Source organism: Macrosteles quadrilineatus, unplaced genomic scaffold, assembly GCF_028750875.1.
Source record: "Macrosteles quadrilineatus isolate MER2022 unplaced genomic scaffold, UCM_ALF_1.0 Scaffold_3__2_contigs__length_128488019, whole genome shotgun sequence".
NCBI lineage: Eukaryota > Metazoa > Arthropoda > Insecta > Hemiptera > Cicadellidae > Macrosteles > Macrosteles quadrilineatus.
In genome coordinates, this window is record NW_026542596.1 from 100,859,340 (window position 1) to 101,147,697 (window position 288,358).

General features: G+C 35.2%; 13 protein-coding genes across 25 annotated transcripts in view; 4 read left to right on the top strand and 9 right to left on the bottom strand.

The window, feature by feature from the left end:
• The first annotated feature begins 6,872 nt into the window (after window positions 1-6,872).
• On the top strand, window positions 6,873-9,080 carry LOC128990845 (uncharacterized). The gene is made up of 2 exons (XM_054413459.1): window positions 6,873-6,957; window positions 7,668-9,080. The coding sequence occupies exon 2, from the start codon at window positions 7,927-7,929 to the stop codon at window positions 8,923-8,925; it is 999 nt and encodes a 332-aa protein (XP_054269434.1). The 5' UTR covers window positions 6,873-6,957; window positions 7,668-7,926; the 3' UTR covers window positions 8,926-9,080.
• Window positions 9,081-9,647: 567 nt separating this feature from the next.
• LOC128988874 (phosphatidate phosphatase LPIN3) lies at window positions 9,648-50,181 on the bottom strand. Of its 5 annotated transcripts, XR_008490439.1 has the most exons (20): window positions 35,570-35,748; window positions 28,875-29,065; window positions 28,034-28,254; window positions 26,882-27,338; window positions 26,347-26,486; window positions 24,606-24,677; window positions 21,460-21,626; window positions 20,655-20,825; window positions 19,791-19,920; window positions 18,983-19,211; window positions 18,563-18,686; window positions 18,318-18,381; window positions 18,081-18,149; window positions 16,737-17,045; window positions 16,216-16,343; window positions 15,146-15,257; window positions 13,769-13,883; window positions 13,256-13,359; window positions 12,780-12,922; window positions 9,879-10,018 (listed from the first exon to the last, which is right to left on the bottom strand). XR_008490439.1 is itself a non-coding variant. In XM_054410606.1 (19 exons), exons 2-19 carry the CDS (start codon window positions 29,061-29,063, stop codon window positions 9,880-9,882), a joined length of 2,940 nt encoding a protein of 979 aa, XP_054266581.1. In that variant the 5' UTR covers window positions 29,064-29,065; window positions 50,126-50,181; the 3' UTR covers window positions 9,648-9,879. The 5 variants fall into 5 exon arrangements, 4 of the variants coding, with proteins under 4 accessions (XP_054266581.1, XP_054266579.1, XP_054266580.1 ...); XM_054410606.1 differs by lacking the exons at window positions 12,780-12,922; window positions 35,570-35,748 and adding an exon at window positions 50,126-50,181 and having other exon boundaries at window positions 9,648-10,018; XM_054410604.1 differs by lacking the exon at window positions 12,780-12,922 and having other exon boundaries at window positions 9,648-10,018.
• Window positions 50,182-56,257: 6,076 nt separating this feature from the next.
• On the bottom strand, window positions 56,258-66,806 carry LOC128989762 (ras-related GTP-binding protein C). The gene is made up of 8 exons (XM_054411798.1): window positions 66,589-66,806; window positions 65,509-65,669; window positions 64,878-65,106; window positions 62,575-62,752; window positions 61,943-62,079; window positions 59,699-59,841; window positions 58,611-58,759; window positions 56,258-56,945 (listed from the first exon to the last, which is right to left on the bottom strand). Exons 1-8 carry the CDS (start codon window positions 66,589-66,591, stop codon window positions 56,824-56,826), a joined length of 1,122 nt encoding a protein of 373 aa, XP_054267773.1. The 5' UTR covers window positions 66,592-66,806; the 3' UTR covers window positions 56,258-56,823.
• Window positions 66,807-73,086: 6,280 nt separating this feature from the next.
• On the bottom strand, window positions 73,087-84,559 carry LOC128988907 (kynurenine 3-monooxygenase). Its single transcript, XM_054410675.1, has 11 exons — window positions 84,451-84,559; window positions 83,957-84,026; window positions 82,416-82,606; window positions 81,894-81,942; window positions 80,394-80,481; window positions 79,375-79,546; window positions 78,573-78,824; window positions 78,138-78,227; window positions 77,436-77,576; window positions 75,882-76,043; window positions 73,087-73,821 (listed from the first exon to the last, which is right to left on the bottom strand). Exons 1-11 carry the CDS (start codon window positions 84,496-84,498, stop codon window positions 73,696-73,698), a joined length of 1,389 nt encoding a protein of 462 aa, XP_054266650.1. The 5' UTR covers window positions 84,499-84,559; the 3' UTR covers window positions 73,087-73,695.
• A 945-nt stretch (window positions 84,560-85,504) lies between these two features.
• On the bottom strand, window positions 85,505-108,085 carry LOC128988604 (zinc finger protein sdz-12-like). 5 transcript variants are annotated; one of them, XM_054410029.1, is made up of 7 exons: window positions 107,957-108,085; window positions 105,333-105,525; window positions 101,163-101,351; window positions 94,001-94,254; window positions 93,236-93,449; window positions 90,700-91,310; window positions 85,505-88,932 (listed from the first exon to the last, which is right to left on the bottom strand). In XM_054410029.1, exons 2-7 carry the CDS (start codon window positions 105,495-105,497, stop codon window positions 88,815-88,817), a joined length of 1,551 nt encoding a protein of 516 aa, XP_054266004.1. In that variant the 5' UTR covers window positions 105,498-105,525; window positions 107,957-108,085; the 3' UTR covers window positions 85,505-88,814. The 5 variants fall into 5 exon arrangements, with proteins under 5 accessions (XP_054266004.1, XP_054266002.1, XP_054266003.1 ...); XM_054410027.1 differs by having other exon boundaries at window positions 85,505-88,935; XM_054410028.1 differs by having other exon boundaries at window positions 85,505-88,935; window positions 107,869-108,085.
• Window positions 108,086-109,721: 1,636 nt separating this feature from the next.
• Window positions 109,722-124,125, top strand: LOC128990798 (zinc finger protein 227-like). Of its 3 annotated transcripts, none has more exons than XM_054413378.1 (4): window positions 109,722-109,964; window positions 118,750-118,969; window positions 120,174-121,424; window positions 122,523-124,125. In XM_054413378.1, exons 2-4 carry the CDS (start codon window positions 118,775-118,777, stop codon window positions 123,990-123,992), a joined length of 2,916 nt encoding a protein of 971 aa, XP_054269353.1. In that variant the 5' UTR covers window positions 109,722-109,964; window positions 118,750-118,774; the 3' UTR covers window positions 123,993-124,125. The 3 variants fall into 3 exon arrangements, with proteins under 3 accessions (XP_054269353.1, XP_054269352.1, XP_054269354.1); XM_054413377.1 differs by having other exon boundaries at window positions 109,722-109,950; XM_054413379.1 differs by having other exon boundaries at window positions 109,722-109,950; window positions 118,753-118,969.
• Window positions 124,126-137,955: 13,830 nt separating this feature from the next.
• On the bottom strand, window positions 137,956-157,184 carry LOC128988954 (T-complex protein 1 subunit alpha). Its single transcript, XM_054410747.1, has 13 exons — window positions 156,909-157,184; window positions 154,001-154,086; window positions 150,381-150,509; window positions 149,950-150,047; window positions 149,101-149,211; window positions 147,683-147,947; window positions 147,005-147,145; window positions 146,542-146,653; window positions 144,761-144,851; window positions 143,640-143,779; window positions 142,074-142,126; window positions 140,459-140,622; window positions 137,956-138,345 (listed from the first exon to the last, which is right to left on the bottom strand). Exons 1-13 carry the CDS (start codon window positions 156,979-156,981, stop codon window positions 138,138-138,140), a joined length of 1,671 nt encoding a protein of 556 aa, XP_054266722.1. The 5' UTR covers window positions 156,982-157,184; the 3' UTR covers window positions 137,956-138,137.
• A 3,506-nt stretch (window positions 157,185-160,690) lies between these two features.
• LOC128989772 (exportin-5) lies at window positions 160,691-189,761 on the top strand. Its single transcript, XM_054411813.1, has 21 exons — window positions 160,691-160,845; window positions 161,774-162,046; window positions 165,268-165,489; window positions 166,586-166,753; window positions 167,110-167,253; window positions 167,733-167,885; window positions 168,366-168,614; window positions 168,926-169,063; window positions 169,257-169,397; window positions 173,674-173,859; window positions 174,250-174,495; window positions 174,839-175,048; window positions 176,378-176,459; window positions 177,972-178,120; window positions 178,784-179,035; window positions 180,852-180,975; window positions 181,207-181,292; window positions 181,965-182,191; window positions 184,021-184,258; window positions 185,776-185,907; window positions 186,463-189,761. The coding sequence occupies exons 2-21, from the start codon at window positions 161,774-161,776 to the stop codon at window positions 186,622-186,624; spliced, it is 3,582 nt and encodes a 1,193-aa protein (XP_054267788.1). The 5' UTR covers window positions 160,691-160,845; the 3' UTR covers window positions 186,625-189,761.
• Window positions 189,762-192,689: 2,928 nt separating this feature from the next.
• On the bottom strand, window positions 192,690-225,465 carry LOC128989583 (uncharacterized). Of its 3 annotated transcripts, none has more exons than XM_054411496.1 (11): window positions 225,225-225,464; window positions 218,327-218,542; window positions 210,823-210,978; window positions 209,553-209,786; window positions 207,734-207,872; window positions 205,981-206,121; window positions 204,281-204,456; window positions 200,956-202,870; window positions 199,949-200,077; window positions 198,544-198,690; window positions 192,690-194,171 (listed from the first exon to the last, which is right to left on the bottom strand). In XM_054411496.1, exons 2-11 carry the CDS (start codon window positions 218,531-218,533, stop codon window positions 193,840-193,842), a joined length of 3,576 nt encoding a protein of 1,191 aa, XP_054267471.1. In that variant the 5' UTR covers window positions 218,534-218,542; window positions 225,225-225,464; the 3' UTR covers window positions 192,690-193,839. The 3 variants fall into 3 exon arrangements, with proteins under 3 accessions (XP_054267471.1, XP_054267472.1, XP_054267473.1); XM_054411498.1 differs by having other exon boundaries at window positions 194,045-194,171; window positions 198,593-198,690; window positions 225,225-225,465; XM_054411497.1 differs by lacking the exon at window positions 198,544-198,690 and having other exon boundaries at window positions 225,225-225,465.
• A 360-nt stretch (window positions 225,466-225,825) lies between these two features.
• On the top strand, window positions 225,826-237,021 carry LOC128990501 (ubiquinol-cytochrome-c reductase complex assembly factor 1). Its single transcript, XM_054412874.1, has 6 exons — window positions 225,826-226,028; window positions 231,293-231,508; window positions 232,361-232,433; window positions 234,195-234,361; window positions 235,621-235,815; window positions 236,839-237,021. Exons 1-6 carry the CDS (start codon window positions 225,996-225,998, stop codon window positions 236,914-236,916), a joined length of 762 nt encoding a protein of 253 aa, XP_054268849.1. The 5' UTR covers window positions 225,826-225,995; the 3' UTR covers window positions 236,917-237,021.
• Window positions 237,022-240,075: 3,054 nt separating this feature from the next.
• Window positions 240,076-245,549, bottom strand: LOC128991094 (sphingomyelin phosphodiesterase-like). The gene is made up of 6 exons (XM_054413821.1): window positions 245,381-245,549; window positions 244,988-245,182; window positions 244,450-244,620; window positions 243,933-244,113; window positions 242,073-242,263; window positions 240,076-240,248 (listed from the first exon to the last, which is right to left on the bottom strand). The coding sequence occupies exons 1-6, from the start codon at window positions 245,533-245,535 to the stop codon at window positions 240,119-240,121; spliced, it is 1,023 nt and encodes a 340-aa protein (XP_054269796.1). The 5' UTR covers window positions 245,536-245,549; the 3' UTR covers window positions 240,076-240,118.
• Window positions 245,550-250,486: 4,937 nt separating this feature from the next.
• Window positions 250,487-276,528, bottom strand: LOC128989411 (sphingomyelin phosphodiesterase 1-like). Its single transcript, XM_054411302.1, has 6 exons — window positions 276,490-276,528; window positions 272,669-272,835; window positions 270,979-271,229; window positions 264,850-265,005; window positions 251,172-251,429; window positions 250,487-250,600 (listed from the first exon to the last, which is right to left on the bottom strand). The coding sequence occupies exons 2-6, from the start codon at window positions 272,748-272,750 to the stop codon at window positions 250,487-250,489; spliced, it is 861 nt and encodes a 286-aa protein (XP_054267277.1). The 5' UTR covers window positions 272,751-272,835; window positions 276,490-276,528.
• A 7,208-nt stretch (window positions 276,529-283,736) lies between these two features.
• LOC128989412 (sphingomyelin phosphodiesterase-like) overlaps window positions 283,737-288,358 on the bottom strand; it is an 11,032-nt gene continuing 6,410 nt past the window's right edge. Inside the window, exons 7-9 of the mRNA XM_054411303.1 lie at window positions 286,206-286,386; window positions 285,316-285,506; window positions 283,737-283,863 (exon numbers count right to left, since the gene is read on the bottom strand). Of these exons, the coding sequence (XP_054267278.1) occupies window positions 283,737-283,863; window positions 285,316-285,506; window positions 286,206-286,386 (499 nt within the window). The remainder of the gene's footprint in view (window positions 283,864-285,315; window positions 285,507-286,205; window positions 286,387-288,358) is intronic.

Consider the following 288,358-nt stretch of genomic DNA (forward strand, 5'->3'; position numbering starts at 1 on the left):
ATTGAAGGCATTCAAATATCCGCCGTCGTATACAATAATAATATTAATACAATTTTTGCTTTAAACATGTTGACTTTCTATGTTTTTAACTTTAAATACGCCATGTTTTGTTGTATTCAAACCACTAAAGCGTACATAAACAAACTTAAAGCTCAATAGTGTATCATACGGTTGGAAATCTTATAAATTAACAGTTTTTATCACATTTGGTGACCTTCTAATATACTGAGTGTTCAGTGGACCAACGTGTTTTAAATGTTTTTCATACACCTTAATTTGTATTGTTGTACCGGTACCTATTTATAATGGAGTGTTTACTATTGATCATGGTTGTCTATAATTCTTAATCAAAAGGTTAAAATAGAACATGAAAATTACATTAAATTAGCCTACTCATATTTTCTGGACGTCCACAATTTCCTGGTAAAAATTTTGTCTTACAGAATTATATATAAGGATCTTATTTTCTTATTTTAAAATTGATGTTATTCTGTATAATATGTCATGTTTAGCAATATAACGTTCCATTACGAACAGTTATATAATCTTAATATTACAGTAACTCTTTCAATCATTTCTTATTGCATTATGTTATATCTATTGTACTGGTTGGTGTCTGCCTTTTTGACTACTTTTGCCGATATTTTGTCTTATTATTCAAGACTGACAGATCATCACGAGATTATTGTTATACATGTGTATTTAATCATTGGACAATTTCCCATTATGTAGGCCTAATACGATACAGAATAATAAAAGTGCAGAAGGCTTTTACAGTCTATGAAAATGAATGTTAAATAGGCTACTTTTATTTATCATAGACAGGTACAACAATTACAAACTCTTTTCTTTTCAATAATTTATTCACGGTTCTCATGGGGAGTAAACATAATATTTTGGGAAGTTTTACAAATAGGATATATCTTCGATGAGAAATTAACTTGATATTTTTGTATTATTAACTACATAATTGTTACAAATACCATGACAAACACACAACAAACACAGATTGAATTTTAATATATAGATAAATTAAATAAACCATCTGTTTGACATTAAAAGCAAACTCAAAGCAAAGTCAATGTTTATCCACAAATCTAGGGAATTAAAACGCGTTGTTTTAAGATTGACTGGGGATAAAAAGTAAACATTACACAAACACATTATATATAAATAAATATATGTATATGTACGTGTATAAAAATGCAAACATATAAATTATTTAGAAACGTAACACAAAACAACAAATAGGCCTCGGAAGGCAGGCGGTTGGGTTGACGACGTGACGGCGATTATTTGAACGCCTTCTATGTGAGGGACGCAATAGTTCATACTTTTGGACCAAACGAACTCGTATTAGAATTTTGGATAAAACGACCCGATCGAATGGTCCACAGTGAAACGTACAGTCTATTTCATAAGTTTACTCCACAATGCACAATTGTAATTCTGGTTTTGCCTGTACTTTTGGACCAAACGATTTTGGACCAAACGAACTGTTTTACAACTGTTGGACCAAACGATTTTGGACCAAACGAACTGTTTTACAACTTGTGGACCAAACGATTTTGGACCAAACGAACTGTTTTACAACTTGTGGACCAAACGATTTTGGACCAAATGAAATACTCCCTTTACAATATCGTATCCTATCCTAATACGAGCTATGTCTGTTTGTCTGTCTGTATGTATGTTTGTCCGTATGTATGTAATATATCCCTCGAAATCCAGAGGAAGGATTTGAATACATTTTGGAATCAGGGACTTATAGCCCTGAAAAATTAATTGGCGATAGCCACTACCCCAGGATAATGTATATTTCACAACACAACTCGTTTTAAAATGAAAAATGTATTGGCCTTATGGGTTGCCAAGTGACTGTGTTGATTGAACAAAATAACAACGTAAAATGAGACAAAAGACTTGTCACGTGTTTTTAAATAAGACATTCACAGTATAATAGTGTGGTGATATATTGGAATCAGCTGATAATTTGGTTTTATGTTTATTTTGTTATGTAAACAAACAATGTTATGTTTTGTTCTGTGATTAGATGAGTTTTTGATTCATGTTTAACTTTATGTAGCTGATGGATAGAGCTAAGCGGGAAATGAATATTTTAGAAGAAGCTATACCTATAATGAACAAGGTACATAACTATGATAAGAAAATAGATCTTTGGCAAAAGAAACGTACAGCCATTACACAGAAAATTGTAATCAGTTAGGACTAGTACTACAGTGAAGAATTTTGTCCGCTCAAAATTCTAAGTGTTTTTCATGTGGGAAAAGTGTAATATATTGGAATCAGCTGATAATTTGGAAAGAACAACAAAACCCAACTCAAAAGAATTCAGTGAAGGGGAAGAAGTATGGGTGAAAAGGAGGAAGAAGTATGGGTGAAAAGGAGATTAACAGATTAACTTGGATAGCAGGAACAATAGTCAAACGCAATGGCTTATACTATGAAGTCATGTGTGGTGGAGTGATAAAAAGAAAACATTCTGATCAACTGCGAAGAAGAGAAGGATAGACGGTAGACGATGGGGAGGGAAAGTGTAATATATTGGAATCAGCTGATATGGTTTTATGTTTATTTTGTTATGTAAACAAATTTTTGTTCTGTGATTAAATGAGTTTAAGTATGTTAGTTTTTTATTTGATTTATAATAGCATTGGCTATTGGATACAGTACAAAGAGGAAAACATCAGTTGTAATTAATTGTTGAGCAAAGATTACACTGAAGGTTAGTCGATATAGGGGAAAATAGTTCAGATAAAAAACGGATTATTTTACTTATCCAAATTTCCAAAAAATTCTGATTTATGTATCTCAATTACAGTTGTGTAGCTGCACACAACACAATTCTCAGGGAAATTTAATTATTTGTCCTGAAGCTGAATTTATGTTTCAGTGAATGTGTGATATTTACGGGGTTTCAATAACTACTATTGTCAACATCATTCTTAGTAATTCTTCTAGATTTTCTGTCATTTTAACACGATTACTACGCTGTTTTGAAGAGGTTAAAATATCTTTATTGCATTTGCTAAGCCAGCCCTGATTAAAATCACTATGAAAACCATAAACCTAATACATCTGAAAAGAGTATTCTGAACGCTTTACTTAGATAATAGAAGTTTATCTTTCAATTATCATCCTATTTTAAAATCTTAAGCCAGTGTTGATCCGTGTTTATTTCTAATCGCACTATGGTGCACAGACGCCCGTAGAATATGGTAATGCCGCATAATAACGTAATCAGGGGGTCTCAATCCCGGGCCTTCAATCCAATCCCGGGATTTCGGGACTCGCCTCAGCCGATCCCGGGATCCAAAAATTTGGCTAAATAAAACCATAGATAAAACATACTCCCTTATAAAACGTATTCCAAATTCAACCAAAAGATGAGATGTATACTAGCAACATCCAAAGTCAATGGTTTAATCTATGATACTTACTGGACCAATGTGGCGTCGCAAACGTCGCTGCCGCTAGGATCGCTAGCGTCGCCAGCAGCTGCATCCTGGAGCATGTAATGGGTTGAGGACGACCGCGACGCACTATATACACTGCGACATGTTACATTGCTACACTGCTACATTGCTATTGCTACATCATGTGCGTCATGACATCTTGATCTTGATATTGACATTATACCTTAGCAATGCGAGGACAATATTGCCCGAAATGACGACCATCTGACAAACTGTCTCAGCTTCTCAAGATTGCATAAGCCACATTCTAGAAACAGTCTTACATTATACATTTTAACATTAATTTATTGCTTGCACATGATATATCATATATGAGGCTGTTGTAGTAGATCTAGACAGTAATAAATTCAGTAATTCAGTGTTGGTGGCTGCAAGTGATGGTCGCAGTTCGCAGTCAAATTGGCACCAGACAGATTGGCACCATTGGTGTTTTAGCACCCGGCGTCGATATCATAGATAGATCAAAGGGATCAAACATAGGCCTACTCATTGTGATAGACCGCTGACTGATAGTGACCAGTTGTTGATTTCCGAATCCTCGAATTTTTCAGCACAAAAATGCAGGATTTGTTGTAAATATTGCTTAACTCATAATATGAAAAAAAAATGTTATCGGACCTTTTGAGTGAGACAGAAGAATGCTCAGCCATGGTTCTTTTTGTTTAAACTGTGATCTAAATATAATTTCACACATTATATTCAAAGTGACCAAAATAAAATTGGTTTCTGTCTTTTTAGAATCATATGGTTGAAATTCCTTATGTGTTTTTTTTTTCAAAACTATGTTTACAACATCAAACTTGAAATTATTAGTTTGTAAACATAATTTTTGACACAAATACACAACATGCAGTCTAAAATATTAGGGGTTCAACTTAGGTTGTGATATTAGGTACCAAGAAAACGGCCAAAAACAATAAAAAAAAACATGTCTTCAATTAAAAATTACATTTATTTCTCACAACAATAATAGTGATCATGTATAATTCTAAAGCAGAAAAGAAAACATCTCTTCAGACGAAGGTTAGAAACAGTCTAATTGAAAAAGAGCTGAAAGCAATATCAAAGGCAGTGGAGTCGGATGCAAGATATCAACAGTTCAAAGAGTCACAGTTTCGCACCAAATATGAAAAATATTTGACTACTGGGAATTTCGAAGTAGGTGCCTAGCATACTGATTATAATCCAGTGGTGGCAGCTTATTTCAAGCCAAATTTCTAGAATTAGCCAGAAGATGAATAGTTTTATTAATGTGACCATCTTCCAAAATCATGGTGTGTAATCATGTCGTGACCATCAACACCATGTATCATGATCATCTCTTGCGATCACGACATTGTGAATTTTTTATGTAACAAATTTTGCAGATGCATTCTATGATCCATCTTTAGAGCAAGATTAAAGCTTGGCTTATCTTGATTTTCTAACTGGTCCTCACCCTCACCTCAATCAATTTCGCTTATATAAATTTGAGGCTGAGCTAAAAGAAGAGCTGCTCATAGATCTCTAACTATGTAGAGTAAATATGATCTTAACATAGCACAAGCACAGTAGAAATGAGAATATCATTTATTAATTGTACTATACAGTACAGTTTACATTGCTACCGTACTTAAGTCTTGATATTTCTTTTAATCCAATTTTGTCACATTTCAAGTTATTTTTTTTATAAATTCTATTTATGTATTGGTATTTCATGACAATTATTTTGTTACAATTAATAGTTTCCCAAGGATGGAATTGAAAGTTGTTATTAAAGAGCAGCCTAAATTATAAAAATGTGACCTAATACTTTGTTATTGATCACACTGCAGATAGTAAGTAAAATATACCTACTGGCTTACTATTTATTCTGCAGTTAGACTAAAAACTTCATAACAGCAACTGGTTCTAGATTTATAATCATATTTAATTAAGTTAGTTGTGTGCATTCCTTGACTTAAAAGATTAGTTTGAATTACCTGCACTACCAACAGAGTGATCCTTGGTACAATGTAATTTTTAACTTAAGCCTATATTTGTCAATAATAACAATCAATTCTTCATGACATCGTGTTTCAAATTAATAATGTAGTTGATTTGGTTTCAGACTTCACTAAAAAAACTCGATTCATTCAAAATAGCTTCAACTCCATACATCAGCGAGGTATGCTTAGTTGAGTGTAGAGAATACATTTTGTGTATTTTAAAAGTAAATTGTTACTTTGGTGCTCTTAGGTCAGTATATGCTTTATTTTGTAACCCTGAAAAGGATTCACTTGATTAACTAGTGCTTATTTATACACCTACTTACCTAATTTATTGTGTTTGCATGTGTAACGCTATTGGCCTGAGATATAATTGCACCTCTCCCCCTTCCTTGCAGGAGGATTTTCTCCTTCCTTACGCCACGCCCCCCAACAAACCTAAAACCTCTCGCGCCCCTGGATCCCATACTAAAGCCACCCTGTTGCAGCTTTAGGTCTAGTAACTAGTCAGAGCACAGGAATTTGTTGCCATGGAGCTCAGGGTTTAAGTCCAGCAAATCACCAATTGCTTGTACCTGTGATAATGCAGAGCCTATGGTGGTTTGAAAGTTACTTTAAACTGAAGATAAATATTACATCTAAAAATATTACACAATGTAGCTTCTAGCCTTTAGTCCAAGTTATCTCTGTCAACATTCCTGGCAGAAAGCGTTTTAGCTTTAGAGTGCATAGGCCAGTAAATTAAATATCACACAGTAACTTATAGTCTTCTCCATGAGTTGTACCTTCTTGTTTAACCTTATGCTTAAAAAATCTAATCAAAAATGTTAACACATCACACATCTATTCCTTAGTTCACCATAAATAGCTTTATTGTTTGAACTCAAAACTGTGGTAGTGCCTTTTCAAATATTATATTTTGGAATCCACCAAAATATAACCTGATTGTAAATTGATGTGAAATGTAAATTGACTGTAAAAAAATTTTAAATTTAAAATTTCCATATTATTCTTATGGAGAACATTGTAAAATGTTGTAGTTTGCTTGTTTATGGATATATTTTGATCCAACTTGGGAAATTTATTTAATTATACTAAGCTATTATTATTTTACTAAAAACACACTTTAAGTTTCCCTGTATCAGCAAACATAGGTCGTTAAATAGATTTCAGTGAAAATCAATTCAGACAAATGGAACTTCGCTTAGTTGGCAGGTTTGCTCCGGCGGGGGTATTTTTCTTTTACCAGAGGGCTCTTTCCCATTTAGGTAGGTTTGCTACTAAAAATTTCCTTCAAACTTAGACACTTGTGTCTATGTTACATTCGTAATTTCACAAAACAGTTTTATCTTAACCCCATGTATTTTCCCCCAGCAAGTACCTCTTCACAAGTTGCTCTATACACATGGTGAGGTGGATGTTGACAAAGTGGTATGTCTCCACCTGCTGTCCGTACAACACTACAAGACACTGTCTTGTGCTCAGGAGAAGAAGTGGGTATTGTAAAGTCTACAATATTACAGATATTTTGCCATTTTGGTAACCTTAATTAGATAGGAATCTTCAGAAAAGCAGTTGAAGTCTTTAAGCTGCACGTTTTTGTAGAAATTTGTTCTTTAGAGATCAGGATGTTACCCTCCTCAGGGTCAAGAGGTTGTAGATGTAACCAAGGGATGAAACGGGTAATGATAAGACGATCCATCATGTACCTGTAGCTAAATTGTGCAGTGCCAGTAGCAGACTAGGAGCCATTTCAATGATTACCCTTTCATGCCTCTTCTTAGAGGATTGCCCAAGTAAAAGGACTTCAAAAATTACATGCCAGAGGTTTCTTTATAAACGAACATGGAATTCAATTGCACCTTTGAATACGCTTTGTAAAAGGAATACCTTTTTTATTTTGAATTTTATTTTAAAGTAATTTAATGCAAGTATATTCATTGTACAGGGTGTAGAAGTTTCACAACTGCAGTGTTATTTAGTGGCTGGTGGTAGAATCCGTAAGATATGTATATCTTAAGAATTACAGGTATAGGATTGCAGAGCCACTAGGATTAGTTTGATATAATTCAGGAGATTTCTGGTTTTTCAATTATATTTGTATGTACCAGTTGAATATTTTAGAGTTTAATCTGACACATTGTCAGAAGTGGGATGTTTGTAAAATGAATAGATATGCTGTGATAACCCCTTTTTTTTGCAGTCTAAGAATCTTTCCTAAACGATCCAAGCCGAATGTTTTGGAAACATCTTCTTTGCCATTCTACATATTAGAAATCGATCACAAAATTTACTTGGAATCGCGAACCTTTTTCCCACAAGGCCAAGAGGTAGTAATTATCGTTAACAGCAGTTTAGAAAAATTGGTCACATCAATCACTGAAGTTCTAGAAATAGTGAGTCCCCAAAAGCTGAAGAAAATCAAAGAAGTGTTATCAAGTAAAAAATCTATTCAGGAAGTGATGATCAAAATGAAGATTTTGAACTTTTTAGCACAACTGAAAGATAATCCGGTTTTACTGAATGTGGATGGTTATAGGATAGAAATAGCTAATTACACAGAAGAACCTGGCTTAGCAACCAACGTATTGACAGTAAGCCATATCATGGTAAAGGATAAGTCTAGGAAAATTGAGCAAATTCAAAGAGAAATCAGAACAAAAATTAACACCTTTACGGAGAAGAACGTGGAAGTGGAGGAGTCATGGGAAATGCTTCATAGGAAGTATTGCAACTGTGGGAAAAGTGGTTCGTTACCCTCACTGGCTCATGGTAGAACAATATCATTACTGAATGACGAGGGTACAGAGTTTGCTAGAGTCACTGAGTCCGGATGTCGGCTGCCTAAAGGCTCTTCTGTTTTGACCAACTCTCTAACAGCAATCATCAAATCTTCTCCCAGGGAAAGGAGAACAAGTATACCAGACCAAGGCAGTATGGTTCCTCTCAATTCTTTGTCTTCAGCAATAAAAAACCAAGAGGGGCGACTAATTCGTTCAATGTTGTACAAAGTTAAAAATTCACACAGAATTCTTATAGGAAAAAAAGCCGCTGAGTTGAAGTTGCAACATTCAAACTGTGATAAGAAGGGGAAGCAAAAACTACCAATTAACAAAATAATAGAGGGTGTCTTCTCAAGGGATTCCTTGTTGTCTTTTGCGTCTACTGCAGAAAACGAAGAGCTAAAGATAATGTTCCAGCCCTGCTGCAAAGGGGGGTTAGGCATGGGGTCGTACTTGTTAAATACTAAAACATCCAATACGGAGAAAAATAGATATCAGAGACAATCAGCGGTCTGCTCACTCATCGACGATGAAGTGATTCCACAAATGATCAAGCGAGAACAGAGTGTTATGAAGATTGCTCAAATAAAACAAGAAATATTTATGTCTGAGACAAGAAACAAAATGAAAAAGTTTCTTCAAACTGATAATCCAGGAGAAGTTACTTCAATATCGTAGCTATGAATATTAACATTCAATCCCTGGGATCAACTAAAAATATTGAATGTAAATAAAACTATTAAACTAATGCGGAATTTTAAAATGATCCAACCAACTTTTGATAATCATATTCATTATAGCTGTGGACCTATAAGCTGTAGAGGTTAGTGTAGATTACAAACACTATTAGCGTTATTTATCAAATTAATTTAACTAATTGGTCAGTCATAATTTTTATTACAACTCCAAAACTACAAGATGTAAAGGGAAATTTAATGACAAAGTTGTTTTTCTAATAAATTTGACAATCTTTAATTTTGTCAAAAAAATTATTGTTTCAAACATATTAATTGTTGACTTTTACTCCTTCCTCATCCAACTCCAGATGTCTTTCAAACAAATCTGAGGGTTGGTGGTACTATTCTAAGGGAGATCTTTATTGGGCCTAAATGCAATGTGTCATTGGGCAATCAATTAACGATGCTGTCTAACAAAAGGTCGACGTTAGATAACAAGACCAGAGTTTGGACAAGATACTTTACAAATTCCAATGGTGTAAAAACATAAAAAATGAAACAGATTGATAAGTAAAAGGAAATTGTTTTCCACCAAAATTGCTAAGGAGAGACCACATTCTTTACCAAAGTATGAGGTCTCATTCTAACCTATGAACTGATTATTTATCTGACAACTCTGACCTGAACTAATCACGATTTCATCACAGGGTAAGCATCAGTCCGTTCTATAAGTAATGATTTAATTGCATTACATACAACACAGCAACAACACAAAGATAATATAAAAAATAAATGTACAAAACTGAACAGTCTTCACAATAGGTTTAGTACAGTGCACTGTGAATAAACATAGAAATGCACTAGTATCATTAGCACCACATATAATTAATTCGAGTCACTGGTAACAAATACGGCAATCTACACCAAGCGAAATCAAAAGGCGGGACTTGAGATTCTAGACGAGGCTTGTGGAGAGCTCCACATCTGGAATGGGTTCTCTCCAGTAGTTGAACTGGGAGAAGTCTTCTAGTAGTGCACCACCTCCGTGCTTGGCCGGGAACATTTGGTCCACAATGTACGTCATGTTAGAGTACCTGCAAACAACAAACATTATAACCTCAAAATTAAGTGTACTAACCCCTGTCTTCAACTTTATGCCCCTCAAACCCTATTTTCACAGGTAAGCTAGATTATAATATAGTTAGATTATAAAAGGCATAGATCAAAAACGTCTGTTTTGCTGCAGTATGATAAAGAACGTTTTAAATGGTTAAATATTTTAAGTTTTTTCACTGCCTATGATTTTTAACAATGTTCTTTTTGACGTTTTTAATACATATTTTTTATTTAAAAATCAATTTATTTAAAGTTCATACTGACAGAAAATTGTTATCATTGAATGTCATCAAGAATTATTTCCAAAATTTAAGCCACAAGGAAGGGGTAGCAACTAGCTTACCTATAAAAATCACAATACTGGTCTAGAGCCTTTCCGTAAACAAAACTTCGTAATAAAAGCAAGTATATTTATTGTTGTACATTGGGCATATTAATTTATTTGCTATCACTAGATATATTTCATTGATGTCAAGTAAATATTTTAACAAAACCCAAATTAGTCCTCAAATGATGTAACACACTATCTATTCAAGGTGTGTTTGAATACTTAGAACTGATTCCACATTTTATGTAATTTTACAGGGTGCAACAAAAAACAGTTTTTTGCAGCACACTGTTCAGTGACAGGTCGTCTGAGATTGGTGGGGTTAAGCTCGTTGAAAAGCCTACAAGATGTCATTATCTGTGGTCATAGAACAGTGATGAACTGAGCAACGTGCGTTTGCTATAAAGCCGAATTAAAAAAGTAATGATTCAGTCATTGCAGCTCAGCAGCAGTTCCGTGCATTCTTTTAATTAGGGCAACGTGGATTCAGTCAAGTAGTACAATCATATGGTAGGTTACCAACTTTAGAACAATGGCTTCTACGTTCAAAAAGAAGCTGACAAGCCGTCCAAAGCAGATCGGACGCCAGACAACTAACATTTGATAGAGTTTGTGCTGCTGTGGAAAACAGTCCTCTTAGGCCCGCGCAAAAACAATCATCTGTTTTGAACATGACTGACCACTCGGTTAACTAATTTTGAGGTTCGACCTTAATTTAATCCCTACGGATTAATTTGTATTTATCTATTTAATTTGGTTGATTATCCATACGGAACATAATCGCGACGAAACCTCTCCATGTCGAACTAATTTAAAGAGTGCACGAACTGCCACTGAGTTGCAATGACTGAATCAACTTTTTTAAACGATAACAAATGCGGGTTGCTCAGGTGACCACTGCTCTATGACTAAAGATAATGGCATCGTGTAGACTTTCCAACGAACCTAACCCCACCACTATCAGACGACTTGTCGCTGAACAGTGTGCTACAGAAAATAGATCGGTTTTTTTGGCCGCACCTTGTATTTATTTACCAAAATGTTTAAAGTTTAAGGCGAAACATTTGGATACATTTAAAATAGGTTTCATACAAAAAGACCACAAAACAATAACAATAACACTTGTTACAACTATAAATTACTTCCAAAGTATTGAAAATCCCAGAACACAACAGCAAACAAATGAAAAAATGAAACCAAGGATGGAACTTCAACAAAACTGATAAAAACAGACTTTTAGAATATATATTCATCTTAAGTCAGAAATAGAAGATAAAAAACGAGGAATTCGCTATACAATAGCAAACATTAACATTTGTCTGATCCTTTACAAAATGGCCCCATTGATTGACCTTGGCACAAACTACCCAAAACAAAATACAAATTACACAAATATAGTTGAACTTATTTTTATTGATGAATTAGTATAAACAACATTTTTCTATTATAGGGTTTTGCGAGAAATTATTGAAGAGCTCTTGAGAACATATTAAATTCAGTTGATTGAAGAGAAAAAGTCTCAAAAAAAGGAAAAACTTCTATGGTTTTTTAACTAGGATACACTAACAGTATAGAAAAGCTTTATCATGTTTTAATTTAGTATTTTTTTAAGCCCTATGCTTAATTAAATTTGAGTAGGATGAATTAAGTTGACAAGGCAATACATTAACTAGTGTTATAAGCAAGCAATATGTTAACTGCACAAAAGCATGGTGCAATTTAATCAATTATTTCAATTACTACTATATAAAATTGTTTTAATAAACCAATATCTGTACAAACTAAAATCCCAGGAAATTGAATTTCACATTTTAATTCTGTTTATGTTATTGCTAAATTATATTAGACTAAAACCTACAACCAATGTCAACCAAATTAGTAGTAAAAGAGGAGTTACTGTACCTTACGGAATGTAAAAGTTAAATTTCTCTTTTCAACCCCGCTACATATGTCCTTATTAAATCTGTACTTATAAACAATAAACATGTCATTTTATATTTTAGTCCTATTTAACTGGTTTGATAAATATTTATATAAGTAAGTACAACGCGTTATTGGTCGGTATTGATACTCAGATAAACAACCCAAAAGTTAAGACAATTCAAAAACATCAATGAGCTCACTAAATGTAAGAATTTTTCAGAACTTTATATAGCCTACAATGAAAGGGAAATCACTGTCAATGATCATATAAAAACAACTCAAGAGATGAGTCAAAATCATCTGTAAGCAATACACAAGTAGACAATGTTGTTAACCACAAAACACTTTAACACGACACTGTGTACAGAGGAGAGGCGAATGGTATATTAAGAATAAGTTAGGAAGGGAAGCAGCGTACACTGTTAAGTCGGGAAGACTAAAAGCTTCATGCTGAAAGGTGTTTGGAGCCCCACAACTCCATGGCTTACCCAGTTAGAGAGCCAAAATAAACAAAACAAGAAGACCAATAATACTGGTTCACAGCCATCAACTTAAACATCGGACTTTACAAGGTTAGCCGGCAATCAGCGGCGGGAACAAATCGTTCACAATACAACTCTGGCCTGAGTAACTGAAAACACAAAACAGAAAATAATTCTTTTGGAACCAAAAACAAAAAGCAGAATACCAATGAAAATGCACCCGTAAATGTTGGACTTACAAACTGGCACCACCTTAGAAGCAGATAAAAAATTAAATGAACAGACTGCAAAAATGATAGAATAGTCTGACAACTATGAGAGTAGGCCTTACCACCAAAAGACAGGTGGTAGAAATTAGTGTTCAAATGAAAAATGATGTGCCAACTATGTCCTTGCCCAGAGTTTCGTAAAACCCTAACCCAATTTGATTATTTGAAAGAACTTGTGTTACAAAACTGTACAAGATTGCAAATTATACTTACGAGGATTGGAACGTTTGGGTCAGCTCATGCTTCAATTCACCTCGTTGGTTGATTGTAAAAATCCTGACTATTGGAATTCCTACAGCTTGGTAAGCCCAAACATCCTGGAATTAAAAAAGTGTATTACAATCCGACAACCTTAACACTGCCTATCACTATGGCGAGGCCCACCACAAGTTGATAAGTTGTTTTGAAGTCACGTGCAAACTGAGTCTGGTGTGAAAATCTGTATAGTGTATAGTTTAAAAGCTAATGACCAATGTATGAATGAGAGTTGTATATTTTTATAGTTAAGATTTGTTTTGACTTACAACTCAACTTAAATTACATAAGTAACACCAGAGTTGACCTAAGGAAAAGAATCCCAACACTTAGTCAAATACTTGTTCAATTTTAGAATTTTAGTTCAATAGGTAAGTCTGGAAGATCACCATAAAAAATCATTGTAAAAATGTAAGAGCAAAAATATAAATATTTCTAACGTTGAGTATCTGTCATAATTTGTATACTTACATTTATCCTATTGCCATAACCAGCGTAAAATGGCTGGCAATTTTGAGGGAATAGAGCCTGAACGTCTCGTAGGCAGGAGATTTTAAACTCCTCAGGTTTCTTTTCAATGACTTCCCTGAAAAAAATAAAAAATATTTTAAAGCAAATTCATAGAATGTATATTTTTTTAACGGTTACACCGATCATAGATGTTAAGAAGACCAAGCCAAATTCCTTTACAAAAATAGTTTACACTTACACCAATATAAAATATGAATATATGTTTTCAGCCTCAAGGTATAGATTAGTTTGAAAATCTAATCCATTATTCATTTTGCAAACAACATAATAGTTGAATGAAAGATTATTCATACTTAATATGCTCCTCACAACAGAAACGCAAATAATTACTCAAATATAAAATTTAAATGGGTGTGAAGTGATTAGTGAAGTATGTTATTTTTTTGTGCTGCAAACTGCCTGGAACTCTTGAATTAGTAGGACTAGTGCATATGTTCCTTCTTCAGTAAGTACTGAAATAGCTTGGAAAAAATATTTGACGTCCCGTGGCAATGGGTAAGATAAGCACACTGTGCTGGCATACAGGACGATCATATGGTTTTACCGAACTGAGACTGTGTGAGCTTTGCAGAGGAAAATTAAAGAGTGAATCCGTCAGAAATCATTGAAATCTATTAAGGAGTATCTAAATTACCTTATATCTGATATAATTTCCTTCATGCAATAACCATTATATTACAAGAGGATTTTCAACACCACCCAGATATGGAAACTGGTTATCTGGTTAATGATAAAACAGCTGAGTGGTTAGTGTTGATTCGATAATCAGAAAAATCTACAGGTCAATTCGATCCTGGGAAAAGTCAGCAGCTTCAGTTGAAATTCTAAATCCATTGTACAAATTGAAAGATCCAGCTGACCTTGATTGGACAATTATTGTCCAAGCTTAGGAAACACTTGATGTTATTGAGGGACACAACTCTCCATTCCACTCTCACTTTACAATTAAATATTAAAATACACACACAAAACGCATCGCTAAGTAAAAAAAGTGGTTATACAATTTTGTAAATTACAAGGCAAAAATGTGGTTCGGATTCCACTATAAAGTGTTACAGTAGGTATAAATATAAAGCTATAAACAGGAACTTACAGTAGATCCCTTAGTTTCCATTGGCTGTATGGAGTATTAATTAACAGCCGTGTCTAAGGAACATGTTGGCCTTAGTCACTAACAAGACTACAAGATCGCGCCACTCATCCTACCCTCATCTCCATTTCATGGCTTAAAATACTTTCATTTTTATGGTCGCCATTTCAGAATAAAGTATTCAAGTATTAATTAAAGGACATGCAGAAGTGACGTTGATAACTTACGTGTGGAAAGCACTGATAAGGCTGGTGGGATTGAGCAACATTGGTCCCTCAGGCAAGGACAAATCTTCCTGCTTGATAGACTTGAGATACTCCCTAGTCAGCCTAGACTGGCCTGTAACCATACCAGTACACAGCTGTAGTACAAATTACAACAAGAACATTTGACTAATAAGTATATACTAGTGGTCGTCCTGTGGTCGAAACTCGACCAAAAATAATTAATGTACAGACTACTATATTTTCTCCCCACACTGTAAATAAAACATGTGATTGGGATTTCCTCCAATTGTTTTGATTTTCTGTTTACATTTTGTTGTTATTTCGTCACCATCATGGCAACCCAGTTGGTCCATGTTAATTTTTTGAAGTTTTCAAATTCGTTTTTTGTGCTTATTTTTTAGCCTATTTTAATTTATAAAGGGATTCTGCACATCTACAGGCAAATATCTTTCTAACAGTATGCGTAGATTTTCCCTGCGATGCACATGAGCTGAGAAAAAAGGTTTTAAAGAAACATGCTTGCCTATTAATATATAGATAGATAACCATAAGTCATAAACAACATGAGTCAGCTTGTGGTGACGAATTGAGAGTTATGAAATGCTATTTGTTACAATGTTTGTTTGCCAATTCTTGTCTATTCTTTAATGTTGAAAATTTAGAGTTCCCATGAAAATGCAATATGAAAGTTTTCACTAATCAGTGTAGTGAAGTAATAAAAATGGTACCTATAAGAAAAAATATCTTTTCAAAATCATCTGAGTTATTGGTTACTTGATTTGACATACATTAAATACCAGTTTATATAATTCACTTTCCACTGTCCTAGGTAAATGGAGCGCAAGTGGATGAAAGTAGACAAAGAGAAAGATCTTAAGGTAGATACATAAGGTTAAGAAGAACATGTGGTAGACTAAGAAGTAGATTGTAGGTTGTGGGGGAAGAGAAACTGTAGAGAAATAGCAGGGATGTTACACAAGAATACATTGTATAATATTGTTGCTGGGGCTTTTGTAAATGTATTGCATAACTTTTATTCATGAAGCACACAATGATTAAATGGTACATACCAATGGCTCTGGAGGACAGGTAGAGCAGCTTGTAGCCATTGTCCTTGATCTTGGTGAACAGTTTAGCCACTCCACTCTGGGCCCAGTCCTTGCCTACGATGGGCAATATGTGACCGAGCACATCTGACCTACAACACACCAAGCCTACTGATGAATCTACAACCAGACTATTGCAAAAAGATAAAATATACAAATCACCAATACATCCAACAATAGTAGACCACATGAAAATGCTCTTAAAAGATCCAATACAATGTTAAAAACTTTTTTAAATTCAATATATGTATGAAACAGACGTGTTACAATTGCTATCTGACCATTTTTGTGCAACCTACCCTAGTGATATTTTAAAAACTACTCTGTATTATATTTTTAGTAAAAGTTAGAAAAAGTCCAAAACCAGCATTGTTTAAGTGTAATGTAAATATTAGTGTAACTCATAGCTTGTAGTTAATGAGATTTTTTGACAGGATTAATTAGTTTTCTAACTTAAGGTATTACAATAATCAAAACAGGCTTACTTAGTGATAGTGCCGTCAATGTCAGATACGACAATTTTATCATCGTAACGCCACTTGAAGAGGAAGCACTTGCATCTGGTTGTGCCCTGGTACGCGGTGGTCACGCTGAACTCTATCTCGTTGGCTCCGTCACGCAGGTTCAAGCTGGCAATCTGCTCCGACGTCAGCCTCAGAGTCTTCCGATACTTGTCCGAGCTGAGGCTTTTCCTCGACAGAGATATCTTCAACTGTGACTTGGCTGTTTTGGGATCAACGTCTGAATCGGAGTCCGAGGAATTAGATCCTTGGTATTGTTCTTCACCTGGGATACTGAAAAAAGTAAATGAATGGGTTGTAGTACCTAGTTGAAATAACAAAATCAGAGAAACTCTTTGCATAAAAAACAAAAACACAAAGTAAAATATGACAACATACAAAAAAAACTGTGAAAATATTAGGTTAAGTAGGTACCCTACTACAAATTAAAAATACAGAACACAGAAGAAAACACAAACAAAACAAAATAAACACTGGATATTTCGAGGCCACTGGCCCCTTTCTCAACATGGAGAGTCACATTAGATATTAAGAGTCTTTCACTGGTAAGGAAGCAGTGTTGCCAACACACTATGAATTTACAAATGAATATTTACAGGTTATGAGTCATTGATTTTATTTACACTTAGTCTAAGCCTGCTTTTTAGGTGTGGAATGGGAAAGGAAAATGTTAGGCCTATCTGAGATTGAGGTTTGGGGGCTCCCTGGATTTTAAGAACCATTGATAAGAGAGTTCCCATCTCCTTAGTTGTGATGGGTTACAGGTGGGAGGGAAAGATCTTATTATTTTTGGATAGAAATTTGTGTATAGAAACAAAATTTTACTAGTACATTTTTACTAAATTTTATCTAACGACGGAATCTTATCAAACAGGTTTTATAATGACTACGCGTAGTATAAAAAAAATTAATGAATTCTCAAGTCAAATCATTGTGAACTACATTTTGATATAGTATAAAGTAAACATGAAGTGTTTATTTTTTTATGTAGCCTCTTTGCTACTTGGTTAGTTGGCTAATATGGGGCTAATTACATGTTAAAGTCAGGAAAAGATAAAATAAAAGCTTGTAGCCTGTACGCTAATGTAAAGTCGCAATACTGTAGTATATTAGGGCAGTGGATAGGATTCGTACCATAATGCTTTTCAATATGGATGGTTTGATTTTACTTTCAAATTAATCTTGAACATTCTTCATTTTTCACAGCTGAAAACTCTTAGGTTGTGTTTGCTTTACAGAAATTCAGCAATAGGCTAACAGATAAAACTTCAACCGATATTAACTGAAAGAAGTACAAAAGGTACTCACCCTTTCTCTTGCACTTCGGTCTGTGGCTTGACTTCCACATCAGTTTCCTTCTGATCTTTGTCTGACTCTCTGAAAAAAGAAGAACAATTATTAACAGTTCAAGTAATATCTTTAAATTTATGGTTTAGTTATCTTGTGAATTATTTTTAAAAAGAGAAAAGTTTGCAGTTATTTCTAATCTTAAATAAATTGTTGTAATATTTATTTTTATATGCAAAATTACAAACACAAACTTACTTGGCTTCTACAGTTGTTCCATCAGTGACGGAGATGTTCTGCTCATTGGGAGGCAGAGTGGGGTCTGAAACAAACACAAGTACATATTTCATTAGTTGTGGGATTTACAAATCTTAAAAGGTTTTATTGTGGTTGATCTTCACACTATAGGCCTATCTTACAAATAATTTTCGAAGTTCACAGATACTGAAAAACATAAACTTATAAACGAGAGAGAATTACCCTACTAATAGCAATGTTCTTACCATTCTGCTGAGGGTTCTGTGCGCGGACACCCCATGTGAACCATGAGCTGTAACTGCGTCGGCCACGCCTCTGGTCTGTTACTCCACGCGGCGTCAACTCTGTATACAGGCTCGACACCACCTCCTGGACAACAAAAATATGACATGTACTATAAGTGGTAGTAACATGCTTAGAGATGCTTGGCTAACCCAATGATACTTCCACTCTTAAAATTATATTTAGTGTTTCCAAATACTTAGACGTGAAATTAGCATAACTGTTACAATAGCAGTACAATTTATAATGAGCCCAATGTAAGGAATCTTGTTCACTCATTTGTTACAAGGTTACTCAAGACCATTATAGAGTGTGATGTCTGCCAGGGAGCGTATTAAAGTAGAATCGATAACAAATTCCACAGGATAAACTTGTATAAATACCTGAGGTAGAGGTTTCTGGAAGGCAGCCACAGACATGAGGATGGGCCCTGCGACGTGCCAGTTGTACATTTTGCCGTCCACTCGGATCACGAGGTTAGGGTTGTTCACGAGGGTCGGGTTGGCGACAAACTCATCGTAAGTCACAATGTGATGAAGGAATGCCTCTTCTGAAGGAGTTGACGTGGTTGTTAGCCCTCCACACAGCGACATGTCGACCTCGCCAACCATCCTGCAAGTGTATTCAATGTTGAAGTCAATTTAAAATCTCGAAATGCAGCAAATCTTTGTCATTGAAAGGGAATATACAGTGAGCCAATAGAGTGTAGGCATATCATTGTCTAAAACTACAAATACTCTAATTTTCTTAAAATATTATAATTCATGTGGTACAAAAGAAGTTTTAGTTTACAATCAATTGCCTTTTTAATTGGATATGATTAACAATTTGGTTAGAAGACAGTATTTTGACAGCAACACACTTGTCAGTAGCTAACAAACTATAAACAGGTTTCTAGTTTATTTACATTTTAAAATTCGAGACTAATTCCAAAATGTCCTGTTTTTTTACTACTAGAAACCCTGTATAAAAAATAGAAAATACAACAATACTACCCAAATATACCCAGGCGTGGTGGTTTTTGTTCCTGGGGTACTAAGAAAATATAAGAAGGATGATGTCTCCATCACGTGTACCTATACATAGCTAAAGGTCCAACAGAACAAATCACAAGACCAAAAAAACCGTTACCTTACGCTTATTATCTTAAATATGTATAGTTTAATCTCAGCTGTTTGTTTACAAACTTACTTTTTGGGCTCCTCAAAATCGCTATCGAGAGACTTGGGTCCCCCGATGGCCCCCTCCACACTGTGGGGAGAGTGGGGGAGAGAAGGGCCATTGCCACTCTCAGCATCCTCGTCCATCACTGGCTTGGAATCTGCAACATTTACATCCATGTAATAATTTTGATGATTCTGACAATTGTATTAAAATTTTGTAGAAACTTTGAATACAGCAAGTAAACTTCTCATCGCACTGTAAAGTCTGAAGCTTGTTTAGGGCTTTTTTTCTGTTTGGTAACACTTGAAAGTGTCGATGTAAAAGAGTTGCTTCTTTTTATTTTATTTAAATAAATTCCAGTGGACACTTTACCATTTTGCCATAGTATCAGCTTTGAGTAGTAATAGAACTAGATGTTCCATCCCTATGTTAAAGTTGTCACAAGTTTTTAAATCAAAATAGACGTAGGCCGAGTAGAAGTGAGCCACCGACAGACTGTGCTGATTTAATCTAAATTACTAATTACTGTCGAATATGCGGACTGTTTCACCATGATAGGATGATTTATTACTAGCTATAGCATTTTTTGCATCACGTCAAATAATCTCAGTGCCAAAAAATAATGTATAAAATAGTAGTTGACAGATAGATCATGAAGATTTTAGAGCTACCAAAGTAACAGCTTGTGTGAATTAGTATGATTTGTTTCACAAAAAGTTCAGTTCTAAAAATTGGTTTAACAATTGTTTTACCGATGATAATCTTTTATGGCTGATTTCTAGTCCAATCTTTTTGCGTCAATGATGACAGAATAGAAACAGTCTACTGGATAAATAAATGTTTCCGGTCCTCAGAAAACAATGAATTTTACTCTTGATGTTAGGTACTCACCTTGTGTGTTGTGAGTCTGCTTGTAGTTGGTAGGGAAGTACAGGGCAGCCATCTCTGGTTCCAACTCCTCTACATTGAGATCGGACAAGTAGACTCCTTCCTGTGAGTTGTGGCGGATGTGCTTTGTCTTCTTCATGAAGCCTAGCATGTTATGCAGCATGGAGCGCTGGGCTACAAACAAAATACATCGGTCTATAAGTATTTAGCTTTTCACAACCTATTCTTAGGTTGAACAGATTTAAAGTAGTTAAAAATTAAAATGTTCTTCACAATAGATCAATAATTGGGGTGTTTGGTGATCTAAATTTGTGAAGTAAGTCACATAAGCAAGCCCGTGGCTGTGGTGCCTGCAGTGAAAAATAGTGCACACGGCTGTCTTAAAATCAGCACCGTCTCGCCGATTTAACCCAAGATACTACCACTAAGCAACCGCAAACAGTAAAATGAGTTAGAAAATTTAAGAAAAAAGAACCAACAGGTGAAATACCAAAAGCAGAGTAAAATCACTCCACAAATTACTCTAAAACCAAGATTAATCGTCAACATTTAAGGTACCTATTGGTACCTATTGGCGTACCTATTGGTACGCATTATCCAGGGCATTATCTCTATACGTTACTTATGAGAATAAACTATTAAATAAATAAAAAACAAATATAATAAAGAAAGGAATTCACATTTTATTGTATTAGATCCCACACAAAAACATTAACACAACAAAATATTTAAAGTATCTAAAATATGATCTTGATACGATGTACATTTAAATGGTTCAGAGTCAAAATTTTCAATGTTCCAATTTTACCTTCCTCCTTGTTCTCGTCCAGGGTGGATGTAGGCAGTTCGCCCCATCTCCAGGACTGTTGGTGTGTAGTGTCACCCACAGTACATTCGTCCCCCTCAGATATTCCCCGCTTGGTCTCAAACTCTGTGTCACTCTGTACAGGTGTGAACTGTCGATTGTCGTGCGGACTGTGGGACAGAACAACTGTTAAAATTTGCCAACAATAACTACAGTACTGGTATCTTTGTTTGAGGTTGTCGTTGATGTTATTTTGTTAGTTAATGTTATTAGAAAGTCCAACGGGAAAGTGCCATGAAAACAGTACTAAAACTTGTTTTGTAGGGTCTCTACTTCACTAATCTTGTTTTTTTGTTTTTTTAGATACTTTCTCAGTCGAGAGCAGGATTTTAAATCCACATACAAGCGTTGTGAAAACTTGTCATATTTACTAATTGTAATGGAAAACGTTTACAAAAATCCCTCAAATAAAATACTGTTAAATAACCCCTACAATCCAAAGTGTTGCCAAATAACTAATTCTTTAGTACACTTGTGAAGAAATTACATTTTGTATATACTCAGCGAACTTGTAGTACAAAAATCGTATTTAAGACTGTCAAACTCAAATACTTTATTATTGACTGATTTTTTACTTTCTCCCTCTATACATAGTTATATGGAGAAAGTAATGTTTTGGTAAACATTTTTGAGTTTGGAGTGGATATATCCGTTTTGGGTTCCCCTGAGCCCAAAAAAGAAGTGATGTCTGTGTGTGGATGTGTACAGAACTACAGGCTACACCTGTAGTCCGATTTTCATGAAATTTGGTATGTACAGTAGATATTAATCCATGGTATCTCCAGGCGTTTTTTTTTTCATTTTAGCGAATTTCCCATATAGGGAATAAGCTATTACCGTAGTACTCATGGTAAGACCTGGACCCGGGACCGATTTTTTTTTTCGTTTTGAGGTCCCTAGAGGCCAAAAATAGCATCCGTTCAAATTCATATATATATATATATATATATATATATATATATATATATATATATATATATTTATATATATTTATATATATATATATATGTGTCCGTTAGCGCGATAACTCGAGCAAAAATGATCCGATTTTGATGAAATTTGGTACAAACGTGTAAACCTACGTTTATTCGAACGAGTTCGCGAACCAGCATGATCGGACCATGGGAACGGGGGTTTATGGGGGCTCTTATGGGGTAAAAATGGGTTTTTCCCATTTTTGGCCCAAAAAACTTAAATTTTTGCAATTTCTTTCCAAACTATTTTGTAAAGCTTAAAAAAACAAATAATTTAGTATATTGAAGCGTTATAATGCGCCTAATGGTTACGGAGAAAATTCAAAAAAATTGTAAATTTAAAATTTCCATGTTATTCTTATGGAGGATAAGTAAACTGTTGTAGTTTGCTTATTTATTAACATATTTTGCCCAAATTTGGAAAATGTTTTTATTTCTTACTAACTATTAACATTTTACATAAAAAAACACTTTAACCCTCCCTGTTGCAGCAAACCTAAGTATGTGTTAAACTGATTTGATTTAAATAGGGAATAAATGTGATATTTTTAAGGAGACATTTTAGTGTAAATCCAATCAGGCAAATGGAAATTCGCTTAGTCTGCAGGTTTGCTGCGGCGGGGGTATTTTGACATTTAGATTTTTAGAAATTTTGTCATAAAAACCTATACATAAAAATAACATAAATCGTATTTTCTCAAAAATGGGCATAACAATTTTGATAAAATTTTATTATGTGACATCCTTTGAATTCTGAACAAAATGGTACAAATTCCATTTCCATAAAAATAACAGTTCAAAGTTATTGTATGTTATTTTCCCATAAAAACCCCATCAAAATAACAAATAATCGGATTTTAGGAAAAAAAGACGGTTTTGATTACAATAAATATATTGTCAATAATATAATTCTAAACAAAATAGTGCAACCTCCCATGGCTGTAACAATTAAGGTTCTAAAGTTATTGCAACTTTTGTGATTTTCCCTGTAAAATATCATAGTTAGTCCCAGCGCTTACCCATGTTAAAGGTCGTTGACAAGCTAATGGGAGATAGGATGTGTCAGATTGCTGATACAGTTTATTTTTTTAATTTGCTTATCAGTGTATAGAACAAAAAGTTGTTTAACCGAAGACTGTGTTGATTTTGACTATCACTGACAAAAAGAAAATGAACAAGATAGTTAGGGTCAGTTGTTGATACAAAGTTACAACATGGTTTGAAACTGTATTTTCATCTGTATTTTATTTTAGTCTGAAAAGTAATGGCTAAATGTTATAAAAATATAATTGATCTACTTAGGTACATCCAATGGGATTTAGTTGGGTTTAATCCACCATAATTACGTAAAAATAACACTAATTGGCTAGGCCTTAACTGTTTTTTTTACAAATATCGTGCACTGTACAAGTTTTGGCAAACCACCATAAACATTTGGCCGAATTTTCACATGCTATGAACATGCATGTTATCAACATTACTTGTTACGTTCACAAAAACAAAATATTGGGGTAAATTTTTAGAAAAAATCAAATAAAAATCAGTTTGAGTTAACAAACTTCATGCAATAAAATAATATTGAAGATGTCATCAAATACATCAACAGACACTGAGTAGGCCAATGGAAGGAAACAACATACAAACTTGCTTATTTGGTATGTTTGAAATAAATGATATTGTACGGTATACAACTTTGTTTATGAAATGTAACAGTTATTGCCATATCACTGATATCAGTTAAAAGTCATATCTTTTTTTTACTGATCACCAGAAACCCTGATTTAGCTAATTCCAAAAACCATTATTCTTTTTACCATTTTTTTTTTCTTTTTTTAAGAAACATCACAGAGAGCATGTTTTATTAGTATACATAATCTGTACCACACCGACTAAGTTACAAAACTTGTAAGTCTTATTTCCAACAATGAGATGGTTTGGATATGTAATTTTTAATAAATAAAATATTTTATTAATCTTTCAATGACTATTCAAAATTAATATGCACACAAAAGTTAGATCTGTTCAACCACACCAACTCTCTCATGCTATCAAGTAGGTTAGTGCAGGCAGAAGGGCTAGCTAACGAGACACGACAGGTTAGGTTAGGTTAGTTACAAAACAGTGATGATACTGGACGCAGTGATCACATGAAACGAGCCATCACTCGCTGTTGTGTCCCGTACAGCCCTGTCAGTTACATATTATGTAAAATATTCAGCAAAATACTAAGTCAAAACCATATTTTTCAACATGATATAATGGGATTTGAAAAACCTTTGGATATCCGGTTCCTGACTTATTTTACATAATTACTTAATTTTACAATCCTTTTAAGTTGAGACTACAGCTTTAGTTTATAAAATTCTGCTTCAGTACATGTTATAACCAAACAGATTAATCTACGGTCTTAAATTCACGAGAATATTACTATGTCACAATAGGATTTTGTCATGGTATGTCTAATAACGTTTTAAAATATATTCTTTGATTTGCATTTCTCTAGCTTATTATTAGAACTGACTCTGCACGCCATGCATTAATATATACCAAAGACAATTTGGACCTGAATTTAATGTAATTTTTAAACACAACAATAAGTTTAAAGGAAAACGTATCATAAAAAACCTCGAGATAGACCTTAAAATCAAGATAAAAGACCATAGAATCTCTTTAATTAATCGCTGTGTTCATACCCATGAAATGATTTTCAAGATTTTGCTTTTGATATTCTTAACTTTCTCTGTAGGCCTACAGTTTTCAGACTAATAATTGGATAAAATGTATTAATTTACTGCCTTCATCTACATTAAGAGTGGATAATTGTTTGTAGTCATTGGTGAAACCATTTATACAAGTTATCTGAGAGCTTTGTACTCTTAACTAATTGGGGTAGTTTTGGAACAAATACATTTATATGTTAAAAATTACAACCTTTAATAACCGAGAAAAACAATATCTCTGTACTTAGACAATTAACATATTGGCAAGCCCTCTAACTGTGATCATTACAATAGACTAATCAGCAATTAATAGATTTTTAACAGTTTTGTGAATTAAGCAACTTGAATTTTCAAGTGAAACATGACTTGGACTTTGAAGCCAAATGAATTTCACCTATAAAGCACTTAACAGTACACAATCAGATATTTTTTCAGACAACATTACACAACCGAAGCCTTGGATGCAAGTAATGTTTGTCTTGGTTGTTTACTCGTCGTTGCTTCTAGTTTGCCAAGTCATCTTCGAGAGTTATTGTCTTTACTTTGCCAATTCTGTTGCCAAGTTCAATTTTGGGTTCAACACAAAACTCAAAAATATTCCATCTTGTACTAAACCAAACTGGTAAAAATTTTCCACAGATTTAGTGCATTGTGACTGATTTAGAACTGATATAAGGCACTTGATAAAATTTTAACAATTGGATATTATCTCTATTGTACTTCTAACAAGTAAACTTTGAAAAACGGAGATTTTTTTTCAAAGCAGTTTTTTTCTTTTTTTTCATATTATTTTAAGGCAGTACCGCATATTAATGCAAAAGATTTCACTATATCAAGGTGACCTTAGTTCACTAACATGCAACCTTTTGCCCTCAGATTGAAAAGTTCACAAGTGCTGCAAATGTCCGACTTTATTGTATCTAATACATTACAGAGTATTTGATGAAGCTTTATTATTTAAATAACTTCTCTAATTTGTTATAAAACTTAGAAAAAAAAACGACTAAACAAAGAATTAATATGAATAACCAAAAGTAGTTTTGATGGTACTTAACTTTATAAAATGTTAGTCGGATTTGGGAATACTTAAATCGATTGTGTAATTGTTCTTAAAAAATAAATATTATATAGCCAACCTGCAGCCTGGGGTGATTTCTGTGTCGCTAAAGAAGTGAATATCAGTTTTCAAATGTTCTTCAACTCGTGCCAACTCCTCAATGTTGTTGTCTTCTACATCTACGCTGATGATGGATTGACTGTTAGGAGTCGACGTTTTCTGTTAATCAAAATATCACCATAGTGTATTACTGTTTATGAACCTTCAATATTTAACACGAACAAATTATGCCAGTTTTTAAAATAGCTCGCTATCTATATTATGTATACATGTATATATGTATTTTTAAGTTACAGTATCTTGAGATTTTTAGATTTAAGTTCCATGACAATGTATAAACATTAAACATTAAAGCCAACGAAAACGAAATAGGTTATAAAAAAAAATTTTACCATTTTTTTTTTTTAGCATGGATAAAAAAAGCGATGAAAGTTGTATATTAATTTCACATTATCTGGCAATGAAACTGTTTGGTTCAAAGTTCTTCATTTGCCTACAGCCTAATTTTCAATATTTTAACAAATTGTATATCAATTAAAACAAGTTAGACATACCAGATCGACATCTTCCATTTGGAATATCTCACAATCTTCTTTCTTCTCAGCTTCAATCTGCTCCACATTGTTCTTCCTCTGGTGACCATTATTATTGTTATTGTTCTTCTTCTTCAATATCGACCTCTTCCTACGCTTGCGTTTGCTGCCGGGCAGAGACGAAGATATCCGCTCCGTCAGTACTGTTTCTTCTTCCTTCACCTCGATAACTGCACCTTTGTTCGGCACAGACTCGGTTGAAGCCTCTGAAGAACTGTCTTTGTCATGGACAATGGGTTTAAACTCCGCACTGGCTGCACTAAGTTTACGCGTAGACACAGATTCTAACTCTACAGTTTCTGCCTTGAATGTTTTCACCACACTTCCGCCACCGGCCACAACTATCTTTGGTGTCCCAACAATCTCGATACCTCCTTCCTTTCTCAACAGTTCCTCTGCTTCATTCAATTCATCGCTTCTGAAATGAAAAAATATTAAATTTGAAAAAGTCTTCTTAATCTAGGATTTGAAATGTGATAAAGGAAAATTTTGAACATAATTATGGCATTTTACTAGACTACAGTTGTCTATAATTGGTATCATAGTAGGAATAATAGTTCCATACTCATACCATTATCGTTATAATCATCAGATCATTTTTATTTTAAGGATGATTGATAGCACTGTCCCATATTACCCTTTTATCAAATTGGTTGTTAAAGTTTTAGATCAGATTCTACTACAGTACAATCTCGTTAAGTCGGACCAGCTAAGACAGTGGCCGATCCAACGAAAAGAAAATCCGTGTTAGCAGAAGAAAGCTCTGAAAACAATAAGAAATGAAAATATACTTACTATAGTTTACTTTACTATGGAGAAAAAACCCCTTATATCTTTAATCTTTATACATCACAAATCAAATAAAAACAATGAATCACCAAACAGACAAAAAATCCATCATTCAGGCATCAAACGTGCAGTAACCGCAAATTAAATTGATTGCGCAAAAAACAATTACTGATCGATCATACCCTCATTCAAATCTTTAGCACTGCCGAAGTCCAGCATATATTTTATATGAATTAAACTTTTTGTTATTGGAATCTCAAGTAAGATAGCTTAGTTATTTCGCTAATAAAAAAAAACTGTATTTTCTACACTTTTTACACTCACATTTGCCGGTCCCAAAGGTTGTCCACGAGTAGTGGGCTGTCTTTGAGCATGTACCGCTCATGAAAACTGCCCTCTCGTGGAATGGGCGAACAAGCCAAATGTGGCGGAATAGAGTCATCTCCCAACTCATCAGCTGAAACTTCTTCAACAAAGAAAGCCTCACCAGACTCTCCAAGTTTCATATGAATATCAACTGGTTCTCCATTAATTTCTATATCAACCTGTAAAGAAAACCATAATAGTCAATGGTAAATTGCTGCACATATAAAATATAACAGTTATGAATATGTATGAAATGGATTATGTTTGAAAAGTGGTTGATAATTGTTATAATAAATATTGGATTGTCACTAATTATTAGCACAAACTTTTCTGAAGATCTTGTCAAATAATCTTATCTTTGAAATTCAAATAGTTTATTGTCATTCCTCCAACCATTCCTGTCATTCTGTCGAACAACTTAAAAGGAATACAATTTTCAAAGTTTTGTCACAGCTTGGGAGAAGTTACAATGACTACTTCACAGTGATCAGAAAGAAGGAGAGAATGAGCAAGCATTTTCTAGGAAATTTAAATTAAGATACTCGAATCAACAACATGTGAAGAACTCTATCTTTAACCAAAACACTTTAACTGAATGATGGTTAAGTTTCGGCTGATTATTAATTTTGTAAACTACAAAACAAATATGTACATAATAATACATTTTCATTTTTATTTATCAATTTTATTTAAATAAATTAGGTCTACTCATAATCACAATTAATCTTGTCCCTCAGATTAATCCAGGACCGCAAAATATTTAAAAGCTTCAAATTTTCTTCAATTGAAAACAGCTTACCACTTTTTCCCTGCTCCTCAACACCCCAATCTTTCCGAACCGGACGTGGAAGGGGGAGCAGGTGAAGGTTCCGTCCGGTTGTTCGACAACGACTACATCAATAGCTCCAGTCAGAGTTGCTCCATTTATCTCATTGTACACATATCGGAAGTTGCTGATAAACTTACCCAGGTAGTTCATTCTGTGCATAACTGCAGAAAAAAGATAACCAAATTAACATTGAGAAAATTTTTGAAAAGAGCACTGATAACTTATATTTTATTAACTGAGAACAGATGAATATTTTGAAATTGACACTAATATTTGAAACAGCTGGTTATACTAAAATTGGAGAAAGATTGATGTATCACCGTTTTAAACCAGGTTTTATTTGCACAAAATCAAAACATAACCAAAAAAACTTTTGACATAGGTAATGGAGACTATAAGACGTCGACCAGGACGGCCAATAGGAGGAGGCCGACAAACTTTTAACTGGTAAAAGATTAGGATTTTGTTTTTAATTATAAGCCTACCTACTTAAATGTCCTCATTTGTCTGTCCTAAGTGGTACAGTATTATGTTTGTTTCTAAAGATTCTTTATTGCAATTTGCTAAGAGTTTACTGACAAACCCCAGGGGAAGAGCTGAAAAAGGGGGGGGAGAATTTTGGTCACCCAGTGTAAAAATAACACACAATAGTATACTAGGGTGGTCTGCCGTTACACTTTAGGCGCATAAATGAGCGAAGCATTATTTAAAGATTGTCAATGGCTAAAGCAGCTAACAACCTACAATATGTTCCCTATCAACAGATTCACCGTTTCTTTGCACGATATTATTTAAGTTCTAAAGAATGACAAATTTATCTGATAGTATGTGAACAAAATCATTGACTGGTAGTTGGTGTAGCGCTTCATCACTAATGGTTATGTCAAAATAGAATGGGTTATTTGCCTTCAGCCAAATAAGTGCTTGCTGTAGTTTTTCACTTCGAACTTTGAAATCAATATGGCCAAAGACGCCTTGACGTTGAACAATGATTACTTTTAAGTTTTCGGGCAGTGTAGGTAAGACAGATGCTATTTCATTAATATCTTGCTCAACATTAATGATGTTACCTTTGTAGTGAAACTGGCCATCCTGACCATTGCTTGTACTTTGTAAATGCGCATAGCGGGATGTACTCGTGCAATCAAAATTTGTTCTACAATCGTCAGGTCAGTTAATTCTTTTGGGACACTTGACACATCCATATTATTTAACGCCGTGAATTTAGTTGCATTTGAACGACAACGAGAACAAATCGGTGATTGGTTTGAAGCTGTTAGTTGTTGGCGATGACAGTTAGTGCAAGTTTAAAATTTTAGTGCATCCAATTTATGTTGGAATTGATTAGCTAACTGCCTATCATTATTAGCTTCTTCCGCCACTGCTTCATCTGGTTCTACTTGTTCACGACGCCACTCTCTTACAATATTTGCATTATTGGTGCGACGACCAATATTAAGACGTGGCCCTTGAGGCATGTTCAAAACAAATATAGCAAAACGGTTACTTCCATTGATAAACTGTTACTTTCCAACTTTAACCTAGGATGAAAGTAAACATTTAAATGTAAACAAAACAGTTACAAACAATTAACATATGTTTATCTTATTCAAATGAAACAAAATAAACCCATATGTCATAAACCCAATATAATTTTTCTTCCAACTTACATTAAAATAACAAGCGAAATTGTGTGACCCGTAAAATAAAATCCAGAAGGAAATTTGCAAATATTTTTTACCAAAACATTGTGCTCAGTATTCTTTAGCTGTTGGCCAAATTTCATATCAATTGGTCAAGCCATTACATTCTGATGCTCTAACAAAGAAGTTACAAAGTGAGGGAAAGTGAGCTTCGCTCAATAAAGCCAAAAGTACCGATGAACTTTTGAGAAAACTACAAGTCACATATACCATATACTTGAAATGTTCGTCATGACGAGAAACCTTGCGCAAAACTATCCATTATGTCATAAATTGCACGGTTGTAATTCCTTTCTAAAGGTAACTTTTCATATACCTAATGTTAAAAATACCTCAGCTGTACTTATTTGTTTTTCTTTCAATTTATTAAGTTTACCTTATTAAAATCAGGTGTGATTATTTGTTTTTTTTACTGTATTTTGTTTATTTCAGGTCAACTTAACCAATCAATAGTTTTATTAATAGGCTACTTATGATGTCAAACGGGGTGAAGCCCGTGGGTAACAGCTAGTTATAATAAATGTACAATGAAATCATTTTATTACATTCTTTGTAAATTACAGTTCAGTTAACATTACGTTTTAGTAAGAAACTTCTCACTTCGCTCAAGGTAACATAGCCTACCGGATAAAATCAACCTTTTCTGTATGAGTGGTGAATATTTCAAAAAGAATTTTGGACTGGAATACGCTAAATTGATTTTTTGTTGTTTCCAAGCTACCAGTTAAATCTTTCTATTTTAGTTATTATTACTATTGTTATTCATTATTATTGTTATTTATTGCTATTGTTATTTATTGCTATTGCTATTTACTGAAATTAATTAACTAAGACAGTCCCATTGCATGTTTGGCTTGACCTTTAGTATAGGCCTAGTCATCTTGAAAATGAATTGTTTGATAAGAAAAATGTAAATTGGTTCGTTTGAACCGTTAGTAGCAAAAAAAATAAATATATAATTAATAACACTAGGTCTTGTGTTCAAATTTTTTCAGGGAAACCTGGGTCTACAATGTAGGAGATAATGACTTCTACAGCAGAACGTCTTCTAACGTAGGCTACTTTCATGTTCCATTCACAATGAAAATATAAATGTAGGATACGTATGCTAAGCTAGGATCAAGAAGCATTTTAATAGAAATAAACTTAGGGTAAGTACAAAAAAACCATCGTAGGCTTAGGAAACATTTTAGTTAATGCAGGGTCTTTAGTCATTCTTAGCACGAAGACCTGGCTCTGGTCCAACAGAATCTTCCAGATATATCTGGCTCTAGGCCAGTAGGACAACACTTTCTTTGGATTTCACCAGCCTCAGGCCGAATAGGCCTATATAGCTTATTATGATCTGACAATATACTTAGGCCTATTAGCCTAAATATTAACTTAGGCCTTATATTCAGTTGATGACAAAATCATTTAGTAGCCTAGGAAATCACTACTGTAATTCAATAACTACATAACCGGCTAACTTATAATATGTAAATTTGCTCCAACAAGATTACTTTTATCTCATTGAGTTCGGTAGGCCTAATTAGGGCTAATTAGGCATACCCGTTGCATGTTTGTGTATCTAATTGTAAAGGACTGGTATGGACACTCCGGGTAAGGACCGTAGTAATAAATTAAATTTAAACAAAGAATAGGTCATTAAGCTTCATCAGTTTTTATTTTCAGTGGTTATTTTCATAGGCTAAGCTTAACTTAGGCCTAATTTAAGTTTTCGGGAAGGTTACAAATTACAACAGTAGAACCACTCTGGCAAAACTTTGATACTTCCCACTCAGATAGGCCTACTTCACTTTGTATTATCGTGATAATCGATCTTTAGGCAGTACAACCGCGCCTTTTGAATTGAAGCCTATTTTTAAAATACCGTAACGAGTCTGTGATTTAATGTTACAACTTAACTCAGCGGTTATTTCAAAATCATTCAACGTTTGTCGTCATGGTGCGGTTCTCTCTAGGAACACTATCAATAATAGGTGAGTGTTTAATTTGAGAACTAAGGGACCTGTTCTCAAGAATAAAAGTCCGGGGAGGTAAAAGTCTGTAAAGTAAAGTACAGATGAGAACATCGCAAGTGTTCAGGAGTCCGCTCGCCGAAGTCCAAAAAGATTAACAAGAAAACATTCTGTTGCTTCAGGGGTTTCTAAGTTAGGACCAGTTTAAATTGTATCTTACATGACGATTTGAATTTACATCCCTACAAACTGGTTGTTGTACAGAACCCCAATCAAGGTGGTCCTACATTACGTCTTACGTTTTATCAACTCTCGTTGTTGCTTTTGATTCTTTCAGCTCATTGAAGGCGAAAACCTTCTAGGGCGCCTTATAATTAAAATGGGCTTCAATGCAAAAGGCACGGCTGTTGTACTGTCCAACAATCCATGATTACTTAAACGGCATGACATTTACCGTTGTTTAATACCAACAAAGAAAATTCTACAAGTAACAACCAGCTGATTGACATTTATATACAACCAATCCGTTATTTATGGTCGAGCCTTTAGTTTAAGTTAGGTGTAAGTTACCATTAATTTAATAGGCCTTAGAGGAGTTAGGCTAACAGCATACAGTTTAAGTTTCTCTAGGTTACACTTTATTTTATGTCCTACATTATTTACCCACATGCTGCAGTTTGGTTAAGGTTAGGTTTAGTTTAGAACAGTTTCATTTTATAATCAGCTGGTAGTTAATGTATAATGTATAATAACTTAGCAGGCCTAACTTAAATGTAGGACGTAAGCTTAAGTGCAACCTTTCTCTGCTTAATCCCACTTAACTAGGCTAACTTAACTTAATTTGATAATCCACATAAACCCCTGTGGCCTACTTACAATGGACATCGAAAGTGAAACTATTCCTAACTTCTGCTAGATAAGTAAAGTACAGTAATAATGTTTAAGGCACTAGCTTCAGTATGTCTCGTCCTGAACAAAGTCCTTTGTTTTCTTCTGATATGACAGACGCGCACTTTTCCACAGATAAGCCGACAAAGACTTTCTGAACATAGTAAACTACATGTCACTGAGAAATTTTAGTGATTCAGCAGCCAAGGACTTAGTAAACACTGCCAACACTGGTTAATTTGATGAAAGAAAGGAACAAATAATTATAAAACAAACAAAAATTTGACACTTGCACTTGCACTTGTACCTACTCTAGCATCCACTCCACTTTCCTCAATATTCTTGTTCCTTTCCTTCTTCGTCCCCTCTCTCCCCGTTTCCTTGTAACTTGTATTGTAACATTACTGTCACTCCCCCACCTCTCAGCTAACTAAAACTAACAGCTGTTACGATCGGCAAAACAAAGGGGCAACACTGCTAACACAGCCTTGCCTGCCAGATACGTCACATAATATCAGCTGATTGCCACACAGCGGAGGGGGGTGTCAGGCGAGAGGGAACAGCCAATGAGCGCAAAGGATGCCGGTTACGAAAGTGGCGCGATGTTTGATGTTTGTATACTCCATGTACACATCATCGCGCGAGTTCAACGCACTTAGGCATTAACTACTTAAGCTCTGGATGAATAAATATTTGTGTTTTATTCTCTATCCAGAATAAAATTGATTCTATAAACTGCAAACCCTAAAAGAAACAATATTAGGTCAAACCAAAGTACGATTTATCTGTAAAATCTGCGTAGAAATCTAAATTTTCTTATTTATTATTTTTTTTATTTTCACTAAATTATGTGCTAAAGTAGTTAAGTTGTCACATGGAAATCATGTATTCCACCCGAATGGTGAAACCGTCAATAGGCTGTAGGCTACGTATTGCTTCGTTTTTGGACTGAGTGAATTGCGTTTGGATCGAAAGGGAAAGTTCAAAGGGGATAGTTCAAATTACACAAATTGTTATAAATTATTTAATTATAAAATTAAATTTATATTATGCACAACCCAGTAATCATTGTACTGTATTTAAACTATTTGTTTTGTAATATTTAAGTTTATACAGTAGTTTTATAGTTATTAGGTCTATAAGAGATAATTTAATGTTTAGATTTAAAATGTTTCACCAAGATTTCAGTTAGTTTCTGTTAATTGCTTAGACCAAAGGCATCTCGTGCAACTCTTTCAAGGCAATGTGGTGTTCAAACCTATTAAATATTTTCGGGTATATTGGGAACCGAGCCCGTCCATGTCACAAATTAATGTCTAAATTAATCAATTAAACATTCAAATTCATTTAAAATTCATTCATATCCACATATTGTACACATGTCGAATTTTGGGTTTTCACATCTCAGTAGTTTTAATTATTTTATACTTTAATTTCCTACTCTTACTAATGTTGTATCTACTTTGTATTATTTTTTAACTGTCCAGGCTCTCCGTTACTCATCTAAAATGACGCAAACAACGAAAAAATCCCCTAAAATGGAATAAATAATATAATTGAATTGCGCAGCACGACACGAATTATCCAAATTAGCCTTGCTACGTGTGGTACATAAATACAAATTTTGATTTACTAGCCAAGAGGAAAGCGAAATGAACAATTCGATTGGAAGCGGTCCAAGGATGTAAATATAATTGAGCGACTAATTAAAGTGTGGATGCACTCTCCACACTTGACAATGTTTTATTTATGGTTGCATCTATCCATGTCAAGTCCTTGAGTCCTTCATGGAAAACAAGGGAAGACAATCTACTATATCTCTTAACTGTCTTTTAGGAGGATTTCTAAATTGAAATGTTTATGCCTATGGAAGGACAAAAATATTGTACTTTTAAGGTAAAAACAGGGTAATTTATATCATAGTAATTTAATAAATTTACGATGGTACTGATGGCAGTGTAAATTACTAAATAGTTGGTTATTTTTCTCAGTTTGTACAAAAATAACAACACACACAGTGATACTTAGAGGTATGATGAGTGATCATAAAATGATAGGGATCATAGATATGGTAGAGGTTAATTGTATAGTATCAAATCAAATAATCACTTACACCAACATGAAGTCTTTTAACAAATTCACTGAACACTGCACCTCCACCTATCCAACGGTGATTTGTAGCAGTCGGTTCCCGGTTTAAAAATAACTAAACAGTAAAAGTGACTTAGCACTCTGCGCTGACGAACTGCACAGTCGTCCCACAGCGCGGTAACTTCACTCAACTAACTTCTCCTCTACACTGAACACTGAACTGAACTGTTGTTGAACTTGAAGTTCTAAATATCAACTTCCAACATGTGACGACACCGCTGCTCGGCCTCCAACCGCAGCCAATCAGAGCGCGTTATTCTCACACACCTCCTGAACCGGCCAATCAGAGACTAGCTGCGTATATATGACGACGTAGCGAATGTTGTTGTTGTTTTGGTTGTTTACTGTTTGTTCCCGGCCTACTACGCCACAGGGAATGCGAAAACATATCAATTACGAGTCGCGCCACCGCCAACTCCCCCGTGTCCTGTGAATGGACAAGACTGGTGCGTAGTTTGCTGGAGACGAGCCTCCAAACTGGAAATCACATGCGTGTTTACATGTCAAACCGGAATTGAAGAAGGTGCATTGCTACCTTCATGTTGGCTCAATGCCAACGTATTCGAATTCTTTCGTATATCTCCTTATGTACTAAAAAAACGTTTGCAAGACCATTTTACTGGACCAAATTACACGTTGGTACCAAATGAAAGATGTTTTCCTGTAGATGTGCAGAATCCGTTTATAAATTAAAATAGGTTCAAAAATAAGCACGAAAAATGACATGATGGAATGGCCTCTAGATCGTATGAATTAACTATAAAGTGGATTAAATTACCTTGTTACTGTCAAAACGATCCTTTGTAGTCTGTTACAGCTGTTTCATGCTTCGAATGGAGCACATCATCAGGTGAGATCATTGAACTTCTGACCTGATGATGTGCTTCATCACAGCCACTGTATTAGAGGTGGCTGTGGCTTCATTCGAAGCATGAAACAGCTGTAGTCTTACAAACTAACTACAAAGGATCGTTTTGACAGTGACAAGGTAATTAAACCACTATATACGAAAAATGAAATTTAACCAAATTAACATGGGCCTTATGGGTTACCATGTTGGTGACGAAATAACAACAAAATACTAACAATCAAAACAAATGGCAGAAATTCCAATCCCAGGTTTTTTTTCACGGCGTGGGGTGAAAACAGAGAAGCTTGCACAATACATACTTTTGGTCGAGTTTTCGACCACGGGGTGAACTCTTTTGATTCTATTCTTATTTGATACCATGCCTATCTGTGTATAGGATCCTTGGAAGTATACAATAGCAAACCAGCTGAGTTTTTGAGGACTCGCCTTTTTTGCGCCAGCACACGAAAAGTCGCCCGTGGTGTAACACATTTGATTGTGATTATGATCCATACCGGGCCTGTTCAATTATTCGTGTCAAACATAGCATTTCACACATTTCTACGCCTTCTTTCACTCATTTTGGCTAAAATGTACTATAGTATTAGCCAATTCGGAATGCCGATTTTGCATCTCTATCGCCTACATCTGAATTGGAACACATAATAGACTAATAGTTTTGGAAAACGAAAACACAAACTTATGGAAAATGTGTAATTATAATTACTACTTGCTATGCCCGTGCTTCGCTACGGGGTGACTGGGGTGAGAATATAGAAAAGAATAATTCTGTTTTACTTTGAGATACTATAATATACTATAAGAAACTGTTACAACACACTTACCAGGAAACATATAGGCAAAGGCTCAATCGTGCTTATTGATTATTCAAATGAAGATCTCTCAATGTATTACAATACTATCATTTTATATAGTGTATGGCATTTAAAAAATATATGCTAAAGTATAATTCATTGACCACATGGCACCAAGAAACAATTCTCATTGTAAACAAATTAAATTAAATAGCAGAACAGCATTTCTGACAACAGCTGGAGTTTCATAACAATGTTTGTTTCCCATGTTAATCTTATGGAGAAATATGAAACTTTAAAGGGCCCCAGGGCCTTATTCTTTAATTATTTAGCTAAAAAGAAAGTTTCCTGCACAACTTCACGTTACGCTCTTTCCAATGACACCAAAAACATGTCAATCGGTTCAGTAGTTTCGGAGGAGTAATTGTCACAAAAAACTTGCTTGCGTATTAAATAAGTAAAGATAACCTCCATGATAAGGGCTACTTCAGCTTGAATTGCCAAACAAGTTCAATATAAACTCTGTAGATAAAGGAAATAAATGACAGTTTCAACAAACATGCTGTTCTGAGTCAATTGAATCGAAACCTATATATCCAAATGTGGACGAAAATTGTATGCCTAATTACCAATAGACTATTTACATTTTACTTTTTGAATGAAAATTCATTTCGGACATGACAACCATATTATAATCAGTATCTAGGTCATTAGAAACATAATCTCACTATTTCCATTCTACGTCTATTTGAATATTTTTCATTCAGATTTTTCTCGTAACAAAATCCTTACCACTGCCTTTTTCATATATAACAGAATCCAGGACTATTCTAATATATTCGTTCGTCATAATGATGAGAGCCCGCATCATTTTACTCATGGTGTACTTATTTGGTTACGGTACGCCAAAGCCAAATACAATTTAAAATTTAATTTAAACTTGCAAAATTGACGATTTTATTACTATGGCTACTGGCAGTGAGGCATCAAACACAGTTTCTACCCTGTAGTTCTACCAGTGCAAGTATTGTAAAACACTGGTACAGCCGCCAGCGGCCTATGATAAGGTTGTTATTTAATCGTCCTTGACCTTGGACGCCTCTTATCATCATCACACTATCTGATAACAGCGATGACGATGGCGTAAAAAACACCTCAGCCCTTTGTTGTGAAAATCTGTTGAAGCAAACTAAATGAATACCCATTATTCAACCAAAAGCATTCTTAACAATGATTGTTAGGACCTAACAACTACTCCCACACTGGAAGAGTACAAACAGTTTTTCCTCTCTACTATTCTTCGACTAAGTTTGAATGTAGTCTTGTAGTTTGTAGTCCGTTCAAAATATACAAACTTACATCAAGTAAGTCAAAATTGAGAGAGAGAAAAAACATTGAGATATCATTTTAGTTTGACCTTGAAACAACATTTGATCAATTAGGTTGCCGGAAATTGTTAGCGATTAACAAATAGAAATTGCGTTTAATCAGGAAAACTAATCATGGTAATTGTTAATTTTAAGAAACTAGCAAGTTATGCTAAAAATAAAGAAAATAATTATCCCCATAGCAAACTGCAAAGTCGTGTAATGTTATTAGCTCTTAACAGCTGAGTTGCCGACTGTAAAGTTCCTTATCGTAAACATTGAAGGTCGTATTCATTGTTTTTATCAGCATTTCTACTTGTATGAATTTTTTGTCTTTCTTTTTCAACAAAGAAAATGCCTGAATTAAGTTGTGGTAACAACTTGATAGAACTCAAATTTGTAAGCAATTATACAAGAAGTCAAATTTTACTTTGTTTTTAGGGGTTACATTTTACTACTTTCAGTCTAACATAAGAGATATTGTGATTTTCTGTTGATGTTGTTATTTGGTCACCCAAGTTAGGTCGAAACAATAAGGCCGATGTTATTTTTTTTAATCCATTTTTGTGCTTATTTTGAACCTATTTTAATGAATGGATTCTGCACATCTACAGGAAAATATGTATGATATGAAAATATTATGGCCCTTCCTAGTTATAGGGCTAAAATATGGTGTTTTTTTTTTGTGCAAACTAAAGTAGGTATTTCGTTGAGAAAAAACGCCATAATTTAGCGCCCTATAACTCGGTAACCATTAAGAATAAAATAAAAGTGTAAATATAATTTTGTTGAAAATTTAATGATCTTTCATTTGGGTCTAGTTGTAGCTTTGATGCTAACTAAGATCAGCTGTTATTAAGCCTAGAAACATTCATTAAAATAAAAATTATCAAGGACACGTAGTAAACCAAAGAGCTACAGTACTTACTTTTATCAAGCTCGAACTAGCAATCTCATTGTAAATAAAGACAACACAGAAATTGTGTAATACAATCGGATTCTAACTCTATAGCTCAATGCACTTTTGCAAACCAATGAATTGCTATTATTAGTGCGATAACGTTACAAGCAAAGCGTGCAATACTTTAGAATTTTCACACGATCAAATCAATTTGCAACGGCAAGCAAATGTTGCCAACTTCCACAGCGAGACATCGGTCCTAGGGCAAGATGAAAGTATTGGCAACAATAGGAATAAGATAAATGGGCAGCAAGTGGACACGGACCGGGCTAATGTGTCTGGCAGTGCCATAGTGGTACGTATGGCACAATACCAGCATGGCACAGTGCCAGGCTCGAGGACCGCGTGGGCTTCCTTGCTCCTCACCTCGTAGACAAGGACAGAATATGTCCTTCGCTCTCTCTTCTTACATCGTAAACATTTTAAATGTTAATGTTTGCTGAGGAATACTCTGGTGTGAACGAGATGTTTGTAAAACTTAATTGATCGGGAAAATCAGACATGAAATGGATTTTCTCATACTTTACCTGAGTCCAGTTCAGGGTAAACAGATGATGACAAATTACTTGAGGGAGTCTCCAATTGCGAGAAATTTGTACTTTAATAGCTGGTAGGGAGAAGGTTCTGAACCATCATCCACATGGTAAATTGATGATTGGCGGTAAGTTATCTTTAAACACAAACAACCCTATCTTGTCTGCGATAGCAACGCCTTGTCCTTCGTTTGACCTTCAGGAGCATGGTTAAGGACTGAGGAAGGACGAATGTCTAATAAATTCTCCACAACAGACGGTAAACGGTTGCAGCTGCTCGGCAAACCTGTTTGAAATAACGTAAAAGTAGGTCACCATTACTCTCGCAGTCTTAACATCGCGATCTTACTTATTGCATTCTGCTAAAACACAATTTACACAATACAGTAAAAAGTAAATTTACTTTATTCTGTTGAAATCCATTTGAATTCAGATATACCGGGGAATATTCCTACTGTGGTTTTCTGTCTGCTGCGTGGAAGAATAAAATTGATGGATTCAATACAATTTAAAACAGCAGACCTATTTGTTTTGTGATAGTGTTTTAACCATTCGGTTTTCTTGGACAAAATCATCGAAATTCTTAAACACCTATCATAGTAACTTTAAAATCTCAAGGGTGCTAGGCCAAACCTGAAACGAGAATAAGACCATAGAGATGAAGTAATTCAATACAGACAGAACAGTTCTCGATCGTTACTCCAGAGTGTTACAGCGATCAGTGGCTTATTTGGTAATACGTAAAGAACAACATACTGATAACATACATTTTAGATAAAAGTATGATAAAGTTGCTCAGTACACTGAACTCCATTGCATAACATTGCAGCTATAAGCTGTTTAGTTACATCATTCGGGTTGGGTTAATCTCCTCCCTCACTCCCACACGACCTTCTAGTAGAGTTCTAGTTGTAGATCATTGAACCATTGAACGCTTGCGATTGTCAATTTCCGCATTTTAAACGTTAGAAATAGTTCAAAACTGTAGTATAGTATAGCACAATATAGTCAATTCTAGTTTCAATTGTTATTCACAATTTCGTCACCTTGCGTAATGTCAGTTCAACATTATTGTTTGGCTGCTGTACTTTAAAGAGTAAGGTAAATTGTACTCATATTAAAGTTAATAATTTGGTAGCATACACTTTAAATTATTTCATGTAATATTTCATGTTAATATATCATGGTTAGTTAATAGTCTGTTATCCTATGACGCAAAAGCCACTTGACAAAACGAGCTGAAATCGTAAACGTAGATAATTTACGTATCAAGCAATGATTACCATTGTGAATTTCAGTTCGTTATTTTTCTAGTAGACTATTCTGTACCTGGGCATTCAGCTTTTGTGATTAACATTTTTTTGTGGGGGGGTGGAGTATTTCCTCAAAAAATACCGGAATAATCGGATCTGAAAAATTGAATTTTCACACGAAACACACGAACTATTTTATTGACATTTAGTGTGTTGTGAGCCTAATAATTCTAAAGAAAACTGCACATCCCCCAATGCTGTAACAAAAATTACAGTTCAAAAGTGTTTGCAACTGTTGTGATGTTCCACATCATAATTGTCATATCATTGACATAGTCACTGGTCATAACTACTCCCCCCTTCCCCCACCCCTTGCCCATGATGAGGGTTGTTGGCAGGCTAATGGGATAAAGTGTGTGTCAGATTGCTGATACCGTTTATTATTATGGATATGAAATCACTGTAATTAAGAACCGTTCTTTCTTGGTAGTCCTTGCCATTGCTGTATAGGAGTTCTGAGAAGATTATTTTGACCATCATTTATTAAAGCAATTATATAACAATTCTAGCATAGTATCAACTACAGCTTGGGGGTAAAAATGTTCAATCTTCTGCCATATAAACTCAAAGAAATAAACGAAATCAAACCAGTAACAGCTCAAACAATATCTGATCAAACGACCTTAATATATAGTACTATAAACTAAGTGAGTTTACTGATAAACATAAATATAGCCTAAACATTAAGTAATTAAGCAATGCTCTACTCTACACTCCCACACATACTCATACAAACATAGACGGTAACCCTGTCTACGAGGATGGTTAGACCACAGACAATATAATACTGTAATAACGGTTAATAATGTTTTACGTCTGTGGTTAGACGATTACACGTCTACGAAGACGGTGGAGAAGACACCGATGGTAAATGGTACAGTATCTTTTACTTTATTCTTTATTCGTCATTTAATTTCCCACAGTCTTGTACTATTATCATAGATTAAAAGAAGTAGCCTATTATATCCTGTGAAGATTCCAACATTCCAGGCCAGTTTGTAAATTAGTGACTTACTTGCATAAACCTATCACCATCCATCTTAAACAATTAAATCTATTGTGAATGGTGTGTTCATTAACATAATGAATGAGGAGAGCCCTCTTTTCTGTTTTCATGATTCGAAGAAATCTCTTCGTAGTTGTTTTGTCTAATTTGCAACACGTGATTGACGAAGAAGAGCCTATTAGCTGAAAGTCAGCTGTCACCACTAAGCTATCACGTGCTCAACCATCTGAGTGACACAGCTGATAACAGTAATGCCAGATTGATCAGCTGTTACAACTAGCTGATGACTCACAGCACACTGAGGTGCGATCTTGGCCATGCCATGTGTGGTATGCCCGTTTTGGCGCGTGTAGAACCCTCCAGAACTAGGCGTTTGTTTGTTTGGTACGCCCCCGACAGTTTCTCTCCTTGTTTATACACACACCAACACTATACTTGGAACTGCTGGAACCTATAGTTCATCTATAGGTGTGGTGTACTTAAAACTATAGTCAATCGTAAAAAGACTGTTTTAATTCGTACACAAACAATAAAAATTCTGTGTTTTCACTAAACGTGTGAAAATACCAATTGGAGAATTTATAAGAAGCTTCAAAATGATGATACTATTTAAATCAGATAATTTTTTAGCAGTCTACTATGGTACATTGGTACAAAGCTAAACTTGTCACATTAAGTGTAATGACACCCATTACAACCTGTTGATCAATTAATTATAATATGACAGTTCTTACAGCTCCAAATTTGTTCTATTCTTAAAAATCAATTGGTGTCTAAAATATTATTCAAAAGGATCTTGGTGATTGCAAATATAATACATTCATCCATAAGACGTAATCAAGAAAATAATAGAGAATGATAAATGATAAGGCAGGGTGTCACCTTATAATGCGGTAAGATTTGAACATGAGACACTTAAGGGGGTTGTGTTGGTCGTGTGTAACCATAGACAAATAGGATAAATATAGAATGTCAAAGGAAGGTTCCGGCGCCCAGCGCTAGGAGTGCCGTGCAGTTACGGTGCATACCGCTACAGCGTCTGTTGGTAGCATACTGTAAGCAACGTTACTAAACAGCACTCCTAGCGGTGGACGCCGGAACCTTCCTTTGACAGTCTATATTAATTCTTTTTGTCTGGTGTAACAAACACGTTTGCAACACATAAAAATGATTTATTGCACGATATTCAGACAAGGAATCAATAGTGAATCCTGGCGTTTATTTCGTCAGTACTCAAAACAGTATGAAATACAGGGCGCATGCACATGTTCTTTGGTTAAACAATTGGGACCAATGCACAAATAAATAAATGGGTTCCCTCATTTTGGGCACAATTTAACTCTAAAAAAGTAAATTAAATATTAGTTTCCAAGTAACGTAGTCTTGCGCAATCGGGCGGATCATATTGACAAAGGTCGGTGAGGTTGTTTCAAAAATAGCTTGCGATAACAACAATGATTAGTCTTATCACGTATGCAATACTTGCGCAATCCACTTTTAGCAACAAGAGCGATTTAATCCAATGGAATAGTAATTATCAAGTGTATTGCACTTACCACGCATAATTTAAAATATATGTGCAAGTAGGCGCTTTGAATGCCTTTAAATGCAATAAAATCTCATAAGATTTTAATAAACACCGTTCTTTTTACAAAGCTATAATTCAAGGTTGTGTAGTCGAGAATCCTGGAAATGCTTCTAAGACAATCGTTCACTGGTTCACTATATGAATCTTCGTCTCAGTTTTGATCTTTAGTCTCATGGCTGATACGAGATCTATCTCAAGGTTTACGTAGGTGAGAAATAATTACGGTATAGTTAGCCTATCCATTCAAGCGAAACTTTATGTGAATTTTCCTATTTCAACAGCAAAACTAAATACTGTATATCCAGTTGAAAGTATACACCTTAGGATTCAAATAGCAGTGTTTCATTAGATTCTATACTGCACATTTGATCAAACACGAAATATTGCGATGTTAAAGAACTCTGCTAGCTGATCCACCAATTTGGTCAGAATTGTTATTTGTGGAACTTGAGTATGGTTTTGAACTCGCTGACAGGAATTTTTACTGTTCTGGTTTATCGTATTGACGTATTAGCTAATTTACACAGTAGATCGGTTCAGGATATTCGGTGTTTTATTATCAAGGTTGAGTGGGCTTGGAAGGTCAAACGAAGGAGATTTAAATATCCAGTTACGGATTATTAACTGCTTCTGGTCAAATATTAAACAACAACAAACTATAATTGCTATTAATGACCATATAGGCACAAAGTAACTTCGGTACTGTAATCATACAATATGTACTGTAAAACATATCTAAACTTTCTCTCGCCATTATAGTCAATGTGATGTTTTTATAGAGATTATATAGAGAATTCAATCTAGATTAAATTATTGTCCTGGTGGATCAGATGAAGACAGTTTTGAGAAAGACTTCTGTGCGGTTGAGGTAGAGTTGCAAATCTACGTTACAATAGTAATTTTTTTTTAACTTTATTTTATTTTACAAACTGTTCAGTACAACTGTGAACAATTAGTAAAAGACATAATAAGCAAGTGACTTGACCAAGAATCTTCCCAGTGAAAGATCTTGGGAAAATACAATAGTAAATTAAAACTATTTTCTTCATAAACAATTTTCCGGTAATATAACTAAAGAGTATAAAATTGACTCTAAAATAAAGGAAACGCATAGTCAAAACATGAAACACGATTAACAGGATTCAGATTTCACAATAGGATAAGAATCTTCTTGTCAATGACAGAAATTCGTCACAGAATTACGTAGCTATCAGTTTAGTGTTTTGTTGACTATCACCCACTCACTATCGTAAACATGTTTTGATGTTGGGAACAAAGAACACCAGACATAAATATTGTTGACAACAATGACTTAGCAGAGTGATGAGAATACTCGTCTCTAACAAACAACTTGACACGACTAAAACAATCAAGATTTACTCAGCTAAAGAAATGGTATTGTACTTGTAACTAACTTTCTTCTTTATATTATCACAGAAAACATACTACTAGTATGTTTTCTGTGATAGTGTGATATTATGCCCGAAGTTTGTAAAATAAGTTACCGTTTGACTTAACCACAAAGATGAGGACCTGCCTTGTTAAAACAACCCTTAAAACAATGGCTGTCATCCACCTACAAGACTCTTTAGGGTTTAAAAAAGACTCGAGCCTCATATTCTTTCTGTGAACATGTTTTTGCACTTGTTTCTCTATACGTAGTTTGAAAATCGGATTATAAAGGTCCTATACAACAGGACACGCTGATGGTGGCTACACCACAGAGAAGTAATATAAATATTTATATTACTTCTCTGTGGCTACACTAAACTAGAAACAAATAGGATCTGTTTTTTAAATACAAAACTGGCTGCAAATTTACCATAAGAATTTTGTTTCTTATAAACGGTGGTAGAATGTAAACGAAATTGAACTATACAGAAAAGGGTGTCAATAAAACTGTATGTACACAAATTGAACTACAAACCTTTGCAATTCGGAACAAAATGGAATCCCGTGTGCTTTAATAACAACAACAAAAATATTGTAGCAGCGAAAATCTGTGAATAATCATGCGATTTTACAACAATTTACAGATTCAACTATTTTGCTTCAGTTAGCGATTGTTGATGTTGCTTTTCGTTCCTTTATTTTCAAGTATTCACGTTGCGTGGTAGGCTATATCTATACAAACTGTGCGATGCAACTAACAAATTAGCTAATGCTAATAGCCATTGCTATGTAATTATTATTGTAACTGTTACAAATTGTAACAGTTCCTATATAGTTATTTGTTGACACGGCGAGTGGCAATGTCGCGCTGACCGCTGACGTACATGATGTTCTTTGACTGCCGACTTGACAGATATGTTCGGCCATTGACGCATACGGTGATATTTTGCTTCCGATTTCAAAATATATTGTGCCATATGATAAATAACATACGGCACAATATGTTTTTCCAAAAGCTTTTTCCAAATTGTTAATTTTATTTGTTTTGTGTGACATGAATTGCATACTATGTGTGGTGTTTCCAAGGACGAATCTGTTATATTTTTAAAGTGATTCAGTCAAATTTGTGGTGATCGTTTAAAGACATTAGTCAAATAAAAAGTACTACTGGTTATTGTTGTATGTTTTGTTAAGGTCGATATTCACGCCGTAGCTTATGCTATTGAATAACACACGCTATGGTATGAATATCGACCTGAACAAAACATATAATACTACACGCTACGGTGTGAATATCGACCTGAACAAAACATACAATACCACACGCTACGGTGTGAATATCGACCTTAACAAAACCCAAAACATACAATAACGTTTTGTTAAGGTCGATATTCATACCGTAGCGTGTGGTATTGTATGTTTTGTTCAGGTCGATATTCACACCGTAGCGTGTGGTATTGTAGATATTCACACCGTAGCATGTGGTATTGTTATTGTATGTTTTGTTTAGGTCGATATTCACACCGTAGCGTGTGGTATTGTAGATATTCACACCGTAGCGTGTGGTATTGTATGTTTTGTTCAGGTCGATATTCACACCGTAGCGTGTGGTATTGTAGATATTCACACCGTAGCATGTGGTATTGTTATTGTATGTTTTGTTTAGGTCGATATTCACACCGTAGCGTGTGGTATTGTAGATATTCACACCGTAGCGTGTGGTATTGTATGTTTTGTTCAGGTCGATATTCACACCGTAGCGTGTGGTATTGTAGATATTCACACCGTAGCATGTGGTATTGTTATTGTATGTTTTGTTTAGGTCGATATTCACACCGTAGCGTGTGGTATTGTAGATATTCACACCGTAGCGTGTGGTATTGTATGTTTTGTTCAGGTCGATATTCACACCGTAGCGTGTGGTATTGTAGATATTCACACCGTAGCATGTGGTATTGTTATTGTATGTTTTGTTTAGGTCGATATTCACACCGTAGCGTGTGGTATTGTAGATATTCACACCGTAGCATGTGGTATTGTTATTGTATGTTTTGTTCAGGTCGATATTCACACCGTAGCGTGTGGTATTGTAGATATTCACACCGTAGCATGTGGTATTGTTATTGTATGTTTTGTTTAGGTCGATATTCATACCGTAGCGTGTGGTATTGTAGATATTCACACCGTAGCATGTGGTATTGTTATTGTATGTTTTGTTTAGGTCGATATTCATACCGTAGCGTGTGGTATTGTATGTTATGCGGCGTCGAGACGCCAAATCGATGCCTTGGTGCCGACGACGACGCGACGCGACGTCTAAAAATACTCAGTACACAACACTTGTTTGTTAGACTATGTCTTAGTCACGATTATAATTTCGTTGGTCACATTTTGTTGTTGTTGTTAATTACCTTAATACCTTGTAAAGGCACCTATACATCCCGGAACGGGAATGTCTGATTATGTAGTACATACTCCTTTTGGGTCAACTGAATAGCTAAAATACTATTTTCATATATGTTTATGATGTTTGACTGGGATTATCTTATCCTTACTCAATTAATTATAGGTATTTTATTCCACTAATTTGAAACTAATAACAGCCAAATAGAACATTAGTTTATCTCGCCCGGTATTTTCCGTTATTTTTTAGTTTTGCATACTATAGTCAAAGACAATATAATACTGACGAGAGTCTGCAGTTTGCGGCAGCCAATCACAAGACAATAGTGCGACGTTGACATATCGCCCGTTGACGACACTAATTAAAATACTAAACAATATTTTCAAATCAGCTGGTATTATAAGATTTGGCAACACCACACTGTCCTCATTGGCTCCTTCGAAGTCACGTGGTAAATAGGCTCCTCCCTCAACTGCAGACTCTCTTGGTCCCGACTGTAGTAATGGGGTCAAAGGTACTTTCGTATTATACCGACCACACCGATAAAGCGATTTTCAAATAAGAGTTTAATTAGTTAAATAACTAAATCTTCCTAACCTAAGGGTTTTACTTTACAAATTTAGGTGTAGTCGGTATAATACGAAAGTACTGGGTCAAATTATTCCGAGCAAAGCTCTACTATAATCAAATTTGAGTAACCGCTCCAGATAGGAAGGTGCGGAGGTTAGGTAAGCGCATCGAATGTTAAATCGCCAAACCTCACTTTCAGGATTGTGCAACCGTGAACGAGGCTGCAGGCTGCATAACCTCACTGGATTAGCTCCGTTGAAGAAGAAGAAAGAAGTGCATGATGCATTCACCATGCAGCTGCTACGTCAAACTGGGAGTTCCATCCAGTCATCCAGTTGAACAACTAACAACTTCTTGTAACGTAATTGCAATGAGACGCGTAACTTTCCACAGTTCGACGTCCGCCCTAGAAACCGAGTCAGGTAAAGAGGTCCTGAATTGTTTTTAACCTGTTGGATTTTCCCCAATTTTGTTTAGGTTATATGAATTAAAAACGAAGAATTGTTTTTTTGTTTACTCTCGTCGGGTTAGTGTCAAGGTAAAACGGAAAAGGGGAATAATTGTGGGGAATGTCAAAGTAGGTGGATGGATTAGTCACAAAGCGTACGGGTTTCCTTCTAGAGTTTTTTTGTTTGTTTTTCCAATAAGTATAGATTGTGGATTAGTGTTTGTATGTGCTTCAGTTCAACACCATCCGCCGTTGTACCTTATAAACTGAGAAAGGTAATAGTGGGAGTTTACGTTATGAGTATCGAGTATGTGACTTTAACCCAAACATGTGGGATTGCATAAAGTTATATTTTGTTATATTCAGATTGTGATTCAGGGACGGTTTGTCGACATCGTTTTATTTTGGTTCGACGCACCCTGTTGCATTGTATACCTACAGAGAAGGAGAAAGGTAATTTTAAACAATCACAGACTCGATAAGTTGTCCCATTTGTGAGATTTTATCCCTAATGTGGATATTTTGTTGCGTGGGTGTGGAATATTTTGTTCGACGTTCGCCAGGTCAACGCCCTTGCAACCGTGCTCTACAAAGATGTTGTTCATCCAAAATATAATCTACCAAGCTGACATTAGAATAGGGTTCTAATTTGTAGACGGTAGACATTGAGGTATTCATTAATAAATTGGTTTAAACACGTGTAGAAAATGAACACGAGAATTTAACAACCAGATGCACCGACTATGTTTTAAAAGGGAGTTCACACAAAATTGGCTTTAAAATCACCAATAATAACCAACAATAGCAATATTTATTTATCACAGGATAATAAAGAGACACTAACTCAATCTGCGATCAAATATGCGTTGCTCTTCTTAGGTAAACTGCATGGGCAGAGTATTATTTTATTTTCCGACACTCATAGGAGATAATTTACTGGTACATATGAAGTTAGACAAAAAACATTCACGTTTTTTCTGACGATTTTATCAATGATAATATTGATTGTATTGTTACTCTGATCGGAGATTTAAACAATCGTGAATTTTAGAAATAAAAATGCATTCCTCACTGCTACACAACTTTGAGGGTGTAAAAATTTAAATTGATTCTTTCTACCTGCAAAATCTTCATCGCCTCACAATATCAACAACAACGGGTTCACAATAAAACATTCGACGAACATGTACTCGCCTTCGAGTAGTGTTGAACTAGTAAATTTGTTATTCTATCATTGAAAATACAATTTTAACAAAACAAAAGTTGCCTACCTAAGCCTGTGTCGACCGCGATGGTGAAGTGGTGAAGAACGTAGTGTAGGTAAGGGAGGTCTACCCAACACCCTCTACACCGGCTGTATCGATTGGGGTAGTTCACCAACGTCACCACTCACTACCTACCCCAACCCAACCAAACCCAACCACCCCATGGGCTGCGAGTGCGGTAGAATGACATTTGAAAATATTTTAGTTAAATTTGTTAGTTGACTTTGAACGATGATCTATGTTCAAATTGTGCATTTTAGGGTTCAAAACGTAACTCGCAGGTAAAAATAATGCAATTGAACTTTTCAAAGATTTCGGAAGTTAACTTTAGAAATAATTTAAAAGCAAGGGGTTCGAAGACTAAACTGTTGTATTTTAGCTATGAACATATTTTGATCAACTTTGGAAAACTGATTTACTTCATACTAAATTATTATCATTTTAAACAAAAACACTTCATTACCTTCCCTGTAGAAGCAAACCTAAGTACTCGTTAAACTAATGATTTAGCAAAGCTATTTTTATTGGGAATATTACGGATCATATTTTTAAGGAGATAATAAAAACTCTTTGCATTGGTTTGGACCAATATAGGTTGTTTATTTGTATAGTTTATGCTAAGTTAATTTAATTTACTTCATTCAATTTCAATTACATTATTATTTTTAAAAAAACTAGGGGACCATAGTTGTGTATCAAATTTAAAAGAAATGCACATTTTTTTTACAAATTTAGTCGCGGTCTTCCCCCAACACGATACATTTCAACACTGCATTACCATTCTAACCTAAAAACAATACACTAAAATCAATAAACATACAAATACGCAATGTTTACATCAGCTGGTATGTTCAGCTCAGCTTATTATAGAAACACTGTGCTAGTACTTCCATTAGAAAATGACCGGATTTTGGACGGCCTGTGGGGCAGAGCAGGGGTGGTTTTTGACCCTTCTGATATTTTTCCCACCGTCCTTGGACCTTAAGCTTTAAAATTAATCCTCAACAGCCATGCTACCTTTTAAATAGCCCGAGATATTTCGTGGGGACCGATTCGATTACGGAATAAAATATAGAGGTCGTTCAGTGGTCGAAAACACGACCATAAATATGTAATGTACAGACTTCTCTATTTTCACACTACGCTGTAAATAAAATATGGGATTGGACATTCTTCCATTTGTTTTGATTTTCTGTTTATATTGCGTTGTTATTTCGTCACCAGCATGGGAACCCAAGTTATTTTTTGAATTTAAATTAATTTGTTGTGCTTATTTTGCGCCTATTTTAATTTATCAAGGGATTCAGCACATCTGCATGAAAATATCTTTCCAACAGTATTCATAGATTTCTCTGCGATGCACTCGAGCTGAGAAAAAAGATTTAAGAAACATGCTTCTTGCTTGCCTATTAATACAGTAGATAGATTATAATAAACGACAATGAAAGTGGAATAAGGAATACGATTTGAGTGACACCTAGCGGTGATTTGGTGAACTGTTGTGAACCTGGATGCTAGCTAGCGACTTACAGTATAGTGGTTGAGCAAACTATTTTCATTGACTTTATATCTCTACACTCTACACTCTTATATCTCTGTGTAGAGATATAAAGTCAATGCTATTATCAGTGAACTGATCATTTATTCGAACGAGTTCGCTAACCAGCATGAACAGACTGGGGGTTTATGGGGGGGGGGGGGTTTATAGGGTAAAATGGGGTTTCCCATTTTTTACCCAAAATACAAAAGATTTTGCATTTTTTCTTAACCATTTTGTGGTGAACTATATTTTTCGTCATATTGCATCATTAATTAATTAACAAATAAAGCTAGAAAACAAAATGTTTGATTGACTTAGCTTGTTTTCAATTCTGCTAATACAAATATGCAGCTGTTTAGTAAGTGATTCAATCATTTCGATTACAGTACTGTATTACGATTGTGTTACAGTACCTACATTATACCATCGATATGTTGAGCCATCGACAACAATATGCTAAAACCTTACCTAATAAATCAATCGATCCGATTGCCATAATCGAAATTTACAACAGCTGATTTTTACTCCCTAGAGACTAATAATGAAAAAATGCTACTTTAGAGCCTCAACGCATGCATTTATAACGGCTGTTTTTGCTGCAGTATGGCGAAAATAAATCTTGAGCGAATCGAAAAATTAACCATATGTCTTTTCTGTTCCCTATTTGAATTTTGAAGTTACTCAAAAATAAAATTAATTAATGATTTTTGCGCACAATATTTAGAGGAATTAAAACTGTTGTTTTATGGTGAGAATTGATGTGATTCTTAAATTTTAGTCAATCAGTTAATTAATTACGGTCAATCAGTCCCAGACCAGTATTTACTGTACCACTGACAACTCAGCCAATCGATCGACACCCGTTGCAAGAGCGAGATCGAACCTCTAATCATGAAGATCATGAGGTGGTACGGTCATCATGTATCAGTGGTAAGTTCATACCGTACTGATTGACAAACTACTAGTGGAGTTTTGGGGTAGTCGTGTTTTAGAGATTCGAATATTACTGCGAGTGCCTAGCGAAAACAATGGTATCTTTACAATCTTTCGTGGTTCCAAACCATATAAGTTTGGGTTATTTTTAATTTAGAGTGTATTTTTTACCATACAGTTAACTTATGGTTCGTTAAAGTTCATAATATTTAAATAATAAATAAATATATTAATTAACGCCAATATTCGCAAGATTTTTGCCTCCGACGGCACCTAGCGGCGATTGCGGGAACTATTAGCTCTTCCTGCACTTTGCAGTATCGTCTTGCAACTAACTTTACCGACTTTACCTCCAAACTAACTGGTGGGATATTAGGATGGACGTTTGGAAAAGCGATACCGGTAAGCTAGTTATGATTTCTGGTGTGTTACTTGATCTGGTTATTCTGGTTGACATTTATTTAACTAGAAGTGCGTTTTCTGCGCGTAACGGGATGAGTGAACCCAGAATAGGTGAAGCCCCCTTACCGCAAGCAACAATGGGTGGGTTGAAACCATAGTAAAAAAGAATTAAATATAGACAGTCAGCCGTGCTGCGGTTACCATGGTTGCCATAGGTGCGTTAGCTACATGGCACTCCCAGCTGTGTGCGCCAGAACCTATAGTATATGCAGCATGCAGCACAGCTGACGGTCTATATTTAGTAATTTTTATCTATGGTTTAAACTCACCAAACAAAAATGCAATCATAGTAACAATTTTTTTTACCAGTATTGTTGTGTAAAATCATTTGAAGAAGTTTCATATGATTTTACATAAAATGAAGTTTCTGTTTCATTTTATGTAAAAACATAAAATGAAACTTCCTGCTAAGGCTGAGTGACCACCAAAATAATAACTCTTTAATATTTAATATAAGGAACAAAAAGAGGGGAGAGAAAATGACTTTTTTACCCAAAGAAATGTAATGTATAGGGTCATCTAACTTTTGACAGGCTACCATTTTAGATACCGTAGAGATGAGATAGCCAATTATAGTTTTCACCATTCTTTACATTTTTGTAAACACTTCAAAATGAGGTGTCACTTGAAGGGGGTTTACATTAAAAAATGTTGAGTTGCCCCCAAAATCCCTCATTTTTCCGGGACACTCAAAATTTTCAAATTCATAAAATGAAACTTCTTTTGGTAAGATTGCACAACCACACAAAGAATATATCTGTATATTTACTTAGAAAAATATTAGATGGGGGGGGTCTTTACTTTTTATTCACCCTGTACAATCAAAATCAAAGTACGGTAAGCTGTTTGATTAACTTATCAGAGAAAATTCCTATTTTCCTAGTAGCTGAAACCAGAGAACCTATCAACTTACCTGTAGAGACTACTATGGTTACGTTTTAAAAACAGCGTGTGGTATTACAGATTAAATAGGTGGTAGCATAGTATTTTTGTTAATACGACTCGTTAAATTTTCTCATGAATTTAACCACGCGGTATAGGCCTAATATAATTTAATTGGTTTTTGTTCGAGTACACACAGCAAATTAATGTTAAATCTTTTGTTATTTTATGGCCTTTGTAATTCAACTTTTAAAACTTACATACAAACCAAAGCCCGGGGGCCTATGTTGGTGTGGGGCCTGGGGCGGTCCGCTCCCCCAGTCGGTACGCCACTGGTTTAGGGGCAGTGGTAGAACATTATGGCTATGGTAGATTTGCTATACTATAGCATACGGTAAATTAAAAGAAGCAAATTTTCTTCAACCGTGTCCTCTCCCATAGCAAACGCAAAACACGAGTATAACTGCAATAAGCATTTTATACTTAAATACACCATGGGATGGGAACTCTGCTATATAATATACATATGCAAATACAATAAACAAACGGTATTTATTGCATTAAAATTAACAGTGTAAACCAGTTAAAGAAAGCTACAATGAAAGGGACCGGCAATAAGCATTTTATACTTAAATACACCATAGGATGAGAACTCTGCTATATAATATTCATATCCAAATACAATAAACAAACGGTATTTATTGCATTAAAATTAACAGTGTAAACCAGTTAAAGAAAGCTACAATGAAAGGGACTGGCAATAAGCATTTTATACTAAATACATACCATAGGATGGGAACTCTGCTATATAATATACATATGCAAATACAATAAACAAACGGTATTTATTTAATTAAAGTTAACAGTGTACTAGTTAAAGAAAGCTACAATGAAAGGGACTGACAATGAAATGTGGGCCTACAGTAAAGTGGAAAGATTAATTTTAAAATTTAGGCCTTTTAAATTTAGATTTCTAAAAGTATAATTTGACAAGGGCTCTATCTCAGGGTAGGGTGTCATGCTGGCTTGAAAGCAATGATTAAATGAATAGAATAATGCCCAAATAAAAGGTGTAACTTACAATATTCCAACAATGAAATCAAACTTTTATGTTGTCCAAAATGTCCCCTGAATTTAATAATAAGTTTACTAAAGTTTTGAAGACCAAGTTGAAATTATGTCCTCTTGAGGTGTAAATTAATTCAATTTTCTTGAAGATATTTACAGTACTAGGTAAAATCTGGGTTTTTCTTAAAAATGTAGTTAGCCTAATAGCCTCCTCATCTTTTAGAAGTCACTCTGAGAATGTTTGCAGACGTCTCTTCTATTGTTGAACACATGGTATGGTAATACTGTGCACTGAATTTAGATTCCTTAAGAACTAATTTTGAATTATATTATATGAAATGTTGATATATTGCAATTATTAACAAGTTATGTATGTAATGAATATGCAAGTTGTGGGCTTCGTTAAAAAAAGGCTATGGATATTATTCATTATTAATTACTGAACTTAAGAGTGCTACTTTAAAAATAGTAATTAAATGTTAATCCTTCACAGTACCTAAATCAATATAACCCAGTTTGTAGAAATCTACCATCATTTTATTTATTTATTCCCCACCTTCATATCCTAGGACACTAGGTTCTAGCCCAGAACTAATATACTGGTGATTTTCAAAGCCGTAAAATGTCTATAAAACGTGCCGTTGCATTTATATTTTGAAATGCATGTTTAAATTAAAAGGATCCAAGTGGGGGTTAGCCCCCCCTTGGAACCGCCACTGCACTTAGACAGAGTACATTGATTGATTGGTGATTGATGAGATTTGAACCTGGGAACTCGGGCTTCGAAGCCTCAAGCTCTTTGAGTAATGTACTATTGATGAACTATTTAAGTTCATCCATAAAAGGCAGCAATTCAAATGTACATAATTTGATACCAAACCCCATAATATCTGGGTGTAAATACACGTCAGTAAAAAAAGGTGGATCAGATATACAACACAGAAAACAGCTCTGAAATTGAATGCAGCACCTTACGTTTTACTTAAATTTTGTGGGAGATTTCAGGGACTTTACCAAGCAACTTCATGTGTTAAATGTAGCCTAAGTAAAATATGATATGGCGGCAAATCTGTTGATGTTAACATGTGTCACAGTAACATAAAATGAAAATTGTACATGTAGACTCGCTGATTCCATGTTTTTGGGGTAAATCCTGGACCCAACTGAAATATTTAAGTTGTTTCTTATATTACGATTAATATTCATACTCAATGTCCATTTCAGTAATCAGGAAAAAAGATAGTATAACTCAATGCTGATGAAGATAATTTATTTATAGTTTAGTACATTTTTATTATATTACCATATTTCATAAATTTCACCATATTGTAATTAATTTAAAACGACTGCCAATAAGAAGTTAACAAAATGTATTAAAATGAGTAACAATAATAATAAACAAACAGATAAATAAAGATACAATCAAACATGAATTGTTAACCTACATAAAAAGGCACGAAAGCACAACACAATAATTTATATAAATCTTTTAACTTTGTACATGCATTAATAAAATATTTACTAAAAAAATATATACGTGAATTACTATGCATGGTTTAGTCAAGAATCTACATAATGTCTTTCTATACATATTTCTCATCTGATTTCTCTTATCTACACAATAATGTCAAGTGATATACACCGTTTCCCCACATCGGTTAAAATTATCAGTACTATTTGAGACTGATCCTCCTATACAATATGTAAATATATACAAAACGTTTTATACAAAAATAATTGTCGTACAAAATTACAGATTACTTTACACTCTCTATAGCCCTGATTATCAATATCCATTACTCTGTAGCATCCCAGTCTACTATGTCGCTATAGCCTCCGAGTGGTTGTTTAGCATATGGTTGTTGGTCGCTGATTTGCTTCGCAGTTCAAACACTTGCTGTATAGCCTCCCGGAAACACAGGAAGTTGTAGTCAATGACACCTGTACAGAAAATAGTTTGTGTTACAAAATCCATCATATGTTTCTTAGACAGAGAACGCTCACCAGGTATAATGATTGACTATACACAGATGACTACAGTCAATGGTACAATGTACTGTGATATTGGCAGTCACCAATGTAGGCATATAGCTATAAGACATTTCAGTCCAATAGTTACTCATCACAAAAATATGGAATGTACGGGAAAGTGAATGGAACAGAACACAGTCAAGAGAAATTTTTATTTCCAAGGCTATTTAAGATTAAAGAAAGGTGCAACTGCCAGGAGTTTTCAGATAAGAAGAGGGGCTGATGAAGAAACGGGAAATAGGGAAAGAAGAACAAAGGTCATGTTGGTTTTAATATGTGGGGAGAATGCAAGAAGAGAGAACTATTGGGAAAAGGGAGTTGATAGTGATAGAGGGAAAGAGCCCGAGAGGAAGACTTAGAAGAAGTAGGATAAAAGAAGTGAAAAGGGATGTGAAGAAGAAAGTAGTGAGTTGGCAGATGGTGGATGAACATTAGGGGAATATAGAGGACTAGCCAACACCCAGACAAGGGTATGATAGATAGTGTATGTAAGGAAAAATGGCTAGACAACAATTCTTCATTAAAATAGTGAAACCAATTTTTGTTGGATAAGGAAGGTACTGTGGGGCTGAGCAAAAATACGAAATTGTAATCCTATAGGAACAAATTAGAATAGCTAGTCTTATGGCGTATAACCAAGAGGTCTATCTTCAAACTCCTTTGTAAGTTTTGTAATAATTTTAACACCCAGAAGTTTGGAGACTGCCATTAGTTTTGAGTTTACCTATACATATAAGCTTTAATGGCTTATAACCAAAATTTCTATGTTAAAATTCCTTTGTAAATTTTATAATAATTGTAATGTAACAACCAGAAGTTTGGAGGGTACCTTTAGTCGTGAGTTTACCTAAAATAATATAACTACATTTAAGCCATAAAGCTTTGAGATTTTGGTCAAAACCCACTCATGGGCAACATCATTCACTTAAACATTCCGTTTGAAAAAAAAAACACTATAAATGTATCAAAGTTTTTTAAACAATGTCCTAAAAAAATTTATTAATGGTTTCCTAGTCAAAAGGAACATTGAAAATACATTTCCAATCATAAGAATCAATTGGGACAGTACCTCATTACGATAACAAAAATTCAGATAATTGAATTTTTACTGAAGTTTGGGGAATTCTATAGAAAATAGGCCGAGCTTTAACTATCACGATCAAAGAAGAATACTGATAAAAATTAACTAACCAGACTACTAAGCGCCATTCAAAAATGGCTGATATTGTGAGAATAGCATAAAATAGAGAACCAAAAAGGGTTAAAAGGTTATCATCCTATTGACCAACCATCAACCATTGTTGAGTATAAATAACCTCGACCAATTGCTTGAGAACTTTACCAAACAACAAAGAGTCTGTTTGGGGAGCGAGCTGGTCTAGTGGTAGAGTCTAGTTGAAATCTTCCAAACTACCATGCCGATGGATTTTATCCATGTCATAATGCCGCAAACCTCTAGGACTAGCCTGAACTAATGTGTGAACAGTTCCGGGCTAGAACTAGCATCCTAGGATGTGAAGGTGAGACATAAAAAAGTGTGATTAAATGTGCTGTATGACCTAAGTTACAGTTTACCTTGTTTGTCAAAGTTGTCCTCTCTCAAGATGCACACCAATGCCAAGAAGCGATTCACCTCTCTGAGGTACAAGATTGTGCCGTTGTTCAGCTTTATCAGACTAGAACTTTGGCCGTCAAACGCTGGCGATTCTGGGTCTTCTTGGAGTCTGCAAATAATTTTTTAATTAGTTTTTGATGTAATAAACTGTGCCACTACACTAGGTTATTTTTATGCTTCACTCGCAAGCTGTGGATCAAAACAGTGGTGTAATTGTATACTTTACAGTGTAGGACCATTAACTGTGAACTTACTAACATGAAGTGTGATGTTGGACCAGAATTCTCCCCTCTCACTCACTAAACAAGTTTTTTAAGGATGCCATTCAAACAGTTGATTGGAATGCCGTAGCAAAGACAAGGGACCTTGGAGCAGTGGTATTTATACAACCACTTTCCTCACAAAAGTCTCATATATATCAGTGACACAGCTACTGATTGATATTATTATAGCCTACATCCTTTAATTCTTCAGTTTGGTTGAAACTAAAGAAGTAAGCATAACCTTTAAAATTTGCTTTCTTCTTTGCCTTAACCCTTTCGATGCTAGAGTTATTTTTTGTAATTTTCCTAAAAATGCTAGTTATTTACCTACTTATTTTGTCCGAAAAGTGCTAGGTTTGCCTCGGGGGCAAAGTCTAGAGTACGAGAAAAAAAATCGGTACGAAAAATGTTTCACCTCAAAAGTGCTAAGTAAAGATTTATCAAGCCCCGATCCTATGAGGAATCAAAAGACACCATCACTGTTTCCAAAAAACAACTGAGTCAACCGATATGCCCAATTAAACTTACCTGGTCGAAAGTCGCGCCAGCACGATATATCGTCGCTTAGCACTATTCGCATCAAACGCGAACAACAATACATCGTTCCATAGCTCTTTTTGGGAAAAAGACGCACAACAATATATTGTCGCATAGCACTGAAAGGATTTAACAAAGGTTTCAAAAAACCGAAATATTGAAAATCACAACTTAAAAAAAACTTATAACCAATTAAAATTACATAGAAATAATAAACAATTTAAAGAATTAGCCCAAATAATACTTACCCATAAATTCCAGAAACGTCAATAACAACATCAATCATATCACAACACAGTTCATAGCTTTGCATATCCACTGGGGAGGAATCAGTCGCAATATATATCTTGGAGACAACATCAAATAAGAAAGCTTTTTCAATGGCAGAATTCTAGAAAAAAATTCAGGTAAATAAGTCAAAACTATCAGCAAAATTTACATCGCAATTTAAGAGGGGGGGGAGGGAATAGAAAAAAACTAAATCCAAGAGAACAAAACTTAGTTTATCATTTGTTGGGTTTTGTGTCTTAGTCAGTAATGGAATACCAGATGACTTCCACCAAATTTAAATAATAGTTCATGCAAATGACCAAGAAGTTTACGTTAGAAATGTGTAAAATCAAACATTTTGTGCTTGAATTTTATATCTCTGGACCCCAAAACTGGGAGTTATTCTGTAGGCTACTCCCTAAAACCTCTGGCCATTTTATGGAAAAGTTAGCCCATGACAGTAGACACTCTTTGTTTATGTATTTCAGTTGAATATAAACACAGGGTGAGATTGTGATTAAACTGCAGCTGGATGATGCATGTAGCTTTGTTACTGACTAAGACCAGCCGCTTCTTTATAAACACAACAATAAATTTGGTTGTTATAAGCACAACAACAAAAAATAGCTAGGTCCAGTTCAGTACCATTTAAAAGCTAAACAGCTACGTTTTGGTATTAGTTCAATTTAATGTAAAGAACTTCATTTTCTTTATTCACCTTAAGGGATGTCCGAAAAAGAATGCCAAGATTTTGAACTGTGGTTGCTTGGGGACTGAGATAACTAAAACGATTTAAACGTCAAAAATTGGAGTTGAAATGGGTTTAGTTTTCCGTGTAGCAAGGGGGGAAACGTTAACCTTGGCGAGCACTAAACAGATGTGCGGTGGCAGGCAGCTGATGTGACTGACACGCCTGACGCCAGTACTTCGACGTTAACAGACAGAAAGCACAGTGTGATCTATGGTCCGCAGGGTGTAAATCAATTGTTTAATTAAAGGAAGTTTGAATTTAACCGATGATAAAGCAATTTGTCGCTGGTATCACTTTCATAACAGGGAGTGTTTTGAAAGGACATTCACCTGGCCGGCCAAAAACAAGTGATTTCAAAGTTGAAGAAATCTGACAATCCGGCTTCAGAAGCCCAACTAAGTCTTCAGTTAAACATATCTAATGTGTCTACAATGTTATTCTTAAAAGATTCATGCCTGTACAATTCAATTAATACATCTGATTAAACTTACTGATCGCTCTTAAGCGTACAGACTTTGCCAGTTTTATGCTATTATGAGGATAAGATTGAGGACAATCTGCATTTAATATATTTTTTTATTTTATTTTATTAAAATATGAAAAAAAACTTTTTTATTTTTCTTTCAACTTGACGTCTAAGTCATTTCATTATCTTTAATCGTAGACCCAATTAAGGGCTGTTCCTGACATTCTTTTTTGGACACCCGGGTTTTAAAATAAATCTTATATAATAAAAAAACTTATTTTTTCTTTTCCGGGTTCGTTTGGCTCTTATACCCAACCAATTTTCATGATTGAGGTATCAAATTGAAGGTTTGCACGCACAGATTTGCCATCAAGCATTGGTATATAATTATCTATAGTCTCACTCGTAAACAAAATTTGCTCTGCATGTATTTCTTATGGGAGTTAAATTTTGTTTCTCTTTGCCAAGTTTGTTTAGGTCTTCTACTCGAAGGCACAGATTTGCCATCAAGTATCGGCAAATATTTACCTACTGTATTACCGGTACTCGTCAAAAAACATAATTTGATTTATTTTCGAATTCTCACTTCAATTTAAGATGTATTTCACAAGTTATAACTATATAATCCTATATATTTTAGTCTAAGAACCTCCAGTGAAATACCGCCTTTCATTTAAGCTATTAGTTATTCAAATCAGACGAGTTTCAAACAAATGCAAGGTGAACCAACAAAAAATTATTTTTCATAAGGGTTTTCTATGATTAAAAATCAGTAGCTACAGTATTGTTAATGTTTTTCTACATGTCTAGACTCAAAATAATCAGTAAATTATAGGCTTTAATTTGAGCTATTGATCGTTTGAATCAGTTAAGCTCAAGATACTGTATTACTCAATAAAAAATCATAAATTTGATTATATCTTGGATATTATATCTATTTTAACGCTGCGGAGCAGCATGGGTCCTCTAGTACCTACTAAAATAAAAGAACTGACAGATACTTACAGATATTAGGATGTTCAGTAAATTTTCAAGTGTAGGTAACTGAGGGATTAACTTTTGCACTACTTTACTAAAAGCTTCAAATATACTATGGTCGTAAATTGACGTTAGGTAGAAACTAAGTAGAATCTGGTCATACCCTAGAAAAAGGAAATAAATTAGACAAACTCCCAAATTGAAAGATATTAAAAAATTAATACATTTTTAGCTTATAAAAATTATGCCTTTGAAGTTTTAATCAGTTACTTCTTGATGGTCAACAAGCATATAATACTAGAGTTTCAATATAATTTTATTACAAGCTATCAAAAGAAACACTCAGTTTTATTATTATTTTTTTACTTCAACTTCCTAATACCATAGACCCACAAATGTAGTCTAAGTGGTTAAGTAAGACAAGTGTTATGAGATAAGTCACATAGGCAAACCAGTAGTGACCAAACGGTGATAAGATAAAGCAAGCAATGGGCTTATCTGTCCCAAGATGCCAAACACGAGGTACCATGCTTGGTTTAGTGTTATTAGAATTTCAATAGCCAACTAACCCTACATTGAGTCTCAAAAAAGGTTTAGCAGCTTAAATAACAAAAGCTGATTTAAATTATTTGAGACCAGAGCACAAAATATCTATCTACCAGAATCTGACAGATCATCGTTTGCTCTCTGGTGGATGTCTCTTTGAGTTTCCATTTTGTTGTCTTCAGTCAACCCGTCAACTTTGTGAATAAACACTTCAAACTTTATCGCCGGATTGACTTTGAACGCTTTTGTGACTGTAAGGTGTAGTTTGTTCAAAGCATCCATATAATCATCCTGTGGACAAAAAAGAGCATTTACTCATTAGCTTTAACCTTGGAGCAGTGTAAAAATGGAATAAAAACTTGAACCGACTCCCAAATATACTTGAATATACTTCGTGATACCAAATTTTCCCATTCAACCAACTATACTTAGAATATAATTACACTATTGTAGGTCAACTTATCTATTTCTTTCTTTTAGGTTGTATATATGTTACGCTCAAACTCCAAATTCGGACAATGTCAGAAATTCTTACCCACTTTGCAATGTGGACGGTGTGAAATACACCCACGTCGAGGAGTGAGCATTTTATTCGGACATTGGCCGAAGCGAAATGCCCAGATTGCGTTGTGGGTAAACTGATTTACTCAAATGCCAAAGTCAAAACGTATTTCAGCAAATGAGCAAAACCAAAATACCCACAACGCGATGTGAGCAAAATTGTTTAATTGTTTATTTGTTTCAAGTACGAGTATAAAATAACATAAAAAAATTCAGGTGCAGTAAACAGCAAATTACCGAATATAAAAAGCTATAAAAAAGCCCATGGCAAATACACAGACATTGAAATGTTTATAGCGGAACTATTTTGTATGCCATAAGAGCAACTTTAAAACGGCGACTATTACACAGTTCTTGTTTGATTTGTATTTTACTAGTTGGCTCAGGCTGTTCTGCCTTGGTATATAAAATTCAATTTTTGTATAACTTAATACATTTTCACGATTTACCTAAACCTTCTTGCAACCACATCTGAACAAACCTTGCTTGGATCCAGATGACATCATTGTTTCTTTGCGAACGTTTATCAGGTACATCCTTGGTGCATATAAATTTACTTGGTGCCACTTGGAAATGGTTTCTTGAGAACTATTTGTCCAAAACTCCTTTTTTTGTAACAAGAATGTAGTAGTCATTGTTATTATTTACAACTGCTATTACAGGTCTAGGAGCTAGTTGTCACCGGTCAACATCAAGAATACTGACCATCACGATGTCTTTGACTGAAACTGGGGTTAATTTTCTTTCCATGTTCATTAACAGTTTGTCTGCCTGGGTTTTTAAGTAAGTAACACAGTTTTCCCGTGTTGTATCGAAATCAATAGCAGATTTTCTTGAGAAAGAAGTGCTCGAAGGTAGGTTTAACTGCTATCTATTTAGGTCTTCATTATGGATGCCGTGTGAGAACGAGAATTCGGCGTTTGCACAAACTAAAAATACCCACAACTCCACGTGGGCAATCACATTTGCTCAATCCCGTTGTGAGTATTTAGGATTTGCTCAATTGACTTTGGCATTTGAGTAAATCAGTTTACCCACAACGCGGTGGTTTACCATTTCGCTTCGGCCAGTGTCCGAACAAAATGCTCACTCCGCGACGTGAGTATTACACGCTGTCCACATCGCGAAGTGGGTAACAATTTCGGACATTGTCCAATTTCGGAGTTTGAGTGTAACATATACACAGGCCTGTGTTAGGATATTAATACAGTTTTTAAGCTTTAGGTGCCTATGCTTTTTTAATTAGTAAAATTCGACAACGAGAAATTCAACCAGTTGAATTGACAATATTTTATGAAAGGTTCAACAGCTAAGAAGAATATGATATATAGGGTTCATTGAAGGGAGTTATCTAATAAGTAGAAAGCTTTCCTCGCTTAGGAGAACTAATAATTTTTTTATAAGCTGAAGGCCAACTTGATTGGCGGGTTTTTGGACACAGTCCTTCAAGATACAAGTCTCACGCTCTAACCACTAGAACAGCGGCCACTACCACTGTATAATTAAATACAATTACAGAGGCGAAGACCAACTGTTTGTAAGTTATTTCATGCAATGCACACAATTTAATCAGCAGCAGAAAAACAATATCATAAACAGATTGTCAAAAATAACATTGTAGCCGCTAAGGATATGGCCTAGTTACTTTTGAAAACTCACTCCACTTCTGGCTCAGTTTAACTTTGATAGGAACCAAAATAATTACGACAAAAATTGTCTGCATGTGGTAAGTTGAACAAAATCACGTTCTACAACAATAGTTCTACTTAGTAATGTTAAGTAGTTAAGTTAGTAAAATTGTAGTACTACTGTTAAACAATATTTATTTTTACTCAAGGATACAATCTTAATTTACCTGTGCGTCAATAACAAAGACTAGAGCTCCACACCCTCCAAAGATCATATCAGAGTCAAAACTCGGGTCAAAAAAGTCTATTTGACCAGGAAAGTCCCAAATTTGAAACTGTACAAAAGATGAATTCGATATATCTTCTTTCACTATTTTATTTGTACTTTCTAAAAATAATGTTTCATTGGGCGACATCTTTTGGAACACCACTTTCTGAATCGAAGACTTTCCACTTCTGCAATAGAACATTAATGAGACAAATTGTAATTTCAACTAAAAACAATAAAATAACATAGGGCCTACAGTATCCTCAGTATTTTACCGAGTAAACTTGATATTAAAATGCAATGGTTTAGGCCAGTAAAGAGATACCTCGTTCTGAAAGTCCAGCTTAGCACGAAAACAGCAATGTTCTGCAACTGAAATCAGCCGTGGTAATTTTTTTATATTTTACACCAATACCAAAAGCCTAAATAAGGTAGGTAGGCCTACATCAAATAAATTTTAATCTTCAAATTATATTCATTTGTAAGAGTAAGAATCAATGCTGAGCTACAAAAAATGTTTCAACTATTTTTTTAGGTTGATTTTTAAAGGTTTTTTTGAGAGGTGAAAGAATCAGTAAGCAATTACTGACCTTCGTAAACCCATGAGCAGAATTCTCGGCTTTTGTTCCCCAGCTAAAGGTCCTCCAGGGCCGTCTCCATCTTGCTCGAATGCTCCATAACCAAAATCTTTAGGAAATGAGCCAACACCAAACCCCTGGCTATACTGATCGTCTTCATCTTGATCAAATGACTAAAAGAAGCAAAATATTTTAATTAATTTGTATGCTTTAAAAAAAATCATAAGTAGGCCTAACTAAGTATCGCTAAAAAGTTGCTTTTGGTATACTGCAACCAAAACAGCTCTTATCATGTCAATAGCTATTTGCTATGGTCAAGGTTTACCTGATATATTAACTTATCCGATTAAATATTAAGATTAACTTATAAATTGGTTCGATTTTAATATTGCATCAGATTTAATATTACCACATGACATAAGTTACGGGTAAATAAAAATAAAATAAAAGTTTAGGCCTAACTAAATTCAATGTTTGCATTGGGGAAAAACTGTAGAATCGATAAGTTAGACCTCTATCGAACAAAATTATTATCACTAGGTAGGGCCTAGGCCTAGGTAGATAATAAAGGGATAGGCCTAGCACTAACTTAATTACCTATTGCAGATTTTCTGCGAAACTCTACCCCACTCTTATTCTGGGAATGCTTAAGTAAATAGGGCGTTTGTAAAGCAGCAGTGGCTGCAGTGCACAGAGAATCCAAACAGTAGGCCTACTGTACAGTCTTATGTATGTACTTAGGTAGGCCCTACATAAGAGCTAACTGGGTCAAGGCTCTAACCTTTAAACTAAGGGAGTGACTCTAGAGCTTGATGATAGGCCTAAGGCCCTTAGAATTATAAGTTATAAATGCATCAAGGTACAAACATAATTTGTGTGCAGATTAATTCACGACCTTACTTCAACACTACCTCCTGAGAACAACATATAACCTTAACATCTAGGCTTGAGGTGCACAGGCAAGCCTACTTGATAATAATAAGGTTACAATTCCTTCTGTAAAATAATGTAAGTGGAGCAGATCTTTCAAATATAAATGCAAATATTTAATACGTCCCCAAAACTGTTTTATAGATTTTGTTTATGACTCACCATAGCTTTAATCGTGCAAGGCCTGATAAAAAACACGAGAACAACAGAAAATTAGACAAAAATAAAGCAGTTCATCTTTGTATTAGGTGCACTCATTTACACTATATATCTCTCAAAAGAACCCACTGGTAATAATAATTTGCGAATTCAACTCTTTTCTTTTAATGGTCAACATAACCATAACCACAACCAACACATTACCACTTTGTGAAATAATTTTAAGTATGTCGTCCAGTGTTTCCATACGCAAGAAAAAAATATCCCTGGGCCAACGTCAAAAAATCCCTAGTTATCCCTAGTCCGTGTTCTAATAATCCCTCCAATTATCCCTCTTCATCAAATCTAGATAACTTATTATTTTTGCAGCAATACCAATGGATATCATGTATAGCCACCTAAAATATGGTAACTGGTGGTATTATTCTTCAATATGGAGTCAATATTTTCATAGCCCATTAGTAACCAAGCTTTCATATTTATTATAAAAAAATACATAAATATCATTAGCTTAGCGTTCTCCAAACAAACACCTTTTACAACACTATACTTGCAACGTTGCCACTTCGAAGGCCGCGGCCTCCGGCCTGGAATTAAAGGTAGCCGTGATTAAAAACTGCCTATGTGGTACAAAACAAGATAAATTAAATAAAAAAATGACACAGATAGTTATATTAAAAATTTTATAAACTAATAATTTTCATTTATAAGTAATTACAATTGTTTCAAAAATGTTACTCCAGTGTCAAAATTTCAAACTTATAGTCTTTTTCAAACATGGCCACCATGCCTTGGTGAAAAGGTTACACAAAGTTACTTTAACCAAAAAACATCATAGAATTCACCGGAAAACAAAATCAAAACGAAAACAAACATTCGACATTTTTGACACAGGGCACAGGGCTACTATAGTTCGGCCGCTTAGAAAGCGACCTCCTCCAGCATTGTTTTAGCATTAGCGCGCAGGTCGTTTTCTAAGCGGCCGAACTATAAGAAACAAATACAGTAATCTAGATCCGCCATTACATTCCACCGACCGACTTGTCTTTCGCTTGTTTCGTGCAGGGTTGGCTGTTACTCTTCCCCTTGTCTGTTCCGACTTTGAAACACTACGTCACTACCACTACCTACAACCATAGATAAAACATACTCCTTGAGGAGTATCTTCTACAATCGATTTGTTACCAAAATCTGGGGGAAAAGTAGTATAATCAATGCGTTACGGTGTCAATGCCTTGCAAAATTAGCCAAAATAGGTCCTTGACGTTGTTGAAATACAGCCAAAATGTATCATTTTATCAATATTTCAATTTTATAAAGTCAAAGGCCTGAAATCCCTAGAAAATCTAAAAAATCCTTCAATTTCGCTGATTATCCCTAGTTATCCCTCAATCCCTTTTCAATCCCTCGAAGGCCCTAAATATCCCTAGAAAGGGATTTTTATCCCTCAAATGGAAACACTGATGTCGTCGTATGTCACTCCGATTCCGACTCCACTCACTCGTCACTCCACTCCTCCATCCACTGCTTTTGGACTAGATTAAGTCGAAGTAAAATGAAAAACAAAAAGAAACTGAATGCCCCTTTAGGGCTAGGGCCGTCGTAGAACTAAACAAACGGAACAATTATTATAGGTATTTTTACAGTTGGTGGCCCTTTGTAGTAAACAGTTTAACTGTGCCACTTTTTTTGCCAATCAGAAACGGTTATATGTATTTATATAATCATAAATTTTATGATCATCATGTCCTTTATTTCTTTTGAAAATAATACAGTAGTTTGAACCCTTAATTTTTTCATGATGAAAGTAGTAGGCCTAAATGGTGTTGACATGGGGAAAATCGTAGTTAAGCAAGTTTTTATTTGCAAACAAATATAATTTTTAATTTTACAAAAGTATAATAGCCTACTTGTAAAACACTATTACGTATTATGCTTGTAAAAACTGCATTAGATGGAAAAACTAAATATTTTTCATAAATTAATACATTTCCCGGTTTGTAGAAAATACTGAACAAAAAATTTAAAACTCTTTGGTAATGTGTGTTTTTCTTTAAACATTCTTGTCCAGTGGTTGTTTTAGAAGTCATTTTGAACACACTTCACAAATATTTTACATTTTGTCTTTGTCCCTGGCACATTAGTTTTATAAAAGATTTTACACTTAAATTTGGTCTTGCTGGCGTCTTTTTACCAAGGCAGACGGCGCACCACACCTACTGGGAGGTTAGATCAGTGGACTCTATGGTTGGACATTTCCATCCAATTGGTTTACAGATACTATAAGTTTTTGACAAACTTTCAATACACTCAAAATGATAAATAATAAAATTATTAATAGGTATTCTAATCATGATAATAAAACTGAGACACTACTGCGCATACAGGGGTACACTACCCCAATGAACACAGTACTGATAACACAAGCATGTGCTGGGGTATGCCAGACCCAGGGTGGTGATATAGATCGATGACTCGGTCAAGACTAACCCTGTGGCCAGATGATAGCATATGCTATTTTAGGCAGCTACTGTTATGCTCACCAGGGTTGCCACCAGCATACTTATAAAAATACAAAATTACCATACGTGGGGGTACGTCATACCCCCAGGCGCACGTTTAAGGGTTAAAAACGTGATTATGCTTCTCACTTTTCCTCTAAATCTATCTACTCGATTAGAAGCTACAGCCATAGACTAACCAAAAAGGGATGTTTTATCTATCATTATAAGTCAGTTGATGTGGTTATGGAATTGTCGGATTAGGAATTAACGTGAACAATTTTAACATCTGAAACTGTTGTGAAGTTACAGCCAGTGAAAAATGGTGCTCATGATGTTATATCTTTTTTCCCATAGCTAGAAATGATGACGCTTCTTTCTATCTATATTGCGTTGAATGGAGCCCGAAACCACCAAAAATTATTATTGAAATTGGACATCGTATTGTAAGAAACTTGTGTAACCTTCACAAACGAAACAATTTTCCTGAAGTACGTGGTAACCATAAAAGTACTTATTTACTTACTGCCGTGGCTCTTGGTACCAAATGAGGTACTTTACCTCGCCAACACACTGCCTCCAGACTGTAGATCCACTGCTTCATCCTCCCTTCTTCCCATTCTTCTCAGGTCTCTTCTCACTTGATCTCTCCACCTCAACTTGGGTCTTCCAGGAGGTCTTCTACCCTCGGGCTTAGGATGTTTCTCACTAAGGAGCCCTCTTCCTTTCTTAACACATGGCCTGCCCATCTCAATCTCCGACTTCTCACCTCAGCCACAATATCCGGGTTCATGTACAACTCTCAAATCCCTGTTGTGCTTAACTCTCCATTCTCCATTTTCAAAGGTTGGTCCAACGATTTTCCTTAGAATCTTGTTTTCGAACACTATAAGTCGTTTCTCGGTTTTCTTGCTTATCACCCAATTCTCTGAGCCGTATAGTAATACTGGTCTTATTATAGTTTTGTAAATTAATACGGATTTTAGTTTTCTCTGAAAGTAGGGGAGAACTCAACAATTTTTGGCATGCCGATAAACTTTTATTTGCTGCATTTAATCTTCGCTGAATTTCAGAGTCTTCTTCATTATTATTCGTCAGCATTACTCCTAGGTAAGAGAAATTGTTTACTTTATAAAATTTGTGTCCTTCTATTTCTACATGATTTTTATTATTTAATTGGGTAGCTCTTCCACATTCCATTATCTTGGTTTTGTCTTCATTGATATTTAAGCCTACTTTTTTTGCGTCGTTTATGAGTTTTGAGACCATAACTTTTAGTTCTTCTTAGTTTTTTTGGCAAGTGCCACATAATCTGCAAATGCCAGGATATTTATGTTGGTTCCCATAGTAATTACAGCTTCTAGCTTTTGTAATTCTTGTAGAGAGTCTTCCAGAGCTAGTTTGAATAGCAATGGGGACAAACCATCTCCTTGTCTCACTCCAGTATTTATATCAAAATCCTCTGAGACTTCTCCATTGACTTTAACCTTGCATTTAGATCCTGATACAGTTGACTTTGATAGATTTATTAACTTTTTAGGTATTCCATACTTTTCCATTACTTTCCAGATTTAAAGTAAACAAAAAATTAACCCTGTAATCCTAAAAGTAAGGATGCAAAAATTAATTTTTTTATTATAAAAAAAATATTGAATTAAATAGTATTAGTATGCGTATGAGCAAAATCTGAATCGGAATGTGAAACCAGAATGAAGAATTCATCCCGGTAAGCAGGTGCCTGCGCGCGGGCTTGGAAACCGACAGCCACTTCCATTTTTGAATGCAAGACGTGCCATTCCTTGCCGCCGAAAATCTGAATCTGAATCGGCGTGCACTCTGGACATTATTATGGTGATTCTAGATTTGATGGAAGTCTCACATTATGAATTATTTTCTAAAGTTTTTTCTCCTATGTTATAGAGCGGACGGGGTGGGGGGGGAGTTGGTAAAATACAATTCATCTAGGATTGTGCAATATAAAATGGCATTTAAGATTTTCTTTGAGCAGTTTCACTAAATTGTATATTTTGTTTTTAGAAGGCAAAGGAGCCATATCCACAGGTGGCACATAAGCTGAGTTTGAGTTTCAATATTTATTTATTATTTATTTATTTATTATCATCACATTACATCAATGATTGACAGGTGATTTGTCATCAAACTAAAATCTATTGTAACAAAACAACAATCATAATATTAAAAACAATTATACATTTGTTAGGAAACAGTGGCGGCTCTAGGACCTTGTCTAGGGGGGGGCTCCGGGGGGTTTGGGGGGTGTGGAGCACCCCCCAACAGAAGAGGGGGGTCCGGGGGTCCTCCCCCGGGAAAAATTTTAAATTTTTAAAGCCGTTTGGTGACTTTCTGAAGCAATTTTAACGCCTAAAACTGTGTCCAATAATAGTCCAAAAACTCCCATTTCACCTGTTGTTTGTCATGCATGAGAATAGACATAAGTAGAGTAAAGTAAAGTATATTTTTTTTATAGTTTTTACCAATTTATTTAATAGATCAGATTTATTATCCTAATAGAACTAGGCCTATATTAAATATGAATAGATAATGCATTCATTGATAATCAGGCTAACTTCGTTAGTGACGTTAGCCGTCGACGACAACGAAATGCCGCCGTCCATTATTATTTAGATTTAGGCCTTCAACCCACGGCAAATTTACCCGTAATAACTTATTAAGACTAATAATATGTAACTATAACTAAAATTGTCCGAGTCACTTTACCTATGGTTAGTTTACTTAGTTATCGGGTTGATTAGGTTAGCCTATACTAAAACTACAGACGTAACTTATTGACTCAAAGATACCAACTAACTAACTCAATCAATTAAGTATAACTATTCATAATTTCTACTTAGCTCTTTCAATCTTCAACAAACTACCGCTGCCTTCCTTACGCCTCCATCACTATCACTAAACCACTATTGATCACAAAACAACAGGTCGTTTGGCACTAAACTATAACTGAACTGTCACTGTGGTCATGGACATGGAAAGAAGTGAGGTTAGTTTATGTTTATGGTAGTGACAGTGTGGATGATGGCTCCAGCGCTGCCAACATGGTTCTTCCTATCCTAATCGTGTGTGATGCAGAATTATCCAGTTTAGGGTGGCTGCCCTGATTTATGGATGCGCGCGCAGCTTTGGACTCTGCCCCAGAGTCCCTATTGTAAAGCATTGGAATGACGTCACGGCACCCTCAGCGCTGTTAGGTGTTTCTACCATAAGACTACATGCATTGAGTTTGGGACGGAGGTTGCCGCCGTCCGCAATCCACATTATGAAAGCGACTATCGCAAAACAGTCATTACTGGATTCAAAATGTAAAACTATTTCATTTCATATTATTATCATATTGATTAAGTAGTCGTAAGTAATTGTAATTTAATTTTAATTACGACATATTATTTTTTTATTACATAAATAAAAAAAATATTGATTTTTGTATTGTTGGGAGGGCGGCGTCCGAGAGTCCTTATGGGCTAGCCGCTACTGTTAGGAAATCTTCCAGTGAAAAAAATGCCTTCTCCAGAAGCCATATCTTAAGTGTTTTTTTAAATTTCAATATGCAATCAATTTCTTTTATTGTTGAAGGCAGCTTATTATAAATTTTGGGTCCCATATATTGTGGGGATAAATGAAATAATTTTAGTCTATGTTGCATTGGCTTTATTATTTTTTTGTATCTTGTATCATGTCTGTGAGAGGGCTGACTCTCCATAAGTGTATCCAAGTTACTCTTGACCATCAAAGAAATATAATAAATATAAGAGCTGTATAAAGTGAGAATTTTGAATCGACTGAAATATTCTTGGCAATGTGTATCTGGAGGAACCTTGGCTATATGTCTAATCGCCCTTTTTTGAAGAATAAACACTTTTTTGCTTTCACTATACGATCCCCATAAAATCGGATAGTAAAAAAAGAACACCAAGTTATTAAAAAATGTGCTTTTATTTATTACGATTCACGATATAAAAATATTGAATATAAAATTAACAAAAGAAATAAAAAATCAGGTTTATAAAACCTTAAACATAACCCAAAACATATATCATCACTGTCTGAAGGTGTGTCTTTTAGGCTCTAGCACCCCAATCATTAACCAGCTAAGCTAATCGTCTGCCAGGTTGTCTCTTGTAGTCGCTACTCAAACTAGCAGATCATTAGAACTTTGTGATGTTTTACGCACATTACTGGGCGTGGTCACGGGTGGCGCACATCGACCAGTGGTTATATCAAGATAATGACAGGTTGACGAGCACCACTGGTTTTATTAGCTTAATCTTATTTTGTTACGTTTAAACTGTATACAATAGATTATTTTTTATTTATAGCCTATTCAGTTATTCTTATAAATAAAAAGACTTGTTTTGTTTTTGAGGTCTGAGGTATTTATTAAAGATATTTACTTTTGACAGAAATTCAATTCACGTTCTGTTAATGGATTTATTAGATTGGTCATTATTTCTTTACAAAAATACTTATATAAAATAGTTGACATCTCAAAGTAGGCTACATAATTCCACAAAACGGTGTTGACAATACAATTTTGACAATTTTACAAAAGATATATCACGCATTGACAAATCATTCAGAGTAAAATTAGTGATTTTAAGAAGTAAAAATCTGTGGGAAGAATACGCTGCCAGTAAAGTCTGCAGCCAATGAGTGCGGCGAAGACAAACAATCCAAAGAACTTGACTCCTCTACCCACAATCTGCAAAATGAAATCATTTTTGAAGTTTGTAAATTAAAACATGGTAGAAAGTACAACTTGTTCATAGATGATACTAAACCAGTAACATGAGACTTTTAATTCCTGGGTCATGCACATACACTGATATAATATTTGAGTAGTTAACAGTTAAGTTAAGTTCATTTTAAAATACCCATGATTATTAAAAAATACCCCCGCCGCAGCAAACCTGCAGACTAAGCGAATTTCCATTTGCCTGATTGGATTTACACTAAAATGTCTCCTTAAAAATATCACATTTATCCCTATTTAAATAGAATCAGTTTAACACATACTTAGGCTTGCTGCAACAGGGAGGGTAAAAGTGTTTTTTTATGTAAAATGTTAATTGTTAGTAAGAAATAAAAACATGTTCCAAATTTGGGCAAAATATGTTAATAAACAAGTAAACTACAACAGTTTACTTATTCTCCATAAGAATAACATGGGAATTTTAAATTTGCAATTTTTTTGAATTTTCTCCGTAACCATTAGGCGCATTATAACGCTTCAATATACTAAATTATTTGTTTTTTTAAGCTCTACAAAATGGTTTGGAAAGAAATTGCAAAATTTGATGTTTTTTGGGTCAAAAATGGGAAAACCCATTTTTACCCCATAAAACCCCCCATAAACCCCCGTTCCCATGGTCCGATCATATTGGTTCGCGAACTCGTTTGAATAAACGTAGGTTTACACGTTTGTACCAAATTTAATCAAAATCGGATCATTTTTGCTCGAGTTATCGCGCTAACGGACACATATATATAAATATTCAAATATATATATATGAATTTGAACGGATGGTGTTTTTGGCCTTTAGGGACCTCAAAACGAAAAAAAAATCGGTCCCGGGTCCAGGTCTTACCATGAGTACTACGGTAATAGCTTATTCCCTATATGGGCTTATTAGCTTATTAAGATATATTTTGTTCTGACGATTATTTACATTGGATATCCTGTTAATTCCAATTAACAGTAACACACGGTCTCTGAGACGCAAAGTTCAGTCGTAGTTAACCGCAGTTCCCCAAAAAATTGGGTTTTTAGTTTTTCATTACACTCACACTCTCTTCAGTGTGCCTTCAGCGGCTGGGGTGGAATTTTGAGGTTAAGTGGTAGTGGGCAGCAGCATAGACTAAGGAGAATAACAATTTTATTCTCCTTAGTCTATGGCAGCAGCTTTCAACGGTCTCATGCACTAACGTCACCGAAAGTGTGAGCGGTCTACACCGACAACACTATAGGTGTTTTGAATATTGTTATTGACGTCTCCATATGCGTTCTGCCAAATATTTTCCCCTTATATATAGGCTAAAATAGCTGAATTCTTCTCTGTGTTAGAGAAAATATTTACAATATTAATGGTGGTTAACATATTTACAATGGTTTATAATTTTCTGTGTTATTTGGCCTTTCGGCAATTGATCTTCCTGGGGAATGGTTAATGTAAAATTGTTGGGACTCTAATGCATAACGATCCCACAGATTTTTATGGCTGTTATGATGCTAAACATTTTGTGACAAAAATGAATCTACTAGCAATTTAAAAGCATCTCTACATTTAATTCAATTACACTTTTTGACAGCAACACTCATATAGGTGCGCATTTTAAGCTAAATATTGATATTGATGAAGGGTGAGCTAGGATGGAGTGATCTGTATCATTGATTGTTGTTAATTTCATATATTGTATTATACCAACCATTGACCAGCAATGCTGAAGTACACTCCCCATCTATTAGGACCATCTGGTGCCAATTTTTAATAAGAAAAACATAGTTCTGTGAGCCAGTCATAGATTGCACTGGTGTCTAAAATTCTATTTTTTCTTTATTCTTTTTTTGCATCCACACATTCGTCAGAAATCGGTGATTTACATCAGCGCAATCTGTTGGTGGCTCATGTCAACTACATCCATTTTGATTTAGAAACCGGTGACAACTTTTAACATGGGAATAGAATGTCTAGTTCTATGAACACTGAACAGTCTAATATTATATACTATATACTATTCTACAAAGTAACAGAATATTCCTACCTTGTCCTGCCATTGTTTGTTTTTTGCACACTTGCTGTAACTCATCTCGGAGAAAGTGACAGAATTGTAGAGAGGCACCCACGTTGAGGGGAATAGCCAATAGAGAACATTGTCCAGCCTCTTTCGCCACAAGAAACTATTTCTGTTCACTAGGTCTCTCATCTGTAATCAAAGAGTTGCACATTTGTAAAGTACATCCATACAAGTTCGATACACAATTTGTATATTGAGGCAGGCGAGTGAACGATGAAGTGTTGAGTGGATAAGATTTAATTAAATCTAAGGCTTACCTTACGATCCAATTTATTATATAGTGGAGACCTAGGTTTCTACGTCAAAACGTTATCGTCAGTCATTTGTCTCATAGGTTAGCTAAACTTCTTGTTTGCCATCTCTTGCTTGAGATAAACTTACTTGAGGCAAATGAGAAGTTTAGCTAACCTATGAGACAAAGGACTGACGATAACGTTTCGACGTAGAAACCTAGGTCTCCACTATATAATAAATTGGACCATAAGGTAAGCCTTAGATTTAATTATGTTCAATAGCGATCCAGAGGCTATATCTCCAAATGGATAAGATTATACATACGTTCCTGACTAAGGCCTTTGGTACAATATGAGCAGTGAGTTATAGGCGGCGAGCGGTGCCACTCTGACATCAGGTCTAGTTTAGTTGCGTGTAAATTTATTGAGGGTAGCCACTATACGTTAGAGCGGTGAGCGGCAGTAGGTAGCGCCGCCAAGCACCACTCATGATATAAGTCTGTTTTTTTTTGTAATGCTGCTAGACACTCAAATGAATCGACCCTTCAGTTCTGTTGTAAATCGTGAAGTGTAGTTGTAAAACTGTCCTTCTTAACGCAGTCTTCCAACTCAATCTGCTCAAAACATCCAAAGTAGGGTTGGACATCCTCGTGTATTCGAAGGACCTATCACCATCTTCCCTTAGCAGCAGACTTAGATGGTGGCATTCCCTAAACACTCTTTTCCTCTCGTTAGTAACCCCCAGTGTCTCCTATACCTCTTTTTTTATTAAAAAACCTAAGTTTATCTTTAACAATCAACTGTCAGATTATAAAAATAGATACATCCTGAGAGCCTACAGTTGGCCATCTTTAATTATACTGACACCTACAACGGAGAGAACTTGATGAGCGTTAAGAAAATTACTGGTCGTATCGTAGCCACCACTGCCAGAGTGCCACTTAAATGTCCCGCAGGTTGCCACTAGTTCTTTGTCAAAACTAGGGACTAGAGAGTTACCCAAATCGAGGAAAAGCAAGTTAGCAAGTAGTTTCTTACACTCTGTTAGACTACTTGTACTCAAATAGAAAATAAAACTTTCATTTACTCAAAGTTATTTAAACAAACCAAACCCATAAAATACATTGAGTAGATTTAATAAAAAATGTGACTAGCAATATTGTGCCACAATACATACAACGAACATTTCCCAAACGTTAGCAGTTAAAATTAACTTTACCAAGCTGGGTTAGTTAAAAAAAAACATCATTCTTAATCACACTCTAGCATGGTGACAAGATATCATCACCTCTATGTAGTTGTACATAGCCAAGTCACAGATTGCTTGAGCGTCTTTGCTACGAAGTGAGGAGAACTGAGGCAGAGCGGAGGTCAAGTCCCAACCACAGTCACTCAAAACTTTGTCTAGCAGTTTGCAGTCCTCGAAACCCTGCGGAAAATAAACCAAATGATTCTTTCTAGGTAAATATATAACAATTACTCTAAAAATTCCATATTTCAACAGAAAGCCAAGTGGCAGATAAGGATGTTTTGAGTTCTGCTAGCTAATCTGATAACACGAGTATCTATTATCTCCTGAAATCAAATTTAGTCAGACAGGTTAGCTGAGCTCTACACCTTACCAAAACTGTTTCTGGCAAAAAAGGATGCCGCGACCACATAAACTATTTGAATAGGCTTGAAACAAATGTACATCTTACAATTTACATAACATTCAGAATCATTTGAAAATTTAGTAGCCCGAGTAAGTACAGTATATTCAACATCCGTGTTTGTTTCCATGAAATAGGCAACATTATTATTTGCAAATACAGTACTGTTATATGTGCGTTTTGAGCTGTTAACACTTAAGAAACCTCCTGGGAGGACTGAAAAATCAAATTGAAAATACAATTTTTCTTCGTTAATGTAATCAGGTACCGGTAACGTGAAAAATTTGCTAAGTATGAAGGTTGGATGCAAGTAAGTAGTGTGTATTCTATTCACTTACACAATTCATGCCCTGGCCGTAGAAAGGAACCATAGCATGGGCAGCATCTCCGATTAATACTGCACTACTGCCAAGGTTGTAGGGCTCACACTGTTAACAAAACATTTATTTCATACACAGTCACTGCTGACACAACATTTGCTACAAATGTATTCCTTTCGAGTGTATGCAAATAAATTACTTACAAATTGGCAAATAAGTACCCTACTAGAGATTCTGCATTGGTACACAAAAATCCAACAATTTTTAATGTGCTAGAATGTGTTAATTAATTGCATGAATCTAATTCGGTAATGTGTGACAATCAGGAATCCAATTATTCTAAATAGTTTGATCATGATTAAAATTTAGTCACTTATTATAATGCATCATCATAATAAGATTACAAATTTAAACTTTTAATCTGTAAGTTATGGTGTGGTTAAAAAATCTTACCTTAACAGATACAAGATGGGAAGCAGTGGCAGCGAAGAAGTCCTTGACTAGTTTATCTTTCCCGATGAGTGGAATGGAGTCAGGGAAATGTTTTTGGAAGAAGTTGAGTAGCCTAGCGGGAGTGTCAAGCGCAGCAAACTGCGGGAATGGCATGAACAGAGTGACAGTCCATGAGTGGTCTTGATTGGGCAGAGCAATCATCATGAAGGAGCCTCGAGGCCATATGTGTAGGTAGTTGGGCTTCATGGCAAACTGTACACAAGGAAAACATTAATGAAAATCTGTGTGATGGATCTTAATTATAACTTACTCTCATGGCCATGGCTCATGGCTCTTATTTGTGACTTATGACCAGCTTCCTGTCTCTTCGTTCTATAATACTTTGTATCTCCTTTAGGGGCTTTCTACCCCTTCTTTGAGCGTCCAGGGAGTCTTCTCTAACTGAGGTTTCCTTCCATATTTTTGTCCTAGCTTCATCCACTCTCCTTATATGCCCAGCCAATCTTGAAAGGTTTGCGTTTTGCTTCATCCACAACACCAAGTGAATGACACAAATCCCTTGGTACACTCATGTTAGATAATATGAACCTTTGTAGCACACTCTATGAGTTAACTTGTTAAATTCCAACCATTTTCTAATTGAATGACATATTTCCTACAGCTGGTCCATATCTACTTTCCATATTCAGCTGGTAGTTGAATATCTACTTCAGTATCCAAAATTCAATGGTTAAACTCAAAGGAAAAAAAAACAAAAAAAAGGAAAAAAAGGATTAAAAGTTGTCTGATATTTGTTGCCTACCTGTCCGTCTTGTGTAGGAGGTATGCACAGTTCCAGGTAGCCATGTGGTATGTAGGTCTGGGAGTAGTTGAACATCGGCCGCCGCATATACACAGCCCTCACAGCCGAGTAGGCCCCATCAGCCCCCACCACCAGGTCTGCGTGTTCCGTCACCTCATCACCCTCTGTCTGTCTAACATGGCAAGGGGATAGAACTATAGACATACCATTCCTGTAGCCAGTTTTATATTTAAAAATTAAGGTAGTTGAATTGAGAATGAAGATGACATCGTCAACTACCAATTTCTATTGAATATGCCAACTTTTAACCAAACCAAACAGGAATGACATCTTATTGTACCGAAAAGTATCTTTTATCCAACCATAAATTAAGGAACAAAATAGAATACTGACAGTAGCTCACTCTATGAGGTAACTTGTTAAATTCCAACTACAATAGACTCCCTCTTATCTGGACTCCTCGGAACCGAGGCCAATCCGGTTAAACCAATACCCCCAAAAACTTGTTAAAACAGACTGTTTAATACTATATACATATACATACTATAACATACATATTTGACTTAAATTTAGGAGAGCATAGTATTTAAACACGTGATCACTGGTCTCAAATCTTTACCACGAGAACAGTGGTTTCAGTACCGACCACTTCCTGCCGATCTAGTCCGGTTAAACCGATGTGCTGATAAAAATTGTCCGGTTAAAGAAATGTCATTTCCGCCGAGTGTAGTACAGTTAAACCGATGTCCGGTTACAAGGTGTCCGGATAAGAGAGAGTCTACTATGTTTTATTTGAATGACATATTTCCTACAGCTGGTCCATATAGATTGAATTATCTACTTCCGTATCCCAAAGTCAATGGTTAAACTCAAAGGAAGCAATCACATGAATAGTTTTGTGCTCATGATCACCCTTTGAGTGAAGTATCAGCAAACAGACAACATCCACCTTTATTTTATAATATAAATTAGAACAAAATGTTAACAAGATTATAGTTCCTTAGTAGAATGACAAGTACCTTTTAAAAGTGACCAACCCTGCCTCCAAACGTGTGTGAACCAACTTGTGCTCAAAATGTATCTTTACATTTGAGAACTTCTCTGCCGCTGGAACAGTAATGTAGACATCAAAACTGTACAATATTTACAAGGTATATCTACATATCACATTTTTATTATAACACTTTAATATATTTCCTCACTAGCTGTACCCGCGGGCTTTGCCCCGTTTAACTTCATGAGTATTCGCATGGCTCATTCACGTCCTGGTTGAAGTTCGTTCACTACGCTCACTCACCTTTAGGTTGGAGCTCGTTCGCTGCGCTCACTTGCCTTTGGGTTAGCTCGTTCGCTACACTAACTCGCCTCCAGGTTGAAGTTCGTTCGCTACGCTCACTCACCTTTTGGTTGGAAATTAGCTGTTGTCATAAATTAAAAAAAAATAATAGTGCTGCACCCTGTTGTTAATTCTTGTAACTTTGATGCTATTGAACATCATAGAACAGAACCAACTTGTTTAATTGAAACAGCTGTTAAGATTCATTAATTCCTTTTAAATATGAAAAATCATAAGGTTAACATGGGGAACTACAGAGCCACTGGGGCGGAGCCCGAAAGGATTTTTGAGATAAGAATATGCTTTAATGTTAATCGGGAATGTGAGCTATCATCATGCCAAATTTCAGCCCAATCCGTCCAGTAGTTTATGCGTGATTGAGCAACAAACACACACACAAACTCGCAAACTTTCAGATTTATAATATTAGTAAGATGCTGTCTTTACATTTACTAATATTAAGTAAAACTAGTGCACCTGTTGCTCGAATTTGAGCAATTGAAAAGTATTACATGCGTTATTTCAAAACGAATAACAGTCATAATTTGCGATGACTTAAAAGAGTCAACTCGTAATCAATCACTCCACTCCAGTTATCAAAACTGAAAACGAACTCACTCTGAAAACGAACGTTCTTGTGTTTTTGTTTACTATGAACAGCTGTAATTCTTACAAATTATTCGTCTGTTTAAGTAAACAAAATATTTTCTTCACAAGAAATACATTGGGATTTTGATGGCCTGTGGGGCAAAGCCCGAGGACTTTTACAACAGGAATTGGTGAAAGGGGGCGTCTACAAAAAAAACAAACTTAATTTTGAGTATTTTGACACATCGTTTGTAAAAATCTGTCCATTATTATCGGAGGAGTAGTGATTCGTAGAAAACGCCTTCACGTATTATATATATAGATATCATTACCATAAGTAAAAGCGGATTCAGGGTTTGTTTAAAAAACAATGATCTGTTTATAGTAAGATATAGTTTGAAATTAATCGAATGATTGAATCTTGGCCAAGTAAAGAATCAGAGAGGCTAAATTAAGCAATAAACAACACACTTGATTATTTGTGGTCAAATATTTATGAAAACACTATTATATAACAGACAATGAAAAATTGTTCACATAAGGAACATGAGTTATTGTACATTGAGCTTTTCAATTAACTATCAATTATCATTACCTGTTAGAAGAACTTCATTGAGATACTTGCGACTAACGGAATAGATGCACTGAAATGAGGAGTAAGAATTAGCAATTAAAATTCTTTAAAAGTAGTTTTATTGATTCTAACTGTGTATCCATCCGCCTAAAATAATTTAACAATTCCAAATACAAAAAAAATTTAGTTCTTACACTAAAACATATGGTTTCAAATTCTTTCTTTGAAACAGTAAATTTAAAATCGCAGTGCGATACCAAATCCAAAATCTAAAACCTTGCTTTCCCTTCAGTTCTGATGGTTTTATTTTTTCTTAAACATATAAATTAATACAAATTTATTTACAGTGGATTGATATGTGCAGTAAATAACTTAAGTAATAATATATAATGGGCTTGTTTAAGTTACACAACCAGTATAAGGACTCAAGTTATGCACAGGCAGAAACCCTTGGGATAATTTTTCATTCGCACATTTTAATGCTTAGAATTAACAAATTATTTTATTAAATTCTTCAACCAAATTTCTGGATAATATACAAACCTCCTTTCCCCGTGCATCGTAAGGTATCTCACGTAACGAGCCGTCCAACCCGTGTATCATACGAGCCCTCATAGGTATACCGTGATCCAGCATGACGTTCTCTAGTCCAACCTGGCGTAGCGCTGCCCTGGCGCGCGCCGACATAGCCAGGTTGATGGAGCGGCCTTTGACGAGCTCCGTACTGCGTATGTCTGAAAGACAACTTTATTGTAGAAATAAAAACTTTAGTTCAACTCAGAATTCTTACAGTGCTCCCTCTCAAACTTCAGATGCTTCTTACCTACATAAAAATTACGCACATGAATAAATGCGCTGCCATATCGATGGCCAAGTGAAGAAACAAGTTGCAACCTTCATGTCTTGCTCTGTTCAGTATAGTACTGTCAGTTTAGTACAGTACTCAATATTTTGGCTCGTATAAAGTATGTTTTTTAAATTTAAATGCTTATTTTAGTTTTAAAAATGTTCCCTGAAAGGTAGGGAGTTTACTGTGGATAGCCTAAATAAGGATATGAACTAGGTTTTATTATGTTATTAACGCCGATGGCATAACGTTCCCAAAGAAAACTGTTTAAACCCTGGTCTTGTTACTGTCTAATGTCAAACTATTTGTTAGGAAGCATAATTAAGTCATAGCCCAATAACAAAGAGCATGTGGGTCTGGAAATGATCTAGCTTTGGAATCTAACCAGCGACCTTCAGGTTTGAAGGTGAGCACTATAACCACTCGGTTAGCCAGATAGTGATTACACAAGACATAGGCTACCTATTGGACATACTTATTATAATTAAGTATATAAAGTGTTTACTTATCTACTTCTTTTTTTCTTCTTTCTATTTGATCAAAAAATGATTTGTTTTAACCGCAAATTCAATTGACGCACAGGCTCACTGCCTATGTCAGATTATTCAACTATATGTACAATTTTTGTTAAATTTAGATTTTAAGTAAAAGGTTAATTAAATGTATTACAAATTTCACGTTTATGCTTTTTTCGTTGAATAGTTTTGTACATTTTTGTTAATTATTTTGCTGGAAAAAACATATATTTCATTCATACATATTTGCAAAGTTGGATGAAAAACATGGCTAGCTCTCATAAATACTGAAAAATAATCATTAAAACTCACAACCAACCACACAATCAAAAGAAAAACTCCAGTGGAAATCCCAATCACAGGTATTCAGTTTTATAAACATTTCTTGAATTTAGTAATGGTATATTTTAATTTATGGAATACCAGTATTAAAATTGTCAGACAATGGACGTAAAATCCTGTTTATGCTTGTTCAATATTTTGGTCACTGCTTGACTAAGACAAGTATTACTCATTTAAAACATATTTATATTTAGCTGAATAATATACAAAATACATATTGTTGTATCTTTGTGTTTTTTCATAGTTTTTCAAGGTGTTAAGTTCTGAGATACGGTATATATTTCAAATTTTATTTTGTAGTGCTGTACTGCTGTACGCTCCAAAAATAGGTACCGTATACTAAAAGTTGTATAATAGAAGTAAATCTTTCACACCCTTACCTTGTCTGTATTCATATAGATGGACTTCATGGCCTCTTTGTCCAAAATAACATGCACTTAATGATCCAACCTACAAAGAATAATAAATTAAATTATTAAAGCTGCTATACATTAAAACCAAGTGGTATAAATGGCATATACACACAAATCTGGAATAAGTATTTATTTATTTCAACGGTTTCTCCATTAATACAATTTTGTCTAAAATTAGATTTACAAGATGGCATGGTATTGAACGTGTTCTTAATAAGGGGTATAAGACAATGTTCAAACAAAAGAGTATATTTTTTAAAGAGGAGAACCTTGTACAGTATGTGATAAAACTAAATTGTGTTTAGTTTGCTATAGAGGTTATAGTAGTTGGTACGGTATTTAGTTTAGTAGTAAATAAACTAATAAAATAATTTTGCCACCTATAACATAGGATGCATTGGTGCAATAATTATTACTTTCAACAAATTCAATGTTATGTATAATCAATTAATTTTACTTACCAATCCTCCTCCAACAATGATAACCTTGAGTTGTTTGCCTTGCTCCATGTTAAAGGCAGCACAGTCTCAATCCTAATATCCTACCACCTCAGAACAACAGCTGTCTCTGTCAGTTTAAGTTGAGGTTATGTAACCCAGGGCTTTGGCTTCCATATCCATTGTGATATCTGATAGTGAAGCCCAGTGGGGCAGTGGAAAGTGAGTATCTTTTTTGGTATCAAATGATAACAGGTATTATTTTTACTGTGTGGCTTATTGTTTTTATTATTATTTGTAAATCACCATGTACTTAGCAAATTAGGTTAGAATGTAATTGGAGATGTTTTAACTCATTGGGCTGAATTCTGAATAACTGTTCCATAGAGTAAGATACAATTTTAAAGATACTGAATTATGGTGTATTCAGTTTCCAACATTATATAGCACTTAGCTTGTATTTACTCTTTTCGAAATAACTGTAAAATTGTATTCTTAGCAAAAAAGTGACACTAAAATAAGTAGTTTAAAAAAATTTATTAAATAACTTTTGGTTAAAATTTAACATTTCCCACCCTGCTTACCACAGACGTTAGTCAAGAGATGGAAAGAAAATAATACACCCAGTCCAACTCACCTTATCTTAACTCAAACATTCTATAAAAAAGTTAAGACAGTAATAAACTCCCACAAAGCCAAAACATCAAGTGGAATTGGTGAGTTTTCCTCAAAGATAACAAAGAATTGCTCTCAAGAACTCATCTCACCTCTGGTTAATCTCATAAATTAAGCTACACCAGGAGCAAGACCCTTCTACTCACTAAAGGAATTTTATGAACATTCTGTGAATTAAAATGTACTTTAAATTACTGTCTACAGTGGTTTAATTGAATTACTTCTTTGTTTTCATCTTTAACACGGCCATGGAATACTACTTCATGGTAGTGAATCTGCTATCGCAGTTACCAAGCAAAACCATGCGAATGATATTTTGTCTCAATTCTAAAACAAACCCTCCAAAATTGTGTTTGCATAGTTATTGGGGAGAATGGTAAATAATTACAAAGTTAAATTTGTAACATAAATCTGTCTGTTTATTCACCCTTTTACCATTTTTTACACTTCCAAATTTAATAAAACAATTCCCCCCTTGATAACAATTGTACAATAACATAATATTGCTTTTGATATTGCTATACTGTAAAAAAACAAAAACAACCAAATACCCATAATGGAATAAATTTTTAACAAAAAATATTTATAGCTTTGGAGTGAACAGTTTTTGATAATACAACAAGTTATAGTTTATAATTAGTTTAACCACGTTTAACATATTTTTGCTAAAATACTTAACATATTTTTTGATTGAAAATATTAAAATGAACATATAGATGATTTTTATGTAAGTTATAGACACACTATGGCTCATTTCAACGTTAATTCCTACAAATAACGTTTTTATTGTATTGAGTTTTTTGAACAATTATTATTCTATTAAACATTAAACCTAGATGATATTTAGTTTCCAATAGTGATAACATTTTTCTATCGTTTGTTTTTGTTGACTATGCATTAAATATTCAGTAGGTATATTTTCAATGTTGTGTAAATATTAAAACTAAACAGTTCTGCTATTTAAAATGAGCATTAATATAATTTAAAAGGCAAGTTGTTTTATACATTTTTATTTTACCAGACTTTGGCTAAACAATGTTATTAAAATATTCTGAAGAATACATGTGGTCACCGACAGGGAAAAAGTACTTGAAAGTTATAATCATTACAATTACAACTAAAACAATCAATTGATTGGATTTGCATATATATTTATGAACAATTCACAAATTTCAATAAAAATTTGAGCAAGTAAAAAATTCAAAAATGTTTTTATTATATTTTCACTTTTTTGGTTTTTGTAAAGCTCTTTTAAACCTCCGTGATATTAAAAAAGGCATATCTTGGTTACACTCTAACAAATCTAACATTTTGAGTATTTTCAAAGCAGATGTAGAAGAAGAATGTATTCTGCTGAAGCCGTAGTTGCTATATTGTATAGTTGGGTATGGGTCTAGTACAGCACACCCTCATTAACCCGAACCATTAGATAACAGTTTGATAAAATGTCATCCATCTAACTAAGAAATGTGCCATTGTAAATTATGGAATTTTTTCCATAATTTACAATGCTTTAGATTAGGTTTACACCAGCATGTAAACATGGCATCACTAACTGCCTCAGTTATTAGTGCTGAGTCATGTTTGGTTTTCAAATCTTGAGTCTAAACCTAGTTCGCCACTGTAATGACCGTCAGTTCAGGTATAATATTCTAACGAGGAGGATAAACATGTTGGATTATAACAGTTGTGGTTAACATCTAGAAAACCAACGTTTGATTCTACCACAAAGGTCATATTACACACACTGTGCATATTAGCTATAATTATTCTTTAAACAAAACACTACGCTGCTAACAGTTTCTTGAGCTAAACAAATCGAGTGGCTTGGACTAGCGTTCCAGTGTGACTTGTGACAATGTTTACAGGGGCCGACTTGACACACTACTATCTGACGCCAGAAATGAAACAAATGATGGTGGCGCCAGCTCAAATGACGCACCAGCTCACATCTCAACTAAGAGGTAAGTCATTTGTGGTTCACACGCTCCATTTTTTGCACCACTAAAAAAGTTAAAATGACACTACTCCTACATGCTGATGTAAACCTCGCATTAACTAGCATTATTTCCAAGTTGAGAATACATTATTCAAGCTTTTTTCTGTACAAGGTGTTTCATTAAAAACAATGGTTACCCAAGTGGCCCTGGGACACCTTTTTTTATTACAGTTTGTTGGGTTTAATGCAGACAAGTTTAATTCCCAATTAATCCAGACTAATACAAGTCCAGTAGTGTAGTGGGGGGAAACGGCGTCCCCACTCCAATAATTCCAATAATTTATCAAATAGTTCTATATTGTAATAAGGGGTCTGTTTTTTTCCAGGGGGTGGGTGAGGATTCCAACACTGGAAAATTTACAACACCAAAGGGTACAACCTCAATAAATAATAAAATAACTTTTCCATCTCTTAACAATAGTTAAAGGTCTCAAACCATTTAAGATATTAAAAATAAACTGTAATATTTCAGCGTGTCAACATCAATATATGATAATTTATCGTTAAATAAAATAGAAAGGTTAATTTCAAACTTACTTTCTACTTCAAAACCTAAACCCCCGATATACATTAACGGCGGTGACTAAATAATACACGAATCACCTAATAAATAACAAAACTTAATTACACAACCATCAAACTATACATGGAATATATTTAACTGGAATGTAACAATTTTTTCTGATTTCAATAATATCTACATTACAACTAGATTAACACTAACAAGTGAGGTGAGGGTTTCATACTACGAACATCCCAAAAAGAATGTCTAATTGAGCAATAAAACTATAAAGTGACTTTATTGATTTCTGATTATAACGATGGTTGCACATCAGCTTATCGCTGGTAAGGTACTCTGTTTGATTGTCAAGATTCTGTCTTTGTCTCAACCTGAATTGCCATTTCAGGTCAACAGTTTAACATTGTGACAAGATTATCACCGTTGTATTTATTTTAGAACGTGGAATCAACATTGTCAAATAATAAACTAAATGGTGATTAAAGTAATGGGGAAGCTTGTTTTCTTTAAATTAACTTTCATATTTTGATTAGTGCTCTCATACGGAATTAAACCGCAAAAATATAACCTCTGCTGTCACTTAAAAAGGAGCACGTTACTTCCTTTGAGGAGCAAACTGTTTTCATGCATTAAAAATTAGTTGTATCTAACTGAACATCTAAGTTCTATCCGTAGAGTTTAATTTTATTCATACCACAACAAATTATTTATGACTTGGTCAATTCAGTATTATCGTTTTTCAAATTTTAAAATCAGAATCAGAACCACTTTAATATCATTTTTCAACATAACATTGCTGTAGACAACATCAAAGAACAAAATAAATACAGTAATATGCAGTATACTAGGAAAGAGTACAATGTACTTGTCAGATTATAATAGATATGTACTTTGTTTTGTTTTAGTAAACATTGATTACTGTACTTTATTAAGACATAACGGATGGAGTAAGATGCTTTGTGTAGCTTCATTACTGGCTAATACAACCTGATAATGTATTTGTATTGAAAGGATAGTTATCAAGGACATCTGAATCTAGATTTGAACGATAAAAAAACTACCGACTTTTCTATATGTCGAACTGGCAACCTTCAGGTTACTAGATAACTAATAATAAAACAAAAATAATAAACTTATTTCTAGAGAATGACAATTCAGGCTGGCAAATCAATAACACTAATGGTAAGCTTAAAACTAAAAACCTAAATGTGTAACAGTGTCACATAATCTACTATCACTGGTGACTTGATATGATTTGAAAGGCACAACATTTTGACCATGAGTATGATAAGGTGTAGGACGTAGTGAGATCCTACTGTAACAGATTGGAGCATTACATCATTCAACTACCAATGCATATAAACAACACACTATAAGGTAGGGTAACTAGACTAACAATATCGAGAAAAGATAAATAAGTGTTAGAAAATAAACCGAAGAAATAAACCTGAGTAGCAAAAATAACCGCAATCGTAAAATAAATACTTCAATTCCCATAAAAATTAGAAATGACTATAAAATTAGGTGACTAATCAAAACTTAAAACCTCTTAACACTAATGAGTAAAATAAAACAAACCGGAATGGTCCATCTACCTTTACACTATATAAATATAACAATGAGAAATCAACAAATATCATTTACGATAAATATGGAGTACATTCAACAATTGATAACAATAACAATAAAATTTCATGGACGGACGTTAAGGCGATATCTACAAGAGAACAGCCGCTCTATTGGGCTGAGACTGTCGGATATGTACATGTCTATATCTGACTGCTCGTGGGACTAGAGATTCCAGGCCAAACTACACGTACGTGTAGCCTAACATGCGACAACTGTGTTTACAAACATCGCTCTCATTGGGACGTGGTATGAGCATATTACTGACTTGAGCTTTGTTGAGCAACACACTTAATTGTTAACTTTCTTGATCACTACTAACAAAATCTTGGAGCTTTTCCCAAAAAGACAATTATGTCCCACAACACATACAGTGATATTTTCAGTAAAGTGAGATAGTGTGCTGTTTGTTTTATCAAACAAGTTAACTCGTTATTTCTGAAGTGATACATTATTATACATTCAAAACCATATGCAATGTAAAAAATTCTAGTGTTAAGATAATAAAAAAATATATCTCACTTATCTTAACTATATGACAAAACTGTTTAAAATTAAAAACAAATTAGAAAATAATAATTTTATTTTTAAATAACCAAAATAAACAACAAAAGTTATTTGTTATGGAATGGTTTAGCTATGTGTTATATAATATAACTCATTCTCCAGAAAACTCACGTTTTATGGATAGCAAACTAAAATGTATGTACAATACTCAAGTTTTAAGTAAAATGAAAAAGAAAACATTGAAGAACATAATAATACACTTGGAACTTTTTGAGAAATACAACAGAAATACTGTATTATAAATAAAATCAAACAAAATCGTGGATAATAATCACTTAAAGGTAGGGTAAAAATGGGTTAAGAAGAAGTATCATGGTTGAATTAAACAAAAACAAAATAACTCCCAGAAAGTAAAGAATCACTTGACAAGAGTATTAAACAGAAAATAATATCAATATTTGAGCATGTTAAAAGAAAATCTGAGTTAAAAAACAAACAAATTACAATATCAATTCTTCTTCTTCACTTAGGTGCGTATTTTAAACTGAACAAGAATGCAACGTGAGGTTAGAATGGAGTGAGATGATCTGTGTAGCTTTGTTACTGAATGAGGTCAGGTGTTTCATTAGGTCAGAGTCATTTAATTATCAAGGACAGCTGGGCCCAATTTTGAACCATATAAATATTGACATTCCTCAGGATCGAACTGGCGACCTTCTGATTGCTAAGGGAGCACTGTAACCACTCGCCTACCCAGTCATCTCAATTCATTACATTACTCCATGGATATGGTGAGTTTAAAAAATGAACTAAAATGTTAAGGTGTAAGAAGTTGCAGGTTCTACTATCCGGAATGTTGATTTGCTACATGTAGTGAACAAGTGAAACTGCTTTGATTATATTTTACATGATTCAACTTTGAAATAACTATAGATTAGTAACTTACTGATGTGTTTTGCTGAGAAGATGAGAGTTGAAGTCGTACACGTTGCAGCATTGCTCTCCGCAGATATTGCATTTCCACGGGTTAGAGTCGGAATGACAACCTTTGTGTAGAAAGTACAAAGTTTGGTCGGGAAATCCAATCCCGCAGAAGACACACTGTAGGGAAGCATTCCGTCCAAGAGTGGGAGACCTCCAGATGTTAGAGTCAGGAGAAGCTCCGTTGACATCGCCTCCTGAAGACGTTGGTCCCTCGGGTCTAGCTCGACCCATGGTGATGGCCGTCCCTCGTCTCTTGAGGTCGTCCCGTAAGAGTGACTTGAGTGGCGAAACTTTGATCAGAGTAGAAGTATAGCTAGAAGTGGCGGAATGTAGGCGAACTGGTTCTGAGACGTTTCTTTTCTCTTCATCCATTTCCTGTTTGATAGGGATAAGAGAGACGGAAGGTGTTACTTCCTGCTCGGCCCGCAGACTACTCGACGGAGCGTTGGAGTTGGAGTCGGCAGACTGAGGCGAGCCGGGGCAGTCGCCTGCAGTGCTGCCCTCCGCGCTGCCGTTCAACCTCACTAGCGGCTCAATAACTGACAAACAGCTGGAAGGTGTTTCCTCACGAGCCTATTAAAGAAACAATCAAAATTGAGAGAATTTAACTTTTTCATTTTCCATAAGATATTTTAAGGAATTTTTTGGACATGGTATTTTAAGGAACCATTCAACAAAAAATAAATAGTTATGGACTAAAAGAAGGACATTAAAATATGTCTTTAAAATCTAATAAAGTAAGACCTCAACAACTTGAACCTTGATATCTTGAATTTTTCATAATCCTGTTTAAACACTAGGAAATCACGATGTTAAGGTCATGCCACGCCGACATCCGCTGCGGGAGTACCGCACGCGGACGTTTTACCTCGAGCCATGTCACACCCATATATATATATATTAGGGATGGACGAGATTGGATTTTTAGTTCGAGACGAGACAAGACAAGATTTTTATTTCTCATAAAATTTCGAGACGAGATCGAGACGGGATTTCCCTTCTCATACACAACAGGAAATGCGCGTTCAAAATTTTTACCTGATTTTGTAACATTGTTAGATGACTGCTTAAATACAAAAATAATGATAATAGGCAAGAATATTTACAATATTTTATTAAAAAACATCAGCATAACATTTTTTTATTAATCACGCCTAACTTATTAAAAATGCCTACGATTTAGAAACATAGTGATATCAGTTAGGATAGAGTTCAACTTATCCTAAAATAAAATAAATCATAAAATAAAAGCAATATTAATTTTTATAAAATAGTTACTTGTTTTGACTTTTTATAGTAATAAAACATTCCTCACACTGCTTACACTTAACAAAACTTCTCAAATGTTATTAAAGTAATATTATTAAAATAATTAAAGTAATATTTACATTAAAAGAATTTATTAAATAAAAACGCCTTCGCAAAGGAAACGCAACTACAACACACTCCTGTATTGCGGTTATTGCATTGACTTTCTGCATGCGTTTAAAATTTTTTTTTTTTTAATTCTTGTCTCGATAAAAATCTCGGCCAAAAAGAAATCTCGTCTCGTGTAACGAGAATTATAATTTCCCGAAAATTTCCCGAAATTTCGAGACTTGACCATCCCTAATATATATATATATGAGTTACATATACTCATATACCCTTGAATATGGGCTTGTCGTGTTTCTAAGTCCAAAAGATCTCATAGAGGTTGTCAGCTTATCTGTTACGAGGAAAGTTTTAGACAGATCAATATTAAAATTACCAACAACTAAGATTTTTTGGTTAAAATTTACAAACATATCAAGGCATCTAGTCAGGTTCTCAAACAATAAATCCTGTTGATTAGTTGGGGGTCTATAACAGCAATGACGAGTATGATTTAATTTTCTAAATACAGTTTTCAAGCAGCTAATTCACACTCACCCTCCAAACAAAATTCAAGACACGTCTATTGTAGTGCTTCTTATTTTATTACAAATTTTCTAACAAAATACCGACACCATCTCTTTGCATTGATGATCGGCAGAAAGCAGCCACATTTGTATAACCATTGAGCTTAATCGTCTCAAACTCTATGTCTCTTATATTATGATCAGACAAATCACGTCATGCAATTCAATGAGTGTGTTTTACAGGAACACATAAAACATTTCTATTTTATCTGCAAGACCTCGTATATTTTGGTAAAGCAGTTTTATTTAAACAGACCACACTTGTACAAAAAATTACCTGTACAGTTTTTAGCCGAATGGCAAAAACCATATAATGTGAAGGAGTGTTAACTTAACTTGGTATTTTTTAAATGAAGCACACAAAATCATTTCTCAAAAAATGAAAAGGGCGATTTTCTTCCTAATCACCAAGATTTGTCACTAAACAAATTGTCAACAAAATTTGTTTTTTACTACTCATTAATACCAACTACACCAATACAAGTTGTGTTACTATTAGTTTATAGGTGTATAGAGTTGTTTACTTGTTCTAGTATTAACCTGTACTACGGTGGTTACCTGTGTCGGAGAGAACGGAGCTGCTGCAGGTGTGTCCGTCATGGATATCTCCACGTGAGGTGTGAGGAAGTGCATGGGTGGGGTGGCATTGTCAGCTGACCTGGCCCCCGTACTATCCCCACTGTCACTGCAGCCCCCCGCATTCACACTGCTCTCTACGGCCCCACCATTGGCACTGGGAGTCGGGCCAGGGTTGTCCAGGTCAATGCCGTGCCTACAACATACTGACTACGTTAGAACCCCACATATCTGACCATGACTGGAACGGCCCATGGTTGGAACTGTCAAAAACACTGCATGACTTGAACTCTCGTTTACACAGGTGTTTACACCTGTGACCGTGACAACGCCTGTGATCAGCCTTTCAGTGAATCCAACGGGCTCGGCGTTATCACCACAGTCAGAAAACAAGTAGACGGTCGGATATCCTGAGGTGTTGGTTTTGCTGAGGTTGGATATGAGAAGTTTGACTGTATTTGCAAACTTTATATAACTGGAACTGCCAAAAACACTGCATGACTTGAACTCTCGTTTCACAGGTTTTCTCTTCCTGTGACCGTGACAACACCTGTGATCAGCATTTCAGTGAATCCAACAGGCTCGGCGTTATCCTGCAGAGAATCTTATTGAATCTTGACATAAGAACATTGGAGTCTGGTTTGCAATTGAGTGAATAAATACTGAAGACATCAAATTTGATGGTAATGCTGATGGAATATAAGATAGGTAGGGGGTGCAAACAACTGTATGCCAATTAAAAATTACCTATTAAAAAAGTGGACTCGTAAACTCTTCATGGAGCCAGCTCGATAGCTGCACAGTGGACAACTCTTGATCATGTCATGCTGGCCGACGTGTTCGTTCTGGAAGTGCGCTCGCATTGCAATCTGCCGCTGAAACCCTCTGTTGCAGATCGGACAGTGGTAAGGCAGTGTCTTGGTGTGGGTAGTGAAATGTTCTGCGAGATGGTCCTTCCTGAAGAATCGCTTCTGACACACCCGGCACTCGTAGGGCTTCACCTAAAAGAGTTATTTTAATTAATAACCTTTGACCATCAAATCCCGTTATATAAACCATCCTAGATAACAAACCTCAATTTAAAACTGAACGAAAATAAAAATAAGTTTTGTACGTGATAGCTCAATTCATTTCATATTTCACTCAGGGTGGTTAAGTAACTACAGTATATCCCTCTTAACCGACCTCGCATTAACCGATAATCGGATTATGCGCCTTTGATGGTAAAATATTACAGTTTATTGTAACCGACTTTGCTTTAAAAGCAGTTAGGTTTAACATCCGCTTTCTAGGAATCTCGGCATTTCCGCTCCCACGCTCGGCGATGGGAACCATGATATGCTTATCTCCACAGGATGTGACAAAGAATAAGTTATTTTGTATTTATCCCAAAAATATTGCATATTGCCAGTTTGTCATCATCATTCGTAGCGTGAGCACATCTGTTCTGATTTGTTATCTGTGGGGCAAATTTATAAAATCGTAAGTGCGTTACGATTTTGATAAATGGCAAAAATGATAAATGGCAACTTGTAGGGTGGGCAGGACGACTCCATGTTCAGGATTGTTTTTGTGACTCGAGCCTCCAGTGAGAGGCTATAAATTAACAACCTGTCTCGTAACAAAATTGTTGCTTGTATCTACAATTCCAACAAAAGTTCTGAAGGTACTGTATTACAATAGATTTGGAAAGTCAATTAATATTAATTAATATTGCAGTACAGTACTAAGAATTGTTATTGACTCTTGCCTACAACTATACTTTATTCCACTGAAAGTATTTGAGTTAACCGTTTTGTGTTTATTTGTCCTTTTCTGTCAATACAATAAAAAGGAGATAAGTATAGTTTATTTTATAAATAATGCAAGTACAACTTCAAAATAATGATTATATAAATTCCACATTGTAACGTCTCACAATGTGTGAAATGTGAGATATAATGTTAAGTTATACAGAGCCACTATGTGTAAGTGTTATTTGGTCGCAGCACTCTTAAAATAAGGTGCCAGACAACTACCAAATATGCGTGCTTGTTTAGTGTTAAGCCGCAGCACCAGCGGTCAGCCGGGGCCTGACAAATGCTTTGTATGGAGTTAAATTGTTAGTGCCACTACTTGTACGTGTTATTTCGGTCGCAGCACTCTTTAAAAAAGGTGCCAGACAACTACCGAATGTGCGTGAGTGTTGAGTGTTAAAGCCGCAGCACCAGCGGTCTGCCGGGGCCTGACAAATGCTTTGTGTGTAGGCCTATTCTAATTTCTATCCTACTTACTTGTCTAATTCAAATTACCTTATTAATATTTCAAATGAGTACACAATTGGGACTGACCTTATTCCTTGTTTTTATTTTCTTTTACAAATACAAATTTGATTACTATTGATTATTGTTTTATTTGCGCCTGGCAAATGGTTTAAACCCGCAGCGCTGACTGTCAACTCGTGAAGTGTACTGAAGACTGGCCCGTGGACTGCTGTATTTATACCCGATTTGGTTGCTATGGAGACCATGGAATGTTCTAGAACTTTAAACCCAGATGTTTCCACCAAAAGTTATCTTCCTTTTCCGGCAGCCTGACGTCATCGCTGCCCGCTTGATCGTCGTTGATCCAACAGCTGCTGTCGGCTGGAGCTGGAGCTCGAGCTGTCAGAGAAGCTATTGTAGACTAATAAACAAACATTCAAACAAATGTAATAAATAAATATGTTTTAATTATTTAGTTAGTTGTTAAATTTACATGTTTATCCCTTTGAGTGTGAAATAAAATAGTAATGTACATTCATAACTGTTATTGTGTTGCTGAAATATTTACAATGGATAACCTAACCTAAATACGGTAAGTGGGTAAGCTAACCTAGGTACGGTAAGTTGGTAGAAATATTATTGGTTACCACTATTCACAAAATAAACTATTAGAAACATTATTACATTATTAATTTAAAGAACATTAAGAAATATTTTAACTATGAAAATGCGAAATAGGCCTAACTTTTATTACAATTGATCTAACAAAAACCTAACCTAGCCTAGGCATAACATAGCCTACAATGGTTAAATTAAATTGAAACATTACATTGTCCCCTAATTTGAAAAATAAAAATTAAATATTTACATATATACAAAAAATTATACAATACATAGTCTTTTTTTATTTTGAAAATTACTCCTCTATTTCCATATAATTTGGTCTTAAGTCCAAAATGTCTTCGTCATCATCTTCGTCAATTTTTATCAATTTATACTCATTGATTTGTGGCTCAAGCCAGTGCATTAAATTCACATTTAGAACCATTTCCGGAAAAGTGTTTGTTAGCACTCCATCATTTCTTCCTTTGAAATTTTGTATTCGTATTCCTTCTTCCTCTTCTTTCCTCATTTCTGGTTCTTCTTCTATTTCCTTTATTCTCCTCCTTTTCCATTTGCTCTTCTCCTCTTCTTCCTTTCTTTTCTTCTCTTCTCCTGTCTTCAGTTCTTCATTTTTCATATTTTCTTCTTCTAACATTCTCACTTCTGTCTGGGCTGTTTTTATCACTTCATTTTCAATGATTTCTGAAAATTGTTCCGATTCTAACTTCCATCCTAATGTTTCTTCTAATTGCTCCATACTTTGCCGTTCCAATATTTTCTCTTCTCTATCTTCTTCATCTATATGACTAATTTTGTTGATTTCTTCAGAAATTTCTTCTCTACTTAATAGATTGTCTTCCTTCTCATTCATACTTGGGGTGAAATCTTCTTTTTGTAATATATTGCACCTTATGCTTTGAATGGGATTATTGTTGAATTTAATGCTTTCTTTTCCTATAGTAGCATAGTTTTGATTTAAATTTATAACCATGTTCAGTTCTTTCATCGTATCGATTCCAATTATTATTTCCTTAATCAAGTTTGGTATAATCAAACATTGAATTTGTGTACTTACTGAGCCTATTTTTGCATTTATTAAGATAATACTCTTAACTCGCTGGGACTTCTGATTCACTGCTGTAGTTATTATAGTATTTGTTAATGGAAATTCTTCATATTTTCCTAAATTGTGTTTATTTTTTAAAAACCATTCCCTTTGCATACAAGTAACAGTGCTTCCAGTGTCTAATATACACACTGTACTTACTTTTTCAAAATTAATGTCAATTTCTGGTACATGATACATGTGTTTAGTTTCTTCAACATTATTGATGTTGTCATTTAGTAAGAATTCTTTGTCGACATAAATATTATTTATAGGCCTAATATTTTCTAATTCATTTTGCACTGAAAATTTAAGTGTCTTGTCCGGTGATGTCAAAATTTCCCTTAGGCCTGCATTATTTCCAGTGCTATCTAGTTTAAATATTTTTGTTTAGGTTCTTCTCGGTTACTATCTCCTGGTTTTTGATTGTGATCATAGCTGTTTCTATTTCCATAATTATTTTGGAAATGATCCCTCCTATTTTCATTTTTCTTTTCAAAATAGTGTCTGTCCCCTGATGGCCTGTGATTAAATGAACCTCGTTGATCCATGTTTCTTCCTGATGGTCTGTGACTGTATGAACTTCTTCGTTCTACATTCCTTTCTGCCTCGTTCCGTATAGATTCGTTAATTTCTATCGTATCTTCTCTACTTAATAGTTCCTCCATTTGATGTATTGAAACTATGTTTTGCACTCTGGAGGCCTGTTGAATTGTTTCGTCAAAATGTCGAACAAGGCGACGAACTATTTCCCTCTCTGTGAATTTTGGTGTCATATTTTGCAACAGTATTACTCTGTCGATGAAATACTCTGTTCTTGTCAGTCCCCTTCTTGGTATGTATTTTTCTAAGTCTAATTTAGTTTTAATCCCATCTTGAATCTCCTCATTCCAATATTTGTTCATAAAATATTTTTCAAAGTCTTCAATATCGTGTACTGAAGTCCTAACTAGATCCCACCATCGTGCTGCAGTTCCTTCCAAGCATATATCTAGGATTTCTTCTAAATTCAGTGATTGTTCATCCTGTGAAAGCCTTCGTTCATTTTCCCTGTTATAATAGTTTTTCAGCCTAGAAAGGAATTGATTTGGGTTTTTTGATTTTCCATTGAATTTTGGTAAGTCTTTAGCTATGGTGCTAGGACATGTGATATGTAGGCCTACTGGTTTCCCACTATTCCCAGCTTTTAACTTTGCCTCAAATTCCTTATTGATTCTTTCCTGATTCTCTTGAATCATTGCGATTCTTTCCTCAATATGGTTGTGTACTTCTTCCCTTAATTCTGTTATTTTTGTATCAAATTTGGATTCGATTTGTCTTATTTCGATGGTCAGATCCTTCCGAACTTTTTCTATTTCTTGTTTAGTTTGTTTAAATTGTGACAATACTTGTTCTTTAAACTCTTCAAGTGTCTGTAATATAGGCCTAATTATTGTTTGGTCCATGTTTGTGTGCTGTGTTCTACTGGGACTTGTTACGTTACTATGATTTAGATTGTCGCCAGACGCTAAATTTTGATTGTCGATACTGTATAAGTCATCTCCGGGATTGTCATTATTAGGACTTAATAATTCTTCCATATTGATTTCGTCTAATTGCCGGCTCATATTTAAGTGTGCTTCTTGTGCTCTAAGTGTAGGTGTTATGTATTTTCGTAAATTATATCTCTGCATCAAAATAATCTATAGCCGTGATAAAATCAAGCCACCTAGTTGGGCGCCAATTTGTAACGTCTCAATGACTTAAATCTGAATTTCATTTAATTGTATTTATTTTATTTTGTATTTTTATCAAAGTTTCTCAGGGATGGGTTCTTTGCCACGTGACTGATTTTATCCTAACTGCAGAATGTGTGAAATGTGAGATATAATGTTAAGTTATACAGAGCCACTATGTGTAAGTGTTATTTGGTCGCAGCACTCTTAAAATAAGGTGCCAGACAACTACCAAATATGCGTGCTTGTTTAGTGTTAAGCCGCAGCACCAGCGGTCAGCCGGGGCCTGACAAATGCTTTGTATGGAGTTAAATTGTTAGTGCCACTACTTGTACGTGTTATTTCGGTCGCAGCACTCTTTAAAAAAGGTGCCAGACAACTACCGAATGTGCGTGAGTGTTGAGTGTTAAAGCCGCAGCACCAGCGGTCTGCCGGGGCCTGACAAATGCTTTGTGTGTAGGCCTATTCTAATTTCTATCCTACTTACTTGTCTAATTCAAATTACCTTATTAATATTTCAAATGAGTACACAATTGGGACTGACCTTATTCCTTGTTTTTATTTTCTTTTACAAATACAAATTTGATTACTATTGATTATTGTTTTATTTGCGCCTGGCAAATGGTTTAAACCCGCAGCGCTGACTGTCAACTCGTGAAGTGTACTGAAGACTGGCCCGTGGACTGCTGTATTTATACCCGATTTGGTTGCTATGGAGACCATGGAATGTTCTAGAACTTTAAACCCAGATGTTTCCACCAAAAGTTATCTTCCTTTTCCGGCAGCCTGACGTCATCGCTGCCCGCTTGATCGTCGTTGATCCAACAGCTGCTGTCGGCTGGAGCTGGAGCTCGAGCTGTCAGAGAAGCTATTGTAGACTAATAAACAAACATTCAAACAAATGTAATAAATAAATATGTTTTAATTATTTAGTTAGTTGTTAAATTTACATGTTTATCCCTTTGAGTGTGAAATAAAATAGTAATGTACATTCATAACTGTTATTGTGTTGCTGAAATATTTACAATGGATAACCTAACCTAAATACGGTAAGTGGGTAAGCTAACCTAGGTACGGTAAGTTGGTAGAAATATTATTGGTTACCACTATTCACAAAATAAACTATTAGAAACATTATTACATTATTAATTTAAAGAACATTAAGAAATATTTTAACTATGAAAATGCGAAATAGGCCTAACTTTTATTACAATTGATCTAACAAAAACCTAACCTAGCCTAGGCATAACATAGCCTACAATGGTTAAATTAAATTGAAACATTACAACATGAATAGCAATTCATTATGTTATGTTTTTAGGGATTGCCCGTTTTAACCAACTTTTTGAGTTATCCGACTTAGGTCCAACCCCATTAGGGCCAGTTAAGAGTGGGTCTACTGTATCTATGACTGTAAAGCTCATCAAATATTTAGATAAGACAATTTTGAAGTTTGAGAACCTAGCTTATTTATTGTCCTTTTAAACGGTCCTAGCTATAGAAAATGCTAATCTTAGGAACTGTATAGCTTCTTGATTAGGATTTTAAGGGCCATATTGTAAAAACAGGTAAACATATACAAGAAGGATGTATACAAAAATAAAATGAAAGCTCAATAGAGCAATGGGGGAATTGCGGCACCATCTTCAAAATGAATGCTTCGAATTTTTCGTCTAGTTCCCCGTAGCCTAAGCGAAACTGCTCGAATGATGGAAAGCTGGCTTTGGATCCTCAACCATCCGATAATTTGGGAGTATGGTTTTCTCCATTTTACAGCCAGAGCTTAGCTTGTTCTCCTCTGAAACGCTTCATATTCTTTGTGAGGGACTCCTTCCGTGGAACATATTAATGGTGTGAAGCTTCCTCTGATGTCTTCGGCTGCTTTGTCATATTTATTGTGTTATTGAATATACAAGAAGGATGTACAGTAAATAACAATAAACAACGTTGTTAGATCTGTATATAAATGCTGAATCTCATAAGGTCTCCTTTATGGATTCCAGACAAACCGTTGGTTCTAGAATGATGAAATAAAGTTATTTTATTTAAAATTACCGTCTTGTAAATATTTACAGTGCGAATGGTGTTGGGAAACCTATTTTATTTTATCATAGGCTAATATTATATTCCTATCATTAATTTAGCGGCATAGGTGACCCCACTCCTTTCCTATATACATATTCTGCCTATAAAATGCATACTTAAAGTTTCTCACTGTCCTTATAAAGTTGTTAATTGATTACCCCTGTGTGTCGCATCTTATGACGCCGCATGTTGGCGCCGTTGGAGAACTTCATATTGCAAACATCACACTCAAACATCTTGCGGCTACGATGGTCGCCGTCGGCCGTGCCTTGACACTGTGACATGTGAGTCATCAATGCTCCGTGACTCAGGGTCTCGTAGTTTTCACACTTCTCACATCTGTGAACCTGTCAACATACAACGTCTTATTAGTGAAGAAAATCCAGTCGGTGTGCTTCATCTGTAAGTATGAAGATGGAGTTTCCTAGCACTACATTGTATAATGTGGTGGTTAATACGGAGAGGACAAGGTTTGGGGAAATTTGGTTAAATGTACAGTATGCTATAGCATAACACATCTACCCTAGCCATAATGTTCTACCACTGCACCTAAACAATAGAAAAACGTAAATTAATCAAAAAATTGTACAATAAAATCGTCATACGGGATTCCCCTAGTCTACATTAATTTTGTAAGTCTAAAATTCTACTAAAGTTCTATTACTGCATAACATGTTTTGTAATACTTTGATGAAATTGTGTTCTAAAATACGTTCAATGCAACTAAATAACATTCTATTGTTAAATCAGTGAAACATCTGGCTCGACCATGTTGCGCATTCCTCATCACAGAACAAGTGTTTATAATAAATCATTTGTAGTCTTAGCATACCGCCTATGGAATTCCATAGTCGATGCCATTAAATCCATAGAAAACCGATCCCGACTGAAAGCGAACCTGAAAGAATATTGGTCGTCGCGTGGCGGGATGGCGTGCATTAGGCCTAGGTGCAGCAAAGAGTGTATTGGTGTGTGACTGTATGCTATGTTAGGGAAAAAGAAGAAATGTATGTTTTATGTTACAAAGTTTGTAATTTACTTTTGTTCATGACATGTTGTAGGCTATCATTATTAATACTATTATTATTAATATTATATAGTGGTTAACTGTAAGACAGGACCTCATAGTTGCCCCAATAAAGAAGCATTTTCATTTAATTTAATTCCATTTCATTTCATATATCTCAGTATCAAAGGAACTCCTTAATACAAAGTAAATTATACTTTTTAAATTTGAATTCATGTTTTACACCTTGTAACAGTGGCTCCTACTTTTAACTAATTTCTAAAAGTAATTAGAAATGTAAAAATGCCTTTGCATCTTACACTTTTTTTAACTGTGGTTAACACTCTTTATTAGTACATAGGTGAATTAAGAGGGACTAGAAATGTAAAAACTCCTATCTGTTGTTCCTAATTAAATAAAACAATACATCAGTTAACAACTGAGTAACTTTTGACCTTAGAACACTTTATTTAACTACATTTTAAACCAATGAGAAAACTACCTTACTATGCAATTTTAATTCAATCTATTAAATATTCAAATCCCTGTACAGATTAAAAAATAACAGTTCAAACCTTTCTAGTCAGTAGGCCTATTTTGGGTTTCAACCATATCACAAGTCAGTTACAAAATGCAAAAGAGTGAAAACTAAATTTTACAACTCGGTTTCAAATTGCAAAAATAGTTGAAGAGTCAATACACATCACATGGTAAAGTGTTAACATAAAGCAGATATACAGACACTTGTTATCTCTGTTGAGCTGGTCAGCTGTTGTATCATCAACTCTGACACTGTTATCAGTTCAAGGTCGCTGTCTGACTGAAGCTCTCAAACAGACTATTTACCAAGCAAACACACAGTGGAGTTTACTTTAAGTTCAAACGCAGTATGAAATATCTCCTGTGACCATCCACTTACAGTATACAATTCGCATTTTGTTCTTCAATAAAATGTATTGTTAAAATATAGCAGTTGTTAAATGTCATAACCTTAGGTAGTGATGCTTTGTGAATGATTTATATGGTGAACTAGTATTCAAATAAATTTTGTTGAGCCATATTGTTCACTATTTCGTTAAGGATTAATTGGATTTACTGATAAAAGTTACTCTGCAATCCTCGAGAATTTTTAACAATTGCATAATTATTGTCCCTGCACAGGCGCAAGACCTATGTGGAGTAAATAAAAGGTTTAAACATTAAAAGCAAATAGGCTATTGAAACTTTATCATAAGTAAAATTTACCGTTGCTTATTACGGTGTAACAAAGAATCAAAAGGTTAAGTAAGTAAAAATAACCAAACATCTAGGCCCATATATAAAAGAGAAATGAGAAGCACACATATATTAAACAAGCCAAGGCACGTCGGTATAGAATGGAGTGAGTTATACCACTGTTTAGAGGTGGCTGTGGTTTACGGTATAGGCCTACGTAGCTTCTCTTCTGGCTATAATATGAGTGAAGTGTAGAATTTTGTGAGATGATCTTTAAACCTTTTAGCGAATTTCCCATATAGGGAATAAGCTATTACCGTAGTACTCATGGTAAGACCTGGATGCGGGACCGATTTTTTTTCGTTTTGAGGTCCTTAGAGGTCAAAAACATTATCCGTTCAAATTTATATATATATGTACCCGCGGGCTTTGCCCCGTTTAACTTCTTAATTTTCAAGATGAGCTCGTTCGCATGGCTAAATCACGTCCTGGTTGAAGTTAGTTCACTACGCTCACACACCTTTTATTAGGTTGGAGCTCCTTCGCTGCGCTCACTTGCCTTCAGGTTAGCTCGTTCGCTACGCTAACTCGCCTCCAGGTTGAAGTTCGTTCGCTACGCTCACTCACCTTTTGGTTGCAAATTAGCTGTTGTCATAAATATAAAAAAATAATAGTGCTGCACTCTGTTTGCAATCCTTGTAACTTTAATGCTATTGAACATCATAGAACAGAACCAACTTGTTTAATTGAAACAGCTGATAAGATTCATTAATTCCTTTTAAATATGAAAAATCATAAGGTTAACATGGGAAACTCCAGAGCCACTGGGGCGGAGCCCGAGAGTCCGATCAGAATAAAAACAACTTAGTTTTCCTATTTAATGCCCAAAGAATCCGTGTACCAAATTTCAGCCTCCTAGGTAAATGGGAAGTGGGAGAATTAGTGATGAGTGAGTGAGTGAGTGTGTCAGTGAGGGCTTTGCCTTTTATAAATATATAGATAGATATGTTTACTTTGATTAAAAAGGGCCCTTTAATTACGGTTTGTGCCATTGTTTATACAAAAGTATTTTTCAAGGAAGTTTCTCATCAAGCTCATTCATTCAAGAAAGCGGATGATAGGTGGGGGCTTGGTTTGGTCTTCTTATCAGTTTTAAGTTATATAGACTAGGTGTTCCCCGTCGACTTCACCTAACATAGTTTTATGTTTCATTACTACTATACCCACTGAAGTTGTTTGCGACGGGCTAAAAGACTTTTTGTATTAATTTAGATTATTATTATTAGAAGTTTTTGAAGAGACTGTAGGAAAAGGACGCAACACATCATTGTGAGGACAGAGAAATGTGAGCAAAAATGTAAACAAATCATCTGATCAGCTGTTATGATCTTGTCTTGGTCAGAATCTCTATTGGGAATTGGCCAAGTACACAGGTTTGCCCCTGCGGCAGTTGCCCCCCCCCCCCCCTCTTTGCAAAAGAGGTTCTCATTGGTTTCTGACCAGGACCCCCGAGACACTAGTCATAGTTACTTTGCAACCCATAAGGCCAATGTTAAATTTTAAAAATTTCAAATGAGTTGTGTAGCAAAATGCAAATTTTCCTAAGGTAGTGACTGTCACCAATCACGTTTTTAGGGTTATTAGCCTGTAATTCCAAAATTTAATCAAAATCCTCCTGCTGGATTTCGAGATATACTGTACGGCCTATATTACAGACATAAAAACAGACATAGCTTGTATTAGAGTAGGCTATAAGATAGAGATACGATCATAGAAAATATAAATAAATAAATAAAATACTAAACACATTAAAAACAGTTTGGCCTAATCTAAGATGAACAGTACACTACCACCAGCTTCATAAAACTCATCAATATGGTAATTTACAGAAAATAGATTTCAATTGACCAAACTACAATTACTGTAATTTTGTTTTTATTTCTTGAAGTTGATAGTGTTCGAGCATTACCAAGCATTAAGCTTAACAAAACTAAACTTAAATTTTACTAACAAGAGCCAGCTACCTTAAACATTTGTAGGTACATAGAAAAGAAGAAATGGTTCATAAGGTATCCTGCATTTAGTCAAAAGAAAAATTAATGCTTACAGGAATAGTGCCATCACAAGAGTCGTAGTTGGTGTTGAGGCTTCCGTCGCCATCTCCGTCCCCATTCTCTTCTCCGTTACTATTGGCTCCATTGTCCAGCGGCATGGAGTCCACTTCAACATCAGCTGTGTGAGGATTCTCCATCACACAACCTAGCTCCGCCATCTTTCTTTATGGTTTCAGTTGTTAACTCCTGTAAAGTAGGCAGGCCTACAATTAGTCTTCAGCTCAACCCTTTGTGTTTCATTTGTTGATTGAACTGACAAAATTTCTCTTACCAGAAAGAATTAATAACAAGGCTTATTGATTAAAAGCGGAAAGCCTTTTCTTTTAAGACAAATGACGGGAAGCAGGCTTCGAGTCAGTATTTCCTCATCTTAGATTATGCTATGCCTACCTACTACTATATTTTTGTATAAATAGCCTAGATTAAATTCTTATTGACCTACTTTGAAAAATGTTTAATACCTAGACTCACAAGGAAATCTTAGTAGCCTACTTGTTAGAACCCGGACCCCAGCTTTAACATTCTAAAATTACTTTTGTGGAACTATTTGCAACCGTTTTCCGGTAGATGTTTAACAGTTAAAAACGTAATAGGTACTTGATTGCGGGATACACAGTGGATTGTCGCGGAATTTTCAGGGTGAGTGAGATTGATTCTATTAGTTTTTGTGATACAGTGACTTGTAGCATTGCTATTGTTTTTTAGTGATGTCATGGTGGACCATACCGATTGGTTTGTGGTGTCTTTCTTTGAGAGCTCTTTGTTAATAACTTTCTTCTTGCCAGTTCAGTTAGGTGGTATAACAATGGCTGACGTAGGGCAGAGAAATTAGTTTTAGCTGGACAAAGAGTCTCATGTTTCGTTGTCGTTGCCGGGCTGCAATTGGCAAAGAGAGGAAGATACTATACCGGACAATACCTATAAGGTTTCTGTGCAGGCTTTTTCTATTTTAGAGAACCATTGGTCCAGGTTTAGAGAACTTTTTAAGGAAACCTCCGTGCAGTCAACTAAAATAGTGGCATTTCTGAGCGGGCATTACCGGCTCGTTCACCTTTTGTCAGTGTTTGTCATGAAAATGTTTTTATATTGACAAGATTGTGTCAAGTATAAGTTAGTTTGAGTCAAACTGAAACAAACATTTACTATGCTTTAAACTACAGGGATCCACCTTACTCTATTTTCATTTAGTCCTGTAGTGTGTTGAATAACCATAATTTAATAACACTGAATTTAAAATTGTCCAAGACAATTTAAGAGGTTTTAAGCATGTTGGATTTGTTGTTTTCCTTAAAAAAAAAAAAAACATTTAAGTTACCATGAAAATATCAATTATTGACCTTTCAATAATTGCAACCTTTAACTTAAAAATCTAAGAGACCTCCCGTGTTATCCGAGATTCTCAGTACCGGTAACCGAGGTGAGTGTACTGTATCCGGCAGTACCATCGTGGATTGGTAGCGTTCTCCCGAGAGGTTTTCATCAACCACATGGTGACAATTCTGCAGAAATTGGAAGTTTGGCAGTTGATGCAAAGTACAATCGCAGGCAAGCTATCTAGGGACAGTGAATATTTGGTGCCACTGACATGACCACAAAGAAGGCCTTCCTTATTTCTGTGGAATCGAGGGACTCTATGACATTGATATGAGAGTGAATCGTGGTACAACCATCGTCAGTGACTGCTGGAACACATATTTATGATAACCCAACCTAACATAACCGCCCCAGCACGCTGTACCTACTTGGCGAGTACATGTGGCATCTAGCAGCGGCGACGCAGCATTCAACAATCCTCGCCGACTTCGCTGCCTCCTGGGAGGCAGAACTCGAAGACCGCTAATTGTAATCTTGTCAAATTTGTACAGTAAGGCAATTAGGCTATAGTATGTTCTTTTTATTTTTAGTCAGCGGTAAAAATAATCCCTCAAAAATATGTTGCCTCCGGATAATACCAAAGTACCAAGTTAGGTTAATTAGGTTATTTAAGATCTGGAAGACTTTTATGGCCCATATCACATTTCCCTCTAACTTAATATCAACTTGTACACACTTAGGCTATTAACTTGCACAATTTCAAATTTTAGGAAGTGTGTTTAGGTCTGTGGGGTAAATTTTTGCCACAGGCTAAAGTATAATTAAGTACCTAAGTTATACATTAACATCCAAAGGCCTAAAACTTATTGCATTTTGAGATTTTTTATCTTAGATGGACTAGGGTACGGCCAACATTTATTAAGTCTAGGTTGATTTGGATTTACAATATTTTAGCACCTACTCATGGCAAAAGGGGAGAGTTCTCAATAATAGTCTGCCAAATGACTTGAAAGGATTATGACATGAAAATAGGGTTTTACAGGTTAAATCCAGCAGACCAAGCAGAACTTGGGCTCAAGAATGTAATAAAATACAAGCCATGAATGAATACAGAGTTTAAGTATTCAATCTAAAATATTTTAACAGAACAATGCAAAATCAGGTCAGGACAAGTCAAAATCATTAGATAGGAGTTGCTAACTGGGCTACCCTTACCCTAGTTTCGTGTCCTGAAAAAATGCTAGCCCTAATTATTACTAAATGACATTCCACTAACACTATTCTCGAGAGATGTATTACTCACATAATAACATGGAAAAAGTACGTAGAAAACCTAAAATACAAGAAAACGAAAACAATTTAGGCAAGTTTTTCTACAAACATTCCTTTACCAAACACGCAAACATTCATTCATTTCGTTTCACTACACAGTCCACACAACACACAACCTGGGCTGGGAACCTATCAACCAGAGCCAGCCGACAGCCATATTCATGAATTCATGTCATGTTGTTGATTTTAAAACAAAGGCGTTTACACTAAAATTTAGTGTATTTAATAATGAACAAAGGTATACACAATATTTTATACTATTATTAGTTGCGTATGAGGGTATGAGGACAGATAAAACAAAATAGAGTTTAGCAAACATAGTAACATAGACTACGCAAATAAGCCCAAGCTAGGGATTATATTTTATCTATAATAGTAATCATAGAAATATGCTCCTATTCAAGATCAGTAATGTATACTGAAGTTTGAAGGGGATACGTGGTTATCAGAATCAGACTAACCAACACAAGTACGAATGTTTTCCACGTATGTTTAACACACCTAAGAAAGTGCGTTTTATAAGTATGTTTTATCTATCGTTTTATCATGAAGAATTAATATGCCTAGGTGACCTTCATTAATCTCAGTAAGGCGTTTGACTGTGTCAACCGATGTCCTGCTCCGTAAGTTGGCATTTTAATGCTTGAAAACTGCTGAAGACCTAGCTAGCAACCGAAGACAGATGGTTTGTAGTAAAGTAAAGGTTGGTGGTCCTAGGTTGCCTTAAGCAACTGTGGGGTACCACCAGAAGGCTTCAGTCTTGGGCTTTCTGCTCTTCGGAATCTGTCCCAATCTTAAATAATTGATATAATTCATATCAAATGACCTTCCATATCCCGTCTCAAATGTAACACATGCCATACCTTTATGCTAGGGTAATAACACAACTTTTTCTTACACAAAGCAGAAATTTAGAACCAAATTTAGCGTTAAATGCAAAAACTTCAGTAAACGTAGCGGCAGAATGGTTTTCTGTGAATATTTTGTTTAACAATGAGACACCCCATACAGTGGTCTTTTAAAGCATTTGGACTTCGTCTAATTCCTGAAGTACGATCAGGTTAAAAACGACTGTTTTTACTGCATTATAACAAAAACCATATAATATGAACCGTTGATGACTCCGCTCAATTTTATGGATGCCTCTGCGAACGCCACCTAGTTTATTTATTTCATACGGAAACACCATTATTACAATAATATACATTGGCAGATTGCACTGTTTTGCAAGACAATATAATAGCAATAACAAAATGATTGGAAAAAATATCATTATACAATAATAACAAGAATAGTAACAACAAACATAACGAGAATCAACAAGAACAAGAACAATGAGGTGAAAGTTTAACTAGGTACTTATGCAGATGCAAGAATTGATTTTGGCAACAGATTAATTTGACATGGTAATATGCAATAACAATAATATAGTGCAATAACAACAACTTGCACCCATCGATCTTTATCGATGCTTGCACCACGTAGCTCTGTTTAAGACCTAGACGGTACCAACTCACTATATTTGGGCTATACAATAGTAAATAATACTTTAATTTGTCATATTTTTAATGATATATAAATAATTTTTCTTATACATGGACTGTTATATTTGATACTTTAGCTTTCTTACTTAAAATACCCTGTTTCCTTGTTGCCTCTCTTGTTTGATTGTTTTCCCCACAATCCTCTACGTTCCCCTTTATTTAGTTTATTGTTCATTTCGTTTGGTACCTTGAACTACGTCCCGTCGTTCCGTTCCATATTGAGTTTATGAGTGTTGTCTACTTCTACTGTCTAATGTCTGCTAACTGACGATGTTTCTCTTTAATATTAAGAAATTGTGAACTCAATAGTCCGAATTTGAGTACATTTGCTAATTGCTAAAGCAGTTTTGTGCTAAAACTAACTTCATAGTGTGATCAACAACTATCCATCAATAAAGATGAATTTTTCGGAATACTCAAGGTAACTTGCCAAAGGTTTGTCTGTTATTGATATTTATAGTCACTTCGGTAGTTCTAAGAAAACAATGCATATTTAACATGTTTTATGTGCTACAATAGTACATTTTATTCTTAATTTCACTTATGTGTAACTTATTCGTTTGTCGGAAGCCTAGTTGGTTCAAACCAAGTAATTTTATTTCAAATGAACAAGTGGATCAGCCTTACTTCAATTAAATGGAACAGCCATTTTGAATAGGTTAGGGTTTAGGGTATTATTTCGGTTCGTTCAATAAAACATATCTTAAACTTAGACCTTTTCAATAAAAATGTAAATTTTTAGTTGGGCTTTAAAATCCTGCAGTTTAATTGTAATATAAGTAGGCTTACCCTCACCTGGGATTAACTCATATTTTACAATCCAGTATTTCATTTCCCTCCATGATGATGCCAAACAAATATTTAACAAGGCCCGGAAAGTATCCTTGATATCACTGTAAGTTAAGTATTAACTTAGAATGAGTACTTAGGTAATTAGGCTATCAGCCTATATTTTATTTAAATAAATTATTATTCTTACAACCTATATTTGGCTGCACTTTAGGTCCTACACTCGTTCGAATGAAAATATCGATCGATATATCGATTAATCGATTGTTTCTCTTGATATAACGTTTGGTTAGATAGGTAAGGTTAACCTAACCTAACTAACCAAACGATATATCGAATGAAACAATCGAACAAACGATATTTTCATTCGAATGAGTGTAGGACCTAAAGTAAAGTGCAGCCCTATATTTTATACTTAGGGGTAGATGAACAATCAAGTTCCAAAAAAGTAGTCCTAGGGCCATGTTATTTATTTAAATTATATGATTCATAACAAATTTTTCTGTAAGTATTCCGTATAGGCCTAGGTGCTTCCAAACAAATTTTTAATTTTGATACCTATCTTTTTTATAGTTTTTTACCTCCTGAATCCATTTAAAAACATTTAGCCTACCATTATTTTTCACCGCCGATGAATATTTCTCACCGCCGATGAATATTTCTCAAGATATTGCTGTAAAAATATTGGGTAAAAAAAAACCGGCTGGGTAGCTGAGTGGTTATAGTGCTCGCCTACTAATCAAAAGGTCGCCAGTTCGATCCTGAGAAAAGTCAGTAGCTTTTTGATGGTTCGAAACTGGACCCAGCTGTTCCTGATCATTGGGCTCTAAATAAATGATCCTGGCTAATGAAACAGCTGATCTTAGTCAGTAACAAAGCTACACAGATCATCTCACACCATTCTACACTCATCCTTCACTCATATTTGGGTTAAAATACGCACCTAAGTGGCGTCCCCATCTTAATGATTGATAATTGATAATTGATAAAAGGGTACAACATTACAATAAACAAGGTAGGATGGTTAACAATTACAAGTGGAATGAACTGTGGGTTAACTAAGCCTAAAGCTGACTGTTATCAACCACAGGACAAGCAACTGTAAGTAACAACTTTTGAACTGTCATCGGCAATATGCCTAGTGACATCATTTTACTTCACTACAACTAAAACACAAAACAAATATACTCATACTCATAAGTGCTGCGTAGTGCTAGTCTGCAACGCCGTCACAAGTTAAGGTTAAGTGAAGAGAGTAACTTAAATGGTTGATGAGAAGAATAGGCCTAACATCGTTGATTAAACATGATTAGGTAACATCGTTGTAGAAACATTTCAAGTGATTCTATAGTCAATAGCCTAATGTTTTCTATAATAGGAATTTCGTCACATTATTATGGAGATATAGATGGACTGTGGGACTAATTACATGTAGTTCTTTATTCAGGCATGTCAGGGTGGTAGGTCGTGCTTTATGTGAATTGGTGACTGCATTAAGGGTCCGCTCTACCTCTGCCGTTTTGTGCAAACGCAAGGGGCTGGTGCAACTGAGTTACCGAAGGCTACATTTAACGTAGAATCAAAATAAGGGTGTCATTTTGAAGATGATAAAATTATCTAAATTATTGTAGTTTCAATATGTTAACTATTGTACCACGAAGCCTGAAAATATTCTTTTGAATTTTTACGAAAAATGGCAATTTTAAACTGCTGTAACTTATTATAGAATCGTTACTTTAAAAATGTGAAACTAGAATCACTTAGATTGTTCTTTGTTCTTTAAAACACCGTTTGTTGTTTTTCACTAGCATGTATGGGTAGCTTACAAAGTCAGTGAACCTCTAGAACCTCTGCAACTAGCAAATTTGAAGCCGTAACGTACCGAACCTTGCGGCCGCGAGTGGAACTACACGCGTACAGCCCCTCCACGGTCATATTGCTTCCCCTCCTCCAATTCTCAGCTCTCAGCTGAGAAAGCTTTCTGCACTGACTATATAATACCGTACTTCTGCTGTACCCACAACACACACAACTATTTGGGCTCATCGATGTTTTTGCTACACTAAATTGGCTACACTGTTGTTAAATAAACATTTCAGTTTAATGAACGAATCTTTTTTATACATATACTAGCAGAATACCCGCCCGTTGTTAAATAAACATGTCAGTTTATTGAACGAATCCTTTTTACATAGATACTAGCAGAATACCCGCCCTTTATACGGGGTTGGTGTACGTTTTCAATGGGGGAGGACACGGTTTTAGAATTTTTTTGTTCCTTTGGCATGCTATAGTTACCACATCTACCATAGCAAAAATGGTCTATCACCATATGGAGCTCATCATACAAAATTTAAGACCAACCCGACCAGTAGGTAATGCCTTCCTTCTGGCTATTGATGGCGGGTTTGCCTGTCAGGGATTAGATAGGTCCTGAGTATTGCTTGCACTAAATGCGTCGGGGCGCTCTACCATGGTCCTCTAGGTCCCGACCAAGGGGAACCCAGGTGGAGTGACGCTTAAACAAGTAGCCGGGAACCCTGGTTAGGATTGAGGGGCAACCCTCTTTCCGAAGGGTCTGCTTCGGCAGCCGGTGAGCCTGATGACCTTAAGTCATCCGCCCATGATGTGCAAAAGGTTGATGCGTAAGCTTCGGCCTACATCATGGGGCCCGGGTAAGTCTCACGATAGGTACCGGGTATGTAGTCAGGGGGCTTCGGCTCTCATGACAAATATTGAAATGAAATGAAGTAGGTAATGCGTGATGAACTTCAAACAAACAAACAAACGCACAAAATTTCACATTTATAATATTTGTAAGATAATAATCTAGTTTGTATGAGAAAGTAGATTAAGATGAACTATGAACGTACCACAACACGTATAATGGTTCTAATGCTGTACCGGTAACGATTCGCTCAAAACTAAAACTAAATTGATAATAAGATGAAAAGTATTTTATTTATATCATTATAATTGTTTGTATAGAGTATAGCAATAAGTATGACTGACTAGGCCGATGGTTTGCTACCTATGACAGTACTTTACAACTCAGGATGGCTAGTGTAGTCCACCACTCTAGAGCGGTGGAGGTTGATGATCAGCTGTAGTGAGACTGGGGTGGAACACCCCCGCAGGCAACATTGGACGCGCCCACGAAGGCCGCGCGATAGGGCTTTCTCGCTTTCTGCTATACTAGCATCCATCACCAGCACACGTGCACAGTCTCATTCTGCTATAATATCGTTTGTAATACTGTATTCTGTTATAGTATTGTAAGTTCTATTATCTAGAAAAGACAGGTGCATTCGTACTGCAAGTTCCTTTGTATAGTTATTTATTTGAAATGCCTCATCCTCGAAAAAAAAAGGTCGCTCAGTTTCCGTCAAATGTAAAAGGCAAACTGGAAAAAACCTTGGACATTGGGCAATAAAGAAAGGCGCCAGAAAATTGTGGTAAGTAAGCATTATTTTTTTGTTAATTTTTAACTTGCATAAATAGGCATTAGTAACGTTTAATTAATATGGTAATGGAATAGCTAGCTATTTACATTGAGCTATTTTATACTTCATATAAATGAAACCTTGTTGTATTGTTTGAAAATCTAGTACTGTGTTTTACTATTGCAGATATTATCATTTTCTCAATAATTATAATACAACTGTGTATAAATCAGAACAGCTATCTTACACGTATAAAGACAAATTTTATAGCAGCCTACAGTAGAAAGAGTAATCTTCAATTGAGAAAGTGTATAGGCCTAGTCAACAATATCACCTTCCAATGTTCCAACTCCATCGCATACCTGCCTCTTCCATAATCAATATCACCACAATACAATTACTCATACTATACACAATTTCCAGTAGGTCTGAATTGAAACTCCCTAAAATAAAACGAAAACATCCAAAAAAATTCACAGTACCCCTAATTATAACGTTGTGTCGTGAAATCATTAACCGAATCGTCCACACGTATCATTTATATCAATTTCACTGCATCAATTGCTAAATAAATAAGTGTAAACAAAGAAAAGTAAGAACTACAACACAAGGTTTGTTTTGGTAAACAGCTGAGTCAAAAATAAAATAATATTCATTTGAACAAAAGAACTGGTCACATGTTGAAGGAATTTAAAACGTAAAACACGCTAGTAAAGCTAGTGACGTAATTAATTGTCTATGTTTATTATCCATTCCGTTAGCAGTTCTAATATCCTTAATAATCAAACCACCCTCATTGAATCAATTCCCGTATTCCGTACACCGTAATTCCCCATATTCATTTATTTAAACCATAAAATATTCAGCTCCTCCAAACGTAACCACAACTAAACACACGCCAAACAACTTTTTAGATTTATAAAAGGATGGTTAGTCTAATTGCAGTATCCTAGGTCAATGATGACGTTGTGCTCAATCTATGTCATTCTTCTGTTATATCTTTGGATAAAACCCGTCTGGGTTGTGGTGGTAATTTAAAATTGTATTCCTGAGGATTCTTGATCTCCTTCTTTATGACATCAATATTTCCGGGCCTAATCCAAACAAAGTTTAATCATTCAAAAACATTGATTGTAAACAAACCAAGATGAATTAAAATGTGTAAAAAAATGGATTTTCCTATCCTTTCTTAAAAAAGTTGAGCAGTATAATAATTTGCATATCCTTTTTTTATGACTCGTGTACAGAGCCTCGACTTGTATACATTGATGGTGTTACTTTTCTTGGTGGTCTACTAATCTTACTTATTTCCTAAAAATCAATGACGAATCAGAGTAAATAAAATAACCTCATAGTTCTACAGAGAATTTTTATATTAAACCAGCTGTTCGTTAAAAGAAAATTATATTGCACTAAAACAAACCGAAGATTACAAAGATTTATTTTTTAAAAACTTTGAACATCCTAGTATTTTACCTATGTATATTTAAATAATCTGTCATCCTCTTATCGAAGGATTGCACGTATCAATGATTAGCATTACACATAGTATAAAAAAGTCACCCCTTAGTAAGTCTTTTAATTTGATCCAAATGCTGAATTTGTGTTACGAACACTGAATGTTTACAGCTGTTATGTTAAACAAATTATAATACACCAAAAGCTAGTTTAGAATCGTAGCGTCGGCTGCTAGACTTTTTAAAAATTTAAACTTAATTTCTAAATAACTGGGACTCTAAACTAAAATTATGGCTTCGACATTCCCTAGTTCTCAAAATTATCTTTCTTTCAACACAAAAATCATGAAAATCCGTCTGGTGGTTGATTCAGAATCGTGAAATAAAAAAAACACTGTTTCGTTTTAATATTATAGATAACAATTTACAATTCATTGTTGTGGTATACCTGCTTTAAAATACTAATAATTGAGTCGTGTATTTCATTTAACTAAATCAAATTTTGGGTGTGATTTGCAATACTGTACCAGAATTTTGCTACATCATCTGTATTTTGTTTTACAGGTCAAATGTCCTGCATCAGCTAAAGACCTGACGCCAGCTGATGCAGTTGTTGAAAAGAAAATTAAGTTTTGTGTGCTGGATGAAGAGAGGAATCTAAAATTAAAACGGAGCCATTGATAGTACTACCAAATCCAGGGACAGCTCCACATAACACAACAAAAAAATTGTTGGTTTTTGGTGTGGACTAACAAAGGCATGTCCATAGAGAAAATCCTGAGGGACGACCAGTTTTGGGAAAACAAAATGGAAAAACCCCTGACTAATTTTTATTTCAAATGTGTATTGCCAGAGCTGATCGACCCAAGACACCCTCGGGGACTCCCAATAAGGGATAGGTTTTGAAAAGTTTTGTCGACGAATAAAACTGATAAACTATTGTAATTATTTAATAATTTGTAAATGAAGGTAAATTATAAATAATTGAAATAAATTTTTTTTATTTCAACTGTTGTTTTTATATTTCAAAATATTGTACCTACCATAACTGGGTTTACTTATGGTACAGTAATCTGTTTACAGCCAAAATGCATTTACTGACAAAACCCAGTACTGTAGCCTACTTTAAATATTTATTTAGTATATGGATAAGCACGAGTGGTGAGTTTTGAAGCATTCCCGGCGCTCATTAGAACGCGCCTTGGCTCGCGGTGTTTTGGTGTTTTGTGGAGTGGAAGTTGCACTAGTGGCAATGATAAAACAGTGAGTATGCCAGTGCGCGTGGGTAAGTGGTTCCTCTCCTGCTGGGCGCCGCCGCCGCGCCGCTTTCTCATCCCCTCTCCCACTCACTCGGCCCCTCTCCCGCTCCCCTCCGTTGTGCAGCGCTCCAAGCGGCCGTTAGCTACATCGTGCTGAGATTTCCGACTCGGGGTCCGGCGGACCCTTAAGTGTTTTGAAGTTAGGTTAGATTAGGAAGCTAAAGTTTAGGTTATACCGTAATGTATCGAGTTGTTAGTTTATGTTGTCTGCAGACTGTTTTTTGTAAAATTAAAATCCTGAGAAAAACACTTCAAATTACTATTTCAAAAATGCTTGCAATATAAGTTGCAGCAGGCCTATAGATTTAATATAGCATCTACAGGTAGCCTATCAGTCGACCATGAGCAGTAGCCTATCTTATAAAACTTTCTAATGTTTTATTATTACATTATTTATAGCAATGCAGTGTTTGGCTAGTTATTAGTTGAGTTTGAGTGAGCTATAATTTTAAACGTTGCAGTTTGTGCAACTGAACCAAGATAAATAATTTGAAATGTCATTATTGTACAATAATAATGATTAAGTGCAATATTTAATTTCTTTGATAAAAATGTGAATTGTGACGTTAATTGTTGTTTACAGCGTCTTAATGGGTTTTACATCTGTTTTTATACTATATTGGATTAACTGTCATTTTCATTACCCCCCCCCCCCCCCAACCTATTAACTGAGGTAATCGAGTATCTACACAATAGTGTAAAGTATTGCAGCATGCTACTTGACTGTATTTTAACAAGCTTTATGTCAACAAGGCGTTCTGTGCTGAGTCGCGGTGTAGCTTGTGTCTGTGCCACGTGTTATCTTTATCTATCTCAGTAGTTGAGCCATTCCGTGCCCTCCCTCTTAAGATCTCACGTCTTGCTAATCTTGAATAATAACTTCCTACACGAATAAACATAACTATTTTTAACTTATTGAAATTCAATAATATAACTAATTGTCATTAATTAATCGACTTTCTATCTGGTGACTTAGTAATATATTTTTGATTGTCGTCACGTTGAGCACTGTTGCGATCAAGTTTAGCCACCCTGAATTTATTGCAACCCCCCCCCCATGAATTTCAATGAGGCAGTCTGCGTCACAGCCCTGATTAATTGTTCTATATAGGCCTATTGCATGTAGTTGTGCAAGTTTTAAAGTATGTTTTATTAAGATTGGTCAATAAATAACTTACATACCGCCAAAACTAAATATCTCAACCACACTCTGATGATACCTCAAACATATAGTTGTATTTGGCTTGCAACAAATCTCAAGAGATAAAACTGTTTTGAAACTTATATGCGCAATATAATGCGGCTTGTAAAACTCATTCAAGTTTATCCTGCCTTACACCTTCAAACAAAATGTTATCAAAATCAGATAAAAATTACTCAAGTTATCGTGCGGATGGACACATATATTATATATTTATATATATAGATATATACATGTATAGGCTACAAATTTGAACGAATGGTGTTTTTGGCCTCTGGGGACATTAAAATGAAAAAGTAAGTCGGTCGCGGGCCTAGATCTACCATCATGAGACCTACGGTAATAGTTACTTCCCTAAGGAAAATCGCTAAAACTGTGACTGAAACATTACAAAAAAGTAGCCTACTAAGCTAACACTCCGTACAATATAGTTTTATGTTACAAACTGTATTGTATTTTTTGTTAATATTTTGTTGTTATTATTAGTTTTTTAGAGGTTAACTGTAAGAAAGGACCATGAGGTCCTAAGTTTGCCTCAATAAAGAAGGATAAGTTATTCATTTTATTTTCATTTACCTCTTTACCTAGTCATATTGTTACATGGACTTAACATGTTGAAGTGATAGAGTAGCACAAAAACAACAATTAGACAATAAAAAAAAGTTGTTAATTCTCCAGATTACTGTTTTATAACTTACCCTATGTAAAATAGCCTAGTTTAAATACTTGCATAGTGTAATCCTTGGTTACAAGCAATAAAAGGTTTATATGATGCCGGTTTCTCGTATTCATGTTTGTCTAAACTTCGTTAATCACCCTAAAATGAAGTGATCGTTTCTAACTTGTAAATGTTGATGGTTCAACCTAAAAACCAAGACTACCTGACTATACAGATATATTCAGATATTTAAACCAAATGCCTGCCGTACTTAAATATTCTACAAACTGATGGTTGTGTCACAATGATTTGATTTAGCTGAATTATTTTTATCGTCCTTTATCATGTTACAGAAGACAGTAGATAGTAGACAGCACAATGGAGTCACAGCCGATGTGTCCGGTGTGTACGCTGTACTTGCGGCCGGGCATGTCATTGCATGACCACCTCTACACACACCCCAAGGATCAAGTAATAGAGGCATTGGTGCGACTGGCAGCCACCGGGACTACGCCCTCTGCCACCATAAATACCAACAGTCAGTTCACTGCCATCACTTATCGTCAGTTTCAGGTAATTAGTGCACTCTCAATCATTTTTAAAAGTTTTGTTCAAAGCCATAGGTTAGAAACACAGTAACTTAAAGTCCTTTTGCTCTTACACCTCAGGATCAAACCGACTAAAGGGTGTGTTGCTCTTAGTGGTTAGCGTCTCGGACTTCATTGAGAGAAGGGTTTAGATTCTTGGCATATCCACAAACCTATTATTGGTTTTGGACCTCTCCCCCTGGAAAAAGTTTAAATTACCTCGTTTGAAAATGCTATTGGCTGTTAGCTTCAGATTAACATGTAATAAATAGGCTATAATTATAGTGGTTTATACCTTATACTGCCTAGGGAGATTTTAGACAAGGAATGTGCGAGTGGTAAGAAATACACACCTAGTCTAGACTAGTTTGCCTCGTCTTCATACATTTCATGTCTTAATTATATTTTTGGAAAGGATCAACCATTTTATACTTACTTTTTACTTGTGACAGTAATGTTTTAGAGTTACAAAAAATTAACCTGAACAAAATAGGCATTTAAAGTGTTGCCACACAAAATACACTGAATTCTGTATGCATAAACCCGTTGCTCTTAAGCCTTCCCATACTATGTGATTGTTTTGATAGTTCCTGGTTGGGAATGAATGACTTAATAAGGTATGCCGAGAGACAAACCACTATTATACTACATTGAGAAACTATTTTTGCTAAAAGTAAAGATCACTCACTATCCAAGTATGTAAGTAGTTACAGTAGACTCCCTCTCATCCGGACACCTTTTAACCGAACATTGGTTTAACCGGACTACAGTCGACGGAAATGACATCTCTTTAACCGGACAATTATTATCGGCACATTGGTTTAACCGGACTAGATCGGCAGGAAGTGGGTGGTACTGTAACGACTTCTCGTGGGAAAGATTTGAGACCAGTGATCACATGTCTAAATACAATGCTCTCCTAAATTTAAGTCGAATATCACCGTAAACGGTCCATTTTAATGAGTTTTTGGGGATGTCGGCTTAACCGGAAAAACCGTTATCCGGACTGGCCTTGGTCCCAAGGAGTCCGGATAAGAGGGAGTCTACTGTAAGTATGCTTGTGCGTCAATGTACAGAAAATTATTATTTGTCTATAGTAACACATTTACATTTAAAATGAATCATTTGATATGTGCTAATTAGATTTAACTTTGTAACTGGTTCTGTGATCGCTGTATTTCTGGTTACAGACACTAACTACAAGTGTTCCTGAGTCCAGTATTCCCATGATGATCAACCCTTGCCAGGTCATCAACCCTCCAACTAACACTCCATTCACTCCAGGAGTAATCAGGTCGTCTGTACCACTTGTGTCCTACCCATACTATCCGCAAGAGCAGCCTACCAACCTAGCAGACCACGATCGTAACACTCAGTGCACGTACTCTCTAGCCACTCAGACCACGCAGACGACCCAGACCAACTCACCACTCGTAACACACACTGCGTCTCCTTTCCAAGAAGGAGCCCAGAACACATCACCTTTCCAAGAAGCCACGTGCGAAGAAAGTCAAGAAATCGATGAACCCACAGAAAGTTTTGAACCTGCTATAGATCCGTTCACAGGAGAGCAAGAGCAGCAAGTTACCGAACGAGAAAGTTTTGCAGGTGATGTGCTACCCGAGGGTGGACATGAATCTAGAGAAATTGAAGAACAGTGTCTTATCATGGAGAGTAAAATGGTGGGAATCCATAAAAATCCTGATAGCTCCGTAATTGAAAGTATTCGAGAAAGATCAGATGATCCTTTTGATAATGAAGATTTAGACAATATCAATGAATCTGAATTAGATCCGTTTGTGGAAGATAGGATAGAGGAAATCCATGGGGATGAGTCGGAGTGTAGAGACAACACTAATAACCAAATTGGACCTGAAGAAGATGACTTAATGGATCCGACCCACAGTTTAGGTACAGTCATCTCCAACACACATAGACTCATCGCAAATGAACCGGGACTGGATTACGATGACGATCTTAGAACTAACGATTACAATGAAAGTTATGGAAATTTCAGCCCAACCCGTAACATCGTATCGCCTTCATCTGATGTTAGCAACTGGAGTGGTGGGTCTGGGAATCTCAGAGTGAGAAGAGATCTGAGTAGTTTTGACGAACACGGAAATATGAGAGTTCTTTATGTTCATCCAAACTCAAATGCGACCGAGTTTGTAACTTCTGATCCGTACGGTGCTGTGGGCAGAAATCAGTCTTCTGAAGCCCAACTGACCAATCTAGACGATGTTAATTACTCCATGGTGTTGAATTACAGTAACAACCAACTAGCTAACATGAGTGTGGAAGATGGAGAGAACAAAGAGGATAACTCTGAACACAGCACACCCTTGAACATACACAGTGATGAGTTGATGCCCCCCAGAGGTGAACTTTCGGGACAAGAGAGCCTCGGAGCTACAGAAAATTCTGTTTGGGAACTACAGGTACAGTTAACAAATACCATTGCTTACTTGTTTTCTTATACACGATGTCTACAGCTCCCGGATATCCCTAATCTTCCGGACAAGTCCCTAATATTTCAGTTGGGTCCTGGATGTCCCTATAAACCTCAGGAATTTGATGTATCCTTGATTTCATAAAACTTATTAAATGCTTTAATTTTCCAACCAAAGAAATAATTAATTGTCTGACATTTTTTGTGCTCATGATAAATCAATAAAGATAAAGCATAAGTAAGGTTAGAGAAAGCTGTTGCTGTGGGTGAGCAAATTTTTGTACAAAAACACCGTGTACTATCTTATCAGTTCAATATCGAAATACTAAGTATCGGTATTATTTCGGACCAAATGGGTTCGATTTAATTGATGAATGGTTGAATGAATATTATGAACACCATATTACCGCAACGATATGTGGTGCTGCCATCGGTGTTCGTGGTGAAGTGGATAGATTACTTGGCTGATGTCCAAGAGGTAACCAGATCGAATCCCACTGGTGACACTAACTTCTGTCAAAGATTTTGCTTAGAATGCAATTACATCTTAACTGTAAATATTTTGTTAGAATTTGGGGCATTAATAATTTTATTTTATTAACAGAAATCTATTTTTCAATTAGTAAACCTTGATTCAATGTTGTAATCATCAACAAGTTTGGTTGGTCAGGTTAGGTTACGAAAGTTAAATTTTATAATAGAATGCTCTCATTTTGTCCGTGGTAAACCTTAATTCAATTTTTTTTCATTACCAGCAAGTTGGTTAGTTAGGTTAGGTTATAACAGTTTAATTTTATAATAGAATGCTCTCATTTCGTTTGTATCAGAATAAGCCTCTCACAGATCTGTGACAAACGACAACTACAATTGCATCGATACTATAGATAATGTCGTTATTCGATAGAGTTAACAAACGATAGTCGCAAAATCGCGTGACATTTTTAGACTAAAAAGTGTTCACCAGTGCTGTGAACTTTATAATTTGCAGAGTCAGTAATTTGTAAGTGTTATTATGCCTCTGATGTATTTGTTTCATTACGGGTTTCCACTCCAGATTTAACTGTCTCAGTGCTATATTTTGTTTCAGGACCATGGAGAGCCTTCCACAGCCAGCTATCCACTGCTTGAAAAAGATCGTTGGCAAATTATGGGGTCTACACTAGAAGATGAAATAAATGAATCACACTCCAATGGGCTTGAAAATAGGAACCACAGTGTCAAGTGTTTTGAGTGTGATATGAGGTTTGTCTGTGTGAGAGAACGGCGAATACATGTTCAAACTGTTCACAACACTCCGAGACATACACAGGTCAAGACCGAAGAATCGACAAGTAGACTTCTCACCAAGAGCGATTTAAAATCTCAAATTATAAAAATTAAACAGGAAAGGGGATTACCAGTGAAAACCGAAGCATCGCTCAGGACTTGTGTGGAGTGTGGGATGGAGATGCTGACAGTGAAAGAGCTGAGGAAACACAGGCGAGAGTTTCATGAACTGAAGAGGAAATGTGACACGTGTAACACTTTGTTTTCTGACAGTCTTGCCTATAAGGAACATATAGCTAAAATTCATCCGATAGAATGTGTGGTTTGTGGAAAGTTTTTCCCAAACAAATCTGCCGCTAATACTCACGCTAAATGCCACCTGAAACTTAAACCTTACCAGTGTACAATGTGTGACAAATCCTTCCTGTCCAGGTTAAAACTTAACGAACACACAAACATTCACTCGGGCGAATCCCCGTACAAGTGTACTTTGTGCAATCAAACGTTCAAACGCCAATCGAATTTAATCCAGCATAAAAACTTTTTTCATCTCAAAATGAAAAAGAAGGTAAAAGACTACTTCTGCCACTGCGGTGAGATTTTCCATTCGATCAAGAAACTTCAGTGGCACAAAGAAATTCATGATACAAAGCCCAAACAGTGTATGTACTGTAGCGAACGGTACGTCCACTCCACTAGTCTCACTAGACATATAAGACATGCACATGACAACACTTACTTACCAAAAACCGCTAGAGCACACAACGTGTTGTGTCCCATCTGTAAGATCACCTGTGTTAGATCCTCTCTGGGCCAGCACATGAAGATACACTCTGCTGACAAATCCTACACCTGTAATGTTTGTTCTAAGGAGTTCAGTACCAACTGGAATCTACAAATGCACAAGTGGACTCATGCCTCTCGCAACAGTAAACCTTTCAAGTGCAAACAATGTAAATGCGCTTTCTACATGTTGTCCAGTTTTCAGGCTCACGTTCGGTCGCATCGGAACATTCGACCCTACACGTGCAACTATTGTGGCCGTCAATTCATACGCAAGTATAATTGTATCCGGCATGTGAAAGAACACGAGACAACCAAGTCTTACTGTTGTGCTGTTTGCAACAAAACGTTTCACCGCAGTTACTATCTAACAGAGCATATGCGGACACACACAGGTGTCAAACCCTACACTTGTCACATCTGTTCCAAAACATCCAGCACCAAGTCAAATCACAACAAACATGTTAGAACTCATCACGCTCGCGAACCAGTCAATACTGAAGGCTGAAGTTTTTAAACCAAAGTTTTAACTATCGAGTGTTTCAAATATGATTTTAGTTTAGACATCCTCAGGTAATTAGAAAAGCAAGTTCATCTTTGTTAGTTTGTGGAAAGAGAAGGGATCAGAGTTGTCTACTGAGTATAAGCACAGAAAACATACTACTATAACCCAGAATGCCAACCGCATGGTAAAAAGCATTAAGTGTTTTGAGAGAGCTTTGCCTGTCAATCGTAGGCAGCGCTACCAGCGTTGCCATGCACTCAGCATAGCAACGCTGGTGGCGCTGCCTACGATTGACAGGCAAAGCTCTCTCAAAACACTTAATGCTTTTTACCATGCGGTTGGCATTCTGGGTTATAGTAGTATGTTTTCTGTGGTATAAGAAAGAAGCAGTGTGTATAAGTTGTGACAGCAACTTCATCAATGATTCCAACCCAAAATTCAATCTGTAGATAATCAAAATACAACTAAGATTGTGGGTTTTGCTAGAGTTAATTGGACCTGAATAGATCAATTCCTTTTTTAGAAAAACATTCCTAGTACATCGGTTAAAGGTATAATTGAATAAAAGAAGGTTTTTACAAAGATTAATGATGTTACAGATAGTCAACTATAACAATAACTGTTGTAATAATCGGCAGATATATCCGTGTACTGTCCGCGAAGAAGAGAAGATAGAAGAAGAAGTCCGCCTATCGGCAGCTATGCACAAAATGCTAGCCGATATATTCGCCTATTGTCATGGAAGGGTTAACTATGTACTCAATTACCGTGCAAACTTGTCATCAATTAATTGCTGTTAAAGCTCACAAATTTAAACTGTTAACAAGATTTTAGCATATGTGAATGAATTTCCACATATGCCTATAACTCATTTATACATATCTACAATAGTTCCTACCCGGGTCTAGGGTGAGGCATAAATTAAGACAACTCCTCTTTTTTCACTCATGAAACGAACAAGACTTGCTTTTCGAATTACCTTCCACAAATACAGAATATTTATGTCGTGCTTTTATACCCTTCTAAAGGGAATTTCATTTCAAAATTTTATAATTTCTGGAAGTATTTTGTGTCTATACCCTTGGATGTTGCAAAGAATTTACAAGGCAAGAAACAACTATTTTAACAAGTCACCCTTTTCATTACCTATTGTGAAAACCATTTAAATTAATGACATTCAGTATTTACAATATGAGGCAGATCTTGTAGCAATGAGTACAACCGACATCTTGGTACAAAGAACATCTTATCTCCACGGGGTTTAATTTTTATGTCAATCGGACAAGAGATTTAAGAAACTTACTTTGTCACATGATTTATGACTATATGGACTTGATAAAATCAGTTGTATGGATTGGATTGGTTAGATCCTGAAAAGATATTTTAATATCACATATTTTATTATTGACTGAACCTAATCACATATTTTATTATTGACAACCTCATTTTATCGTAAATTTAAATGATTTAAAACATAATTTTTTTTCAAATAGATTTTAGTTTTTTATCCAATATGTTTAAGTATGTCCCACTTGTCTTTTGACAAATGAATGTTGTTTCAAATGTGGTGCTAGTTTTCACTCAAATAAGACCATAATAATGTTTACTCTATTTTCCTATTTGTATATCAGGTTTGTTATCTGATCTTTATTAGCACTCAGGAACCAGTGTTGTTGCACTTATAGCATTATACTCAGTTAATATTATATTTTGTATTAATAATATATTTCCTGTACTGTGATAATTTGGTTTTATCTTTAGTTTAGATTGATTTTAAATCTATAAATAGTTTTTGAAGGTACATAATATTTTTAGTGCAATATAGTTAGTTATTTTATTTTCATGTTTTGTAAATATTGTATACATTTGTTTTGTTTTGTACTAGGAATTTTTAAATTTGCTGTGATAAGCAAGTAATAACCATCCAAAAACTTTCAAATTAAATAATGATAAAAATTACAGTACAGCATTTTAATTTGAATATAAAATACCCCCGCCGCAGCAAACCTGCAGACTAAGCGAATTTCCATTTCCCTGAATGGATTTACACTAAAATGTCTCCTTAAAAATATCACATTTATTCCCTATTCAAATAGAATCAGTTTAAAACATACTTAGGTTTGCTGCAACAGGGAGGGTAAAAGTGTTTTTTATGTAGAATGTTAATAGTTAGTAAGAAATAAAAACATTTTCCAAATTTGGGCAAAATATGTTTATAAACAAGCAAACTACAACAGTTTACTTATTCTCCATAAGAATAACATGGGAATTTTAAATTTACAATTTTTTGGAATTTTCTCCGTAACCATTAGGCGCATTATAACGCTTCAATATACTAAATTATTTGTTTTTTTAAGCTCTACAAAATAGTTTTGAAAGAAATTACAAAATTTTATGTTTTTTGGGTCAAAAATGGGAAAAACCCATTTTTACCCCATAAAAGCCCCCATAAACCCCCGTTCCCATGGTCCGATCATGCTGGTTCGCGAACTCGTTCGAATAAACGTAGGTTTACACGTTTGTACCAAATTTTATCAAAATCGGATCATTTTTGCTCGAGTTATCGCGCTAACGGACACATATATATATATATATATATAAATATATTTATATATATATATATATAAATATATTTATATATATATATATAAATATATATATATATATATGAATTTGAACGGATGGTGTTTTTGACCTCTAGGGACCTCAAAACGAAAAAAAAAATCGGTCCCGGGTCCAGGTCTTACCGTGAGTACTACGGTAATAGCTTATTCCCTATATGGGAAATTCGCTAAAAAAAACTAGATTAAAAACCGTTATGCCTTTTAGTTGTTATACAATGTAAAACAATGTCCAACTAACATACAGGATGTTTCAGTAAAGCGTAGCGGGCTATGCAGATTCAGATTTTAGATGCAAAAATAAGTTGAAAATGTAGAATAACTTTTTTCGATTTCGGCTTAGTCTATCTGTAATCCGCCATTTTGTATTTTTTTTTTAAATTAATAACTCAAAAACCTTTGGAGATATTTTTATGAAACTTGGTAGAAACTTTAAATATACAGGCATAAACAATCTCTGAGAATTTCTTTGATCAGGCTCATCAAATCTCAAAATGGCGGCCATTAAAAATTTTGTTTTAATGGCTGGTTTTCATGGAATTTTACTTTTAAAAATTTAAATGGCCGCCATTTTGAAATTTGATGAGCCTGATCAAAGATATTTTCGAAGAATGTTTATACCTGTAGGCTTAAAGTTTATACCAAGTTTTATAATACCCCCGCCACAGCAAACCTGCAGACTAAGCGAATTTCCATTTCCCTGAATGGATTTACACGAAAATGTCTCCTTAAAAATATCACATTTATTCCCTATTTAAATAGAATCAGTTTAAAACATACTTAGGTTTGCTGCAACAGGGAGGGTAAAAGTGTTTTTTTATGTAAAATGTTAATAGTTAGTAAGAAATAAAAACATTTTTCAAATTTGGGCAAAATATGTTAATAAACAAGCAAACTACAACAGTTTACTTATTCTCCATAAGAATAACATGGGAATTTTAAATTTACAATTTTTAGGAATTTTCTCCGTAACCATTAGGCACATTATAATGCTTCAATATACTAAATTATTTGTTTTTTTAAGCTCTACAAAATAGTTTAGAAAGAAATTGCAAAATTTTATGTCTTTTGGGTCAAAAATGGGAAAAACCCATTTTTACCCCATAAAAGCCCCCATAAACCCCCGTTCCCATGGTCCGATCATGCTGGTTCGCGAACTCGTTCGAATAAACGTAGGTTTACACGTTTGTACCAAATTTCATCAAAATCGGATCATTTTTGCTCGAGTTATCGCGCTAACGGACACACACATATATATATATATATATATATATATGAATTTGAACGGATGGTGTTTTGGCCTCTAGGGACCTCAAAACGAAAAAAAAAAATCGGTCCCGGGTCCAGGCCTTACCATGAGTACTACGGTAATAGCTTATTCCCTATGGGAAATTCGCTAAAAATATCTCCAAGGGCTTTTGAGATATTAATTATTTTCAAAAAATACAAAATGGCAGATTACGGCTAAACTGAGCCGAAATCGAAAAAAGTTATTCATCATTTTCGACTTATTTTTGCATGTAGAATCTGAATCTGCATAGCCCGTTACGCTTTACTGAAACACCCTGTATGTTAGTTGCACATTGTTTTACATTGTACAACAACTAAAAGTTTTGTTTTGTCGATTTACTATTCAGTTTCCTAATTTACAATCCAATTATCAATAGGCGTACCTTTTATCCATGACTTAATGAATTATATCCTCATACATTATTTAACTTAGGCATTAAAAAATGTTAGTGTATCTGTGAGGGGAAGTGATTTTAGTCCTTGCATTGCTCAGAAAGTGTTGTTAATTTTACTGTTTAGATTTTACAACTAGTTTTTTCTAATTTTTGACTACAAGGCTTTTAAGATATTGTTTAATTTTCCCCTACCTTATATTTTATGTCTATGATAATGTAACGATTTGTATATTTGTAAATGACCGTTTGTGGATAAAGGTAGTGTGTGTTAATGAAAGTGTTCTTGTTTTACTGTGTAACTGGCTAGCAAGCCCCGACTGTCACGAGTTTCCTTTGTTTTGATGTTTAGCATTTGTACACAATATTGTAAAAAATGTAATTAAACAATCTTTACTATAAACTTATGTGTTCTTTGTAATTTTGGCAGTTGTCCTAATTAAGCATATAACTTATAATAAATACAGAATTCTCATAGTCCCAGCTATGCTAAAATGTCATGTGCTGATGTCTAACGTTTGTTAACTTTATTTCAATCTCCAATTAATTAATTGATCAGGTTACGTAAAAAGTTGCCCAATATCTCATTTCGTGCATAACTATATTCCGTCCACAAAATTTTGGCAGTTTGAGGGGTGTTCTTCCACCACTTTTTTTCATAAAGAAGTTTGTGGCCTCTTTAAACCTTGCATTTGCCCATCCACATAGACTAACTGCCCATGCGTGGAATACATCCAGCAAAGTAAGGGGTGAGCCAGTACAGTACAAAGGTGAACTGTACTGATAAAATGTTAGTGGTAGTAACCAGGATTTTAACCCACGACATCACTGCCTTGGGCCCGAAGTTTGTGACGCTACAGACTGAGCCATCGACTCACCAACCAATATTTTCTGCTTTAATGTATGTTGCAGCTGATTGACGTTTTAAAAAATCTCAGCTGTTGAGCTGTTTTAATGGTAGGATCAACATGTGGAGTGAATAGATTTCTTTCCCTCCGCCTAAATTTTGTGAACTGCAAACAGTCCCTTATATTTCACGAGTTCAGGATAGGTGAACTCCTTATGAATTTTATACTTGACCAAAATTCTCGTTATCTTCCAAAAACCCTGAATCTAGACCTAGTTCGTCTGCTCAACTAACTCTGGTCAAACTAAAAATGTCAGATTTCTGAACATCCTCTAAAAACAACAGCTGTTCTTAGGAGGATAACAGAAATGCAGTCCAAATATAGATTGTCAATAGGAAATTGTGCTGGCAGGTCATCCTGTCATCCTGTTTTTAAAACGTTTTTATTAGCTCACTTTCTTGTCCAGTACAACTTTTACAATCAATTTTATACTAACTTCCCGATGAGCTAGAGACTTGAAACATAGCTCACAAACGGATGACAATGCAATATTATATAATTTAATTTTCATATTTCCCTTGGGCTTGTTTTTTTTAACTCGCTTTCTTGCTAATTTTGATACTTCCTGATGAGCTAGAGACTTGAAACAGCTCACAAATGGATGACAATACAATATTATAATTATATCATTTACTTTTCATATTTCCCTTGGGCTACGCCCCATGGCTTGTGTTTATTAGCTCGCTTTCTTGTCCGGCACAAATTTTACAATCAATTTAAGCGAATTTCCCTATAGGGAAGTAGCTATTACCGTTGAATCCTTAAGGATTCATAGTCAACGCTATTACCGTAGGTCTCATGGTAAGACCTAAGCCCGGGACCGATTTACTTTTTCATTTTGATGTCCCCAGAGGCCAAAAACACCATTCGTTCAAATTTTTAATTTAAATTAATTTTAAATAAATCTATATATAGAGATGTGTATATATACAGGGTGAATTTTAAATGAGTTCCCCCCCTACTTTTTTCTACATTTTTAAAGATATTATCTCCGGACCACGTCAGATCATTGTTGAGTAGTAAGTACTTCATTTTGACTAGGTATACATTTTTGGCCGCCATCTTGGATCCGCCATATTGGATACAAAGTTTTTTTTTCAAATGTAAAGGTAGGGTTGTGACCCATTATTTCAAACTAGAATTTTACGCTGATTACAATGCCGCAATTAGTTTTTAAAAATATTGATTCGTTCTAAAGTTATGAGGACTTTTTATAACTTTATTTTTAGCCCATTTTAACATTGTGTATTAACAAACTAAGACCATAATCTCAAAATAGTGCTAGATAAACATAAGTATACACCACCATTCATTGTCGACATATTTTCACTTGGTTATGACGGATGTAGTTTTTTCAGCCGCCATCTTGGAGCCGCCATTTTGAAATGTGATCAATTAATTTCAATATGAAGGTGGTGTTGTGACCCATCATTTTGAACTACTTTTTTTATACTGGACTCAATGCTGCAATCCGTTTTTGGTTATCAAGCTTTCTTGATGAAATATTAAAATACTCTTATTTAAAATTTCAATATTTCAAAATCCAAAGATGCAAATGAAAAACGGATTGCGGCATTGAGTTCAGCATAAAAAAGTAACTCAAAATGATGGGTCACAACACCACCTTCATATTTAAATAATTGATCACATTTCAAAATGGCGGATCCAAGATGGCGGCTGAAAAAACTACATCCGTCATAACCAAGTGAAAATATTTCGACAATGAATGGTGGTGTATACTTATCTTTATCTAGCACTATTTTGAGATTATGATCTTAGTTTGTAAATGCACAATGTTAAAATGCGCTAAAAATAAAGTTATAAAAAGTCCTCATAACTTTAGAACGAATCAATATTTTTAAAAACTAATTGCGGCATTGTAATCAGCGTAAAATTCTAGTTTGAAATAATGGGTCACAACCCTACCTTTACATTTGAAAAAAAACTTTGTATCCAATATGGCGGATCCAAGATGGCGGCCAAAAATGTATACCCAGTAAAAATGAAGTACTTACTACTAAACAATGATCTGACGTGGTCCGGAGATGATATCTTAAGAAATGTAGAAAAAAGTAGGGGGGGAACTCATTTAAAATTCACCCTGTATATGTCCATCCGCACGATAACTTCAGTAATTTTTGTCCGATTTTGATAAAATTTGGTTTGAAGGTGTAAGGCGGGATAAACTTGAATGAGTTCGCGAACCAGCATGATCGGACTATGGGAACGGGGGTTTATGGGGTAAAAATAGGTTTTTCCCATTTTTGACCCTATAAACAGAAAATTTCACAATTTATTTTTAAATTTTAAACCATTTTGTAGAGCTTAAAAAAACAAATTATTTAGTATATTGAAGCGTTATTATGCGCCTGATTGTTACGGAGAAAATTCAAAAAAATTTAATTTTAAAATTCCCATGTTATTCTTATGGAGAATAAGTCAACTGTTGTAATTTGCTTGTTTATGAACACATTTTGATCAAATTTGGAAAATACATTAATTTCTTACTAAACCACAGTACCTTTTAACATTTTACATAAAAAACTTTTTTACCCTCCCTGTTACAGCAAACCTAAGTACTCATTAAACTAATTCTGTTTGAATAGGGAATAAATGTGATATTTTTAAGGAGACATTTTAGTTTAAATCCAATCAAGCAAATGGAAATTCGCTAAGTCTGCAGGTTTGCTGCGGCGGGGGTATTATACTAGCTAGCTGCTCAGAAATTTAATGGAATGTAGTCGATGCCGGCACTCACGGTTGAGCATTCAGCGTGGCAGAAACAGCGAACACAGATATCATAATTTATTACATAATTTATATTATTTTAACCATGAACAATTTTAAATCACTTGACCAAAATTACCTTCAAGGGAAAGGGACAGCTATGGACACACGCATGGCACCTTCTTTTGTAAACTTATTTGTTGGGCATGTTGAAGAACTTTTTCTAAATTCACAAAATGTTGAAACCTTCAATTTGGTATAGGTTTATTGATGACATTTTCATGGTTTGGGAACATGGACTAAAAAACCTGCAAACTTTCCTTGAAAATCTAAATCAATTCTCAATCCTTATAATCTACCTGGAACTTCTCAGAAGATATTCTTACTTTTTTGGATGTTCAACGTTTTTATTAGAGATGGTATGTTTAAACAAAATCCATGTAAAAGATACCAATACAATGGATTACTTAAGCTGTCATCCTGCACATATTAAAAAATCAATAACCAAAAAGCCTATCAATAGGAGCAAAAAACCTTTGTTCTGAAAATCGTGATTACCAAAATGATATTGAAATACCCCCGCCGCAGCAAACCTGCCAACTAAGCGAATTTCCATTTGTCTGAATTGATTTTCAGTTAAATATATTTTAATAACATTAGGTTTAACGAGTACCTAGGTTTGCTGCTACAAGGAAACTAATAAAGTGTGTTTTTGAGTAAAATATTGATAGCTTAGTACAAAATAAATAAATTTGCCAAGTTTGATCAAAATATATTTATAATATATATATATATATATATATAAATTTGAACGAATAGTGTTTTTGGCCTCTGGGGACATCAAAATGAAAAAGTAAATCGGTCCCGGGTCTAGGTCTTACCGTGCCACCTACGGTAATAGCTACTTCCCTATAGGGAAATTCGCTAAAACTCAGCAATTCACTTAACAGAAGAGAGTATCCTGAACATTTAATAGACAGTCAAATAAAAAGTTCAAAAAAGATCAAAAATTCATCACCCAATACTTTCCTGGCCTTTGAGTGGCACATATCATTCTATCAAATTCACCTCTGACCCATAATTTGTTTTCCAAACCCGCCTAATATACAAAAAAGCTCCTAACTTGAAAGACATTCTTTCAAAACCCAAACTACCTCCCACTTCCCAACCCTCAGCAAAACCTTTGGGCTGTAATCGATGCCATAACCCACGATGTGCCACTTGCAAATTAATCATCCCATCAAAAACCTTCACTAGCAGCCAAACTAAAAGATCTTATAACATAAATAGAAACAGCAACATCACTTGTGATTCTACTAGTCATTTACCAAATTTCCTGCAAAAACTGTCCTAAAGACTACATTGGCTTAACCACAAATGCTCTTAGATTTTGTATGAATGGCCACAGATATGATGTAGACCATCCTGATGAACAAAAACCTGTGGCTATTCATGATAGAGATCATTCTCAAAATGTTCAAATATGTTATTCATTAAAAGGAATAAGAAAATTGGTAAAAGACGCATCAAACCTAAAATTAAGACAGCTAGAGCAAGCTCATCAATTAATACTTAAAACACCATCTGGTCTAAATTTGAGATAGTATACAAAAATATTTTGTTTCTTTCTTTCTTTTTATCAAAATTTTCTTTTACTTCTTTGTAAATTATATATGTATTTTGGATTTTTGCTAAAACCATCTGATACAGTTGTTTACAATGTGCAACTAACATACAGGATGTTTCAGTAAAGCGTAGCGGGCTTTGCAGATTCAGATTTTAGATGCAAAAATAAGTTGAAAATCTACAACTTTTTTCGATTTCGGCTTAGTCTAGCTGTAATCCGCCATTTTGTATTTTTTTTTTTATTAATAACTCAAAAACCCTTGGAGATATTTTTATGAAACTTGGTAGAAACTTTAAATATACAGGCATAAACATTCTCCGAAAATATATTTGATCAGGCTAATTAAATCTCAAAATGGCAGCCATTAAAAATTTTGTTTTAATGGCTGGTTTTCATGGAATTTTACTTTTAAAAATTTAAATGGCCGTCATTTTGAAATTTGGTGAGCCTGTTAAAAGATATTTTTGGAGAATGTTTATACCTGTAGGCTTAAATTTTATACCAAGTTTTATAAAAATATCTCCAAGGCCTTTTGAGATATTAATTATAAAAAAAAAATGGAAGATTACAGCTAAACTAAGCCGAAATCGACAAAAGTTATTCAACATTTTCGACTTATTTTTGCATGTAGAATCTGAATCTGCATAGCCTGTTACGCTTTACTGAAACACCCTGTATAGGACATTTTTGTCGATTTACTATTCAGTTTCCTAATTTACAATCCAATTATCAATAGGCGTACCTTTTATCCATGACTTAATGAATTATATCCTCATACATTTTTAATTGTATTTAACTTAGGCATAAAAAATGTTAGTTTATCTGTGAGGAGAAGTGGTTTTAGTCTTTACGCAATTGCATTGCTCAGAAAGTGTTGTTAATTTTACTGTTTAGATTTTAAAACTAGTTTTTTTCTAATTTTTGACTACAAGGCTTTTAAGATTTCGGTTAATTTTCCCCTACCTTATATTTTATGTCTATGATAATGTAACGATTTGTATATTTGTAAATGACTGTTTGTGGATAAAGGTAGTGTGTGTTAATGAAAGTGTTCTTGTTTTACTGTGTAACTGGCTAGCAAGCCCCGACTGTCACGAGTTTCCTTTGTTTTGATGTTTAGCATTTGTACACAATATTGTAAAAAATGTAATTAAACAATCTTTACTATAAACTTATGTGTTCTTTGTAATTTTGGCAGTTGTCCTAATTAAGCATTAAACTTATAATAAATACAGAATTCTCATAGTCCCAGCTATGCTAAAATGCCATGTGCTGATGTCTAACGTTCATTAACTTTGTTTCAATCTCCAATTGATCAGGTTACGTAAAAAGTTGCCCAATATCTCATTTCGTGCATAACTATATTCCGTCCACAAAATTTAGGCGGTTTGAGGGGTGTTCTTTTTTTCGTTAAAGAGGTTGGTGGCCTCTTTTAACCTTGCATTTGCCCACCCACACAGACTAACTGCCCATGCAAGGAATATATCCAGCAAAGTAAGGGGTGAGCTGGTACAGTACACAGGTGAACTGTACTGATAAAGATAAAATGTTTGTGGTAGTAACCAGGATTTTAACCCACGACATCGCTGCCTTGGGCCCGAAGTTTGTGACGCTACAGACTGAGCCATCGACTCACCAACCAATATTTTCTGCTTTAATGTATGTTGCAGCTGATTGAGGTTTTGAAAAATCTCAGCTGTTGAGCTGTTTTAAAGGTAGGATCAAGATGTGGAGTGAATAGATTTCTTTCCCTCCGCCTAAATTTTGTGAACTGCGAGCAGTCCCTGTATATTTCACGAGGGCCTCTCCCACAGATAGGTGAACTCCTTGTGAATCGCATACTTGGCCAAAATTCTCGTTATCTTCCAAAAACCCTGAATCTAGACCTAGTTGGACCTAGACCTCAACTAACTCTGGTCAAACTAAAAATGTCAGATTTCTGAACATCCTCTAAAAACAACAGCTGTTCTTAGGAGGATAACAGAAATGCAGTCCAAATATAGATCGTCAATAGAAAATTGTGCTGGCAGGTCATCCTGTTTTTAAAACGTTTTTATTAGCTCGCTTTCTTGTCCAGTAGAACTTTTACAATCAATTTTATACTAACTTCTCGATGAGCTAGAGACTTGAAACTTGAAACATAGCTCACAAATGGATGACAATGCAATATTATATAATTTAATTTTCATATTTCCCTTGGGCTTGTTTTTATTAACTCGCTTTCTTGCAAATTTTGATACTTCCTGATGAGCTAGAGACTTAAAAACAGCTCACAAATGGATGACAATACAATATTATAATTATATTATTTACTTTTCATATTTCTCTTGGGCTACGCCCCATGGGCTTGTGTTTATTAGCTCGCTTTCTTGTCCGGCACAAATTTTACAATCAATTTTATACTAGCTTGCTGCTAAGAAATTTAATGGAATATAGGCGATGCCGGCACTCGCGGTTGAGCATTCAGCGTGTCAGAAACAGCGAACACAGATATCATAATTTATTTTATTTTAACCATGAACAATTTTAAATCCCTTGGCCAAAATTACCTTCAAGGGAAAGGGACAGCTATGGACACACGCATGGCACCTTCTTTTGTAAACTTATTTGTTGGGCATGTTGAAGAAATTCACAAAATGTTGAAACCTTCAATTTGGTATAGGTTTATTGATGACATTTTCATGGTTTGGGAACATGGACTAAAAAACCTGCAAACTTTCCTTGAAAATCTAAATCAACTCTCAATCCTTAAATTTACCTGGAACTTCTCAGAAGATATTCTTACTTTTTTGGATGTTTGACGTTTTTATTAGAGATGGTATGTTTAAATCCAAAATCCATGTAAAAGATACCAATACAATGTAATACTTAAGCTGTCATCCTGCACATATTAAAAAATCCATACCAAACAGCCTATCAATAGGAGCAAAAAACCTTTGTTCTGAAAACCGTGATTACCAAAATTATATTGAAAAACTCAGCAATTCACTTAACAGAAGAGGGTATCCTGAAAATTTAATAGACAGTCAAATAAAAAGTTCAAAAATCCTAACACAGATAATTTCAAAAAAGATAAAAAATTCATCACCCAATACTTTCCTGGCCTTTGAGTGGCACATATTATTCTTTCAAATTCACCTCTGACCCATAATTTGTTTTCCAAACCCCCAAGCCTAATATACAAAAAAGCTCCTAACTTGAAAGACATTCTTTCAAAACCCAAACTACCTCCCACTTCCCAACCATCAGCAAAACCTTCGGGCTGTAATCAATGCCATAAACCACGATGTGCCACTTGTAAATTAATCATCCAATCAAAAACCTTCACTAGCAGCCTTAACATAAATAAAAAAAGATCTTATAACATAAATAGAAACAGCAACATCACTTGTGATTCTACTAGTCATTTACCAAATTTCCTGCAAAAACTGTCCTAAAGACTACATTGGCAAAACCACAAATGCTCTTAGAGTTTGTATGAATGGCCACAGACATGATGTAGACCATCCTGATGAACAAAAACCTGTGGCTATTCATGATAGAGAGCATTCTCAAAATGTTCAAATACGTTATTTATTAAAAGGAATAAGAAAATTGGCAAAAGACGCATCAAACCTAAAATTAAGACAGCTAGAGCAAGCTCATCAATTAATACTTAAATCTAAAACACCATCTGGTCTAAATTTGAGATAGTATACAAAAATATTTTGTTTCTTTCTTTCTTTTTATCAAAATTTTCTTCTTTATAAATTATATATGTATTTTGGATTTTTGCTAAAACCATCTGATACAGAGTGGTAAGCACTTCTATTTGTTATTGCTTGTTTGTTCCTGAAGAAGGCTAATGCCGAAATATAGAACTTTTTAAAAAAATGAGCGATTTGCTTAGTTTATTTTGTTTATAGAATTAATTATACATAGCCTAAGGATTTTTTCAGTCTATTAGTTGTTTCCCGACTATCTGACCAGTGAAAACACGTTGGAGTGTCTAACCAGGACTTACCCATTGTATTTTTTTATCAGAAAAAACCAATATACACTGTTTAATGAGTACACTGAGATTTTGTATTTCTTAGGTGGACTCTTTTTAATTTAAATAAGCCTGCTATTCCAACAAATCCTTACACCTGAAGCCTTGTATAGTCCACATCATTAAATCAAACGGTAGATAACTTACATAATCTTAAATTGATTTACTATGATAACTATTCTAAGATGCAACAACTTAGTTCAAAAGTTTGACCATTCAACTCCAAGTAAAGTCAAAAACATTTTGATAGCTCATAACTAGTGGTACGATACTGGCTAATCTTGGTCAGTACTAAAGCTACCATCTTAATGCCATGGTTATTATTTTCTAAAATATTTCCCAAGGGTTCAAGGTAAAATAAAACAAAAAGCTTTAGTTAAGTATTTATAAGAAAATTAACGTGTGCAACATTTAGAAAATTAAGTAATTGTTAATACTTGGGTGACTTTTCATCGCCGACATCTTGTAAAAAAGCGCATAAAAATAAAGGTCTAACCTCGAGGAATCAGAAGTGTTAATATGTTACAATTGTTCGCAAAAAGGAATAAAGCACTTAGCCGAGCTGGCCAGACTCGTAGGCCTGTCTGTAGCCACCATCGTCTTTACGCTCAGGGTCGAGTTTGATCATGTCGTCGATGCGGAGTATCGTGATGGCAGCTTCTGTTGCAAACTTGAGAGACTTGATCTTTGACATCGCAGGCTCCAATACTCCAAACTTGCGATTGTCTCTCACTTTACCTTCAGTTAGGTCCAGTCCAACCCTGTCAAGCAAGACATAGTACTAATTGAAAAGTTACTACCATGACATACTTATACTGAACCTTGGGATCATTCTTAAATGTGTACTAGGTTCAGGGATGTTAATCCAGACACTTAATTCCAATCCCAGAATTTGTGCAGGTTGGATAATACCATGAAACTGGTGATATACCTAAGAATTATCATGGAAGTGGTTCAAATCCTCATCTTGTGCTTATTTAACCTTCCGTCGGGCGCATTGATTTTCAACACCTAAGGGCGCTCACGGAAGTTGGCTCCGGGAGTACAAAAACTATACAATGATTAGTAAAAAAAATTTTAATATCAATGAAACTGCAAGAAAAACATGTTTTATCAGTTATTACACTATTACTTAAGATGTATATCAAATTGAAAATGTTATAATAAACATTAAAAATCCGTAAGTATTGTGGATAAAAAAGAATTGCTTTTTGTACATAATACAGTACTATCGTATATTAGAGAAAAATGTTAATTTTATTTTAATTATTTATTTTATTTCCAAAAAATACAAATTTACAACACATACAATTCCAAGCCACAAAAGCCAATATGGTTTGTCTGCAGCAATTATTCTAATTTTGTTATTTCACAGTGCTTTTTTATTCAATCAGTCTTTGTTATTCAATCAGTCTTTTGTTTCCCTTGTTTTTCTGTAAGAATTCAATAATATACCAAACCAATCATAGAATTTAAAGTGTTTACAATAATTAATATAAAAACACGTAGGTATGGTCTAATGAAAATAATCATTTAATAGTAATACACAACTCATTTGATCAAAGCTCTTAGACAAAAATTGCATCAATGTATGACATAAAAACACCTTACAAAAAAAAATCATTTTATAAGGACAACTTATTTTGTTAAGGCACTTTTCATTTGTTAGAAGGACTACTCATTTTGTCAAAGATCTTTTTCTTGAAAAAAAAAGTTCCCGAACAAACGTGCCAGTAGGCCTTCCCACCAAATGTTGTTCCCTGTCCTCCCTTTCAACACTAGCCAACAATATCGCTATTCGTTCTGCTTCATTCATTTTATAATATTGATAAATAAGGTCAAACACAAGGGCGCACATGGAACTAGGCTCTGGGAAACCCGTTGCATCACAGGGCACACACGGAAGCTACTTCCAGTAGTGATGCAAACCACACCCCCAAGGTCGACTGACAACTGGAAAAGGGGTAAGAGTAACAGAAACCGATTCCGCGAAAGAGGTGCGTGAGGTAAATCAGGTGACAGCCCTGCCGAACACATACTATGGTTTTATAACGAAAAATGTAGTGACCCGGAGGTAACTTCCGTGGTGTAGAGATGGGCGTTATTTAACGTAACAGGATAAATAACACTGTTAATAAATTGTAACCTGTTATCAAGATAACACGTTACTCAGAATACCCTGTTATTTTTGTAACGCTGCGCTCATTGGCTTATGAATTGATCTCCTGTTCCGGTTCCGTCAGGATCAAAGTCCTGAAAGCAACAATAAGTCTTTAAAATAATAAAATGTGAGAAAACGTTCCATTCCAGCCGGAATTTAACGTACACGAGAACTGTACATAGTGTGGCAACATTAACACCAACAATAATTATGGAAAAACTGGAACGAAACGTCCAGCTAGGTAACACCCATGCTAGAATTAAGTTACAGTATATCCGGGCCGAAACGAACGAACACGGTCAGTAACATGGTAGAGCAATAACACCCAGCGAGAATTTTGTTACATTACGGCCAAACTGGATCGAATAAACCACCCGCAGAGAGTAACGCCAAGCTGGAATAATAACGTTACAGCCCAGCCGAGCGAGAACGAACATACGGCCAGTAACAGGGTAGAGCAATAACACCCAGCGAGAATTTTGTTACATGCCCGCCGAGCTGGGGCTGGGATGTCACGGTGTGGTGGGGGAGGAACGGACCGGTAACAGGTTACAAAATTAACAGGTTACTGTAACCTGTTACCAAGTTGTAATGGAACAGTGTAACGCGTTTCTCAAAAGTAACGGTAATTCCCATCTCTACCGTGGTGCGCCCGATGGAAGGTTAAAAACCAACCCCCTCCTCTTATGCTCTACAATTACAATGTTACTCACCACTTGAGATCAGCGTGCTCCTTCTTTGTTTGGCTGGAGTTGTGGAAAGCTCTCAGTTTGGCCACAAGATCAGTCGCATCTTGGGCAGCGTTGACGGCCAGAGTCTTGGGAATTACAAGTAGAGAGCGAGCAAACTCTGCGATGGCCAGCTGCTCACGGGAACTCTACAAAAACACATAACAAATACAAAATTGTGTTAACAATACTTCGACAAAAAATAATTCAACACTTTAAATTGACATATAAAATTATTTTTTAATTATTAGTCTACAAAAATATCGTAAAACACATTAGCCATTCGATTTTTCATGTTATGGATTTACAAAGGGAAACAGGACCACACAGAACGTTGAGTTTTTAAAGTTGTGAGATTGATGCCAATATGTAGGGATGGTCAAGTCTCGAAATTTCGGGAAATTTTAAATCTCGTTACACGAGACGAGATTTCTTTTTGGCCGAGATTTTTATCGAGACGAGAATAAAAAATAAAAAAATTAAATTAAAAACGCCTGCAGAAAGTCAATGCAATACTCGCAATACAGGAGCGTGTTGTAGTTGCGTTTCCTTTGCGAAGGCGTTCTTATTTAATTAATTCTTTAAATGTAAATATTACTTTAATAACATTTGAGAAGTTTTGTTAAGTGTAAGCAGTGTGAGGAATGTTTTATTACTATAAAAAGTCAAAACAAGTAACTATTTTATAAAAATTAATATTGCTTTTATTTTATGATTTATTTTATTTTAGGATAAGTTGAACTCTATCCTAACTGATATCACTATGTTTCCTAATCGTAGACATTTTTAATAAGTTAGGCGTGATTAATAAAAGAATGTTATGCTGATGTTTTTTAATAAAAGGTTGTAAATATTCTTGCCTATTATCATTATTTTTGTATTTAAACAGTCATCTAACAATGTTACAAAATCAGGTAAAAATTTTGAACGTGCATTTCCCGTTGTGTATGAGAAGGGAAATCCCGTTTTGATCTCGTCTCGAAATTTTATGAGAAATAAAAAATCTTGTCTCGTCTCGTCTCGAACTAAAAATCCAATCTCGTCCACCCCTACCAATATGAAACAGATATAATAACAAAACAAAATTATTTAATTAAATATAAAAATTTAACAAAGTAATAGCTTTATTCATTATCTCAAAAGAGTAGGGGTTAGGGGACATAAAATTTAAACCTATAATTAATTGATGTCAGTCTCAAAATTTTGGTTAGTTCAAAAAGTTAACAGTGAACATAGTAGCAAGCTAGTTTTACTGAGGAACAATAAAGGAATTTCCCTTTTTACGTCTCCTTCCTGCACCTGCACCTTGATTCCCTTGTACAGGTGGCACTAACTATACCAGAGAAAGCTTCTTAGTTTGGGCCGCAGCACTGAACAATATTTTGTAAAAAATTAGTGTCACATATCTGGCACTTTAGCACAAGTGTATAGTCAATGGTAAGCTATCTCAAAAAGATCTATTTAACCACTTTAAAAATTCAACTCTGAGGCTCCTACTGTATTTAATTCATCATCTTAAGAGTTTCAAACACCTAAAAATCATGAATGTTGATATTCGGTAGAAAAATTCCACTCGTAAGAACTACTGTTGTTCACTCACCAGTGATGTAGCAAAGTTCTCCAAGTAGATAGACAAAGCTGCCTCCACAGCACCTGAATAAAACAGATGATTTGTTTTTCCGGTAAATGAACGATAAAATGTAAAAAAAATATGTTAAATTACTTGGTATAGCTCTATTTTATTTTAATTTTTTATGTTTCTACGCCAGTGGTATTTTTTACGTTTTGAAAGGGAACGGTCCAAACCCTGGTCTTGTTACTGTCTAACGTCGACCTATTTGTTAGATAGCATCATTAATTCATAGCCCAATGACAAATAGCATCTGGGTCTGGAAACGATCTCGTTTGGAATCGAACCAGCGATCTTCAGATTTGAAGGCGAGCACTATAACCACTCGGATACCCAGACAATTCTAGATTGTAGACAGGGAGCAACACACCAATAGTGTATTTAAATTTAGAATAAGAATAGAGAGGCTGCTTACTAGTTTTTCCAAACACATCTCTTTTATGCAAAAAGTCAAATAGTAGGGCAAAAGTAGTGGAGCCAAGCAATTTGGTGGTTCTTTTACTCAAGACAGTATACATAACTATTACAATAGAGGTTTTAATCAAACTTAAATACTCCTTCAGCTGGCTTGGCAATTTTTCAAACAAGAATCAACAGATAGTTTATTAGTAAATTGTAGGGATGGACGAGATTGGATTTTTAGTTCGAGACGAGACGAGACGATATTTTTTATTTCTCATAAAATTTCGAGACGAGATTGAGACGGGATTTCCCTTCTCATACACAACGGGAAATGCGCGTTCAAAATTTTTACCTGATTTTGTAACATTGTTAGATGACTGTTTAAATACAAAAATAATGACAATTGGCAAGAATATTTACAATCTTTTATTAAAAATTTCATTTTTTTTTCATTTAAAAAAACATCAGCATAACATTTGTTTATTAATCACGCCTAACTTATTAAAAATGCCTACGATTAGAAAACATAGTGATATCAGTTAGGATAGAGTTCAACTTATCCTAAAATAAAATAAATAATAAAATAAAAGCAATATTAATTTTTATAAAATAGTTACTTGTTTTGACTTTTTATAGTAATAAAACATTCCTCACACTGCTTACACTTAACAAAACTTCTCAAATGTTATTAAAGTAATATTATTAAAATAATTAAAGTAATATTTACATTTAAAGAATTAATTAAATAAGAACGCCTTCGCAAAGGAAACGCAACTACAACATGCTACTGTATTGCGGGTATTGCATTGACTTTCTGCAGGCGTTTTTAATTTATTTTTTTTATTTTTTATTCTCGTCTTGATAAAAATCTCGGCCATAAAGAAATCTCGTCTCGTGTAACGAGATTTAAAATTTCCCGAAAATTTCCTGAAATTTCGAGACTTGACCATCCCTAGTAAATTGCCTGTTAACATACATAACATAGATTTGAAAGCGGGAAATACTTGCTTGTCAAGGTGAATGAGCCTTTTACTAGCCTTTGTACATGTTTCAAAGTAAACTTCTTTCTAGATTTACGCCAATCTTATGTACAGCATTCTATAACTGAATATGTTTGATGACTATAGGGCCTACCTCCACCAGCAACCACAGTCTTGGACTCCAGCACTCGCTTGACTACACACAACGCGTCATGGATACTGCGCTCCATCTCATCACAGTAGAAGTCGTTGGGCCCGCGCAAGATGATGGAACTGGCTGTGCGAGCTTTGGGCCTGCACACATACACACAACACATTTGTTTATCAGTTCAGGTTGACTCCATGAATACCAACATTGAGACAAACTAAAGATAGTTATACAAAACTCCCTCTTAAGAACCAATAAAAGTTAAAATAGTGGATTTAGTCACCATTATGAGTTGGAAATAAATAAAACGGCTTTATTAACAATAAATTAACTCATATATTTGAACGGCATTGGACAAAAAGGTATTTGTTTGTGGCTATAAACAAACTGGTGAGAGTAAAAATATTACCTCTGATAAGTATGTAGACAATTCACCAACTTCACTCTGTTCCAACTCTCATATAAAAAACGTTGTCACGACCCCAGACATTACATATTAGTGACGTTACTGTTGTTGCAGACTTAGGCCCGGTTCACACGAGCGACATACCTAGCTGACTAGGTAAGCCCGACTGGGTAGCGTGCCACAGGATAACACCGGTTCACACGAGCGACATGTCCACGGACTAGATGAAAATATCAATATCAAAACCACTCGGATCCATAACTGGTGGACAATGAGAACAAAAGGAAGAATGTGAGCTGCAGCGCTACTACCCGATCGCTCGTGTGAACGCTCCCATAAGGCTACGTGTACTGCTACCTCGCTCGACTGAGCGACTGGGTAGCTGCTACGAGTGACTGGGAAGCGGGGCCCGACTGGGTTTTGGGATACCAAGCTCGAACACGGTAGTCGGCGTTTAGCTAGTGTAAACGGCTCCATTTCATCCTGTGGTCCGCCACCCAGTCGGGCTTACCTAGTCACAGCCTAGTCGGCTAGGTATGTCGCTCATGTGAACAGGGCCTTAAATAAAATTGTGTAAAACAATGATACACATGAAAAGGTATAATTAAAATGAACCAACCCTACGTATTACTACTACAACACTCACTACTTTGACTTTAACAAGAATTCTTCTAGTACACTTTTATTTATAGTTTTCATTTAACTTGACTAATATAGTTACCCTTTGATCAAGATGAGTTCATCATCACAAACAGTGTCTTGAAGGACTTCAGCTGCTTCACCAACATTACTGGCTTCAAAGCTGTCCTCCCCTGTAAATGTGGTCTTTGATTTAACAACAAAAATTCAGGATTGGATCTAATTCCAATTAGGATGTTTTCAGTCAACGACTAATTTGTTTTGTAAAAAGCAAGAGCGGTTCCCTGATTCCGTTTACTTATCAGACTTGGATACGATATTTAACTGAGAGCGCACGATAATTTTGGGCTGGCATGAACTACGCCGGTTGCCTGATTCAGAATTCAAACAAACAACAAAACATTGACCATGGCAACTTCCTAAAATATGAGTTTTTATATGGAATCGGTATCGAAAATCGAGAGGAATACTTCAGAACTGGTATCAAAAAGAGAAATTCTGTTATCAGCCATTCCCTATCTAAAATACAACTAGGACATAATTCAAGCCATGGCCTTGAGTTTTGAGACCTCTATGACTTATCTCTCTCTCTCTCTCTTTTAAACACACAAACAATCTCGATATCACTGCATTCAGTTTCACACGGATCGCCCCTTGTGTTATCTCCAGGCGACATATTTGGGGTTTTAAGGATTCAAAAACAAATTCACGGCTCAATCAAAGTTTTTTCACGGTTGAATTAATTCACGGCTAATTTACGGTTTTAAGGTTTTCACAGTTGAGTGTGAACCCTGTGTTGCCACTGTCCACAAACTAAACATTGAAGTTTGACCTACACCTTAGACCCATTTCATTCTCAAGGCAAAAATTAACTTTTCTATAACAACCAATCTCAATTCTGATCAACTACGACAACCAAGTTTACAATTCAACTCCTGATCTTCTTTTACAAACTCTAGGCACTTAAAATACAAAAACTAAAAAGTAGTGCAATGTTAGACAGCAAAAATTTTCATCGCCCAAAAATTACTCAATAGCCTAGTCAACATCACATGTATGCAATACCATGTCATTAGAACAACTTAACACAATGATGGTGTATTTATAGTAGTTTACGCAACGATTGCGTTAAGTGAGTCTTTACGACACGAGTAGAAAATTTAAGGCACGAGCCTTGGCGAGTGCCTTAAAAACTTCTACGAGTGTCGTAAAGACTATTAACGCGAGTTGCGTACACTACTTTACCTACGACCGTTTTTTAATTACTATCAATCTGGATTTAATTACTAACAATCACTACTGATAACTTTTTAGAGAGGTTATGTTTTCGTGTATTGTCATTGCCACTGAAAGTGATGCAACGACTTGTTGTATAATCAGCTGATTTCCTGTAATTACGTGTTTGTTAAACTTCGTTAAATATTACATTGCTAGCAGCATTCTTACCATAAATAATATTGTATCAGGTACAATTCGACAAATATTTCATTTATTTTTGGACTTCCACCAACTTAATTAAGAATACTCGAGTATCAACATGAACAAGTCGGATCAACAATTAAATTGGTCAACTGATCAGCTGATTAGTTGACGTTCGAAGCATTACAATTTTAATTATTTTCTCTCAATACTTGAACCTCATTGGTCCGTTACCTGTGTGGATATGAGAAAACTATGCGGATATGAAATGAAACTATGCGGATATGAAAGTAAACAGCTGTAAAGTGAAAATTTTCAATTCTAAGAACTGGACTGAAATGGCTACTTTAAAAAACGGCCGTTGGTAAAATATTTTTCATTAGCTTGTCATGCCATTCCCTGATTGTATATAAAGTCTAAACACTAAAATATTCACATTCTTACCTTCCATGTTTGTAAGAGAAGTGAGGTAGGTTGCTCCGGTAGCCTTGGCTATTCTCTTCAGGTCGGCCTTCTTAACACGTCTGACAGCCATGGCTCCAGCTTCCACAAAGTACTGAAACATTGAAATTACATTGGAAAAACCTTTCTGCAAGTTTAGTTTTAATGCATAAGTTTATAGCTTGGTAGGCTATTACCTGTATTTATAAATCTGTAAGTAATTATGATTGTAGTATTCATCAACATGAGGTAAAAATCTAAATGTACATAGTTTTACATGTTTTAGTCCTATTCTTCATTTAAAAAAGAGCAGTTTAAAACTAACAAAATAACGGATAGGGGTGTACAGTATCATCCATTGACTTTAGATACTATACGATCTAATTTTAATAAGGCATGGGACGATTTTTGATACTACCGTTTAAAGGCAGGTATGGAAACAGTGCTGTTGTAACTAAGATATCACCTTCAGACAGAGATCATCAATTCCTCCTGTACACAGCACTACGTTAGTTCCGACAGCCAAGATCTTCTGTATTCTCTCCTTGGTGATGTCGCTCTCTCGTTGACGGATCGCATCCAATTTCTCAGGATCAGTCACCAAAACCTGTGCAGAGGACGGTTGGGTAAGTGAATCTAGGAAGCTATCAAAACTGTTTATTTCTTTCATTCATTCCAATCCCAATCAAAAAAGAAGGGACAAACACATATCTAAAAGTTGATATCTATCTAGTTGATAAATTAATTTAGTTATGATTTACAGTCTTTTTTACATAAAGATATTGATTTAACCAAGTTAAACCATTTAAAGTTAATTTCATATTTTGTGCTTCTGTGTTTGGTAATAAAATAAGCGGATGTATTATTTTTAGTTTGTGATTAAATTGTTTTATTTGGTTTAACAAGGTTTCAAATAGTACCGGTAACAAAAAAATACAATCCTAGCAGCACCGGGAGGAACTAACAATAAAATTGTCTTCAGCTGATATATATAAGGATGACAAATCTACTAAGGGAATATGTTTAATTTATGGTTTTAGTCCAACTAGCCTGTATATGACAGTGTAAGTTCTCATTGCATAGTTTCAACCAAACAAAACTATTTTGATCATAAATTTTTTTTTAGTCTACCTAATAAACCTACCTGAACGCCCAACTTCATCTTAGCCTTCTGCAAGCTGAAGTCTAAACAGGCGATCTTAGCGTTGACGATCTTCTTGGGCATGGCTTGTGAGGCGACAGTACAGTTGAGCGCGTATCCTTGCACCAACATGCTCTCTCTCACACTGCGACCGTGCGCCTTCAGTACGTTGACTGCCTTCACGGGGTAATGGGCGACTCCCTTGTTATCCGTCACCTTAACTGCCTGCGCCGCATCTACCACCATGTTGGAGAAAAACTCGTCATCACTGGGCGGGGTCAAGGGGCAATACAGATTGATAACGAACGGTGAATCTCTCTCATTTACTTCTAAATTATGAAAGTAAATTATTATTAACTTTGATCAATCTATAAAAGTTACAACTGAGTATGCAGCTGATAGTTTCTCATGATTTTAGCAACGTTCCGGTCAAGTGTAAGAAAAGGCTATGTGGCCCTAACTTTGAATGAATAAATAATTAACTTTTCATTTACATTCCTAATCATATCCAGCGAACATAAGGAACATTCGTGATGATTTTCTTCAAGCGATTTATAACAGCATCATGATGAATTTCCCACAATTGCGGCAACATCGTTATCAGCAAAAGTGAAAAGAAAACTGATTGTGATTATTGGTGATTCAAAATATAAAAACTCCACAGTTTTAAATTTGTACATCCAAATTTATGTACAGCTTGAAGATTTTTCTAATTCGACAGTTGTTTCCGGGTTTCCAGGTTGGCTAGACTAGAGATGTAACATTATATTTATAAATGTGGGTAGATTATATACCCATGGTAATTTACCTGCTTGATTCATATTAAGTTTTTATTTAGTATTTTCCCTTTAACTAACATTGGATTGTCCTGTATTTTTACATATCCCATCAACATATCTCAGGGTCACGTCACCATCGTCAACATATCCCAGGCCAGCGGCACAAATTGCGTGAAGATCTCCGCGATCACGGTGATATCATCATTGTCTCCTGAACATCTCTCACGATTGTTGAGACACCATCATAGTCAGCCGCAATAAGGAAGATATTTTTTGAGATTGCGGAATCATCATCATCGTCACTCGCGAATCAGCGAAATCGCCAACAATCGGAGTAAATCCTATGCCGAGTAAATCCCATTTCAAATGTTATCCCAAACTCATTGATCGGGAATACACGATAACAAACATTTTTATGAAGTTTTGGGACCTGATCATCCCCAATCTTGAAGGGTTAGATTATTCCTGACCTTTAACTGAAATTCATTACTTTTTCACGTCTTTCCCAGGACTTTAACTCCCGACTTTTTCCCGCATTTACCAGAATTACCGACTGGTAGACATTCTGTTCAAGGAAATTAGCAAATAAAACACCTAATGCTATTGAGAAATTACAGAAGAATTGTTGATAAGAAAGGATACGACCCAATGAGTTTGCTAGACATGGACGTTTTAGCAACGTTGACCAGGCAATCCCGTCCCAACTCATCTACATTTGCAGTCAGATGTTCCTGGATGTACTTGCAAGCTTCCCTGAAAAAAAGATAAAATTTGTCTTTCAAGTAAGGGTAGACGGCAATGTTATAACCAATGCAATTTTTACTGCATAATTGTCCAATTTTTACAAGTTTGTTTAAGGAATGCTAGTTTTTGTCAAGCCTCAGTTCAGATCACGCTCTCGACACACCATCTCTGCATGAACACTCAAGGCAGAAAACTCCACCGAATGTTAAGAATTGGCTAAATATCATCATTGGCTTGATTAACAAGGAAAAAAATTATTAACAATGAAAAAGTCTATGGGTTTCACAAAAAACTGTTGCTAAGCTTAAAGTCATTAACTAGATTTAAATATAAAGTTTATTGAAATTGGATGTAGGTTACATTAGTTATTAGGTAACGTGAAATTAACCATAAAGTTGACACAACAGAGTCCATATGATAATCAGAAGATAAGCATTGATATAGGCTATGACAAACTACACAGTAGCTTTCTCATCATCACACATACCTATCTTAAAAAACTTGTGTGTTGTCCTTGACACTTAGTTTGAATACTTAACTCATTCTCAATATAAAAACTGACTATGGCCGGAAACATAATAATAATTTGGTTTATAGTGAAGTTTAATCATAATGAGTCCCACAGTAGCAAAACAGGGAATAGTTTTAAATAAATCAATAACTATTTAAAATTTGCTTAAATTATTTTCTATAGTTGAGTAAGTTAGTACAACAGTTAAAAGAATAAAAATAACAACAAATACTTACTTGCAAGCTAAACGATAGCCGCTAATTATTGAAGTGGGATGAATTTTCTGTTTGACAAGTTCATCAGCATTCTTCAGAAGTTCAGCTGCTACAATTACCTGTAAAATGAGTTGTGAGAATATATCAAATTGAAATTGTAGGAATTAAATACAGTGGGTGATCGGTAATCGACACGGTTGGGACTCCAGCGTTGCCAGATTATTAAAAGTTCTGGATTATCGAATGTGTTCTACCTGCCGTTTAAAATTTCAAACAAATGCCGGATTATTGAAAGTAGGTACCGGACCATTCAATGCTGTGGACTTTTACTGAATATTGAATTGCACAGTTGTAAAGTAAAAAAAAAAACTTGAAAAAGTTTTGTAACATAATCCACACATTAGGAAAGTTTAACCTCTTAACGAGCTAAAGTTAAACAAATGAAGGCTTACAACTGACGTAGTGCCATCACCGACTTCTTCGTCTTGCAGCTGAGCCAGTTCGACGAGTACTCGGGCTGCTGGGTGCTCCACCTCCAACAGCTTCAGTATGGTGGCTCCGTCATTGGTCACGGTCACATCCTGCAACCATTCACACTTAGAAACACTATAGGCTAATTATTAATCATCAGCTGTAGATAGGCATACGTGTTGTCAGGATGAATGCAAATGAAAAGTAGGCTTAAAAAAGCTCAAGTTGAAAATTCTCTTAAAATAGCCCTTAAAAACTATTCAATAACATCTACCTACAATAGGCCTATGCAGGGTGGGAAAAAAGTCCCAAGACGGTTAAGTATTTCAATAAGTAATAAAGATAGAACTTTAAAACTTGGTACACAGTCACTTGACATTAAGACAATTAACAAAAAATATATTTAAAGATGTGCTAGAGGTCGTACGGAACGAGGTGAAGCTTGGAGGGGAATAGTGGTGTGGTGGGGGAAGTGTCGCTATGCGAGGCGACGATCGGCTCGTCTCCTACCCCCACCATGGATTTCCCCGCTTTAGACCGTTCCCGCCGAAAATCTCAGGCTTCACCTCGTTCCGCACGACCTCTACCTAATCAGGGGAACGGTTGCCCTGACTCAATGTTCTTTTGACTCCAAGCAGGCCTTCCCTGAAGAAGAACATTTTAAATGTAAGCAAAGGTTGATATTCACATAAAATAAAAGGTCTTTGTTAGTCAAATTCAATACTGCAAACCCAAACTCAAACAGACAAACATGTCAAAAATGACAGTTATTTTAAAGATGCATTGAATTTGGATTGCTATTAGGCCTATATACTACCTCTCAGGGGGCACCCGCTAGAAGTTTGAAGAAAATCGTAGACGTATGAATAGGTTGGTAGGCCTACACTTTAAATTAAAGGTCTTTAATAGTAGAATACAATTTCCACAAATTTTAGCTCAAAAGATCAACTGAGTAAAAAATGGCAGCCATTCAAAGATTCAAAATGGCAGATTCAAGAAATCTTTTAACGGCTGCCATTTTTGACTCGATTGCCTGTTTGAGTTCTGATTTGGGGCTTTATATTCTACTAGTTATTATATTCTACCTTTAACTTGATGTGCATATTGACCTATGATCAGGCCCGTTTTTGACCATGTCAGCGCCCTAGGCACAACTAATAGTAGCGCCCCTTTGCAATATATAACAGGGTGACCACCAACCGGGAAATATTAACTAAGCGTGAATTTTTTTGAACCAGGAATTATGTGTTAATTTTCTACCTGGAATGGTCAATTTACAACATTGACGTTTCCATGACCACGGGAGACGGGAGGCGATAATATGTCACCACAAAGCCTCGAGGGATGATCAGAACTTTGCCGCGATCGCATGAGATGATAATAATATCCAAACGACCGCGGGATATGATCATGATTTTACCGCGATCGCGCAATACGATAATGAGATCCACAGAGGATAATCAGAATATTGCCGCGATCGCATGATACGATGATAATGTCTAAACGACCATGGGATATGATCATGATTTTACCGCGATCGCGCGAGACTATGATAATGACTAAATGACCGCAGGATATGATCATGGTCCACACAACCACGGAAAACAGTCAGAAATTTGCCACGATCGCGGAAGACGATAATGATATCCACATAACTGCGGGATATTATTAACATTTTGCCGTAATCGCGGGAGACAATTACGATGTCTTCACGACAGCGGGAGACGATTATGATGTGTCTTCACGACCGCGGGAGACGATTACGATGTCTTCACGATCGCGCGGAGACGATTACGATGTCTTCACGATCGCGGGAGACGATTACGATGTCTTCACGACCGAGGGAGACGATTATATGAAGTCTTCACGACAGCGGGGGACGATTGCGATGTCTACAGGATCGCGGGAGTTACAATAATGATGTCTACTCTACACGGCTGCGAGGGATGATCAGAATTTTACCACAATCGCGTAAGACGATGATAATGTCCACTCAACCACGGGAAAGATCAGAAATTTGCCTCATTCGTGAAAGACGATGATGATCTCCAAACAACTGCGGGAGATGATTACCATTTGCCGCAATGGCGGGAGAGGATGACAATGCCTCACGACCATGGGAGGCGATGATGTCTTCATGGCTGTGAGGGATTATCAGAATTTTATCGTGATCACGCAAGAAGATGATAATGTCCACACGACCCCGGGAAAAGATTACAATTTTGCCTCATTTGCGGTAGACGGTGATAATCTCATCACGACCGCGGGAAGTGTTCATATATTGCCGCGATCAAGGAAGACGATAATTATGTCCACACATCCACTGGAAATAGCCAGAACTTTGACGCGATAGCGGGAGACGGACGATGATGACGTATATACAACCGCGGTAAATAATTAACATCTTGCCGCAATTGTGGGAAACTGTTAAGGTGTCTTCACGGCCGCAAGGGATTATCAGTTTACCGCGATCGCATGCAAAAACGGCCACAATGTTTTTTCTTTTTTCCAATCTTTTGGCGCCCCTCAAAAAAGCCAATTGCCTCGCGCCCTAGGCACGTGCCTACCTTGCCTATTTGGTAAATCGGCCCTGCCTATGATTACAATTAAAATTTTCTTTTGACTCCTGTCCCCCCGAAGATTACTGAATCATACTTAGTAATTTATACCAAATTTTGAAGCTCTATCTTCATTGCTTATAAAATATTTAGGTTTAACCGTCTCGGGACTTTTTTTCGACCCTGTGTATTAAAAGACATCGGTATTTCTTTTCCGAGCCAGTTCAATTGGTGAATTCAAAATCACTTTTCACACATTCAAAATCACACAATTCAAAATGTGTGATTGTGTGAATTCAAAACCACACAGCTTAAAATCATCCATCTGGTGAATTCAAAATCAATTAGGCCTACCGGTAACATGAGTCTATATTTTATCTTGGTTTTATGCAATGTTAGTTTCGATGTAATGCATTTAATACTTTTTTTGTGAATATTGAACATGGTTGACACCAACAAGTGGTCGGGAAAAGACATTTAACATGTCTTGTTTTATTCCAAAATGTTCCTTGACTGAGGGATGCTTTGTCTGCAAACAACATTGACAGGAATACAAAAGACACAGCTTAGGGCCTATAATGAGTCACCCATATCAAAATCAAAGACTTGAAGAACGAAAACTAAAATCAGCTTTGGTCCTATGAAAGAGAAAAAATCTAGCCTATTTGAGTCATAGGCCTATAGAATTGAAGTTTACAGCGTAAAGAAGTCAAAGAAGAGTTATGCTGGAGCAGGTGACGTCTACAAACTAGCGGCTATTTACTGGCAGCTAGTGGTTATAATGTGAACCCGACAGATCCGCTGGCTGCTAGCGATATTTATATTTTTTAGTAGCGGCTGCTAAACGGCCTAGTGTGACCGAGGCTTTAAGATTGGATGTACCTGAAGCACACTGCTGACTCATGAAACAAAATAGGCCTACTGTGGACTCTAATAAAAAATCCATATTGTTAGCCTGAGTAAATACGAAAGTTTTCATGTGCATTCTCAAAGCATGCTTCTTTCAATTTTAAAGCTAGGTACTTTATCTACTCAACACTTACACCAATGTCATCAACCAGCATTTTATCCAATCCAACTGGTCCAAGAGAACTCTTCACAATATTTGCAATTGAGCTTGCAGCCATCACTGAAACATAAGTTGACATTATTTTAACACATTCCCTAAGTTATCAGGTTCCGACACAAATTTATTGAGCCAGAATTAAAAGTAAAAGTTGTATTTAGCTAGGTCATGAAATAAGTAGATATAAAATATGACTTAAACTTATGTCAACTTAATACTTAGAACCTATAAATAATAATACACGGGGTCTTAAAAGTTATTAGATGAATATTTACAATAGGCCATTTAAATGACACAATTTTATTTCTGATTAACTTATAGGCACTAACTTAAGGTAAGTGATCATGAAAACGCATGTTGTCACCCCCAGCATGGTCAATATCCCCGTGGGAGGGGGGAGGAATATGGTGTGGGTGCCGTTTACTAAAACGCTTATAACTCGAGAACCATTTTAGTGGTGCAGCGTTTCCCATTTTGTTCTATGTTTGGATTTAATTAACCTAAAAATGTGTTGTACACTGTTTGAAAGACTTTTAGTTAGGCTATATGAGATAATTTAATATAGTTAACTTACTAGGCCTAAGTACCGTAAGTTAACTGTAGGAAAAATATAGCCTAATGTGTACAGTCACAAAAGTGCAAACTGCCTTTGCTGCACTCGAGAAACATTCCACACTCGCATACTGCTTGTGTAAACATTTCTCTTGTGTGCAGCAAAGTGCCACTTTGCCCACTAGTAACTTGGTACTTATATAGGACACAAAACGTTCTAAAATAACTTTTAAACTATTCTAGGACATCAATACTACAACTTAATTAAAGATTTTTTTGCGCCGAGCCCCCTTTTATTTTTAATTAAATATTTAAACAATAATCCCAACTCACTAGGGGGCCGGTGGGAATTCGGGGTTATGGGTGGGGGAGATAAAACGTGGTTAATTATGGGGAGAAAAGGGTAATTCAACGGGTAAAAGGGTAATTTATAGGTAATTACCCAGCAAGAATGGGAAATTCGTCTGTATAAATGGGTACACTTTCCTTTGCCGCCGACGAAGACGAGCAACGAGCAGAGGAGCAGAGCTGGCAGTGACAGGAAGAAGACCATCAGAATTGTATTGTACCATAAATAAAAACAATAACAAAGTGAAAATAAAGTTGTTTGTTTATTTTATCCTATATATTTAGTCAAAAAATGGCTTAAAAAATATTTAAAAAGGTCAATAAAAGTGGTGTAACATCTATCCCCTGTGTGAATAGCCTATAACGATATCCTCTAAAAACGTGAAGTTAAGTTTTCAGTCTTCTTTTGTTTGAATATTTATAGTTTTATTTATTCAAGTTCTTAAAAAAACGTACACCGATCGTGGGTGCATTTTTACATTCAAAACACCAATAAAATATATAATCATATCATAACCTATTTCCATGTTTGTTTACATTGAAAATAAAAATATTTTTGTAACGATATATCGAACCGAATCTGTATCGATATTTCTGCAGACATATGTTACGAATACATAGAGAAAACAAACACCTCAAGGAGTATGGAATTAATAATTAAATAAACATAGGCCTATCTCTGGAATTAACCAACACAAGTTGTTAGTCGTTTATCGTGTTAACAGTAGTTCATGTTGGTGACATTGGGTGCACTGGTGTCTACTATCTGATTTATTAATAGATTTCTTTATTTATTGGCAAATATTTACATTGGGATAATCAGTTCTTATTTAGGCATATGAGGAAGGTAGGTCGGGTTTTATGTGGATTCGTGACTGTATCGTATCGTTATTTCATTGTGTTTCACCCACTATTTTAATTGTGCAAAAACAGTCTGGAAGTTGCATAAATTAATGAGTCGGTTCATTATAACCTAACCTTTACCTTCCTAATCTAACCTCACTTCAAAACACTTAATAGGCCTACAGTCACGAATCCGCATAAAGTCCGACCTACCTTCCTCACATGCCTTTTCTGACATTAACTGCTATTTAAACATTAATATAAAGGTTGGGTTGGGTTAGGTTAGGTTAGATTAGATTAGATTATGTAACATCATTAGCTATTTAATTTAATGGTTTGTACTTTATTGTTTGGTTGTATAGGCCTATCTAGCTAACGAGTTCTCATTATAAAACCATTTATGAAATCATACAGAAAGTTTGGTTGGTTTGGTTAGTTTAGAAACGTTTCATTTCATAATGAACTATTAGGCCTATTTTTTCCTCTGGGAATCGTACAGCAAGTTTGGTTGGTTTGGTTAGTTCAGAACAGTTTCATTTCATAATCAACGATTATTTCTTTTCTCAAAAAGTGAGTGTTCATAAGATCTACATTTAAAATCTTCTTACCTATATGGCCTACACAAATAAATATTGTTTGCTTTTTTAAGGGCTGGGACCAAAAGGGTTACAGAATTTTATTGTTATTGGATATCAGTGATTGTTTTAGGTTCATGCAGCAAAGTTTTACTTATTTGGCTCTGTTGGTTAAGTTCATACGAATTTTCGTAAATATGACTGCGAAATCACCAGAAATGCCTTGCCCCCTAAACGGGTACAGTTTCTTAACTGGGCTAAGCTAATATCGATTGAAAATATTGATTAATAAACGATACGGTAAGTTATTTTTAAATATTTCTATTATAAAATTAAACTATCATAACCTAACCTAACCAACCAAACTTGCTGATGGTGAAAAAATCGCATTATGAAGGTTTATTAATCGAATCGATATTAGCATAGCCCAGTTAAGAAACTGTACCCAAGAGTTCGCCCATTCCAGTTGGAAGGTTAAGTCTTAGCCTACCCAACATAAAAACTTTAAAACTAAAAACTATCATGCTGTGGTCATTATGTTAATAGAAATTAGGCTAGCCAATTTACCATTTTGGGTTCTGACTGGAGTTCCTGAAGAACGTAATCCGGCAACAGAGAGTGGAGCCGCCAAAGTCGACATTATGAGTTATAGGCTACTTTAACCAATTATATTTTGACAGAAAATATATATGGTTAGTAAATTCAATTGTATCTGCACGTTGCAGGATTTTCTGTCACTAGACTAACTAAAAGAAAAGAAAAAAGAGGCCCGAAATCCAGACAGACACACGAGTTTATTTTAATACAGAATACAGACAGACAGAACAGAACAGACACAGAGCACGAGGAATGATTGAACGGGGGTGGGAGAGGTAGGAGATAGGAGAAAAGGAAAGACAGACCGATGGATGGAGCAGAGAGGTAAATAGATTATACAGTAACTCCATAACTCTTATTATAAGTTATTATAGCTTATAATTATTATTATTATAAAATTATATTATTATTATTAATATTTTAATCATTATTATTATTATTATTATAGCTCAGTGACTCAGAGTCAGACATAGAGTAAAGAGATGAGAAAACATATATATTTGAATTATAAGTCATTTATTTGGTCAGATTTACATAAATTTCATTTCTACATTTCATTTCTTTATTTCGAAGGCAATCGCCATTTTACAAAACAGTACATGAGATAGATATACATGCAAGAAGATTTCAAAATACAAAAGAAAACATGCATGAACACATTCCTCTTTTGCATTCCTCTTTTACATTCCTCTTTTGCATGTCTTCCATACCATGGTATGGAAGCGTAAGTAATTGTGGTCGTGTGGTGAACAATGTGGGTGAAATTACAACAGTTAGTTACAATATTTGAAAAAAAAAAACAACAACTACCTGTGTGAATAATAACAATCAGTAAGTATCAAAATGACATCGTTGTGAATAAATTAATAACAATATAACAACAAACAATGTAACAAAACAATAACAACAATACCCCCGCCGCAGCAAACCTGCAGACTAAGCAAATTTCCATTTGTCTTAATTAATTTTCAATTAAATATATTTTAATAACATTAGGTTTAACGAGTACCTAGGTTTGCTACTACAAGGAAACTAATAAAGTGTGTGTTTTTGTAAAATATTGATAGCTTAGTACAAAATAAATAAATTTGATCAAAATACAAAACATATCCATAAACAAGCAAACTACAACATTTGACAATATTCTCCATAAGAATAACATGGGAAATTTGAATTTACAATTTTTTTAATTTTCTCCGTTACTATTAACCGAACAAAAATACTTTTATAAACTAAATTAATTGTTTTTTTAAGCTCTTTAATAAGGTCTAAAGAGAAATTGGGAAATTTTGTGTTTTGAGGGTCAAAAGTGAGAAAAGCCAATTTTTACCCCATAAAACCCCCCGTAAAGCCCCGTTCCCATGGTCCGATCATGCTGGTTCGCGAACTCATTCAAGTTCATCCCGCTTTACACCTTTAAACCAAATTTCATCAAAATCGGACAAAAATTACTCAAGTTATCGCGTTCACGGACGTATATATATATATATATATATAAGTCTATATATATATATATATATATATATAAATTGGAACGAATGGTGTTTTTGGCCTCTGGGGACATCAAAATGAAAAAGTAAATCGGTCCCGGGTCTAGGTCTTACCGTGCCACCTACGGTAATAGCTACTTCCCTATAGGGAAATTCGATAAAACCAGAGCAGTGTAAGTGTAAATAATTAACAATAACAAAAAGACAACATGTAAATTTAATTAACAGTAATAAATTTACTATAGGCTATATAACAATAATAAACTATGGCAATGGTAACAACATAATAAACTGTAACAGGAAGCTAACGTAACATAAAAAAGGAAACAAAAGTATATCTCTGAAAAATAATCTTTTAGTAGAATGCCATCAACAACACAGAAGATTCAGCACTTCACACTATGTTAAGCGTGTGGTCTTTAAAGGCACCACCAAGAAAGTACGAGACAACAAATACAGTACCACCATAGAAACCATAATCTGTCCCTCCCAAAATGTGAAGTTCCTTGGAGTCCTTGATGAAAATCTCAGATTTCATCAACATATTGAGCATGTAGTAAAAAGGGTTTCGGTAGGTATTTTCATGCTTCGAATGCTCCGACAAACAGCCAACTCCGATGTTCTCCTGTCTGCATACTACGGGCTCATCTATCCCTATCTGACATACGCCATTCCTGTATGGGGTTGTGAAACCTGAAACCCAATTAAAGAACACTGTTTTTGTTCAGACTCCAGAGGAAGGCGATCCGTATTGTGTTCTCCCTTTCAAAACGTCACTCCTGCAAAGAAATATTCAGATCATTCAGAATCCTTACCTTTCCACCCATCTATATTCTGGAAACGTTGTCATTCGCTAAGAAAAACATATCATCTTTCACCACTCCAGTCAACCACAGTATATTCTTTCCGGAACACTTCAAACCTTGCCATTCCCCGTCATTCAACTGCATTTTTCCAGAGGCACTTTCACTACAATGCTGTGAAACTCTTCAATAACCCCCCTTTCCCATTACAGGCTGAACAGGATGTGGGTAAATTTAGAAGGGAGTTAAAGTCCATCCTGTTAGATAAGGCAGTATAGATCGTCCGTGAAAACTGGTAGACTTTTACTTGTTGGCACTTGTTGAATTAACTTGAGTTAACTTAATTGAGTGGTTGCTTGTAAGTACTTTAGTTATTTTCACTGTCACTGGATGTTTTATCAATTAAGAATTTGACTTGGCTAATGCATGAATATGTTGATCTGGCTTAATAAATGACTTATTGACTTATAGGACACGAACCAGCTAAGTAAAAAAAAATCATTGGCTAAGTAAAAAAATAAATTATTAATACAATTTGGCTTAAAAATACAATGTTTTATCATAAATTACTATTATTATAAAATTGGAACTTGTAAAAATATATATGTTATTTTTCAGAAAAGAGAGTGGTTCTTGGATGTGAATAGAAAAAATTAAAATATTTATAGACTGAAGTCTATAAGGGTAAACATCGCATTTGTGGATTATTTCCCTTTTACAAATTCAAATTAGTTCTTCATGATATTATTTTTTTCTAAAAATGTTATTAATCTTATTATTGCCACTTTTTCAAATATTTTTGAAATGAAACTAGAGTGATAGGTTAGTAGTTGTCGCAAGTGGTTTGTTTGCATTTTTTATACAGTGGTTTCACTTCACAACGGAGGTATAGGCCAGGAAACGTTCATCAAACGAACTGTTTACTAGGTTGGGCTAGGGTTTTTGCAATAAAATGTTCAATTTCTTTAATTATTTTTAAAATCTCATGCATTTTCTTTTGTTTTATGAAGAAAAGGCGAATCCCTCACCGAGGTTATGGGCTTTTCAATGTTCAAGAAAAAAACATTCAACAACTCCACAATAGTTGGATCACTTACCACTTGAACACTATCATTAATAATCTTAATTTATTTATTCTCCTCATTCGTCCTTACATTTTTGATTTCTTTTTATCGTTTGCCATATTTCTTTGAATTTGTTGTCAGAGCCATTGATTTCTTAAGCCATTGATTTTTTAAGTATTAAGTTTATCTAAAGATGCTCTACTCATTATGGATTGTCTAATGAGGTTAGTTTTAGATTTTTTCTAGCTATTATATGCTATTATGCTATTATCATTAATAAAAATGATGTAATATTATTACGTGTCTATACCTATGGCAGGTAGTGAGTTTAGAAAGTTGCAGTGGTGGTAGCACGGTATCCATTCCAACCGGCTACACGGGCGTCTGTATTTACAATTACCAACTCAACTTCATGGCTACATTTTTTCGATTCATTACAAGAAATTAAGTGGAAAAGTTTAATATAACATTTTTATACTTGTTACCTAGCTTTTTAATAGATGCCCTGAATTAATTGCACCAGTTTCATCCAAGGCCTAATTCAGTTGAGGTAAATGCACAATTATTAGCATTGTTGCATTAGTTTCCAATAATAAAGTGGTTGCACATGTTTTAGAAGAAATTTGAGTTTCATCATCTTCAATTTCATTATACAACTTGTAAATAACAAATTTTTAGGAGTAACTCAATAGTTTTTTGATATTAATAGTTAAATTTCAATCAAATATTAAATTGTGTCAATTTAGAAATAAATGTAGCCTAAAGCTTATTGTTAGTCCTGCCTACTTGGAACTAGGCCTTCTTTATTTTTTTGATATTTGTTAGGGTTAACAAATGACAGCTATACTGGCTTATTAATTTTAGATATTTTGAGCTTTTTTCCGTTTGTTTAAGTTATATATTCTAGAAATGTTCCAACACTTATGCTAGTTAACAAATCACTAACCTAGTTTGCGTAGAGAGTTAAGCTAACTTAGTTGTCATATTGTTAATTGTGATTTTGTATTATAAAACTTTCGCAGAGGATACGCGTCCCGTAACCGGACGTGGATTAGGCGTCAGGCAGTTAACTTACTGTCTTAACCTAGCCAAACTTAACTTACGGTAACTTACTGATAAGGAAAAAATCAAATAAAGGTAAAATTTTGTTCATAGAATTAAATTATAAGTTAAATGCCTCAAATTTTAACAATACATTCTAAGCAAAATCTTTGACAAAAAACTAACTTAGATCACCAATGGGATTTGATCTGGATAAGTTACCTCTTGAACATCAGCCGAATAAGATACTCTCTCCACTACACCACACACCAACTGCTGCACTTCGTATTGTTTCGGTAATGGTGTTCCGGGCCCACACAACCCGGTGACGTCACTGGCGGACGCCCAATTCACGTCCGGTTACCAGACGCGTATCCTCTGCGTTAAAATTTAGTAGCACTTGGCTATTTTCAATTAATGTAAAAATTGTGTTTTAGATGGAAGGAGAGGTAGAGCTAGTTGCTCGTCAACTTGCTTCGGCTGTAGAATTAGCAATGGCTAATTCTGTGCCACAGCAGCAAAGGCTAGAGGCATATAATGCCTGCGAACAGTTCAAAGAGAAGTCTCCTTTGTGTGTCCAATGTGGTTTGTACTTGGCACGACACAGCGAGTTTTCTCAGATAGTTAGACACTTTGGCCTTCAGTGTATGGAGCACTGTGTCAAATACCGATGGTATAACCTCACTCAACCAGAAAAACTATTTATTAAGGTGAGTCACATAATTTGTGTCAAAATAATTGTCATAGGCTAGGCCTAAATTTAAGTTTCCTAACTCATTTCTTGTGTTATTCTGATACACTTACAAAATATTTCAATTTTGAAAAAACACGGTTTGGGAGTATAGGTAAGTTACTGGTAAGTGACTTTCAAGTTTCAACGGAGTCAGTACCGGTAGGTCTAGTGTGTAGGCCTAAAGTAACTAGGCTTATATTCTTTTATTATTAAACCCTTTTAGTGCTGCAGCGTCGCTCATAGTGACGCGATGTGCTTACTAATAAATTACCAAGTGTCGCTGTCGGTGACGATCAGTATGTAATATTGGCCTATTACTCAAACAACATACTGGCCTTAAAAACACATAGTTTTGATCCAAAAGCTTCCGGCTGTCAGTTTTGTAGCAATTTTGTTGCCTTTTGTCTGTTAGCAGACACTATTTTAGCCGTATATGACATCTGATATCGCCTGTTTGATGTTTGTTTGTTGTTGTCAGGTTATACGTGCGCGAATACTAGCAAACAACGTTAAATATTGCTGATATTATTATTAAATATGCTGTGTGGTACCGGTACTTCTTATTTTCCATTTATGAAACAAAAATAAGTGACAGAATAGATCTTAACAACTTGTGTGTCATTTGGGAATTTATTTATTTATTATTATTTTATGGCCAGCATTGGACCACTTAAGTCAATATAATGGTTAGATTCTTTTTAAATTCTGTCTCTTCTTGTCCGCCATTTGGGAATTAGTTTACAACCAACTTGAAAACAGCGTCAGTATTGTTGATACATATTTTGAAGACGGGATTGACGCTCCTCCAGCTAAGAAAGTAAAACTTGGTGTATGAAGTATCGAAAATCCAATCCCAGGACCAAGCAAACCTCCAGATGTACCAGTTAATTGACTCTGATTTACCAGAAATATGCTCTCACACGTACCAATTGCACAAGGTGTTTTTGGTAGCCTATAGGCCCACCGGAGCAACCTAGGCCTAGGCGTGTGACTAGTGCCTAGACGAATGCAGGCTTAAATCCTTTAAAAAAAGTGAATAAAAAAGCTACAGCTAGGCCTAAGACATTATTCTTTCCAGAATTGGACTATCATTCATCTGATAACTTAGCACTTTTGAACCTAATAACACAGATGTTGGTTTTAAGGATTATGACCCCACTGAAGTTGAGTAGCCTACACCTACTCATCTGATATTAGAAATGAAATGAAATTAAATGTCCGAAATGGTTTATTTGCCGTTGATCATATAGGCCTACATGAGATAGGCAGTGTCATTGAGTTAAATTAAATTAAAACAGGTTGTCATAAATCTACAAGTTACAGCTAGAAACTAATTTCTACACATGTACCTATTTAAATATTCATAAATATTATAAAATGGATCGTCTAAAAGCCAAGCAGTTACCTTATTTTTGAAGATTTTTAGTGTGGTGGTCCTTGCCGATTCATGTAGTTTGTTGAAAAATTTGATACAATTTGCCTTGTGTGATGTGCCGAATTTTGCCAATCTGTGCTGTGAAATATTGAGTTTTGTCCTGTTTCGGGTTTTGTGTAGGTGTATATCTTGCCTGGTGAGGTAAAGGTAAAGATTAGTTTTTTAGTGTAAATTAGAATATGTAGAACAATGTATAAGTTTGTTACTGTTAAAATTTTCATTTGTGTAAATAAAGGTCGACAGTGGTCCAATCTATTACTCCAATCATTAGTTATCACTCCAATCTATTACTGCAATAACACCAATAAATACTGCTGCTGTAAATTATCCTGACACAGCTGTGTAGATGGTCCTAGAGCTGATCCTGCATGTTCAACTCCAATTAGGCTATTGTTGTTATCTATTTTTGACTACACAACTTTATTCAATGTTACCTATTTACAAAGATTTATCATTTTTAGTCCACTTTTGCTCAGTTATAGAGTTTTTAGTTTGTTCTTGTTGTCAAGTATTCCCATTTAGGCTAAGTAGTTATGACATAGGTCCCATTGCATGTTTGGCTTGACCCGTTGATATAGTACCATTGATTATGAATTGTAAAAATAATTGTAAATTGTTTTGTTTGAACCGTTGGAAGAAAAAAAATAAAAATAATAAATCCGTTATTCTATGGCAACAATGCAGAAACGCTAGGCCCAGGCCTTCTCATACTAATCGTTCTCAAAGCCACTAAAGACAAGCATTTGTTAAATCGGAAAATGATGAATCTGAAACGGATTCTTCCGATGATGTGTTTCAATGAACTGTGCTAGAACCTGAGGAGAATTTCCTGGATCCTCCAACACCTTTTTTAGAAGAGGTAGGGCCGAAGCATAAATGCCCAATGTGGATTCAGCTCCCATCAAGCCCCATATGTACTTTGACATATTTTTCAAACAACCTCTCTGCTCACGTTGATAATTGGTGAAACCAACAGGTATGCTTCTCAGTGTCAATTCTACTCAACTGAAGGACAAGTCTAGGGTCAAGGAATGGTTGTCAGTAACAATGAATGAGATCAAAGCTTTCATTGCAGCTATTTTGAATATCGGACTGGTACAGAAACCAACCATGCTCTCTTTCTGGACTAAAATGCCATCTTGATCGACACCATGCTTCCTTCAAATGTTTCCAAGGAATAGATTTCAATTGGTTTTACGCTTCTTTCATGTGATAAACAATGAAGTTTTGGCTCAAAGGCCATATGACCCATGCAGTATATTATTACCAATTGTAGCCAAAATCAGTTGATTCTCCATCTTCCAACTTTCAACCAACAATATCAAACGCCACCTAAGTGGTAAGGGACAGGCTGAAGAACAGGTTGTAGAGAAGCCTGATGTCATTCTAGAGCATAACAGGTTCATGGGCGATGTTGATGTCCATGACATGATGTTACATCATGTAGATGATGTAAAGGGAAGTAGCTAGTATTACCGTAGGTGGCACGGTAAGACCTAGGCCCGGGACTGATTAACTTCTTTATTTTGATGCCCCAGAGGCCAAAAATACTATTCACGTTCAAATTTTATATATATAGATTTGTATATATCTATATGTCTGTGAACGCGATAACTCGAGTAATTTTTGTCCGATTTTGATGAAATTTGGTTTAAAGGCGGATAAACTTGAATGAGTTCGCAAACCAGCATGAACATTGATACCTCTACAAAACTGCAGGCCTTTAAAAAAGACGTTCTTGTAAACTTTTTGTTTTTTTATAGGAGAATGCAATGAAGCTTATTGAAGGAGAGGCGGCTCAGCTAGAGGCTCACATCAAGGACGCGATGTCTCGTGTGATTGTGGAAATGATCAAGCGTGAGTGGCCTCAGCAATGGCCGACATTACTGACAGAGCTGAGCCATGCATGCACCAAAGGTTGCACACAAACTGAACTTGTTCTGTTGGTGTTCCTTCGACTGGCGGAGGATGTGGCTATTCTTCAGGTAAACCCAGTGAAATATCAGAAATGTAGTCGGCATGGTTGGCACCTATGCTTTAGGTGTGTAGGCCTATTTGTGTTAATTCACAGTTTGAGCCACCTTATTCGTCACCTAGAAGCATCAAATCATGTATATATCAATTCAATATCCTCTAAGTTTTACCAGTACGGTACCGTACCTGCTTATCTATTGAGTAGCCTACCAGTCTCTCAATATTTATTCTGACATAGTTTACATGGCTAAATAAAAATACACTGTTGTTAGCAAATTTTCCATATAGGGAATAAGCTATTATCGTAGTACTTATGGTAAGACCTGGACCGGGGACCGATATACTTTTTTGTTTTGAGGTCCATAGAGGCCAAAAACACCATCCGCTCAAATTCATGTAGGCCTATATATATATGTGTTTGTTAGCACGATAACTTATGCAAAAATGATCAGATGATGAAATTTGGTAAACGTGTAAACCTACATTTATTGGAACGTAAGTAAAAACTGGTTTTTCCCATTTTTGACCCAAAAACATAAAATTTAGCAATTTCATTCTTAATTTTATATAGGTACCAATTTTATTTACAAGGCCTAAGGTATTATTTTTTTTAGATTTTTCTGTGTAAAGGTGAACTAAAAGAAAGGGCTATTAGATTCTGATGTTGGTCTCAAATAAAGGGAATTTTTATTTATTACTTCTATGGTCCAAAAGTTAAGTAGGTACAAGGTACCTAACAAAATTCATGTTCTAAGGTTTATTAGCTAATTCTATTAATGTACATTGTATTTCTGCATGGAGAGAATTTTTATTGTTAAGAATTGGTTATTTTATTTTTGTTGCTTTATTACTTCAAGCAAACAAGTCTCATTTTATATTTGTCTTATCCGTTGCTTACTAAACTATTGTATTTCTTGTAGATAAGTTAACAATTTATGTAAAATCTGACAAATCTTAACTACTATGATTGTTTAAAATTGTTTTAATATTTTTAAAATTTATTTAACAAGGCTCATGTTTATGTAAAGGTTATGGATAAACTAGCTGCACATTAAAAAAGTGTTCATAAAACTTAATTTCAAATTAAGTGTTTTGTTGACTTAACAGACACTGGAGTCCACCCAAAGAAGGAAGGATTTGTATCAAGCACTCACCACCAACATGGGGGATATTTTTGCGTTTTTTCTGCGGCTCATTGAGGAGCACTACAAGACTCATATCCTATCCCTTGAGCAAGGCTTGCCAGCTGCGGCAGCCCATGCTAAAGTTGTACAGGTGAGTGATTTGTAGTTCCATACTCTTTACAGCTTCACTTATTTTGGTCATACTTACTGATAAGTTGTTTCGGAGACTTTATGTGTAAAGAGGATTAAATGCCAATTTGTGACTATTGAGAATTTCGTTTTCAAAAGCTTTAATTACTAGACCACTCAACATTAAATGATTTTTCTGCAACTGTATTTGTGTTGAGGTTTACCATTCAGGTTTTGTTATATTAGTTAATTAAGTTTGTAGATCAATTGCAACTATCCAAATTTTGACTTTACCTGCCAGTTTTTGTATTATGTATTAAGGATAGTTTGATTTTTAAGTAGGTGAGCATTTGTAAATAAATATCCACAAATTTTCAGGTGGTCCTACTGACTCTGAGTGGGTTTGTTGAGTGGGTGGCGATGACACACATCATGGCAGACGACGGAAAGATTCTGCAGATCCTCTGTCTTTTACTGAAGAATGAAACATTCCAGACTCCTGCAGCAGAATGTCTTCTACAGGTGAAAAAACTCAATCAATTTGATTACATGATTTCATACATTTTGCCCATGATCAACATTCTGACTGTTGATCATATCTGCAGATTCACTGTGAGGGAATATAACAAAGAAAGGAGGATAATCTTGTCTTACCAAATGGGACACTTTCCTCAGGAAGAGTAAAAACGTTTGGTACGTTTGGTAGATTTTAGGCATTTATCAGGGGCCTGGCCAGTGGCTATGGACAGCCAAGTAACACAACCCTATGAACTTTCAACAGATTATTTTGATCTGAGCATTTAAAAAAAGAAAGACACTGGATCACTTCTCATCATAAACCTTAAATTTAAGTTAAAAACAACGAACCCAACAATCTTACGTTTAATTCCATCGCTGTTTACTAAATAACTACTGTAGCTTATATCAACTGGGTAAATTTCATGGCTACGTAAGATCTTACACTTTAGCATTGCAAGTAAAATTCAATTATTCTGTTGCAGATTGTCTCTAGGAAGGGCAAGACAGAAGAAAGAAGGCCTTTGCTGATTCTGTTCAGTGCAGACGCTATGGCTTGTATGTTCCATGCTGCAGGCGTGGCTTCCGAGAAGGCTCTCGATGAAAAACATTACACGTTCCTTAAAAAACTCACACAGGTAAAGAAAACTTCTGTTGTAAGTCCGGCACAATGTTGTAGAAGTAGAAATCCTTGAGAATATACACAGGTGATAAAATCTATAAGTATAAAAGAGGACGTTGGTTTGTATATATGTTTGGCAGTGATAAACTCAGACTTCACTGGACTGATGACCACGAAACATTGGTACATACATGTAGAATTTCATAGAATCGGTTTATACATCATCAATTTCGTGAGAACTTTCAGGGCTTAGCCCTGGGACCGTCTTAAAGGTACTCATTTTAGGAATTTCAAAAGACAATTTTAAAGAGAATAAAAAAAATTATATTGACAGATGTTTCAAATAAACCAACAAGTTGTGTTCTATGATGTACTGAAGTTACAGAAAGCGCTCTGTATCACAACCAGTTTCGGTTAATAGCTCCGGTGGTGAGACAGAAATAAAATTGACCCATTTAAATAGTAACACTTGTACAAGGCTGCATGTGGTCCGTAGGTGTTGACAGGCATAGGGATGCAGCTGTGTTCGCTCTGGGGTAAAGACGAGTGCCACACAAGGCCCCCTAACTTCTCCATGTACCTGGAGGCCATTGCTACCTTCTCCCGTCACCCTTCTCTCACTGTGGCTCACTACGCCAACGCACTGTGGACTGCATTCTTCAAACACGATCTCATCTCCAAAGACTCGGTGTTCCTCAGCTTTGTACCCAAGTGGATAGAAGCAACCGCTCCGAAAATAATGAAGGTAAGGAAATGTTAATTCTTGCAATGTCATGTGCTATCAGTGATTGGCAATTGTCAGTGGTGCTGTGGATCAAGAAGGCTATTAATTAGGGTTAATTATTCGACCAGAAAATTCTTTGTGTTAATCAGGAGTATGCTCTAGAAGTGCTCTGTTACTAAGCCTGTGACGTTAGGATGAACTATTAGAACGAAACATAGTCATTGTTTATTTCTTGGATTTATCAATCACCTAGATTCTATTGATCTCATAATAAAATAAAAGATTAAAAATATAATCTGTATTTCTTTTTAATTTTATTTTTCTGTGTTTAGGTGGTCTTTCCCACAGACAAGACCGTTGCCAGTCCCAATGATGCTGCGCCGTACGCTGTGTTAGATTATGATTCAGAGGAAGAATTCAACATATTCTTTCACAGATGTCGCACCGATATGCTGGATACTTTCAAACAGGTAGACACTGTAATATTTTTAAATTTTAATTTGATGTACAATGGAAAACCCTAACTATGTTACAATTCCATTTTCTTTTCTGTCTTTTTATGAACACAGGTTGTGGTGGCAAATGCTCGTACCTGATTAATTCTCCAAAAATCTCTTTATATTTGTACTAAATCTTTGTGCTAAATAAGTTTGGTGTTTGCAGGCTACCTTGGTTGCGCCGCTCGTCACCTTCACTTACATGCAGGAGTGGCTCACACTGCGGATACACAAGACACTGACCATCCGTGAGCCACTGTGTACACTGCAGTCTGCCTCATACATCGAGTGGGAGGCACTATCTTCGGTAATATGCTAAATATTATTTTCACTTTTTTTTCATTGAAGTGGTTCAACTCGCTAATATTGAATTTGAAGAGTATTTCAAAGCCATGTCTGTGTGTCATTTTCTGTTTCAATAATTTACTAAGTTGTGTTTCTTGTGCTCTGGATCGAGATTGTGTTAGAAATTTATTTTTTATATTAGTATTTTAAACAAAATAACTACCGTAGGTGGGTAAAATGAGATTGGCTGTAAAAGTTTTGGTATTTTAGGTCCTGGACAGTGTACTCAGCAGGATAGTAATGTGTTCAGAGAGCTAAAAAACTCAATGTGTTCAGTAGGGATGGACGGGATTGAATTTTTAGTTCGGGACGGGACGGGACGGGATTTTTATTTCCTTCCCGATTTTCGGGACGGGACGGGACGGGATTTTTTTCTGTGCATAAAAAGAAAGTACTGTATTGCAGTTACCAAAAGAGACATACGAAATCAATTTTTACCATTTGTGGCACTGATCTATAATACCCCCGCCGCAGCAAACCTGCAGACTAAGCGAATTTCAACTTGTCTGATTACATTTTTACTAAAATATTTCCATAAATAAGACATATTTATTCCCAATTTAAATAACATTAGATTTAACAAGTGCTTAGGTTTGCTGCTATGGGGAAGGTACAAAGTGTTTTTTGACCATATGTCAATAGTATAGGATGAAATAAATAAATTTGCCAAATTTTATCAATATATATCCATAAACAAGTAAACTACAACAGTTTTCATTTTCTCCATAAGAATAACATGGGAATTTTAAATTACACTTTTTTTTTATTTTCTCCGTGACCGATAGGCATACAACAGCGCTTCAATATACTAAATTATTTCATTTTTAAAGCTCTACAAAATGGTTGAGAAAGAAATTGCAAAATTTTTTGTTTTTAGGGTAAAAAATGGGAAAAACCCATTTTTACCCCATAAAACCCCCCATAAACCACTGTTCCCATGGTCCGATTATGCTGGTTCGCGAACTCGTTCGAATAAACGTAGGTTTACACGTTTGTACCAAATTTCATCAAAATCGGATCATTTTTGCTCAAGTTATCGCGCTAACGGACACATATAAATATATATATATATATATATATATGAATTTGAACGGATGGTGTTTTTGGTCTCTGGGGACCTCAAAATGAAAAAGTAAATCGGTCCCGGGTCTAGGTCTTACCATGAGACCTACGGTAATAGCTTATTCCCTATATGGGAAATTCGCTAAAAACCAAAAAATGGGTAACCTATAGAAACTTGTGACTCGCGGGTCACGGGGTGATCGTCTGTATGACTCACGGTCACGGCGCGATCGTCGTCATGACTCGCGGTCACGGCACGATCGTCGGTATGACTCGCGGTCACGGCGCGATCGTCGGTATGACTCCGCGGTCACGGGGTTATCGTCGGTATGACTCCACGGTCACGGCGCGATCGTCGGTATGACTCCACGGTCACGGCGCGATCGTCGTCATGACTCGCGGTCACGACGCGATCGTCGTCATGACTCGCGGTCACGACGCGATCGTCGGTATGACTCGCGGTCACGGCGCGATCGTCGGTATGACTCCGCGGTCACGGGGTTATCGTCGGTATGACTCCACGGTCACGGCGCGATCGTCGTCATGACTCGCGGTCACGACGCGATCGTCGTCATGACTCGCGGTCACGACGCTATCGTCGTCATGACTCGCGGTCACGACGCTATCGTCGGTATGACTCGCGGTCACGGCGCGATCGTCGTCATGACTCGCGGTCACGGCGCGATCGTCGGTATGACTTGCGGTCACGGCGCGATCGTCGGTATGACTCCGCGGTCACCGGGTTATCGTCGGTATGACTCGCGGTCACGGCGCGATCGTCGGTAGGACTCCGCGGTCACGGCGCGATCGTCGGTATGACTCGCGGTCACGGCGCGGACGTCGGTAGGACTCCGCGGTCACAGCGTAATCGCCGAAATGACTTCGTCTCCTGCGTTCGCGGACCTGTCGCTCGCAATAACGGCGTTATCGGCACTCGCGAAGCGGAAAAATCGCCGACGATCGGACCAAATCCCGTCCCGAAAAATTCCCGAGTCAAATGTAATCCCGTCCCGATAATCGGGAATATTTTTTTCCCGAAAAATTCCCGAAATTTCGGGACCCGTCCATCCCTGGTGTTCAGAGAGTAATGTGTTGCGGCTATCACTGCTGGACTACACCTACTAGACTGTGTCTGGCCTTGGAGCCTCAGGATCCTCTCATAGTGTCTATACTGTTGACAGGTCCTGGACAGTGTACTCAGCAGGATAGTAATGTGTTCAGAGAGACCGGCCGTCACTGCTGGACTACATCTGCTAGACTTGTGTCTGGCGCTGGAGCCTCAAGATCCTCTCATATTGTCTATACTGTTGACAGGTCCTGGACAGTGTACTCAGCAGGATAGTAATGTGTTCAGAGAGGCCGGCAGTCACTGCTGGACTACATCTGCTAGACTTGTGTCTGGCGCTGGAGCCTCAAGATCCTCTCATATTGTCTATACTGTTGACAGGTCCTGGACAGTGTACTCAGCAGGATAGTAATGTGTTCAGAGAGGCCGGCTGTCACTGCTGGACTACATCTGCTAGACTTGTGTCTGGCGCTGGAGCCTCAAGATCCTCTCATAGTGTCTATACTGTTGACAGGTCCTGGACAGTGTACTCAGCAGGATAGTAATGTGTTCAGAGAGGCCGGCAGTCACTGCTGGGCTACATCTGCTAGACTTGTGTCTGGCCCTGGAGCCTCAAGATCCTCTCATAGTGTCTATACTGTTGACAGGTCCTGGACAGTGTACTCAGCAGGATAGTAATGTGTTCAGAGAGACCGGCAGTCACTGCTGGGCTACATCTGCTAGACTTGTGTCTGGCGCTGGAGCCTCAAGATCCTCTCATAGTGTCTATACTGTTGACAGGTCCTGGACAGTGTACTCAGCAGGATAGTAATGTGTTCAGAGAGGCCGGCAGTCACTGCTGGGCTACATCTGCTAGACTTGTGTCTGGCGCTGGAGCCTCAAGATCCTCTCATAGTGTCTATACTGTTGACAGGTCCTGGACAGTGTACTCAGCAGGATAGTAATGTGTTCAGAGAGGCCGGCAGTCACTGCTGGGCTACATCTGCTAGACTTGTGTCTGGCGCTGGAGCCTCAAGATCCTCTCATAGTGTCTATACTGTTGACAGGTCCTGGACAGTGTACTCAGCAGGATAGTAATGTGTTCAGAGAGGCCGGCAGTCACTGCTGGGCTACATCTGCTAGACTTGTGTCTGGCGCTGGAGCCTCAAGATCCTCTCATATTGTCTATACTGTTGACAGGTCCTGGACAGTGTACTCAGCAGGATAGTAATGTGTTCAGAGAGGCCGGCAGTCACTGCTGGGCTACATCTGCTAGACTTGTGTCTGGCGCTGGAGCCTCGAGATCCTCTCATATTGTCTATACTGTTGACAGGTCCTGGACAGTGTACTCAGCAGGATAGTAATGTGTTCAGAGAGACCGGCCGTCACTGCTGGACTACATCTGCTAGACTTGTGTCTGGCGCTGGAGCCTCAAGATCCTCTCATAGTGTCTATACTGTTGACAGGTCCTGGACAGTGTACTCAGCAGGTTAGTAATGTGTTCAGAGAGGCCGGCAGTCACTGCTGGGCTACATCTGCTAGACTTGTGTCTGGCGCTGGAGCCTCAAGATCCTCTCATAGTGTCTATACTGTTGACAGGTCCTGGACAGTGTACTCAGCAGGATAGTAATGTGTTCAGAGAGGCCGGCAGTCACTGCTGGGCTACATCTGCTAGACTTGTGTCTGGCGCTGGAGCCTCAAGATCCTCTCATAGTGTCTATACTGTTGACAGGTCCTGGACAGTGTACTCAGCAGGATAGTAATGTGTTCAGAGAGACCGGCAGTCACTGCTGGGCTACATCTGCTAGACTTGTGTCTGGCGCTGGAGCCTCAAGATCCTCTCATAGTGTCTATACTGTTGACAGGTCCTGGACAGTGTACTCAGCAGGATAGTAATGTGTTCAGAGAGGCCGGCAGTCACTGCTGGGCTACATCTGCTAGACTTGTGTCTGGCGCTGGAGCCTCAAGATCCTCTCATAGTGTCTATACTGTTGACAGGTCCTGGACAGTGTACTCAGCAGGATAGTAATGTGTTCAGAGAGGCCGGCAGTCACTGCTGGGCTACATCTGCTAGACTTGTGTCTGGCGCTGGAGCCTCAAGATCCTCTCATAGTGTCTATACTGTTGACAGGTCCTGGACAGTGTACTCAGCAGGATAGTAATGTGTTCAGAGAGACCGGCCGTCACTGCTGGACTACATCTGCTAGACTTGTGTCTGGCGCTGGAGCCTCAAGATCCTCTCATATTGTCCACACTGTTGTCCTGCATCTCAGCGTTGTTCGTCTTCCTTAGCATGTCACCCGCCGAGTCTACAACGGTAACATTTTTTAGAGATCTTTTAAATGATGTATTACAAAAATGATGGTGTTTTTTTGAGTTTGTTCACTTGTAAGCTCCTACATTTCATAACATTTCCATTATTTATAAAAATTAGTTAACTGTGGCATAGTGGTAAATTTTAGGGTATTTTGGATAGGATGTCGTTTCTTTAATCTGGGATAAAAATTGTGCTCTGTTGGTTTTTTCTGTCAGCTATTTTATCAGTTCATGGGTACCTTTATTGAATCGTCAGGTTTTGTTTGTAGTCTAGTCATCATATTCAATAAAAATAAGAGAAATGTCATAATTACATGTACTTATTGATTTTGATACCTCAAGAACACTAAATCTTTAAAATATGTACAACTATTATTGTTTGTTGCCATAGAACTATCTTCCGCGTGTTCTGGACAAAATATTCTCCGCTCTGGTGTTCACATTGCCCGGAGAAACAAAGGAGACAAGGTCTCGCTCAGTCAAGAACGTTCGCCGTCACGCAGCCTCCCTTATGGTGAAGATCGGACAGAAATATCCGCTTTTGCTGCTCCCTGTGTTTGACAGGATCAAGATGATCGTCAATGATCTGGAGAGCAAAGCTGACGCTCTCAGTAAACTCGAGATCATCTGCTTACAAGTGAGTGTGTAACAAAACTCATTCTTTTTTGTTTCAACATTTTCACATGTTTTATGTTTTTAAATATTAATATTTTTTTCAAATAGTTTTTTTTTTTTGTAAACGAAAGAAAAAGTTAAGGCTTTTTAATACATTTCATTCTAAAAATTTATAGATCTTGGAGACTGATATGATCTGATCTGGAGGGTTGATTGCTGTCTTGAAGATTGATTTTCTTTTAGTATTTTCCCACAAATTGGTAAATATTGTTCAATTAAATTTAAAGGTTAATTTAAAGCAGAAGGGTCAGTTTATGATCTGATTTCCTGGAGTATGAACTAATAAGTGGCTGAACTATTGCCAGGAAGCTCTGCTGCTGATCAGCAACCACTTCTGCGAGTACGAGAGAGAGAGTGTGTTTGTAGGAGAGGTGCTGAGGCCAGTGGCCGAGCATTGGCTGGTCATGGCCAACGAGGCGTTCACCACTCCTGAGAGGTTCATGGCTTTTGTGGGACTGGACAAACCTCCCGTCGAGCCCAGCAGCAGTGATACCAACGGCCGCAACAGGTCTCAGGTTAGCCAACAACACAACACTTGGTGTGATAATTGCACAATCTCTATCCAATGATTTTGGAGACTGCAAATGCAAATAGATTTCTAATTAACATTGCACACTTGTTGGTAAAAGACTTTGGCAGTGCTGGTTTTGCAAAATCAGATTACAGAGCAATATCTAAAATTGGCTTTTTTGTGAGAAAAGTGAAAATACTGTTAGTATTGTGTCTGAACAACTATTAATTTAGTTACCAAGCATTTTCTCTGGGTTTAATACACTTAATCTAGGCTGTTAGCTTGTAAACTATAAAATGTGTCAGAGCTCTTCAGACCGAAGAGTCAAAATCCCTTTAGCCTTATACAGATGTTGTATTATTGTGTTCTTTATATCTGACTCCAGATAAGCAGGGTTTTACTGTATTGTTAAATCTTAAGCCTTTTTTTGTGTGTCTTGTCTCCTTATGCTTGATTGCGCTGATGTCCACCAATTGCTTTTCCTTTGTAAGGGTGTATTTTACAGTTTTGATCTCAATGCTAGAAGACAGGCTAAAGTTTACAGATGGTTTTTATTTAGTTTTGATAGTAAAGATATAAAAAGTATTGTAAATTTTACTACAAGGTTTTCTCAAATACTGTATTTTAAAACAACTTTATCTCGGTGTCTTTGATTAAAGCTCCAAGTTTCTTCCATGATTCCAAACCAAGCATAGTACTGGGTTGATTATCGAATAGGTAATCTTGGTTTTCGTAGGGGTTTATGGAGACATGAGAATGTTTCTTAAAAAACCAGAGCATATTTTAAGGGATTTCCACTGGGCGACAGTGGAGCCGGACTTACCGGGGGGTCTGGAATACCCATAAAAAAGGGGGGTCCGAGGTACCCCCCCCAGAAATTTTTGCATAAATTAAAGTGAAAATCACTCATTTCTACGATCTTTTCACAAATTTTTCGATTATATTTACTTGTAAATAGTCCATATAATCTCACTTAATTACGTATTCTAGAACGTTGTAACAGGCCAAGGCTCCCTTCACAACCTCTTGGGTCAAATTCATAGCTCAATACTCTAAAATATTTACATAATGTTATTTGTTTAATTCCGATACATTTAAAATGTGAATCATTAAAAAAATATGCCGGCACCACCCATAGTCACTGGGCGACAAAATCTCAGCACTGGGTGACACAAGTGTCGCCCAGTTAACGTGTTATTTTATGCCCTGTAAGAAACAGTATGTCGTCGAAGCAGCAGATTAACCATTGCTTAGTCCATGTTCCTGTCTCATGTTATAAGTCTGATACTCAAATAAACAATCTTGTTTTAAGTTTGATCTATGTTTGTCACAGATCATGTGCAGTGTTGACATCCTGAGTGCTGTAGTCAAACGTTGTGCCTGGCCAGATGACCCTGACCGAGCTCTGAGAGGAGGTAATACAGTAGGCTTGTTTATCTTTAATCAGAATCAGAATCAGAATCAATAATCTTTATTCGGTCTGTATGTACATACATGAATAGAGTCAATACATTCAATACATAGGCTACAAATAGTTTTACAGAAATCTTTAACATATATAATCAACAATTAATATCGGTTTTATACAACAAAATTAAAAACCTTCATTCTCAATAGAAACAAATCTATAAGATCAGCAAGTATATGCAAAAATTCAAATATGAAAAGAGATATACATTACAAACTGATAGATTTAAAACTAATATTCTTGTCAGATTTAAAAGGTGAATAAAAATCAAATAAAAACTCTTCTATAGAGAAGCAATTTTTTGTTAATAGATAAGCTTTAACTTTATCCCTAAAGCATTTTTTATCCATCTGAGTTTTTAAATTCAATGGCAATTTATTTAAAAATGTTGTCCCCATGTAGGTTGCTTTTTTTTCAAAAAAGCTAAGTTTATGTTGGGGGATGTCAATTGTATTTCTATTTCTAGTGTAGTAGGAATGTATATATCTACGGAAGATGTGATTGTGGAGTTGACTTTTTGTGCAAATTATGCACTCCAAAATATATTGGTCATACACTGTTAGTATGTTTAAATTGCAAAACTTATTTTTTACCGAAGCATCACGCTCTAGATTTAGCATTATTCGCAAAGCTCTTTTTTGAAGTATTAAGATTTTGTCTAAGTTTTGCTTTGTAGTGCCCCCATAAACTGCCAACCCGTACGATAAATGTGAATGAATATGAGCATACTATATTGATTTTAAAGTATCAAAATTACATAAAAATGACATCCTATATAAAATATATAGTCCTGTAGAAATTTTACTTGTTACTTTTTTTAACATGATCATCCCAACTCAGATTATTATCAATCTCTATCCCTAAAAATGTTGTGACGTTTATTGTTTTTATTTCACTATTGTTAATGGTTATTCTTATGGTAGGTTTTTCTTTGTTCTGTGCCGTCGAAAAAAACATTTTATTAGCTTTCTCGGTGTTTAAAAATAATGAAACTTTTAATCATTATACATGTCTATGTCGTGAACAAATAATGCCTTTGAGCACATTTATGGTGATTGAATGTTTGTGGGATGATTTCTGTTTCTTTCTTTTACTTGCCATTAGGTTCTGTTTGTACATATTTTTTTAATACAACACAATTGTACAGCCCTACTAATCAGAGTGTTTTTAATCCAAGCCTACTTGATTTGTCCCTCCACATGCTTATCGATGTCAATAAAAAAAATCCAATAGGCCTATATTGTTAGGTAATATGACAGCTTTTTTTGTCATCTACCCCTGGGTAACCTTGTGTACAAATTTGTAAATTTATAAATGTGTTTTTTTCACATAGGACTTTCTGAAGAAGTCTTATATTAGGACATAATATCAGGTTTAGGTGATGTGACCTTTTATATATTTTATTATCTATCACCCCCTGGACTCTATTTGTTCATATAGGTGATTGTTGTTGTTGCAGGGTTTGTTATCGGGAGGACAGACGCAGGGAACCCTATCTACCGCAACCCTGCCACCCCTCACCTGCTGCCTCTACTGCCTGGTCTGCTGGCTCTCATCAAGGTGTTTAACTCTCTGTGGACACCTGAGGCACAAGGGCGGATATCTCCAGTGAGTCTTGACCATAACTATATTTGTAATCATTCGTAGGAGTGGCCGTAATTCGAAAACAAACGTTAATAGTTTGACTAATTTAAATCATGTTATGTAAACTCATTAGAAAATGTGTAGTTAATTTGGAAAGTAAATACTTTGTTTACGCCACTACCACAGTTGTAAAAGTACAAACATTATCGTCCATCTGGCAACACTGCATAGAAGTGGAACTGATCTTTCTGCCAAGACCCAATGAGATTGCGTCATGGTCATTCCGACGCATATCGATGTTCCTTGCAGTAACTTATCGGCTTCTAAAACTTAACACCAATACCGATTAAATTGAAAAATATCATGCAATGTTAGTTTATTTATTTGTTGTAGTAATATATTTTGGAATAAAATATTTTTATGACAATTCAAACTAAATGTAATAATGTACTTTATAATATCTTCAAGAATCATCTGCCTATGAAAAAGAATGGAATATGGAAAGAGAATAATTGAGATTGAGTTTATTCTATAGTTATAGTTTTTTGTGATTATCGTACCTGAGTGGACCTTTTCCCATTCAGATAAGCCAATTTGCAGCAAAACTTTTTAAAACCAACATCCTTGTGCTTTAGTTACAGCCTTAACCTCAAACTGTACAAGACATAAGCGTTACTTGTTTTCCAGGGATACAAGGGAGCCCACGCCATGCTGGAGGTAGACCGTAACAACCTGCTGGGTGTACCGTCGTCCTCAGACCCCATGGACGTGGCTCGGCCCCCACACACGCCACTGCATCGCATGCAACACTTCCTGTCACAAGTACATGACAGTTGCTACCAGATACTAGGCCATGCCTTCCCCTCCCTGTCGCGTGACCTCTACCACCTGCCCCATCTGGCTGACAGTCTCATAGTCACTGTGCTGCACAACCTGGAGGTACATAGAGATTGTTCATTTTCTAGGTGTTTGCCGTTTTAATGTTAGTCTGGATGTAAATACTGAAAGCTAGTGAATTTACTGGAGACTCAACTCTCTTGCCCGGACACCTCGGGACTGTACTCTTGTCGGAACTAAACTAAACTGAATCATTAGAAATTAGTAAAAAAATGAACGGATAAAAGAACTCATAAAGTGCATAAAAAACAAGCTACTGTTCTATACTTGACAATTTAATACAGCAACATTGATGCACTGTTAGACAAGTACTATTTTTTTCATTCAGCCATATATAAAAACAGTGTAAGTGAATTCGTATGCAGGAAACCAAACTAAACCGGACAAAAGAAAACCTATGTAACAGTGAAATAATTTGTGGGTAGCCAATCATTAACCCCTTAACCGCCACGCACGAGATATGCCGGTCGATACTAGTTTTCAGAGCAACCGCCACGTACGAGTTATCTCGTGTTGACGTAATCAGCTGTTGTGTTTTATTTTTAACAGCTCACTTCCCGCCTTATCTCTGATATACGTACGTAAACAAGTTGTTGACAGTGCTGCTTGACTAGTGCTGCAATCTGGTGGATTTTAGTGGTATTATAGGGCAGTAATGGTCCCGATCAGTTCCGTTCGTAGTTTCAGTAAAACTCGTGCTTGCGGAAGCTTACGTAATGCTTACGTACATTATGCCTGTCATTATAATTGTGTTTTGTGGTGGTTATTTACTTGGTAGTGTTGAATGAGTAGTAAATATTAGTCGTAATAGCTGGTGACATGCTTGAGGATGACGATTTATTAGAGTTGTAGACTTTATTGTAGGCCTAATTTTTATTATAGGCCTAACTCAAGAAACCCCCGAACCCCACCCCCCCCCCCCCCAATCACAAATTTTAGTAGGGTATTGTTAAAGCTTAATGTTTTTGAAGATGTCTACAAACAATATTGATAACTATTTTCTTTAAAAAAACAACTGGTACAGTTTTTTAAATCACAAGTAAAAATCGTCAAAAACGGCAAAAATAAGTGGCAATGGCGGATTTTGACGAGGCTACTTAGACGGCGGTTAAGGGGTTAAGGAAAATTACCTAAGGGAGAAACTGCCCAACAACAACATAGACAAAAGAATTCCTGTGATTCCTCATTTGCAACAGATTGTAAGTAGCCAAGCACTGCTAAACCTGTTTTTATAACAAGTTAAGCAGCCTCTTTTAACCTTGCTCTTACCCGTCCACATAGGCCTTTGGAAGCTTAGGAAGTACCAAGAAAAGCAAGAGATGAACCAGGACAGTACAAGTACTGTAGCCAAAATTTAACCACAACACAAGTACAACACGTAAACATGTTGAACGGGGGAACGTAGTCAAAATGTGGCCAATTATGTTAGACAAATTCCTGCCGGTGAAAACTCACAGGGTAACGCAGGAAATTCCGCCACCTAAACAATTGATAAAGGCCCAGACAGGTCCCAGGCTGGGGGGTGAGTTCAGACCGTTTAGAAAACTGAGATCTTCTTTAATAGTTTAACCTGGTTACTAAACGGTCTGAACTCACCCCCATACGAATTTGACCTGTTAAGCAAGAGTGAACTGATTTCAGTGGTAGGCATCAACGCAAACCCACAACATCGTTGCCATGGATTTGTGCAGTCCTCGACCTACCGACTGAGCCACTAAATAAATATTATCCCTTTCATAATACTATAGCTGATGTTTCACTAATACCAACCTAGCTGATTCCTCATTGTCAGACTGTTGTTGTTCAAGTATCATTTGCTGTACTTTTGAATGACGACTGTGTGATGTATGTTTGACAGTACATCCCAGACTACAGACTCAGGCCAGTTGTGAGGGTGTTCTTCAAGCCGTTTGTCGCCAGCTGTCCGTCCGACTGCTACGACACTGTTGTAGTTCCTGTACTCGCACAATTTACTCCTTTTAGTAAGTATAACTGAACTGTGGAAGTAAATATCAGTTAATGTAAACACTGAAAAATATTATTATATCAGTTAAATTGGTTTTCTCTTTTAGAGAATAATAGATTCTGCCAAACAGCTTTTTGATTTGTCACAACTACGTGTTAGTGAGTATGAGTATGATTTGTAACTAACTAACCTACTTGTTTCATGACCATAAAAAGTCTAATGTTTATTTGATGAAATATTTGTCCAGTGTTTTCAAGGCTGAATACCAAATGGCAGCATATTGCTGAACTTCAAGAGTCTGGTTCCGCAGACGACGAAAACACGGATGCCCAGGTGATACATATATTTTTTATTTGCAGTTTTTCTTTACCAGTTCTTGAGATCTCTTTGTTGTAGTCTTGCATCTTGAAAGCTGGCTTTCAGACAGCCAGTCAAAACAGTGATTATACTTTATATTAACCATGCAGTATGTAATAGAAATCTACTGTAATAGTTTTACAATGTTTTTGAAATAATTATATTTAATCGTTATTCCTGGAAAGATGTAGATGATTGTTCTAAACAATGTTGTCCCCAAATGAAGACTTAGCCAACCGATGACTTTGAAAGCCCTAGTATTGTTCTATCAATGCATTCCCAAAACACAAACACTTTAAATAATATTTTACCAAATGGGGATTCATCGGAAGAATAATTTTCCAAACTTACATTAGACAAAAAAATTTAAGTTGGATTCTTTTACTTTCTGAGGAGAAATTTTTAATTTTTTTATGGTGGTTTTTCCATAAAACCGATCAAATTACGGAAAATCTAATTTTCTGAAAAATGGTCCAAAAGATTAAGATAAAAACTTAGTATGTTGTAGTCATTTAAATTCTGAACAAAATGGTATGACTTCCATTGCCGTTGAAATTTCAGTTCAAAAGTGATTGTTTTTGGGTAAACTACAGACAGAGGTGAGGAAGCATACATAAAGGAGATTGTTTTACTGTTATGTACCCACAGGAGATGTTGGAAGACATGTTGAACAGACAGCTGACCAGGGAGTACCTGGACGTGTTGAAGCTTGCGCTGGTCGGAGGCTCAGTGGAGATCAGTAACTCCCCCGCCATGGAGGAGGACTGCGGGGACCAGAGGCCGGTTCACAGCACCGCCGAGGTCATCAGTGAGCTAGGACTGCGAGTGCTGCAGTGTGAACCTACCTGTCAGGCTGTCACACTGTGTCTTCTCAGGTAATTATGCTATTAACACATGAGTATACACCTCTAACTTGCCCAAGCAAAGAGTTCCAGGCAGTTGTGGTGACACAGAAACATCTCACAACATAAATAATTTGATGTTTAGTCCCAACAGAGGGTTGGATATTCTACCACCTCCTTCTGAATTATGCTTCATTGTTAGGACGAAATATCAAATTGCTTGTGTTGGGAACTTGATGTGACCTACCAAATACAGAGTGCGGCAAAAAAAAACAAAAACCGATCCATTTTCTGCAGAGCACTGTTCAGCGACAAGTCGTCTGAGAGTGGTGGGAGCAGGCTTGTTGGAAAGCCATTTTTTGTGGTCATCATAGAGCAGTGGTCGCCTGAGTTACGTGCGGTTGTTTTGGAGTCGTTTTAAAAAAGTATTGAATTCATTCATTGCAGCTCAGCGGCAGTTTCATGCATTCTTTCAATTAAGGCAACATGGAGAAGTTCCGTTGAGTAGCACAATAATGCTGTGGGTTATTAACTTTAGAACAATGGCTTCTGCGTTGAAAAGGAAGCTGACAAGCCGTCCAAAGTCAGATTGGACACCAGACAACTAACATTCCATTGAGTTCGTGCTGCTGTGGAAAACAGTCCCCGTAGGCCCGCCCGAATACAAGCCGCTGCCCGAACATGTCCGACAGTTACACAAATTTTTAGGTTAATTTTCATCTCTACAGATTAATTAGAATAAAAATCTGTTTAATGTTGTTATCCATACAGATAATCAATAGAATAAAATCACGGAACTACCACTGGTTTGCAATGACTGAATTATTGCTTTTTAAAAACGACTCTTAAACAACCGCACGTAGCTCATACGACCACTGCTCTATGATTACAAAAAATTGCATTTTATAGGCTTTCCAACGAGCCTACTCCCACCACCCTCAGACGGCCTGTCGCTGAACAGTGTGCTGAAGAAAATAGATCGGTTTTTTTGCCACACCCTGTACATTGATTTTTTGATACTGAAGTAGACCTATCAATATGGACCAGCTGTAGTATTTTTTTAATTAAAAAAGCACATAGTTGAATAAGCCACTCACTATGTCTTGTCAATATGTCACTAAATGAGTTACAATTACGAGCCATCACTACGGATGAAATTTACTTACCTTACCTTACCCTTACCTCCTCGGCCATTGTGACCTCAGTAGGTTTTAAGTCGCACCAACAATGCCTCATTCTGATTGAATTATCTTTTAAATTAAATTCTGAGATCAAATCTAACGTGAATTGTGTTTAATAGTCCAAATGATAACTATGTAAAATGTACTTTAATAGCTATTTACATTACAAGTGTAGTGAGAGCGTTTATACATCACGCAGGTGAATGTTGTGCAACGAGCGGAAGCGAGTTGCATAATTTACCTAAGTGATGTAAACACGCTCTTGCGTAACGTGTAACGTACAAGATTTTACCTGACCTGACAATATAGGCCTACATGGGTTTACGTACAATAGTTTTCACTATCCATTTCACTCATCGTCTAACAGTAACGTTCTTTTACAAACAAAAGCTAGGTTAGCAAAATACTTTAAAGCATAACAATAACATTAAAGCGCACAGCTGATTTCTAGCGTTGAACGTCGATGCCTCCATAGAGGTATATTTTTTAAGTTAAGCACTCAATGTTATTTAAATGGGTTTCATTACATCACCGAGTGAGTTTTTTTCAACTTTACATCACTCGAGAAGTAAGGAAGCTGTATACACCACGCTGGGGATAGGGAAGTTTAACATGGCGGGTTAGGTAAAAGAATAAAAGTCTACTATACTAACATTTCCTAATCAATGGTGTGTTTTTCAGTGCGTTGTCTTGGAACGACAGCAATGGCAGTATGAAAGCGACGGGGCTGGTAGCACCTGTGGTGCGCCAGCTGGTGGTCGGGGGGAGAATGAATGCCGCACTTGCAATGCATACCATCACTGTAGTGCTGCAGGGTCTGCAGGTGCATGGGCAGCACGACGCCAACCAGGGCAGCCTGTTGATGTTGGGTACTCAGCTGTACGAGCTACTGCGACCCAAGTATCCTGAGGTAGTGGAGGTGAGTGTCCAATCAGGGCAGATATAGTCCTCCCGTCTCCTCAGACTGTCCATATGGTGTATCACCATTGTAGATCTTCCAAAAACGATGATGCAACCTCAGGAAGACATGATCTTCCAAAAACAATGATGCAACCTCAGGAAGACATGGCCCGTGACCATTCCTGTGGTCTTAGTTGCCTCCTGTCTAATCGTAGAACATTGGAGGTGACTGTGAAATGTTTAGTTCGACCATTGGTAGAGGCAACTTTTATGGCACCATCAATCTTGGTCAGGACTTCTACTAAATCTGGCTTAAGAAATTCAAGGAGTTTTCCAGGAGAATTTAAGACAAATTCCTTAATATTATGTACTACTATCCAAACCCTCCTTTATGCTTTATCACACCCGTTTTTTACTCATAGTCAATCTTTTAAATTGATTTTTAAAAATAAATCATTATTTTTATCACATAATGCATTGAACTGCTGTGTTAAAAAATGACTCAATAATATACTAGAAAGTGTATGTTTGAAATTGTACCTTGTTTTTTTTATTTTAATCATTAAAACATATTAAAGCATTATTGCTTTAAAGAAAAAAACTTCCCTTGAATAATAATATTCTATATGTAATAAACATATAGAATATATATTTTATATTTTATATATTTATATTTGCATATTTTATTGTAGGTAATAGATTGTATTTATTAGCTTGATTCCTGATAACATAATCTGGGTGTTGTAGGATATGAAAATAAAAACATAAAAGTCAAGTAAACATGATATTCTTCTACATCAGTAATAATCTCTTGCAAACGCAGTAATATCCGTGAGCATTTCATTGTCTCTGCGTTACCATAATCATCAACCGAGGCAACTACGAAGAGCATATCTTGCAATCACGGCAACACCAATATTTAGATATGTGCCAATACCAACATTTATCTATTCTCAATAACGATACTTTAAATATCCATTCTCGATTCTTAATACCAATACCATTTGTTTTAATCATATAAAATTTGCTATTTTGTTTGGTTATAACATAATAGATGTCCTTACACAAAGTAAAGGGTAAGGTGTTGTTTAACTATGATGAAAAAAAAAAAATTAAAGCAGTAATAGAAAATTCAACTTGAAACCCTTCTAAGCACATAGCAGGATAGCAGACTTATATGAATAAAAAAGAGTCCAAACTGGCACAAAATACCTCACAACTGGCAGTAATCATAATATCAATCCTCATTTTAACACTTTAGCAGACAAAGTACAAGAGATTTAACACTCTCGCTATGTCATTGCTGGCTAGATGTATACTGAGTGTAGGACAAGATGGCGGCAATGGTTCTGCACCAAGCAGCACCGATGCGAAACTCTGTTACTTTCTGCCAACAGTTAGACTTTACTGTTTAACTGTCTTGGTTTAATTGCCTTGGCTTGATTCTGATCCAGTGTTGATTTTATTCTGCATTGGATAAGGCTTCAAGATACAATTTTTTTTGTCTCTCTCACATTAGCTATGTTCATTTTATAGGTTATGAAGCAAATCCCAGAAGTAAATCCCTTGGATCTCCAAAAATTAGACGAGAGAATGATGAAAGAAGCACAGAAGGGAAATAAAGTTGAAAAAGCCAAAAAAGAAATGTTCAAAAAAATCACTTTGCCTGTGAGTATTTATTGTTTATTTTCCAATATTTATAAAATAGTTTTAAAGTGATTAAAAGTGTTGTGTTTAAAAGACTGTTTAGGTAATTCAAACAGTGCCATTGAATTGGCGTTAAACTATTTCTTTTTGATGAATAATTGAAAATTAATTATTGATGCGAAAAACATGATGAACTGGAGGAGGACTTATCAAATAAACTGTGAACTTTTTGTTTGCTATCAACTGCTTGAAACCTTTGACTTTGAATTGAGTTAAGAAATTCCGTTCCTACGGTAAAGTTGTAACAATGAAAATTGACGTGGTTAATTTGAGCCACCGACTGAGTACAGTGTCAATTACTGATTTTTGCTAAATTAGCCCAAATATTAACTGGAAACAGTTAACTATCAAATCCTTTATATTTTATTATAAACTATCGTGTTATCAGAACTGAGAGGGAATTTTTACAGTAGCACAACTTATGAATGGCTCATTTGACTACTCACTATTTGTATACATAATTGGGCACTGCTGGTCCATAATAGAACCTAACATTAAATTTGCTTTACATTGCAGCTGCATGGTCTCAGCATAGGACAGTTGTTCAGGCGGAAAGCTTTCATCCGAGAGCTTCCAAGGACAGAGTCTAATAGCAAACGAGCCAAGAACCAACACCTGCTTGGAAACGGTACTGCGGAAAATGACGCAGCTCTTGTCAATCTGTTCAAAACGACGTAGCATCCCCCTCGCAATCCTTACTGTTGTAAATATCCAGTTCTCAATGTGAAATCAAATGTTTGTGGGGATTTTTCCATCAAGCTTTATTCTTTTGTTTTTATTTATTTATGTCTTATTTTGGATGATTAAAGGTGACTTAGTGCCGGAACTGACTAGATATGTAGCTTTGGTTTTTATTATGTTTATAGTAAAGTTGTACAAAACTGCATTTCTTCATCACAACAGTCAAAACTTTATGAAGTAAAATCATGTTAGGTGTATTTGTTAACATAAATCATAATATTGTAACAGACATAATTTAACTTATCATAATATTTTGTTCTACATGTTTTGTTAAGTTTATTTCTGTTTTTATTATGTTAATTTTCTATTCAAGAGTTACAATTTTTAAGTTGAAAGTAAAATCATGTTAAATAGAAACAATAAAAAAAAGTTCTGTAGTAAAAAAAAACAACTACCTAGGCCTATAAATGTAAATCAGTTGGGAATGTTTTCAAAAACTACTGTTTTATTGTTAGTTTAAATTATACAACTTATATAATATTGAGGTCATAAATTATAAATTGAAATTTACAATTACCGTATTGAATTAGAAGTTTTTAAATCACACATTTTTTTAAAGAGGGTTTTAATGAATCTGTGTAAGTCATTGTTATGGAAAAGAGTTATATAATTTTCAACTGAAAATACGTCATTCCATTGTTTTGTTTATTCAAATTACTTGTTTTTGACACTAAGTGTCTCTTATACTGTAGCTGAAAGCAATTTTTTACAATATTCTTAAGTCATGTAAATGTTTCTTTAAATTATTTTGATATAATCTTTTACCTAATTTGATTGTATATATGAATGTTTGGTCCTATTTATTTAATTAGGTTTTAACTCAGATACATATTAATTTTACATGATTGTTTGTTGAACAATTTTATACATAGTGTTTTTCTTTACCAACTCAACTCCAGTAACATGTATAATGTATTCAATGACTGATTAGCGGGAAAACTGATTTTCTAACATATGATTTATAGAATAGCAATGTTGGTTTTATTTTTCATTAATGTTATAGTTATTGTTGAAAAATAAAATGTTTGTAACATGTTGAAGGGTTTATAGTGTTTTATTTTTAATTAAATAAAGGCAAGTTATTTTTACTTAGATATATTTGAATCACACTTTCAAAATACTTCCCAGTGTTAGCAGCGGGGAAAAAGATCATTCAGGATGTTTGTTGGATTTCATTAAAAAGTAGCTGTTTGTGCAAGTAGCTGGCACTTTTTAAAACGAGAGAAAGATGTTGATGCATCAGGTCCAAGTGCATAAAGATCATGAGTTGAAACATTGAGGTTAGGATTTTTTGTGCCCAAACTGCAGTATTGAGGAATCCTGTACAGTTCGACACTTGATAAATAATATCATTGCCAACTTCTAATTTGGCAAAGGAAAAATACTATCCATTTACATACTGTTAATTATCTTCATAAATTAAATTAATTACCTCCTCATTATCCTAAAACGTTTACGTTGATTGTTTGTGACATTATACATGTATTTCTTTTTTAATCAATCATATTTTTAATTTTTAATTCACACAGCCAATTTTCTGTTGAATATTATTTAGTTAGGATAAACTTAACAAATATTGTTTTTTTTTTACTCCCAGAGTGAAAAAAGTGTAAGATGTTGAGAAATCAGGTGGTTTACAAACTAATTTAAGTGAACATCACTTTGTTTGACAACAAACTGTAGACAATGTCTTGGTAACCATATCTGTTGTAAACATTTCTAATTAATTATAAGTTACTTTGGATTTTGGCTTCTAGTGTGCAAAAATCATCAAATAAATGTTTTGAGATCCATTTCTCCAATAAAAAGTTTCTGCCTAAAATAATTAGTCCATGGTACTATTGTATAGATTTAGTGGAGGAATTTTCGCCATCGTTACTGTCATAGGTTTTGCAATTTTATCATAGCATTGTCTTTATAAAGCAATTTTATCCAATTCACAATCATAAACCATTCCTGAAACTACTGTGAAAATATTGGGTGCTACTTGGAATAATATCAACATGTGAATTTTGTATGTCTTTTAAATTTCCTATTATGTATATAAATAATCATTAGAACATTCTATTATGTTTTTGAACACCATCAAGTGTTGATGATCAGTTATTTGGCAGTGTACAAATCATTTGCCAACTATTTCTAATCAAAATCTGCTTGCTTGTAGAACCTTAGATGTTTAATTATACTTTTATGACACATTTATACAGTAACTTTAGAAGCTTTACTACGGATAGTCACTAAAGAATGTATATTATTTCATTTCTTACTATTGATATCCCTGCTGCAGCAAACCTTCTGACCAATTGGATTCCCATTTGCCTGATTGATTTTCACTACAATATTTCCTAAAAAATGTCAGATTTATTGAATAAAATTAGGTTTGATAAGTAAGTAGGGTTGCTGCTCCAGGGCAGGTAAATAAAGTGAGTTTTTTTTTAGTAAAATGTCAATAGCTTAGTATGAGATTTAAAAATTGCCAAATTTGATGAAAATATATAAATATTAAAAAACAGTTTACAGTGGTTTAATATACTGTACAAATAAAATACAAATTTTAAATTTTCGGTTTTTGGAAATTTGTTTTTGTAAAAATTTTCAATCCTACAAAAAACACTAAAAAATAAAAAAAGTTTTTAGCGAATTTCCCATATAGGGAAATAATCTTTTTAGCTTTTACAGTCTTATTGCATTAATTTCCTTTTCAAATTAGACAGGTTTAATTTCTTTAAATTTTAATTTTGTATTGGGGAAGGAAGGTTTATATAGAAACACAATCCCACTAACTATGAAGATACAAGTTGAAGTTTTGTTGTATTATATTATTTTGATCGACATAATTGACTCTATGGCTGTGAGGGATATTGGCATACTTAATGTTCAGTTTTTTCTTTTTGTTTCTACACAATCATCCAGACAATATTTTTTTTTTATAGATATTGTAATTATAAATGCTCATGTATTTAATGTTTTGTTAATTTTTGTAAATAACTTATTTTATCAGTAAGTTTTGATTCTACAGTAGGTTATTGTTGTAAATTCAAGAGTGAAGCCAATAAACTGATATTTGTAAACAATCATGTCACTTGTTATCTCTACCTATATATTGTACTAGATTAACAAAGCCCACTTCTAACAAGAAAACTACATGCCACTTGTTACCTGGTTTTGCTCACAAGAGCAACAGTTCACTATAGAAAAATTCCAACCATCCGAATCAATTGGCCAATTGGGCCTTTGACACATTCAGATAATCAAAAATTGGGATAGGATTATTACAAAAATTTGGGGCATTAATATTTTTAAACGTTTGGGAAGATGTTGCAAATTAAAAGCTGCCGAGGACGATGATGACTGTTTATGAATGTGGAATGTGGGAGACAGTTATGATGTCTACAGAACTAAGAAAGATGTTCGATTTTTTGCTGCGATCACGGAAGAAGATGATGATTTTTCCATAACTGGGAGACGCACAGGATTTTGTCGCTATCATGCCTTCTATAAACTACTAAATCAATCGTTGCATGAAGCTTTCAATGACATTTTCACATCATACTGCAAAGATACAATACAACGATACAGTAAGATATGACATAGGTGAAGAAACTTTTCAATTCTTAAGTTAATAAATGTATTAAGTTAATTATTTAAATAATATTTATAGTAAAAAAAACAAAAAAAAAACAAATGGTAGTTCAGTCAACAATCTGATGTGTTACATGCCAAAGTAGAAAAGCAGCAATGCGTTAATTAGTGTTTTACTTATAATAGTGCCTATAAGGTAGGTTGAACAGTAGGGGTATAGGTTTGATGTTTGTGGGTGTGTCTAGCCGTAGTCCATGTTTACGAAATATACACCATAGCTGGCGAGTTTTATGGTGTTGATGGTTGACAGTCTCCTTACTGGAACTCGACGTACCATTGTTGACTTGGGCTATCAAGCATCCATCACAGAAACTACAAACCAACACGTGTTGTTTGTATCATTGCTAGTAACTCGAAAACAGACTATGAGTACATAAACAAAGGAACAACAATCAACATCTTTCCTTTGTTCAAATTGTTTTGATCAAAAATGTATTCTGTCACTTTCCTCAGTACAAAGGCGATTTAACTCCTTTAGGTATCTTAGATTAAAGCCCATATTTATGTTCATTTTCTAGTTTGCGTTCTTTATTCGTATACATTTCTCTGTTCAATCATGATTTATATTATTAAAAAAGGCGTTGGTTGGACTTTTTGAGGATCAAAAAAGCTAATTTTTTTATTATTCTCCATTTCATTCTCTTAAAGAAAATATATACGGTAACAATATGTATACAAATTCTTCAATAGAAAAAAATAAAATAACATACGTGACACAATACAGGGGGTGTTGAAAAAAGGTGGAGAGATCATTTATGTAGTGATTTCTTGGGTCAAAATAAATATAAAATGACATTTTATCCAAAATCCACCATTTTGTAATTTTTACTTTGAATTGTTTCAATCGATGTTTTTGAGACTTGGTAACTTATGTGTTTAGGTAAAACGTATCCATGTTAGAAAAAAATCATCTTTATTCAACTTAAAATTTAAAAATAGCGGCCATTTTAATTTTTTTAACTGAAACTAGAGCTTGCCCCGTGGTCGAAAACTCGACCAAAAGTATGTAGGCCTATTGTGCAAACTTGCAAATAAATATCTGTACCAACCTATTTAATCTTTATTCCCAGGTTTTCTAGGTTATCCCACTTCAAACAAAATGTTGATTAACACTACAATAAATCTCAAACCTAAATGTTAGTAGTTTTACAAAAAAAATTGAACAAATCTTTTCTTTAACATGTGTTTTGAAATCAAAACAAAGCAGAAGTTTTCCATTTAATCTTGAATCGTTTATTTAGTCAATGTTGTTATCTTATGTTAAATATTCCTTCAACACAACAACCTTCAAATTATAAGAAAAAACTTAATTATTTTTTCAGAAATTCTAAGTTAAATTCCTTTGATTTGAGCCATCACCTATGATGATAGAAATTGTACTCTTAGCGTATGATAGAAATCATACGCTTAGGCTAACTGATTTAGTTATAATACACAAGTTTTCAAATTACATAGTAAATCATTTGATTTGAACTTTCTACGACGTAACTAAAAAGTCTTAATTGTAATAAGTAAGGTAACTTTATCTTAAGTTTGAGCCCTCTTCCATTATTTTACGACTTCCCAGTAGTTCACAATTTTGACGCAAATAATTGGCATACGTAATTAATATATAGATATATGTACAGTAGAGTCGCGATATTCAAAAGAGGTTGGGACCGGATCCATTTCGGATTACCAAATTTTTCAAATTAAACATTTTATTTACCGGTATTTATTTTTTTAATTTTAAAAATAAAAATAAAATTGTCTTAAGGCGCTAGGCACTAGCCCAGGATTGTTTTTCACGTTACTTTAGGCTAGACCTAGGAGCTGCAGCATTATCACTTAAATAAAATCAATTGGTGATTTGGCAGGATTGGAGCCCAGGACGAAAATGAAAAATGTTAATTTAAAAAAAGGCGAAATATTTACTAAAATACTATATAAAACAAGTCTATCTCGCCCGGCTGCTACAACAGAATACTTTGACGAGATACAGCTAACTGTGTTAAAAGTTAAATAAAAATTAAAAGTAAATCGGTCCCGAATCCAGGTCTTACCATGAGTACTACGGTAATAGCTTATTCCCTATATAGAAAATTCGCTAAAAAGAAAACTGTAAACAAAAAAGAAGCAAAACAGGTGTTGTGTGCTATCCCTATAACTCAATCAACTTCCACCCAAACTAGACACCGTTTATTAAGGTGGGCCCTCCACACCAGTCAAGGAACACATTATCAAGCTTAATATGGATTGCACATGTCATACCGGATTCAAACCCGCACATGTAAAAATAACTCAACCCTACACCCGTGAGTGCAATGCCGAATACAAAAACAATATACTTGGGCTGGGTTTGTAATGAAGATCTCAACACACATTTACCAACATCCAGTTTATTATTATAAATTGTTTTTAACTAGAACAATTAAATTAATTCTGGCTTAAATGAATCACATATTAAGGAAAACTACCAAAAGATACTTGGTTGACCAGTATTTACAGAGTTTATAATTTACAATAACTACAGAATGTTACAACTGACTCTGGTACAGACTCACAGAGTTATCATCTCCGGACAATCCAGCTGGTACTTGGTAGTGACTAATATAATATCACAAACAAATGATTTACAATTTACAAAGAAAGACGCCTTCTCATATAACAACATATTGCTTACACTCCAGGAACTATTTTGTTTCGTAACAGAACAAAAGTCAAAATTTACAATTTACAACTGGAGTTTCATCTACAATAGGAAAAATGCTAATTTAATATTTTATTTGATTTAACTAAAAATGTTACAAAAGCAACTTATTTGGTCCAGTAAAATCCAGTGAAGTTTCATATTGAACTTAGTGTTGGGTTCAATAAAATTGTAAATAAAAACTATCAAAATACAGTTACAAGAGCTCAATAATATCTGTTATCTAAACAAACTCCAAATCGGACAACTTAAACTTTCTTGATTTACAATCTTTGCGGCCATTGATAATAAATGCTAGTTTTAACAATATCTACAGGATCGAAAAAAACAAGGAAGCATTTCTCACTGATTCTAAATATGTTGAAAAGTAATAGCTCAAATATTTCTGTTATCAAAATTAACTCCTAATCAACTCAAACTTTCTCGATTAACCATCTTCGGTGCCATTGATAATAAATGCTAGTTTCAACAATATTTACATGATTGAACAAAACAATGAAGCATTTCTCACTGATATAGAAATAAATTATCACTTAATATTATATTTAAATGCGAAACATATGTAAGAAAAATAGAGTTTCTCAACATGATTACAAGATACAATGCTATCACAACAAACCAAATAAACCAATCACAAAACAACCTGACTTGAAAAATAAGTTTCTCCGACGCTCTTCAGTACGAAAAAATAATAAAACTTATTTGTGAAAACTACCACTTAAAAGTCAAGGAATCTCTTTGAAGGTAATAAATTACTCACATCATACCCTTGAAGATAGTAAGGTAATCTACTACCTAACTTTCCCAAGTCTAGCTGAGGATCACTTTGACTTCTTTGGGCTGGAACTTGCCTCTGAGCCGATTTTGGGAACACTAGATTTTGAGTTTTTCCTACTAAACGTCACCTTGATATCTTGATCTTCTTTTTCAAAATCCTTTTGACTGCCTAAAATGAAATCACTGTCCCTCTTTGGTCTGGATTTATTTCTGACAGGTCGCCCCGGAGACATTACTGCAGGACTGGGCGTTGAACCGAAGATCACTTCCATGAAGATCTCCTTCAGATGGGAATCATCGACTGGTCCATCCGACTCCTGGCTTTCTTCTTCCTCTAAGGACGGGCTGTCTATTATGTTGACTGAGTTCAACGATTCTGAAACAACATTACATTTTTTATATTTTATAGCAGTATTGTATAAATGTGTGTGCAATGGATAATCCACACTAAAATCACCAGGAAATAATCTGTTTTCACAATAGTTCTTCTGACATAAAAACATAGTAAAATTAATTGTACTTTGAATAGACTACTGAACAGATAACTGAAAACCACGGTTAATCTAACATGAAATAAAACAGTCATTACTAACTCATAAACAAACAACACCTAATACTAATGGACTTAAATATGATAATTTGCATCCTCAAAATAGAATTATAGTAGGCTATTGCACAATCATGATAATTATGTTAGGTCATTAACCATGGTTCAGTTATAAAAACTGCTATGTTTAAAATCACAGGTTTCACAAACTTTTACTAAAAAAAATTCCAAACATTTAAAATTAACCCATAAAAAAGTATAAAATAAAAGTAGCCTACTTATACATTATAACAACAGTCGTAAAATACACCGATAATTCAATTCAAAACTACTTATTCATCTCTTGTACATAGAAATACATTGAATAGTGTCAACAGTTGCAAGTAATAGTTATTAAACATTCCTTACACAACAAAATAAAAACAAAATTGCACAAACTTTTTTTTTTATTTATGTTTTTTATTTGTCGTAGGACGCTAAGCACGAGCCTGGTATTGTTTTTCACATTATTTCAGACTAAACCTAGGGGTTGCGGCATTATTACATGGATAAAATACATTGGTGATTTGGCGGGGATCGAACCCGGGACCTCTTGGACAAAAGTCCCGCGCTCTAACCACTACGCCAGCTCGCTCCCCACTTTTTTTAAAATAAGACAAAGAAAGCAAAGCCAAACAAAATGAATGCAATTGTAAACAAAAAATACATAACCTAGGTTGAATTTGTTTTTAACCTCAGTGACTAATCAACTCTTCAAAAGAAAAAATAGCCTCGCTGATGAGAAATCTTTTTAATTTATTTTGCGAGATTATTATAAAATTTGATCCCGCATACATGGGTTTTATCTCAAAAAGTTTCAGACTATGGTGGCCAATTGCAAGGTTTTCCCAAATTCTGGTGAAATAATTATGACTATCCCCAAACTCGTTCCAAATCATGAAGTCTGTCCTTTACTGATAAAATTTTTTCAAAAAAGTACATTCCGTAAATTCTCATTATATTTTCTGATTTAAAATCTTCTTTAAGAAGTTTCAAAATCTGAATTGCAGATAATTTTAATAGCTTTCATTTGCTTTTTTAGAATAGAATTCAAATTGTAATCACTAGTTGCACCATAAAGTGAAATCCCGAAAGATATACTTGAGTGGATATATGAAAAATAAACAACTTTTAGAGTTTGTTTTTCACATAAGGGTTTCAACCTAAATAAAGCATATAATCCTGATGTGATTTTGGCAAGTAACTTTTCAACGTGACTGTTCCATTTCATAATTTTATCAATTTCCAATCCCAAGAATTTAATGTTGTCCATACTTAGAATTTCTGTGTTCTCGAGTTTGATGATTGGTTTATTTTGATCCCCTAATTCTCGAGTTTGAAAACAAATGAAATTTGTCTTACCTGGATTAAGAAGCAAATAATTATAACTAAACAAATTATTTAACACTGCTATATCGGAATTTGCCTTCAGTTCAATTTCATCGTTTGATTTCGCAGTGATTTTCATATTAGTATCATCGGCATATAGGCAAAGTTCACTCAAGTCACTGAGTTGGGGAAAGTCTCTAAGGTAACAAATGAATAATAAAGGGCCTAAGATGGACCCCTGAGGCACTCCTAATTTCACATCTCTAATAGAGGATTGGTAACGCATTTTACAGTTTTTGTTTTGGTGAATTATTTCTACAAAGTGTTTTCTGTTGGAAAGGTAAAACTTCAGTAACTTAAGTGCATTGTTCTTTATCCCTAATTTGCTTAGCTTTGAAAGTAAAAGGTCATGTGATATTGAATCAAAGATAAAGATAAAAATGACATTAAAACATAGCTTATTCTTTCTCTTTGTTCTTCTCTTCTTTCTTGAGTTTCTCTTCATTCAACAAGTTGCCATGGTTAACAAATACCCAATCACAAAATGTTGTGACATAGCAAGCGCACAGCAGACAGATGTGTAGGCCCAAGGAGCAGACGATTGTCAGTGCAAACGGTTAGCTTGACCTTGAAGCTTTGTTCGACATTCCTTTGTTTTGCTTCCATTTTATTTTGTCAAATGAACTGCGATTTTTCAAAACAATAACTTTTTAGCCTAAACTGCATATAAATAATGGACAGAAATAGTTAAATATACAAAAAGTTTTAACACATTAGACTTAAGAAACAAAATTATTTTATAACACTTTCTGGGTACTGTATTTTTTTGGACAATGATATTATGTAATGATGTTATGTTAGCGGAAGCCTATTGTGTCAACGGTCGGACCATCTGAGGTCGGATTCGGTGTGTAATCCTGAGCTGAGCTTATGGAAAAAAGCTTGCACGTACAGCTTTTTTATATTATGAATTTTACATAATGCCATATAATTATTGATCACAAATCTTTTTTTCAAAATAAAATCTTAAGTTATGATGCATAGTAATTTGAATATAACTTTTTTAAGTACATGAAAAGACTACAAAACAAGAAAAAAATTAGAATAAACATCACCTAATTTTATTTTGTTCAAAAGGCAACATTTCTGAAAGTTTTTATGGTAACAATATAAAATAACATTTAAATATAAAATAACTTAAAATTTGAAATGGACTTACTAATGCATTAGCATAAACATTATTATTTGAAAGATATGTAAAGACAACATAGCCGTCTCCGCATTCAAGGCAAAATATCCAGCAGTTATGTAGACATTAAAATCGTCTCCCACTATAACGTCATTGTTGTCATCTGCAACTGCATCAAAATCGTGACATTTTTGATTGCACAATCTTTGCAGATGCAGTTGCTGAACGCAATCATAAAAGCTCGGTTTTCTGACTTAGTGTTCGACCTCTCAACCTTACAGGCTAGACTAAGCCTAAAAATCGAGCCGGACGCACACCTCTACATTACATAAATTAAAATGAAGAGGAAAGTGTACTCTCAACCGTAACCTTTTGAGCCTCTGAGATTATTCACTGATTTATCTATACAAATTTGTTTTCCTCGTCTTAAATACAACTAAAAAAGTCACTCACACACAGTTAGGGTTAGTAGAAATAGTTTAATTTTTTATTTGAGGTGGAACTCTCAAAAAACCAACCCATTAACTTTCACCCGTTTGTTCACTGCCTATTTTAGGTAGACTCTCCCATAGACCGGTAAACTCCTCAAAAGTAAAACTTACGTTCTGAACTAGGGGTCATTACAACCCTAGATCTACATTACTTACTCTTGGCTAAGGACATGATCCATTATATTACTCAGCTATTTAAAGTATAAATGGCCAACCGCACTGACATTACTAGTAAACCCTAACAGTAACCCCAGCGTAGAATTTTTAAGCTTGAGTACCAGGTTGCAGCACATTTTACATTCAAATGTCACAACATTCAACTGTTTTACCTTTGAAATGCTTGCATGGAAAATTGTAAATGAAAGCATGATACGTTACTATTGATGGCTGATATATGACAGTTTGGGGCCTAGGGTTAAAGCAGGATATAGGCTGGGGTGAAATTTGCTTTAGCAAAAATGCTACAAACTCTCATACAACTTTTAGAAAAAATATTATTCTTTACACATTAAAAAAATTGCCAGTAATAGCCTATTACATGTTTAAAAATTACATCTTCAATTTTATTTTTAGCAAATTTGCTAAAGCCTGCAAATCAATGTAGCATTTTTAAGTTGTGTATAGTAAAATGCTAAAAATGCTACCGCAGCTTAAACCCTGAGTTAAAGTGTAATTCCAAATCTTCAGATTAATACCAGAGGCTGCAGTCACACAAACACAGTTGCAGCTCGGGAATTCCATTGTTAAATCACGATTGCACTATGAATTAATTTTAGAGCAATCTTAATCAAGTCATGCAAAACCATGCAAGGCATTACCCAGCTTAGACACAAACAGAAGTGTAAATTGTTGTTGGAAAGAGATTAAAAACTGAAGAGGTTAAAAAGCCAGGCAAACCATCAGAGACCCAGGAAATTGTTGTGAAAGGAACACAGGAAGGATTTTTCAAATGCATGATTTTGATAGCTACAAAAAAGTCCAAATAAAAACAGCTTTGAACAGCTATTGAAAACAGAAAAAATATAGAAGAAAATACAATGAAAATAAAACACAAATACAAAAATAATGACAGACAACTACTGTAAAGGAGGAAGAAGGAAGTGTGTACACACACCGATGGGATGGGATTTCCCAAACAAAGAAAGGACCTCACCATATGCAACCGGAGTACAAAGAGTGTTAGAATCCTCATTTTTAATTACCAAGTTAACTAAACTCTTAGGTTTCTGCTGTTCAACACAAGTAGCCGAGGATTTCCTACTGCTTGTCCTTGAACTACGACCTTTGGTAGCTGTCGCATCTGAAAAACCATAAATTGAGAACCATCAATTAGTAATTGAGACTAGTTTTTTCAGCCCAATAACACAGATTGTTCGAACTATAACCAAATATCTGTTTGGTTTTCCAGTAATTTTATCTGTAATTAACAGATTTCGTAATGCACAAATTGTATCGCCTACCAGGGTGTCCAGCAAACCATCGTAATGTAATTTAACACAAGTAATTTCAGGTTTTCCAGGATTTTTGTAGATTTAAAAACTTAAATTTCTGTAATTTAAAAAGACAAAGATCCATACAAAAAGGTTTTTTTCATTATTGTGTATATAATTATGGGTTTTGGTTTAATGTAGGGTAAAATGAACATTAGTATCATTGTGAAATCCAGGAATTTCCAATCTTGAATATAAAAAAATCCAAATCCACTAGAGAACGTTTCTTGGGATTGCCGCAATCATTTTGAAACATCACATGCAGTCTCAGCAACACTATTAATCTCTCACGGTAGAGATTTTCTAAAAACGATGAAAGGTTCAAACAAATACAACAACTTTAATAAAGATGCTCAGCATATGATGTTGACAATTGTTCCTCATTCCTAGTCTTGACAATTGTTCCTAATTCCTAGTCGTACAAAAATTATGAACAATTCACAGACTTTTCCCTGTCACAAAAACTCACTGACAACTTTCAGTTTTCTAAGTTTCTATATCGGCTCGATTCCCTGCATCACACTTATTTGTTGCTCAACCTCAGCCATTATAGTATGAATTTCAGTGATGCATACTAAGTGAAAAGCGTTCTCACAGTCAATTTTGAATAACTATATATTTTTGAAGTTGTATGAGAACGAGACAATATATTAAATGTAGGGGTCTGCTGGTCCCCGCATTTTTTGGGTCGGGTCGGGCCAGCGGTAGGTCCGAGATACCGATTCGGGTCAAAGATTTGTTCGGGCAAAAAAAAAAAAAAATCATTTATTTTCGAAGAAACACAAAAAAATATTATATATATTGTTGCAAAGGAATTAAAATGTTCAAAGGAGAATTAAATATTAAGTTTGCTTAAGACCTTTAAGCAGAGCAAATGCCAGCCACACTGCCACTAGCCAGAGCCAGTCATCTACTGACAACTGTGACGCAACAGTGCAAAGAAAACCAAGTCAAAAAGAAAGACTATCCAAATGTTCTAGATTAATTCCAATGTAAAGTTTCTAAGCTGGTAAAATATTACAGTTAATAAACATAACATATCAAATCTTTGGAATTGAGATAACTCACCATTACTTTGTTGTGAGGAGGTTATATGGTTGACAATGAATCCCTCTCTTTTAATCTCCCTCTTAGTCGAACTTTCATTTCTATGTTCAGGCGAGTTTTCTGGTGTTTTCTTTTTCAAATTTGTGTGTGCTAAAAATAACAAAAACTAGTCTTAAAACATATTGGAAACAAAAGTATTGCACAAGGTACTTTGATGATATCTAATATTGCTCTTTACAATGAATATTGCCACAAAATAATAGTTGGGATCCCTGTAACCATTGTTCTATGAAAGTAGTGTTTTGTCTGCAAAAATAAAAATGATGGTAAACAAATTTAATTTGGTTTAAAGTATAGAAGCATTAAACTCACTTCACAATATATTGCTTGCACACTCCAAAAATATACAATGAAGAAAAACAGATGAAAAAAGAAATTAAATATTTAATGATGATAGAAAGATTGAGAGCTAAAATGAAGTTCTTGAAAGCTAATATTAAAAAAATAGCTAATAGCCTATTCAAAATGCGCTAAGTAGAAGATAAATACGTTGAACAAAAAACTAACTCGGTCCATGTCAAAATGGCAGCTAATTTTTAATTTTTAGAATTTAAATTACTAAAACAAGGCTGAGTTTATGATAAAATGTCAAGTACACTTTTATTTAGCGATTACAATTTCCTATCAAACGACACCAAGTTCAAAAATATAGAATACGAAGTATGTTAAATATTACAATTGTTAGTTGTAAAATAAGGCCAAATAAGGTGCAATTTGGCTAGATTACTCTTACTCAAGCAATTTACAATTATCCTTATTAAAAACATTCAAATAGTCGCCATTTTGAATTTCTAGTATGAAGGCTATTAAGAAAAAAGTGATTCTTGAAAATCACAAAATGACGGCTTTGTAATCATTGCCTTACAGATGGTTTAAATGAAATTTGATATTTGAATCATGTATGAACCCAGGAAAGATTGGTAGAGAGTTACGAAACACCCTTTATACATTCAGAAACATCTGCTTACCAGGGGGCAAAGCTTCCTTTTTATGAATCCCATTCTGTAATGGACTTAATTTCAGCCTTTTAGACTCTCTATTTTCCACAGGTCCCTCGACTGATTTTCTTTTAGGGGATTTAGACTTTTCTGTTTTAATCTTTTTCTTAGGAACTTTTTTACCGTTTAATCTTTCGACACCACTAAAATTCTTAAAGTCTGTTAGCAGTTTTTGTTTGGATTCATTATTTTTCTTCAATATTGAAGACAATGTTGTTTTTCTAGCACCATTTTGAACGTTGTGTTTTAATTTAACTTTGACTTTTCCTGATGTAACTGGTTTTACTGTTTCCTCAGTCAGCTTCCTTGCTGGTTTTACGTTCTTTTTGACCTCCACACCTTTGTTCAAGGATATCTTCACTCTGTTTTTCATTACTTTTGGGAGAACTACTAATTTCGGTGTCTTTTTTAGTCTGAGGCTCCACTTGCTTGTGTCTATCAGACCTACCAGTGATTCCAATGACTTTCCCTTCATATCTTTGCTGTGCTCTTGCACATGACACATTAGCTCACTTTTCTGAAATGCTTGGAATGTACAACTTTTGAAAAGGCATTCGTACCTCTTCCAATTAGTGTGTAGGCGTACATGCCTAAGAATGTTGCTCGTAGTCGCATGCCTAAATACTTTATTACACAAGTGGCATTTGTTCTTACTCCAATCGACATATTTGTTTAACCTTTTAAGCATTTCTCTGGATAAAGTTTCAACATCCACATCCTTTTCTTTTTTCTTAGCATCAGGACTCGGGGATACTTTTTTCTCAGCATCAGTACTCGGGGACACTTTTTTCTCGACTTTTACTGGTAACATGTCATCCTTACAAATGGCTTTCAACTGATTTCTTGTCAATATCGATATTGTGTTTTCAAATTCCCTTCCTGGGCTCCATTTCTTGATTTCTTGTTTCAACGAGATTGGTTTTAGATTCACAGAAACTTCGTTGTCGTGTAGATAGTCAGACTCAGCTGATACTTCTTCACAAGTAACTTCTTTGGTAGGTGAGAACTTGATGTTCCCTGTGTACGTGCGGTAGGTCATGTGCAAACCACCGTTGGTCACACAAGTGGAGTCTGCTTCTGCGCTTGGAGTGTCTAAAGATCTAGAAATATTTATGTTTTTGATCTCAATTGACTGTTCCACCTCTATATATGTCTTGTCGGCTAGAGGTGTCAGTTGGCTACTCAAGCTACTGACGGCTGAGGTATTACTCTCTGACGTGTTGTCCACATTCCCGTCAAAGTAAACAGTGTTTTCAGCCTCTTTATCTTTTCCCTTTAACCTCTCAGAGAAACCGTTCTCCAGGGTCGATCTTAGCTGAAGACACTTAGCCTCAAGACTCTTGTTTTTCCCCACATTACCTCTGAGGAAAGTCGACCTTTTGCAAGTGGATATTTCGTAACTGCCGACTTTATCCAGTGTATTGGACAGATAGGAGCTCACTTTCTCTATTCCCTCTGGAGATCCGCAGTTGCTCGCGGTTTTCAGGAACTGCTCCAACACGGAACTGTCTGAGTTGTTAGGTTGATTGTACATGGAGTCTTTGCCACTGACACTGGGCGTCTCCACATCACTGTCATGTCCTGTGATGGACCTCAGCGCTCGGCCACCCTGAGACGGGCTCTTGCAGTAGTTCATCCTCACTTGAATGCCAATTTTCTTCTCCGGTGATGGTTTGGGCATCGGTTTCTTGGAGCAGGGCAGCGGGCTGAGTGCTACCACTGCACACACGGGGTTGTGCACGACTGCCTGGCTTGGCTCCACCCTGTTGCATGCCGCTATCCTCTTCTGACATATCTGTGAATGTGAGATGAGCGCAGCCTTGCGTTCAAACTTCCTGGCACAGCCACCACATCGCAAGTCATCCTCAAAGTGACCAATCCATTCCTACAAATAAATGGTTAGATATTAGTCTAGATTGATAAAAGAAACCTACTCATGGTATTTTATGTTACTCTAAACAGTAATTATAACATGGCAGATCAATTTTTTTCTACATGAAGTGATGTCACGAATAATTTTTTTAACGCTAAAACCGTTGACAATTTAAGCATGATTTCCTAAATTCCATGCCAAATCTATCTAAATTTAAAAAAATCAAATACCATTCCCATGACATGTTAAGATTACATTTTATTTGTAAATTCTATTTTCAGCTAACTCTTATATTTTACATAAAGCTAATAAGGATCACTAACTTTTGAGAAAACCGTAAGCCGGGGACACCAATCAACTGAATACAGTGCGCATAGTTGAATGAAAGGTCTCGGTAAGATATTTGCCACAAAATATTAGCTCTCCTAAGGGGACGTGCCATAATAATAATAAATCACATTTAATAGTACATTTGATAACTAGGGCCTAAAGTGCGGAGTGAGCTGGCGAAGTGGTTAGAGTGCGGGACTTCGGTCCAAGAGGTCCCAGGGTTCCATCCCCACCAATCCACCAATGGATTTTATCTAAGTGATAATGCCCTCAGTCTAATCTGAAGTAGGCCTAATGTGAAAAACAATCCCAGGCGCGTGCCTGGAAAAAAAAACTAGGGCCTAAAGTGACTCTTTTTGACCCCGAGATCAAATTTACGATTGAGGGGAAGCAGAGTTTGGAAAATTAGGGAGGGTTAAAATGACTTGAAAACTAAATACGCCTAATTTTTTTATAATAATAACCTCCTAAAACAACTTGAGGCTTGTTTTTCAATTCTGCTAATTAATGCAAATAAGCAGCTCTTTAGTAAGTGATTCAATCGGTTCATCTATTAAGATTGTGTTAGTGTATTGGTGTACACTGTACTATCGATATGTCAAACTGTTTACAATAAGGCAACATTTACCTACAATTGATACATACTTTTAATACATGCAATTGTTTACAGTCAAAGATTACAACTGAGTTGACAACAGCTGGTTTGTAATCCATAAGGGATATAAACAAATTTTTACTCCCTAGAGAGTAAAAATGCTACTTTAGACCCGCAACGCATGCATTAAAAACCGCTTTTTTAATGCAGTATGACAAAAATGACTAAAAATATGTGTCGTCTCTTTTTTATTTATAATTGTTTGTTTATTTTTTTCTAAGTTAATCTTTTGATTCTTACCGTACCCTACATTTTCAATTGTGCTTTAAATAAGACAAGTTTCATCACACAGACCAAAGTAAAACTCGCTCGTGTTAAGCACGGAATAGGTGACAGTACAAACAAGTGATATTGACTTAATCATATCCATTATAATATCTGGCATTGACAAAGACATTAGGCTAAGTGATTTATCAGTAGTGTTATTAAAGAGTTACCTTATTGTGCTGAAGAACCTTTTGCTGTTGCTCCTGCTCAGCCTTCTTTTTACTGTTCGGGGAGGCAGACTTTTTACTTCCATTATTTGTAGCAATGGCAGGTTTTTCAATTTTAAACTCTTTTTTGTGTATCTGAGATCGAAGTCTTCTTACTTGCTCACTCGTCTTTCTGTGGACTAATAAACAAATTGAATAAAGAGAGGATGTTTTTAAAGATTGGAATATTAGTTCAATATTCTTAGTTGTTTAAAAATTGATGTTTTAGTTTCACTACAATGGTTAATCGTTTGCCAATAGTAAGATTATATAAATTATTTTAGATGGGGGGAACCACTAAGTGCGTATTTTAACCCGAATATGGGTGAAGGATAAGTGTAGAATACATAGCTGTTAACTAAGAGCCCATACAGCCAATGGTAACTAAGGGTCCTTCATTTACAGTGGAATCCGAAACCACATATTTCCTTGTAATTAACAAATTGGTTTAATTATCAGGATAGTACTGTAGACAGTCATATTACTCACTAGTGCGGACGTTAATCCACACCAGGGAGCATCGCATCCACAGTGTTTGCCTATAAATAAATATCCACAATTCGTGACCTCCTAGTAGCTGAATTACTGGACAACACCACCGTCGTAAGAGCTCAAATTAAAGCTGAATACTCATAATGAAATGATATTCAATCTTTAAAAGTGATGATGTTTCCATGACTAAGAAAGAAATTCAGGATTTCATAGTGATCACGGAGATGTTCAAAATATTACCTCGAGTTTGGCTAGATCGATATCTCAAGCTGGCAAGTGATATATCTCAAAGATATCTCAAACACCTCTAGAAAGTGGTAATTTTTTTAATATCTTCATCTTTGACATGGTATTTATTTCAAGTATTTAGAAGGGTTTGAACCATTGACTATTGGATATTGAAGTTGTATTAAAAGTCAAAGGTTAAACTTAAATTGGCTAGTTAAAAACTTTCGATGTTCGATAATAATTAATGTTTAATAACGATCTAGAAGCTATGTCCAAAGGCCTATCTCCAAATAAAAACTTAAATCGCTGAATTCATATTTTTACCTAAAAAAAAACACCATTACTCCAAAATTACTTTATGGAAAGACATAAAGACAATGGTCAGTGTGCTATAACCAATCCAGTTAATTATGTTTAACTGTTATATTTTAAAGAGTGATTGCTACTCACTTGGTGCATTCTTGCTATTAGGCCTACTCTAAAGCTGGGTTTTCCTAGACGCGGAGTCGGCCAGCGGAGAGCGGACAACGGAGAGCGGAATTGAAATTAACATGGCATTCCGCTCCGCTGCTAGGAAAACAGTAACATTAAATTACCTAAGACAAGCTGAGTCCGCTCTCCGTTGTCCGCTGGCCGACTCCGCGTCTAGGAAAACCCAGCTTAACAGGAAATAACTGTATGTATTATAAAAAAAAAAAAAACAACTTTGACGATGTCTATTGTAATACTTGTATTGCTTAATGACAAATAAAGATCTTGAATCTTGAATCCATACAGAAATTATTTTGGTAGCCTATCACTAAAAAAAAAAATAGCCTATCATTATCAAAAATTAAGTTTTAGGTATCAGTATCGAGAATTGATGCATTTTGATATCGACACATCACCCACAACATAGAAAAGTGTTATGTTGAACAATTGTAAAGATTGAAGGTTTCACTTACCTTTGTACAAATGTCTGTAAACACCCCAGGGATTTGCGAAATAGTTCTTGCAGCAAGGGCAAGAATAACTTATTCTGATTAGTTCATGGAAGTGTCTCTTGTGTTTTGTCAATGTTTTGCGATTAGAAAACTTGATGTTACCTGTGAGACAAAAACCGGTTACAAAACTACGTAGAATATCAACCACAACCAATTGCTTTTATTTAGTAATACTTGTAATACTTTTCATTGAAATGGCGACCATACGGAAGTAGGTATTTTAAGCCAAGTGGAGATGAGTGTAGGATGAGTGGCGTGTTCTTGTAGTCTTGTTAGTGACTAAGGACGACATATTCCTTAGACACAGCTGTTAATTAATAGCCCATACAGCCACTGGCAACTAAGGGACCTATATTTTATGGTGGAATACGAACCACAATTTCGCCTTGTTATCAAAAAACTGGTCTAATTATCAGGATAGTAATGCGGATAGTCGTAGTACTCACTTGTGCGGACGTTAATCCACACCAGGGAGTATTCCATCCACAGTGCATGCCTATAAATATCCACAATTCGTGACCTCCTAGTAGCTAGATTATAGGACGACGCGACAGTCCAAGTCTATGTTGAATATAATAATCTGTATTATTAAAAGAACTTGTTGAATTTATGTGTACAGCAAATCAACCCCTAAATATTTTTTTTTTTTAGGCATATTCGGTATCAATTTAAAGTTCTTATCCTCTAGTATGTGCCTTTTGCAGGTTTGGATGATATCTCGTGAAAGCCCGTCGTCCTATAGACTTTTAAAATGTCATAGTTTGTGCAGAATTCTGTTGTTATCTGAACTTTTTAAAGTTTACATTTCTTTACATCACAACAGATGGTCATGATACAATTTTGTTTACATCCATACGAAAATGGGGTTATCTGAAGTTGGTGATGTTTCAGTGAATTCAAGTAAAATGTTGTAATATTAATTTGTATAAAATGTAAAGAAGAAAATCGCTTACGCTAAATATTGTGTTGTGAGAGGATTTTGTGTTTTCATTGTATGTTTTATTGATGTTTTAGGGAATTCAAGTAAAATATTTTAATGTTATTTGTGTAAAAAGTAAAGAAGAAAATGACTTAGGTTAGATTTTCTGTTTTCTTTGTATGTTTTTATTAGTATTTGTAATTTTTCTAAGATGCCTCGAAGAGATCGCGCACACAATAAAAATAATAGGGCTCGCGATGCAAATACTGTACTCTAATAGGGATATTATTTTTATTAGGGATAACTATATATCAAATATGTCACGCATTTTGAAGTCACAAAGTGATGCAGGCTGCTGGTAAATTGAATCTTGTAATATACCTAGCCTAAAGGGGTGCAAGATTGTACGTAACACAAAACGGCTGTAGTTGATTAAATCTATAACGGGATCAAAGTCAGTGAGAGGTAAAATAAATCTTTAATTGGTTGTTACTTTTAATAAAACTTGCTTTCAAACAAAAACTGTTTGAGTTTTTATGTTGGCAGTAGAAACTACCTTTTGAGCGACAGGGAAAACAAATGTAAAACTGGTACAAGCTACAATGCAAAAGACTGTGAGTTAAAGCTTTACAACCGATACATAGTCTTTAGGAGAGCAAAAAGTTAAGCTTCTTAACAGCGTACCACAGCTCAAAAAAAAAAATAAATAAATAAATAAATAAATAAAAAAAAATCCATAAAGCTAAAGGTAGATTTTATTTACAAATCCATAAACTTAAGATAAATGTTACTTACAATCTGTACACATGAGATCACTTCCCTGATCCTGTTCCACCTCTGCTTGGTGCAAATCTGAAAGCCCATTTTGTAAAACACGTCCATCAGGCCCAAGAACTACTTCATTTTTGGAAAGCAAGTTTTGTAGCTCCTGAACCTGAAAATTCCAGTGTCCCTTGAGAAGACTGAGGAAAATAATAAAACTAAATTGAAACAACTGATTAACTGTGCATGAGTAAACACAGTATTTTTACACGACCGAAGTTACCAGTTTATTCTATAATGACTAAAATTTAAAACCATAAATTTACTTTTCACAAATTTATCTCCTATATAAATTTACCAATCCCTAATATATTATTGGGAATCAGTACAGCAACCTCTTGTTAATTATGCTAAAAGCTTCAGGTTCATGATCAACTTAATAATTTTACTACTAGAAGTAGGAATATTTTAAAGAAGAAAAATATATCAAATAATGGAGTAAAGCCCGGCCAAAAGGAGATTTTTGGGGTGACCAAGAAAGACTGCAATGGAGGGACTTGGCGGAGACAGAAGATGGGAATAATTCGAAATGATGAAAGACATGATGAGGTAGAGGCAAACTTTAGGTAAGGCCCTTCATTGAACCTTTTAGAGTTTAAGTGGATTTAAAAACTGGATGGATAAAAAAAATTAATCAAATGGTTTTTATTTGGCGACTAAACAAAGAAAAGAAAAAATATTTTATTTTGGAAACTAAATCCATACAAAATTAACGATGAAATTGTATGCACCTTAGAAACCTCATTGATTATATTCTATCTATAGAACCATAATTAAAACATTGTATCTCGTACAACAATGGCTTCAGTAGGCATACAGAAGAATTTTAGTTGTGGGTTGAGTACACCACTGATAAGCTCCAAGATAAGAAATGTGATTGTAGTAATGGAGGTTGGAAAAGAAAAAACTAGTAAACGATTCGTTTGCAGTACAATTATTAAGCAGAGGTGTAAATAGATTTTTAATTCTCACTGGGTGATATATTATAAAACATCTTCTAATCCAAATGGACTTAGGGGAGACTACTAATAGAAAAGATAAATTCTAGAGCCTCAAAGAAATAAATATGGCAAAGAAAAACTTGCATCGCAAAATTATATACCCCTGCTGCAGCAACCTGCAGACTAAGCAAATATCGAAATGTCTGATTTGATTTTCATTAAAATATTTCCATAAAAATATCATATTTATTCCTTATTTTAATAACATTAGGTTTATTGAGTTTACTTGGGTTTTCTGCTGTAAGGAATCTATTAACCATTATTTTTTTTAATGAAAGTTTAATGGCTTAAATAAGTATGAATAGCATGAAGTGAATAACCCTTATTATTTTGGTCCATATAATTTGCAATCCCAAGTGTTGATAAAATGGGCAGCCTAACAAAATCTTGTTTCAAACCATAAAATCCAGGCAACTTTTTCTTAAGAACAACCCTTGACTACAGATAAATGACAATGAATAACATTTATCTTGCAGAAAGAAAATTTGAGACCTTTTTCCAAGTAAGTTAAATTATAAAAATTTGCTCCCTAATAAATTTATAATCACCATGAATCAGCAAAAGACAGTTTTAAGGTTGTGTCCTTTTGTTTTTAACTGTTATTTTGTTGTTTTTTAATAATTACTAAAACTTGTTTAACTAAGCACAACAATCTTTGTGTATACTACTGGTTGTCTTTTAGTACAACACACTCATTGTAAAATGCTAAGTAAGGGAGAAACATGCAATTTTCATATGAGCACAGTTAAAGCTAACGGTCATGAAACACAAATTACAACATCTGTTTATACCTGGTTCCTCATAAGGTCCTGTCCATCAGCTTTCTTCAGTACAGTCTGGAAGACTCCGTAAGATGTGTTCTCCATCGGCTCTAGGTGTACCGTGGGATTGAGGCCGTTCACTTCCGAGCTCGTCTTCTGACCACCGAGCGCCTCCACAATGGATGTTAGGTCTCTCCGAGCTGTGATCCTTGTCGGCAGCTTTTCCGCGGGCTTCTCACCGATGATGATATTTGCATCATCGCCCTATAGGGAAGTATTACAATTAAAGACTTGCCAAGAAGAATCTTAAGAACTACCGGATATTAAGAACAATGTCTGTATTTTATGGTGTATTTTTGATATTATGAGGTACGTTTAGAAATTATGTTCCGTTCCCACTAATCTTTGTGGTGGCGCTGTGATCGCAATTCAAGCATGCTTGGCAGTTACTCCATGGCAACCAGAAGGAAATGACACCATTTTGAACTCGCTATTGTTGTAGTGCACTATGAAGCGCTTATTTGTCAAGCGCATATTGTGAAATTTGATCGATGATTCGTTTTCCAAATGCAAAAATTATTAAAGCAACTGTCATTTACCGACAAATCTGTGAGGTTTATGCAGAAAATAAGATAAGTGATTCAATGGTAAGAAGATTGGTTCGGCAGTTCAAAGAAACGCGAGATACAGTCCATTATGAGGAACGAAGTGGATGTCCATCTATGGTGAACGATGAACTGATTTATGCAGTTGATAAGAAGATTAATGACAACAGCAAGTTTACGCTAAGTGCTCTTGCAATTTCCACAAGTTTCACAAATCACAAGCAGTAATTTACAAGATCGTAACTGAAAAACTGGATTTTCGTAAACTTTGCGCACGTTGGGTGACTAAAACCCTTTCTGAACAGCACAAAAACCGCAGAATGGAAAGTGCATTTGACTTCTAGATTTATTATGACGAGGATGGCGATACATTTTTTTTGCAGATAGTATTGGGAGATGAAATGTGGGTTGCTTATGATACTCCAGAAACCAATGGAATAGAGGCATTTTATGTCCCAGGCAATAGTCAAACCAAAGCAAATTGTGACATTTTGAATGGTGATGAGCACCTTTTTCTGGAACCTAAAGAAATTTGGCTCATTGATTTTTTGCTGCGGGGCTACAGTCAATGAAGATGTTTTTGTGAAATTCTCAGGAAACTGCGCCACGCAATACAGAATAAGTGCTGAGGAATGCTCTTGAAAAGAGTGGTTTTTATTCACACAATGTCCGACCACAACACAACAGTATATTACCTGTTTGTTGGCCCGCTGCAGGTCTTGGGACTGACTGTACCTCTGCGTACAGTACACTCTCTTGTGTGAGATGAAGTTGGCCAAACTGCGGAACAAGTTGCGGCAAACTTTGCATTCGTAAACCACATCACAATCGTAGCTCAATAGATCCAGCACCTAAAAGGGAGAAAGGAAAATATTTAATTTGGTTAAATTATAATTTTTTTTATTGGTGAAGGATCAGCTGAAGACAGGTATAAGGTATGTTATACCTTATCTACGTACCTTACCTTACGGTTTATCTAGCGTGTTTTGATATTAACCCTTTATTTTACTATATTTTTAATTTAACCCAAATTCAATCCATCTTCAAAATATTACCCTTAAATAAGAAAAGAAAAACAACTATTTAGTTGACATCAGCAGCCTCAACTACACATATGTATTAACCTCAACCATAGGTTAATACATATCAAACCTCAGATTTTAAAATAGGACAAGAATATTGGAACCATAAAAAATCAATAAGATAATCATGATAATTATGTGTTTAAGATATTTTGAATACTTAACAAACATTCACCAAGCCTAACAACTGTTTTTGAAAAGAATTAATGCATCTCAATCATATTATTCTACATCGAGTTTGAGCGCCTTGTAAGAGTTAATATATAGGGAATAAGTAGCTATTACCTTAGGTGGCACAGGAAGACCTAGACCCGAGACCGATGTAATTTTTCATTTTGATATCTATAGAGGCCAAAAACATTATTTGTTCAAATTTTTTAATCTTACTATAATATATATAACTAGCTGTACCCACGGGCTTTGCCCCGTTTAACTTCATAAGTATTCGCATGGCTCAATCACGTCCCGGTTGAAGTTTGTTCGCTACGCTCACTCACCTTCAGGTTGGAAATCGTTCGCTGCGCTAACTTGTTTTCAGGTTAGCTCGTTCGCTACGCTTACTCGCCTCCAGGTTGATGTTCGTTCGCTACGCTCACTCGCCTTTTGGTTGCAAATTAGCTGTTCATAACATGCTGTCATACATTTAAAAAAGTCATCCCTTTTATTGTTTATAATACAGTACTTTTATAAAGGTTTTTATGTTTTAATATTTAACATTGGAGAATTTAAACGTTGTTAAGTGCACAGGTGTGCTGCGATTGGGGTTTAATACATTTGGACTTATTTAAAAGTAAAATAGTTTTCTGTGCTGCAATCTGTAGAAACACTGTGGCACTATTTCAAATCATGACTAAAGCTAATACAGAATGTTGTAGTTATTCAAACGTACAAAACAGTTGGTGAAAGTAAACATCTGCTTTTAAATTATATTTATTTGTAAACATTCTAGATCAAAAAGTCTGACATTGGCCCACTTAAAACCCTCTGGGGCAGAGCCCTTTTGATGGATCTGCACCAAACTTCACTCGAACCATCCTTGAAAGATGCTTAATAATGCCTGAAAGTTTCATTACAATCTGTCGAGCGGTTTCGGAGTCCATAACGTATATACACATATATATACATACATAGTTCCTCTTTTATAGATATAGATATTATAAATGTGAAAGTTTGTGTGTCTGTTTGTTTGTTTGAAGTTCAATCACGCATAACCACTGGACGGATTGGGCTGAAATTTGGCATGATGATAGCTCACATTCCCGATTAACATACAGTATAGGCATATTCTTATCTCAAAAATCCTTTCGAGCTCTGCCCCAGTGGCTCAGTAGTTCCCCATTTTAATCTTATGAGTAGTCATATTTAAAGGGAATTAAAGAATTTAGTCAGCTGTTTAAACTAAAAAAGTTGGTTCTATGATATACAAAAGAATTAAAAAGTTATAAGATTTACCAACAGGGTGCAGCACTATAATTGTTTTCACATTTATGTATACAGCTAATTTGAACTAAGAAGCATAAAAAAACTGTGATACACATTGAGAACTGTCAAAGTAGGATTGTTTACAGTTATGTTTATGTTTTTAATGTCATGAATAATTTGTATTTATTTTTTGTGAATTTGCAATAATTTATTTTTCTTTATTGTTTAGGTGAAGTGGTAGAACATTATGGCTATGGTAGATGTGTAATACCATAGTAGGCCTATACCGTCAATTTAAAGAAGCAAATTTTATCAAACTTTGTCCTCCCCCATTGCAAACGCAAAGCTTGAGTATAACTGCAATAAGCATTTTAAACTTATATGCCAACCCCGTACGAAGGACGGGTACTTTGCTAGTATGTATAATATTTAAAAAATAATATACAGTAGACTTAACCGACCCTAATGGGACCGGACCAAGGTTGGATAGCTCAAAAGGTCCGTTAAAACGGGTAATCCCTAAAACAAAATGAAGTGTTTTATTTGGAATAATTATATAATCATTATGTAGAAGTCGTACTTGCATTATTGATTGAATATGATTGAAAGTCTGCAGGTTTGCTGTGGTAGGGGTATTTTAATAAAAAATTGGCGACAGTGGTTCCATATACAATCTATATGAAACAGCTGTTGCCTGTTATATATTGTATATATATATATATATATATACAATATATATACAATATATAACAATATACAATATATAAGTATCCAATAGTCAATGGTAAAACAATCCCAGATAGTCATGGAAAGTTGGGAATAAAAATTACAGGGTCAGTAGTAGTGGAAGTTCAACTGGATAGATCAATAGACTACAGCTGGGCATTCTCACCTAATATATAGTACATCAGGCACTAAACCATTCATAGTAGCTTTAGAATTGCTTAGAACTATCAAATAATTAAATAGCTAAATTTGTTATAAATATAATTAAATAATATTAAATAACTAATTAAATATATTATTATTATATGAATGGTGATCACCAAATCTATACTTGTAAAAGGCAAATACCATAAACTGGCTGTTTTTAGTAACTGAAAACTTAGTAATTAGTAACTTTTTAGTATCTTAAAAAATACAAACCGTAAGAAGCCAGGAATTTGTATGGAGGTTTCACTGAATATTCCTTGGAGCCTAGTTGTGTTAACACAAACAATAACAAACCCATAAAAAGATATTTTTAATCTTACTATGAAACATATTTAAATTACAATCACTTTGGTATTTGAAAAAATATTTAGGGATGATAAATAACTCGCAGCAGAGGATATTTTACTATCCAAGATGGCTGCCTGACTCCAAGGACTCTTAAGCTCCAAATGTGCAATAAGACGTGTTTTCAATAAATTCCATCAGGGCTATGTCCCAGTGGCCTTGAAAGTTCTCATGACTCATGATGTTATCTTTATGGAGAAAATGTGTTATTCATTGTGATCCTTGTTTGGAATATATTATTGATAAAATAAAAGGATTACCTCATCCAACCACAGTTGCTGGTATGACAACTAGGATCATTCCTTAGTTTAGTTGTTATATTTAATCAGTGACAGTGATAAGACAGTGCTGGCTAGCGCCTTTACAGTTTTAACCAGTTTTATCACTTTTTATTCCATTTTCATAATTTGATCAACATCACTAGTTTTGACTATTGTGATCTTGACAATATTTTAAAGATTCTTTTGACATACCACAATGTATTAATACATTGATGATGTATTAATGGGGAGCGAACCGGTGTAGTGGTTAGAGCGCGGGACTTCAGTCCGTGAGGTCTCGGGTTCAAATCCTGCCAAATCACCATTGGATTTTATCTAAGTGATAATGACTCAACCCCTAGGTCTAGCCTGAAGTAACGTGACAAACAATCCCAGGCTCGTGCCTAGCGTCCTAGGACAAAAAACATTGATGATGTGGCTGCATACAATGACCTGACCAAGTTCTAACGAATAAAACTAGTTGTACCAGCAACTGTGGTTGGATAAGGTAATCCTTTTATTTGATCAGAAAATATGTATTTACAACAGATGAATACTTTTCAAATTTACACTATTAATTAGGCGAACTAACATAACGGGTTGTGCAAGTTTGTTATATCTCACACATATGGAATTGTAAAGAAACCACTATATTGAGTAAAGTAATCTACCATAACAGAGTAGCATTAAGAATTTGTAGCATAAGCTCTGTAACTGGGTCGTTAAAGTGCTGAGGAGACAAAACATATCAGTGTCTGGGTACGCTCAGAGAAACTGGTTAAAAAGCAAATTTAATAACTGGTGGTCATTAAATATTTATATTTTAGTACCGGGGGACCGAACCATTTGTAATTAGCTAGTTACCGTGGATGTCTTGTTGTAAACACATGTTAAAAGTATTTTGTTTACTTTTTCCTTGTTAATTTGTTCAACCATCATAGCTACTTAGCAACCCATAAGGCCAATGTTAAATTTTGAAATGAGTTGTGTAGCGAAATACAAATTTTCCTAAGGTAGTGGCTGTCACCAATCATGTTTTTATGGCTATAAGTCCCTAATTCCAAAATCTTGTGAAAATCCTTCTGCTGGATTTTGAGATATGTGTTACAGACAAACAGACTTAGCTCGTATTATATTGAATAATATTGAATTATACTATTCTTGTATTATAGTTTAGGATAGGATAAAATACAAATTATTATTATAGTTTTAAATTATTTCAAAGAACCTATTTGTAAAATTAAGCTAAAACTTTTTTTGTGCAAACACAAACCCATCCCAGCTAGTTTTAAAAATTGTGTAATGACATTTTAGGTACTGAAGTATTTTATTGAAAACTTGTTGACAACTAAAATCAATGACTCAACATTTTTGAAAAATATTTTTGTAGGCTATAGGAAATAAAATAACATTCTGACCTTAAGATAAGGAAAAACTGATTGTAGACCTAAAACACACCGTTTAAAGTTAAGTTACTAAGGTTATGGTGATTTAATTATAGGATGAATATTTACGGTCATATTGCATCATATCATTAAAAATGTTAACCATCTTTACATTTTAAAAATTTGGTTTTTCTTCTCCGAGTTCGTTTGGTTCTTTTGCCAGATCGATTTTCATGATTGAGGTCTCAAATTGAAGATATGCACACACAGGTTTCACATCAAGCATCGGCATATATTTATCTACAATCCCACTCGACTTATACGTAAACAAAATTTTCTCCCCATGTATTTCATATGGGAGTTAAATTTGGTTTTTCTTTTCCGAGTTTGTTTGGCTCCTCTACCCCACCGATTTTCATGACTGAGGTCTCAAATTGAAGGTATGCACGCACAGATTTCACATCAAGCATCGAAATATTTTTCTCTACTGTTACTCCAAAAAAAATAAAAAAATTTGATTTATTTTCTAATTCTCACATCAATTTAAGATGTATTTCACCAGCTATAATGAAATAATCCTATATATTTTGGTCTAAGAAACTTCAGTTAAATACCGGCTTTTATTTAAGCTATTAGTTATTCAAATCGGACGAGTTTCAAGCAAACGCAAGGTAAACAACCAAACTATTTTTTATAAATTTTGTCTATGATTAAAAATCAATAGCTCCAGTATTGTTTATGTTTTTATAAATTTTAGACTCATAATAATCAGTAAATTATAGGCTTTAATTTGAGCTATTGATCGTTTGAATCAGTTAAGTTCAAGATACGGTACTGTATTACTCAATCAAAAATCATAGATTTATTTCTCGAATAAGATATTTATTTCAACGCTGCGGGGCAGCATAGGTCCTCTAGTGTAGATTGAAAACAATTAATAAATTTACCTCAAGAATAATTATTCGACCACTAATTCTTTGGTACCTGAGTACCTGTATTGACATTAGTAATACAGAATTTTAATTTATATGTAGCAATGTAATTTGTTCTAAAATATACATTTCCTACAGTCAGCAATAACCTATATTGCAACATAGCCTGTAGCCAAACAACCGATGTTTACAGCACAGACTGTACTGTACTGTACTAGCAGATGTTTTCTGAGCATACAGTAGGCATGAGAGGGGGGGGGGTCAGATCCAAGGAGCCTACACAACACAGCTGTCTCTAGCACCACCACTACACATTACACAGTAGGCCTACACACCCACAACACATCACATAATTTCCCATTGTTATTTCCACATTGGTCAATTAATTTGTGGCACATTGACTTGCACCAATAACAACAATTAAATGATTTATTTCAGCAACAATTGAAACAGTTGGTTTGGGGTAACACCAACTTTTATGATGCTAGAGAGGTGTGGTTGTGATAAACATTAACATTAAAAGGCAAAAAGTTAACTCTGTTTCATTAATGCTGTAGTTATTGTCCAGGTTTATTTAACACTGTAACTTCTCTTACAGTTAATTCTAAACTAAATTAGTATAATTCAACAAAGGTTGAGATAACTTAGTTTCCAATTCACAATTGGAGGAAATAAATAAAAGGTTAAAATACCTGATTTTCGCCTTGTGGTCAAAAGTATTAAGGACAAATACTTTCGACCACAAGGCGACAATCAGGTATTTTAACCTTTTATTTGTCAATCAATTAATTGGTACGGAATCATTACACAAAATATGAAGGAGATAGGTATTTATGTTCCCGAAGGTAATATGGTGATTGGTTACTGATATGTTTTAACATTGTTTAAATTGCAGCTGACTTTTAACTTGTTTTTATTATTGTTTTTGTTTCTAGTTTTTGACTCATGAATAAGTTCAGTTCTATTTTATTAAACTAATTTACCTATCAATTTATGTATTTACTTCAAACATAAAAGTTACAATCAGAACTGAAATATTAAGACAAAATTAATTTTAACTACGCTTTTTAATGTTCTTTAAAAAACAAAATTGTAATTAAGATAAAGATTCGGGTCGGTACAAGCCATAAGACCTACTAAGGAGAACGAAATTTTCACCAGAAAAGTCATTAAGTAAAAAATATATCATACCTTGCCGCAGCAAACCTGCAGAATAACCTAATATCCATTTATCTGATTGTACAGCATTTTCACTAAAATATTTCCTTAAAAATGTAAATTTTAACTATTTAATAACATTAATAAATTAATTTTAATGAGTGGGCTATTTAGGTCTGCTGCTACAGGGACGGTGAAAAAGTATGTTTTTTTAGTGAAATTTTAATAGTTTAGCATTAAATAAAAAAAATTTTGATCAAAATATATCCCTAAACATTATTTGTTTTTAAGCACTACAAAATAGTAAGAAAAAAAATTCAAAACTTTATGTTATGGGGTAAAGAATGGGAAAACCGATTTTACAACTTAAAACTCCCCTTTCTGTCATGCTCCTATAGTACGAGCATGCTGATTCACAAACTCGTACAAATAAAAGTAGGTTTACACGTTTGTACTAAATGCCATCAAAATCGGATCATTGATAACTCGAGTTGTCGTGCTATGAAGTTATGTACTATAAGAATTTAAACAAATTTTGTTTTTGACCTCTGGGGACATCTAGGTATTACCATGAGGCCTATACCATTAGCTTTTTCCCTATATGGGAAATTCACTAAAACATTTTTCTTCTATTCTTGCTTTGTAACAAAGAAACTTATGAATGTATAAGTTGAGTTATTACCTCTGGAGTGCCAGTTTCAAACACCTTCACTGCCTGTCTTAGTCCATTCACGCTGGTCACAACCGGCTGTCGCAGCACTGACAAGTCAGGCAGGTTCTTCTTGTCAGTACTTTTGTTTCTGTTGATCCTTGAACCAGAGCTGTGGGACTTTCCATTTGTGCGGCTTGATTTGCCGGATCGCGAACTAGAGCTGGGCCTGGCCCGCATTGTGGTGACCTGAAAAAACAATTAATTTTTATAATTCCAGTGAGTAAATTTCACAGATGACAAATGAAGTTAAATTGTAGCTTGGTCCAAAGATATATTGCTGCAACTCATCTGAAATGTCTGCTAGTAATGATTGTGTGCAAGAGTCCGAAAAATTATCCCGTCACTCCTCCCTACCCTGAATATGTGTTTTAATTGAGATCCATCAGCATTTCTTTAGTAAACTGAAAAAAAAGCAATGGTGTGGTGGGGGAAGGCTTTTAATGTGCTCACAGCTGTACAATATTTGGTATAGAGGCCTACCCATTTAAATTCCCCAAGACCGAGATTGGAAAATCTACTTTTACCGTGGTAGCTTTGACTATTGACACAACTAGACATCTCATCCCCCCATTAAAGTTGTCAACAGTTTTTTTAATCAAAATAGTTGTAGTTCATATGAGCCACTGACAGATTGTGTTGATCTAACTTACTAATTTCTATTGAATAGCCTACACAAACTTTTTTACCAAGTAAAGCTGATGGAACGACTTATTGTGAACTATAGCAACTGTTATGACCCATCAACTACACCAACAACAAAAAAGGTGGAAAATAGAAGTTTTAGACACTAGCAGATTCTGTGACTGACTCATTATACAACTAAGTTCTTTTTAGATGAAAATTGGCGACAGCTGGTACATATAGATGGGATGTCTACTTCAGTACCCAATAGTCAATGGTGGTAGCCTAGGAGCAATTTTAAAATCTGTGAAAAATGAACCATTATTCAGTGTTTACCCTGTCTTGTCGTAAGAGGTGACTAACAGGAGACCCTTCTCTTCATGCCCCCCAACTTTCTCTGAGGCCAAGTTTCCTTCTTATCTTTGGCTTAGCACTCAAAATCTTTTGTCTTTCTTTATATTCTTCTTTTTTCAACGATTGAGCTTTGAGAGTGACCTACCTGTGCAAAAGGGCTGATTTGTGCCTCGCACTGCCAATGGGAACTCTTTGATGCATTGTCAGGGACCAGCCCCTCCGACTCTAATCAGAGAGTGTGGCATGGGTGCAGAGGTCGAGCTCTGCATTGACAGACACCCCTGGTACGTCATGATTTCTGGTACAAGGCAAATGGGGGTAGGGATTATGTCCCTGAGCGTACACCCGTTCCTGGTTATTCCGGGCGGGCCCACTCCTTGCGGCACGATTCGATGGCAAATATTTTTATGGACTCTTTGATCGAGGGAAGCACGGAGGGCTTGCTTGGCGAGCAGTCAGAGGTGACAGTGTTTCAGAGGGGAGGAAATGACTCTCAGACGAGGGAGCTCCCTCTCACTCCCTCATCTGTTGACGCAAAAAAAAATATAGTTGAAATGAAAAATCATTTATTACACAGGCAAAGTTATGGCCACATGGCCCTTTCTTACATAGTTGGTACCTTCGCTGGGGAAAGGGGTGACTGTCTCCCCCTCCCCCTACTGTTACCTACATTCAAGTCTTCAGGACTGCTGGACTGTTTTACATTAATGAGGTCAAACAAGTAGTCTTGTTTCAGTTTGTCCCAGGTTTTAGTCAGCATATCTTGGGTTACAGACGCCTTACAGCATTTCTGATTCTCTCCCATATTGTTAGTAAATTAGGAACCGGGGAAGAATAGACACTATATATTAGGACACTGTCTATTAGACAGTGTCCTTGACAGATTCCCACAAAATATATCCATGAGGGTAACATCGAGGGAATGAGGTGGTCATTTCGTGGGGCCGGTCGTTAGTTCGATCCTGTGACCGGGGAAGTGGAGATTTAAATAATCCCTCACACATTTAGCCCAATGAGTTGGGGCGCCGTCTTGCTGGAAAATTATCATAGGTTGCAGTTATTCTAGATGAGGGACTACAAAGAACTCCAACATATCCAAGTAAACAAACCTATTCACATTTTCTTCAGCAAAGAAAAATGGTTCAATGATTCCATCATGCATAATAATACGATGCCAAACATTTAGTTTTAAACTGTCCCTTTGATTTTCAATCACAATCCTGGGATTTTTACTCCCCCATATTATAGAATCGTGTCAGTTAACCTTCCCACTTAAATGGAAGGTCGTTGAATAGGGGATTGGGTTTCATGAAACAACAAAACACACTGTGATTTCTCTTGTAAACTCACCATTTCTGATTTATTATTGTATTGACTCATTACTGTATTCTTGTCAATCAGCTGTGTTTAGGTATTACCAACCATAGACTAACCAACACAAGTAGACTTCTCATCCCGTTGTAAATTTTGAAGCACGTTTTTCGTGTCTAGTTCATGTACGGTGACACTGGGCGCTAGTGTCGCCGAAATTTTGTTTCTATTATTTTAGGGTTAATTATTTAATTTGTGCATTGATGTTCAAACTAGGGGACAAGTTATTGTTTATGATTAGATCAGATCGTATTATTTGGTTGAACGAGGTTTTAAATGACTGTAATAACGGGAAACAAATTGTAAACAAAACACGACCTCTACATAAACCGTACAGAACTAACAATAAAATTGTCTTCAGCTGTTCCATAGGATGAGAAATCTATTAACGGCGTATGTTTTATCTATGTACCAACTTAGTTAAATAAAACTTCATTTCCCTTTAAAACAAGCTATACAAGTTAAGTATGGCTTTTGCACAGTAAAGCTATTAAATCAGACCAAGACTTAGTTTGGACACCCGGTATATACACAAATAAATACAAATTTGATCGAATAGTGTTTTTGGCTTCTGAGGACATCAAAATGAAAAAGTAAATCGGTTCGGGCTCAATTCTTACCAAGAGACCTACGGTAATAGCTACTTCCCCAATAGGGAAATTTGCTAAAAACTATAATTGCCTAGAAGCTTTTATGGTGCTTAAAAATTATTATCTGCAGGTCAAATATTTTCTATCCTGCTAGGCATTAGGCTTTTAATTAGCCTACAAAAATTTTCAAAAACAAAAAAGTCCATCTAATTTTATATATAGGCCCTAAGCTATGGATGTACTGTACAGCAACAGCTATTGAATATTTACATTTTACTTAAGGAGTTTACAAGATAATTAACAGTTTGTGTGAGTGTGTGTGTATAGTAAGTTGATAATATATAAGTTCCAACATTAAATTTGGATGATGAAATAGAAATCCCATCTATGCATACAGATGAGACAGCTGTCATTAGGTTTTACCATTGACTATTAGATACTGAAGGTTTTATTCTCTAAGAACAGGTAGTTGAATGATCATTTTTCCTCATACTGCAGCAATAGTACCGGTAACAGTTATTAATACATGCGTTGCAGGTCTGAAGTAGGTAGTTTTTTTACTCTCTAGGGAGTAAAACGCCTTTGTTAGTCTCTAGAGAGTAAAAATCAGCTGTTGTAAATTTTGATTGTAAGCAATCACATGTATAGAAATTATGTATCAATTGATTTCATCGGTTAGGCCTATAGCTTATTGTTGCATGCTTGACAATAAAAAACGTGTAGGCCTAGCCTACTTCAACATATCGATAGTATTATGATATACACTATCACAATCGTATTCGATGAAATTATTGAATCACTTTACTAAACACCTGCTTTTTGGCAATGACCAAAACTGAAAACAAATTGGAAGTCGTTTTGAGAGGTTATCTTAAAATGTCAAGTTTCGTTTTCTAACTTAGTTTGATTAATTAATGGTGCAAAATGATGACAAACATAGTTCATCACATTGGCCAAAAGTAACCCGCGCTCATTTTCCACTCTCGGCTTCGCTTTGGTCGTGAAACTTGAGCCCGGGTCGAAAAAGTCATTTTATACCCTAGTGATGAAATATAGGCCTACTATTATCACTCCTAAGATATTTCTCTTTTAGTTTCTCACTATTCGATAGGCCTAGATGATTTCTTGTGCCCTACCTTAGTTGTATCTTAGGACGCTGGGCTCTGGCCCGGGACTGTTTTACATGTTATTTCAGCCTAGGACTTAAGGGTAGGGCTAAGGACACAATAACATGGCTAAAAACTATTGGCAATTGGTAAAAAACCCGCTCTCTACAACTAGACCAACTTGCTCCCGACGAGGGATAGACTATAGGACAGATAAAAAGTTTTGAAAGACCTCCATTTCAAGTTCTCAGATTGGCATGATCAAGTAATTGGTATTGAAATACAGTAATTTATAGCAACAAACTCTATGGACAGAAACGACACAACGGAAAATCTGCCGTTAGAAGTTGGATATCAAGGGCGTCGGAAAAGCTGGAAATTTAGGAGTAGTGTTTGATAGGTCTGGGAGCAGCAGTGAAGAAGTGGCAGAAAGAATTCAGAGGGAGGAAATAAGAAAAACTTTCAATTCAGTTTGGAGTGATAGAGGTGTGTCTCAAAGGAAACAAAGAAGAAAATTTATAAGTGTGTAAGTTAATGGTGCAGAGTGTGGTACCGTATGGGTCAGAAGTTGGGGATTTGAAGCAAAGGAACATGGGAAAGTTGTTGGCTACAGAAATTGGCTAAGAAATACAATATTGGGCAGAAAAGAGAAACTAAGATATATAAGAAGAGAAATGGAAGTTGACGGGGACATAGATGAAGAGCAAAAGAGGCAGTTAGTCTAGTTTGGCCATGTAAATTGTATGGAGGAGGGCCAACTCCCACGACAAGTTCTGGAAAGGGTTCCCCCATGGAAGAAAAAGAGAGGATGACCCAGACGCAGTTGGAATATGGAAATACAGGAAGCCATGGCGACGAGAGGGGCTTCAAGTCTGGTGACTGCATCGACAAAAAGTTGTGGACACTGGGGGCGGAGAGACGGCTCGAGCTGTAGAAATCCGCAAGAAGTAACTTAGCCTAAGTAAGAATTTGGAATTATTAATTTGAAATCTCATAAAACGGTAGTCGCAGCCGGTCTGGAGACCGGGCATTGTGCGTGAATTTCGATAAATGGGAAAAGGCAGTGAATCTTACTAATATTATAAATGTGAATTGTGAATGTTTGTGTGTTTGTGTGTTTGAAGTTCAATCACGCATAAACCACTGGACGGATTGGGCTGAAATTTGGCATGATGATAGCTTACATTCCCGATTAACATATAGGCATATTCTTATCTCAAAAATCCTTTCGGGCTCCGCCCCAGTGGCTCTGTAGTTCCCCATGTTAACCTTATGAGTATTCATATTTAAAGGGAATTAAAGAATTTAGTCAGCTGTTTCAACTAAAAAAGTTGGTTCTATGATATGGAAAAGCATTAAAAAGTTATTAGATTTACCAACAGGGTGCAGCACTATATTTTTTTTTGCATTTATGAAAACAGCTACCTAATTTGAACTAAGCAGCAACAAAAAACTGTGATTCGCAATAAGAACTGTCAAAGTAGGATTGTTTACAGTTTATGTTAATGTTTTTAATTTCATCAATAATTTGTGATATTTTGCGAATTGTTGATAATTTATTTTTCTCTATTGTTTAGGTGAAGTGGTAGAACATTATGGCTATGGTAGATGTGTAGAATACTGCAAATTAAAAAAAAGCAAAATTTTATCAAACTGTGTCCTCCCTTATTGCAAACGCAAATAGCTTGAGTATAACTGCAATAAGCATTTTATACTTATATTCCAACCCCGTACGAAGGACGGGTACTCTGCTAGTTACATATAAATCTGGTATTTATATGTAGATGTACGGTAGGCGGAGAGTTCAATCAATATCCTACGGCCAAGCCTCCATTCATTGACGGCATTCCATCAGTTCTTTTTTCCTAGGAGAAAGTCCTAAGGAAATCACAATAACCAGTCACTAGTGTTACCGTGATCATGGAAAACGATCACGTAGAATCACCGAGACCGAGTGATATGATCAAGAGTGTTGTCTCAATCATAGGATATGATCAAGGTTTTGCCGAAAAAGCGAGATATGGCAACAAGTGTGGCTGGAATCGTTGCGATCTTGGGAAATGATCACAGTACCACCGAGAGCACCTGAACACGTGGAGCATTTGCGTGATCACATGAGAATATCATTGGTATTTGTATGATAAAAATTTCATCCAGTTAGCCCATAAAGTTATACTTGCAGTCTGTAGGCGGGACAAAATCTGCTCACGGGCCAAATGCGGCCTGCAGATCTTAGGTTGGAGACCCCTGCTGTTAACTATCTACATAGAAAATGCAACTCAGGTTTATTTCAACCAAAATCGTAATCTAATTCATGAGTGTTAATTAATCATATTGGTAAGACACACCTGTAAGATGCACATGAGATTCAAGGGTAATACCAGACAAGTAGGGTACTTAAGTTTTAAATGGAGCGTAAAGACTATCATGGAGGCTGACTTCAACTGCAGCAGGCCTAAGTTAGGCAATCTTCTGAGATTCACCTTCCATCGATGGTTCCTTAATAGGGCTAAGTCATAGCCTAATTTCTTGTGTTGTTATCTATAACTACATATTAATAACTCAATGTTTTTATCTACGATAGAGCTTTAGTATATTACAACTGTAAAAATGTGTTTTGTTCTTTCCTCAAATTGCAGAGGATCTAACTTAGGACCTTACAATATAAAATCTCAATTTAAGTCAAGACAAAATGAAGGTGAATCAGTCCATGAAACTAACTTAAGTGATGTTTTTACTTAGTGTTGAAATATAACTGTGCATTTATGATGAAGAAGGCTAATATAAAATGTATGGCGTAAGATGATTACATCTATAGTAACTTACCTGTTCCCCAGATCCCACTGAGGTCACCTCCTAGCACCTCCAGTCTCTCCCTCAAACTATGGGAGAATTAAAGTTATTCCACATACCATTAACATACTATGACATTAAGTATTATAAGAACCTTCAATTGAAACAGTTTTAACACTGTAACACGTCAAGAAAAATTGTAACGCACTAACAATAATCAGGCATAAACACACTGACTTCGAGCACGTTTGCCACCATTTTAGCGGAGAGAGAGGGGGAGCAACGTCTTGCCGCACTCGGGCAAATGGTTAGAAATTGCTTCGTTAGAGTGCAGCACGAATCAAGAAGAGAGAACTTTGTATACCAAGATGGCATTGCAAAGCCACACAGCCACAGCCACAGAAACATGAAACGAAAGAGATAGGTCATGGATGAAACGGAATGGAATTATGGAAACGGTCCGATGATGATCTGTACCAATCCAAGGCCGCACCACTCCGCACTAACCAATCACACTTTATCGCAGTACCTCATTTCCATCATTCCACTATTCCACTGTCCTGCTTTGGCTTTTGCAGCTGCAGCGCACACACACACACACACACACACAACACAACACTCTTCTGCCTCTCTAACAACTTCAATCGGTGTGTGTGTGTGTTGTTATTTATTGTGCTCTGCTGTCTGCTGTTTTAGGTTAAAGAATTTTTAGTGTTAGTTAAGTAAGGAATCATTTGCTTAAGACATTTAAGATTTAGTGACAACCTAGATAAATAAAACCCAGACGTCTATTTGCTATACATAATGAATTTCTATCATCCTATCAACATAATTTTGGTAAATTTAGTTATTAATTACATAACATTTTCTTTTCTTAGAATGTCTTTTTTTAGATAATTTTTCAAATACTTTTTAAGTGTTGCAACGTTCCTAGTTAAAATAGCAAGGATATCCAGGTAAAATACAAGTGGTGTATTTTTAAATTACTAAGAAATAATCAAGGCCTAATTAAGTGCAACTAAGTTTATTAAATTCATGTTTAATGGTAACTAATAAAATAGTTATACAACAACATCATAAGTAAGTTAGTTTCAGCTCCTGCATTGGAGTTCTCTTCAGGCTCTGATTTCATCACAAATTTACCATTTCATGTTATTAGAGTCAGCTTTCGTGTAGCTTAAAACTCACAAAGTTAAGGAATAGGCTAACTCAAACCGGTAACACAAATATGTTAATTTTCCTCAGGATCTCGAACTTGGGCACATGCATTGATTTTTGCTTTCTCCTTTGCTAAACGAGCCTAGGTTACAAATGCAATAAGTACACGATAACTAAGTTATCAAGATCCATCTTGACACTGATGCTTGGCATAGCATTCGTTGTAAGTCAGTAAGTTTAGTCGAGTCATGTTCTGGCCGCATGGTGCACGATTACGACTAGTGGGTACAGTTCCGCAGAGAACCTGTGATATATTAAACTTATTGGATTAAGTTACATATCATTACATACATTACATACATTTAGACGATAAGTATAACGACTATACATTTATTTTGATTCTGTTTGATATTAATACTGGGTAGACTTCCGTATCTGTTGGCACAAACAACCGAATGAAAATATTGATTATTCGTTTGTTTCATTCGACATATTGTTTGGTTAGTTAGGTAAGATTGTTTGTGCCAACAGATACAGACGCCTACCCTTAATATTGCATCGTATGTTAAAAACAACAGTGATAGCAGATCTTGACCAGAAAAACAAGAAAAACCAAATTTGTGATAAGAACTGACTAAGGGACAAAATAGATTGGGTAATTGTTGCGATTCATGTGACCTTGGGAACCTGTATAGGCTATATTTATATACCAACATATATATATCAACAGAAACCAGATTTTTAGCTGAAAATCTATCGAATAACATCACCAACTACCTATGTGTGAATTAACATAGAATTGGTTGAAACATGGAAAAGTGTGGTGAGTCGGTGGCTCAGTCGGTAGCATCGCGGACTTCGGGCCCAAGGCAGTAGTATCGTGGGTTCGGATCCTGGTCACTGCCACTAACTTTTATCATCACAGTTCACCTTTGTACTGTACCGGCTCACCCCTTGCTTTGCTGGATACGTTCCACGCACAGATCTGTAGTCTATGTGGACGGGCAAATGCAAAATTAAAAGAGGCCGCCAACCTCTTAAAAAAAATATATATTAACAGAACTACGGCCGTTTATACTTTTGTAAACCTACCGGGCAATTATTTAATATGTCTACAACGCGATATCGTTTAATTTTTTGATGTCTACTTACAGTTTTTTTCACACTGAATCCAAAAATGCAATCAGTTTTTGTCGGAGAGATTCCTAAGATGGCTCTAAACGAAGGTTAATTACGAATCTAAGGTTCATTGAACGGTATTGATGGTAATATGGCGTGGTCTGGACGGGTCCATATGTGGACTGAGGACTGAGTGAGGAGAGCAAACAACTGTTTATAGGCTACTCGACTTAATGCAGAATGAAATCAATTCGATTTTAAAACAAATAATCAGCTCGTATTTAGGCATGTGGGGAAAGTAGGTCGGGTTTTATGCGGATTCGTGACTGTATTAATTGATTTGAAGTGAAGTTAGATTAGGAAGTTTAAGGTTAGGTTGTAATGAACCGATTCATTAATTGAGCCTATGCTACTTCTAGACATAAGTTAGTTTTTGCACAATTAAATTTAGTGGATAACACAATAAAATATCAATATCAAAAATGCGTAAGCTAGTATCTAAGTGTTTTCCTAGGGTTTTAACTGTACAAAAACAGTCTTAAGGTGACACAAACCAACATCTCGATTCATTATAACCTAAACTTTAGCTTCCTAATCCAACCTAACTCCAAAACACTTAATACAGGCCAAAATTTGTATAAAGCTCAACTCACCACCGTGACATGCTTAAATAAGAACCAAGTTTAAGTTACATGCGATTAGTCTCAGTTCATTCCTCTTGTAATGTCATTCGGCCTACCTTGTTTATTCTAATGTTGTATTTTTGTCTGGCTATGGCTATCTTGAGTAATATTCATCAGCGGGGGAAAAAATTGTACTTGGATTCAGGAGGTAATAAACTATAAAGTAAGATATAACATATCAAAATTTAAAGTTTGTTCGGAGTTACAGTAGAACCTTTTTAATCCGAACCCCTGTAATCTGAATGTCCACTAATCCGAACGCCTTATTGCTGTACTCTATACACAGTACAGTAGCTCTTTATTGTAAACTGGATTTATTGATATACAAACCGTAATTATTTTAATTGTAATGTACAGTTCTTTTTATTCCCTATGTTTACCGTACTACTGTATTAAATAAACACTGTATTTTACTTTATAAAGCATTTTACACTTTTCCCTAGCTATTGTTATGTAAAAACAACAATATGTTCTGTAATCAAAACTATTCAATAGTCCGAACTACCCCCGGTCCCAATTAGTTCGGATTAAAGAGGTTCTACTGTAGTAATTAAATACGGTACCATAGTTTTATTTAAGTTAAACAAAAACGTTTATCAATAAAAACGAAAATAGATCATTACTTAATTTTATTTTTATATTTGGAGAAAAATAATATCTTCGAAGCGACTTACCAAACCAAATCAAAATCGATACACACCCATATTTAATCTGTTAGTATATTGCAGGTTCTCTGCGAAACTGTACCCTGACTAGTTTTTGTCATTGTCGGTCTAAGAGGCCTACCCTTTTTCCCTAAGCGACTCCATCATACCAAGAAATAGAATCTAACTCTGGGCTGGACTTGATTAGGCTACTTAAAGTTATTTCAAACTACTGTGGGACGTAGTTAGAGGTGTGCACGTGTTAAAGGTAATTGTTTCTTAGAAATTGCACCTAAATGTCCCGGTAAACATTCTAAACAAATTTGAAGTTACCTAGTTTTTTAAGACAACAACAATAATAAATGTATAGGCCTACCGGATGACATATTTATCTAAATTAGGCTTTAACCCTATCTATGCTAGTTTTTTGTTCTTGTAATTTTCCGAAACATGCTGGAGTTATTTACTTATTTTGTCCGAAAAGTGCTAGGCTTGCCACAGGGAATCTGTTCTTGATGTTTTAAATATATAGATTTATATTAGATTAAGAAATTTCATTGTATTTTTATTTATTTACCGGTATATTTTTAGTTTGTCAGGTTAAGTGTAAGACAGGGCCATGTGGCCCTAACTTTGCCTGGTTAAATAAAGAATTTTTCATTTTATTTCATTGCAGGGAGAAGTCTAGTATGCGGCGGAAAAAATTGGTTAAAGTTAAATTTTTCATCTCAAAAGTGCTAAGGAACGATAGGCTATATCGGGCCTTGATCGTATGAGGAATCGAAAGAAACCATCGCTGTTTCGAAACAACAACTGCAGGAGTCAACCGATTTGCGCATTTAAACTCACACAATCTAAAGTTGTGCTTTCACGATATATCGTCACTTAGCACTTTTCGGGCAAAAGACGCACAACGATGTGTTGTCACATAGCATTGAAAGAGTTAAAATAAATTATATCTTGGCTATTGACCTAGTAATGTATAATTTATAAAAATAACCAACATTATTGACCAGCATCACCAAACTAAATTAACAGAAGCATATAAGCATATGCGCCTGTTAAGTAAGATAACTAGAACTAATCTGCCTATCATTTGTTCGTCAGTGTTTGAACAGTGAGTCAATTTTAGAACTTATATCAGTGGCCAGCCACCACTCTAAGCAGTCTTTTAAGCTAAGAGACATACCCGTAACTGAAGATTGGAGTTCTCAATAGTCGAGGTTGTCAGTTTTATGTACCACTCATAAAGGTTCAACTTGTGACTTAGCTTACGAGAATAATGGTCAAAGCTTTATTTGTATGTGCTCATTAAGATCATGAAATAAGGACCTATATAATTTTGGTAGAATTCTGACCATCAAAGGCCAAGAATTTCTATAAGTTTGCCATCATGCCCGTCACGTAATAGGCTATACGGTAATAAAATAAATATAATAAAATTGTAATAATACAATTTGGTTATTAAATGTAATTTTACTAAACTTACCTGTTTAATCTGTTGCAAAATATAGTCAGTCAGCTTTTATCTGAAAAGTAAACTGTTACTTTGCTTTTCTCATTTCAACAATAGCAAATTATTTACATAAATAAATTACAGCTGTGTCTTTAATTTAGTTGAATTTTTATTTCAACCGGAACTATATAGAAGGTTGTTCTTTAAATATCTAAAATCAGGATTTTTCCAAAAACTGTTTCAATTCACTTAGATTCAATGGTCCAATTTTTACCCTAATTTTATGTAATAATCTTCATCATAGTAAATATCGAAAAATCATTTAACTAGCCTATATTCTGAAATATTTGAGAGGCATTGAAGAATATTGATTATAAATTTAAAAAATTATTAACAGTGCAGTGGCAGACTATTTATGAGATTTGTTATGCTTAATTCAACCCATATATTTTTAATAGTGGCCTACTTAGTAACTTTACCTATCGTTTTGTAGTTTGATTGAGTTCTTTAAGTGTTAGGGTAACTTTAATATCACTAGGTTCCCCGTAGGAGAAAAAATTCACAATGATTTTAATTAAGTACCAGCTACTATGGAAACTGTCTAAAAAGACAGTTGGAAAACCTCCCTCAAACGTGGAAAGGAAGCTTTTTAAGGTTATCTCCAAAACTTAAACTTAAACATAACTTAAACTTAAACTGCCTTTCAATTAAAAAGCAGCCTTGCCATTTTATTTTTACTAAAACATAGATTCTAGGACAAGTTATGTTTTAAATTATAAACAAGTGTTTCAACAATGTAAATGATGTTTCATAAAGCCTCAGCCTAATGCTCTGTAAAAAACCCTACCAAGTAGGCGTTGAATTATATGTTTATTTTTTACAAATTTACTTTGGGCAATGTATCTGATGCTTTAAGAATATCAACTATTTTGTAGCCTTTCTATTGTTAAAAACAACATGTGATACTAAAGAGTTCATTGTTTATTTAGGATCTTTCATTTGAAACCCTGGTTAGTAATTTTACTGTTCAATATTTTTTAGACTGCCGAAAGAGTGCTGGTTCGCAAATCACCGCTAAGTCAGCTTCAGCTTTCACGAGTTCTGATTGGTAGAACAAATGTGTGTACAGCGCATAAGAGATTGCTCTACCTTTCTCCCAACAATGGCAGTGTTGTCCCTGGAAAGCTATTGCAAGTCGAAGACGGAATTTTCAAGAAAATTTTGAAAAAGATAAAATTTCTTATGCTTGATAATGCAGTAAGTATATTTTAAATGTGATGCACTCACTAAATGTCTATTACAAACCATGATTTTAGTTACAACTAGTAGATTTACCTGTATTTGAAGGAGAGGGAATATAGTAAAAGAAAGTGATTGTTATTGAAGTTGCAGGTTAAAAATACAGCTGTGCTATTGTTTAGAACAAATCAATGATGCCACTTATTTACATCAGTTGTATGGCATAAACTTATTATGCAAACATTTCAGACATATCAGGCAGAAACAACAGACCCAGAACAGTTCCAGACAGTTGCCAGAAATAACTTTCCTCTAAACGACTGATTCGTTTTGATAGATTATGTATGTAGTAAAAAACTTAGGAGAAAATGTGTCTGATATGAAGCATAACTGGGTTTTTGAACATGGACTATTTTGTAAAAAAAAATATGTTAGGTCACTTTTAAAAAGTCATAGACTTGCAAAAAAAATTGAATACAGGTAAAAGGGATTAATCTTGATCGATGCTCATTTGCTTTTTTTATCTGGGTTGGACAGCGTACATTGCAATCCACAACCTACTGACGCACGAACAGTCAGACAGCAATTTAGATAAGACTCGTTCCGGCATCCATGAAAAGACGCTGTCTATTTTCTAAGAACAGCCAAGGATTTTTTTCTCCTTGGTGAAACATCATTATTTAAGATTAGTATTTGTTAATAGCATCAGGCTTGGCGCATGATGAAATGGTATCAAGCCCAAAGGCTACATTTAATATTAACCAACGATATGGGGAATTTAAAAATATGTCTTTGTCCTTAACCATTATCTATATTTATTTTTACGATTGCCATAGGCCTACTTATTTATCATACACCTTTCTTTTACAGAAACTATCAGCACTTGGCTATTTCCTGTACGAGACCATCGCAGATAAAATCGACTACTTATCATTTTTCAATGGTAAAACTTTGTTTAATAGCATTTTATGTTATTGTTACTTCCTCTAATGCTTATACAAATTATTTATTTTAAGATCCTTTAAAAAAGAACGCGACAGGTGGCTAGGGTCTATTATTGATTATTGAAGTATATACAGGGTGACCGTTAAGTCTTAGGACGACTTTATAACTTTTAAACGACAAACGATATCACAACCACATTTGGTATACCGTTACTGGAAATTGTAAGCTACTTTTCTGTGTACATGGTGGTCGGATATCACCTTTGGGGGACGGCCCGTCGGGGGTCAGAAGAAAATCTTTAATGACAGCCTATGTTGAATTGTACATAATTTTAAAGGTCTACTTCAACTGAAACCAATGCCGCAAACCGCACTTCAAAAGGTTGATCCTGCGCAAAATGGCAGATGTTCAAAGATTTTCAAAATTAGCCAATTTCTTTAAATTAAAACAATTTTTAAATCTTTAAACAACTGTCATTTTTTAACGGATGGTCCTTTTGAAGTACGGTTTGCGGCATTGTATTCTACCAATAAATACCTTTAATTTGATGTGCATATCAACCTATGCTTCCATTCAAGATTTACTTCCGACTCCTTGTGGGCTGTCGCCCTGAAGAGTTATTTGGATCACTGAATGTGAAGTTATTGGAATCATTTTAAAGGGAATTTTAAGCAAAGAAGAATGCCGCAAACCGTACTTCAAAAGGACCATCCGTTAAAAAATGACAGTTGTAAAAAAGTGTTTAATTTAAAGAAATTGGCTAATTTTGAAAATCTTTGAACATCTGCCATTTTGCGCAGGATCAACCTTTTGAAGTGCGGTTTGCGGCATTGTTTTCAGTTGAAGTAGACCTTTAAAATGATGTACAACTCAACATAGGCTGTCATTAAAGATTTTCTTCTGACTCCCGACGGGCCGTCCCCCAAAGGTGATATCCGACCACCATGTACACAGAAAAGTAGCTTACAGTTTCCAGTAACGGTATACCAAATGTGGTTGTGATATCGTTTGTCGTTTAAAAGTTATAAAGTCATCCTAAGACTTAACGGTCACCCTGTATATTATAGACCGTGTAAGTGTATTTTTTTAATATTTTGAGGCCTTTTTTGTGTTTTCCCACCAAGTTGCTGTGATTTAGTTTCAACAAGAACTAATAAAATGAAATTTGAACCTCAACTTTTTTACTTCAAACAACTGAATATAAGTGCGTAATTTAGCAGGTAGCAAATCACCAAAGGTAATTTCCTATGTACCCAGTGGTTCTTAGCTCACAAAGACGTAGGCAGTGGAAACATTCGTATTTTAGCATTACCCTTTAACTAATAACTTACATTAAAATTAAGCCAAAGGCTTAGTTGTTTTATTTGTCTGTTGTAAGTTATTGTATTTTACATTTTATATTCTTTTCCTGCCCCTGATATGTTTTTACTAATTTATTATAGCCTAAAACTACACTGCATATATTGTATACACAGTGCGCCTGTTTTCATGATTGCTCTAGTCTGCGTGTTTTAAAACCTACAGTATTTTATTTTTAAGATTACTGTGATTGTTTGCATGTATTATACTGCACTTGTTGTAAGTTTGCTCTTGTCTTGCCTGTAAACTTATTAGGCTACCATTAGTTTAATGCCGTATCATCCAATGCATTTAATTAACATAGCGCTTACGGTGAATAAAAATTCTTGATTCTTAAACAGTAAACACACTTCCTTGCTGTAAGTGAATGCCAATAACCATATGACTTATTAATTGTTAGAGATGTCGATGCCGGACACATTCAACTCGTGGTTCCTGGTGACGGAGCTGCATGTGTGGATGTTGATGGCCAAGGCGATGGAGTACGGTCCGGACGGTAGAGTGATTCGCAACAAGATTGTGGAAGCCATGTGGAACGATGTCAACGACAAGGCAAAGAAACTTGGGGTTGGTAGAAAAATATATTTTATGTGCTTATTAGTAGCTTTAACATTCTTTTTCTTTGAATGATTGATGTGACTGTTAGCTACAGTCACTTAGTACCTACTGTGATGTGACTTTTGTTGCCATGTTTAACGTGAAACTACTATTGCCAGAGTCATAAGCACAGTTGCAAGTTACCACTCTGTTCACAAGTGATAGTGATAGAAGCTGAGCGACTGACGGACATTGTGTGTTTATCACAAAGTTTTAGTCTTATTCCTAGTTTTTCGTCTGTTGTTTTAAAATATAGAGAATATTTTTTTTTTCCTACTCTATGCAGAGTAAGCTGAAACTTGTTATTAAAAAAAATTATATATACAGTTAAAACACCTGTAGGCTTATTTGATTTGGAAATTTGTCTTATAATATGGTCTACACTCCACAAAATTAACTCTTTTTATGTTAACTCAAGCTTATCTTTATGAATATTGTTTTAAAGACTATACCCTGAAGTAATATCCGATGGAGAAGTGTGTTACTTTCAATTTATAGTGTTATGATTGACTGAGCATTGTTCGAGATTCAATTGGTAGTTTTGAAACGCGTCATTATTATTGTTGATAACAGAATATTTATTTCAAAATTTGTTATTCTTGAGAAGTAATGTTTTAATAGGTTTAAAAACTAAGTATTGGTCTCAAATTCATGCTATGTCAGTGTTGTTTGTTTTTATAAAAAATTATGTTATAAGTTTAATGTTTGAAGTAAGTATGGAATAGTCCATTTTAATGTTTTTGTGTTCGCATCGTCCGTGATTTAAATGTGTTTTTGACGAGTTGCAAGCTTTGAAAATGTTGTCTTCGCAACGAAACATGTAAGCTGATGAGCAATTAATCGTTGGACTATTTGACGGAGGTTTGTAAAAAACCTATTATTGTCGAAACCTAATGTTATTTAAAGTGGGAATAAATCTGACACGTATAAGAAAATCCAATGACATTTGCTTAGCCTGTAGGTTGGCTGCGACGGGGAGATTTTAATAATAAAACTGAATAATTTTAATATAAAAAACACATTCAAACTAAAGGAGGGTTGTTAATAAAAAATAAAAAAAATAGTTTGCTCATAAATAATAGGGACATCACCCCTATTGCCCTATTGAGATTGTTCTCACCTTCTGCTGCTTGAATTGCTGCTTACCATATTCAAAGACCAATCCATTAGGTATTGCATCTTTAATGTAGTATATTGTAATTGTTAATACTTAAGTTTCTTTGACATAGCCTGAAAACTTGTCTGCGGCGAGAGAACAAACAAGGTTGCTCGGGGATCAGTTCCAAGCTGCGATTCTGGCGTACGATGAAGGGATTCTAACTGACGACAGAGTGCTGGCCTCCGCGCTCTGGAGGAGGTTTTTTGAAAAGGAATGCAAAAACGCAAGGACTTTGGAAATCATGGTCAGATATGTTAGACTACAGGTAAGGGCTCAATATCACAACACTTGATACAAAATAAGACACATCTTTTTTAAAGCGAAGTGACATTGCCTCTCATTAAATTATTCAACCAATATATAATTTTGACACACTAACAAGTTTTCACATAGTTAGTTCTTTAAGTATTTTGCATAATGTATTTAAGTGTTTAAGATTGAATACCTTTTGATAATTTTAATTTTACATTAATAAAATTGATATCAGAGTTAAACCATAGACAATATGAATTAAATATAGACCGTCAGCTGTGCTGCGTCTACCATAGGTTCTGGCGCACACCACTGGGAGCGCCATGTAGTTACGGCGTACGTGCTACGTAACTACATGGCGCTCCCAGTGGTGTGCGCCAGAACCTATGGTAACCGCAGCACGGCTGACAGTCTATATTTAATTCTTTTTGTCTATGGTTAAACTAACTATTACAATGTTACATAGTAGCACCTAGTTTTAACCTTTTATGTTGTACATATTTATTTTTTTTCCATTTGACCACTATTGTGAAACATGTTTTATGTATATTTACTGTCTTGTGAGTAACTGTATAAGCATAAATATATGTTTTTAGTGTTATAAGATGTTTCTTTTATTTATTTTTCGTAAGTATAAGGTTGAAGAGGCAGATAAATATTAGATTCATAGATCCTAGACTTGAATCCAGTCAAATCTCAAATCAAAGTCTTTTCTTGAGATTAGGATTTAAATTATCACTAGACATTTTTATTTGTAATGATTAATTATTACTTTTAGAGTTTATGGATTTTGGCGGTTTACTTGATAGTGTTCCTTAAAATTTATTAAGATAATTGGTGGCATAGAGTACACAACATAGACCTTGGAACCAACAATTTTACTATTTTATGACATTGATGAGAACACACCATGAAAACCACTGCTTTTCTGTATTTCCCTGCGAAGCGATGCAGTAACATTAGAGACTTGGTTTTCATCAATACATTATTTGTCTAAAAATCATGGTTTCTGATTCAAAATATTAAAATGTTACAGATGGAGAGTTTGGATAATTTATCAGAAGACGACTTCAAGAAACATAAAATAGAATGGGTACCATTTGACAAAACATGAATTTTATATTGAATCTAGTCTAAATGTTTTGTTTTTGTTATGTACAGCTTGTAACATACTTGTAAAAGTTAGTAAAACATTAGCAATCAACCAGTATTAATTGGATCCTGTCTATTTTTGTAATTTTTAAACCTCCAACTCTTAACCTGTAATAAATACTTGTTAAGGATGTGACATAGTACAATAGGACCTGGATTTTAAGATTTTTTTGTGATGATAGCAGGCTTACCGGAATGGGAAGTGTTGTCTCAAAATTCAATATTGTTCCCGTCGGTCTTTGAAGAATAAGAATAAGAATCCTTTATTGTCATTAGACACAGTTGTGCAATAGACATTGTCAAAGAAAACTATAAACTAAAAACTGTAACAGAGTCATGAACATTATCACAGTAGACCTTATGTAACATACATGTAAAACTTAGCCTATATCACAGAAGAGATCACAGTTGTCATTTGATTTCACCAGGGGCTCTGCTTGAGTACAAGCCATAATAAACAGCATCAAAAATTGCTTGTCAAAAATAGTTGTGATGGGTAAGAGGTGGGAGTAATTATTGAAATGTTGAAATTAGTGAACTGTGTAGTCTGGTCGCCTTACCAGCTCAGCCTTATTCACTATCTTCGTTTCATCCCCATACGGGAAGAATGAATGTACACCTTGTGATATTTTATGAGGGAAATCACAAAAGTTGCAATGACATTTAACCAGTAATTTTTACAGCAATAGGGGTTGTACCTTTATGTTAAGAGTTTAAAGGAATATAGCATGCTATTTTTTGACACATATTTAAGAGTGGGCAAGACCTCTTTAATCTATGGTTTTAATAAATATCCGTCAAGCTGTTTTTGCAAAAATCTAATTTTTTCACTATTTTATGGGGTTCAGGGGAAAATCACTTTTAAGAATCAAAATTTCAAAAAAAGATAAAATACCTGGAGATACCATATAATTAAGTACTGTGTCGATTTTGAATTTGAATTTTCAAAATTTGCGCCAAACACTGGTCAAATGGTACAATCAGAAACAAACGCTGATGGATACAGGACAGCTGTTTGAAACGACAAGAGTGAACATTCAACCGTCACTTGGAGGGAAGACTTTATTTTAAACAGACGTATCAACGAATTTAGGACATATATCTAACATCTCATTTGTGGCTCAGAAAATTGCATTCGGGATAAAATTGTACCTACGTCAAACTGACAGCAATTGTCAATCAATACTAAACCGCAAATAATTGAGTGTAATAATATGATCAGTTAGGCTGTAGAAATTAATGTGTGTCAATCTTTTATCTTAATTACTAGGTGAACTGCTGGAAAATCAAAGATGCTATTAAAATATATATATATGTATTGTCCAAATACTACTTTTAACGCTACAATAGATAATAAATCCTCTGTCGACATTAGTTATTGAAATTGACACAGGATTGAATTCCAGGTGGAGCATAATATGATTGTTATTCCTTTTCTCTCAATTCTGTCAAAACCATCAACGTGCAATAGTTCCCGAGGAAAATAAAGAATGGTTCAATGATTGTTTGAGACCAACAAACTCCCCAAATATATTTGATACATCTAATTGTAATAACAATTTCTATTATAGCTGGGTAGGGTCAGTGGTTGCAGTGCTCGCCTGGTAATCAAAGGTTCCTGGTTCGATTCTGAGAAAAGTGTGAAGCTTTTTGATGGTTCGAAACTAGGCCGAGCTGTACTTGATCATTGGGCTGTCAATAAATGGTCCTGACTAATGAATCAGCTGACCATTGTCAGTAACAAAGATTCACAAGGCATACTCCATCCTACTCTCATCCCTCACTCAAACAAAGGTGGCGTCTCCATCTCAAATGAATATGAACAAGACATTTACTTATGTACACAGGTCGACCACAGATACATTCACACTCGTGGAAGATTTTAGGTAACTTTCATTGGAGAGTTATCGCTCAACCGAATATTTATTCCGAGAACGGTTTTTTACGAAGTTCGACAAATTAAATTCTCAACTTTATGTGACGGTACATTTTAGATCAATTAAAAATTCTTTACGATTATTTGCAATTCAGCATTGAATGAAAATTGCTGTCAGTTCAATGCAGGTACAATTTTGTACCGAATGCAATTCTCTGAGCCACAAATTGTATATTTGATAAATGTCCAAAACTCATTGATACGTCTGTCTAAAATGAAGTCTTCCCTCCAAGTGACTTTTGAACGTTCACTCTCGTCGTTTCAGCTGTCCTGATCCATCCACATTCGTTTCTGATTGGACGATTTGACCACAGTGTTTGGCGCAGATTTTGAACATTCTATTTCAAAATTGGTAAGTACCCACATATCAAATTTCATAATTTAAAAAAATAGTATATTCACTCCATTTTAGGGCGAAATAGTGTTTTACACTATCAAGGAAAACACTATTGAGCCTCGGAATGGGACTTTTGTGACGATTATTGAACGATACTTTTCATCTCGATGAAAAAAACTACTTCATCAAACTTGAAAAAATTAAAAAACTTCAGTTGTAACTTTGTTGATGTCTGGCAGAGTATTATTTGTGTAGCAACATAAACATTACTTGTAGCAAAAGTAATGTTTATGTCAGGAAAAGTCAGCTGATCACTATTTGTTTTTGGTGTATGGAAATTGACGATTTCCGAAGATCTCAGCTGTATGGAAATGAACTATTTTCAAATACAGAGAGATGGAAAAATTCTAAAAATTTGTAACAGTTTTTATTATTTTATAAAATAGATAACGAGAAAAACACAGCCATAGACAAATGCGTCCATTAGTGGGATGGATAAAAAAGGTGACATTTTAGTTTCATATATCATGGTAAAACCGATCCTCAAAAGTAAATATTTTTGAGTAGTCAAATAGTTTTATAGCGGTTAATTGGTCAAGTGAAACAATTATGTTGCGTGTTTTTTACTCCTAAATTATAGATGTTGGAAAAATATGTTTAGTGAACAACAAAGATAAAATTGTGTAGGGAATAGTCGCACAATACACATAGTCTTCAAGACTTTAGAAGAGGAATGAATTGAATAAACTTAAAAATATGTTTTATAAATGTTTACTGAAAAACTTTCTCACATAAAGTAAAATAATTGAATTAAGCTACCCACTTCATAAAAAAGTGGAAGCAGCTCTTCGCATTATTTATCCCTGAGTTGTTTACAGTATTTTCTGTTTCCTAGTCGCTGAGCAGTATACTTTCACATTCAATTTCATTGGCTGTAGAGACAATCAAACATAGTTGTTGCTGACGGCAACTACCAGTGCAATCTTGTTCATATGCAACATCACTGTTTTTATAAAAATACCTGAAACAATGATAGTTTATTATAATTCTATAAATAAATCAATTTTAACACTAACTTTATGGACAAATGTACATCTTTCGTAGTTTAAAGTGCGGATTTTATGCTTTTCTCACAGAGCTGAAAACTTCAACTTAACTTTATCTGACAAAACAAAAGTTATTTTCACCACACTAAGATGTTTTTAGCTGTTTTACATAGGTTAATTGGTGGCTGAAAGTTACGTTTTGCTGGCCATGCCAGCTGTCATCGTCATTTGGGGACCAAGCAGGTTTTTACATCCCTAGGGTCGCAAAATCAGCTGTCCGCTTACTTTCTTAAAACATTAATGCATAAATACACAATCAGTATCCATAGCATTCCAATTGAATTGTATTATTGTCCCCGTTGCCTAGCAACTATTTATTATTTTTTCCGCTGATTCCTCAAATTATTTATTTTTTTTTTTTTTTGTCCTAAGGACGCTAGGCACGAGCCTGGGATTGTTTTTCACATTACTTCAGTCTAGACCTAGGGGTTGCGGCATTATCACTTAGATAAAATCCATTGGTGACTTGGCGGGGATCGAACCCGGGACCTCAGGGACTGAAGTCCCGCGCTCTAACCACTACGCCAGCTCGCTCCCCAGGTGAATAGTGGTAATAGGGTATAGTGTGGTGAAAAATAGCGTCCGTACCACAGACCGAAATGGTTTTGCAGCTCTCGATTGTTTTAAGTTCGAGATGAGCCGGCAAAACCTCATTTTCGGCCCTAGGTACGAAATATACTATTGTGTAATAGTGAGCAAAGTTACACATTTTAAATGTGAGAAACTAAGTGCATCAATTTGATCGAGTTTAAACCAAAACACTTGACTCCAGTACGGCCTGTAGAGTATTTTACTTGAAACTCCTAGAAATCACCTGAGATCTTTACAGTGATTTATATGTTCAGTCGGTTTGAAATACAAATTAGCTCTTCCTCACATCCACGACAAGACAGTGATAGGGTCTAGTTCAAGACAGTCACTTGTTCTGATATTTTTTCAGGAGAGGAGGCCTAAGGTAGATTAAAGGTTAACACCCTTATTCTAATGTTCTGAGACATATGGTTCTTGGACCATGTGGTACAAATAAAATCATTTATTGAGCAATTAAGCACAAACAGGCAATACGCCAAGTCAGAGAAAAGTGGCACACATTGATGGAAGTCTTTTACAAAAACAACACAGGCTTTTTTGCCCTGTAGCAGCAAACCTGGGTGCTTGATAAACTAATGTTATCCAAACAGGGAATGAATTTGACATTGTTATAAAGATATTTTAGTGAAAATAAAATCAGGCAAAAGGAAATTCACTTAGACTGTAGGTTTGCTGCGGCACGGGTATTTATATTTATATTATTATTTTCAAATTTAATTTGGATAGTTGAATTTGTGGATAATTGCAGTACAGATACAGTAGTTTGATTTTTTTCTGTATATGAAATTTTAAAAGCTATTGAAGGGTGTAGTGAGTTTGCCGCAAGTGATATTATTTCATTCCATCTTTGCAAGTTATACATCATACACATTAGCTTGTTGTAAAGGTGGGAAAAAGCTCTGCAAAGCACTAATATAGACGTTTTTAATTTTACAGCCAAGTAATTTGTCGAGCAGATAGTAGGAGGCACCCGTCACTAACATTAAAATATACTAACTTTTGTGTATGTCAGACTGGCAGTGTAAAGTTTTGTGTTTCTTGTCCCAGAGTAGACAATTTCCAATTCAGATAAGCCTACTTGTCCTCATGACAAATCCATGTGCTCTTGCGTAACATCCTTAACTTAAATATAATAGTTGAATACTCACAAATTGTATTTACGGAAGTATCTATCATCAACTGCCAATTTGGTTACTAAGTCATCCAAATCTTTATATGATAGTGATGGTAGGTCGTATGCATCTTTGAAGGAATACAATTTAAACCAGTCTGGAGATTTTCCTTGGTTGAGATTAGCCTCTGTTAAGTTGTAGATGTATGTGTCAATATCTTCCACCATCTGCGAAAAAAGCAATTAAATGTCAAATATTTGTAACTTTTGTGTTCGCAACATTCAAACTACAATTGAATATTTTCTTAGAATCATAAAGGATTAAAATATTCATTTTTATTAAACAATTCTAGTCCGTTTCGATGACGTTCTTTTATCTAATGATTTTGATATTGTGTAGATAAAATCATATTTTTCCTTTTCTACTTTATCTTTCAGCGATTAAATTGTGCCTTGGTCAGTGGTGTAAATAACACTACCGCAACCCTCACAATACAGGGGGGGGGACGCTGAGGTCCGACTGTCACCGCAATCACAAAATACCCCCGCCGCAGCAAACCTGCAGACTAAGCGAATTTCCATTTGACTGATTTGATTTACACTGAAATGTCTACTTAAAAATATAACATTTATTCCCGATTTAAATAGAATTAGTTTAACAAGTACTTAGGTTTGCTGCATCAGGGAGGGTAAAACTTTTTTTTGTAAAATGGTAATAGTTAGTAAGAAATAAAAACATTTTCCAAATTTGATCAAAATATGTTCATAAACAAGCAAACTACAACAGTTTACTTATTCTCCATAAGAATAACATGGGAATTTTAAATTTACAATTTTTTGGAATTTTCTCCATAACCATTAGGCGCATAATAACGCTTCAATATACTAAACTATTTGTTTTTTTAAGCTCTACAAAATGGTTTGGAAAGAAATTGCTAAATTTTATGTTTTTTGGGTCAAAAATGGGAAAAACCTATTTTTACCCCATAAAACCCCCGTTCCCATGGTCCGATCATGCTGGATCGCGAACTCGTTCGAATAAACGTAGGTTTACACGTTTGTACCAAATTTCATCAAAATCGGATCATTTTTGCTCGAGTTATCGTGCTAACGGACACATATATATATATATATATAAATATATATATAAATATATATATAAATATATATATATATATATATGAATTTGAACGGATGGTGTTTTTGGCCTCTAGGGACCTCAAAACGAAAAAAAAAATCGGTCCCGCGTCCAGGTCTTACCATGAGTACTACGGTAATAGCTTATTCCCTATATGGGAAATTCGCTAAAAAGGTGATGTTTCTGTGACCGGGGGAAACGATGATGTCTTCAAGACCTAAGGAGATATTTATGATTTTGCCGCAATCGCGGAAAAAAGATGACATCGTTTCGGTGACCGCGGGTGACAAAGATGATGTCTATAAGACCGGAAAAGATATTCATGATTTTGCTGCAATTGTTTTTGTGACCCCCGGAGACGATAACTTCAAGACCAAAGAAGATATCAAGATTTTACCACAATCGTAGAAAAAGATTATGTGGTTTCCCTGACCGCAGGAGGCAAAGATGATGTCTTCAAGACCACGAATGATCAAGGCAAACGATGACGAGTTTAAATGACCGCGGGGGACGATGATCATGTCCACACTATTGCTGAGATAAACGAATAAAGCATGTTTTGATGGGATGTATAAATGTATTGCAGGGGGAGGGGTGCCGCTTAATGTACTAACGCCACTGGCCTGGATCCATAAAGTTTAGATTTCTTGCCTTTCTTGATTTCTTTCTTTGATTTCTTATCCTATAAAGGCAAAGTAAAATAAAAATCCAAGTAAATATCAGAGGCAGTTTTTGTCAAAATAAGCAATGAACACTCACATAGTTTTGATGGTTAACATGGTAGACCTTGTAATTGGGGTTTGCATCTGTATATGTGGTAACACTCCCTCCGTTCCAAGATACTGAATAAGGGTCTGCTGTAGTGTTTTGACCATAAAACAAATAAAACTGATCTTTGTGAGTGTGACCCGCAAACTGGGCAGCCACTGTGTCCTGAAACCTGAAAACATCGGACGTTTATAATTTTTAATCAGCAGATTGTCACATGATTTGGTGCAGTGAAATTTTAAAACACACCCCAGTTTTAGCTTAGGCTAGTTGATAATTTCAAATCACAACACATAAATACATGCAAATACACATATAAAACATAAAGTTAAATATATACGTATCGGATATCGAATCATTATTTAGGAGGAGGATTAAGAGAGTGACACGAGGAAGGGAATGAAGAGGAAATGAGGCAAGACAGGTAGAGTTGGTGGCAAATTTAACGGATATTAGGAACCAGTGGGTGACGGCATCATCACACAGTATAGTGTAGTGTATATCCTACCTCTCCATCACTCTGTGGTACTCTCTGCTCCATACATGTAGAGTGTCGGGCTCACTGGGTGGTCCATGCATCAGTATGTGAACCTTCTCCTTTTTACGCTCTGCCTCCAAAAGTTCTTCTACGAGCCATGCCAGCTGATCTGCAGGGTCTACTGGGTCTAGGATCATCCACCTGACAAGATTGAGTGCTAAAAGTGGGGAGTTATTGGTAAAAGAAAATGTAGTGAGTCACAGTAGGCCTATAGATAATCAACTGGGCTTTGTTAATGCCAGACATAGTTACAAGTTAGTTCCATCACAATACAACCCAAAAATAATTAACTAAATCTAAAAGACTAAAGGTTTTGTTATATTTCCCAAATATTTAATTTACCTATATGAACCATTGTGTCATAAAATAAATTTGAATCTCCATCATGAGAGTGGAATATCCAATTTGTGTATCTAAAGGCAAATCATTTACTAACTTCAAGTACAATAAACTTAATATCATTATTAATATTTGAGCATTTTTTAAATTAAAAAAGTGCTTCAGTTACCAATTAAAACAGTATCCAAACATGGTGTTGAGCCCAATAACACGAAAACCTTCTTCTGGAGACACTGAGTAGAATCCTCCTTTCATAAATGTAGTTTTGGCCTCCGGAGGTAAATCTTTGCACAGAGAATCGTAGAAAACTTCGTACAACCACTGGCCATTATACTCAGGGACATTTATGTCCAGAGGTGCCAACCTGGAAATTATGTTTGGTTATTGTTGTAAATGGAAATCTATATATTATAGAATAAAATTTAAGAATGAAGAACTCTTGGTGGAACTGTTTCCATCATACTGTACAATGATTTTATAATTGGTAATTAACTAAGCAATGTAAAGCTTTCCAGGGAGCATCAAGCATAAACAGACACAGGTTATTTACTTCAATACATACACATTGGCTGGATGTGGCTCATGGTTTCCCAAAACAGGAAAAATCATTGTTCCTTTAAAATGTTCTTGAAAAGATGTTCCTTGATCTCTTATTTGTTTTGAGTTGCTCTTTCGTGTAGTTTCCCAAAGATTGTGAGCTATAAGATCTCCAGTCATATACAGATACTTGTATTTCTAAAACAAAGAATTGAAAACTGTTAAAGAAAATATCCTCCCATTTCAATCAAGCAAGTTAGCTAGAATCTAAAGGAGGAGGTCAGTTAAGTCACTCATAATATTTGCCTCTCAAGACACATGCCAATGAATCTGAGAGGGTTTGGTAAAATGCAAGGAGGTGAGGTGAGGCACACATATATAGCCTCTCAGACACCCGCCAATGAATCTGAGAGGGTTTGGTAAAATGCAAGTAAGGAGGTGAGGTGAGGCACTTCTATATAGCCCCTCAGACACCCGCCAATGAATCTGAGAGGGTTTGGTAAAATGCAAGTAAGGAGGTGAGGTGAGGCACTTCTATATAGCCTCTCAGACACCCGCCAATGAATCTGAGAGGGTTTGGTAAAATGCAAGTAAGGAGGTGAGGTGAGGCACTTCTATATAGCCCCTCAGACACCCGCCAATGAATCTGAGAGGGTTTGGTAAAATGCAAGTAAGGAGGTGAGGTGAGGCACTTCTATATAGCCTCTCAGACACCCGCCAATGAATCTGAGAGGGTTTGGTAAAATGCAAGTAAGGAGGTGAGGTGAGGCACTTCTATATAGCCCCTCAGACACCCGCCAATGAATCTGAGAGGGTTTGGTAAAATGCAAGCAAGGAGGTGAGGTGAGGCACTTGTATATAGGCCATCACAGGGCCGGTGATAGTAGCTAGTAAGGGCTAGACCACTCTGCCGGTGTACCTGCATCCCGCTCGTTTCACCCTGTGACGTCACGTGGTTGTCAGCCGCGCCTGTACTGTACTATGAAAAGCAATGCTCGGCAGCGTGCGCGCGCTGTTTCGAATTAAAATTCACGCTAAATTTAAAGACCTATTTTGTTAACCTCTGGTGTTCTTTAAAGGAAATTAAATTGTCTATGGAATGGTGTAACTTGTTCATATGAATATTATTATTTACTATTTATTATTGAAGATCAAAGTACGAAGAGTTGCTCTGGACTTTGAAAATGTGATTACTTTAATAATGTTTTTTTTTATGGAGATATATTTAACACAATAACAATTTTTTCTTGTTCCCTAAGGTTTTTGCGAAATAAAAAACATTTACTTAACCATTTTTAATAGAAATATTTCTATACAAAAATTAAAGTTGATTTATTTTTACAATTGTTAAGACGAGTTTAGAATACAAACACTAATTTGAATGGCAATATAAATATTTAATTAGAATTTCTTATTAGGTTCTTGAACTTTTAATACCATTTTTTACTAGTTTTAATCTGTTTACAAAGCTATTGTATGCAGCTATCTTTTGTGAATGTGGGTGATGTGTTTGGCAGACAATTTTAAATAGGCGACAAAAGGACGAACTCAAAAGAAAATTCATATCCGCGATATTTTTAATTGCACTCACGGTCTTTTTAGTTTTTAGTTAAATTAAGATATACAAATTAAAGGGTTTTCAAATCCATTATATGCTACTTTCGTTTTATGTTAAAATAAAACAAAAAAACTTAAAGCGAGGTGTGAACACTTACAATTTCACAGCGCACATCGACACCTAAATGGCACTGACATAACATTTCAAAAAACCTATGCTCTAGTAGTTGAACTCCAATGTTGTGGTCAAGGAAGAATAATTCTACGCAAAATATAGTTATTATAGAACATGTTTATTACCAATACATTAATATTAATACATCGTAATAGTTTCAAAAATTTGCAACGTCTTTTCTTATTTGTTGGACTTGGTCCATTTTATAGCTTTTTTAGATTGTTTTCTCTTATTGTTGCTTTTCTGTCTGTTCACCTCTCTAACTCGAATAAATGTCCTGATTCTGGAATATACGTGAACAGCTTCCTTACATACATAAGGAAATTGTGCACTCAGTCTCTCTTTTAAAACTTTAACAACTCCAAATTCACTGCTAAACTTCAACAGGGGACCATGCAACTCAATAAACACCTTTTCGTACTCTTTTACTACAGAAAGCCACTGTTCACTTGGTTCTGTAAGGGAGCCGTGAGATAGAGTTTTAATCCAAGACGGCTGCTCCTCCTCAGAAATACTAACGTTTTCCACAATTTTCCCAAGACTAGGATCTACATTCCGCACTCGGAAAGCAACATAGCCAGCTATGTATTTAACTGCCTCTTCCTCTGCCCACGTAGTGGCTTCCTCGCTCTCGTCGTCGTGGTCGTCTGAAATAAAAACAAAGTATCAAAAAAGAGAATTGACTTGTGGGTAATGTAAAATTTATAAAGAACTTATCCATAATCGAAATTTGTTTTTAGCCTCTTAATTTTTTTAACACTATTTATGAAGTAAATTCTAAGAAAATTCACCTCTTAAGGAAGTTAAAAGTTTTTTTTTCATTGCTAAATCCGTGAAAAATGCATAAGAGTGTACAATTACATCATTCAATCGAATAAGATTTCATATATAAATACTATTATTCTTTTATCTTTGGAACACCTTTGCTATAGAAATTAGTTTTAACCACCTCTTCTTTATAATAGTATAGATAAATTGTAAAATGTACGTATACAATTTTCTAAATGATTTAAATTTATTTAGATAAAACAGCTGTAATGTTAGAACTATTTTATGAAGATTACAGATTACCTGAAAATGTCGTGTTCTCCTGCAGCATGTCGACTTTTGAACAACTGGACTGCAAGGATCCTATTTCTTCTGTTGTAAATGCCATTTGCAACAAGTCCGATGTCAAGTAAGCTGGGATTTCTGGACATTTCTCTTCAGCCGATACTATGTTAGTCTTCCTCGATGGAATAGGCATTTTGTTGGAAATAATCAGTGTTCTTAGGCGTGTGATTACATCTGAAGGGCTAGGATGATCGTGGAAGCGCCCCAACCCACAAGGCTGACCAAACAAACTTTCAAGAGCGTCTTGAGTGAGACGGGTAGTAAGTATGTATTTAATGCCATACTGCGCCTGGAGTTGCGTAAACATGTCCCTCAAAGATGCGATTGATACTAAAATGCCTTTCTGAAAGGGAAGCAATTTAGGTTTGCCTTTAACTCTCATTTGTTTCACTACATACTCGACTTGATTAAGTATAAGATACTGTTCTTCTGCGTGTTCAGTCAAACCGAAAGCAATCTTAAGCGGGTGCGCAGGGTCAAATTGTGGACTACTTGAGTTCATAATGTCATAAAAATCATCCATTAACTCAAACAAATTTGCAGCTTGGTAGTGTTCTGTCAGTAAGGCGATTGCTTTCGCTGTCGTTCTTGAAAATACTGCTTTTGCAGGTCCAACTTTCTGTCTGTCATTGCCTTTCAATGAAAGATAAGCCGGATTCAATCTATGGCACAACTTAATCTCGCCACTGTCCTTCTCTAGCACTTCCCTTAAAATCGAGGAATCTAGTTTGGTACCATTTCCCAAAACTATGCCACTGTCAAGAAAATGGTTTCTGAGAAGTTTAAAATAATGTGGCATATCAGCAAACACAAAAACCTGCCTCTGTGAGTCGTTTGGATTGGCAAAAGACGTGTTTTCAACAGAGATATTTAAGGAAGTCCATAAAGAAAGAAAGTTGCTTCCTCCCATATCTGATACGATGGATGTCACTAACAACCCAGATGACTCTACAGCTTCTATTATTGTCATCAGCAACGACTTGTCCATTGCAGTATCAAACTCAAAGTAAACAGGTTGTTTCCAGTTAGATATTAGCCCTCTCACGATTACTACCTGTACTTTAGAAGAAGGACCAAGTATTTTGTCCATACCTGAGTCATAAACCACACTACTATCAATGTGCATTTCGTCAAAATTAATTACACATAACTTGTCAAAATCTGATAGCTCCTCAAACTTTTTTTTGAGTAGGCATAGTACATTCCGCAGAATACCTGGGAAACAAGTAAACTTTGCACACCATCTTTTAAGGGTAGAAGCTGATGGGAGGGGGAATGACAATTTTTCCCTCCAGAAATCGTAGGATTTTGGAGACAGAGCCCTTATTATTACACAACGAGATATATCATCGCTTGTCCATCGCACTTGCTTTTCATTCTCTATACTTTTTAGTTGCATGGGAGTCATATTTTTCTCAGCCCACTTAGTTATAGCTACTTGTTTTTTACAGTTTTTATTCAAAACGCATATTTCACTTTGCAAACGTTTAATCGTACTCCTTAGCTTTTTAGAGCTACAAGATATTCTTAAATTTCTGCTAGCTAAAACTTTATTTTTACGTCTAGCTAATTTCAGTTGCGATTTTAAGACTACTATTTCAGTTTGTAGTTTTTCATTTAATTCTGTTTTACTTTTACAGTTTTTGCAATCGATCATATCGGGTATTCCATCGTGATTCATCTCTGTGCCAGTGACACATTCTCCGGGATTTTGTACAGGCCTAGAATGATTTTTCCTTGGACTTAATTGTTTCAACCTTTCTAAAGCTGAAGCTCTAACTGTTCTGTTTTGGCTCCTATCAGCTCTAAATTCAGAGTTTTGTGAAGATACATTTGCATTTGGCAGCTTTTGAGAAGGAACCGCAGATTTTCTGAGTATTTTTTTTAACGGAAGGCCCAAAAGTCTGTTTTTCATGTGATCCTCATATTCACGGGGCAAGAAATGCTCACTACAAATTCAAGCATTTTTTGAGTTAATTTCGTCTTTCCTGTAACATTTGGCGATCCATTGCTTCAAAATGTCACTGTCATTTGGAAAACGATGGTAAAGAACACCTACCTCACAGTCCTTTGTATTTCGGTATCTGTTATTACACCCAGCAACAGCACAACTCATGTTTCATGTCGATGATAAATAACCAACTTATAGGCAAAAATGACATTTCTAGAGCCTACAAAAATTCCGCAGAAAACAGATGAAAATCATAAACACACTGTACTAAGACAGTAACATACTATATTACTTTAAAACACTTCTAACCACAGCTAACACTAAAACTGAACTACTTAGCGCAACAAATGTAAACAAACAAGCGGTGATCCAATGCAGAAACGCTGGGCGAGGCAACCAGGTGACGTCACGCGGCAGCCGACTCCCCCCACTACCTGGCGCGGCGGCTTCTGCGAAACATCAAAAGAGTGGCCTAGCCCTTACTAGCTACTATCACCGGCCCTGGGCCCTCAGACACCAGCCAATGATTCTGAGAGGGTTTGGTAAAATGCAAGCAAGGAGATGAGGTGAGGCACTTGTATATAGCCCCTCAGACACCCGCCAATGAATCTGAGAGGGTTTGGTAAAATGCAAGCAAGGAGGTGAAGGTGAGGCACACATATATAGCCTCTCAGACACCCGCCAATGAATCTGAGAGGGTTTGGTAAAATGCAAGGAGGTGAGGTGAGGCACACATATATAAACTCTCAGACACCCGCCAATGAATCTGAGAGGGTTTGGTAAACTGCAAGCAAGGAGGTGAGAAGAAGCACACGTATGTACAAAAATGTAAGGAAAGAGAAACATACACTACCATAAAATATTTTTCCCTCTCAAATTGAAATGTTCTTATACTTGTTCACTGGTTGAAACCGTTCTTAATCAATAATTACATGATTTAGATTTTAATCTATAAACCTTAAAAAAAATTGCTCAGTTTTGCATTGACCTTTTTTGTTGTTAAATAATGAAAACATTAACCTCATTATTTGCGGCAGCTACAGTCAAAGCATCCTCCGCAGAACTTCTTGGAATATCACAGCTAGGGTAACTGCCCCAGGTACCAGCGGGTTCTTCTCCCGGCTCAGGTTCACCTTGGTAATACCTGCAGCAGATAGGCTCTCTGCAGCTTGTGCTCTTCGCCCCTGCTGCATACTTTCGGTCTACGTGGGTATCAGTCACATGACATATCTCTATTATATCCTGAGCGCTATTGGCGTCTTTGCTTTGTTTTGACGTCTGAAATTGAAAACATCAAACAGACATAGACAAAATATCATATCATGACATAAACCGAGAGCCGAGACACTGTTACATTTTTGATACGGGCACAAAATTTATAGGTTTGAACACTAGATAGCCCTAACACCCACTAACAGGTATATTACACAAACACTCACCTATATCAGGTATGTTTTGATATCTAGGACTGAATCCTCTTGTTCAAAATTTAAAAATCTGAACCGTCATGAGTTGGTATTTAAATGAATAATTAGTCCTTCAAAACAATGTATGCAAAATAAGTGAACCACAATACTTGTCTAAACAGTAAAGGAATTTAATAATCACACCCCAGCAGCACTATTCAAATATTTTGTGACTTATTTCTTGGCAATCCAGCACATGAGCATGAATCATAAGCAGTTGGTCATTCAAATAATTTATGGTCAAAACCAAAAAGATTCAAGTAGGGAGTCTACAACTGCATTACTGTTCAGGCTCAGCTGTCGATATTGCTGTGTACATTTGAAGTGTTTAGTCTCAAAAACATTTTAGCATAAAAAACAATCCATACATTAAGCTACAGTAATTAATTAAATTAATCATAATCAAGCAATATAATAAAAGTGTATATTTTTTACATAGATTACAGAGTTGTTATTATTTAAACGCCCAATTGACTATGGTTTGTGATAAAAATGTTTTTCATAAATTATATACGATATTGTTTCAACAATTAAACCCAATTTACCAAAACCCAGCAAGGCTCGGTCCCCGGTACTGAATACTAGATAAGATTTCAACAGTATGACCTTTTGTTAGGTACCAGCTGTTTCTATATTAGGACCTAATTAAAAGCCTAATCAAATGATAAAAAATAATTTATAAATAAAAAACTTTTTTAAACAAAACGTTTTTAAACGCCCTAAAAAAGTAGAAAATAATTTACAAATAATTTATAAATATGTTGAGAGAGTATAAATACTTGTACGATTTAAAACTAAAAACGTTGGGTGCATGCAATTAATTGATAATAATACAAGTTCAGTAGGTGAAGGTAATTGTAAACTATCTATTGCATGCACCCCACGTTTTTCGTTTTAAATCGTACAAGTATTTATTCTCTCTCAACATATTTATAAATTATTTGTAAATTATTTTCTACTTTTTTAGGGCGTTTAAAAACATTTTGTTTAAAAAAGTTTTTTATTTATAAATTATTTTATACTTTTTAGTTTTAATGTGTGTGCATGTTAAATCTATTTCAAGCGTCTATATCAGATTAAGACAGAGGCATGTGGGAAATCTAAGGTTTATTTGAGTTTCTTTGCATATAATTATGTATTAGATTGCATGTATGACATACCTACTAACTATAAATATATCAATCTATTTGATTTATTGTTTACTTTATAGAATACTAAATAAATAACAAATGACACTATTAACAAACTCCTTTATATCTGCAATCAGATTTTTTATCTTTATTTTGAAATGTTTGTTTGTATAAAGAATCTCTTGGGAGCAGAACCTGTACCTCTTAACCTCTGCTTGTTGAACTGTCAAATTTAAGTATTTACAGCTGACTTAAATTAGTTGATATATTTTATGCCAGTACATAGTATGTTGTGAAATTTTAAAGCCTATTTTAAATTTAATTTGAATTTCCCGCCCTTAGCGCCACCTGCGGTGGCCGAGGTCGGCAGTGCTTATCTGTCCGTTGGGTTTTAAAATCATATCACTGTACTAGTGGGGGTGCTGGCTACAAGTTTGCACGGCTCCTGTGATAATGTAAGTGTTACATTTAGTTAGTTTAAGGATTTTTATATTCATGTTTAAAATACTTTTTCAGGTGCTACAATTTAGTTGAAAAACATAATTAACCAATTTGTACAAGTCTTTATTCACTGTTAAATTTCGTTTGCCACGTGTGGTCAAGCATGTTTTAATTTGCAATTTCTTGTAACTTTATAGTAAAACTTCAGAAGAGTTTTGAGAGCTATATAAATTTAAAATGAGAATTATATAACTTTAATATTAGGTTCTGGTCAAATGTAAATTTTTATTCAATTTAATGTAACTTAACTCAATGAATGATTTTTTTGTATTGAACACTTTATAAGAAATCCGAATCAATGTTTTATACCTTTTATGCTTTTCCAACAGGTCTCTTGTAATATTAATTTTATTTTAATTTAAGCTTGTGTTAATGGTTTTGCAGACGGGAGTCAAAATTTGTACAGCTAATTCTTAAGATGGCCCAGCCCACCCCTGCTGTATTGAGTAATGTACCATTTCATAATTTTGGGTACTAATAACAATTAAGGCTAGCATATGTGTAAAGGGTTATTTGGTTTAAAAATTAATAAATTGTTGAACCGTAATTCACTGAGTCGTTATTATTCGACTCCCCTTGTTCACGGGTCAACTTGGCTACCCTCTTGGCTGATCCACAAGCTAAAGGAAGTGGATCTAAATTCACACCATAATTATATTCGATTGGCCATCCTGGAATATAATTAATTTGCGCCACTCTGCTACACTTCCTGAGCTTTAAGATAACCAAGACATTGAACGAGGTCATTTTGGCTACTATGAGAATTTCATTTGAACTTTTATGAACTATCAAAATCCAGTGTGGTGTTGTGTGATTATTAAGTTAAGAACTGTAATTACTGTTGAACTGTAATTACAATACTCATAAAGGGATGATAAAGGACATGTTGGTATAAGTATATTGTAATAAGATTTTGAGGGTATTTTATCATTACAATCTTAAACCGGTTTATTAAATAGGCTGAATTTAAACAGTTCAAGTAAACAACGGTGAAATCGAACAGCTAGGTGCTAAACAAAAAGGTTTAAATTAGCTTAAAGAATTCTAATGTGTTGATCCGAATTTTGAAACTAATAGGTAGGGTTCACTAAATCCTTCCTTTCCTCACCTTTATCAGCACTTATCCTATTATCAAGATGGCGAACTACAATGTCAATTATCTTCAAAAGGGCGAGTTGATTTATGAAATAATGTGCAGAGAGCTAGACTGTCAACATGAGGTTTTAAATAAATTAAGTGTAGATGAACTCAGAAAATCCTTGCGTAAAATCATTGGGCAGGCACCTAATTTTTCAAACATTGAAAATAAATTGACTGTTTTGGCGGAGATTAAATATTGCCAAATTGCGTCAAGCGTATTGCAAGTACTAATCGATCGACAGTCTGATGAGCCTACGGCGCTGAATTTAGCTAAGATAAATGCAAAGCTAGCGCATTTAGAGCTAAGAGCAAACATGCTAAAACGAAGTATACTGTTAGAAACCGACCGCAAAACCGTTGAAGAGTTAGACAAAACCATGATTAGTCTTAGTAATAAACTGTCAGAAATCGAGAATAAAATCGCTCCGGACGAATACCAACGTTTTCAAGAAGAATTAAATAAATCGTTAATCGAGAGTGAGTCAGCCGATGAGGAAATAAACGGCGTATCAACCGGGCAGCTTATCACCTCTTCACCTAGTAATCAGCTGAGATTAGGGAACCACGACACGGCACACGTCCCACCTCAAGGTCACTGTACGCCCCCGCACCCCGCGGACCCTGTTCGTCCCGCTCCTGCACCGCTGCCACCGGTCGACTTGTTCCAGAAACTAGCAAACCCATTGGAAAAATTTTGTCAAAATTTCCAGAGAATTGTACTGGTATGGAGATAACCCCGTTACTAAACTTTCTGAGACAGACAGTAATTTTACAACAGGAATCGCGCCTACCCGAAGATCAGATATTTAGAATAATTAGCAGGTACGCTATTTCTCCGCTCATTGGAACAATAATAGAATGCCAAAACGGCGGGAAAAGTATCATACAAACACGCAGGGAAATATTAAATTCATTTATTCCAGCAGCTTTGGGAGAGCAATTAAAATATGAGTATATTCATCGTCCCCAACGCTACGATGAGAGTTTATCACTGTACTGCGAGGAAATTAAATTAAATAACCAAGTATTTATGGCAAACCTAACGGAGAAACAATTGCTTGACTCTATTAGAAATGGATTGAACCCGGACACCCGCAACAAGATAGCTGTATATAAATTCCCCGAAACAATGAATGAATTGAAACTTATTGTGGTGCAAATGAACAATTTGGTCTATAATGATTATTTGCGCAACAAAGCGTGCGCCAACGTAGTCCCTATGAGACCGGTATTAACCGCGGCCATGCCTGTCTCGCAGCCTGTTGGATTGCCTGCAAATCACGTAAATGAGCAAAATGTGTACCATCACTCAAACTACCATAGTCGCCAACCAAGTGATGTAAAGAGATGTTTTATTTGTAACAGACCAGGCCATTTAGCCCGGCATTGCTATCGTGATTCAAAAAACTAGTAGACGCGGGAAAATTTGCCACTAAGTCACAGCACCAGTTTAAGGTAAATGTTCCCGCCAATAAAAACAATCAACAAACCTATTGCTCAGTTAATCGCAATAATGAGTTTACTAAACATAGTAAGGATTTTAAGAAGGAGTTCCGGAAAATAACAAAACAATGGAATAGTTTAAATAGGAAGAATTGTATGCCGACAAAGGGCCGAACGGTATCAAATTTGCCGTGCGTAAATGTGATTATCAATGAGAATATAACTATCCCAGCATTAATTGATAGTGGTGCTTCCTACAACATTTTAAGTTTAGAATTATTCGAGCAATTATTGAAGAGTAAACATGCAATTAAATGTAAACAAAGCATACCTAGTCATTTAATGGCGGCAAATGAAACTCCTATAAATGTAATAAATGCATGCAACTTAAGGATTAAAATTGGAAAATTTACATGGTGGGAGAAATTTTTAGTCATTGAGTCAAATCGATACAAAATAATTTTAGGAATGCCTTTCCTACACCACAAGGGGCTTTGTATTGATTTCCAGAGTAAGACCTGTCATTTCAAATTTGATCCAGGATATTTAATTGAATTAAATGTGGACGACCAGATCAATCCAGGATTAAATGCGATAAGAATAGGATGCATAGAAATGCAAGACGAAACCGAAAAGTTTATTGCCGAATATCCATCGGTATTCACAGATCAAATAGGCGAAGCGCTCGACCTTGAGATAAAGCTAGAGGTCACTGACCCCACTCCAGTTTCGATACGGCCCTATAACTTAAGTCCTCCGGCCATAGCTAAAATGAAGGTAATCATTGATGAATGGTTAAAACAAGGAATTATTGAACATAGCACGTCTCCTTATCAAAGTCCCGCATTTTTAACCAAGCGTGACCGTCTCGTTGTAAATTACGCTCAAGTTAACCAGCGTATAAAGAATATTTCTTATCCACTGGGTGATATTGAAAACATGTATCAGCATCTGCAAGGGGCGAATTATTTTTCCATATTCGACCTTAATAAGGCTTTTTTGCAGTGCCCATTAAATGAGGAGAGTAGGGATTTAACGTCATTTGTATGTGCGGTGGGAAAGTTCCGTTTTCGTAGAGTATGTTTGGTCTAAAGGTCGGAAGTTCCATATTGAGTAACTACATGGATAAGATATTTTATCACCTGAAATATAAGCATCTATTGATATATTGTGACGACCTTCTAATTTTTAGTAAAACCAAAGAAGAGCATCTAAGACATCTACACGAAGTCGCTGGTATTTTAGCGGCGAACAAGTTGACAGTTAACCCGGACAAAGCCAGATTCTTTTGCACTGAGATCAGTTTTTTGGGCCATTTAATTAGCCATAATTCTATAACTATAGACCCAGAGCGCACTGTGGCAATCAAGAATTTCCCGGTCCCTCGCACAGTAAAGCAAGTGAGACAATTCACGGGCATGTGTGGTTATTGGCGGAAATATATTGAGAATTATGCCGATATTAGTCGACCTCTCCATGCGCTCAAACGAAAGAATACAAAATTCTTATGGACAGCAGAATGTCAAGGTGCCTATGAGACTCTTAAAGAGAAAATAGCAAATCCCCCAATATTAACTATGGCTGACTTTAACAAACAGTTCGTAGTACATACGGACGCGAGCGCCACAGGTGCCGGAGCGGCTCTCCTACAGTATAATGAGTCTGGTGATCTGATGCCGATTGCTTTCTATAGTAAATCCTTCACCGAGAACGAACTGCGTTATTCCATCTACGAGAAGGAAGCGTATACAGCGGTATTGGCTATGGAAAAATGGAACGCCTACTTATCACCTCAACCCTTCACCTTAGTGACGGACAACCAGGCGTTAAGTTACGTGTTAAACACCAAGAACAAATTAGGACGCCTTTCCAGATGGGTAGAACGACTACTAGCACTTCCATTCAACGTAGTTCATAAACCTGGGACAGAGAATGTAATAGCGGACGCCCTATCAAGACTCTACGAGCTACCAGAGGAAACTTCGGAGAGTAACACAATCAACGTATCTGGAAATAACACAGTTACTTATGGCAGTGAAAGCACACCTAACCCGGTAGAACAGTTGAATGTGTTAATTAACGAGCTCAGAGAACACCCTGTACAACACCATGGAGGAGTGAACTTTATCAGCGAGATACCTATGGCTATGAAGGACCTGAAATACCATCAACGTCAAGATAAGGAATGCAAGAGGATCATGAAGAGTATAAACGACGGTACCAATCAATTAAACTACGTTATGAAGAACGAACTATTGATGTATAAAGGATCTAAGGGAGGAAACAAGATTTATTTACCCGAGAGGTTAATAAACGTTGCATATACATTCTTTCATGATGGATTAAATGGAGGACACCTTGGAATCGCACGGACGGTGGCAAAAATCGAACAGTATTTTTATCGGCCAGACATGGAGCGTATTATTAGGGGTAAAATTAAAGAATGTCGCATATGTATTATGATGTCTAAACCTGCCCAAAGAAAATATGAAGGAAAGTTAGTATCGAGACCAGTCACATCTGCTTTTGAAACATTATTTTGTGACATTTTAGGCCCACTTCCACGCACGACTCGAGGAAATAAATATATATTTGTTGTGTTAGATGCATTCACTCGATTCTCCTGGACATTCGCTTTGAAGGAAGTGAATAGCAAAGCTATAATAGCTAAGTTGGATCAAATTTTTGGATTATTTTCAGTACCACGCACTTTAGTATCTGATAATGCCACTTACTTCACTTCGCAACAGTTTAAAGCCTACCTGTTCAAAAATTATGTAACACATCACCTGATTGCCCTGTACAGACCCTCAGCTAATCGTGTGGAACGACAGTTAAGAGATCTAGGCACATTGCTTAAGTGTTATTATGCCAATGAGCAATCTAATTGGGATGCTGAATTGCAGTTCATACAGATGACTTTAAATACAGCGAAAAATTCGTCCACTGGTTTCAGTCCATTTTCGCTCATGTTTTTCCATGAGCCCCGTAACGCCCTCTCAAACATATGGAACCTGGATGATTTATTGAGTGAGAACTTAAGTCGTGATGATAAAGTCCAAAATTTAACACAGGCCTTACGAAATGTTAAGTCTAGCATCGCACGTAGCAACAAACGTGAGAAATATTCGGAGAAACGCATCCGACATCCATTCAAAGTGAATTCCATAGTATTTTGGAAAACGCACTACTTAAGTAAAAAGATAAACAAATTCAGTAAGAAACTAGCCCCAAGATATGACGGTCCCTGGCGCATTGTCTGGTTTGTAAGCCCCAATACAACCATAATTCAACGATGCGATAACGTCCTAGACGTGAGGAAAGTTCACATATCTGAACTCAAACTGTATGTGTAATTAGGTACAAAGCATGTGTCTCCAAATATTTTATGCCAGTACATAGTATGTTGTGAAATTTTAAAGCCTATTTTAAATTTAATTTGAATTTCCCGCCCTTAGCGCCACCTGCGGTGGCCGAGGTCGGCAGTGCTTATCTGTCCGTTGGGTTTTAAAATCATATCACTGTACTAGTGGGGGTGCTGGCTACAAGTTTGCACGGCTCCTGTGATAATGTAAGTGTTACATTTAGTTAGTTTAAGGATTTTTATATTCATGTTTAAAATACTTTTTCAGGTGCTACAATTTAGTTGAAAAACATAATTAACCAATTTGTACAAGTCTTTATTCACTGTTAAATTTCGTTTGCCACGTGTGGTCAAGCATGTTTGAGTTTGTAATTTCTTGAATAGTAAAACATCCAAATTAATTATATTCCAGGATGGCCAATCGAATATAATTATGGTGTGAATTTAGATCCACTTCCTTTAGCTTGTGGATCAGCCAAGAGGGTCGCCAAGTTGACCCGTGAACAAGGGGAGTCGAATAATAACGACTCAGTGAATTACGGTTCAACAATTTATTAATTTTTAAACCAAATAACCCTTTACACATATGCTAGCCTTAATTGTTATTAGTACCCAAAATTATGAAATGGTACATTACTCAATACAGCAGGGGTGGGCTGGGCCATCTTAAGAATTAGCTGTACAAATTTTGACTCCCGTCTGCAAAACCATTAACACAAGCTTAAATTAAAATAAAATTAATATTACAAGAGACCTGTTGGAAAAGCATAAAAGGTATAAAACATTGATTCGGATTTCTTATAAAGTGTTCAATACAAAAAAATCATTCATTGAGTTAAGTTACATTAAATTTAATAAAAATTTACATTTGACCAGAACCTAATATTAAAGTTATATAATTCTCATTTTAAATTTATATAGCTCTCAAAACTCTTCTGAAGTTTTACTATAAAGTTACAAGAAATTGCAAATTAAAACATGCTTGACCACACGTGGCAAACGAAATTTAACAGTGAATAAAGACTTGTACAAATTGGTTAATTATGTTTTTCAACTAAATTGTAGCACCTGAAAAAGTATTTTAAACATGAATATAAAAATCCTTAAACTAACTAAATGTAACACTTACATTATCACAGGAGCCGTGCAAACTTGTAGCCAGCACCCCCACTAGTACAGTGATATGATTTTAAAACCCAACGGACAGATAAGCACTGCCGACCTCGGCCACCGCAGGTGGCGCTAAGGGCGGGAAATTCAAATTAAATTTAAAATAGGCTTTAAAATTTCACAACATACTATGTACTGGCATAAAATTTTCCCCTGCTTTTTAAAATTTTACAAGCCTATAAAAAATAATAAACTCACTTAGCTCTTCTAAACATTACAAATTTTCATATAACAAAACCAAACATAATTTATACATTTTCTCCTTCAAAGAAATCAAAGTTTTCCGACGCAGGAGCGTCCGTTTGAATTACAACTACTTGGCGGGCAACCATCGCAATAGTTCTAGATTTCCTCGTTGCCATCCGCCAGGGTACAGAGCGCTGCAATCGCTCGGTCTAACATATGACAGGTTACAACAATAATCAAGATAAGACAACTTAACTTTCACTCTGAAAAATACGGCAAACTGATCGTAAAATAAAGTCAGACATTTTCATTTAGAACCTTTAAGAGTAAAGTATTACATTTCTTAATCTAAACACATGCTGTTAGTACCCAAATCTTACTTTAAACTAACTTTATATGACCTACTATTCCTGAAACGAACCACAAAATTGTATAAAAACCTATGTCAAACAAAACTTAACATTAAACTCTCATTTTCCTGTATATTCCCAAAAGTGCGCTTAAGGCGAAACCCAAAATGGAGCATAATAATAATGTTTGTGTACATAAAGTTGCAAAAATAACAAGTGTCTAAGTTCAATGTGAAGTACCCTGTGTGTCCCGGGCCACGTAAGTACCAAGTGTGATGTGTAACTAAATAAAAACAGATAATGAGTGTGAACATTCGTACCACAGACGCGCTAACCTTTTGCTAATCCCATACATTCAAACTTTCATCCCTAGCATTCACTGATTCATCCATCCTCGATCATTAACGAGAGTTTAATTTATTCGATTTATCATAAAATAAGTCAACTTGACTCTAAAACCTTCCTTTACCTAATTATTTATTTTAGGTCATATTCAGTTGTGTCTGCCGTATTTAAAAAATCCTTAACTGAAACATGATTTGTCCCTAATTCTTATTCTGGACAGTAAAAATAAATAAACTCACAAAATATAGAATTGCAATTCATTAGACAGGTTTATGATTCCAAACAAACAAGATACGGACAGTAGTATGAATCCATTCTCGTTATCAGTGCCCTAATCATCCTACCAAACAATCACGGTCAACTAGTTCTCAACTGTATCGTTTATTCTCAAACAAACCTTATGTAAAACCTTATGGACAAATTCAAAATTGTAAATAAAATGTTCAGTCTGATTTAAAATTAATTACAAGCATTACAGATCTTTACCCTAAAATGCGTTAAATAAAAACATTTTATTTTTGAGAGGAATAAGGAATAACGGAAAACAAGGAATCGTATTCTTCAATCTATTCTTCAATCTATTCTTCATTCCATCTTCGTTTATCTTCAGTTCCAGTCTTCATTGTTGTTCATCAACAAAATACTCCTTTTATGTTATAATCCATGTAATAACGAAATATTTTGTAACTGTCTTAGATCTTGCTATTTAATAAATGTCACCTTTTGCTAAACATTGTCAATAATTGAATAACCTAGTTGCCTTCTCAGCATTAAAATAAATATGTACTCCTTTGTTTATTATTTACAAGCTCAGCCGTGCAATGCATCCAGTCCCATTTGTGATCTAACGACTGTTATACAAATTGCAGCTTATACTGAAATAACTTTAGTTTGCCGTGCCTTTGTTTATGACTATTCATATAAATAGGCGTTGCTATTATCACCAATCCTTGTTATTTACGTTATCACCTTATCTTTGTTCACCAACGTAAATAAACATTCTGAATCTTATATTAGCACCTAATTTTATGCTCATTAATCCTTCTGCTCCTCCGAATTTCTTATCTTCATATAATCTCCTTCTTTAATCCTTGAATACACATATCTATGCAGATTTGTTATTCACTCTAACGTATCCATAGTGGTTATATTTTGCACATAATATGTGCAATACAAAATACAAATAATATGTACACCGTCCTTCGTGATCTCAGTTTCTTAGCCTAAACATTTCCTAATCTACTATTTACAATTTTAAGGTGTTTATTTACAATAGACTGTTTTCCAAACTTCGTGTCCGACAGTATTTGGAGACCAGTCTATTGTAAATAAACACCTTAAAATTGTAAATAGTAGATTAGGAAATGTTTAGGCTAAGAAACTGAGATCACGAAGGACGGTGTACATATTGTCCTTTCAAAATGTAAACATGAAAAATTTGGAAGCCCATGGGGCGTAGCCCAAGGGAAATATGAAAATTAAATGATATAATATCGCATTGTCATGCATTTGTGAGCTATGTTTCAAATTTCAAGTCTCTAGCTTATCGGTTACATCGTTTAAAATTGATATCAAAATTTGCAGGAAAGCGAGCTAATAAAAACAAGCCCATGGGGCGTAGCCTGAAAGGAAATATGAAAATTAAATGATATAATATTACAATGTCATCCATTTGTGAGCTATGTTTCAAATTTCAAGTCTCTAGCTCATCGGGAAGTATCAAAATTTGCAAGAAATCGATTTAATAAAAACAAGCCCATGGGGCGTAGCCCAAGAGAAATATGAAAATTAAATTGTATAATATTGCATTGTCTTCCATTTGTGAGATATGTTTCAAGTTTCAAGTCCCTAGCTCATCGGGAAGTTAGTATAAAATCGGTTGCAAAATTTGTAGCGGACAAGAAAGCGACCTAATAAAAACGTTTTAATAGATGATAGATCTTGTTTCAATTCTTTGACTTAACCCAGAACACAGCATGTGCAGGAATTTTCTTCCGGAGGGGTAATACAGCATCTTTTTGGAGGGAGAAGTCAATGTCAAAAGCTTTGAAATAATAAATTTTGCATGTATAAAAGAAGAAAGTATATACATTTGCCTGCTACAATCGGTTTAAAAACTTACATACCATAGTCAATTGTAAATTAATCTCGTGGGGGAATGACACTTACTTGCTCCTCCCCTGCAAGCACCCATGAACCAAATCAGTGATCTAATACATAATATCCTATATTCTAAAAAAAAAAAAAAAAAAAAAAAAAAAAAAAAAAAACACGTGTATGGGAAAACTTGTATTTTTGTCTGAGGATTTTTGATTTTTTTGTTGAATATAGGGTATTTAGACACGAGAAATCGATTGGAGTTGGTCACTATAGAAAATAACCACTATATATGTCAACCTCTTTTTGTTGTATTATTGATTGTATTATTCTGTAGAGTGGCAACACTGTAAAATAAGAATAACTTTGGGGTCATGCTTTTTTTTGTCAATCAAGAGCTATGTAACATCTTCACAATGTCTGTTAGAGGTCTACAAGATAAAAATGTAGTTTTATTAATAAAGTGATTATTGTAATAATCGTCAGTTTTATTTTGCAACCAAATGAATAGTCTTTCTTTACAGTCACAATGCTGGGGAAAACCCGGTTTCTGTCCTAAAGCCCTTGAAAGTGCCCATGTTATCGGCAACACCTTTTTGTTGCAGATGACAAAAACAGCTGTTACAGGTTATTTAATATTTTCACTGCCATAATTTGATTTGACTTGTAAACAAAAACAACTGCATTGGTTGGTTTGGAATAAAAGTTTTAAATAATAGTTGTATTTGTAGTTAGTTTATTAGGTACATATTAGTATTAATAAATGTATTTACTATTTAGATAATTTCAAGATTAAAAATGAAACGCGGAAGACCTCTGGAGCGAAAATATTTACAGAATCTGCAAGGGAGAGAAGCTACAATCGATCATCGAGAAACAACCCAACCAGATCCAACCAGCTCATACATTTCACCAGATGTCTCAATAACCTTGGCCAAGTCGCCCATGGAAGAATGAAAGTGGTGAAATAGTTTCAGATCTTATGGCCGAGCAATATGATGAACAACAGGCCAACTCCACAGAGTAGGAGTAATTTGCAGGAGTGCCAATCTTGAGCAGGAGAGTTGACGAAGCTGCTTTATGTTTGTTAGACTGCCGGCGCAGTGAAGTCTAAATTCCTCAAACCTATAAAGTCACCATATCGGTGGATTAGAGATATTTTATTGAATAAGCCTTATGCACCCACATTGCAAGTGGACAATATCCGGAAATTTGAAATACCGTGCTACCTATCCTTGCTACTCTTAATGCTGAAACTGTAAAGATAAACAACGATATTATTCAAATCAAATGCAATGAGAAGGTTTGCAAACGTTTCGATTCAATAACTAACTTATTTAATACATGTTTTATTGAATCCTATTCAAGCTTATTCTCCCAGTACATACAAAGCTTAAGAGTGATTTTCATTTGGAAAAAAAAATTCCATCATACATAAAATACAACACGTTATTGTATGGATAATTTGTTTGCCTCAAATAAAATTCTTAATACATTTAAACTTACCGAATTGTTCGTTTGGTTAGTCTCATTCTTCTCAGGAATATCTAGCGACCACTCCACAACTGGCTCTTCCCTATTACAGTATTGCTCAAAAACTGTTCCACAGATTTGATACGAGTTTAAATCAGGTTTCCTCTTTCCAATTTCAATAAATACTGGCTGCACATTATACATAATACATTAAAAACTATAAAAAATTAAATAAAAATTTAAATTTTAAAATAATTAAATAAATTTTATTAAGATAAGTCTGTATAAAAAAAAACTGTTATAGTAGGAAAAATCATCAATGTTCTTAGAAATGTATTGCTTAGATTGTTTTTCTTACATTAATAATAATTAATTACATTAACATTAAATACATCAAATAACTAATAAACGGTAATAAAACCTGCTAATAGAGTATTCATGTTTTTTTATACAGGGTGTTCAAAAAAGGTGGGGACATACCTAGTGATTTCTTGGGTCAAAATAAATAGAAAATCTCGACTAACATTTTATCCAAAATCGCTTCGTTAACCAGATATCCGCAATTTTGTATTTTTTACATAAGTAAACCTTTTAATTTTTATCGATCTTTATGAAACTTGGTATGTATGTTAGTAGAAAAGAGACTTTAAGAGAATGTCTATATAATTCAGTGTTTTATTTCAGCTACAAAAATGTTACAATGGGATAGAAAATACTTTAAACCAGACAACTGAAGTTATTGAAGCATTTTACAGCCCTATATTATTTTATAGAACCATTTCGGTCAACCCAGGTTTTGGTGGGTTCTACTGTATTTTAATAATCCAAAAAGCAAATCACACAGATTTTATATTTAAGAATCACAATAAATTTTCTGTTCGATAATTAAACTTATGGTGATTAATATGCTTCAACGTGAACAAATGTTTTTGCTGATTGGCGCTTCGACAACTGCTGTTTTAGTTTAACATCTGACGGTCAACAACAATGCAAAACTATTGACTCCTGCCGACTCTTAGTAAAAGAATTGAGTTTTATACAAAAATGCTAACAGCTCACCTGTGGATATATTTTCCCATGGTGAATAATGTTTGTGGTTGTATTTTATACCCTTGTGTGCAAGCATAGCCTCCTCTAGTACAAGGCCGCGGCGAGACAAAAGTGAGAGACCCAACATACTGAAACAGCTGTTGCAATAATTTATAAAGGATCGTATGCGCAATGTTTACGTTTACAAGTTTGTTATTCCTGTAATTACCATGGTACACTGTTAAAGCGTTGCCACACACCAACGCTGCAGGCTTGGACTACTGAAGGCTATGGTGCAAAGGCATTATTCGAAAAAGAAGTTATTCTTTATTTTCATTTAATATTGTCCTATAAAGTCAAATCAAATCAAATCAAATATGCTTTATTCATAAAGTACAGTGTTGTACATTGAATGGTGTCAACTAAATCTATCTTAAATTAATAATTTACAGATTTGCATATCTTGGATCATTATCTAAATCAAAAACCAAGAATCAGGAAATGAAAATAATCAAAACCGAATCAATTATGTACTAACGCTAAGAGGGGAGGTAGAAAAATACTCTTCCAGGGAATAGAATGCTTTCTCTACTAAATATAGTTTTAGTTTTCTCATAAAATTCTTCCTGCTTTGTTCATTTCTGATTTCATTAGGAAGATGCTTAAAAAATTTTAATCCTATATAGGATGGTTTTTTTTCATAGAATTTTAATTTATGTTTACTTGAAATAAGGAATTTTTTATGCCGAGTGTTGTATGGGTGATAATTTGTCTCAGAGGTGCTCAAGCAGTTTTTTACTAGAATAATTGTGTCGTAAATATATTGGCCATATACCGTTAAAATTTTCAGTTCTTTGAATTTGTTTTTGGTTGTTTCATTGTGTTCTAATTTCAAAATTATTCTTACGAGAGGTCGTCCAGTGGTCGAAACTCGACCAAAAATATGTAATGTACTCACTTAACTATTTTCACCCCACACTGTAAATAAAACATGTGATTGGAGTTTCCTCCATTTGTTTTGATTTTCTGTTTATATTTCGTTGTTATTTCGTAACCAGCATAGCAACGCATAAGATCCATGTTAATTTTTTACAACTTTTAAACTTATTTTTTGTGCTTATCTTTGAGCCTATTTAAATTTATAAAGGGATTCTGCACACCTACAGGAAAATAGCTTTCCAACGGTATGCGTAGATTTTCCCTACGATGCACACGAGCTGAGAAAAAAGGTTTTAAAGAAACATGCTTGCCTATTAATATATAGATAGATATAGATAGATTGCTATTTTTTGAAGTTTAAGTATCCTATCCAAATTTGCTATTGTAGTTGAACCATAAAGGCACAAACCATAGGATAAATGCGAATGGACATTAGCATAATATATGTTTTTTAATGTTTTATGGTTACAAAAATAAGACATTCTAGAGAGTGAATATAGTCCTGAACATAATTTTGAAAGGAGTTTATCAACATGTTCATCCCAGTTCAAATTTTGGTCCACAGTTAGACCTAGAAACTGTGTACTGTGTTTATGTTCAATTTCTTCTGCATTATACATGATATTTGGTTTAATTAACTTTTTATTTTGATTTGTTTTAAAAGTTAAAAAATTAGTTTTTTTAGGATTAAGCTTCAATTTATTTTGCTCTAGAAAGTTTCCAATGTTTGCCAATTCAACAAAACTTAAAATTTCAACTTGTTGCACTGACTCAGCCGATACTTTGAGATTTGTATCGTCTGCATGAAAACAAAGATTGTTCTGAGGTAAACATGAGAGTGCACCACCAGCATCATTTATATAACATAAAAACAACAGGGGGCCAAGGATTGACCCCTGGGGTACACCACATTTAACCCTTTCAGTTTCAGAAGAAAATGTTGTAATTCTGTTATCATGATTATGTGTGATTTCTACAAACTGACAACGATTATTTAGGTATGACTGAAACCATTTTATTGATTTTTTTGTAACCCCTAAAATGAGTAATTTATCTATCAGTTGGGTGTGGTTGGACACTATCAAATGCCTTAGTTAGATCCATGAAAATTCCAATTGTGAACTCCCCTTTATCAACCGATTCAATTATAGATTCTATGAATGACACTGCTGCTGTAATTACAGATTTTCCAGGCCTAAATCCATGCTGAGTATTGTTTAATAGTTTAAATTCTTCTAAATAATTTAATAACTGACAGTTAACAATTTTTTCATAAATTTTTGATATTACTGGTAGGAGAGAAATAGGACGGTAATTTGACACAGTTTCTAGGTCGTCTTTCTTATAAATTGGTATTATTTTAGATTTTTTTAATTGATTTGGAAAAATTCCTGATACAAAAGATGAATTTATTAAATGACTTAAAATATGGCTCAGGCATTTTTTGGCATGCTTTATAACTTTAATAGGGACATCATCGTGTCCAACAGAATGTTTGTTTTTTAAAGAGTTAATTACTTTCTCCACCTCCCCCGCATCAATAAATTTAAAATCAAAACCTCTTTTAATACATTGCTCATTTTCAATAAGACTTTGATTTTCAATCTTGCTCTCACATTGGTTGCCACTGACATCCTGATCAACATTAGTAAAATAATTGTTGAAAATGTTAGCAATAGTTCTAGGATCACTTAAGCTACAATTTCCCTCTTTCAAAGTAATATTTTTATTTTTTGTTCCCTTTCCTTTCCCAACTTCAGAATTTATAATCTGCCATACTGTTTTTTGTATATTGGCTGATTTTTGTATTTTATTTTCAAAATAATTTGTTTTAGCTCTGACTAATTTTGCCCTATATTTCAGTTTGTTTTGTTTCAACTCGTATTTCAAGGCAGGATTTTTGTTCCTACGAAGTTTTAAGGCCAATTGTAGTTGTTCTTTTTTTTCATTTTTCATGTCTTCTGAGATCCAATTTTTTTTGCGTTTCTTTTCAGTTACAGTAATTTTGGGAAATGAAATGTCAAAAAAGTGCTTAAATGTACTATAAAATTCATCATATTTTCTTTCAACAGGAGCCATGTAAACACTCTCCCAAATCTCAGTTTCCAAGAGATTTTTAAATAAATTCAAATTTTGAATATTGAAGTTACGAGTTGTACGTTTTATAGTTGATTGAACCTCTTTTGTATTATTTAGGTTTTTATTTTTTATAAGGAGCAATTGCCCATCATGATCTGATAGACAAGTTACAATTCCGTCAACAGTCACCTTGCAATCATGACAATTTTTAATTATAAAGTTATCAATTGCTGATTCAGATTCCTCAGTAACTCTGGTTGGGAAATTGACCAGATACCTCATTTTATGAACTTTTAGTGTTCTTTTTAGTAATTTATGATTAGGGTTATTTTTTAAAACATCAATGTTTATATCCCCTCCCAAAATTATGTTAACAAACTTTTTGGAAAAGTGGGAAATTAACATGCTCAATCTATCTAAAAATATTTCACAATCCGAGCTAGGTGACCTATACACTCCAATTGCCAAAATTTTAAATCCGTCAATTATATAGCTACAGGCACAAAATTCGAATTGCTTATCTTGAAGTAAACTACCAGACAACCAATTTGGAACATCCACCCGCTTCCACTTTAAACCCTTCAGGCCTATTCGTAATTTTATTGTAATTAATCTCGGGACACCCTGTATAAAAACATCTGCCTCTATTGTATTGTTGCTTATAATTTTGAGTTCTGAAAAATAAATCACCTGTTTAAATGGCTCTGATGAGGATCTGAGTATTTTTAAATTAAAAATAATAAATTCTGTGACCGTAGTTTAATTTTTACTTTCTCCCCCTATACCATAGTATATGGAGAAAGTATTGTTTTCGTCAAAATTTTCGAGTTTGAGTTTTGAGTGGATATATTCGTTTTGGGTCCCCCTGGACCCAAAAAAGTGGTTTTCGAAGTGATGTCTGTGTGTGTGTGTGTGTGTGTGTCTGTGTGTCTGTGTGTCTGTGTGTCTGTGTGTCTGGATGTGTACAGAGCTAGAGACTACACCTGTGGTCCGATTTCGATTAAATTTGGTATGTAGGTTCTAATCCATGGTATCTCCAGGCGTTTTTTTCATTTTTTTGAAATTTTGATTTTTAATGGGGATTTTCCCATAAAAACCCATAAAAAACCGGAAAAATCGGATTTTCTCAAACATGGCCCGAACGATTTTGATAAAAATTTAGTATGTTGTAGCCCTTTAAATTCTGAACAAAATGGTACAAATCCCATTTCTGTAAAAATTACGGTTCAAAAGTTATGGTAAATTATGTTATTTTCCCATAAAAATCCCATAAAATAACGAAAAAAAGGATTTTAGACAAAAAAATCCGTTTTTATTTAACATAGTTTGTTATGATCCTTACAATTTTGATAGTTCTTCTCATTTCTTAGAAATTTTTTTTTTTAATGGGTATTTTCCCATAAAACCCCATAAAATGACGGAAAAAAGAGATTTTCCCAAAAATGGCCTGAACGATTTCGATAAAAATTTAGTATGTCATAGTCCTTTATATTCTGAACAAAATGGTACAAATCCCATCTCTGTAAAAATTACGGTTCAAAAGTTATTGTAAATTATGTTATTTCCCCATAAAAACCCCATAAAATAACGGAAAATCATATTTTCCCAATATTGGCTCGAACGATTTTGATAAAAATTTAGTATGTTATAGCCCTTTAAATTCTGAAGAAAATCTTACAAATCCCATTTCCGTATATTTACTCTCACCGCTTACACATGATAAAGGTTTTTGACAAACTTATGGGAGAAAGTATGTGTCAGAATGCTGATACCGTTTATTATTTTATTTTTTGTCTTAGGACGCAGCCAGAGATTGTCTTTCACATTACTTCAGGCTATACTTAGGGGTTGTGGCATCAACACTTAGATAAACTCCATTGGTGATTTGGCAGAATTTAAACCTGGAACCTCAGACCGACCGAAGTCCCACACCCTACCACTAGACCAGCTTGCTCCCAAATATTGGTTAGTTAAGCCACATCACAAAATACCCACACAAGTAGGAAATTAAATTAGTAAGAAATTAATACTTTGTTATTAAGTTTAGAATGGAACCCAATAAATTTTAGTCAACTACTCTACACAGATACTCTACATGATTGTAACTCCACCTACCACATTGAGATCCACAACTCCTTGACAAACAGACTCAGTAAACAAAGATGTACACAACCTGACTAGTAAAGCCCTCAATACTGGGTCGGGAAGCTGGAGTTTGTAAGCTGTGATGAAGAAGTCAAATAAAGCTCTGCAAGTGATACACAAAGTCTCTCCTTCAAGCGGAATCGCTAGGCTCTCCAGATCTGCTTCCGTTGCAGAAGTCAGATTTTTGAAAGCCTGCATCACTGCATTCAACAGTTGCTCAACTGCAAAATTAACAAAAGATTGCATGTTTTGAATTGACTATGTTCTGCTAATTCTGATTTTTTCCAAGCACATTTAAAGTTTAACCCTCTGGACTCTCTACACTGATTACTCTAAACTAGATTGTACACATTTGCCAATTTACCGGCTTTTTACTTGCCGGTTTGCAGCTTGTTTACCATTTTTAATTTAAATTTTTTAAGAGGTTAGCGACCTCTTTTAAACTTGCATTTGCATGTCCACAAAGACTACGGATCTGTGTGTGAACGGTATTCAGCAAAGCAAGGGGTGAGCTGGTACAGTACAATGGTTAAGCATACTGATAAAAAGTAGAAGCCAAGTACCAGAATCCGAACTCACGACATCGCTGGCTTGGGCCAAAGTGCCAAGCAATACCGACTCACCATGCAATAGAGAAAACCTAATTTGAGTGAGTCGGTGGCTCAGTCGGTAGCGTCGCGGACTTCGGGCCCAAGGCAGCGATGTCGTGGGTTCGGATCTTGGTCACTGCCGATAACATTTTATCAGTACAGTTCACCTTTGTACTGTACCGGCTCACTCCTTGCTTTGCTGTAAACGATCCACGCACGGGCGCTTAGTCTATGTGGACGGGCAAATGCAAGGTTAAAAGAGGCCGCCAACCTATTTAAAAAAAAAAAAAAAAAAAAAAAAAAAAATACAAAATAATTATGCATTAATTACTTGACTCTTAAGTACTAAATCAAATACTAAAAAAATATTGTGAACTGTATGTTTATGTTTTAATATTTTGTGTCTCTATGATAAATCTCCAAGCGGTAGAGAGGACTTGCAAGTCCTAACTTCGCCTCTTAACTAAAGGCATTTTTCATTTTAATAAATGTCATAACATATTGGAATCTATTGGCCCATTTCAATTTTTCATAGACTTAAAATAGAATAAATAAACAGTATCAGCAATCTGACACATACTTTCTCCCATTAGCTTGTCAACAACCTTTATCATGGGAGAGTAACTATTATATTTCATGGGTTTTATGGAACAATAACATAAGTTACATTAACTTTTGAACCGTAATTTTTAAAGGAATGGGAGTTCTACCATTTTGTTCAGAATTTAAATGTCTACAACATACAAAAATTGTATAAAAATCGTTTGGGCAATTTTTGAGAAAACCTAATTTTTCCGTTATTTTATGGGTTCTGTAGCTTTGTACACATCAACACATACAGACACCCACACAAACACAGATAGACATCACTTCGAAATCCAATTTTTTCTGTTCATGGGGACCCAAAATGAATATATCAACTCAAAACTCGAATTGGAAAATGTTGACAAAAACAATACTTACATTACTCCATGTATATTTTGACAAAACAGTACTCCATATACTATGTATAGGGGAGAAAATAAAATGTGAAACTAAAATAAAAATTAAACTTTCGCCTCAATACTCACTAATATCATGACCATTAGGGTTGAGAGGTTCCTGCTGCGTAGAGGAGATGTAGCCAAACACAAGTATGGTTAAAAATAGCATCTTTCTTTGTTGGTTTGAAAGTCTATAAAACTCTCAAAATGGGATCAAACTAAGACACTGTTGTGGTTGACATCACCTAGTTCACCTATCACAAGACAGTTTTTATATTTATGTAGGGATTATCATAATAGGAAGGTGGGAGGTAATGTTGTAAAATAGCATGGCTAAAATCATCTAGAAAAATAAGAACATACTTAGAACCAGCATGAGAATTTATACTTCCTTTGCTAGAAAAGTAAGAACATACTTAGAACCCGCAAGAGAATTTATACTTCCATCGGTCCAACCAAGTCAGAGTGTACCATTAGCCTCTAGCCAGACTACTGTTTACAATTGTCAATGTAATAGCCATGTTAAGAGGTAGTATAATTTGGGGAAAAGGAGAACTTGCCCTTAAGGGTTATTAACTTGACGTTAAAAAGTGGGAATTAGTTCTGAATGAATCTTTTCTTTCTATCTGATCCTTACTATGTACTGCTACAAATTGTACACCGCACGAACAAATGTTTGAACATCCCAGGAGATCTCAAAATGGTGTTTCCACGCCACCTTAGTTGATGGCTCATGACGCAGATAAAGGAACATCTGGAGTAGGATTCTTTATCTGTGCTCATGAACGAGCGTGATTAAACGTCCTATCAGAAACTCTAAATATGAACCAATAGTGCAGGAGGTGACGCTGTGAAAAGGAAACTCTGATTACGCTCATTTATGATTGCCAGATTGGCGTCTACACGTAACTTAAGCTCCTTGTGAAAAAAAGTTGAGAGAACATATTTTGAGGACAAATCAACGTCAGAGAACTACACTATAGAACTAAGTAACAATGTAAACCAAGTAGATGCTGATCAAGATATCTCATTCCAATGCAGAAGTTTTAGTCTCTGTTAAGAAATAATTTGTTACATTTGGACTGGATAAACATATAAATGTAAAACTAGTGCACCTGTTGCTCAAAATGAAGCAATTTGTAAGTACTGGTATTACAGAAGTTATTTTAAAACTAATATACCAGTCATAATTGTTAATGGGTTTGAAAAAACTTAACTAAAATCGTATGTAACCAATGGAAATACTCATGCTGTTTATTATAATAAACATTTCTTGTGATTATTTATCATTTTTAACAAAAATGAATATTTTAATTTATAACAAAATGTTTCATCCCGGCTTGCCCTTAGCCGATTAAGGTTGTCCATGTGTATATTCCCCGTTGATAATGTAGTAGTCATGGTACCACCATTACCAAATGTATAATTACAAATTCTATTCGTTGTTCTATTCGTAGTTGTTAAAAAGTTCTATTTCGTTGTTCTGTTTGTTCATTGTTGTTGTGTGTCTATTTGGTCTATTTCAATAGAGATAACAAATGTTCACTTTACTCAAGTACTACCTGATGTCTTATCTGATGTAGTATCTATGTGTCACAGTTTTATTTGCTTCAATTGACATTCCTTCGGTTGGTTGCTATGATAATGTGTATTATATTTACCTCAAAAAATGTAGAAGGCATGATGTTGTTAGTTTTTTTGTTTCCCTTACCTGTGAATAATAAGGGTACTTCAATGAAACTGAAGATTTCTTGGGTTAAGACCTATTCTCCAAAAATCGCTTGACTTTAATGATATTTATGACACTAACACAGATTAAATAACCTTGACGTACCAGTTTTATTTATAGCTATAGGGTTTTTTTCATGTGCAATGATCACTAAGTAAGTGCATGTTTCCTACTAAAAATGGAAGCGCTTCGGCTAACCTTCAGGTTCACTGATTCTAGTAGGAATCAATAACTCTGTTCTTCAAATGAATGTTCTTCATTATATAGACTATTAGGATAATAAATTCTTTAAATATATTATCTCTATTTCTATTACTTGTTTGTGTTCTATGACTTTTCTATGTTTCAAAAATTTCTATAATTTGCAAATCGGTTCTTTTAACAGTTGTTCAAGAAATTACTACATCAATTTAGTTTTTGTATTTGGTGAATATACCAAATTGACCAGGCTTTCTCACCATATGTACACAAACACAAAATCGTTGAGCTGGCAATCGTTTAAAATCTTTAATCTAATAGTGAAATGTTTTAAGTGTCACGGTGGACCTTACTAAATTATAATAAGCGCAATAAAATATCTGTAGATTACATTATGGTCATACATTAATGGGCCCTAAATGCGAAGCCCTTTACATTTATTGAGCTCATTTTATGTGATGACAAGAAACTTCAAAGTGGGCTCTTTAAAATTTATACAAAAAACTTCTACATAAATAAAAAAATTGAGAAGCTATACAAAACAACCAAATCAAATTAACGAGGTATGTATATAGTAATAACATCATCCTCCTTTGATATTGAGGTTTTATCATAAACTGATATTTAATTATATACGGAAAGTAAATAAAGATACGTCTTATAACACTTAAAACATATTTACGCTTATACTGTTACTCACAAGACGGTAAATATACAAAAGATGGTAAGTGGTGATCGATTTCGATTGGACACTCCAATCATCATCGAGTAATACATGAGATAAGTTAATGATGATGCTTGATGACAAATATGTGCTTTATTTTAAGACCAAAATTATGAAAATCGGGTGGGTAGAAGAGCCCTCGGTACTTTCCTGTTAAAGGGAACATTCATTATTATCGATGATTTTTTTCTAGATATATCGATATTAACAAATTGAAACATATCAGCTGACAACTACGAAAAATATTGTTCAGTATCAACGAACATTAATGAAATGAAACTGTTCTAAAAAAAATAACCTAACATAACTAACCAAACTTGCTGTAACATTTAAAAATCATCAATTAATGAAACAAGGCTCCAAGTGACCAAAATTTGTATCAATTAATGGAACGTTAAGTCGAAACTGGAACAAGTGAGAGGGGAAATATTTTGATTCCTAGGATAAAAATGTGCCCATCGGAAACAAACTTACCATTTAAAACAGAAAGATGCCAATTTTCGTTAGCTTTGTCATTTGCAATGACAATCAATAAAGCACAAGAGCAATAATTTAAAAGAGCAGCACTTTTCTTACCCAGACCAGCTTTCAGCCATGGGAAACTATGTTGCTTAAGTAGGGCTACATATTTTGTTGGTGTATGCTTATTCATAACGGAAAATTCTGACCAAGGTAATCTTCCTGAAGGTGACGACTAAAAACGTAGTATTTATTCAAGGAAGTACTTTTGTGAATAAAATATATTTTTTAGTTTTTACAGTATTTTAAAAAGGAGTTTCTTCATGTAGAATTTTTATGTTCTTCAAATATGCTACCTACATATTGGTTTTATGAAATGTTTCATTAGGGTAGGCCTACATGTGTTTTAAACTAAATAATCCTTGATAACTTATTAATTTACTAAATATAAGACATATACAGCTATAAAATGGTTTGTCTGATTTCCTTCTAAGGCTTCGTTATTGCATTTTATTTTCGAATTTGAGTCAATGTATAACACGATGCATTTGTTTCCTAAATCCATATGTTATTTTGCGGCGCGTTGAGCCGCACGGGTTCACTAGTTCCCTTTAATTTCTTACACCTTAATCATCAAAATCGGTTCATAAATAAAAGAGTTTTGCTGTACACAAGAAATTCCTTAGGGAATTAGAATAATAGAAGGATAATAGAAGATAGAAGATTCTATAATAATGTTAATATATAGTTTTGCTATGTAATATTTAGACCAACTACCTTATGAGTTAACATACCTACCAGTAAAATACAAAAACTCAATACTAGATCTCACCCACAGAACATTTTACTAGAAATAATCACGAAATCACCTCAGATTCTTATACATTTTGTACAATTGTCACCACAGCTGCGATAAGAAAACTATAAATTTTATTCTTATCTGTGTGTTCTGGTTGGTATGATTTTATTGAGTTTTGTATAAAGAATTTTAAATTAACAGCTTGTTAAAATTTCTACGTAACCGATGACCGCACAAAAACAGTAGTAAATAATTTTTTTAATGGTTTAAAGAGAAACTAGAGGTCATCCAGTGGTCGAAACTCGACCATAAATATGTACAGTTGGATTTTTTAGCTAGAAGCGGTTGAGGTATAGTGGAATATCTTTGTGGATGAACCTTATTGGCTGTGGGCTGTAGTGGGTGCGATACATCGATGGTACGATCATGTGTTCAATGTTCACATGTCAATTTTTGAGGTCAAATCAATACAAACAAACTGGCATGTTGTCAATTAGGGACAATGTTGTATTACTTAAGAAATAAATATATTTCATTTAAGATAAAAAAAAAAAATTATTTAGCATGGATGTCATTGTCTGATTTATTAGAAATCATTCAGTATTTAAGCTACTACATTTTATAAACCAAACTTGAATCTTGATTCCTTGGCCTATTGTACAACGTTTTCCAAATCGTAAATCATCATCATGTCCCAAAAGTTTATCATGTGTATCCCCGTCACAGCAACTACATTATTCTATTAATATAATGATCAACATTAATTTTGCAAGAAGATTCAATATTTTAATATCCTGCTCATGTAATTTAATTATTTTCAAAGCAACCGTCACTTAATTTGAAGGCAATAATTAAATAACAATTTATTCATTAGTTGATTATTTGGAATTAGGAATCATGTCTCTATTTCACAGTAAATATTCTCTAATGATTAGCTAACGACAAAGTGATTTGATTAAAGTACTGTAGGTATGTCAAATTCCAAGAATATATTATGCCAGTTTGTTTGTCTTGATTTGACACGTATGAACAATGATCGTATTAAAAAGGTCCATCTTCAAAGATATTCCACCACAGCTTAACCACTTCTAGCTAAAAAAATCCAATTGCACTGTACATTTGACTATTAATACAACAACTTCTGTATCCAATAGTCAAATGACTGTACATACTTCTCTATTTTTCACCCCACACTGTAAATAAAACATTTTGATTGGAATTTGTTTTGATTTTCTGTTTATATTTCATCGTTATTTCGTCACCATCATGGCAACCCATAAAGCCCATGTTAATTTCAAATTAATTTTTTGTGCTTATCTTTGAGCCTATTTTAATTTTTAATGAGATTCTGCACACCTACAGGAAAATATCTTTCTAACAGTATGCGTAGATTTTCCCTACGACGCACAAGAGCTGAGAAAAAAGGTTTTAAAGAAACATGCTTGCCTATTATACTAGCTGTACCCGCGGGCTTTGCCCCGTTTAACTTCTTAATTTTCAAGATGAGCTCGTTCGCATGGCTCAATCACGTCCTGGTTGAAGTGCGTTCGCTACGCTCACTCACCTTTAGGTTGGAGCTCGTTCGCTGCGCTCACTTGCCTTCAGGTTAGCTCGTTCGCTACGCTAACTCGCCTCCAGGTTGAAGTTCGTTCGCTACGCTCACTCACCTTTTGGTTGCAAATTAGCTGTTGTCATAAATTAAAAAAAATAATAATAGTGCTGCACCCTGTTGGCAATCCTTGTAACTTTAAAGCTATTGAACATCATGGAACAGAACCAACTTGTTTAATTGAAACAGCTGATAAGATTCATTACTTCCTTTTAAATATGAAAAATCATAAGGTTAACATGGGAAACTCCAGAGCCACTGGGGCGGAGCCCGAGAGTCCGATCAGAACAAAAACAACTTAGTTTTCCTATTTAATGCCTAAAGAATTGGTGTACCAAATTTCAGCCTCCTAGGTAAATGGGAAGTGGGAGAATTAGTGATGAGTGAGTGAGTGAGTGAGTGAGTGTGTCAGTGAGGGCTTTGCCTTTTATATATTTAGATAGATATAAGATAGATAGATTGGGAAATTTTGTGTTTTGAGGCCAAAAAAAAATCTGAAAACCAATTTTTACCCCATAAAACCTATAAAAAGTCCCATTCCCATTGTCCGATCATGCTGGTTTGCGAACCCATTAAAGTTTATCCCGCCTTTTATCTTCAAGCCAAACTTTATTTAAATCGGACAAACATTTGTGCCTATTTTGAATTCAAATATTCAAAATCCGCGCCAAGGCAGCGGACAACACTGTGCAATCACAACGAAACGCGGAATGATACAAGGGCAAAGGCCAAAAGTTTGGAAGCGACACTTGGACACACTGTTCAGCAGCACTTGGAGCACAGACATCAATCATGTAGGTCGTGTCGCTGGTATTTCGGACCATTTCATCAATATGTATCTTATTCGTAGCTTGGAAAATTGCGTTCGGGTGAAATTTGTACGTGCGTCCAAATGACAGCAAATGTCAATAATTCACTGAATTGCTAATTGGGAAGTGTTGTACTGTAGTTATAAGTCAAATTAATTTGAAATTACTGGATTTATATTGCGTTTGTGAGGGAAAATTGTACATGCATCCAACTGATCGCAATGTCTATCTCTCATTGGATTGTTAATTATCATGACGGTTTTTCAATTGGTTCAAAATCACACCAGCTCGAAAAATTAAGAATTGATCAGTCCAATATCGTGATGAACCGTTGTCGAGAAAATTTCGCTTGGTTGACACCGCTCTAAGTCAGTTTTTAAATATCATTTAATTTCAAACAATCTTTATTCTTTTAGTACATAATCACAGTACATTGAACAGTGTCGAAAATTGATTCTTTATTATAACTTAAAACTGTTTTCTAACTCATTTCTACCATAAAGGTTATTTATACTATTACAATAGAGATTCTCAACAAAACAAATAACAATCATAAATAAATTAAGAAAGCAGTAAAATAATCTAAACATCCAAAAGCCCTTCAAGTCCCAGAAGGCTTGATGTCGTCCGTGAGTGAATCTTTCGTCAGTGTGTAAGTTTGTGTGGTCGACTTGTATACGTAAGTAAATGTTTTGTATTGCCTGTGTTTTAGATATAATTTAGTATTGCCGATCTGCCATATTTCACATTTTTTGTACATGCATACTTTGCAAATCCTTTTCTAGTTGGTCCGTCTGTTTCACATTTTTCATGTCCTAGTTGGTCTGTAGCGGTTTTATGTCACATGTTCTCAGATCCAAAAATGTATATTATTTATTAAATTTGTCATATTGTTACAGGTTAAGTTTGATGTAAAAATTATTAAAAGTTTAAACAACATATTAAATTGAATTATGAAGTCAATTAAATTAAAATCAACATTTATCTGTGTTAAAAGATAAAATTTTTTGCGAATTTCCCATATAGGGAATAAGCTATTACCGCAGGTCTCATGGTAAGACCTGGACCCGGGACTGAATAACCTTTTCGTTTTGAGGTCCCCAGAGGCCAAAAACACCATCCGTTCAAATTCATATATATATCCTAGGTAAAAACCACCTAGGGGGGCCACTGGGTTTTTTGAGCCCTTTCTCAAATTTAGGTGCTTAGAACTTTGTTGGAAAACTTCTTTGTCGACTTGTTTCTGGAGGGTTGTTGCTTCACTAGCGGTTAAACAAACTCCTGCAGTTGATGAATCCACGTGTCTATCCGTAGAGGTTCCTGGAAGTGACGAAGTTGTACTCAAGCTTTTGCTGTCATCCGATGTTGAAGGTCGTGAAGAGCTAACAGATGTGGCAAGTAGAGTATGGGGCTGATCAGCTGTGCGAGTCCCATGCTTTTCTTAAAATTAAGAACTCTTAAAAGTTACACTCGCTTAGCTGTTGTCGAAAGGTTGAAAGAGACATAAGACTGCTAAGGTGTTACTCAACTTGTAATAAAACAAAATAAATTTAGAAAAACAAAAGGTTACAAAGTGTGAAAACACCAAATAAGGACTTTGAAAAAAGAAAGAGGAACTGTGTAGTTAAATAGTGTGTACACCGTCACTACATGGCGCTCCCATCTGTGTGTGCCAGAACCTATGGTAACCACAGCACAGCTGACTGTCTTTATTTAATTCTTTTGTCTTTTACATTTATGACAACAGCTAATTTGCAACCAAAAGGTGAGTGAGCGTAGCGAATGAACTTCAACCTGGAGGCGAGTTAGCGTAGCGAACGAGCTAACCTGAAGGCAAGTGAGCGCAGCGAACGAGCTCCAACCTAAAGGTGAGTGAGCGTAGCGAACGCACTTCAACCAGGACGTGATTGAGCCATGCGAACGAGATAATCTTGAAAATTAAGAAGTTAAACGGGGCAAAGCCCGCGGGTTACAGCTAGTATTAAATAATAAACAAATAAATTAGTTTTTCTTTATTTTCCCGGGACAGTGCATATTAATCACTTCAACTTCCCCAGGGCATGATGGTCTGGTACAAGTAGTACAGTTATAAACTTCAAAAGGAATCTTTCCAGACCTATTTATTACTTAAGTCTCACCCCTCCCAATCAATGATTAATAATGAAAGAAGGTAAACTGTTAACTATTAGTTTATTGTAAATATTTTCATTTCTACAATTCTTCTTTTCCTCAATAGTTGATTAGTCTGCTAGGTGATTAGTGGTTCACAGGCAGAGGTATGTTCTGTATTCTTAAGTATTATTTTAATTTGTTATAGAATTTCTTTCTTTGTCTATGAAAATACAGATGACATTGATTTTGTTACTTATTTAAATGTTTGAAACACCATGTGGCCACAATAAGAGTCCACATTTTGAGTGTTGAAGTCATATTTTTTGTCCAAACGCTTTTTTCAAATTAAATACCTAGTTGTAGTTATGTAGTTCATGAGCATGAAATTGAATAAGGTGTACCATAAGACAGTGTTCTTGGTCTTATTTTGTATATTTTTATGACCTTCCGAGTACTCAGGGTATTACAGTCCCGATATTTGCAGACGACATTGTTTTTTTTATCATCAAATCAGGATCCTATTCTGGCATCATCAAACCTTCAGGCTGCAGAAGACGATTTGTCTCAGTGGCTACAAAATTGGAAAATTAAAGTAAATGAAACAAAATCCGTTCAAGTTACATTTACTATGTCAACAAGAACTTGCCCCCCAGTAACTTTGAGTACCGGTAATGTCATGCTTCCAAAATCCAACAAAGTTAAGTACCTTGGTATGCATCTCGACAGACGGCTTACGTGGCATTCACACATTTGGAACAAACAACTTCATTTAAGTTTGGAAACGAACAAACTAGATTGGCTTATTGGTCGAAATTGAAAATTATCTGTTGAAAACAAATTACTTTTTTACAAAATTATATTGAAACCTATTTGGACCTACGGTATCCAACTCTGGGGAACCACTTCAAACTCAAAAACATAGAAATGGTTCAAAGATTTTAATCCAAAACACTGAGAAAAATTTTAGAAGCACCTTGGTTTGTCACAAATAAAGTTATTCACCAAGATACAAAATTACCTTATATTAGAGATGAAATAAAAAAACAAAGCGAAAATATCAAAGAAAATTAGAAAGCCATCCAAAAGTTCATGGCAGTTAACCTCCTCGATAATAGTGAAGCTACATAGGTTCAAAAGAGTTAATCCAATAGTCCTTCCAAATTGTTTCTAGTTAAATTTTGTATACGTTTTTGTATGTTAGTGCACTTGATGGAGTGTAACTAGCCCATGTTAAATTGTCATGAAATTTACTTATTATTCTAGTATAGAATATATTATAAATACTTGTAAAAAAGAATTTTCAAAGAATGTCAAAGAACACAAGAAATACAGTAATATGCAGTACAAAAGGAAAGAGTACAATGTACTTGTAAGGCTAACAGATAGGCCTATAACAGAATAAAGCATCACACAAAATAACAATTAGCAACAAATCAATATAAATTAAAAATTAATAAATTACAACTTATCACCAAAGAATTACTGGATCAAAGCTCATAAATACTAAGTTACAATTTATATTCAAAAATTCATCAAGAGAATAAAGCGTTTTATTCTCTATCATAAAACAGCTTGACAGTTTTGATTTAAATGGTTGGATTTCGAGGTTTCTGATCTCTGGAGGCAATGTATTGAAACACTTAATTTGCAGATATTTGTGGCTATGACTATTGTTTTCCGCAATCTAGAAGAGAGTGGGACAATATCTTGTGCTTTTCTAGTGTTATAATTATGAACTTTTTCAAAACATATTAAATCAATGTGGTTTTCCTTTACATATACAAGATTTTGAAATATAAATATAAAAATGCCGCTGAGGGCCTCGTTGATTCTAAATACGGCCCTGGTCTCTACAGTAATTTAACGACCATACTAGAATGTGTAATGCCACATAGCAGCTAGCAGCACGCTTATGATAATTTGGCCTTGCATTAGACTATTTGGATTTACACTGGAAGTTTAAGAGGATATAGAGAGTGAGAGAGACCTTTACCAATCAACCTTAATTAATTAGTGTTTATAATATGCAGGAGTTTATCTCTAATTATTTGTTTGAAGAAAGTTTAATTTTCATGCAAGGGGCTGTTGTTTGTTCAGATATTATTTCCAGAGCTATGCAGGGTGGAAAAGAAGTCCCGGGATGGTTAAATATTTCCAAAAAAATCAAGGTATAGTTCCAAAACTTGGTAAACAGTTCCTGGGCTTTAAGACATTTTTACACATTACACATTATTCAGTGATGCGCTATGTCCTCAAGCGGCGACCTGCTAGGAGTCAGAAGAAAATCTTAATTGTAAGCATAGGTTGATATGCACATCAATTTAAAGGCCTTTACTATTAGATTACAATGCCCCAAATTTGAACTCAAACGGTCAACCGAGTCAAAAATGGCAGCCGTTTCTAGAATCTGCCATTTTGAATCTTTGACCGGCTACCATTTTTTACTCAATACTTTCTCAGAGCTCAAATTTGTGACATTGAATTCTACTAATAAAGACATCGACCTATGCATACGTTTATGATTGTCTTCCGACTTCCCCTGAGAAGGTATGCGTGAGTAAACTAAAAAATGTGTCAGGTAAATTATTTTCTGAAAAACTTTCTCACAAAACATTTTATAGAAATAAGTTATCGACTAATTAGAACACATGAAGCAGCTCTTCATATATACTAGTTTATTGCTGAGTTGTTATACACGTACAGTATTATTTTTATCCTAGTTGCTGAGTATGCTTTCACATTCAGTTTCGTTGGCTGTAGAGACAATCAAGCATAGTTGTTGCTGACGGCAACTACCGGTGCAATCTTGTTCATATGCAACATCACTGTTTTTATAAAAATACCTGAAACAATGCAAGTTCATAAAAATTCAAACAGTTCTAAAAATAAATAAATTTTAACACTAATTTTATGGACAAATCAAGTTCAGATTTGTGCTTTTCTAACAGGGCTGACAGATTCACATTAATCTGCACCTGACAATACAATAGTTATTTGTGTAACTAGTGAGCAAAATAATACTTTTTTAAATAATGGGAGTGCATCAATTTTATCGAGTTAAAAAAAATAAACTTAACGATCCAGTACGGCCTGCAGAGTATTCTGCTTTAAACTCCTAGAACTACCCTGAGATCTTTATAGTGAATTACGTTCAGTCGGTTTGTGTGCATCGTACATAATTGAAATGCAAATTAGCTCACCCTCACATCCACATTGTATTAAAGATAGCAGTGATAGGGCGGTTCAGGCCTTCGACGATGACTGCGTACGTCTAAGAAGTAACATCGTCGTTTATACCTTCGCTTACACGTCAATCATTGTTAATTCGTTTACCGAAGGTTAGCTATACTAGTTAATCACATTACCACAATTTAAGCTTAATTTTTGTTTAACACTTGCATTCTCATTTCCAAATTCGATTTTAAATATCTAAATTTTAATAACGTAATTAATTTTCATCGACTTGAGCCTAGACCCCCCAGTTCCTGTCTGCCAGTGACTAGTGGCGGCTACCGTTTAGTTTTATTTTAATCAATTAGTTTCAAAATTATGATGTTGCTGTTTGCCTAATGAATAATTATTACATACTTATTTGATCAATCCACCGTTTTGATACCCCGAGACTTGTCGTCTGAGTTCTAAACCCCATCTTTGGCGGGTGAAAGAATCAAGTCTTGGGAGTGCTCTGATTTGAACAATTAATTACAAAGGATACTAGTATTAAATTAATTTTAAACCGTATCAGGCTAAATTCTTAGTTTAAACATATATTACTTAGGCCCCAACGACTCTGTAGAGATTTTACACTATATTTTGTTCATTCATTCGCCGAACTTTCATTTATTTTACCAGAGCCTTTAGTTAATTAGTTCAAGGAAGTTCAACACAAGTATTTTTATCACATTGGCCAGACAGAATATTCGTTTGCCCTACGGAATGGAGCAAAAGTTAGGCAAAATTCCCCAAAACACTTTAACGAAGGTGAGGATGATATAGCTCCAACTGAGCGTCTGCAGGATTTCCAGAGCCCTTAGAGCTCTGAGCCTTTGATTAAATCTAATAAATTGATCAGTCAAAACCGTGATGACTTCATATCAACCCCTGCATTTTTCTTGGCTCCTTCTGAGCACTCCGGGGAATAAATTTGAGTGTGGCTGGATCTAGGGGTATGCCTAGCCTGACTTTGTGAATACTAGTTTATCCCCCCCCTAGAATTCTACAAATACATAAAACCTAGGCTCTTTTTGAGCTCCTATGTTAGATGTTTAACTTAAATATAATAGTCGAATACTCACAAATTGTATTTACGGAAGTATCTATCATCAACTGCCAATTTGGTTACTAAATCATCCAGATCTTTATATGATAGTGATGGTAGGTCGTATGCATCTTTGAAGGAATACAATTTAAACCAGTCTGGAGATTTTCCTTGGTTGAGATTAGCCTCTGTTAAGTTGTAGATGTATGTGTCAATATCTTCCACCATCTGCGAAAAAAGCAATTGAATGTCAAATATTTGTAACTTTGTTACATATGTTTCAAAACAGTCAAACTACCATCGTAAATTGTTCATAGGATCATAAAGGGGGAATAGAATATATATTTATACATACTTACTCTAATAAAATCACTTGGTCATTAGAGAAACTGTGAAATATAGAGATGTTATTCCTAATTCCAAATCAACTAATGAATTATTTGTTATTTAATTATTGTCTTCAAATTAAGTGATGGTTGCTTTAAAAATAATTAATTTAACATGAGCAAATATTAAAACATTGAATCTTCTTGCAAAATTAATTTCGATCATTAATAGAATAATGCAGTTGCTGTGACTGGGATACACATAATAAACAACTGTTGGGGCATAATGATGATTAACGTTTAGTTTGGAAATATCTTAAGATCCAGACCCACCTTTTAAAGGTTTCAAGTTAGAGGTCAGAATATCTAGTTGTTCTCTCACGGGTAGAACAACTAGAATTTATTAAACTTTGATATTACTGAAGTAATCTTTTTTAGCTGTGACATACCAATATAAATTATTTAAGATGGGGACGCCACTGTGTGTGTGTTTTAACCGAAATATGAGTGAAGGATGAGTGGTGCGATAACAATTGTAGTGAAAATATAATGTGCAAATTGTGTGCAAGTGTCTTTTTTAACTATCGTTGTCAACACTCACGTAGTTTTGATGGTTAACGTAGTAGACCTTGTAGTTTGGGTTTACATCTGTATATGTGGTAACACTCCCTCCATTCCAAGCTACTGAATAAGGATCTGATTCCGTGTTTTGACCATAATACAAATAAAACTGATCTCTGTGAGTGTGGCCCACAAACTGGGCAGCCACTGTGTCCTGAAACCTGAACACATTATAAGTTTTGAATTTATAATCCTCAGATTTTCATATGAATTGGAGTAGTGCCAGTTTAAAACACCTCAGTAAAAAAAAACTGTGTTAGTAAATTCAGGGTAGGAGACAAAATTAAATATAATATCGTGGTAAGATGTGTGTTCCCGTTTGGCTTGCCAAAAAATGTGACGGAAAATTCTGTGATGGGAACAATCCAAATTATAATATCCTAGATTTTGTAAATGCAAGATAGTAGGCCCTAATATCTCGCCCAAAATTAGTTACACCTTATAATTTTTCCAGATAGCCTAGCCTAAAATGACGTCCCTCCATATGACGTCACTATGTCCAGTGTTCGTTGTGGCCTTTTCTTGAAATAAATCAACATATTTGGGATGATCGTAAAATATTACCCCACGTTTTGACCCGTTACAAAACACATTAAACAAATTGTAGTGGATCCGTTGATAATTTTAAATCAGAACATGTACATACATGCAAATACGCTTAAAAGGCATGGACTTTGATATGCTTACTCAGATAAAAATTAGTAGGGAGGATTACGAGAGTGACATAAGGAAGGGAGTAGACGAGGAAATGACGCAAGACAGGCAGAGTTGGGGGCAAATTTGAAGGATATTCAGAATCAATGGGTTACAACAGGGGCAATTTCCCGAATAGGCACAGTAGGCACAAGCCTAGGGCGCGAGGCAATTGGCTCTTTTGGGGAGTACCAAAAAAATAATTGGTCATCGTCTACCGCAAATGAAGAAAAATTCTTATCTTTTCCTGCGGTTGTGAGGACATTATAATGGTCTGGCGCGATCGCACTAAAATTCTGACCATCACTCGTGGCCGTAAAGACATCATTATATCTTCTCCGGCGGTTCTGTAGACATCTTAATCGGCTACTGCAATAAAAAACAAATGGTTATCAAATCCCGCAATTAAGTAGAGATCATCATAGTCTTCCGCGTTCGCAAAAAATTCTGACTGTTTCCCGAGGTCGTGTGGACGTTATCATTGTCTTCTGAGATCGCGGCAATATTCTGATCATCCCTCGTGGCTCTGTAGATCTAATCATTGTCTTGCGTGATTGCGGCAAAACCATGATCATATCCCGCGGTCATTTAGACATTATCAACGTCTTCTGCGATCTGGCAAAATTCTGATCAACCCTGTAAATTAAACTGAAAATTCCAGGTAGAAATGCAAAATTCACCTATAAATTTAGTTCAAACAGATTTCCCGCCCAGTGGACACCCTGTTATATATACAGTAGAGAGTCGAAAATCTGAACATCAAAAATCAAAAACGTCAAAAATCCGAACCGCTCCTGAGGGTTTAAAAAAAATTGAATTAGCACAGAGAAAACAGATGTTTAACAATTATGCGGGCCAAACAGTCGGTGTCTGGCAGGGAAATGAGTGAACGCGCCGAGCCAGTCTGTTTTTTGTTCGTTTCCAATGTATAAGCTCTACATATAAAAAAAAAAACGAATTACAGTCATACAACGAAAAAAACTTAAGTACATTATTTCATCATTAATTCATTATTCATCATTTTAATCATTATTTTTATTTCATTCACTGTATACTAGAACTGTATTTTTAATACTCTATGCCTAATTATGTGTCTATTAGGCATTTGAAAATCCGAACAAATCGGAAATCTGAACTACTGGTCCCAATTGGTTCGGATTTTTGACTCTCTACTGTATTGCAAAAATATATTGGAGCAGGGACATATTTCCGAATAGGCGGACTAGGCGCCTGCCTAGGGGGCAGCAAATTTTGGGGGTTAAAAAATAAAAAAGGGAGGTTTTTTATCTAAAAAAATAAACGTTTAGCAAATTATTCTGGGAACGGCAAAACTTCATTGCCTAGTGGCGGCAGATACTTAAATACGTCCTTGTATTGGGGTGCTACTATTAGTTGTGCCTAGGGTGCTGACAGGGCAAGGCCGGAGCCAGGCGGGCTTTG

What these genes read in the sequence shown, in the direction of transcription:
- LOC128990845 (XM_054413459.1), top strand. Translation starts at nt 7,927, where the DNA reads ATGATCAAAATGAAGATTTTGAACTTTTTAGCACAACTGAAAGATAAT.
- LOC128988874 (XM_054410606.1), bottom strand. Translation starts at nt 29,063, where the DNA reads ATGCACAGAATGAACTACCTGGGTAAGTTTATCAGCAACTTCCGATAT. An exon ending in GCAGACTCACAACACACAAG is followed by an intron (nt 19,921 to 20,654) that starts GTGAGTACCTAA and finishes TAAATGTTGCAG; the next exon opens with ATTCCAAGCCAGTGATGGAC. An exon ending in ATTGACGGCACTATCACTAA is followed by an intron (nt 16,344 to 16,736) that starts GTAAGCCTGTTT and finishes GGTGTGTTGTAG; the next exon opens with GTCAGATGTGCTCGGTCACA.
- LOC128989762 (XM_054411798.1), bottom strand. An exon ending in CTGCTCATGGGTTTACGAAG is followed by an intron (nt 65,107 to 65,508) that starts GTCAGTAATTGC and finishes GTTCTATTGCAG; the next exon opens with AAGTGGAAAGTCTTCGATTC. An exon ending in GGACAACTTTGACAAACAAG is followed by an intron (nt 56,946 to 58,610) that starts GTAAACTGTAAC and finishes TTTTCTGTACAG; the next exon opens with GTGTCATTGACTACAACTTC.
- LOC128988907 (XM_054410675.1), bottom strand. Translation starts at nt 84,498, where the DNA reads ATGGAGCAAGGCAAACAACTCAAGGTTATCATTGTTGGAGGAGGATTG. An exon ending in CAATGAAGTTCTTCTAACAG is followed by an intron (nt 80,482 to 81,893) that starts GTAATGATAATT and finishes TTACTGTTCCAG; the next exon opens with CGGCAGAGAAGTTCTCAAAT. An exon ending in ACGGCCAGGGCATGAATTGT is followed by an intron (nt 77,577 to 78,137) that starts GTAAGTGAATAG and finishes TATTTTCCGCAG; the next exon opens with GGTTTCGAGGACTGCAAACT.
- LOC128988604 (XM_054410027.1), bottom strand. Translation starts at nt 105,497, where the DNA reads ATGGCGGAGCTAGGTTGTGTGATGGAGAATCCTCACACAGCTGATGTT. An exon ending in ATAAGATGCGACACACAGGG is followed by an intron (nt 94,255 to 101,162) that starts GTAATCAATTAA and finishes TAACTCTTTTAG; the next exon opens with GTGAAGCCCTACGAGTGCCG. An exon ending in CTCCGTTCTCTCCGACACAG is followed by an intron (nt 91,311 to 93,235) that starts GTAACCACCGTA and finishes TTTCTTTAATAG; the next exon opens with GCTCGTGAGGAAACACCTTC.
- LOC128990798 (XM_054413378.1), top strand. Translation starts at nt 118,775, where the DNA reads ATGGAGTCACAGCCGATGTGTCCGGTGTGTACGCTGTACTTGCGGCCG. An exon ending in TCACTTATCGTCAGTTTCAG is followed by an intron (nt 118,970 to 120,173) that starts GTAATTAGTGCA and finishes TTCTGGTTACAG; the next exon opens with ACACTAACTACAAGTGTTCC. An exon ending in ATTCTGTTTGGGAACTACAG is followed by an intron (nt 121,425 to 122,522) that starts GTACAGTTAACA and finishes ATTTTGTTTCAG; the next exon opens with GACCATGGAGAGCCTTCCAC.
- LOC128988954 (XM_054410747.1), bottom strand. Translation starts at nt 156,981, where the DNA reads ATGTCGACTTTGGCGGCTCCACTCTCTGTTGCCGGATTACGTTCTTCA. An exon ending in GTGATGGCACTACGTCAGTT is followed by an intron (nt 150,048 to 150,380) that starts GTAAGCCTTCAT and finishes CTCATTTTACAG; the next exon opens with GTAATTGTAGCAGCTGAACT. An exon ending in GAACTCATCTTGATCAAAGG is followed by an intron (nt 143,780 to 144,760) that starts GTAACTATATTA and finishes GTATGTGTGCAG; the next exon opens with GCCCAAAGCTCGCACAGCCA.
- LOC128989772 (XM_054411813.1), top strand. Translation starts at nt 161,774, where the DNA reads ATGGAAGGAGAGGTAGAGCTAGTTGCTCGTCAACTTGCTTCGGCTGTA. An exon ending in TGCTGGATACTTTCAAACAG is followed by an intron (nt 169,064 to 169,256) that starts GTAGACACTGTA and finishes TGGTGTTTGCAG; the next exon opens with GCTACCTTGGTTGCGCCGCT. An exon ending in CACAAGGGCGGATATCTCCA is followed by an intron (nt 178,121 to 178,783) that starts GTGAGTCTTGAC and finishes CTTGTTTTCCAG; the next exon opens with GGATACAAGGGAGCCCACGC.
- LOC128989583 (XM_054411496.1), bottom strand. Translation starts at nt 218,533, where the DNA reads ATGCGGGCCAGGCCCAGCTCTAGTTCGCGATCCGGCAAATCAAGCCGC. An exon ending in TGCAGCGGGCCAACAAACAG is followed by an intron (nt 209,787 to 210,822) that starts GTAATATACTGT and finishes ACTTCCCTATAG; the next exon opens with GGCGATGATGCAAATATCAT. An exon ending in TTGTACTCCGGTTGCATATG is followed by an intron (nt 194,172 to 198,543) that starts GTGAGGTCCTTT and finishes ATGTTGTTTCAG; the next exon opens with AATCGTTGAACTCAGTCAAC.
- LOC128990501 (XM_054412874.1), top strand. Translation starts at nt 225,996, where the DNA reads ATGAATTTCTATCATCCTATCAACATAATTTTG. An exon ending in ACAAGGCAAAGAAACTTGGG is followed by an intron (nt 234,362 to 235,620) that starts GTTGGTAGAAAA and finishes TCTTTGACATAG; the next exon opens with CCTGAAAACTTGTCTGCGGC. An exon ending in TCAGATATGTTAGACTACAG is followed by an intron (nt 235,816 to 236,838) that starts GTAAGGGCTCAA and finishes AAAATGTTACAG; the next exon opens with ATGGAGAGTTTGGATAATTT.
- LOC128991094 (XM_054413821.1), bottom strand. Translation starts at nt 245,535, where the DNA reads ATGACTGGAGATCTTATAGCTCACAATCTTTGGGAAACTACACGAAAG. An exon ending in TTTGGATACTGTTTTAATTG is followed by an intron (nt 244,621 to 244,987) that starts GTAACTGAAGCA and finishes CAATCTTGTCAG; the next exon opens with GTGGATGATCCTAGACCCAG. An exon ending in TACCACAGAGTGATGGAGAG is followed by an intron (nt 244,114 to 244,449) that starts GTAGGATATACA and finishes CGATGTTTTCAG; the next exon opens with GTTTCAGGACACAGTGGCTG.
- LOC128989411 (XM_054411302.1), bottom strand. Translation starts at nt 272,750, where the DNA reads ATGCTATTTTTAACCATACTTGTGTTTGGCTACATCTCCTCTACGCAG. An exon ending in CCCTAATGGTCATGATATTA is followed by an intron (nt 271,230 to 272,668) that starts GTGAGTATTGAG and finishes TTAATTTTGCAG; the next exon opens with TTGAGCAACTGTTGAATGCA. An exon ending in CTAACCAAACGAACAATTCG is followed by an intron (nt 251,430 to 264,849) that starts GTAAGTTTAAAT and finishes TTTCAATTTCAG; the next exon opens with ACGTCAAAACAAAGCAAAGA.